Raw genomic sequence first — 215,371 nt, 5'->3', positions numbered from 1 at the left:
TGGATGAGAAATGAAACGCCGGTTCAAAAAGCACTTTTGGAACAGCCAGAGCTTAGCTGGAATGGACGGAATTTTCAGCTTTTTTATTAGCAGTTAAATAAAATCCATTATCAAAATGTTCTATGTTGCCTTATAGTCAAGTTCCTACTTCGAAAAAAGAGATCCAAAATTTAAAAAAAACACCCACAGCATGATGGCAAAAACAGTGCTCTTGATTAATAACCGTATCATCTTGGTGAACTTTCAGTCAGGAGTGATCCCACTGATTTCCGAGTTTACCCTTGATAACCATATTGCATCATTTTGTCTGAAGCTCTCTGATTTTTTTTTTAATCTTAATGGATGTTTAGAACACAAGATAAATGAAGGGAAAAAATAAAAATGTACAAGCATTATAAGTAAAAAATGTACTGATCCTTTTGGACAAACATTTTCAAAGTACGTTGATCATGGTATTATATTGACTTAGGGTGACTTTCCCGCCGCCTTGAAAGAGGCGGTGGTGAGGCCTCTCCTCAAGAAGCCTTCCCTGGACCCGGCAATGTTGGTAAATTATCATCCGGTCTCCAACCTTCGCTTCGTTGCGAAGGTTGTTGAGAGTGTGGTCGCGCAACAGCTCCCCCAGCACCTGGATGAAACGACGTATATAGATCCGTTCCAGTCGGGCTTCAGGCCTGGGTACAGCACGGAAACGGCATTGGTCGCGTTGGTAGATGATCTCTGGAGGGGATGCTCCTCTGTCCTGGTCCTGTTAGATCTCTCAGCGGCTTTTGATACCATCGACCATGGTATCATGCTGCACCGGCTGGAAGAGTTAGGGGTGGGAGGCACTGTGTTGCGGTGGTTCTCCTCCTTTCTCTCTGACCGGTCGCAGTCTGTGTTGACGGGGGCAGAGGTCAACCCCGAGGCCCCTCTTATGTGGGGTGCCGCAAGGGTCGGTCCTCTCGCCCCTCCTGTTCAACATTTATGTGAAGCCGCTGGGCGAGATCATCCGTGGTTTTGGGGTGAAGTACCACCAGTACCTGATGACACCCAGCTGTACATCTCCACCCCAGACCACCCCAACGATGCCCTTGAAGTGATGTCCCGGTGCCTGGAGGCCATGCGGATCTGGATGGGGAGGAATAGGCTCAGGTTCAACCCATCCAAGACCGAGTGGCTGTGGTTTCCGACGTCCTGATATAGTCAGTTGGTGCCATCACTGACTATTGGGGGCGAATCATTGGCCCCCACGGAGAGGGCACGCAACTTGGGCGTCCTCCTGGATTCACAGCTGTCTTTAGAAGAGCACTTGACGGCCGTGACCGGGAGGATTTTTCATCAGGTTCGCCTGATTTGCCAGTTGCGTCCCTCTCTGGATCGGGACTCGTTACACACGGTCACTCATGCCCTTGTCACCTCCTGCCTGGACTATTGCAACGCTCTCTAAATGGGGCTCCCCTTGAGGAGCACCCGGAGGCTCCAACTGGCGCAGAGTGCGGCCGCGCGGGTGGTAATGGGAGCGACATGGCGTTCCCATGTAACACCTCTCCTGCGCGAGCTGCACTGGCTCCCAGTGGTCTTCTGGGTGCGCTTCAAGGTTTTGGTTACCACCTTTAAAGCGCTCCATGGCTTAGGACCTGGGTACTTGCGGGACCGCCTACTACCACCAATAGCCTCCCACCGGCCGGTACGCTCCCATAGAGAGGGGCTCCTCCGGGTGCCGTCGGCCAAACAATGTCGACTGGCGACCCCCAGGGGGAGAGCCTTCTCTGTGGGGGCACCTACTATCTGGAACGAGCTCCCCCCAGAGATACAGAGGATCCCGGATCTGCGCACCTTCTGCCGCGCTTTAAAGACCTTATTATTTCACCAGGCGGGCCTGGCCTAATTTTCTCCCTCTTTCATAAAAGATTTTTAATTTTTAAATATCTTTTAGTATTTCATACATTCAGTTTTAAAATTGGTTTTAAATAGTTCGGGGTTTTAAATTTGTCGGAGCCAAAATTATTTAATTTGATTTTATTCTACTTTTAAATTTTGTATGGATGTGTTTTATTGTTTGGCTGTGCACCGCCCTGAGTCCTTCGGGAATAGGGCGGTATAGAAATCGAATAAAATATAATAAAAAATATAAATATATAATATATTTTGTTTTGTTTCTAAATTATTTTAACTGCTTTGCTGTTTGGGGGGGAATTAAAATATTTCAAATAAAAAGACATATAAATAATGCAAACTAAATTTTTGATAAATGTATGTGTAAGTAACATTCTCATACTAAAATATAACTACATTACGGTAACTAATATATGGACTGCCTGAGTCTCAGAATATGTATATAAGTGGCATAAGTTTATGTGCAATCCAGTGGTGGGTTGCCCCCGGTTTGCACCGGTTCTATAGAACAGGTAGTAAAACCGGCGGGAGGTTCCACCCACCGACCCCAACATCATCAAAATGCTTTTGCGCTGCGAACTGGTAGTAACCCACCCCTGGTGCAATCCTTTGTTAAATTCAGAATATCAGAAACCGGGAATAGCGGTTTGACGTCGCCGCGAGACAGCCAGGTAAATAGCGGGCTCTGAGGAGTCCCACGAAAAACCTGACTGCTGAACTGCCACCGATGGGTCTTCGGACCAGAACTGTCCTGCAGGGACGGGGTAGGAAGAAAGGCGCCTCGGATGACCAAGAGGAACAGGCAAGTTCCTCGGAGGTTGGAGGGAACTCTCTGTGAGTCAGCGGTGAGGGGCGGCAGCCATGGCGGCTGCCACGAAGCTGGGACAAACCGAACTAAGAGACGGGCAGGAGGAAAGAGGAAAAGAACAAAGCTCTTTGAAGCCGGTGAGTGACACTAACCTAAGCTTGAAACAATGCTAGAGCAACTATCATTACTTGTAAGACCCCTAGCATAAAACAGCGGCTGTGGATTTGAGAGGCATAGAAGATCTTGAAAAGTAATTTCAGGAGGAAAAGACCCACTAGGAAATTTATTTTGATATAGATTCAATTGGAACAATTAAACACTGAGGCATGCTGAGAAGACTGGGAAAAGAACTTTTATTGATTTATATGGGGATATGTCTGATGTAAGAATTGTCTCAATGTTAAATTGCAGAAAAACTGAGAATGATAATATGATTAAACATGAATAACTAATGTATAGGTGGAAGGTAAAATAAAAAAGGGGCTTACGCAGAGAAAAACAGTAAAATTAAGAATATGCGTAATGAATATGCTGGAAACAGTCAAATAACAGATGAATATCCTGGGAAACAGTCAAAATAATAGATGGAGATTTTTTTTTTCTTGGGTGTGATAGTAAAATAAAGATGAATAATGTTGGGAAACAACCAAAGCAATATGAATATGCTCGGAAACAGCCAAAACAGTAGATGATTATGCTGGAAAACAGCCAAAATAATATGAATATGCTGGGAAACAGCCAAAACTATAGAATATGCTGGGAAACAGCCAAACAATATGAATATGCTGGTAATCAGCCAAAACAATAGACAACTATGCTGGAAAACAGCCAAACAATAAATGAATATGCTGGAAAATAGCCAAAAGAAGATGATCAAGAGACAAATAGTTAAAATAAATATGATTTAAGCTGGAATTGATAGTAAAATTATTATGTTGCGATTAGTATTAAAAATAAAGGTGACTGTTGACATGAATAGTAAAATGAAGATGATAAGATTGTAATAATGAAATGACTGTGTAAAATGAAGAGTGTAATGTGTGATAAGTGGGATAAATTAAAAGAGATTAGGATTTAAAGATTTAAGGTAATGGGTCCTAGAATATGGGTATATAGATAGAATTTAGGGTAATAATTGTAATTAAATATTGAGTTGTGTTATTTGGAAATTAAGATTTGTGGTAATATAATAGAAAGGTAAATTTTTAGATTAAGAAATTATAATTGTGAGAAAAATTTCTGTTTTGGTTTTTACTTTAAAAGATGTAATGGTGGAGATTTGACAAACAGCTTGACAAAGAGGGGTAAGCGATTGTACCTATTCATGACTGGATCAGTTCTCCATTCTTAAAAGATGTATTTTATGTTTATGTTTTAAAAAAATAATTTAAAAAATTTCCCCCCCAAAAAACGGGAACAGTAAATCCACTGTTAAAGTGGGAGATTTACATTTGGTGCTAAGTGCTAGTTAGCACTGACAGCCTACCATAGTTAAACAAACTACAGTTGGCTGGCTGCACAAAATTTGCTAACTCATAAATCTAAACTACAAGAGTTTATCTAAACCAAAACCAAATGATATTAATTCTAATAAGTGCAGTATAAAAGTGTTGCCCTATAACCTGTCTTGCACAATATGCAAAAGCACACAGTAATTTTGTTAGGCTCAGTAGGTTATGCAAGCTTAGACTGCATCTTAATTGTGGCTAGTCAAAATTTGAGTCTTTCATTCTTAAACCATCTTGCCATATAGCACTCTAATCCAGATGGGCGGTTGACCTGTCACTACATCTTTCTTCTATTATTTAACTTCCCCCAATGTATAGGGGGTCTAAGAGAAATACCATAGAAGCAGGTGTTACCTCCATCTTTCCACATTTCATAGGCAATGGCTGCACATCTGATCAGTATACTAGAGGTTTATGCCAAATCATGAAAATTTAAAAATGTCACCAGACAAGCCATCTTAAAGGTGGCTGGAATACCAAGCAACAGAAAGTATTACTACCAAACCATAGTTTATTTTTAACGCAATGAAACATATTGTGCAAATGTGCCCTATGTATATAAGTGTAGTTTTCTTGTACAGCACAGTATATATCATCCTAGTGCTACATTGGACTTCTATTTCTGAGAAATCCTCTTAAGTTTTATACCAGCTTTCTGATTTTGGTAATGCAGCTTGTAGGTTACTACTGGTAATACCTTTCTTTTGGAGATATCTTTGCTTGCTGTCCTCCGCACATACACACTGAACCCTAGCATATGAGAGAAGTATGACCCCCACAGGTTTTTCTGGCAACTAGAGGAAATAATATAAATCAATTCTATAGTACCATTTCCTAGGCCTGTATATGAAACGTATGTAAGGAAATCACTCTCCTTCCCCCAGGGAAAGATCAATCTCACAAATCATAAAAATGTCTTTATTTAAAACAAATACAATACAATGTAAACATTCACATGCAATATATTCAACAGAAAAAGAGATAAAAATAGTGAGCTGCTAAAACACAGCAATTTGAAAAGTATTTCTCAAAGAAAAAAGATGAACTTTTAAGCTTGGGACGAATTCATGGATCGGCTGTTCAGATATCCTAAAATATTCCAAAAGGCATCAAATATACATCCAGGCTTGTAGAAATACAATAAACACCTGAGATATTAAAGAGCACCATAGAGAAAAGAAATGAAAATTAACGTTATGCAGTATAAATGTGTTGGATGCTTTTTCTTATCCTTCTTGAGGTAAGTGTTGCTTGAAACAGATTTCCTTTTTTTTAAACCTCATTTATGGTTTGATTTCATTTTTAGACTTATCTAGAGGACCACTTTTCTGCTACATGTTAATGGTCACAACTGAGATCTTTGAGGGCTGCTCTCTTCTGTATCCCTTTACTATCAATTAAAAGAATCAATCTTCAATGATAAATACTTTTGGCTTTGTCTTTTCTCTAAAAATGATGGTTTGGTTCATATATTTTCCTATATGAATCTTGTAACGATGCAGAACAAATAGTCCCTGTTCACAGTAATTCAAATTAAGGCACTTTGTCTGGAAGATCTTTTTTGTCTGAAAGATTTTCTAATGCAACATGAGACAAGAATGAGAGGCAATGTTTTTAGGGAAGGGGGAAGTTGGCTTAATAATAGCTGACTCAGCAGGGTATATTCATATTTTGTGGAGACCAGTGTGCAAAAAGGTAGGAATAGGAAGCAATGAATGAACCCAGGAAGTCCCCTTTCCTCCTGGCACAAGAGGAAGAAACCCTGACCAACAAAAAGAATGGCACATGGGATGAAACAGTATTAATATCTTTTCTAAAAGAAGACTTCTCTAGGCACAGTGCCTCATCCAGACCACAATATGGGTGACTTAGACCAGATGGAGTACTTCTGCATTCTTAAGTTCCGTAAGGTTGATCCGATTCACCAGCTAGGCTGGTCTGAGTACAAAGGCCCTTGAGGACATAGGGTGCAAACAAGGAGGGAAAAAAATTGCAAAATTAACTTGTGCTGCATACTATTAGTAGAACATGTGCTATAGCATCACTTGTAATGGTGCCTTATGATTGATTAGCTTTTTGTATAAGATACTTTTCTTCAGTAAGTTGAAGAATTTTTGTGGATTTGTTGATTAGATCACATATCACTATGTTAACTCAAGGTTTATTTAAATGATGGCTTCTCAACTAACACAGGGTTCATACATTTCACAAAGCCCTGTTGGAACTTAAAGCTTCATGGCTGAGGTATACAAAAAAATCAAACTAGCCTTAAACTAGTATTATGGCTTAGCTGACAAAACCTTATGTCTCAAATCTTTGAGTGGTGGCCCCATGTTACAATCAATAAGATGTGTGGAAGTCAAGATGAACTGCCAGTTTCTCTGGGGTCTTTTTATTTATTTTCTTATTTATTATTATTTGATTATTAAACATCTATGCTGATCATCTTACTGATATGAGACTATAAGTGATTTAAAATACAAAAAAGTAAACAACATTAGAAAATTTGAATAAGAAAGCTAAAAACCAAGACAATGGGTGGCCTGGGGGTGGAGATTTTCTCTATCCCATTAGCCACCCCTGATGTAATAGGTGCCTCTTGGGGCCCCAGGCCAAGCAACAGAGCCAAATTTATTCCAAAAAGCCAAGAGTGTGGGGGCAGGTCTAATTTCCGATGGGGGAATATTCCAGAGGGCAGGGACAGCAGAAAAGGACAGCAGAAAAGGCTCTTCCTCTAGATCCTGCCAGCAGAAATTCTTTGGCCGATACAGGATCTGAAGTATGTCCTTTCCACTGGAACAAGTGGGGCAGACTAGTGCCATTGGGGTGACTCAGATATTCTGGAGCCATCCCATAAAGGTCTTTAAAACAAACTGGCAACCTGTGCATCTCACATTGCAGTGCCCAGGGGCCTCCAGAAGTGTCTGTGACACTGCATTGTGTACAGTTGTAATTTAAATTCTAAATTTATCAACTAGAAACTGTCCATCTCCCTTGCAGAGGGTCTTTGGACAGTGTACAAATAAAATATTAAAAACCTCAAAACAGTATATAAACATAAATAACAACATTAAAAGTTGATGAAAAGGGGAGGGCCTTCAGGCACCTCGCTAGCCCCACAACCATGCTCCTCTAGGAGCCCCAAGCAAGATGGGGCTCATAGATATTTCTGAAAGGGCAGGAAAGGCCTTGCTCAGGTTCTTACTGATCATTTTCCTTCTGGCTCTAGGATCAAAACTGAAGAGTGCAAAGCTGACCTTGACCGAGCATATATGCCCTACCTAGGGATTCACACTATTTCAGACATGTGCAAAAGCAGCTGTTTGTGTATTTTTGGACAGGAGCTGATTGTCCCTGCTGGAACAAAACTGTAAAACTCAGCTTTCTGAAGCTGAGAAGACAATGTCTATACACTGACATAGAATCTATTTTGCTTCTATGTTTATTAACTTTGTAACGTCACATATTGTGTGAATCCAGCTCCTATGATTATATTTCGGTGTGTCATACAACATCCACCCCCCCAAAATTGGGTTGAGTAAAGCATGATTAAGAAAACCACAGAACATTGCTAAAAGAATCCAGATCCACAAACTTGGCGCTAAAATGGTCTAAGCCAAAATATATGATTGGAGAGATCTTTATCAGTCGGAAATAGTATGTATGTCTACATTTAAGAATTTAATGGAAAACAAAATTAATATTGTAGGTGCATCCATAGCTGTAGCTTTGCAACATGAAAAGTACACTTCTGAATGCAAGTTTGACTTAAAGATACAGTCATGTTCACAAGGTCAGAATATAGTAGCCATAAGTCACTTGCTTTAAGTCCTCACTTATTCCTCCTGAGTCCTGAATCATTCCTTAGAGATTAGGGTAACAAATATTCCACAGACTGAGACAGATGAGAATAACGTTATTTGTTTAAAACTGCACAAAAACATAAAGGAAGGCAAACATTTTTTTACTGGCAATAATTAAGCCATTAATAAACAATATTAAATTAAAAGGCTTCAGGGATGTGGCATGTTTGATGTAGGACTACACTTATAGAATCTCCTATAGAAAATACAAATGGTTTCATCATGGTTAGTTTTTAAGTCAATCTAAGAAATGTTTATTTCAATGTAATTTTTTGAAAATTGGTTTGAGGAGTCTCTTCACTTCCAGCCTTTTCAGTAGCCATTTCTCTCCCAGTATTTGCCTTCTCTCTTAGCATTTTATTTTGAGTTCCTCTTGTAGTCATAACCTCCCCACTTCCTTATTTCTGACACCAACTTCTTGCCAGGCTGTCAAAGCAGAGCAGAGCTCCACTGTTTTTATTTGGAGAAGAAGGGAGTTGCATTTATTATTTATTTATTTATTTATTTATTTATTTATTTATTTATTTATATATATATATATATATATATATATATATATATATATATATATATATATATATGCCGCCCTTCTCCCAAGGGACTCAGGGCGGCTCACAGAATAAAACAACCCAACAATAAATAGAACTAAAATGTTAAAATCCGATTTAAAAACCTCAAATCCCCCAAATTAAAATGCACGGCAGATCAGGGAATTTGCTGAAAGAGCCATGTCTTTAGGTCGGCGCAGAAGGTGCAGAGGTCGGGGCTGTCTGGAGCCCAGTGGGTAAACCATTCCAGAGGGTCGGTGCAACCACAGAGAACACCCTCATCCTGGGGGCCACCAGCCGACACTGTCTGGCCGATGGGACCCGGAGGAGGGCAGTCCTATGTGAGCGTGCTGGGCGGTGGGAGGCCGATAGGAGGTAGTCCTGCAAGTACCCCGGGCCCATGCCATGAAGGGCTTTATAGGTGAGCACCAGCACCTTGAAGTGGATCCAGAGGACCACCAGCAACCAGTGCAGCTCACGCAACAATGGTGTTATATGGGAGTAACGGGAAGCACCCATAACTACCCGGGCGGCCGCATTCTGGACCAGTTGGAGCCTCCGGGTGCACCCCAAGGGCAGCCCCATGTGGAGGGCATTCCAGTAATCCAGCCGAGAAATAATGAGACCATGAGTGACCGTACAGAGAGCATCCCTGTCTAGGAAAGGACGCAACTGGCGCACCAGGCGAACCTGTGCAAAAGCCCCCCTTGTTCCCCTTGTCCCAGCCGTCATTTGTGCTATTTTGCTTTAACTTTATTCTATAATGACACAATCTCTACTATTCTATTTTCAGGACAAGAAGCATTTTGCTTTATTCTCTTTTAATTGTATTCTGAAATGTATGCTTACTTGTAAATGCAGTAGTGTCTCCTTTTCTCATTTCTGTATGCAAAATATAAAGAGGGGTCAGAAACTGGGATTTTGTTACTTATTTCCAATTTATTTATATTCATTCACATAAATATACATACCCCTGCTTCCCTTGATGCAAGATTTTACCTTGTCTACCAATTTTCACATTCAGTTATCTTGATCTACAGGACAAGTCAGTTGCACAACCATGTGAGAACCTGTACTCTTTCTCTCCTTTAGGGCTATTTCTATAACAGCTTCTTTCTTATTCATTTCACATAATTTGGCAGATACCCAAATGGGATGTGGGACAAGGATAAACAATCTTTCCTAGAGACCCCAGGTAGCACTCCAAAAAAGATCCTTCGGCAGCAGCCAAGTTGGTGGATGGTTCCCCTGCAGGCAGGAGGTACAGTGAAACTATGAAGCCAAAGGAGAAGACCAGTCACCTTGCCTATGATGACTGCCATATTCATCTGGATGATGACAGAATCCATCAGTGTGGACACAACAAGGATTGAAAACAGGGACAAAAAATTTGTTACATTTGGATGACATTTTAACACTGTGGTGGTGAAAGAACCCAGAAGTAGCTGTATGCCTCTTGTTTATATGGTTATGGTATTTTTAATACCATACTATCCAGTAATGGGTTCTCTGGGTGAAACCAGCCTAGTGTTGCTAATAAATTCTCCTCTCCACTATTTTATGTTAAAGCATAATAAAATATTTCTGTTGAAGAGCACAAGAGCAATCATCCATGTGCTTTTTTCTGGCCAGAGTATGCTAGGGGTGTTTTCATGGTGCACATTATGTTACTAGCCTGTCCAGTAGTTCCACATATCATTGCTCTGTTCTAGATGAAGGATATGTACCTGGGATTGCAAGGACATTATGCAAGCTCCAGCCACCATTTTTCTGGCTTCTGAAGCAACACCTCATACTTATATACTTATATCTGTTGAAGTAAGCATTTTCTACCCATTTTGTGGTAGGGAATATACAAAATATATGAAAACAAGAGTTGAAGCCTTAAAATGTTTTTTAAAGAAAGGGAAAAAGCTCATTTAAAAAATTCAGAAAGGAGCAGAATTCTAACCCACAATGACTTTCCCCAACAATAGTAAATGTGTACCTTTCTCCAGCCGTCAAAGGTTCACCACCCCTATTGAAGACAGAGATCTTATTTTTTAGCCACATCATTTTTGAAGAAATTTCAGGACAGAGAATAGTATTAATGCCCCATTTCTTGTCCCTGTCTGAATTCATAGGTTATAAGGCACTCCTGTTCAATTCTTCTGCAGCAGTTATACACATTACATTTAGACTATGCTTTACTGGAAGTTGGATTATCCCACTCCCACCTCTTTTTTTTCCCGAAGTGGTATGCCTGGCTTGTATCATTGGCCAAATGTGTATCCTTGCTTTCCATCAAAATAGACCTGACAACTCCCTAAAAATATTTGTTAAAAGTAAAATGTCTCTCATCACAAAATTCTAAAATAATCCTCAAAGCAATAGGAAATGGAAAGCTGTCCAAATCAGTTCTAAATGAATAGATAGGGCTTAGTGGGGATCTTTTTAATTATGCTGGAGTAAAGCTTTGGGTAATCCAGTCAGAGCTGAAGAAGCTTATTGGATGAGAAGCAAAATATCTTCAAAGAAAAACCAGAAAGTCCAGTTGTCTCTTGAAAAAGCATCTTTGGGACAACCATGACCTGGATGACTGAGAATCTCCATAGACTTTGGGTAAGCAGCATCTCCTATGAATTGTCCAGTTTTGTTTGTTGTTTTTCTTGGGCATTCAAATGATTTTATAATTGAATTAATTATTTTCCTAGTGATTCTCCTTCTTTTCCCCAAACTATAAAGAAAATCTTGGAATTTATAAAAGGAAGAGAACAATATTGCAAACGCACCTCTCCTATCTTAAAAAATATGGTTCTGAAATGTGCAATAAGATATCTGAAGGTTGAACTGTTGATGTTTGACACACCTTCATGATAGCTTTTCTACTGGATGCTATTTTATAGCATTCAATTTATTCATTATGAGGAGATTTTTGTCTTTACTAAACACCAAAATACTTGCATTGTGCCTTTGGACTAAATCCATTTAAAGGAATAAACAAATTTGTACTATTTTTGTAATTCTTTTAAAAAGTGACTTGTGAGAAAAGGATTTTTTTTAAATGGACACTCTAGTAAACTAGACCTACCTCATCAAAACTCACTCACTCACTCACTCATTCATTCATTCATTCATTCATTTATCCATCCATCCATCCATCCATCCATCCATCCATTCTTTCACAAGACTTATATGGCCATCTATCTAATATAATGACTCTAAGTGACGCATAATAATCCATAAAAAACATAGTTTTAAAAATGTACTCCTGCCCGCAGAGACCAGACCAATCGCCCTCACAACTCAACCTCAACCTCCATCATAGCCCAAAGCTTTAGGAAAGCCAGGTCTTGAAGGCCCTCAGCAAACTAAAAGTGTAAGAATCTCTCTGGTATCAGACAGAAGGCTGTTCCAAAGGACTGGGGCAGCTACCAAGAAGGCACATCTCCGATGTCAGATGATATTTAAGGGAGAGGACCTACAGCATGTCCACTCTATCTAACCTAGTTGGACAGGCATAAAGCTTCAAGGAGAGGCGGTCTCGCAAGTAACTTGACCCTGTGCCATGTATGGCTTTAAAACTGATAACCAACACCTTGAATTATACCCAGGAAGGAAGTCAGTATAGCTCACACAACAGTAACTCATGCAGCCATGGGGCGCACAAAACTATGTTCCACTGCATTCTGGACCTGTTGCAGCTTCTGAATGGTACTCAAGCACAATACACCACATAGCAATAATCCAAATGGGAGGGGCTAAAAGATTGGGTGATTGTGAGCAAGTTCTCTTGGTCCAGCAATGGGCGTAATTGATGCACAAAATGGATTTGTGCCAAGCACCTCCCCAACCCACTGCTACCTACTCTTTCACCAGAAGCAATGAGTCCAAGAGGTCCCTCAAACTGCGTGCCAGATCTGTGTGGAGGAGTGTTATCCCATCCAGAGTCAAAGATGTCAACTCTCTTGACCTCAGGGAGCCACAAACTTACAACCAGTACATGTTGCTAGGATTAAGTCACAGCCTGTTTCTCTACATCCAGGCATTTACAGCCTCCAGGCACTGAGACAGCCACCTGAACGTCATCTGCCCCATATAGAGATGTAATTAGATATCATCAGCATATGATGATACCAAACCCCATGTCAGCAGATGACTTCTCCAGTGGTTTCATATAGTTAAACAGGAGGGAATAGAGTTCTGAGTCTGAGGCATCCCACAAAATAGGGCCTAAGGCTGGATCTATCCTTTCCCATTAGCCCTAGTATCAGAGGAAGGGGAAGAACCATTGCAAGACAGTGTCCTCCATTCTCAATTCCTGGAACTGGTCCAACAAGATATTATGGTCAAGGCTATCAAAAGCCACTGAGAAATCTAGAAGAGCCACATTCCCATCACAAGCTATCCAAAGTTCATCCACAAGTATGACCAATGATGCCTCAGTCAGTACTATAGCCCGGCCTGAATCCTGACTGAAAAGAGTCCAGATAATGTCTACTAATTAACTATAAAAAATTACTAAAATAGTTCCAGGGAACATCCAAGATATCTTATTGAATTCCAGTTTTACAGCAAAGGTATTATGAGAAATCATCCATCTGAACATTAATATTGTGGCTAGCAGATGAGAGAAAAAGGCATCCCAAAATCTCCGAAGCTTTTGAAATGTTATAAACGACCAATAATACAGAATATAGGGAAATGGAATTTATGCCCTGTGCAGGTATTGTGCAGTCATCTTTTTGCTAATATTTCTGCAAGTTGCTCTGAGTCAGCCAGACCACTGAGGCTGTGGGGATTTCCAGAAGAATTATCAACACTAAAATCCCCTTGGATGGCCAATGTTTGGTCTGAACGTGCAATAAGTCCCTTCTTCCTCTTTATGCAGGAAGCATCAGATGCCATTGGGAGCTATTTTAGGGAATAGGACCAAATAGCGAAGAGCTATGTGCAGTGCAGAAGGTTTTAGGAATGAGGCATTCACACTCCCCAGTTCCTCTTTATATAGAAGGTTCATCAAAACTTTATGTCACCGTCTACTAAAAAAAAGTTGACATTCTGTATGAATTGGTTAAATGTACTTGATCCCAGAGGGAAGACTCAACAAAAGTTTGATTAACATAATTGCCAACAACATTACTGTCAATGAAAGCACGAAGACATTCCCCTCATGCAGTAAATTCCACAATAATATAGCTTTTGTACATAATCCTATTCAGTGTCAATGCAGGAAAATACACTGCTCAAAAAAATAAAGGGAACACAAGCAGAAGACACTCGAGATCTGAATGAATGAAATAGCCTTATTAAATACTTTGTTCGTTACATACAGTAGTTTTGTGTTCCCTTTAGTTGTTTGAGCAGTGTATAAACTACTGTATGTAAAGAACAAAGTATTTAATAAGGCTATTTCATTCATTCAGATCTCGGGTGTCTTCTGCTTGTGTTCCCTTTATTTTTTTGAGCAGTATATTACCTTGTATATCGTTAGTCCTCAACTTACAACAGTTCATTCAGTGACCATTCAAAATTACAACGGCACTGAAAAAAGTGACTTCTAACCATTTTTCACACTTATGACCATTGCAGCATCCCCATGGTCATGAAATCAAAATTCAGACACTTGGCAACTGACTCATATTTATAATGGTTGCAGTGTCCTGGGGTCAAGTTATCACCTTTTGCAATCCTCTGACAAGCAAAGTCAGCTGCCCGCAATTACTGCAGGTTCGAATCTCGCCAAGGCTCAAGGTTGACTCAACCTTCCATCCTTTCTAAGGTAAGTAAATTGAGGACCCAGTTGTGGGGGCAATAAGCTGACTTTGTATAAATATACAAAAAGGATGAAGGCTATTGCTGAGCACATTGTAAGCCGCCCTGAGTCTCCGGAGAAGGGCGGCATATAAATCAAATTAAAAAAAAAAAAAAGTTGATGGGGAAGCTGATTCATTTAACAACATCCATGTTACTAACCTAACAACTGCAGTGATTCACTTAACAAGTGTTACAAGAAAGATTGTAAAATGGGGCAAAATTCACTTTACAACTGTCTCACTTAGCAACAGAAATTTTGGTCGCTCAACAGAAAGTTGAGGGCTACCTGTATAATGATGCTTATCCTGGTAAATAAAGGATTAGAGTACATTGAGCTGAGAGTAGCCACCTTGCATTTGATGAGCAATTTTTCTGAGTAGACATGTATAAGGAGTTAGTATGCTATTGGCCTATGATTCCTGGGTGTGGAGATAATTAAATTTAACTGTGGTGCCAGTTATTCATACTTCCATGTTTATGTTTTTAATAAATTTATGTATTTAATCAATTTTATATATTTATGTTATGTTACTATTAGTATTGTTTTAATTGTTGATTGTGAGCTGCCCATCCATATAAGATGGGTGGCTGTATAATTATTTTTAATAAAACAAATTAATAAATATAAGGAGCTAGTTCATATTGGTGAACTGATTGCATAAGAAATCATTTTGTTTAAAAAAATATGTTTTTCCTCTCAGCTCAATTAGAACAGGCAGTATTTATCAAGAGATAAGGGTAAAGCTGAAAAATTTGGATTGAGATATTAAGTGAGTGACAGCTTAACTGAATAGACCATAGTTATCTGTATCTTTAGAACAGAATAGATCAAAAACCGTTGTTTACAAACCACAACAGATTCACATAGCACAGTCAGAAACAAATCAGATTATTGGTGAATCAAAAAAGAAAGAAATTTGCTTTCAATGTAGTGTCTGGAGGAAGGGCCACTTCATTCTCAATATAAAAATACTGGGCCGTGTGTTGTTTAGGTTTCTATTGCTCACTAAGCTACAACATGATATATTTGGTTTATACCAAAATGATTTGTACGTCATACAGTAGTTTATAGCTTAATAGGCTGTGTTAGCTTAAGCACTAAGTGAGACTGTTGGTCTAATTAGCTCATTGGTATGCACAATTCATTCAGTATTTCAGATAGAGATCGCTCCCTCTCTTGCTTAGAAGTTCAGAAAACATTTATATAACCACATATTTTGAATTCTGGGCATCTCAAAAATAAAACAATATCTATCTACAATTAAAAAAAATATTTAAAACCAAAAGACCCAGCACCACAATTTTTCTATGCAGCCACAAGCTGATGCTACCAATTTCACCATGTCCCAGCAGTTGGGAGGGAAAGTCTTAAGTGCTATTTGGAAATTTAGAGGGAGTTTTTAGCTCAGGAGGAACGGGCTGACAAGGAAAAGATGTAAAATAGCAGCATTTAAGGAAAGTGACTAGGTGCATGTCCACCCTTTCTAATATTGTAGTATGGGCAGATGTCTTAAGGTGAGGCATTCCTGCAAATAATCTGATCTTGTGCCATATACAATTGTAAAGATTGTAACCAGCATCTTGAGTTGCACCCAGAAGGAAAATGGGAGCCAGTGCAGCTTGCACAATACGGGTATAACAAGGTGAACCTATACACTACATTCACTGCTGCATTCTGAACCATTGTAACTTCTGGGTGGTCTTCAAGAGCAGCCCCCATATATAGAGTATTGCAGTAATTCAAACAGGAAATGACTAAGGCATGAGTGATCATGAGCAAAGGCCCCCACTAGCCACAGTTGACACTGGCTCCTGATATATTCTCCTCTTGAGGAGATATTATTTGCTACAGATACCCCCCCCCCATATTAAAAGCAAATCACATATGTTTAGGCACTGACTTGTCTAAGTACACAGAGAAATCCACATTGACAAAAACTCCCTAAGAGTTATAAACAGGTTTTTAGTAGCATTTATGCTTAAACATTAGGCTGCAGGAAACACCAGTTTAACACTCATTCTATTGCCTAGGACAGTGATGGCTAACCTTTTTTTTCTCGTGTGCCAAAAGCGCAAGTGCGCACGATAGCACATGTGCGTGCCCACACCCATAATGTAATTCCCCCCATGCATGCACTGCCCCTGGGCATGCGCACGCATTCCCCCCTCACGCTGCCCTGCCTCCCTGTGCATGCGCATGTGACTCTCCCCCCCCCGGTGCTCCCCACCCCCTTGCACAAGTGCACGTGACAGTGGTGGTGGATTGCTCCCGGTTCAGTCCGGTTCTATAGAATCAGTAGTAAAACCGGTGGGAGGCTGCATCCACCCGACACAATGTCATCATTTGCATGCGCAGAAGCGTCCGCGCTCCCGCTGCAAACCGGTAGTAAAGGTAAGTGGAACCCACCCCTGGCACATGACCCCCCCCCCACACACACATCCCTTGTTTGGGTCTAGCAGACCTTCCTGAAGCCTCTGGGGGCCAGAAATGGGCCATTTCTGGACTTCCGGTAGGCCCATTTTTCACCCTCCACAGGCTCTGGAGGCTTTCCTGGAGCCTCCAGGAGGGCGAAAACAGCCTCCTCCGGCCCTCCAGAGGCCGGAAACAGCCCGTTTCCGGACTTCCAGTAGGCCTGTTTTTTGCCCTCCCAGAGCCTCCGCGCAAATTCTGTACTTACCTGGCATCCAAAATGGACCACATGGAGACTCCTGGAAGGGATGGGGTGGTATGGGCACACATGCGCGTCTCCCGCTTTGTGAGCTGAGACTCAAAAATCAGCTGGCCGGCATGCGCGCATGCGCAGTGGAGCTAACTTAGGGGGACAGCTTGCATGCCTGCAGAAATGGCTCCATGTGCCACCTGTGCCATAGGTTCACCATCACGGGCCTAGGATTTCTGTTGCCTAGCCCTAGGAGGCAATGGAAGTTAACTCATACTGTTTAAAAAAGCAGGAAGGAGAACTAAGAAAAAATGTTTGTTTTTAACATCAATACTCAAGAAGAGCTTTAAAAGATCTGGGAAAGATACATATCCAACACAGACTAACTCTTTTCATCCTTTTGAAGTATATTTCTGCAGATTTGAAAGAAATAGGAACAAAAGGTTTGATGGTTTTATCTGTTGTAAGTTTCCTATTTTATGTACATTGAAGCTTTGAGCTTTAGAGATTTCTACATTTATAATAATCAATGTTTATAAATAACGAGGTAAGCATGATTGTTCATCTTAATTATGCAAACCAGCGGTAGAACAAATATGATAGCCACCCACAATTACCTCTAGGTAAGATGGGCAACACAGAGGTCTAATAAATAAACAACATTAAACTTTATTGAACAAGAAAAGATGTTTAATGGAATTTATGTATCTAGTGAATGGAATGAGAGAAATAACAATACAAGTGGTGATATTATCAGCTAGATAGCTATGTTAGTAGTTGATTTCCTCCGCCCCCCCTCTCTCCAGGGAAACCACAGAGTCTGGAAAGACCCTCCGCTATATTAGGCGGTACTGTATGAGTAAGACTCTTTGCTACTTTTTCCACCAGCAAAGACAGCTGAACGCTTCAGATCATAAGGCTTAGTTGGCATATTTTTATCAGCATATTAGAAATGTAGAGCTTCTACTTTTGCATATTTTAGTTAAGTGGAAAATACAGGTTTTATTTATTTAGACAATTTATATGACCGTCCATTTGCCAAAGCAACTCTAGACAGTTTGCAAAATATTAAAAACAATGATCAATAAATTTTTAAAACATACATTCTGGCTTGCTACCACATCATTCCCAAGACAGGTACATCTAACACCTGACCCAAAAACTCTGGGGGAAAGCAAGTTTGTAATGCTTTCCAAAAGACCAGCAAGATTTGGGCCAATCAAATATTGGGATGGAGGGAATCATTTTAGAGGACAGGCTACCACAGAAAAGGCTTGTTTCCTAAGTCAAACTGGATGCAATTGATGCAAAAAAAATTAAAATAAATCTGCAGCATGTAATCTGGAATAATGAGTAAAACAAGAAGAAATAATCAGGGCTACCAATCCTGTACTATGTAGGTTTTATAGATGATAATTAGCACTTTGGGTTGCAACCAGAAGACAATGAGGAGCCAGTGCAGATTGTGAAGTGGTGATATTACATAATGTACCCTGGTATTCCCATAATTACCTACACTTATGCATTGTGGCGCAATAGCAGCTTCCAAATTATTTTCAAGTGCAGCTCCATGTAGAGTGCATTGCAGTGCCCTACCAAGAAATCACCAAGGAGCCTCACAAACCAGCTAAAATAGTACAAATGCCCTCTTCATTAGCTGCCACCTACTTAAATCCTGGAAAATTTCCAAACAATACACTAATTCTGACAGAAGAGTACAACCCATTCCAGAGCCAGTGCTGGGAAATCTTCACCCCAAGATCAAAGGCACCCAAAAGCATAACCACTTGGTCTTGCTGGAATTGAGTCAAAACTTAATCTTCCTCATTCACAACCTCATGGCTTTCAGACACTCATGGAGCACTTTGACAGCATAACTTGGTCAATCCAGAGTAGAGAGGTACAATTAAGTATCATCAGCATGCTGATATTTTACCCCATACCAACAGATGTCAAGTTTTGTGTAGTTTAAAAAGAGTGGGGAAGCAGACTTATAGCTAGATAGTTCCCCTCCCACCAATACAAACTAAAAAGGGCCTGGTGGCTCAGCAGACTGATAGCATTGTGATTAACACCAGCTGTCTGCCATTACTGTAAGTTCGAATCTCACCAGGCTCAAGGTTGACTCAGCCTTCCATCCTTTCTAAGGTAGGTAAATTGAGGACCGAGTTTGTGGGGGCAATAAGCTGACTTTGTATAAATATACAAAAGGATGAAGGCTATTGCTTAACGCATTGTAAACCGCCCTGAGTCTCCGGAGAAGGGCGGCATATAAATCAAATTTAAAAAAAAAAAACCCATTCACAGAGAAAGGAAAAGCAACATAACAGTGTGCTTCCCATTTACAAACCCTGGTCCAGAAGGATACCATTGTAAAAAGCCCCCACCCAGAGAATGAAATATTTTGGAGAATATTAAAAGAGGCAGAATATTATATTTCCCCAAAGGAGAAATGGAGAAATTTTTTTAACAAAGACAGAAAGCAGTCCCAACAGCCTCCAGTAGATGTCTGAAGTCTTTAGAGATGGATATTTTGTGCCCATTAAGAAATCCAGGCCAGCCTATTCACAAACAAAACACCTTCAACTCGTTGATGGAATTAACATTTATATCCCCCACCCAAATTCTAAGAATAAGACATGACCTTTAGGACATAATATGATTAACCCACCACCATTTCGGTAGAATAGCAAAAGACACCAGGGTCTCTACATTGCACAACCCTCTAGCAGCATCTCAGAACCTTATAAAAATCCATGTACTCATCAAAACAATCTGTCAGCTGTCCCAGAACTACATGCTGTATTGGTTCTGCTCATCAATAAAAAAAGTCCTTCTTTCCAACCAGCCTCCATTTTATTTCCACCGCCTTTCTTCCAGCTTGGAAATGGACTGGAGTTTTCTTCCAACACCATGGTTGATGATATTGAAAGCTGCTGAAAGGGCAGTGAGAATTGTCCACCATAAGTCATCAGCAGAAATACAATTTGCAAATAACAGGAGGTGATCACTCACTTTATTCTGTTTTGGCCAAATCCCAAAACAATATTGCAGTATGGTCAGTTCTGTATACCATGCTTTAAGATGAAACTGATATACGAAGAGACTACCAGGGTATAATCTAAGTAATATGACTTAATTTAGACAGTTTCAGGAAGAATTGGACAACTAATTCGAAGAGGTTCCTTTAATCCTACTTCTCTCCTATCAGGAACACACAGAAGGAAATAGGATATAGGAAAACAAATAAAGGCAAACTTGGGCCGGCAATGGAACACAATTGAGATAATTGTCCAATAAACAAAAATCAGGATTTTAATTATGCAACTTATTTTTTCTTAGATCCACCATCCAGTTTTCATGGATTGCACTTTCTGACCTAGAAGTTAGCCAGTCCCAGGATGAATGCTCCCTCGTCCCATGAGAGAGAGAGAAAGACAAAATGAAACTACTCTGTTCCTTAGTTAAAGACCACCTAAGACAGTGATGGCTAACCTTTTCTGGACTGAGTGCCCAAAGCGTGTGCCCGAACCGCCAAAATGCAATGCACATGCAGCCTCTGAGCATGCATCCCGCCCCCGCCCCCATGCATGCGTCCATGCCCCCCACCCCTCTGCATGCACAGCAGAGACCCAAAGACCAGCTGGCCGGCAGGAGGCGCACGCGCATGCAGGCAGAGCTGAACTGGGTTGACGGTTCACATGCCCACAGAGAGGGCACGTTGTGCCACCTCTGGCACGCATGCCATAGGTTCGCCATCACAGCACCATAACAACACAATACAGTTCTGAACAATGGTGTTTTATTTCCCTTGAAATAACACAGTGGTTCCCAAACTTTTTCAGTCCACCGCCCCCTTGGTGCTACAAACTCATCCTCAGAGCCTCCCATCCCCATCCCTATAAATAGCATTGTTCGGAATAGCAGTTTGCACGACCCACTAAGGAAGATAGTAACAGTAAAATTCAAAACTGAAACAATTAATTGCACATTTATTCAAAATCCAATTTAAAAATCTTTTGTTAATTCAACAAAATTGTTGAACATGATCCAGTGATACCAGATTTTCAAAGTCTGATAGTAATTTATCAAGAACCTTAGTAACTACTAACTTAGTAAACTCAGTAAAATTTAGTAACTACTTCACTATTCAGTAAATTCTTAATGTGATGGATGGGCTTGATTTAAATGATACCAGTTTCCCAATGTCTGGTTTTAAGTCACTTAGCAGGAGTCTTAAATCACCACATTCAGTAATTTGGAGTCGATTTCTTTGCTTGGAGAGAAGTTGGATAACCACACTGAAACCATGTTCCACCAAGTATGATGTTGCAAATGCAACAAGGAGCTTCTTAACCACTGTCCATAGTGCAGGATAGCGATCAGAAATTTTCTTCTGTAACCAAAACTCTTGGTACAATTTCTTAAACTTTGGCTTCAGCTCAATGTCATTTTGCAGCTCTATTAGTTGTTCCTCCTCCACTACCCCATCTTCCTCAGTATCTGAAAATGGATTTATCACCCAATCTGGAATTTCCATCAAAAGAAGACCCTGATATCGCTCAGACATATCTTTATGCAGCATGTCCAAAACCTTGCAGATCATCTTATATCCTACCTTTCTCTTCTAGCTCGGACAAGCTCGGAAATTGGTATAGCTCGCGACGGCCTACATTGCGCTTGAATAGAGTTAATTTTGAAATAAACGTAGAGATGACAAATTTGGCCTTAATAAGATTGACCTCATTTCCTTCCAACTGCAAATTCACTTCATTGAACTTTGCAAACAGTTCTGATAAATAAGCAATGTCATGCCTGATCTCTTTGAGTTCATCACTAAGGTAATGACTGATGGCCACCTAATGTCTTCACCTCTGCAGGTTCTCAAAGATTTCTAAGACCAGTGTTGAATACTTAAATTTCAGTAGTCACCAATCCCAGTCTTAAAATGAGTTTAGAATCAGTGGGAGTCACTGATAACAATGAATTACTAGCTACTGATAATGAGTCCAGTCCTGCCTTTCTTTTCCTTCTGTCCAAGTTTTGCAAGTACTTTTTCCAAGCATATGTTTTATTCCACAGTATACAAACCATTATTGTTAGGGGGAAATTGCTCTTTCAAGCAATTTTAAAAGACACTGTCAGAATGACTCTGCTCTCAGCCCACTTTGTGACTCCTTGAAAAGCATCCCCCCCACACGCTCCAACACCTGAGGAGGCAGGAATGGGCTGCAGGTGTCTAGAATTAAAAGGTGGCTCGAATCCCTAGTATAGTCCTCCTGCATGAGAAGGGGGTTGCTAGATGACCTCCAAGTTCCCTTCAAACTCTTACTGATACTGGCCCTGGCTTTCCTGGCGGAACAGCAGTGGCGGCAATGATGGCGGCAGCAGCAACGACTGCGGCAACAGCTCCCCACACACACACACATGGCAGCCCACCTGGATCCTCGGCAGGGGGGCGGCAGGCCTGGCTGGCCGCATACTAGCCATCCCGAGAAGGCCTCTGGTGACATTGGGGTCTGTGGCAAAGCTCCCAATTTCTCCGAATGCCTCTTTCTTACCGTTGTAAGGGGATGGGCTGCGGTGCGCAAACTTCAAAAGCTGTTCTGCTGCCGCCTGCACCGCTTGCTTGGAGCTGGTTTGGAAAGGGAAAAAACGCAGCTGAATTAGGCGAGACTGCCCCACCCAGATCCCTCCAAACAGCTCTCCCTACAGTAGCCTTCCCGCTGAAAAGCTTTCCTGCTTCTCCTCTGCCTGCATTCTGTTACAGGCTCTGTACCCAGGTAGTGGCCGATGGCCCCGGGAAGTGGTGTCTTGTTGGTCTTGGGGGGGGGGGGGCAGAGCCGGTAACAGTATGCAGGTAGAGAAGCCGGAAGCGCTTTTCGTGCCCTTAGCTGCAAGAAAGAGCATGCACTCCGTTTGGGTGGGTGCTCACTGTTGCGTTGCATAGTTCAGCGGGGAGGCTACCTAAGGAAGACCTGTTTGGAGGGATCTGGGTGGGACATGTCCTGCCTAATTCAGCTGCAGTTTTTTTCCTTTCCAGACCAGCTCCAAGCAAGCAGTGCGCAAACTTCAGCAGCTCTTGCGCTGCCGCCTGCAGCGCTTGCTTGCAGCTGGTTTGAAAGGGGAAAAAATGCAACCGAATTAGGCGGGACATGCCCCACCCAGATCCCTCCAAATGGGTCTCCCTTCGGTAGCCTCTGCACTGAACTACGCGACCCAAAAGTGATCGCCCACCCAAACGTAGCCCGCTCTTCTGAGCGCCCACTCTTTCTTGCAGCGAATGAGCTGGGAGTGCGAAAAGCGCTTCCCGCTTCTCTACTCCATGCTGTTGCACCCTCCAAGACCAACAAGACACCACTACCCAGGGCCACTGGCCGCTACCTGGGTGCAGAGCTTGTAACATAGCATGCAGGTAGAGGAGAAGTGGGAAGCACTTTTCAGTGGGGAGGCTACCGTAGAGAGACCCGTTTGGAGGAATCTGGGTGGGGTGTGTCCCACCTAATTTGGCTGCATTTTTTCCCTTTCCAAACCAGCTCCAAGCAAGCAGTGCAGGCGGCAGCGCAACAGCTGTTGACGTTTTGTGCTGCAGCCCGGTGAAATCAGGAGCTTTGCCGCCGACCCTGATGTCACCAGAGGCCTTCCCGGGATGGCTAGTATGTGTCCAGCCAGCCAGCCAGGCCCGCCCCCCCCCATGGCAGCCTACCTTGATCCTGGGCAGCCAGGCCTGCCACCCACCCCAGGCCTCCCCCCCCCCCCGCAGCCCTCCTCCTTCCTAAGCGGCACGGCACCAGCAGCAGCAGCCAGCCAGCCATGCCACACACCCCCAGGCCCTCACCCCCCGCGGCAGCCCACCTGCAACTTACCAAAAATTAGGAAGGCGACGGCAGTCAACTGGGTGAGGAGCAGAGCAGCAAGGAGAACAATAAGAAAGCATCCAACAATTCAGCCTCGCACATGTGGTAAGAGGAGCTGCCCAGTGGGCATGCGCGTGGCGGGAAACAAACTTTCAGTTTCTGGTGCACACATCCACACTGGCCAGCTAGTCTGATGATCTGAGCTTCGGGTTGCGAACCTGGAAGATAAATGGCCAACGCTGCACAAGCCCACCTCCAGCACTTCTCTGCCACCCCCCCTTGCCTCTTAGTTTAGTTTATTTGATTTGTATACCGCCCTACTCCCGAAGGACTCAGGGCGGTGAACAGCCAAACAATAAAATACATAGATACAAAAAATTTAAAAACCAGATAAAATCAAATTAAATCATTTTGGCCCAGACAGATTAAAACACCCCAATAATTTAAAAACAGATTAAAATTTACATATTTAAAAAAGGGAAGAGATTAGGCCAAGCCCGCCTGATGGAATAAAAAGGTCTTCACAGCGCAGCGGAAGGTGCGCAGATCCGGGATCCTCCGTATCTCTGGGGGGAGCTCATTCCAGACGGTAGGTGCCCCCACAGAGAAGGCTCTCCCCCTAGGGGTCGCCAGCCGACACTGTTTGGCTGACGGCACCCGGAGGAGTCCCTCTCTATGAGAGCGTACTGGCCGGTGGGAGGCTATTGGTGGTAGTAGACGGTCCCGTAGATAACCAGGTCCTAAGCCATGGAGCGCTTTAAAGGTGGTAACCAAAACCTTGAAGCGCACCCGGAAGACCACCGGGAGCCAGTGCAGCTCGCGCAGGAGAGGTGTTACATGGGAGCGCCATGTCGCTCCCATTACCACCCGCGCGGCCGCACTCTGCGCCAGTTGGAGCCTCCGGGTGCTCCTCAAGGGGAGCCCCATGTAGAGAGCATTGCAATAGTCCAGGCGGGAGGTGACGAGGGCATGAGTGACCATGCGTAACAAGTCCCGATCCAGAAAGGGACGCAACTGGTGAATCAGGCGAACCTGATGAAAAATCCTCCCGGTCACGGCCATCAAGTGCTCTTCTAAAGACAGCCGTGAATCCAGGAGGACGCCCAAGTTGCGAGCCCTCTCCGTGGGGGCCAATGATTCGCCCCCAATAGTCAGTGATGGCGTCAACTGACTATATCGGGACGTCGGAAACTACAGCCACTCAGTCTTGGATGGGTTGAGCCTGAGCCTGTTTCTCCCTTAGTGCCTTCCTTAGTGTCCCGCTGCCGCCCCCCTTCCCTCTTAGCGCCCCCCAAGTCATCCCACCGCCCCCCAGGGGGCAGTACTGCCCACTTTGGGAACCACTGAAATAACACATCTCAACAGAATCCAGCTGTAGACTTTATTCGTCAGTCTGAAACAAAGCTGAAGGTGGAACACTGAGATTCAAATTTGACATTTGAAACATATATAGGCACTTAATAAGCTTTGACCTCAATTTCAAAAACAATTATTTTATACCTAAAGGCATTAAGAATTATGGCCAGCATCTCTGAAATTGGCCTTAAGCGCATTTATATGCCTTATACTGCTCAAAAAAATAAAGGGAACACAAGCAGAAGACATCCGAGATCTGAATGAATGAAATAGCCTTATTAAATACTTTGTTCTTTACATTCAGTAGTTTATACAGTGCTCAAACAACTAAAGGGAACACAAAACTACTGTATGTAATGAACAAAGCATTTAATAAGGCTATTTCATTCATTCAGATCTCAGATGTCTTCTGCTTGTGTTCCCTTTATTTTTTGAGCAGTGTATAAATCAGAGTGTTTAATACTGTCTCTGGGCCATTTTACCTCATTTTCCTTTGCAATATATTCAGAATTTGCCTGCTTCTTTTCAACATGATGCAATTTGCATTTTTGCCTCTTTCTTAAAAGTCTTATCCATTGCAGGAATCCTCATCCTGGAACACAAGGAGTATCCTAATTAGAATTAGCCAATACCCCAATTATGTTTGCTGTAGATTCCAACAGGCTTGTTTTATAGGAATAGATTAGATGTCCTTAATTCTAATGTAGATTTAATAAAACATTTCCAATCCATAATTTCAAAATCACTGTGGTCAGTGTGCACTTGCCAATATTTTGGTACATGCTTGATGTAAGTAGCACAATTTCCTGTGTTTCTGTACAGCAGGAATGACTCCACATCCTGAACTTGTCCTTTTCCCCTTTCTTGCTTTCTGAGTTCATGTACATTTGCCCAAGTAACAGATTCTGCCTGAAGGCTCAGCAGCCTCTCCCGCATATGCCAGAGCCCCGAACCTGGCTTTTTCTGTCTCCCTAGAGTCCTTATGTAGACGTAGGTGCACGTCACCACCTGCTCTAATTTTATCCATGTCTGATGGGGGAGACTTAACTGAGTAGCAGGGAGGCAGCTATTTTGGTTTTTCTCTGTGGTTCTGGGTTATATAAAGCATCCAGCCGTGACCCATATTGCTCTAGAGCAGCCTTGTATTCTCTCTGGCTTAGATACAGCTAAAAGCATTATACATTTCCTCACTTTTTTTTTCTCACCAATGCTGACAGTATTTTTTTGTGGATAGTACTGAAAAAGGATGTGTTAAGACTTCAAGGCCCAGAGTACTGAAACTGTCTCTTTTTAAAAACACAGAACCTTTCTCCCAAGCACATTTGAGTTTAATCTGTATAGTTTATTCTTTCCTGGCTAAATAAGCATTTACCATTATAGTTTCAAACAAGTGAACAATAAAGCAGACATGGAGTAAAAAAATTCAATTAGAATCTAATTAAATAGAGCACATTTTACAATGTAATTCTCAGTTAATTTACAACTTCTGTCAAAAGACTAAAATTCCCAAACAGGGCATTATCCAAAGATGTTATGTTTCAAAAATCTTCAAATATGAGCTATGTTACTATCTCAATGGATCAAAAATTTCAGAAATTAAAAGATATTTCAAAAGAAATTTTTGATACGCCACAATATAGTCAGTGGGAAAACAAATTAAGATTCTGCCAGGCATATCTGAAAGAACCACTTAGATGATTCTGAAAACAGTTACATCTGCTCCTACACTACACAGCATTATCTTAAAATACTGTAGGTTGCATGGTTATTGATCCATCAAGATGCTTTCCATGATTAGCTAAGTCATCATGTCATACAGTTGGTGCCCATAAATATCACCAAGTTTTGCCAATCCTCTCATCTTCCAAATACGACAGCCAACAGCAAAAGTCTGAGAAGGAAAAGCCCACATGCCACACTTGCCATCCACTCCACTCATAAACACTGGCCACTCCTGACCTGACAGTGAACGCCAAAACAATAAATTATATAAAAACCCATTAAGTTTTTCTTTCTATAGTGACACTGGCTAAACACATGTCTGCATGCTTCTCAGACAAAGAACAGACTTTTTTATAAATGTTACTGTCCCTGCCTTTTAGCTTCTGGTCACCTTCAATAATGAAGCTGCCTATTTGCTATCAAATAAACTCTTCCAAGCTGTTGCCCTTGATTCTTTGAACCAGGCCCAAATCAAAAGAGAATTTCCTTCTAACAATATAGATCAGTACATTCTGTCCTCTATGTGCTGCATGTACTCTCCCACAATGAATACATTTAGAGCCTTTAGCAATACTGGTGTTAATTGCTTCAGTCGTGGGGCCAGATTTATCTGGTTTGACTCTCTGCCTCTTTCCCTTCTCCTTGTGTGCTGAAGTCATTAGGCAAATTGACACTTTCTGTTAGCTCACAGCTTCCTGGAGTAAAGGAATGGGTGACGATGTCATATTTTTTTCACTCCCAGCCCTTGATGTCTTCAGGTATGCCAGGACAGAATCCAACATGAACCATTGGAGAGCTGTTGCCAGTCAGCAAAAACAACACTGAACTTCATAGGTAACCTCATAGGTAACTCCTGAACCAAAAACTGATTTCTAAAGCTTATATCACAATTCCTGAAATTTGCTGTTGGTATGTACAAGTAACTTGTGGGCAATATATCCTTACAGATTAACAGAGTTGGAAGGGACCTTGTAGGTCATCTAGTCCAACCCCCCCACCCAAGCAAATGGCAGTCCAATCTCTTCTTGAAAGCCTCCAGCGATGAAGCTCCCACAACTTCCGAAGGCAAGCTGTTCTATTGGTTGATTGTTCTCACTGTCAGAAAATTTCTTCTTATTTCTAGGTTGAACCTCTCTTTGATCAGTTTCCATCCATTATTCCTTGTCTGGCCTTCAGGTGCCTTGGAAAATAGCTTGACACCCTCCTCTCTGTGGCAGCCCCTCAAATATTGGAACACTGCTATCATGTCTCCTCTGGTCCTTCTCTTCACTAGACTAGCCATGCCCAGTTCATGTAACCGTTCTTCATATGTTTTAGTTTCCAGTCCCCTAATCATCCTGATTTGATATAAGATAACTTACTAGCACACAGTACAATTTTCCTAAGCCATCATGTGGCATCTTATTTTTGAAAGAATTGGAATAGTAAAAAATACCCAGTAGCATGCATTAGAAATATGGCTTTGGGTAAATAAAATTACAAACATAATCCACACTACAGTTTCTCTCCTTTCCACCCATCCAAAAGTTCCTGTAAATGCCCAGGTTCCATTGGTCCAGTAAAGGCAGTCAGCTGGTTGGAATAACCTTGGCCCTTGGTTAGGAGACCGGTGCTATAATAATAGAATGAGCCATATGCTATACAAATTTTGTATGTTTTTATGAGCTTTAGCTGTGTCATGTCACCTTGTCCGAGTATAGGGGATCCTCTTTGTCTGAATGGACAGCAAAAGTTGGCATGAGGGCAATCTGTTTTTGTGAAAGATCTACTTGGGATTAATGCTTCAATTCACTCATTTACAATTTCTTTATAAATGCCCAATAGCAGAATTTTTGAACCAAACAAAGCCTTTTATATCTGCTTATTAACACTTCCAAAGTCATATTTTGCTAACAACTGTCTAGGGGCTGAGCAAATATTTATCTAAAATGCTATTAGTCGTAATCTTCTCCCTGGTATAAGCGCCACCATCCAGAATGTATTTTGCCTTTTCATTCTAGACTTGCTGAAATAAAAATTGGCTCTGTTTTGGAACAGAGGTTGCACTTCAAACATTCCTTTTATACATTAAATTTTTCAATCACTGGCACTGAATTTTATTAAACAGTTAATTTAATTCTTCCTTTTAACAACATAATGTTTACAATTATCCTAACCACTACGGTAACACATTTATAATTCCTTCCAGCTTTGCATCATCTGCTAATTTGACTCATCAAATGGATCTTTTTTGCCCCTGTCATTGCACACTGAATGACACTAGCCCCAAAATATGTAAATTCTTACATATTTATTTTCTCTTGCCCTACTGATATTAATCTGCTAAGAATTCTGTTCGTGGTCAAACAGGATGACATTTTTTTGTTATCTTTTTCATATATCATAGTGCCCACCATAATTTTATTTATTATAACTAACTGAAAATTAATGTGTGGGTGTGTAATTACACAATAGCACAATATTAGTCCTAGCTATGTCTTCATACGGAAGGTGTTCACTATTGGGGAATTCACAGTAGGCTCTCCCAGTTATGTCACATAAAGCACTAAATAAGACTTGAAGAAAAATCTTTCCTAAGAACCAGAGGCATTGCCAGGCTAATAAACAAAAAGATGTGTTTTAAAATACATTTCACCATACTATTACTGAACTACAAATCTAGTTCACAGAAGCAAATAAGCCATGTTATCATTTAGTGCACAGCAACATTATCAAAATAAAAATCAGAAAAACAAGTAAACATGCTTATAAAATCTATATAACCTATTTATAACTGGCTCCGGAGGGAGGAATGGGTGGACTGAAGATATCTCCACAAAAGTGGAGCCAATGATTGCAGCAAAGAATTGGTGATTAGACAGTTCTTTGGAACTTCTCAGAGAAGAAGAGAGCAGGAGATTGGCCATGGACTGCAGCACCTTGCAAGGTCTCTCTAAAATGTGAGGGCTAGGAAATGACAATCTGGCTTGCAACTATTGGAAGAAATATCCTTCTGGGTTCAGTTCCAAGTGGGGAAATTCCTACACAACTGATGCCTTTTAAAGGACACTACATTTGCCAATCTCATTTTCTAATCACTTTTGGAAATTGCTTATTAACTACTTAAGTTTAACTACTTCAACTTACTTTTAAGCTATTAGAGATCTTTTAAACATGTTTGAAAATGCCGGGGGAGTTTGCCTTCAAACTTTAACCAAGGAAATTTAAAGGAATACACACTCAGTCTCTGGCTAATAGACGAAGAATAACCCACACTTTGGATTCTCCAAGCAGCGCGCTGGAGAACACAAATGATTAATCAAGAAAGTGACGTAATTTTTTTCTTATTGGATTTATACAAGAGACTTACCGGTATTAAAGATGTAAAGAATTCTGTGTGATGGGATAAAGAAATGAAGAAAAATAAAATTCTGTGACAATATTTATATGAAGATTGAGACTGTAAAAAGTAGAAGAAATATAAAGTTGGTTTATTTGATCAAGATTAAAACAAGATGTGTTGTAACTTCTGATAAAATCTTATGGATTTTCTGCTGACACCAGGACTGAAAAAATGATGTTTTATGGATTTGCCTATAAGTATGAGATGAGTTTGTAATGTTAGACGGGATTAAAAGTCACTAAATTTGTTTACAGTTCTTGTGATGAAGATTGATACTTCATATTTTTATATATATACATATATTTTTATATGTAAGAAATATAATAGTTTTTCTCTTCTCTTATTGCTTTCTTTTTTTCCTTTTCCTTGCGCTTTTGCTCTTTCTATTCTATTCTACTTCTTTAATCTTAACTTGTAATAGAATTTACTATTAAAGGGTTGCAGGTCATAAAAAGAAGAAAAAAAAGCAAAATTCTTAATAAAAATTATATATTCAAAATCTATCTATAACTGTATGGAAGGAGAGGGTAAGGAAGTTTAGTAAATATGGATTGCATGGAAAAAACAATTAAAACATTTGCGTATTTACAAAAGTAACAACCATATATGACTTTTCAAAAGATATATGATATCTTTGATGACTTAGATAAAAAGTAAAGAAATTAAAGCAGGGAAAAATGTCTACACAAGAATTGATTTCACCCCTTTCCTCTGACCTTGATGAACTAGCAAATACTCAATTTTGTTTGGATTTTGCCAAAAGTTGGGCAAGTTTAGAAACAAGACTGGCTATTACACAAGAAGGCACAATGATATGATATTGTGCGTCATCCAAATCACTTCTCCTTCTCTGCTTCAGGACATTCTTAAACCACTAATGAGCAAGATCAACATGTTAAAAGCCTGCACAATATCAAACAAACTCATATGCTGATAGACTGTTCCCTCCTTGCCCTATGGGAAAGGGATGTACCTATAGAAATAAGGGAAGTTTCAAAGCACACAAAGCTCTTCTAGCAATTTGGAATGTTGTATGTAGCAAATTTTACTTAGTGATAAACGGTAAGTAATAATCCTGACAAAAGATCTGCATGGATGTAGTCATTGGATCCTGAATTAAGGATGCCTAGTAATATCTTTTTTTTTTTTTTTTGACTGTGTATCAACTCAGTTGGCTAATTTTGTTTTCTCTTTGTTCTAAAACAAAGTAATTAACTGAGTTGATATACGGAAAGAAAAAAAATAGGCTTGTTTCTATCTTTTAAAAGTAACTTGGTCATCTTGAGGTGAAGTCTTCAGTAGCATGGAAATACGTATCATCTCTTACTTAGAGGAAAGTAACTTGGAATCCTTCATAAATTTTGAATTATAATTCCCAATATCACTGACCAATTATGGATAAAACCAATAGGATCCAATATCCAAAGTTCTGGAGACATCAGATTGTTTTCCATCCATTCAGAGTAAAAACTCATGCAGAAAATATATGTATTATCAGTTACTTGTAATGCAGGAACCCTGCAATTATTTCCAACCAATGAAACAGTCAAATAATTACATTATCCTGGGGAAAATAAGGTTAAAGAGTTCAAAAAGGTATAAATTGTAAAGAATGTTTAAATTAGAGCAAGACTATTACTTCAAAGTCTACATAGAATTCTTATCAATTCTATTTATTCCCATTTATTTTGTATTACTCAAATGAGAATGCTAGAGAATAAAAGATTTGTACTGTATGGTGCAGTAATTAGGAAAATATTTGACTGATTTAGGAATCATCTGTTTCAACAATGGTTCAAATTCTGTTTAAAAAGCTCCATTATTTCTCACTGATTAATTCATACCAGGAAAAAAATATACTTTTGTGTTAAAACTGGATGGCTTTTTCATCAATAATAGAATACAGAAGAATGACAAATTTCAAAGAATATCAGAAGAATATTTGAATATTTCAAAAAATACAGAAGAATATCAAATTTCAGATATTAAAAAACATAAACTTTTGTATAAAGGTACTTTATAATTACATTTGTTTTCTCAATAATTAAGCTTTCATGACATTTTCAAAATTTTGAGCAAATCAAGCACTAAAATTTCATAGTAATAGAATCAAGGTTTTATACAACCATTCCAATGTTGAAGTTTTGCTCTGATTGATTGTGAGAATTAATATGATGCATTTCCAAAAATAAATTTTCTACATCTTCCTAAATATAAAAGATCACAAAATTTCTCTAATATTTTGCTCATGTGTGAATGGATTTGCAAAGAGTATTACTGTAAATACTGGAATGATCCTTCAATATAACAGTCCTCCAATGTAACAAATACAGACCACAAATGAGCCCAAAATTTCTGTTGGTAAGTGAGACATTTGTTAAGTGAGATTTGCCCCATTTTACTACCTTTTTTGCCACAGTTGTTAAGTGAATCTGGCTTCCCCATTGACTTTGCTTGTCAGAAGGTTGCAAAAGGTGATCATGTGACTCTGGGACACAACAACTGTCATAAATATGAGTCAATAGCCAAGCATCTGAATTTTGATCATGTGACCATGGGAATGCTGCAGCAGCCACAAGTATGAAAAATAGTGCCATTTTAATTTTAAATGGTCACTAAATGACCTGTTGTAAATTGAGGACTGTCTGTAGAGAGTTTTGGTTAACCATTCACTGTGATTGTCAGTGAATGCTGGTGGTAGAGTGGAGCTGAAGAAAGTCACGGTGGTGGGCACAATCACACGATTTGACCTCATCCCTTTTTAAGTGTATTGCATTGCTTGGAGATACATCCAGGGGTGAAATCCAGCAGGTTCTAACAAGTTCTTGAGAACCGGTAGCGGAAATTTGGAGTAGTTCAGATACTGGCAAATACCATCTCTGGCTGGCCCCGGAGTGGGGTGGGAATGGGAATTTTGCATTATCCTTCCCCTGGAGTGGGGCGTGAATGGAGATATTGCAATATCCTTCCCCTGCCATGCCCACCAAGCCACACCCACAGAACTGGTAGGGAAAAAATTTGGATTTCACCCCTGGATACATCTATCAATATTTTTGGACACTCCTAAATTGCAATTAACTAAATTCCCTTGGGAGACTTCATCAGGCTGTTTGAATCAAACAAAGCAAAGAAACACATACATCTATAATTTCTGAAGTCTGAACTAATCTGTTTTATCTTGGGATTCATCTGATTGTGATACACATGCCTATAGTAAAGCATGTAATATTTACAATTTTCTTTATATTTTCTTTTTCTTTCTCGCTGTACTGAGCTTCACTAGGAGGAAAAGCAACATAGATATAAAATCAATTAATTAAGATATTATATTATATTATAACAATACTAATACCACACTACACTACACACTACACTACACTACACCATACCACACACACCACACTAGACTATACTATACATGTAGTCCTTGCGTTACAACCACAATTGGTAAGTAAAACATTTGTTAAGTGAATTGGTCCCATTTTACGACTTTTCTTGCCACATTTGTTAAGTGAATTACTGCAGTTGTTAAATTAGTAACACTGTTGTTAAGTGACTTTGCATGTCAGAAGGTCACAAAAGGTGATCACATGACCCCAGGACACTGCAACCGTCATAAATATGACTCAGTTGTCAAGCATCCAAATGTAAATCACATGACCATGGTGCAATGGTCATAAGTGTGAAAAATGTTCATATGTCACTTTTTTCAGTGCCGTGGTAACTTTAAATGATCACTAAGTGAACTGTTGTAAGTCAAGGACTACCTGTACTATACTATACAGTACTATATTATTACTGGTATATTATTATTTTCAACAGTAGTTCATGATGTCATTTGGGGAATTACCTGCACTTGGATGTTCCCTAACATGTCTAAAGAAATTTCCCTATATGTCTAGAAGATAGGAATAGTGATGTCAGTGCCAATTAAAATAACATGACTCAGCTCTACAAATACAGAAGACCAATTTTTATTATTTTTATTTATTTATTTTTTAAATTAATATTATTTACCACATGTTTATTTATCCTTTTCGTTATGTCATTCTGAAGCATTTTGGGATCGGAAATTTACTGAGTCTGAAATTATAGCTATTCCGAAGGCAGACATTTTAACAAAATGGTGTGTGATTTCAGCAAGATAATAATAGAAGAAAGAGTAACCTCATGACTTTTAACACTGTGTTCCATAGCACAACAAATAGTCTACATACAATCTAGATGAGGAAAGTTTTTATTATTGATTCAGTTTACAGTGCGTGGCAAAAGTATACAGTTTCACCTAATGTAGGCAGAAAAAAATACATAGAAACCTAGTTATGCATACGCTGTAACTAAAAATTCTATTTTTGTTTTTAATTCTGATTTTAAGATGCATAGGATCTTTAAAATGTTATGCATTTCACAGATGAGTTTTTTTAATGCCTAACTGCTTTCTGGCAATAGCTTTCTGGCTGTCCTAGAGTTAATTTTAATTTATGTGACAACTTTCCATATGTATATGTATACACAAACATACATACATAGATTTCTGATATACAAGTTCTGGCACTTTTCTTAGCAAAATTTTTGGACATGGTTTCTTATTTCCTTATTCCTATGGCTGAGAGAGAGTGACTTGCCCAAAGTTATCCAACTGCCTTCATGCTTCTGGTGGACTACAATTCATGAACCCAGTTTCTAGTCTGGTGCTTAAACCTCTATACAGGTAGTCCTCAACTTATGACTACAATTGAGCCCAAAATCTCTGTTGCTAAGTGAGACAGTTGTTAAGTGATTTTTGTCCCAGTTTACGACCTTTCGTGCCACAGTTGTTAAGTGAATCATTGCAGTTGTTAAATTAGTTACATGATTGTTATGTTGATCTGATTTCCCCATTGACTTTGCTTGTCAGAAGGTCACAAAAGGTGATCTTATGATCCTGGGACACTGCAAGTATGAATCCATCACCAAGCATCTGAATTTGAATCATGTGACCATGGGGATGCTACAACAGTCGTAAATGTGAAAAATGGTTGTAAGTCACTTTTTTCAGTGCTATTGTAACTTCGAATAATGAACTGTTTACTAGATGAACTGTTGTAAGTCAAGGACTACCTGTGCCAAACTGGCTCTCTGTTAATATTAATTGGGCCATTAAGTATTCTTTAGTCTGAGTATTGCATTTGACATATGCTTAGAAACTGATATTTTATTCTTTTTCTCTAGGAAATGGTAATTATCTATTGACTTTAAAATAGCTCTAACAATAACCGAATCAGGATTTTCCAAACTCAAAAATTTTCAATATACCCCAAAGCCAGGCAAAGTGTAACTATAGTATTTGGATAATTAACAAGTCTCTGATTTGGTTACCGATTTTAAATAATGAAACAATTGTGGCTTTTCCTTCAAGAGTTTAAAATTGCTGTATGCGAGCTTGCATGTATCACAAAAAGGAAGTGTTGTGTAAAGACTCACAAGCAATGAATATTCAGCATTTTAAAAAGCATAATTTAATAATGCTTGTCCTTGTTGACCTGCTTTTTGAATCATGCTTGGTAATGGACTAACGCATACAGGTCAATTTAAATGAAAGAAATATGAAATAAAGTCTGTTAGGTTTTTTTTTTTAAATCAACACCATTATTTTTTTTCTCATACAAAGGGCATTATTGTGTAAACTCTTGATCACAGACTATTTTACACATTCCCCTATCTTGGTTAAAATTCTGCTTCTTTATTTTGGAAATCAAAAATAAAATAAAGCTCCCAATTTTTTGCTTTGCCTTGACAAAGAGCAAAATTTAGTTTTCCCCTGAGGTGTTTATTTTAATACGTCAGACATGGATTTCCCTTTTCTGTACATGCCTGTGGGTTTCCTCAGGTTCCTCTGGGGAAGGAGGGGGGAAGATATATATACAGTCCGCCTCCTCCCGCAGAAGAGGTGTGCAAATTGCACATATTCCAAAAATGGGCGCAGATACTATTCAAACGCCTGGAAGGAAACGTCACAATTCCCATCATCCCCCTATTTCCAAGGGCTATTCCTGGGGCGTCAATCTGAAACCCCAGCCGGAGAGCTCAGCAATCAAAGCCCAGTCTTTTTCCACTCTGTATGAAACCTCTATACCTGGAACACCCCTCGCTGTCCTAAGCCTGCGCTAATTAACAGCTCCACCCGAAAACAAAACAGTCTTTCTTTCTGTCATGGCAACCGAGCCCTACCTTCTTCGCTGCTTTGGCAACCGAACCCTACTTCCCGGCGCTGCTATGACAACCGGAGCCTCCTCCTTTCCCTTCCCTCCGCGATTGACGCCGCAGTCTGCGTTGACAGTGATAGCTGAAGGGGAAGGGCGAAAGAATGGTGACGTTGCGAGATTCACTCCCGTGGATGCTACACGTTGACGTCAGTCTGTTTTTTTGAATGCTCGTCTCCAGAGCAACGGCCTGTTAAACAGCCAAGCCTCAGCAACAGAAACGGGATTGGCCGATCCAGGTTAGAGGGAAGGGGAGCATTTCGCTCAAGTCTGAACAGGTGGAGCAACCTAGCCTTGAACCTGGATCAGTGATTCAGGCAGAAAAAGACAGAAATAGATGATGTTCAGATGGAATGTCCTTTAAAGAGAATACCTATGGAGGAAGCCTCAAATAAGGTGGCTGTACATGTAGCGGTCTCTCTCTCTCTCTCTCTCTCTCTCTCTATATATATATATATATACATATATACATATATACATATATACACATATACACATACACACACACACACACATATTAATGTGTGTTCCTCTGGAAGCATTTTGAATAGCCACTGATAATTCAGTTCTCCATTAATGTGTCCAGTTCTCTCTTTAAAATCGTATAAACTTGGTAGAATTAAGAAGAGAAAATTGTTCAACTGGGGACTTAGTTATTGGCAAGGGAATTCAAAATCAGTAAGTCAGATTGTCAACAGACATGGGCCAGTATTAGCAAGTGCAAATGCCAAATAATATCAGCATTTACATATTTTTTCTGGTTTTGTTGTTTTTTAAAACAGCCACTGGAGAGATTAAAATCAGAAGGAAATAAATATAGAGGACAACTGCTACATTTCTCTATCATTGCTACTTGATCAGGGAAAATCCTTTCTCAATCTTATCTCCATATTGCTTTCTTTTTCTTGTGGAGTAAAGGTAGAGTTTAGTTCCATGTAAGCACTCTGGAAAGGTGGAGCCTTGGGCTGCTTTCCCAGGATTAGATGCCAGTTAGGGAGGTGAACTTGCACAGCAAGTTTGTCTTCTTTCCTTGCGTGCAAGACTTGAACTATTGGAACATATAATTGAACTTATCTTTTAAATGTAATTGTGAGAACAACCAATAAACAGGAAATAAACACTATAAGCATACAATTGGTGATTGGCAGGATATGTAATTCTATATTAGGAATAATCAAAGTAAACGTTGAGGTTTAAACAACAAAAATAATCAAGTCTGAATTGACCAAATTCTTCTCATCTTGCTCACTTCTATTATACCATATTCTATAAGTAAAATTTACTCAATCCAAATGAAAAAAGCTTATATTCTACATTTTTAGCATTTCATAGCTTGCTCACTTTTCTAATCAAAGCAATTACAGAATATTCTCATGCTGTAATTTCTGTTATCTACAAAGTAGGCTGAGTTAGTTAAATAGAAAGTTTGGACGTACTAATATTAAATATAAATCCAGCATAGGTTCTTGCAGTACTGTATAAACTATAAATCATGTGATTGCAGAAAGTAGATCGGAATATAGAATACAGCTGACATTCATGTGTCAGATAATAGTGTACAGGCTTGAAAAAAGTCTCCAGAATTCAAACAGTACAGTATTAATATTACAGGGAATAATTCAAACTGACAAATGATATATCTTTTATTGCAGATATAACACTTATCCTTATAAATAATATTTTAAGATGCCCAAAGTCTTCTAGAGTGGGTGGCCATTCTAAATGTAATAAAATAAATACCTACATACCTATCTTATCTACATAGCTATAGTACTTAGAATCTAATATACCGCTCCATAGTGCTCTACAGCCCTCTCTAAGCAGTTTACAGAGTCTGCCAACTGGATGCTCAGCAACATGCAATGGAGGTAAGATACTTTATCCATAATACTATCACAAAATGGTCACAACATGCATTTGTTTGGGACTGATCATGCTAACTAGGAGAATACTCCTTTTCATTGCTTTCTTGTGTGTTTCATAGTCCTGAGTTTTCCAATAAATTGGACTTGACACTGAGGAAAAATTATTATTCCATTTCTGCATGCCATAACAAGACCAGGTCTTTGACAGGAGTATACATTTTATAATAATTATGGTTGATAGATATCCTGAATGAATTAATTCAGGAATCTACTGCATTCCATTAATCAAACAAACAGTATCTATGTGATCCATAAGGGATCTCCCAGAGCAAAATAGTCATTGCTAATCTAAGCTTTTAGCATCTTTCTTTTTGAAGCAGCAGATCTCCAAAGACAGACTGCTTCTGGTTTATTAAGTTTAAGCATTTTGTAGTCCATTATTGTCTGTAAGCTTATCTTGAATAAGAGCCAGCATCTTGTGTTCCAATCTGTTTCTTTTTATGGTACTTTGAACAGAAGTTGTTTTTCTCTCTATGTCTTTATATTCATTCTTAAAATATTCTTATGTCCTATCTTTGGACATAGCTATTATGTTGTATTGGGCTAATAGTATATCAGATTTATGCTTTCCCAAAATTTACTATGTACTTGATCAAAACCTACCTAGGACCTAGATTATGTATAAACAATATCCAAGTACAAGTGTACAAGCTATGTATTTTAATAATGGAAGGTAAAGACCTTGCTGCTTTATTGGTATTTCAAAAATGTTTACAAGGGATGGAGAATAAAGCAGAATTATCACAATTTCTGCAGGTCACTCAACTGGCTTTCTACTGAGATTTCAGCAATACCATGAGACGTGAAACTGTATCTGGGAATGAAAGGTTCAGACACTGAGCCAAGAAGAGTGTGAAAAGTTTCAACAAAAGAAATCTAATATCACTCTTTAAAAAAGGAAATTAGGATGTTAAAAGAACATAAAAATTTAAAGTTTGAACTTGTCCAACTTCTTACGCACATATGTTCATAGTTTTACTGTTCCTATCAGTGACACATACTTAAAAATTGATTTGTTGTTTCAGAAAGGTCTATGCTTTTATAAACCAAATGAAGTATCTAGAAAGTATGTTAGTAAATAACACAGATTCCATACTTAGTGTTGCAGTTATATCAAGCGGAGTTGGATAGATTTTTCACAGTTATAAGACAAGGATTACCAAATAGTGGAACATGTGAGCTCATAATGAACAATGCTGATGCTATAAAGTATATTGAATGCCTTTGAGATAATAGTGATTTGAGAGTATTATTGAACTCTCTCTGTTTCACCTTCAATCTTTTCATAATTCTCAGAAATTCAATACTTACCTGCACTGAATGAAAAACTGCTTTTTTCGCTAAAGTGAGTTTTTCATACAAGTCCTGATTAGTGATGTAATGTGATTAACAGTATAAGTATAGCATGAATCCATTTCAACTTTTTCTGTTTAAGTTCTGTGAGGATTACATTTGCAGCTTTAATTTATTTGAGTAACCTAATTTCACTGCTTCTTCATTTTTGTATTTCATGTTTACTACTAGTGATGCATATAGTCTATGAAAAGATAATGGAAATGGTAAAAATACATTTAGGGTCCAGAAATGAAAAACATGTTCATAAATCAAGGATTATCTGTACTACAATATGTAAGCAGCTCATAAAGTAAAGCAATGCACAAAGCAGTGAAAGTCATTCTGTCATAATTGGACTAGTATAGTGTGTATACTTTTTGTGATGGTCGTACTTTGAGATAACTTTTCCCAATGTTGTTGTGATAATGTGATAATTCTAGACTTTGCCAGCCACAGCTACAGGTTTGGCATAGAACAGCTGTCACCTGTAAACACACACTTCAGTTTTCCTTGCCTATCGTAATAAGGAAGTGTATTAACTGTAATTTGACTGCCCACATCCTGCTTTTCTACTGTGGATGAGTGACATATGACTGACAATGCAATTATGGATATAGGAGAGCCATATATTCCCAATCTTTGCTAGTAAATATTTAGGCAAAGTTTAGTCTTTATTAATTTCCCACTTGGTGGGAAGACATGTCAAATTAATCTGATGAATCAAGAAAAAGTCTTGGAAATTTCTTCATGTATTATTTCCTAGATTAGGAACATACTGAAAAAGCAAAATGGTAGTGTAGGAACATGATAAAACTGAATTGTTCTAAAGGTTTCAACTCAGTTTTGAAATGTTTTTGTAGAGCTTGAAAACTGTTCAGATTTATACTACAGACGGAAAAAGGTTTACCGAAGGCAAAATAAATTAGTAACTAATTTTAAAATGTTAAATTAATCCTATGACAACTGTTACAGTAATGATTAGGATTTGTGGGATTCTCAGGCAATTATCTTCATTGGATTCTCTTCTTCTGGAACATGAAGGATAAGTAAAAATCTCTCATTTTCTAGACATATGACAGGCCTGCTGAGACTTGTACTTGTCTCCAGGTCTAGAAATTGCCCAATCCAGCTTTCCAAATCTGGCTTTACCAAACATGGTTTTGCTTTATTTCCCAGCTGTGATGATAATGGACTCCTCTGATTGTGAACAGTGAGTTAATACTTCAGAGGTATGCTAGATGCACTTTAAAATGACAAAACCAGTAAGTAATGACTAGCATCACACTTGTGTCAGAAGCACCGAAGGTGTTATTGATAATGAGGTGCTTCTGGGTTGAAAGGATTAGCCAGTGTTACTTGGAGGACACCCAGTTGAGAGATCCTTTCTTGTCCCAGCAGGAGCTGGAGCGAAGAACAAGAACTCACCCAGCCCCACAGCAGCACTCAGGTCTCGGATGTGGGCTTGCTAACCTCCAACCCAGCATCCTAACCACAGAGGCTACCATACTCCTAAGTAATGACTAAGAATTGGCGAACAACTGAAATATTTGTACTACTAATGAGTGACATTTGTACATGGAAACCGATTTTCTTGAAGCCTTTACTCATCATCTCTACATTCATTATCAATCTTAATTTTGTACTATGTCATACATCTAGCTCAGGGGTCACCAACCTTTCGGATCTCAGGGATCACTAAATTCATAATTTTAAATCCTGTGGACCACTAATATGATCTGATTAATGACCAGCTGGGTGGGTGTGACTGGGTGGGCATGGCCAACTTGATGTCACTCACATCGAGGGGCACCTTGCCGGCCTCTACTCGCCTCCCCTCCCAGCCACTCCTTGCCTGCCTGCCCGGGCTCCGCCGTGCCCTCAAGACCTTTTTTATTTCAGCAGGCTGGCCTGGCCTAACCTCCTTTTAATTGTTAATTTTAAATTTGTTTTAAAACAATAGGGGTGTTTTAAATTGTTTGGGCCAAATTATTTAATGTGCTTTTACATTGTTTTTAAATTTTGTATTATGTGTTTTATCTTTTGGCTGTTCACCGCCCTGAGTCCTTCGGGAGTAGGGCGGTATATAAATTCAAAATAAAGTAAAGTAACGTAAAGGGCCCCAACAGGAAGCAGTTGTTAGAGCTAACCAGCCACCATGAGAAAGAGTTGGCAAACAGCTGGCTCAGTTCAAATTGGATCTGACCGAGAAGAGGCTCAGGAGAAGCACCTCACTGAGGACTACAAGCATAGGCTTTCCAAGCAGAGGGAAGACCTGCGGGAGTGCAAGGCCAGATACCAGCACCTGGCGGCTCAGCGGGCTGAGATGGTCAGCCGGCTCCAGGCCATGATGCTGTCCCATTGGCCCTCCGGCTCATTGCCACCAGCAGCGCTTCCCTCCAGCCTTTGCCCAAAGCCCCGTACCAGGAGGCTGAAGCAGACCCCTAGTCAGAATTTCTGCCCCACTCCAACCTGCACAAAAAGACCCAAATGGGGAGACTTTGCAGTAACACAAGCATTCATTGCACGTATCTGGCCCAGGGGCCAGGGTTTGAGGACCCCTAATTTAGTGCAATATAAAAAATGCAAATAATTTTTCTGCGGACCACCAAACTTTTCTCAGACCACCAGTTGGTGACTACTGATCTAGATTGTTCTGTAAAGACAATCTGATTCTGGAGAGCTTCCAGGCCAAGCCACAGATTAATGTAGGCATAATTTTGACACCTTTGTGACGTTTGGTGTCTTTATATCTTCTGCAATTGCTTTGAAACAAGTTTTATCATATTAATCTATCTATTGCATCATCTAAATGACTAGAGATCATAGTTTGAGATTAATGCAGGAGGTAAAATTTCTCAACAACCAGTTTATAAATCATGTCCAAGTGGCAGTAAAAGAAGAATCATAGACCTATGTATGCTCCTGCCTAATTTTTCCTGGAGTAGAATTCAGCTAGAGATTTGGGAAGCATGAAAGTTGCATATCTTATATGTCCACTCTCCAATATTGAAAACAAAAAGCAATGTGCATCTTACAGCCATCAGAACATAATTACCTTCATTCTGGGCCAAGAAATACCATTAATTATGTCCAATGCCTGCATGTTACTCCAGCTCCATGACTTATATCTTGCAGGGAAAGCGCCTCAGAGGGAGACCACAGCTGCGATATAAGGATATCTGCAAGAGGGACCTAAAGGCCCTGGGAATGGACATTAACAACTGGGAAACCTTGACCTCTGATCGTTCAGCTTGAAGGCTAAAGACGCAGCATGGCCTTCTCCAATTTGAAGAAACACTTGTTCAGCAGGCTGAGGCAAAGAGGCAATCCCGGAATCAGCAAAATCTGGGGGCTGGGCAGGGGGCAGAATGCATCTGCCCTCAGTGTGGAAGGGATTACCATTCTCGAATTGGCCTTTTTAGTCACACTAGATACTGTTTTAGGACCTCTTTCCAGAGCACGATACCATAGTCTTTTGAGACTGAAGGATGCCAATGGAACTCCAACTCCACGACTTATATCTTCTTTGTCACATTTATTATCTAGCATCTTTATTTGGTCTGTGTACCAAGGCAAGTCTTCTATTGTATTCAGCAAACACAGTATACTAAAGTTTGTAATATTTCCTACTAGGAAACACTTCCAAATCTATATTACAAGACCATAGTGTTTTGAGTGTTTGCAATGCTTCAAGAGGCAAATATGGGTGCAGCTCTGTTGCAGTACTGTTTTTCATTTGATAATATAATACTTCTTTTTTTGCGTGTTGTACACAGATGTAATATAAATGTGTGCAGCAGTGTTATGAGGAAAATACAACTCCACAATATATCATCTAGAATAAAGTGGTCATGTATCTAGAAAGCTTCTAGCTAGGAATATATTTCAAAAAGGCCTGAAAATGTAATTCATCCATGAGATATAAATTTGGAAATATCATTGTGAATTGAAATATTTTCTTTCTTAGTCCAACTAGGAAAGCAACTTCTTAAATACCGAAAATGCTTGTTGCTGCTCTATCTGTATTCATTGCTTTAAAGCGGGTATCAAGGCAGAATAATATTTGAGTGTATTGTTTCAAATCACCAGCCAACTTTTACTTTAATAGGCATCTTAATTTTAAATAAATTGTTATCTGTAATAAAAGCTTTCATATGGACTATTGTGTACATTTCCAATTCTTTGCACACTGGAGTATGAGATTACAATATTTTAATCAAATACTGATTTTACTGACCAAAGCAAAACAATTCCATTGTATCCAAGCATCAGCTCTGAGTTTTGAGATCAAATAATTCAATCAGGTCTATTATTGAATAGGATAAGCCTGCTTTCAGCATAAGTATTTAGTCTTAAAATGCATAGTATTCTGTTGGATATTGATCACTTCTTAATGTGGGATATTTTTTAAAAAAATGCATAGCAGAGGATTCTAAATATCAATTTCCAGTAAGTCGTGCTTCTCTACAATGTATCCCTATCAATTATTATAAAGACAGGTCTCTCAAGGGAAATACAATTTAATGGGAGTTTATAGACTATAAACGATGGAGAAAAGACATGCCAGGTCACTGCACTAATCAAAGACAGCCAAGGGGGAGAACATCCACAAGTATTATTTTTCCTTAACAATAACGTGTTAAATTATACGTTGCTGTCCTTTTATGACACTTGAAATTTGCTGCCTGAAGCTGGTAGCCAGTGTGTTATCTAAGAGGTATTTGTAAAACTAAACGGTTTATTAGCCGCCTGGAGCTCTCGGAGAAATTTGAAGAATCTAATAAGCGCGTTTCGACTCTTAAGACAGTACCAGACTTCCTTTTTCTCCGGGTGGAAAGAAGGCTCGGGTGCTCCAGCTGATAATGTGTGCCTGCGAATAAGCAAAATAACTAACTGCACAAAGCAGGAGTCATTCCATTTCTTTCGGTCAGAGTTTGAAGTTAACCGCAGCCGCCTCAGGGTCTGATCTGATTTAAGTCATCTGGGAAGCGAGAAACTGGATCGCGGGCCCAGGACTTCCAAGCCCCGCCCAAGAGGAGAATCGCTCCACTCCAAGGCTTCTGTCACAGGCTGTGACGAGGAAACCTGGAAATAGCAGCTGGCCCAATTCCCTTCGCTTCCATAGCCCAAATGCTTCGTTCGGCGGCGGCCACATGGTAACATCAGCTTCTGCATTTGGCCTATGAGCTCAGGCAGCAGGAATCGCAGCCGGCTGCGGCGGCGCGAAGCTCCTCCTCTGCCTAGAAACTGCTCGGGAGAGGGGCTCTTTCTGTTGCTGTAAACACGCGACAGCGCCAGCCTCATCCCGCCGCTTTCCCTGCCGCGGCCCCGAGGTCTCCTCCTTATTGGCTCCCACGGCGAGCGAGAGCGAGCTGGCTCCAGTCCCGGCCTGTCTGTCAACTCTGCACGACGGTGGGTGGTTCTGGGATTCCCTTGCAACAAACAGTAGGATCACAACAAACTGCAGCTCCGGGAAAGGAGAAATCTCTGCGGCTTGTTACCGCAGCTCCATGGCTACTTCCCAAATATCCTCGCGCCCGCTGGGGGCAGAATTGAACACCTCTCAGCCTGGGTTGTCTTCCCCGACGACGCATAATTTCTGGGATCTTCTGTTAACAATAAATCGCCAAAGTTGGCTGGCCGTTTTGAAGAATTGAAGGAAGTTGATCAAGTCAGCTCTTCTAGAAAGCGCCTTTGTATGATTTAATGTCTCGTGATTATACTGATCTTAAACGTGCAGGATGGCTGTCCATCCCCCGCCCCTCCGCCCTTTCCCGTCAACGTTAAGGAACATTAGGCGGTCTTTTCCATACATACCATCCGTGTTTGCTATTGCTTCTAATCCAGAACTTCATCCAGAAACAATTCGGTTGAGAAACGGAAATTATCCGTAATCACAATAAAAAAGGTTCCCATGGTAATAACCTGAATTATCAATATTATACAAATGTTTAAAACCCTAACCAGGAATGTGTAGCAGCACAATAAAGTGATAAAAATTAGCTCACGTTATAGAAACAGATCATATAGCAGAATTACTAACCCTATGTGAGAAAGTGTGATGTATAACTTGAAACCTGAGTACCCCAATAGAAACACAACTTCTAAATCATTTGCTGATTAATCTATTGACATTTTCAAATCTGCTTGCAATCAGAACTTCCTAGTGACTGAATTCCACTACCTTCAAAGTAAAATAGACAATATTATCTTAACTCTTCTTTTTTGTGTGTGTGTGGCTAATTGAGGAAACAGGCAGAGAGTTGGAGCTCACCCATTCAAGTATTTTGGTCTTGATCTTGTCTTATGTTTACTCTACAGTAAAATGAAACATGAAGATGAAACAATCTATAAGTGAGGAACTCTGGCCATAAAAAAAGTGCTATACTTTGAGCTCTGAAATGGAGCAGCAAGTCAGTTATTTCTGAAAGACTAATTTCCTCAGCTGAAACCCTCTGTATGTTGGGGCTTACAGAAGGCAACACATTGGCTAGACATTGTCTCCATAAGTGAATAACTCTAAAGAACTACCTCAGGTGAACTGTATTTTATTTGCAGAGTGTAAAGGTAAACTCACAGACAATTTTGAAACAGTTTCAAAATCAGTGAGTTATACATTTCTTCACTACTTTTCTGAATAAACTATTCACATGCTAACAGTTTCTTTTCCTGCATTTTAGTGCATTATTATTACTACACAGTAAAATGCTGACACTGCTGAAGCGAATGAAGTTTTGTAACTGCATAGAGTTGAGCCAATGATGTTCCTTTGCACGAACCCAAACAACCTCTGTAATATGAAAACTAATCTTTCATGAGAACTAATCCTCTTATTATGAAAGAGATGAACTTGACATGACTATTGACATAAATCTACAATTGGCTGTAAAGACTGTGTATCTTCTCTTTGATAACCTTTCGCCCACTAGATAGAAAGACATCTTACATTGATCTCATCACTGAGCTACATGCTGCTCTTCTATTATACTTTCTATATAGCATGTGGGTGAAAACATGTTTTTAAAAAACAATGCAAAAGAGTGATTTAAAAAACCTATTGGCTAATACATAGGTAAATTATTTTAAATACTAAGTGAAACTTTATCCTTAAGAATATTTCATATACAAAATAGTTTCAAATTATGTTCCTTATTAGGAAGTAAGTAGGTAAGAATTATTCAACTTTAAGTATATGTAGGATTGTAATTTTTTATAAAAAGTTACTATAATATTGATGTTAAAAATAAATAAAATAGCTGTAATCAATTTACCAATAACTTAATCCCTGTAACAAATGAACTAATGTAAGTTGTCTGAGGTACATATTCTTACTGAATTTTGGTTTAGCAGTATAATGATTATTAGTTGTTGATCCTAGAAAGTATTGATTGTAAACATGTTTTTAAATTTACTTAATATTTGTATTTGTATGTGTTCAGCACAATACAAGATTCTCCACGACAATAATATGTGAGTTAAGTTGGACTGAGAGTGTGTGACCAGCCCAAGATTGCTCAGTTATATATTTTTATTGAACCCTTGCAAGTTTAGCCCCAGACTAGAAATAATTTGGAATATGTAGGATAGAGCAAAAGGTTTGTGTGAATGACTATCTGTTGATGTCTGAAGTTATAAATGGAGAATGATGAAAACTGCTATAAATCCAGAACATAAATGACTGTTCATAAGAGCAAACATTTTCCAGTATAGCTATTTTTCAGTATTGACTGAATATGGAATTCCAAAACTTGTATGATTTTTTTAAAAAAAATCGAGTGAAAAATTATCCAACATTTTTACTTAATTCTTACCCTAATCTTAACCTTAGCCGTATACTACATTCCTATCCTCCAGCAGGGAAAGGGAGAATCTTGTAGACAGGTATATATGTATTATGTAAAAACTATGCAAATTTTGAGAAAACAAATACTGTACATAAAGTTCAGCGATTTAGAAATCTTTCGAGAGGAATAATTTGGGCTCAGCTCAATCTTAGCAAAGGCTTCAGTGTTTCTTCTCGTGGAGGTCATGAGCTAAATAGACAATTAAAGTTCTGTCTCTTTAAAGCGTCATGTCATGTCAGTGTCTGGTCAGCACTAAATGGACACAATTCTGCATGCATAATCCGTTTGCTGCGGCTATTACTTTTACTCCCCCTGCCGTTACCACAAACACGCACCATCCCATTTGGCCACAGCCCTCGAGCGGTTCCCGTCAGTCACACCCCTGCACAGGATGTTAGATGCCATATAAGGATATCTACGTCAGTTGGATCCCCAAGCTAGGTTGATCTGAAGGCTTCCTAGAACTTCCTCGACTTTAAAAGTCGAGACCTCTCGCGAATCTTCTTATAGAAGCATCGCAATCCATTAGGGAGGGCTTCTGGATTACGTTGAGAGAAATTCTGATGTTATCATACAATTTTGGATCACCTAGATAGAATAGAATCGTGATCCCTACTACGCTCCTCCTTGTGACGTCGGTTCATTCAGAATAATAAAAGGCGGAGGTACCGCTTTACTCCAGGACAGAATTAAGCAGTGTTCGAAGGAGCTAAGGCACGGAAGTAACTGGAGTTTACAAGTAACCTGTTCGCCTCAAGAGCCACTCCATTCGGATTTTAATCTGGGATAGATATACCACCCTGAAGGGTTTGTATAATAATCCCAGGTTCTCCGACATGATGTTCCAAGGCTTCACCGCTGACTACGACGCCTCTTCCTCCCGCTGCAGTAGTGCTTCCCCGGCGGGGGACAGTCTCACCTACTATCCTTCTCCCGCGGACTCGTTCTCCAGCATGGGCTCGCCTGTTAACCCACAGGTGAGGAACAGGGACAGGGACTTGGGCCGGGGGTGGTTTGGGGTAGGAAGAACTTGACTGTTTCTCTATTGCTGTCGGGTCCGGTGGTCAATTCCTGTCGGGTACGGCAGTAACATTTAATGCAAGCGGACGGGGACTCAAAAGAGTTGATCTGACCGGCACGCGATGCATGCCTTTCTCTTCCTGATATTTTGTATTTTGCAATTAGTGTTATTTCTTGTCCCTTCTCATAGGGACTATTTGTCACTTCTCATAGGGACTATCAGTCGCTTATGGCGGGGGGGGGGGGGGTTCTGGTTTCGGCTCCTCTTAAATACTCTAGATTAACGGAGTGGGGTGGGACCTGAATCCGGCAGACGTGCTTAGCAGTGGGTGCGTAAAACAATTTCATTGATAAAACGCGACTTCATTCAGGAGACTCCGGAGCGACGTTTGCGTCAGCTCGGACGTCAGAGATATTTTTAACAAGACCCTGTTCATGTGTAGCTCGGTGATGGTGTTAACAGCGTCCGATTAATGCAGCTCAAGGGACTGCAGGCCGAGCTCAAAATAACCCACCAATCTCTTGGGCAAGAATGTAATCACAGCGTGCGTCGTATCTTTCTCCCTGCCCTCGCCTCTCCCGGTTTTTTTTTTTATATTAAATTTCCTGGTTTATGTCTTTTAGGATTTCTGCACGGAGCTAACTGCCTCCAGCACTAACTTTGTCCCTACGGTGACTGCCATCTCCACAAGTCCTGACTTGCAATGGATGGTCCAACCAACTCTGAGCTCTTCGGTGGCCCCTTCGCAGAATCGCACCCATCCTTATGGGCTCGCTGCTTCTCAAACTGGTGTATACCCAAGAGCTGGAATAGTCAAGACGACTGGAAACAGAGGGCAAAGCATTGGCAGAAGGGGCAAAGTTGAACAGGTGTGTACGTTACCTTTTGCCTGACAAGCAATTGAGAGGAAAAGTTCTGGTTTATGGGTTAGGTTTACACTTGGCGAGAAAGGAGGCATATTTAGCCCGTAGTTGACTGTTCCTTAGGAAGAGGAGGGCAGTCGCACGGAGGTCCCAAATAATTCTGCTAAGAGGTGGGTCTGCCCCTTAAGAATACTTTGGCTCGTTTGGCTCTACTGAGCAGCCTGTAAGACTTGCATTTCATAGCTGAGCCTTGAAGCGGAGGTAAAGGAAGAACAGGCATTTTCCGGGCTCTGGTACTAGTACTGACGGGCATGCTGTTCTCTCTCCATAGCTGACGCCAGAAGAGGAGGAGAAAAGGCGGATTCGGAGAGAAAGGAACAAGATGGCAGCCGCTAAATGCCGCAACCGGAGAAGGGAGCTGACCGATACCTTGCAAGCGGTGAGTATCCCCGGCTAGAGCTCGCCGGCTGAGCTCCCTATGCCCCTGCCTCCCTGCCCCCCGGCTCTTTTTCCGCCCAAGAGCTGACTGACTGGTCCCTCCCCTTCTGTGTGTCCGCAGGAAACCGACCAACTGGAGGAGGAGAAGTCCGCGCTCCAGACAGAAATCGCCAACCTGCTCAAAGAGAAGGAGAAGCTGGAATTCGTGCTGGCTGCTCACCGCCCTGCCTGCAAGATCCCCGAGGAGTTACAGTTCTCGGAAGAGCTGGCGGTCTCTTCCCTGGATCTGTTGGCCGATGCGCCCGTGGCCAGCTCTCCCGAGTCCGAAGAGGCGGCTTTCGCCCTCCCGCTACTGCCGGAGCCGACCCGGGCAGAGCCCGCCAGGGAGAGCAATGGCTTGGAGCTGAAGGCCGAGCCTTTCGACGACTTCTTCACCCGCTCCGCCCGCGGGACGCCGCGCTCTGTACCCGACATGGATCTGTCCGGCTCTTCTTCCTTTTACGCCGCGGACTGGGAGCCCCTGGGGCCAGCGGTCACCGCGGATCTGGAGCCCCTTTGCACTCCGGTGGTGACCTGCACGCCCTGCCCCAGCACCTACACCTCCTCCTTCGTCTTCACTTACCCGGAGACCGAGTCTTTCCCCAGCTGCGCAGCGGCTCATAGGAAAGGAAGTAGCAGCAACGAGCCCTCTTCCGACTCCCTCAGCTCCCCTACTTTGCTGGCTTTGTGAAGGGACTGAGTCCCCGAGCAATAATCGCGGGGCTGGGTGAAATCATCGTTCCTACCCCGTCTTGCTGCTGCCGCTACTGCTGCTGCCGCTGCTGTTCCTGCATGGGGCCTTAGGCCGCAAAGGAGCCACTCTCGGAGTCCCAAGGCCTGGGGAAGACGAAGCGCCTCCATGCTGGCGTGAGGTACGGGCAGCCCATCTGGAGTGAAATGACTTTGCTGAAGGACTGCTTCGCAGCCTCTCACAAGGCCCGATTCTTCTTCCAGAGATGTAGCAAATCGCATGGAATCTGTCTTGTCCCCACCCATGAGAACTAGCAGTTTCATAGCATGTTCAACATGGCTGGGTTGGTGACTCCCTTCCCTCCTTACTATTCACTAGCATTAGCTAATTAATCTGTTGGTTTAATGATTGGAATTTTGATATGGTGCTGGGTATCTAGTGCAGCTGATTAACAATAACTACTGTGTTCCAGGCAATATTGTGTTTTGATCACTTAGCAATTGTCTAACTTAACTGCGAAAAAGACAATTTCATTTTCTAGATTAATGAATAGCTATGTTGTCCATGTACTATAGTTCTTTGTTCATTAATGTCCATTGTAACTTTAACTGATCATACATCGTTGAAGTGGTCTGAATGGTTTGACATAAGTTTTCCATGAAAACGTTTTATTGTGTTTTTAATTTATTTATGAATATTTATATTTATTTTTTTCTACCTTGAGGTTGAAATGTGGAAAAGTGAATTTGAATGACACTTAAGCATTGTTTGCTTACTGTTCAAGATCCTGTCAATAAAAGCATTTAAGTCGAATGCTATAAAGGCTCTTTGGTTTCTTTACAATAACACTGATCTGAGAATGGATTGAAATTAACTGGGAGATAATTTAATACATTAAATACATACTTAAATCTTTGATTTCCTCAAAAGGATTGAGGTTAATAAACATTATTAGTATTAAATTAGTATTAAACTAATCCTTTGACTATATATCCCCTATCCTGCCCTTTCATCATAAACATGTTGTTGCTTTAATAATCCTGTTGCTTCAACATGTGCTAAGGCTAAGACAGTACAAAATTCTAATCACACAACATAGGAAAGCATGCTCTTGTTTAAGTAGAACATATTTCCAAGTAAATGTGTATAGCTGCACATATTCTGAATTTCTACACATATCAGTTGCACTATTAGTAAAGAACATTGGTTTAATAAGGATAGGTAACCATTATATAGCAACAAATTATATTTCCTTTAGCCTTGTGATTATTTCTGTTCAGATAAGTACAGTTTCATCACATCACACTTCCTGTTTATTTCCCTCTCCTGAACATATCTGACTTTGTTCTTTCATCTTCATTGTTTCCTACATCTACGCAGTGTTTCATTTTCCTCTGCCTCATGTCCTTCATTTGAAGTAAAGGCAAAAAATAGTTGTTCATTGGGGAAAGGGTTCATTGGGGAGAGTTTCAGTAATTGTTCAGATATTTCCCATGCTAAATTACGGTTCTATTTTTGATCAGAAAAACTAAAGTTATAATCAGTTTAGAAACATAACCACACTTTTTAGTGTATGTCTTGTTTCTTAATACACCTGTGTGCCAGATCACTCTTCAATTACAAACTCAAGTGGTTAGTGCCAAAAGAACTGTCTATGTAGGACTTACTGAGAAATAAAAGGTAGATAACAATATGCTTAGTACAGATCTTGGCTTGAAAAATGCAATTGTTCTTAATGAGCATAAGGTATGATAGTAAGGCTCCCAAAATAATGAGCAACCCTCTGCATTGTTAAGTATAGAAGAGCTGTGTGGTGAATATGAATGGGTTTGGAATTGGATATAGCATATTATTATTGGATAAACTAAATAATGATAGAGTGTTGACAATCAGAATGAAGAAAAACAATTTAGGGAAGGAAACAGAAGAGGGCATGGATGGTTGGAACCCTTAGAAAAGATGTCCAGAAATTTCACAAAATTAATACTCTGACAAATTAAAATAATAGTTTCTTTATCAAATAATTTGCCATTGTTAGTTGATGTAATGTGAGAATCTGTTGCAAATCATCTCATATTTTCAAAAGTTATCCAGTTAAAGCAGTATCCAGAAGTCCTTGAATATCTAAAACACAATTGTAAAGTAATATAACTACGTATTCCACAGTTTTTTGTTAAGTGATGTGAACATTTCTCAAAAGTTTGATATCACATTTATTCCTAGATATATGCACAGGAATTCAAGTTTCTGTAAAAGAAAATGAGAACTTAAAGCATAATATGAAGACCACATGTTTTCTGCATTAGGTAATATTTATTAACTTAACAAATCAATGTAAAATAATGTATCCAATTACAATGGAATGTACCTCACTGGTTTTATGGAGTATTTCTCAGATATATTTGCTGAGCTATTAATAATAAGATATTACTTTGGGAAATTGTCAATAATATTGCTTCTTAAATATAACAGTAAATAATTATTTGGAACATGATTTATGAAGTTGACATTAAAACCTCCAGTTAATTGTGTTTAATTTTTAAAGAATTTTTCATCATAAGAAGTCAGAGTTGTATAATGTTAAATTGCTTAAAAAGAACTCAAAACTTTTTGTATTTTTTCATTATAACATTATATACAGTGCTCAAAACAATAAAGGGAACACTTAAACAACACAATGTAACTCCAAGTCAATCACACTTCTGTGAAATCAAACTGTCCACTTAGGTAGCAACACTGATTGACAATCAATTTCACATGCTGTTGTGCAAATGGAATAGACAACAGGTGGAAAGCATAGGCAGTTAGCAAGGCATCCCCAATAAAGGAGTGGTTCTGCAGGTGGTGACCACAGACCACTTCTCAGTTCCTATGCTTTCTGGCTGATGGTTTAGTCACTTTTGAATGCTGGCGGTGCTGTCACTCTAGTGGTAGCATGAGACGGAGTCTACAACCCACACAAGTGGCTCAGGTAGTGCAGCCCATCCAGGATGGCATATCAATGCGAGCTGTGGCAAGAAGGTTTGCTGTGTCTGTCAGCGTAGTGTCCAGAGCATGGAGGCGCTACCAGGAGACAGGCCAGTACATGAGGAGACGTGGAGGAGGCCATGGGAGGGCAACAACCCAGCATCAGGACCGTTACCTCCGCCTTTGTGCAAGGAGGGACAGGAGGAGCACTGCCAGAGCACTGCAAAATGACCTCCAGCGGGCCACAAATGTGCATATGGCTGCTCAAACGGTCAGAAACAGACTCCATGAGGGTGGTATGAAGGCCCGATGTCCACAGATGGGGGTTGTGCTTACAGCCCAACACAGTGCAGGACGTTTGGCATTTGCCAGAGAACACCAAGATTGGCAACTTCGCCACTGGCACCCTGTGCTCTTCACAGATGAAAGCAGGTTCACACTGAGCACATATGACAGACGTGACAGGGTCTGGAGACGCCGTAGGGAACGTTCTGCTGCCTGCAACATCCTCCAGCATGACCAGTTAGGCAGTGGGTCAGTAATGGTGTGGGGTGGCATTTCTTTGGGGGGCCGCACAGCCCTCCATGTGCTCGCCAGAGGTAGCCTGTCTGCCATTAGGTACCGAGATGAGATCCTCAGACCCCTTGTGAGACCATATGCTGGTGTGGTTGGCCCTGGATTCCTCCTAATGCACGACAATGCTAGACCTCATGTGGCTGGAGTGTGTCAGTAGTTCCTGCAAGATGAAGGCATTGATGCTATGGACTGGCCTGCCCGTTCCCCAGACCTGAATCCAATTGTGCACACCTGGGACATCATGTCTTGCTCCATCCACCATCGTCAGGTTGCACCACAGACTGTCCAGGAGTTGGGGGATGCTTTAGTCCAGGTGTGGGAGGAGATCCCTCAGGAGACCATCCGCCACCTCATCAGGAGCATGCCGAGGCGTTGTAAGGAGGTCATACAGGCACGTGGAAGCCACACACACTAGTGAGCCTCATTTTGACTTGTTTTAAGGACATTACATCAAAGTTGGATCAGCCTGTAGTGCTTTTTTCCACTTTAATTTTGAGTGTAACTCCAAATCCAGACCTCCATGGGTTAATAAATTTGATTTCCATTGATAATTGTTGTGTGATTTTGTTGTCAGCACATTCAACTATGTAATGAACAACGTATTTACTACGAATATTTCATTAATTCAGATCTAGGATGTCTTATTTTTGTGTTCCCTTTATTTTTTTGAGCAGTGTATTATTTCATACTTCTTTACATTGCAAACAAGTATTCACCAACAAATATTTAATGTTTAAGAGGTGAGTTGTCCAAGGTTTAAGTTCAAGTGGCATGGTTTAAAAAATAGGTACTGACATCCTGTATGATTTCCATAAGCAATCATCTTAAATAATTTTGGAAAATATAATTCTATAGCAGAAATATTTATTTTACAAAAAAAAAAAAAAAAAATTGGCCTTTTCACACGTAAGCCATAGGTTGAATTCTAAAATGAATAAGAATTTCATAAAGGGAAATTTCCTTCCCTTTCATCCTCCTCCTTGAAACCACTTGTATCTCCTTCAAAAGCTGTGAAGAGGACCAATCAGAGGTGGTATTCAGCAGGTTCTGACCAGTTCTGGAGAACCGGTAGTGGAAATTTTGAATAGTTCGGAGAACCGGTAAATATCACCTCTGACTGGCCCCGCCCCCATCTATTCTCTGCCTCACAAGTCCAGGGCCGGATTTAGATGAAAAGAGGCCCTAGGCTATTCCACTTATGAAGCCCTTTCACCTATAGTGAAAGTGTAATTTTAATTTTGCTAACAATTTGAATGTAGGCCCCTCTTGATCTTGAGGCCCTAGGCTGAAGCCTAGTTAGCCTATAGGAAAATCTGGCCCTGCACGAGTCCCAGTTGATCGGGAGGAAATGGCGATTTTGCAGTAACCTTCCCCTGCCACACCCACCAAGCCACGCCCACAGTAAAAAAAATTGAATCCCACCACTGGGACCAATGTATTCTTTGGACCACATAGAACCAATTTTATGGCTAATTGGTAGAATTGACATGACTGGAAAATCATTGAAATTGGACTTAGTTTCAGTTTCCTATTCATTTTACAAAATAAATAAATCTGGGTGAGCCAAATTCCATGTACACATAGAGCCTAAGGGCATCCCATTTTCTTTCTGATTTAAAATTAGGATAGAATTGTAAATCCTCCTACAGGGCACCATTCTTCAGTCTGTCTCTTGACAGAGTTAGCTTATATGACTAGACAACTTGTGATTTGTTGGGTATATTTCAGATATATTTTCTTACCAGATTCCTCAATGCCTTCCAATTTACTGCCCTTACTGGAAAAGTTGGAGTATATTTAGAGATGCATCTGCCTTGAAAATGCCCATATTGAACTGTATACACAGTCAAACATCAGCATAAGAAATATTTTATGGTATTTTGAATTATGGCATAAACTTGTATACTAATTTTGATATCATAAAATGTTTTATAAAATTTGTCAAATTTCAATTTCACAGGAGTCATGGCTCCAGATTTTGGATACAATCTGTAAGTTAGCTCACTTGGTTCAAAAATTGTGCCCTATGATGCATCATTTTGTTTGGTTAAAGATTATGGGAACACGAGTTTTAATTATATCAAGAACAAAGAACTATTCAAAGTATACATATACTGGTAGTATGACAATAATATTACATACATATATACATATTATTCCATTTGACTGTGCAGTGATATGCAGGGTCCAGAAAAAAAAGGCATACTAAGACAAATTTCAGACTTAAAATGAGGAAAAGAAAAGAAGAGGAAATATATTCTAATACCACTCACTATGTTCCTTTCTATCTTTATATTCTAAACCACAGGTGTCCAACCTTTTGGTTTGCCTGAGCCACACTGCTTGGGCCATATATAAAATATATAATATAGTTAATGTACATAAATCACATATTAATGTTAAGAGTTTATCAACTTATGGGGTCACATTATTCACTCTCCGGAGCCACATGCAGCCCATGGGCTGAGGGCTGGACACATCTGCTCTACACCATTCTTGCTTTTATTAATTTACATACTATTTCATAATTGTGTGACAGTATACCATATCTACCCAGTTTATTTGCTTGTTAGTTTAATAAGCTGACTCAGTTGCTGTAACTCTAAGCAATGTATAACCACACAATGAATATAATAATAAAATTTAAAGGAACAAAAGAAAAGCAGTCACAACAATAAAAGAATTAAAACCCACATGGGGAACAATGCAACAATTGCTGCAGTTGTTCACATTGAAGTCAATAGCAAAACAGTGAATGAACAAAGCTTTCCTAAACCATAGGCTAGGAAGGCTTATATGAACTTTGGAGGAGGGGGCAAGGTGCTAATCCAGAAGACAGAGAGAGCTGCACAGGAGCTTTAGCTACAAGTTCACTAAAAAGCAAGGGTGAAATCCAGCAGGTTCTGACAGGTTCTGGAGAACCAGTAGCAGAAATTTTGAGTAGTTCGAAGAACAAGCAAATACCACCTCTGGCTGGCCCCAGAGTGGGGTGGGAATAGAGATTTTGCAATATCCTTTCCCAGGAGTAGGGAGGGAATGAGGATTTTGCAGTATCCTTCCCCCAGGAGTGGGGAAGAATGGAGATTTTGCAGTATTGTAGGAAGTTACACCCACCCCTTTCCTAGAGGAATGAAATATTTTGGGAAATATTAAAAAGGCAGAATATTATGTTTCCCTGGTTGACAAATGGAGAAGCATGTTTTAAAGACGAAGCAGCTCCCATCTTCCTGCCCCCACCTTTTGTCAATGGGCCAGAGGCAGAAACTCAATCTTTGTCAATGGACCATCATCTGCAACACAATAGGACCCATCTAGCAACAGAAACTAACACTATAGGACCCATCTAGCAACAGAAACTCACCACATGGCACCTGGGAAGATTACATCAACCAGCAAGGCTAGCTGAGACCCCCACCCCCTGGGAGTCTGACAACCAATCAGGATACTCTTTCTGGGCCCCAGGAAGTTCAAAGCCAGAGAGGGCATAAAACCTGGGGACTCGCTGCGTCTCGCCCCTTTTCTGTTCAGGAACTCGAACCATGTGATCCTGTCCACCACCATTAAACCATCTTTCCAAGCAGTCTCCATGTTTCCAGTGTCTTTTTCCCCACTTGGAGCTGAACCCAGAAGGATATTTCTTCCAACAGTATCCTTCCCCTGGAGTTGGATGGGAATGGAGATTTTGCAGTATCCTTCCCTTGCTACGCCCACCAAGCCATACCATGCCCACCAAGCTATGCCCACAGAACCGGTAGTAAAAAAAATTGGATTTCACCACTGCTAAAAAGCCATTGCTTTAATGATAGGATCTGAAGTATACCAGCTCTATCAGATTTTATTGGGTGGGCAGAGACAATTGGAAAAAGGCAACTCTAGCCATTCATGTTCAGAGCCATGAAGGCTTTATAGGTGATAACCTGCCCTTGAATTGCACAAAGCAATGGCAGTAGGAGCAACAGTTGTCTTGCAGTTAATCTCTAGATTAAATATAGTAGCTTGCATAGAATAGCATGAGTTATTTGGTCACCTCTGCGACATATGATTAGCCAACATGCGCCAGGTACTCTCAGCAAGGAACATTGACTATGGCCTGACGTGACTAAAATTAGAAAATTAGCCTACACCTTTTCTCTGTTTTATTACAAAGCATTGGGTGAAAGGTGCTTGTTACATAATCTATAGGTGGGGAAGCTTATGGCAAACATCCAGCGTTGCCAACTAATCACTCCAGCAGATCTTTGGACCTTTGGCTGCCACTTGATGGAAAAAGAGCAGCAGGTCTCTATGTTGGAGACAGCAACACTAGTTGCTCTGCTCTCCTTCTATACCTGAGACAGTGTTTTTCAACTTCCCAATGTTAGAAGAAATATCCTTCTGGGTTCAGCTCCAAATGGGGAAAAAGACACTGGAAACATGGAGACTGCTTGGGAAGATGGTTTAATGGTGGACAGGATCACATGGTTTGAGTTCCTGAACAGAAAAAGGGCGAGATACAGTGAATCCCGAGGTTTTATGCTTTCTCTGGCTTTGAACTTTCTGGGGCCCAGAAAGAGTATCCTGATTGGTTGTCAGACTCCCAAGAGAGTGGGGGTCTTAGTTAGCCTTGCTGGCTGATGTAATCTTCCCAGGTGCCATGTGGTGAGTTTCTGTCCTAGATGGGTCCTATTGTGTTGCAGATTATGGCCTGTTAACAAAGGTTGAGTTTCTGCCTCTGGCCCATTGACAAAGGTGTGTATGGGGGAGGCAGGAAGCTGCTTTGTCTTTAAAACATGCTTCTCCATTTCTCATCCAGGCAAACATAATATTCTGCCTTTTTAATATTTCCTAAAATATTTAATTCTTCCAGGAAAGGGGTGGGTGCTAACTTCTTACACCAATACTGGTTGCGGAATCCTGGGAATTGAAATGCATAGAGTGAAATGCATACTGGTCTGAAGTATTGGGTAAGGGCTTTTTTCATGGGGGCAATATAGCTATTTTTCTGACCACATCATTCATAATATGAAAAAATCAAGCTTGTACATCAATTAAATACAGTATATCCCATATATCTTATGTTCTTCCTATACAAACTCAAGCTGATAGGGCAGAGAAGTGGAAATCAAAAAAAGATTGACTGAAAATGGATGAGAATAGATGAATAAATTTCTCAAAACAGCTCTGCCCTTACTGCTCTGATTGTAAGAAAAATGAACTTGTAACAAAAATGGAATTCTCTGGCTCCTTCGATGGTGGGGAGGAAGAGGGAGGGAATTCCTCAACTTCAAATAAAAGCAGCAAAGCAAAAGTAAAAGTCTTGAAACTTTGCGTGACTTCATATAACTCTTAGCCATCGCGTTGATCTTCTACTTCTACAACTCCGGCCCGCTTCCTACTGCGCCTGCTCGTGTTTATTATTTGGTTTCTAGGGTGTTCCGCAGGATACGTCACAGCGCCATGACGCTCAGCAGCCCGCAGAGACATTAGGAGCCGACGGCGTGACGGACGCTCTTCCGGTCGTGACCATATATGGAAGGGAAGGCACGTTCCTCTGCCGACGCTTGTTTCTCCCATGTTGTTGTGCGGGCACGCGTCGATGGTTCTCGCTCCGGGAAGGTTCCAGAATGGAACGGAGCTTAAGTAGAAATCGAGGGCGGCGGCGTGGAAGGGTGAATGGGGCAGTCTTGTCATTCTTCGTTAGCTCTAAATTGTTAGTTTCCTGCTTCTCCGAAGTTAAGAAGATGTGAGTGGACGGGAGTGTTTGCAGACTGTTGCATCAGCCTGCAAGGTCGGGGAGAGGTTTGGTAATGTTAAAGCAGGTAAATGCACTCTCGGTGCAATGGGCTGCAATTTTATGAACCTGCAGTTACAAACTCCTGATGTCGCGCATATATTAAAATACGGACGTTATTTTCCTTCTCCGTTTAGTGTTTTAAATGCATGTGTATTTTCCTTTCTTTCGTATGCTTTGAAATGATTTTCTTGGTCTGTGTTGTTCATTGCCTCTTCCTGTTATTTTTTTAAAGGGCATTTGATCCTCTATCTGAATACCATTCCTATAATCCACACGGGTAAACAAGTTCAGAGATCGGGAGTCTGGTACCACCTTCTCTAACAGATTCTGTTAAAGGCATAAGCTTTAGTGAGCAGCTCAGTTTAATTGGATCCTTTGAGCTGGCCTCGAAATGCAAAGAAGGCCAGGAAAGGCAGTCATTGCACCTTCTAGAATCTAGATGACCAGCGGGACAAAAAAATCCTCAGTGTACCCTCAAGCTGCAACTTGGTGCTTAGCATCACTCACAGTGGAATGGCTGCTGAATTGCCCCACCAAAGCTTTAACCCTCTTATTATTTAAAAACAACAATAACCAGGGAATTGCTGAGAAACTGCAGAAAAACATTCCTACCAATTAAAAAGCAGCTCCCCAGAAATGTCTCAAGGCTCCTGCAGGTCTGTTGGAAAACTGAGCCAGTTTGCTATAATGGTAAAAGCACCAAACTAGAAAGCTGGAGACCTGAGTTCTAGTCTTTCCTTAGCCATGAAGGCCAGCTGGGTGACCTTGGACCAGATACTGTCAGCTCAACTCACCTTTCAGGGTTCTTGTGGGGAAAATAGGAGGAAAGAGTATTAAATAAACATATTTTTAAAAAAGAACAAAGGCAAGATAAAAATAAAATTAAAAAACCCACAGGCGGTGTATTTCCAGTTGAATTGCATCAGAAGTTGGAAATGAATTAGACTCAGCAGCCAGACAGAAAAATAACTTTATGGGATCAGAAAGACACGAGCAGAACTATCGAGTCCTGAATTTGCATCAATATGCTTAGATTATACTTAGTTGTACCTCTCTGCCTCAAGCTGGCCAAGCGCTGCTGTGAAAGCCCTGTTCAGGGGTGTGGAGATTGTGGATCTGGATGGGAAGGAACAGGTTTCAACTCTGTCCTAACCAAACAGTAATTTAATGTTTTAGGGCTTCCTGCTGATTATTCATCTTTTGTTCTAGACAGTTGCAGTATCCAAACTAAACGGATAAACAATTTGACTATTTGAGGATCTTCCTGGTCTCATGGTTTCCTTTTGAGGAACAGTGGGAGCCATGGCAAGGAGGGCTGTTGCACAGCTTTCTGTTGTGCTCCAATTGTGCCCTTTCATGGAACTGAAGGCATTGCACACAGTTTTGCATGGGTCACCTTCAGGTTTTATAACTGCAATGTGCTGTACATGGCGCTGCCCTTAAAGAACATAAATAAGCTGCACTTATTTCAGATTACAGTGGCATAGGCAATTATAGTGTTTCAAGTTGTTTTGTGAGCTGCACTTGCTCTCAATAGCTTCTGGATCCAATTCAAGGTGCTGATTTCACTAGTGTTTTGTGGCATGGAGCCAGGATATTGGAGGGGCCACCTCTCAGTTTTCCCTCTCCCTGTTAGATACAGCAGGAGGGATGGTTCTGGTTCCTGTTGATTTAAGAATGCCATCTAGCAAGCCCCTTTTCTGTCATGACACCTGGCTTTGCCACATGTGAGATTGGATTGAATGCTGCTGACCTTACAGAAAGGTCTTAAGAGCTGGAAGTTCTCCCAAGCATGGGGTTTGGAAAGTTTGTGAAATCTGAATAGTCTGTTGTTATTGTTGAGGAATTATCTTTTGGGTACCATTATTTTATTTTATTTTTTTGCTTTGATTATGTCTGAATTGTTTTGATATTTGCAGTCTGTTAAGCACCTCTTAGAAAATAATTTTGGGGGTGAAATGAAGCCACCTTGAAGTGTTTTAGAAATACAGAGTCTCTTGAAGTTGAATTCTCCTAATGACTTCATGGACAGACAGTGAAAAAGAGTAAAGATAGCTTCACCTTAAGGTCAGTTCCTTATAACAAGGATACAACCATGCTGGGGAGTTTTGGCAACCACACAGAAGTGCTTTGCCATTGGCTTTTTCCTGGGATGTGTTGAGTTTGCAGTCTGCAGTACTCACAGTGCACTTCTCTTTTCCAAATACTTATCAGTGAAGTCCAGCCCTGCTTAGCTATAGAGTTCAGGCAAAATCGGTCAAGTGCTGCCAAAGATAAATATGTTTCTTGTTTGCATCTAGAACGTCAACTTTTAAGAAAGTTCAGATATAAATATAACAACAATAATGAAAAAGTATAGGGAAGCATGCAGAACACACAAATTTTGTGGAAATTGCTGTTGTAGCTGTTGGACCTAAACACATCTGTGTGGGAGGAAGGGCAAGGAGCAGCTATCTGGGCAATATTGTTACATCTCATCCCACAGCTGGAAGGCTGGATGCTTGGATATTTCCTAATGTTAAAAGTGAGGTTTCTGAAAATGTGTTCAAATCTAAAGTATTTGTTTTTGGAACTAATGCACATATGTTCACTGGTTATATACAAAACCTTGTAGATTAACTTATTTTCAAGTTAATCGGCTACATAAAATTTCTGCATTGCCCCCATAGTTTTACTTCCTATGTTAAGGCAGGCACCTTAGTTTACCGCAATGATTCTCAACCTTAAAGACTTTTAAATTAATGGACTTCAATTCCCAGAATTCCCCTGTAAACATAGCTGGCTGGAGAATTCTGGGAGTTGAAGTCCCCCCATCTTAAATTGGCAGAGATTGAGAAACATTGGTTTACAGTAAGCCTGGTAATTCTAAGAAGAGAGTTTGGTGAAACACACGATTTCTGTCAATGTTACGTAACCAAATAATGCCTACATTCCCTGTTCATTTGGGTATGAAGCGGAAGAAATATGTGTTTCCTGGATGAATGCAACCACTTTTTAATTACTTTATATAAGTAATGCCTTACGGGAGTTTCAACATCTGGGCACGAGACTACAACCATTAAGGGCTTTTAAAAATCTCTGCCATGTGGAAGAAATTGAAATGAACATGTATGCTGTTATAAAAATATATATGAAAATAATTCCACTGATGTTAATTTATTGCATTTGGATACTATTTTCTGCATGTTGCTCAGAAAAACCATTTTGGTTTTCCTGTTTGTGCTAAGATGTGGGTTATGAACTCCCTCTCTCATCAATTTGTTATTACAACAGAACAATATATCCCGCACAATTGCAAAGACAAAGTGCTTACAATGATAAAATACATAATAAATATCAAATGTTCATTTTCATTACCTTAAAAATGTAAAGCTAGAATCAAAAATCAACAAGAAAGAGAGGGTTCATTACCACTACTGTACCTGAACACTTGTTGGAATAGAGCCATTTTTATTACTTCATGAAAAGCCAACTGAGCAACATTCAAATGAATCTCTCGAGTTCTGTATTGGGGGTATCATTAAAAAGGGCTATTTCCTGGTTACCATTCTTTAATTGCTTAGGTGGGGACTCTAGGCATGCCCTTCTTAACTGATGGTCCTGAAGATAAATGGGAGCTGAACCATGTAGATCTTCATAGTTTACCACCAACATTTTGGATTGGATTCAAACATTGGTATTATGACTGTATCATAAGTGTTGCATCACTACAGTGGCTCACCTGCATTATCCATGCTGCTGTATTTGGAATATAAAACCCAGTTGTGGGATAGTTTTCAAGGCAAACTCAGGCAAAGTGTGTAATGTTACAGTTGTAAGGACTTCTGGATCCAAAAGGCAGGAATTGTAAAAGGATGGTGACAAGGACCTAGCACAGAACAAAGTTCAGGAAAACACACACTGCAAATCTTTGGGGAGTGTGACCCTTTCCAGAGCTAAAAGGAACTGAAATAGAGCCAGATTATTTTATTATCAACATTTCTGGAGTGTTCCCCAGCATCAGCAAACATGGAGCAATCTCATTTAGTTCTCATGTTGTGTATGAGTTCCAGACCTTACCAAATCGTGTAACAGCTGGCTTGCTGGGGAAATTCTCAAGTACTTTCAGAATGCTCAAAAGATTTCAGTTTTAAAGCCGTACAGGTAGTCCTCAACTTACAACCACAATTGGGACCAGAATTCCTGTTGCTAAGCAAGATGGTTAAGTAGTGGGCCTATCTGGATTAGGAAGCCCTAGTTACAGTGATTTGTGTTCTTTTTGTCACTTAGAGAACTGTAACAAACTCTTATGGAGCTATCTGTGAAAACGATTAAGAAACTACAGTCAGTAGAAAAGACAGAGTTTCAGTTGTACTTTAACCTTTGTGCTTGTTTTTGAGGTGGATACTCATTTTATTTGCAATTATTTGATACATCTTTTGATGTATTTTTATTTTGTGAAATATCTGGAGTCAGTTTTGAACTGGCTATACTTTAAATCAACCAACCAGCAAGCAGACAACTTGACAGCTGCCAAACAACTGGCAAGGAGTTTTTAGGGGCAGAGATTCCAAAGTTAGGTTGTCATGAAATTTTCCACAGAACTGAACATCCTTCTTTTTATATACTGTTCCCATACTACCACTGCTATATAAGAGATAAGAAGTCTTGGGTGGTATACATATTAATTAATTAATACATTAATATTCCTTGAATGCTTGTAATTAATATTCCTTAAATAGCTATTTAATATTAATATACTCTCCTGAATCTTTAATTGGGTCATAAGTGTAGTTTAATTATTAGATGCTTTGATGACTTACTTCCTTGCACACCATAAAAAACGTGACTAAATTTGTCTACAAGCCTAGGCCTTGCTTTACCTTTTAAAAATTAAGTGATAGTTATAATATCAACCTTGCCTTTGCTGAGTACTTTCCATCCAAATTCCTTGAAGTTCTTTAGAAGCATTCCAGAACCGATTTCTTTGAAGTATTCTAGAAGCATTAAAGAAACACTCCGATTATCTGACTTCAACTTCCATAATACAATCCAATAACCTTTGACTGCTGTTTGGGGTTTATTGGACTTGTAGTCCAATATTCCTGGAGAATACTAGTTTATAGTATAAACTAAAGGGGGGGATAAATATATAGATAGAATGTCAAGATCTATATTGCTGTCACAGAAGTTGAAGTTACATGAATATTATCACTTAAGATATTTACCTCCACATTTGTCAGATAGGATTTTGCTACAGCTGTTGGCATGCTAACTGTATACCAGTAGTTATTCCCCCATCTCACAGAAATAGAAGATTATTTTTAAATTGAAAGAGGTATATTTTAGCATGTGCACAAGCATGATTAATTTTGCCACTGTTTCCTTAGTTCTAATTGCAGTTTGGAGAAGCAGGCAGATATAAATAATTGGCCTCAATTTTTCTTTCAAAATCTAGAAATCTATTGATTTTGTTTCGATATCACAATGATTTCAGTGATTACCGTAGTTGCTTTTCTGCTAAAGGAAGAGGAGCTGGACAGATCCATGTCAGGTAAAGGACTCGGGAGAGCTTATTAAGGAGACTGGTGGATGGTGTGGAAAGAACTCCAGCATCAGTGAACTGAATTTCCCGTTTCCCTTCCTCCCAGTACTTTAGCCATTTGAGTTAGAAATTGTCCATGTGTAATACTGGTATGCCAAATTACTCAAATGGGACATGCTTTTGTCTGCTGGCTTCTTCCTTTCTTTCCAAAGGCACCTTATGCAATGTTCACAACCCCCGCCCCCCCTCAAATTCTAGCAGTTCACAGATGACTCAGCTAACATACATAGTCACAAAAAGCTCCCAAAGTAATTTAATTAAATGTGGGATGGCAATACCTGCAATGCTAAGCTTTTACTGAATGCCCATGATCTGACTAACCCTGTGGTTTGAACTCAGAAGCCACATTCCATAGGGTGACCACAGAAGCGTTGAGGATAATTTTACCAGTATGAGAAGGAAGAAAACAAAACCCATATCTAAATATGCCCTCAGAAATGCTGGATAATTTCCTTATCAAATAAATCTTGGTGTATTTTTTCTGTGTGAAAATCAGGTGGTATTTCTGGGGAGAAACACAGAAACAAGTGCTGATTCAGAGAGAAAAATGTTAATGAATTCTATGAAAACAAATTTAAAATTACCCCCTGTCTACCATTAAGTTGGCTCTTTAAAAAGGACATAGAAGCAATAAATGAAAAACAGAGTTCAAGCCAATCCAAAGATTGTTCACTATGGGTGTATTGCAAATGTTTCAGCTACTACTGGTATATGTGATCTACCAGACTAAATGAATTCCAGGTTCATTTAGAGGATAGGGTTGGGTAGGGTAGGGTAGGATAGAATATAACCTTCATTGTCACTTTTTCCAGTGAACACACTGGCACACACAAAATGAAATTATGATGCCTGGATAGAAGGGAGTAAACTTCCAGTAATCTTTTCTGTCATCCTCACCACTCTGCACAGCCTTCCTGCCAAAACAGTAATATTTCCAAACCATGCAGTAATACAATATGAAGGATACTTTCAATCATCCCTCTATAGAAAGTGGTAAGGACAGGGGGCAGAAGATGTGCTCTTCTCATATGACACAGAGAATGCAGGTGCTTCTGTGTCCACTTCATCAGTGTCTCACTGTTAAGCAACCAAGCTAACACCCAGACACTTGGTACTACTAATCACCTCCACAGTTGAATCGTTAGTACACAGAGGTGTATAGCTGTGCCTGCCTGTTTTGGAAATCAACAATTATCTCTTTTGGCTTTCCTACATTTAAAACCAGGCTGTTTTATTACACTAGTTCATCAACTCCTCTATCTCCTCCAGATAATCACCCTCATTATCATCCTGAATAAGACTCACCACTGTTGTATCATCTGCATACTTCACAATATGGTTGTAGCAAAACTTGTGCAACAGTCATGGATCAGACAGAGAACTACAGCAGACTTAGGATGCAGCCCTGAGAGGAACCTGTGCTTAAGAACATGGAGGTAGAAATATTAGTCCCAACTTGCACATACTAGGGCCTGTCAGTGAAAAAATCAGGAATCCAGTTGTACAAAGGAGTATTGAAGCATAAAAGACGCAGCTTATCTATTAAATGCTGAGGAATGGTCGTATTAAATGTCGAACTAAAGTTGACAAACAGCATTTGCATACAAGTATTTTTTTCCTCTTAAGTGCGCCAAGGTCAGATGGAGAACAGAGGAAATAGCATCCTCTACAGAGCAATTTGGTCAGTAAGCAAACTGAAGTGAGTCAAACGCTGGAGGTAGGCTCGACAATAAAGTTCTTTTTCAGCCTTTCAAAACATTTCATAACAATGGACGATAACCATTAAGACCTGTTAATTATGTTTGCCTTATGCCTTTATTGTACTCTGTGACTTTTGTCAAACATTACTTTTCAGAAGAATAAGATGTAAACTATAATTCTATCTATCTTGGCCACTGTTTTAATGGATACCGTTCAGAATTATCAAACCATGAGAGGTTGTTCCGCAAAAGCAGTAGTGGGTTGTTCCCGGTTCTATAGAACTGGTAGTATAAACGGGGGGGAGGCCCCGCCCACCCGCCACGCCATCATCATGGGTGAACTGCGCATGCGCAGAAGCGCACATACTCCTGCTGCGAACCGGTAGTAAAGGTAAGTAGAACCCACTCCTGCACAGAAAGATGAACGATTAACAATTACCATGTGAACTGAGAATCTAAATCACATTGTTAACAAATTATTGCTACATGTGGAGTAAAAATATTTTAGTGTGGTTGTATTAAGCAAAATGATCTGTTGTATGGTATTGCATTTCATAAGATATTATGGTAATGCATTTACATTATTTATAAATTATCTTTAAAAGAAGAACAACTTAAAGACCACATCCATTAATCAACATGGACTTAAAATACAAATAAAATAAATATAAAATCAATTTTTTAAAAATCTCCAAACAAAGGAATGCCAATAAAAAACTAGAAATAGCAATAAAAATAACCAGGCCATTAAATTGGTACAGTAAAAGTTATACAATTATTGCAGATAAGCCTAATGATTAGGATCTCAATAAACCCCTTCTCCAAAGCCCCGTGAAAAACAGAGGAATCCTTAGGTATATTTAAAATCCCTAAAGGAACAGGTTTAACATATCTCAGCTGGTACCACATTCAGAAAGAAGGATAGCATGAAGAATTACTATCAAGTCAATGGTCAGATAAGAGGAATTAGAGCCTGCGCCAGGAAAGTAGCTTGAGAAAGCCCCTTCCTAGTTTACATGAAGTGGCGGGGGAGGGGGGGACACATCCAGACTTGCTAGATTTTGTTATTATACCTGCTACAATAAAAGTAATCCTGTTGTTGTTAGACACGAAGTCGTGTCCGACCCATCGTGACCCCATGGACAACGTTCCTCCAGGCCTTCCTGTCCTCTACCATCCCCCGGAGTCCATTTAAGCTCACACCAACTGTTTCAGTGACTCCATCCAGCCACCTCAATCTGTGTCATCCCCATCTTCTTTTGCCCTCAATCTTTCCCAGCATTAGGCTTGTTACAACTGAAAATACCTAGCCTGTTTTCTGTAAATATGTATATTTGTAGATATGTTATTGTGTGATGTCACTATGCTCCTTGCCATTGGTCCCTACTTACCTTTTGCCCTGCATCCTCTGTATATAAGTTGTTGCTCCTGTCAGAACTCCTGTTGTCCAAATGTAATCCTGAGGAAAACAAGAAATAAATAAATACCTTTGTTATAAGAAAGCCTTCAGTCTATTATATTGGGCCTAACCAGAATAATCAAATAAGTAACAAGGCTCTTCTCCAGTGAGTCCTTCCTTCTCATTAGGTGGCCAAAGTATTTGAGTTTCATCTTCAGGACCTGGCCTTCTAAAGAGCAGTTGGGGTTGATCTCTTACTTTTTTGGATCACAATTCATCCACATATTTGTACAGTTTATGCCAAGGGAGGATTTTCTTGCTCTTAGTTGTTCACTTCTCTGGCCCTCTTGGAGAACTTCAGCTATCCTCTCCAAGAATTTTAATCTTTTATTATATACTTTATACTCTCTCCTCAAATCCTTTCATCTTCTTTCCAACAAGAACACAAGTTTGCACTTGTTTATAATTTGCTACTTCTACTGTCAGGAAACCAAATATTGTCCATAATCAGGTCATACTGTTGCTTGAATACTCCCTGCCTATTCCCCTAACTAAATCAGTATGTAAATCTACCCTCCTTTCTTGCACTTGCTATGGGCTTCCATGGTCTGCCTCTTTATGTCTGAATGAAGACGATGGAAGAGGACGTGAAAAAAGGCAAAAAGAAAAAACAAAACCCTCCATTGCCAAACGCCTGTTTAATTCCCTACTTGGTAGCTTAGTTGTTGCAGGATCACTTGTAATAAACTTGCAACAAGTGGAACTTATCACAAAATGATGTTCTGTAGTGTGGCCCATGTTCCATGCTTTTTTCCCATTACTATTATTTTCAATTATATAAGGGTTGCCATGCAGAACTGAGTTCAATTCACTACTGTGAATATGGTGAAGAAAGCATACGTTTGTTATGGTAGTCATAGTAAGATTCATGCTACCTGAGGAGGTCTGAGGTCTGAGAGTTGAGTCTTAATCGAAATAGTGAACACCAGGTTGGAAAAGACTGATGTATAGGGATGATCATTACCAAGTTAGTTAGATTCTATATAATAATAATTATGTTATTGACAATCATTTCACATTCCCATGACTATACCGATTTTCTCTTTTGGAAAGCTGCAAGATCCAGTTTTCTGCATTTTTCATACAATGTTCTGAAATGTATGTAAATTCCATGTCTTGTCTCTTTCCTGCACCACTCTTTGCCTAGATGATTTTGTACATAAGTACAATAGTTGGTTGTTTAGTTCAAATGGTCTACAAGAGATAAGGATATTACGGTTAAAAGTAGGACATATTGTCTCTGTTGGACTAGGGCATTTCCAGAGAATACTTTTATTGCAGTCGTGTTCTTTTATTAATCTGATTAAATCCCACTGAAGACAGAATGCTAAACTACTGTAAAGGGACCTTTGGCCTGATCCAACAAGGCAATAAAGTTCTATCCTGGAGAGAAGATTAGCTCTGGCATTGTTGATCACAGGGCAGGTTGGGCTACTATAGGTTTGTGATGTAGTAACTGCTATAAATCTCTCTGGGTGCAGAGAACATAACAACACCATTGCACTGATTTTACCTTTTAATGATTGCAGTAGTAGATGATCCTCTGGTAACACTTCTTAGAACACAATATGGAAAAGTGGGTCAGAATTTTTTTCACACTGTTTGTGACTCCAACTATAGGTGGCTACTGAACTGCATAATTACTTACATATGACCTTACTTGGATTGGTTCCGAAAAAAATTAATACTTGCCTATTATTATATTGTGTTCTACCAAGACCATTCAGAAGACATGCCAAGAGAGCCACTTACCTGAGTTTTAATCTCAAAGGGGAGCTCAGATTTAATTTCTTTTAACTCAAAATATTTAAATTGCATATCAGTCTTTTTGGTACCTTAAATTATATTTTCATATGCCATCATTATTCATTTTTTACTATGGTTATTGGGCCCAAAACATGGAAAAGGGCCAAGCCCTTGCTGAATTTCTGAGAGTTCTTGGTCTCATTATAAAATAACTAAGTAAGCGTTGGAGCCCAGTTTGGGCACAAACTCTTTAAATGTGGAATGACTATACTATAAACATCAGATTTAAATGCATTTTTAGAGTTGGAGTATACTGCTTAAAGAAAATAGAATGCAAAAAATAAATAACGTTCAATTGTTTAGATAACTTGGATTTATTTCATTATGAATGAAAGCTTATATTTAAAACAGTAAATATGGACAGTTATTCAGAATGAAATGAATGAGACTTTTAATCGCAGACTGCTTATGAAATTCTTTTATGACAAGATTAAACAAGTGCAGGGAAGAGAAAGCTTGCCTATTCAGGAGATAGTGAAATAATTGTTTTCAGTGGTGAGCCATAATGATTTGGCACTAGGTAGGCCTTGTGAAAAAAAAAACAATATGGAAAATTTAGAAGTTACCTTAAGAAGGATGTTGTGTGGCTTTATGGATTTTCTGGGAGATATTTTCTCATGCATATTATATAAGTCAAAGAAATAAATTTAACTATAACTGTTAGGAAAAAAGAGTACACAAAGAGCTATAATATTATACGGATCAGCAAGGTGTTTTATAGATAGAAGTCTGCTAGTCAAATAAGCAAAAAAAAATGGTGGTTTTTGTCCAGTGGTGAAATCTAAAATTTGTTACTACTGGTTCTGTGGGCGTGGCTTGGTGGGCGGGTAATGTGACTGGGTGGGCATGGCCTTTTTTTTTTTTACTTTTAAACCGTTTTTTCTACAACCTCTTCAGCGAAGAGGTTGTAAAAAAATGCTTTCAAAAGGCTCTGACGATCCCAGCTGAGTTGCCTGATTGGCAGAGGCTTTTTTTCTTTTAAAAGCCTCTGCCGATCAGGCAACTCAGTTTAGATTGTCAGAGGCATTTAAAAGAAAAAAAGCCTCTGCTGATTAGGCAACTCAGCTTGGATCGTCAGAGGCATTTAAAAGAAAAAAAGCCTCTGCCGATCAGGCAACTCAGCTTGGATCGTCAGAGGCTTTTTTTTTTTTACTTTTAAAAGCATTTTTTTGGCCAAAGAGATTGTAGAAAAAATGCTTTTAAATTTTTTTTAAAAAAGTCTCTGATGATTGTGCGGCTCAATTGGGCATGGGGTGTGTAAGGTGGCAGGGATTTTTGCTACCGGTTCTCCAAACCATCTGCCTCCATTGCTACCGGATCGGGCGATCCGGTCTGAACCAGGAGCATTTCACCCCCGGTTTTGTCTGGTGAAGACCTTTTTTTTTATCAAAGAGTTCATGGCACTGATTGCATCTGGGGGACTTTACATGCAAGAATATTTGTAGGGGAATTCAAAAAATCAAGAGGGTGCAATATGCCAAGAAAAAAAAAAAGCAGGGTTTTGACTCTATTGTAGCTGCCATCTTGAACCCCCCCCCAAAAAAGTGGACACATCTGTTTATAAGGCATTAACAAATTTCATAAGTAGATCTTTTCCTATAAACTTGTAGCATTTTAGGAGTAATTGTAAAAAGAAAAATAATATATTTCAGTAGCAGTCTCTGCTACTGAACAAAAGAAACGTTTTTATTCACCTTGGCATTTGGCATGATATCCTAGTTCAGCTCTACTTATGTCTGACTAGAGAAATTACTTATGTCTTCATAGAGTAATTATGTGCAGAGTTTTTGGAAATGAATATGTACTCAGAACACAATTCTTTGAGTCACAATTGGCGAATAATTTGTAAATGCGTTCCTGCAATGGATCCTGGTCAGAAACACTAATCTGTTACTTTCCATTTCTGCTAGTGCAGTTTCGTTTCTCTTGTGTCTTGATGAACATCTAGCGTGTGAGATGTATTTCTCACAATTCTCAAATATGAACAGATTAATAATTTGTCATAATTTTACAAAAAAAACCTACTTTCCCCTTGTCTGGCTATGTTTCGAGAGAATTGCGAACAATGGAACATTGTCTCCCTTTTCCTCTATTCTAACAGAAAAGCAAACAAAAATTTTCACATCTTCCAGTTTCCAAACAAGCAAAATGTCACTGCTAGCCAGGGGTGAAATCCAGCAGGTTCTGACAGGTAGCAGAAATTTTGAGTAGTTCGGAGAACTGGCAAATACCACCTCTGGCTGGTCCCAGAGTGGGGTGGGAATGGAGATTTTGCAGTATCCTTCCCCTGGAGTGGGGTGGAAATGGAGATTTTGCAGTATCCTTCCCCTGCCATGCCCACCAAGCCACACCACGCCCACCAAGCCACGCCCACAGAACCAGTAGTAAAAAAATTTGGATTTCACCACTGCTGCTAGCATCTCATATCCTGACTTTCCTCTTCTTTATTGATTAGATGTGCTATGGGATATGTTTGCTGTGGCCTATTGGTAGATGAAACTGAATGATTATACGGAACATAAACATATGATATGAATCATGTGGTATCCCTTGTGACAAAATGTGCTGATTCCAGACCATCTTGGTATTTTTATTGATTTAGTGGTCATAGAAAATACTTCTGGCCAAGCACTGGAATCTGGCTGAGGCCTCTCTCATGGGAAATGATCCTACTGCTCTGATTCATTTTAGTCAGATCTATTAATGACATGGAGATACTGTAATCTTTGAGTTTGCAAGCTAAAAGAAGCCAAATATCATATTAAGAATTTCCTCCTCAGACTAATTATCCAGTTCTTTTCTTACTACTGTAGGTAATTTAGTGCCCTCCAGTTGTTGTTCTGACCCAGCCTTAGCAGAAGCAAGAAACAGACTCCTTGTCATGGGAAACCCCTCTTTATTTATTATCTTGTGAATTAATCGCATTCACCCACCGAAAAGTTCAGGCAATAGTCCTTCAAGGAGTTAACTGCAGTAACAGACATTATCAGTTCCTTGCCATAATTGCAAGACATGAGCTCCCAGCCGAAAGGCTGCAAATTAAGTTCTGGCAAGCAGACTTTGTGGCACAAAACACAATGAGCAAAATCTTCAAAAATATGAACTATTGTTTCATACGACAACCACTCCTATTTCCTTCTATTTATTTGTCAGCCAGGGAGGGGCCATTCAGTGTCCACGTGTGCTTTGCTTCCCAAGTCAACTCCTTGTCCTCCGTTGTTCACTTCTCCTAACTGCTCTGTGCATACGTGCATCTGGAACAGGCCCCAGCTGTTCTTCCTCCTCAGTCATATCAGCCTCCAAAGGCAGCTGCCTCTCCAGTGGCTGGGAAATGTCCTATGGCCCTGGCTCTATTTCTGCGTCTGACACAGAGCATCCATCAGAGCCTTTCTCAGACTCCAGAACTGGCCCAAGTTCCTCCCCAACCTCCTCATTGTCTGAGTGATATCCAAGTTCTCCCAGCTCTGCTGGCAGCTGGCAGGCCACAACAGTTGTATCAGATTTAAGCTCTTTCCTCTTGAACAAGTTGACCAATAACAAAGAATTGTGGGAGGGGAGAGGAACCACAGTATAAAACAGGGGTGATGGCCCCTTTATGACTTGTAGACTTCAACTCTCAGAATTCTTGACCCAGCATAGCTGGCTCAGGAATTCTGGGAGTTGAAGTCCAGAAGTCATAATAGGGCCATAGTTCCCCACCTCTGGTATAAAACATCAAAAAAGTACCAGGTGGTGTGTCCTGCATCCTTTCAAGCCTCTTCCCCAGTCAAGTACCCTTCAGATTGGGTGCATCATAAATCGCACATTCGTAATCAGGAAATAGAAACACCAAACTGATATTGCTCACCTTTAACTTACCTTGGATTATCACTTTAGTTCAATCAAAAAATTCAAAGATAAACTGTAAATAAAATATATTAAGTACATAAAATAATCTCTTTATTTTACTTAATTTGCATGGTTCACAAAGTGGGAAATTATTGGTAAATTTTTCTCGGTGCTGGACATTTTTTTTCAAAAAACAAAAAACAACACCAGCCCTTTTCCATGATCCTCTACAAATCTCAGCCAAGCATATACGCTACTTTCCTTTCTCCTTTTCCCCAACCTCCACCCTGCATTCTAGTCTACTGCAATACAGTACTGTATGCCCTTGATTCAACATTCTCTGTATCTCCTAGGCAGTATCATTCAGGACACTGCAATTGCCAATTTTAAAACCATTTAGGAAATCTTTTTCTTTGTTTCAGTTAATTGCCAGCATCAGTCAAATGGTATTTATCACTGTATGCAAATGAGCACTTAGTGATTGGGAGATGAACAAGGCGCCATCTTTCGCTTTCAGCAGGGATTGTTAATTTAGCAGATTTTGTTGCATTTTCATTATTTGGCTCAATGTAAAATGCCACCGTAAAGTAGCACTGTTGCATCTCTTCCAAGAAAGCTGGGCATAAAGTTGAATCCCAGAATGTATAAACTGGTGCTACTTTAATCTGTGTTAGAGCCCAGAGTTGTATGCAACCTCATATGAGAGCAAAGTTCCCTGTTGTCAGAAACCATAAGAAAGAAAGTGTGAAGTCATGTCTTTCCAGTATTGTGATAGAGACAGGTGAAGCGAGAGTTTTGCTCTCAACACACATTTGTGCCATTTCTGACACCCATGATACAAAGCACAAAAAAAGGATCTTATTTAACTTCACTGATTTGTTTTGGATTTGGTAGCTATGAGTTTAATAACGATATGTTCATATGGAAGTAAATCCCATTGAGTTCAATGAAGATAATTCTGTCACAAAGAGAAACCTTCAAATATACAAATTGATTTAGGGGGTGGGGTGGGGTGGGGGAGAATGGGGCTGCACATGTGTGCTACTCCAATATTCCTCTATTATGGAGAAAAAGTGATTCCTATTGAATTTCCCTTTTTCTACTTCAGAAGTGACAAGTTTTCAGGTTTGTAAAAATCTAATGATTTTTTAAGTTACAAATCTGTGATCCAATCTAGTGCAAAATATTCAATTTTAAAACCATTTTGAGTAGAGCTTCTGGTCTTTTCAAAGAAAAGCCATTGCTATTACCCATCAAGATTTTTTAATGACAACAATATAATTTACAATAATAGGAAATTTATTTTATTGTTATTTTGTTGAAAAGAGTCAAAACAACAAACTTTGGGGATAGATTTATAAGAGATGAAATCAAAATCTAAAAATCTAAAAATTCAGTAGTTGGGTAATATCTTTACAAGGACTAACCAGAATGATACAAAATGAGGCGAATGGTTTCTCCAGAATTCTTCATCAGGCAACATGTTACACAACATAAAGGAAGGAAGTCTCCAAAGTCTGTTATTCGTAAGTGTCCATTCCTAACCACAATGCCAACATGTCAAAAAGGGTGTAATGATGTCACAACACAAATTCTGCCCTTCCATATTTTTGTCACAAAGTTGCACTCAAATCCACAAGTAGCAGTGTTTGCATCATGATGTATGTTTCATAATTTGATCTCATTGGCCCCTCAAGTGCTTATACTGTATAGATGCTATATAGTCTTAGATTCAAGCTGAGTGTCAAAATGGGAGTTATGGGATGGAAACAATTGTTTCTGGGAGATATGACCAGGTTAAGACTTTATCTAGCATTCAGAGAAAGGAAGATGGGAGGGAGCTCCTTCAGTTTTAAAAACATAAAGGATTTGCCTTAAGTTATTAGGAAAGTAAACACATCTGGCTCTGTCCAAAACCAATAGACCTTGATGCTGGAAATCAGTGGACCAGGTCTTTGCTTGATGATATCATTTGGCCTCACTGCTAGCAAATCACTGTAGAAGCATCTGGATTGCTACACAGACTAGCAATAAAAACAAGGAAGGCAAAATAGAATGAGGCTGCCTTTCTTCTAGAAGAAATATTAATGGGAAATTAGGGCAAACAACTTCTTATCTGCTTAAAATAGAATGTAGCCTGTCATTCCCAAACTTGTAATACAAAACTTGCTGTCATAAAAACTACAGCTCATGTGTAACATTTGGAAAAAATGCCTATCCTTTATGATAATTTTATTGAGGTGCCCTATAAAATCAGAATCCTTTCCCAGAACCTTGACTTAAATTATTTTCCACTAAGCCCTTCACTTTACCCACTCCCTTCATATTTGGTTTGATTTGATTGCTTTATCAGTTTTAAAGCACATAAGCACATGTCTTCATCTTAGCCTACAGCGAAGGCATTGACAGAATTATGGTGACAGTTAGTGCTTTATAGACAAAGTTGATAAAAACATAGTTGGCGCTATTCTTCTTCTAGTAATCAAAGAGTCGGTTTCTTCAAATTGGCCTCTCCTCTGTGCTTTCCAAATCTCTAACCCCAGACACAGGGGGATACATGGTGGCTCCTCTTGTTGCCTCTCCCAACTAGAAGGGACCAAATAAGATGGAAGGGACTGTTTTGCTAAATGAAAAAAAAGGAAAAAAAAGACTATGCTGAAGTTTTGTGGACCTTATGGAACTATCAATTTGCTCTTTTAAAGAAATAGTTTCAGTCGATAGACTATTCTGTTCACAATACCTAAACGGGAAGGATCGATTTATGACTCCACAGATCCCTCCCATAGTGACTGCTCAAATGTATTTTGCATGGGATCAAAGAAACATAAGTCACCACGCTCACTTTAAAATGCAGCTGGGATTGTTCTGAACTCTGCTGATTGCAGATTCCTGCAGCTATTCCTGCCTGCTTAGTACTGGAAGCGAGATGAAATTAGCAAATTCTGTTCCTTCCTCTTCAGTGCAAACTATCCTCCTGTTTGGATTCCTTCTTTCTTTCCTTCCTTCCTTCCTTCCTGCCTTCCTGCTTGCAATTGCTTCACAGAAAGGGATAATCTAACAATACTCCCTTTATGTGGAATAGGAATAGTAAGGGGATATTTGTTTATCTTAAATCATCTCTCTTTCCCACCTACACACAACCTTCAGCATCATATCATGGTACCGTCTGTAGGCATTGTTTGGAATATATCTTCCATCTCGTCAGCATTCCAGCCACTCCAGCAACTTGCAGCCATGGTTACAGCTACTGGGGAAAGCATCTGGCCGCAAAACTGCCAGCACACCATCCTTCCACCATCACAACTAGCAAAGGTATTTAGGTCAAAGGTAGGTTTCAGGAGGTTCTGACCAGTTCTGGAGAATCGGTAGCGGAAATTTTGAGTAGTTCGGAGAACTGGTAATAAAACATTCTGACTGGCCCCGCCCCATCTATTCTCTGCCTCCCAAGTCCTAGCAACTACTATATAAACCTAACTTTTTACAGCAACTGCTCAGATATGGTGTGGTCAATATCAGGTATCAGAGTGGTCAACACCTGGAATGCTCAACCCAAGTCTGTTGTTACATCCTCTAACCTCACAGCTTCAACCTTAAACTGTCTACCATGGACCTCACCCCATTCCTAAAAAGTCCGTAAAGGGGGCGTGCATAAGCGCAACAGCATGCCTACCGCCCCTGTCCTACTGTCCCCATTTATTTGTATTCATTTCTTTCGTTCATATCCATGTTTATATTTATCTTGTACATGTTTGACAAACTAATAAATACAAATACAAATATTTTTGGTAGGGAAGACGAGACAAACTTACCCAATAAGTTTTTGAGAAAAACTTTTTTCACCTTATTTCAATTCCTTTTAATCTGGAAATGTATCTAAGTAGTTCTATAGATATGAATACAACTATTTAGACTTCACCAGAAGCTAAAGGTGGCCTGCATAGCCCTCTCTCTCCTCCATACCTAAAGTGAGGTAGATTGGGCTAATAGAATGAGCTTGGCACAAAGTCACTCTAGAACTAAAGCAGTGAGGTGGACTGGGCACTGGAAATCAGAATAACAATGCCAAAACCATCTCCTTTCCTATTTCTTTGTCTGCAGTCACCCTTGCAGAAAACCTGCTGTCCAGGGTTTCTAAACAGCATAAGAGGACCTTTATTTAAAATTTCCAGACAACACTTAGTCACCTCCATGGAATGCCAACAGAAATCATACTCATCAAAGCTGCCAAGGGATGAGGTTTATATTCTTTTCACATGAATTCAATAGCATGGGGATGGAGGCGGGAGTGAATAATTTTCATCCTTTGCTCTAGTTCTATGGCCTTGAACTGATTTTTCCCATATAAATCTATTTGGATGCTCAGATACACATTGAAGATTTCCTTTGGGTCTCCCACCATTTCATACTGAAACGTTTTGCACTTCATTCCATCCTAGCAATATACAGCATCTTCTAGAATCATCCAACTATTTCATTGTGTCAAATTGACAATAATATAAACAGATTTTATATCACTTCAGTGATGGCTGAATTGTGCTATGAAAATACTGTAAGACTCAAGTCGGCAAATTTTGTTTGTTTGTTTATTTAATTTTTATGCTGCCCATCTCCCCTATGGGTGGTGCAGTGGCTCAATAATTAAGCTGGCAGCCCAGGTTTGAGACCCAAGCACCACGCAACGGGGTAAGCGCCCTTCCTCACCCCAACTCCTACACACCTAGCAGTTGCAAATCAGTGGTGGGTTTCAATTTTTTTACTACCGGTTCTGTGGGTGTGGCTTGGTGGGCATGGCTTGGTGGGCGTGGCAGGGGAAGGATACTGCAAAATCCCCATTTCCTCCCAATCAGCTGGGACTTGGGAGGCAGAGAATAGATGGGAGCGGGGCCAGTCAGAATTTTTACTACCGGTTCTCCAGAACTGGTCAGAACCTCCTGAAACCCACCTCTGGTGCAAATGCGAGTAGATTAATAGGTACCACTTTGGTGGAAAGGTAATGTCATGCTGTGCTCTGTGCTCTGTGCTCTGTGCTCTGTGATGTCATGCTGGCCACATGACTGTGGAAATGTCTTCGGACAGTGCTGGCTCAATGGCCTTGAAACAGAGATAAGCACTGAACCCTAGAGTTGGCAACAACTAGCAGAGCAAAATCAGCAGGGACTCCATTTCTCTTGTAAGCTCACATGTCATAAAATAAGTAAAAAATAATTAAAACATTAAAACATTTAAAAATTATTAGAATTAAATAGTAACAAAAACAAAAGATTCTGGCAACTATCAGAACCAGAGTCTTGATGCAAATCTGACAGGAATTTTTTGATTGGAATCTCTCATCGGAATTGTCCGTGTTAAGATATTTAAATTCAGTAGCCTAAGCAGTGGGATTGTGCAGTGAGTCAGTTGTGGTTGATTGGTGGCTCCTGCATGAGGCAATCTGCGCCATGATTCATTGCTGTGAGTATGGAGGGGGAGTTTCCCTTTATCCCACCTTTTTCTTCAGTGTGCTCTGTGATTTACCTGATGATGCTCCAGTTTGCCTATCTAGTTTGTTGCACATATTGATGTAAATTATATTTATTTATATAAAACTACAAGTTCATATCAGTGTCTCTGATTCCATCTGGACACTGGCTGCACAATTCCCTGACAATCCGTATCAGAAACTTGCAAATACCCTTTTAAGTTTTTTATTATGGTATCTGAAGAAAGTGGTTTTGGTATAGTTTTGTCAGAGAATTTCCTTTTTATGCCATCGGCAGCTTGTGTCACATGATATACAAACTTTCTCTTATGCCCCCATAATTCTAGAATAATTTCCTCCTTTTCTTCCTAATTTTCCTCTGATATTTGCAGATGTATTGAAATCACTATGCTTCATAAGTCCCTGCTCTCTCTTCCAGCGCATTTCTCATTGCAACAACCTATGTCTAACCTTTGCTGTCTCTGTTGCTTCTCTTCTCTATTTCTCATTTCATTACCCAACATAATCAGTGCTGATGATGTTACCTGACTCGGTAATGAAATGTCTGCAAAGAAACAACCAAGCTCAGAGAGCACCAAGGACTCTACTTACAGATCTTTCTACATCACCATCCTTGAGCTATTCTTTCTCTTTTCCTTACCTCACAAGTACTGTGTATTCCCACTACCCCATTACTTAACTCAGCTGACTTCTTCAGAAATTAAATGACTTCTTTACTATCAAATGTATTAGCTGCCCACCTCTGTTGTTCCCTGCTTATCTTAGTCCCTACTCTTCAATCTTGTTTGTGGTTGTCTTTCAGGCCGTGTCCCTACTTGCACTTTACTATAATACACACAATCATGCCCTGACAACGCCTATCTTTCCTGTCAGTCAACAGTGTTTTCTACATTTCATTCCCAGTCCATCCAAAGGTGAAACGGTCTTACATAACCATTTTAAATAGTCTTCATGCCCTTGAGCTGACCCTGTCCGACCACAGCTTTGAGGTATTTTAAACCTGTAATAATTTGTTACTATTATCTTGTAGGTGAGCTCCTCCAAGTGACCTCTTCTTGATGTGATTCATAGGCTATAGTAAGAGTCTGGAGATGCATGAACACATCCCCTTCCCTCTGGTCCCTAGCTAGTTTCCATCTCAGCCATTTTTGTCCTGATTGCCTTTTCCATTACAACACTGTCTCCTAAGATCCTTTCATATCTGTCTTATCTACTTTTGACACTAATGTATCTGTAGGCTTCCAGCAAAGAAAAGGAGAGGAAAACTACTGTTATATTTGGGGAACAAATGGGTGCATTGGCTCTGCTGTCTTCTGAAACATATTTTTCTTTAAATGCAACAGCCCCACTTTTTCTCAATGCAGCATCCAGAAAATCGTGAGACATGTTGAGCTAAGCTTTTGTTGTTCAATTTTTAATTTTTCCATATTTGAGACCCGATTGCCCAACTTCTGTTCTCCTGTTCTATGGGATATATACTCCCCCCTCTTCCCTAGGATTGTTTCTGCTCTGGCATCTTTTCACCCATATCCTTATTTCATTTTCTTTTAACTCAAGAGGCATTTGACTGTGGTATTGAAGGAGAAGTGGAGAAACCCACTGTCAGCTCTTTGAGGCAGTCCAGACAAGAAGCACCAAGTTGAATACTAGCATTATTTTTACCGTAACAGAAACACGCAAACCTAAAAGTATCTCTCCCCTCCCTTACTTTTTCCTTTCCCTCCCTTTCTTCTCAAAATTAGGGAGGATTCCTTCTAGTACTTTTTCCACCACCCCCAGCCATCCTTCAGACTCAGATTTCATTTATTATTCTATTGTCTCGGCTTTGACTCTTCTACTTGTACCCTAAAATCATATCCACACACAATTACACATATTCAGAGACACTTAGGGAGAGTCCTGAAGTAAGACCTGCTCCATTCTTGCCACAATTCATGAAAGTTCCCCCTCCCCCCCCCGGCTGATAACATGCTGAAAGAAGATGGCAACAAAAGCAGAAAAAAACCCTCTAATCATCTTATCCATAGTGAGGGGCACATTCACAAATCAGTTTATCTATTGATTAGACATGTTCCCACTTTATTTTTAGTAACTCACAACAATGTACATAATGCTCTCTCTTCCTGTTTCCCACGCAACAGCAACCTTGTGAGATGAATTGGATCAAGAGAGTGTCTGAAGCAAAGTCACCAGCCAGCTTCAGCATCTAAGGGTGGACTAGAGCAGCAGTCACCAACTGGTGGTCCGTGGACCACTAGTGGTCCGTGAGAAAATTTTGGTGGTCCGCAGAAACATTATTTGCACTTTTTATATGGCATTAAATCAGGGGTCCTCAAACTATGGTCCCTGGGCCAGATACGTGCAATGAATGTTTGTGATGCTGCAGAGAGTCTCCCCCTTTGGGGTCTTTTTGTGTGGGTTGGAAGGTGACAGAAATTCCGACTTGGGGTCTGCTTTGGCCTCCTGGTGCAGGGCTTTGGACGAAGGCTGGAGGGAAGTGCCACTGGTGGCGAAGAGCCAGAGGGCCTTGTTCCAGTGGAACTGCATCATAGGCTTTCCAAGCAGAGGGAAAACCTACGGGAATGCAAGGTCAGGTACTGGCGCCTGTAGGCTCAGCGGGACCATCTCAGCCCGCTGAGCCTACAAGCGCTAGTACCTGACCTTGCATTCCCGCAGGTTTTCGCTCTGCTTGGAAAGCCTATGCTCATAGTCCTTAGTGAGGTGCTTCTACTGAGCCTCCTTCTCAGTCAGATCCAATCTGAACTGAGCTGTTTTGCCAACTCTTTCTCGTGGTGGCTCCTTAGCTCCAAAAACTGCTTCCTGTTGGGGCCCTAAGGAGCCCAGGCAGGGAGGCGAGTGGCTAGGAGGGGAGGGGTGAGTAAAGGCTGGCGAGGCGCCCCTTGACATGAGTGACATTGAGTTTGCCATGCCCACCCAGTCACATGAGCATCTAGCCACACTCACCCAGCCAGTCATTAGGCAGATCATATTAGTGGTCCGCGGGATTTAAAATTATGAATTTAGTGGTCCCTGAGGTCCGAAAGGTTGATGACCCCTGAACTAGAGCTCATGATCTTCTATTTAGTCCAGCTTAAACCTCTACACCAGAATGACATCCCAGTGTTAATGCCATGCAGAAGCAGAGCAGGAAAAGTATACAAATAGCAACAAATTTATGGGGGCATTGTTTTATTTTGACTTAATAATGGTTGGCTGGCAATTTAATTTAGCACATTCCCTTCCTCTTTTTATAACTTTCGATTTTAGCTTCCTGGGCCCCATCTTCCTCTCTCTTATCTCTGCTATTCCTTACTGGTACCTTACTGGTCTTTCCTTCCTTTCTTTCTCTCAGCAATTTAGCTCAATGAATAATTCTAAGTAAGCTGTGTGGGAGTGAGAGAGCCCACAAGAAGCTGCAAAGAATTGGCATTAACTGGATGCTCTGTGAGAGAAGAAACAGTCATGGTGAATTAGGCACGCACTGAATGAGTTGAAAGATACAGGAAACAGTCACAAACAATTGGCATTTTATGTTGCATTTATTGCCACTATTGCTGCTCTTGATTTTTATACAATTTGTTGTTATTTTATATGTTTTATATGATGTTCTCTCTGTGGACCTTTGTATTGTTTTTATGAATATTTTATATTGTTCTTGAATAGTATAACTTTTTAAAATATAATTTTTTTTAACAGTTCCCAAGAAGTCCAGTTATAAAAAAATGACAGTAAAAAAATAAATACTGATAAAATTCCTGTAAAGGCCAAAAATAAATAGCTAAGAACAGCGATTCCCAACCTTTGAGGCTTGGTGGCCCAGCTAATAAGGGAGAGGGGAACCGGGTCACACGAACGATGGACTGGCATGCACATGTGCTTGTGCAGCTCGACTTGCATGAGCCATCGGTCGGTGCACACATGCATGCACGCACATGCAGCTGGACTGCAAATTGAGCTGTGTGCATGCATGTGTGCGTGCCAGCCTGTGGCCCAGTTGCGAATAGGCCACGGCCAAGTAGTGGGCCACGGCCTGGGATTTAGGGATCCCTGCTAAGAACCAGTAAACCTTCTTTTAAGAAGGGCAGCCTCAGCTGCTTATAGAAGAGGGACTGTAAATTAAAATGTATAAAGAAAGCAGCCCACTTTGAAACTGTTTATGCACAAGAATTCTTTTTATGAATGGAATTAGAAGCATATGAATTATAAACACATGAATATTTTAATCGTGTTCCATTTAGATTCTGTTGTCCATTTGAGTACTGTATGTACTGCAACTTCCTAGAACTGAAATGCAGGGATTACTATTGTCCACCAGGTGGAGCAGTGGCTTGAAAATAAGTTTTGGTTGGGAAGCATCTGTGCCAATTTCCTCCACAAGAGCTGAAAAGCATTTGCTAAATGAAAGGGGCAAATTATAGTTAATGGAAAGTATGAAGCCAGTGGACTGGTGATAACCTGGTGGACTGGTGTTTGTGTGCTATTTTTATAATCTCTACCAATAAGCTATTAGATCTACTGTTTATCTAACAAGGAATTGATTAGCACAGGAGCTTTCCAGGTTTTTTTATGGGACGTGATGGCTCAGTGGCTAAGACGCTGAGCTTGTCGATCAAAAGGTCGGCAGTTCAGCAGTTCGAATCCCTAGTGCCGCATAACGGGATGAGCTCCCATTACTTGTCCCAGCTTCTGCCAACCTAGCAGTTCGAAAGCACATAAAAATGCAAGTAGAAAAATAGGGACCACCTTTGGTGGGAAGGTAACAGCATTCCGTGCACCTTTGGCATTTAGTCATGCCAGACACATGACCACGGAGACGTCTTCAGACAGCGCTGGCTCTTCGGATTTGAAGCAGAAATGAACACCGCCCCGTAGAGTTGGGAACAACTAGCACATATGTGCGAGGAGAACCTTTACCTTTAGCTTTTCCATTTTTGTTTTATTTGTGGTGCCAAATCAGATTGCTTTTTGGCATGTTGCTTGGAATGGACCATTGAACCAGTACTCCAATATATATTTTTGGATTATTCCAGCATTTTTTAAAGCTAATGCCTAATATACATTTTAGGGGCCTCAGGCAAGTACTTGTATTGGCAAAAGGTTGCCTTAAGTAATTAAGAGGCTGGGTGATACTGCTTGTGCTGAATTGTAGCAGTTGTTTATTCCCAATCATAATAACAGGATTATTTGCATATTGTTTGTGTTATAAGGAAATTTCAAGTCATGTGTACAGAAGTTTTGGAATCAGGCGGTGCCTTCATGACCTCTGACCTCTGGTGATCTGCATTGAGGAAAGTGCTTTTCTCATAGTGTGTAGAAAGTAAACATGGTTGAAACATACTCACAACTGACAGTATTGTTCTCATGGATTGTTGAAGTATTGTTCTCATTATTTGTGACCGTGATGATTATTGGTTAGTTGATAGATTTAAATTTTGCTGTTCCAATTGAGCTCAAGCCAAAATGGTATCTATTTCGCTTCTGTTTTATCCCTATAACAACCAAGAGAGGCTAGTCTAAAAGATAATGACTGGTGCACAGTCAGCCAGGATGCTCCCATAGTTAAGACTGGTTTTGGACCTGGGCCACCCTAGTCATAATTCAGCAACTTAACCACGGCCTCAGTTTTTGTTTCTAGAATTATTCCTTACACCCGGCATCATGGCTGTCGCTGCTTTAACAGACAAATGGTATTACCTAGCCAATAATTAAGTAGCAGTGATATTCAGAGATGCACGTCTTCTATTGCTCTGTGTCTCTACCCTTGTTCTAATAATTGTAACATAGCATGTGATGTGGAAATTTCTGCCCCACTTGCTTGAAGAAATAATTTAATATGTCTAACATGGCAGTTTGCTTATGAACAGGCACTAAAATATAGGATGCTTAATACATTTCTCCAGGAAAAAATTCCAAAATGACTTGTTTTGGAAATCTCCTGCTGTATTTAGTGTTCTGAGAGACTATGTCAGTGAAAAGTGATGATGAATCTTTTGGGCTTGGCATATCCAAAGTTCAGAAAATGCCTATATTAACTCTGCTGATCGGTCTCACATGCACACACACACACACCCAAGACAAAAGGGAGCTCTCTGGATTCTCTTCCCCTTTCCTGCAGACTCTTATCTCTTCCAGATTCTCCTCTCCAGAGCCTCTGGAAGTTGTGTGACAGGGCTCAGATCTTGCAGGCCTCCGGAGCCTCAGAAAATCATGTAAGAATGTTTGTGTGATTTTTGGACACCTGAGAGGCTGAATTAGAGCAAGCCCTTCTCATGCAACTTCTAGAGGGTCTGGAGGCTTGACATGTCACCAAAAATGTCATGATGTGTTACCCATGGCACGTGTCGTAGGTTCACCATCACTGTTCTAAAATAAGAGAGAATTCTGAAAAAGTATGGTAATTGATTAAAGATATATTTTGATACTGTAATCATGATAGTGCAATAGTGGAACTATGCTGGCATAACGTATTGAATGGATCATGCTACTAATCATAACTGTGTCACTAACGGAAGACAGTGGAATGGACAGGTAGCATAGGATCATAGACATTGATAGCCCATTGGGTTAGACTCTGTCTCTATACTATCACAAAATAATGCCAACAAAAACATGATCATAAGTAAGAACAACCTATCAAATAAAAATTCAGTGTTGCTTTTGTAGTTTTTGTCCTCTTCCCCATGAATCTCCTTCTTTCAAAATGTTTGTTGCCATCCTGCAGACATCAGTGGAAATATGTTCCTTCTGATTCCATACAGATATGGCATAAAAGCAGTAGCCTAGAGAAAACTCTAAACTCTTCTCTGAGAAGGTGGTAAATATATAAGTTTGCTAGTCATTGAGCTATGAAGAACTCTAAAGGGCGGGTACTGGCCTGAAGGATTATGAGTGGGATGGAGTGGAATATCTTCTGCAATATTCCTGCTAACACTAGTCCTGTTAATTGGTGCCTTGCATGTTTAAGTAATGTGGGAATGACATACATGTAAATGGCGTGGTAGGAAAGTTTCTAGATGCTCTCAGGGAAAAACTATGTTGTTGATGCTAACTTTCTATTCTTCTATTACTATGCTAGCTTTACACATTTTGTACTAGATTAGAAAAGGTATCACTGGTTGACTTACACAATTGCTGATATTGCCTAAATGACACTTTTATTATACTTAACATAATCACTGTATGCAAAGTCCTAAACAACTCGACTACAAAAACATTCACAACAGAACCACTGATAATATATATTAAGGCCTAAAAAAAGCTTAGTCACTTCTAGAGTTATAGTATTAATCTTTGATTGATAATAACTTCAATAAAGTTTATTGACTACTTTTAGACACAAGTATCTAGAAAAGTATAGTTTCATTGATTCTTTAATATCTTTGGTATTTGGTTGTGTTGGAAGAAATATCCTTCTGGGTTCAGTTCCAAGTGGGGAAAAAGACACTGGAAACATGGAGACTACTTGGAAAGATGGTTTAATGGTGGACAGGATCACATGGTTTGAGTTCCTGAGCAGAAAAGGGCAGAGATGCTGCAAGTCCCTGGGTTTTATGCCCTCTCTGGGCTTTGAACTTCCTGGGGCACAGGAAGAGTATCTTGATTGGTTGTCAGACTCCCAGGGGGTGGAGGTCTTAGCTAGCCTTGCTGGCTGATGTAGTCTTCCCAAGTGCCATGTGGTGAGTTTCTCTTGCTAGATGGGTCCTATTGTGTTACAGATGATGATCCATTGACAAAGGTGGGGGGGATTGGGTTTCTGCCTCTGGCCCATTGACAAAGGTGTGGGGGGGAGGCAGGAAAGTGGGAGCTGCTTTTTATTTATTTATTTATTTATTTATTTATTTATTTATTTATTTATTTATTTTTCAGATTTCTATACCGCCCTTCTTTCAGACTCAGGGCGGTGAACAGCCAAAATAAAACATTTGTACACAAAAGTTAAAATAGATTTAAAATAATTAAATAAAGTTTGGCCCATAATTTAAAACATTTCAATTAAAATCAATATCAAATTTTAAAAACCAACCATAAAATCAGGACAGCCCGGCTAACTGAAAAAAGTAGGTTTTAAGGGCCCGACGAAAAGTCTGGAGGTCTGGGATCACTCGTATCTCTGGGGGTAGATTGTTCCAGAGGGTAGGTGCCACCACAGAGAAGGCTCTCCCCCTGGGGGTCGCCAGCCGGCATTGTCTGGCCGATGGCACCCTGAGGAGGCCCTCTCTGTGGGAGCGAACTGGCCGGTGGGAAGCAATTGGTGGCAGAAGGGGTCCCGTAAGTACCCTGGCCCTAAGCCATAGAGCGCTTTAAAGGTGATCACCAACATCTTGAAGCGCACCCGGAAGTCCACCGGAAGCCAATGCAGCTCACGCAGGAGAAGAGTCACATGGGAGCGCCCCATTGCTCCCATAATCCCCCGCGCGGCCGCATTCTGCACCAGTTGGAGCCTCCGGGTGCACCCCAAGGGGAGCCCCATGTAGAGAGCGTTACAATAGTCCAGACGAGAAGTGACGAGTGCTTGAGTGACCGTGCGTAGGGAGTCCTGATCCAGAAAGGGGCGCAACTGGCTTATCAGGCGGACCTGATAGAAAGCCCCCCTGGCCACGGCCGTCATATGCTCTTCTAAAGACAGCCATGCGTCCAGGAGGATGCCCAAGTTGCGGGCCCTTTCCGTGGGGGCCAATTTAAAACATGTTTTTCCATTTCTCATCCAGGGAAATATGTTCTGTCTTTTTAATATTTCCTAAAATATTTCATTCTTCTAGGAGATGGGTAGGTGCTAACTTCCTACAATTGAATGTATGGAACTGTTTGATTCATTTTTCAAAATATTATGTTTTCCACAGTTTGTACAGGTATCTGTAAAGAACTTAAATGGCATTTAAAAACTACTTCCACTCACTGGGATTTCAAACTCTTTTAGGCCATGGAACCTGTTAGTTTAAAAAAAGAATCCTGACCAAGAGGCAAAGATCTAGTAATAGATAAATTGGCAATGTTCAAACGAACTTTTATCAGTTTTTCACGCAACCCCATCAAATTCTGGTGAAACTTTGCTCCATGGAAGTCAGTTCAAACATCATGCATTAAAAAAAAATCTCAAAGGCCTGATTCAAGGAATGAATATGGCAAAATATATGAAGCCATAAGCAGCTTTTCATCTCATTAAAAGATACTATATTTAGCTTTGGGAACTCTCTGCTTCAAGAATAATAACAATAAAAATGAATTTCATTTGAGCTGCAATTGGTTTATCTGCTCAACAAAGAAAAAAGACAAGCATAAAAAACTCTAAGGCATACTATTTCCAATTTAAATGTCGAAACATATCCACCCCTTAAGTGGAAACAGAATTAAGATAGAAAAATATTTTTCTCTGCTGTATCAAACAATGAAGTGTGTCAGGACCAGACGGCAAAGGCCAAAACACTGTAAACAAAAAAGAAACTAATTAGTCAATAAGGAACCAAAGTGAATAAATTTAAGAAAGAAAATAAACATAAAGGAGGGAATGCTAATTGGGTTTAGGCAAGGTCTTTCAACTTTGGTCATGAAAATGCTCTGTTACGAAACACAGATTTCCTTTCTTGAAATAATTTAACTTGAACTAAACAGTTTAGATACTATTTAAATTCCCATATTTATCATCATTAGTTCCATCTGAGTTGTCATCAGCAATGCTGTTTCTTTATCCTTATCTTTATTCACACAAGTAATTAAAATTCTTCTAAAGAAGATTTATTTATTTATTTATTTATTTATTTATATTACATTTATATGCCGCCCATCTCACTATGGAGCAACTCTGGGCAAGTCATGATTTCTTTGCAGATTATTATTTACTTGATTAGGGAGATTATTCGATAGCGTATGGAGGAAACTATCATTTAGTTGGTGCTATTTTAGATTGTCAGTCATGACAAGTATGATTGCCATGTACATTTTGATTTAAGGGCTGGGTCATATAACTGTTGCTCTCCCTAGATTTCCATGGGTGCACTTTGGACTATCATTATAGCTGCCATCACATCACATCAGCCACAAAGCCACTAGATCCGTTAGCATCTTTGTTTGCCTACCCACCCACCCGAGTCTTTTCAGTGGAAACAGAATTTCAGGCAAACACAGATGGAGGATTTTTTTGTTCATATCAAAGAACGAAACATGTCAGGACCAGAAACTAAGGGCCAAAAAGTTAGCATGCCTATTTTGTACCCAAATATGCAATTTCAGAAGCAGGAGCCTTTTCTGTTCCTTTGTCATAGAATAAGGGAAAAAGTGAAAAATTGGAATTTTAGTCTTTGGGCAATCAAGGACAATAAAAGTCATCTTCATATTGTGTTATGCAACATTAGTCTCTTATTTGGTATAAGATTGGTGCATTGGAGTTGTTAAATTGGTTGCATATGCATGTAAATTTAAAAAAAAATAATTGTTAGTAAATGTTTTCCTTGCATGAATGGCTTCAATCAAAAACATTCCTGAGAAATTTATTTATTGTATCTATCTGCTCCAGTGCCACTGTAATTCCAGAGTTACGTGGAATTACTGTATAAATGAAAAATATCAAACTATTTCATCTGTACACATTTAAATGTGTTTATTTTGCATATTCATTTTATCAAAATGTCTTCCCTCCATCCAATGTTGTCATCTACCCAATTATGCTTCAGTGGAATTATTTTTAGGTTTACACTATGTCAATTTGGTCAAGATAGAACAGTGTCAAAAACCTCAATATTTTGTTAGTTAACCCTTAAAAGGGTTTTGGTTTTTTTTGGCTATATGATTTTATTATTTACTCTACTAATTCAATTGCTGTCCCAAAGGTGCTTTTTCCAAAAGGCAACTGGACTTTCTTGGTTTTTTTCTTTGAAAACATTTTGATTTTCATCCAGAAGCTTCTTCTGTTCTCTTTCCCACCAGTCAGTTAGAACTGAAGAAGCTTCTTGGATGAGAAGCAAAACGTTTTCAAAGAAAAAAACCAAGGAACTCCAGCTGCCTTTTGGAAAAAGCACCTTTGGGACATCCATGACCTGGATGATTGAGAATCTCCACAGATAATTCAGCTGCTTTTTCATTTTTACTATCACTTTCATGGTCCCTATTAGAACTTCAGAGAAGATGGGACTTTGGGCTGAAATCCAGGGCTCATACTAAGCACAAGGAGCAATGGGGTTGTTTTATCCTGCTTTGAAGTAATGCGCACATTACCATTAAGATAATTAAGTTCAGAGTCCAACTGGTCTACATGCAGAGCACCTGCTCTCTTGCCATGAAGAGCGTTTCTGCCTGTGCTCAGCCCTAGTCTCATTTCAGAGAAATGGCTTTTTTTTTTTCTCTGACTCTGCACAAAGTGGCACAATGATTTATCTGGCACAATGAAAAAAGACTTGAAGAGACTTATGTAGGTGAAAGCTCTGTCACTTCTCCTTTTATTAAAACTAACCACCAAAAGAGGGGGAAGGAGAAGTGGCATTGAACTGTAGGAACAGATCTATTTTGAAAGAGGTAATTTTGGAAGCTGCTGATGGAGATTATGCTGTGTTGATGGTTTCTTAAGCAGTTAATAGTAATTTGGCGAAACCTGTAGAGGGAATGTAGTGGAAATTTCTTCATATCTTTGAAAAATTGAGGAAAGGGTGGGGAGCATCAGCTGTTCTTTGTACTACCTGTAGCACCCAAGGTATTATGTTCTTATAATGTCTGAGTTTGATTTTGGAAAAGACCCTGAATGGTATTTCTGGACAGAACTGCTAAGAGAAAAAAAAATGAGGGGAAAATGTTTTGAAATGTAGAAAGTTTAGCCCCGTTTCTATGTATACCATGATTCAGTCATAAAAATATTTCATATTCTAGCATCCAAAAGGAAAATACTTTGCCAGTCATCTCCAGATGGCTGCTTGTGGAACATATCTATGTCAAATCACATATCATGGTCAGCTTTATCACTTTACCATAGGTGAAAGAAACAAACCAACTGTTTCACTAATTGCTGAGTCTGGTCCATGAATGTGAGTCTTCCCCTTGTGAGTATCTAATTGGGAACTGCATTCTTATTTTAATAATACAGTGACTTAAATTGGTTGCTCTATGTTGGAATAGCACTAAAATGAGCATTTCTAGATTTGCAAGGGTAACTTTGAACTTTATGGTATTTTTCTCCTTTCAAAATTGTCAAAAAAGAATTCCATTGTGCACATATGTGTTCCATTACTGGATGCAGTTTTGCCTCTAGCTCATGCCTCAGGTTAGTACAAGCCCAATCATACAATTGCTAAATGTACAGCTCCTAAATTAATGCCCTGATTCTTGCACTGTATGTGCTGCAGGCTTACTTACCAAACTTGATCTTGTTTGGTTCATGTGGACTTTTTATATAGTATATGCTCTGCTTCTGAATAATTTACTTCTAGAAACTGTACTAGATTAGGATTCCTTCACTTCAGTAGTATTACTATTATATCACTAAATAATATATTTCATAACAATCTAGTACAAGAGATAACTGCATTGCATCATTCAGTTTTATTTATTCATTTTAGAAACAAACTATTCAGAAGCTGAACATATACCATAAGATGTACATTAAAAAATGCAGAGTTGACAATTGTCCATATAAATTTCAGTACCTTCTAAGAATCCAACATACCCTTTCAGTGGTGTTGCTGTGCACTAAACAAATTTTAACAATATGAAGGATTAAATTGGTCTGGAATTGTATTCATCTCTTGCCTGAAATTTCGTATCTTACATGCGAAGACTCCTGAATCTGTTATGTTTAGGGGCACTGCTAAGTGCTTTTTTTTGGTAACATTTGTGTCCCATGGCATAGATTTGCATAATATTTGTATATGCATCTATTGTATATTAAAATTTGCTCATCATTTCTATTAACTTATTCTAATTTCTATATAGTATTCCTCACTATAGAACATGCTGCCTTCTCATTTAATTTCCGTCAAACATCATTCATCCTGAATCCTGTTTATTCACTTGTGTGGCCTCAAATGTCCCAGTACATCAATTAACTACTGTTATCTAAAGATAGATATGTTAAATACCCTGGCCTTTCACATAAATGAATGCATCAGAACATCAAGCATATTCCACTGCTTCACGATTAGCCAAAATGGAAATGGGAAGTAAGACAGGAAGACTTTATTAAGCTTTTTCCTCGATTAACTGGCAGGACCAGACACAGAATTCAGATTATGTGCAAGAACACAGGAAAAGGCTTGTGTCAGGCAGCAGTTGGCATCTTATACCCATCAGAAGCCCAATGCAGTCACACATCTTCTCTTTTTGATATAGTTAGCACAATTTGTACCGTGTTGATTGAGAACTACAGAAATTGTAAACTATCACACTTGGAGAGAACGAGATTGGATACCATGCTGCATCTGGTATAGGAGGGGTATATAATAAGGTCTCATTCTTTTTTGAAGCCATCTAAGTTCATTGCCCTCACAGGAAATGCACGGAGATGGAGTCCAAACACATCTGGAGAGCATTATCTTGATCAAAAGCCCTCTTCTTGAGGACTGTGAGGTATTTATTGTAACAGTAATCATGAGAAGGAATTTCTTGGAACCATCTGCAAGTTTTGTTTGAGCTCCTTCACATGCTCTAGTACTTCTCAGTGTTTCATCAGCAGATGCTTTCTGCTCATTTGCCTTCATGGATACCTTCTAGGACACTTACCTTTGCTGATACTTGGTAAGAGCTTGCTGCATTTGGAATGTTATGGTCAAATGGATTCTCTTCTATATTGTGATTACTGTATCTAGTCGCTATTCTGTAAAATATATTGCTGCAATTTGTGATACTTTTCCAGTTGTAAGAATGCTGGAAGAAGACTATCTGTGACCATGAACATTTGATCACTCTGTATTGTAGGAGATTTGTATGATGGGATAAAGAAATTAATTACTATTTCATAATCTGAAGCAAAATATCCTTCTCTGTGATGACTTCTTACCCCAAGTTTATGTGGGTGTGAAGGAATCAAGAGAACCCAAAATAGAACACGGAATCAATAGAATTACTGGTATCCCACAAAAGATTATCACAGTTCGATGAAATACTGAATATAAAACAAAGAAAAGGCCAACTTAGACTTTAAAATGGCATCCCATGATCTTGTTACAACAATTAAAAAGTCCTGCTGCAAAGTCTCTTACCCAACATCTTAGAAGACAGCTGAAATGTATGGGGAGAGTATGGGAATATTGAAGAATTTGGGACTTTAAATACTTTAACATTGAGTTTGAAAAATAAGAATCCAACCAGAGTGATCTTATTTGTTTAATTATTTACTTATTTTATAAAATTGTCTTTATATACTGATCTTCCTGGGGGCAAGTCTAGAGCAATGTACAAGAGAAAAACTTGACAGAAAAAAAATAAATCTGATTTTACATACTGCAGCATTAAATCACTTATTAATACTAAAGTTTTGCAAATCTAGCATAGCAGTTTGGTCCTGGGAGGCAGATTTACTACGCAAATATCCAAATGAATATTGTTAACTTAATTATTACTTGGAACTACTGCAGTTGGAATGGTTAGAGTTAGTGAGATTACATTACGGTGCTCCAACAATTTCCCATTATCAATAGCATCAAATGCTATTAAGAAATTGAGGAGAATCAGCAGTGTAGCGCCCCCATTTCCCTTTCACTAAAGGCAATCATTAGTTCTGTATCCAAGTCTACTACTAGAAGTACATTTAAGTAATTGGCTCATCCAAATCTTAATTAATTATACCCTTCCTGAAACATATCCTTTCCCTTACAAAAACATTTCAGGAAACTGAATCATGAGCTGAAATAGATGGCATCTTAATTGCCTGCAATTAATAAATACAATTCACACTTGGCACTGAAGCATGTAAAGATATAATACTTCTAAATCAACGTTCTCCAAACCAGCACCATCTGGGTTATTGGATCCCAACTCATATAATTTCCAGTTAGTACAATTTGTACCATGTTGACTGAGAACTGCAGAAATTGTAAACTAACACACTTGGAGAGCACCAGATTGGAGTAGGCTGATCTAAATATAAATCATTGGTGGAATCTTTGAGGCAAGGCCTTGGGTAATGAATGGAGACCAGAGTAACATCCTTCCCTTCTCATGAGGACTGGAAAATAAGCTCTGGACTTTGGGGTAAAGAATGTGTCACTGACCCAGTAGACTAGGAAGTGAAACTTATAACCCCATCATCTGTTCTCCTCCTCAAAGACACATCAGTCTAAATATGAAATCACATTTGGATTGGTCAGAGTTAAAACAGGAACTGCACTTTCAAAAATCATTTTTTAAAAAGAATTTAATAAAGTTTCAAAAATAAAAAAGTTAAAATATAAAGTTACAACAAAAGGGGAAAAGTAGAGGAAGGGGATAACAGGAAAAGTTTTAAAAAATGACATTTAGAACACCATCAAGGATAACGTAGGAAAAATAACAGGAAGTAACATAGTTATTTCCAACTCTTCAATATAAATTCAGTTATAAGATAAAACACATTCTTGTTTTAGTTTAACAAAAAAGGTATAAAACTAAAATATGAAATACACACACACACATAGATACACCAAACAGTTAAATAATATATAATATAGTCTCTGAGCCTAAATAAAATGTATAACCATATCATAATAACTCCACAAATACAAATAATACTATAATCAAATATCCGTACCAAAAAAATCCACTACTTTAAATTTAAATAAATACATAAAAACCTAAAATAAATGTGTATCTATTAAACTCCAACAGGATAAAGCATTTCTATAACCAACAGGGTGGATAAAAATCAATGATTTTTTTAAAAAAATAAAAAAAAATCAGATTTTTTTGATTTAAATCGGATTTTTTTTATTTTTATCGAATTTATTTTAATAAAAAACTTTTGGGGTAAAAATCTATCATAAGATAGTTTTCTATTTAAGACACGTAAATAATTTGGTTTATTCAGCATGAAATGGAGCTTAGTTATGTAGCAGGAGGCTGTATATTCTGCAACACTGGGACTATCGGTGAGTCAACAGTGGGTCAAAGGAGTAGCAGAGATGACAGTTGCTCTTTAAAAATTATGATTTAAATCGAGTTGATTTAAATCAAGCCTTTTTACTAGTGTTTTAAATCATGATTTAAATCGTGATTTAAATCAACTCGATTTAAAACAAATCCACCCTGATAACCAAAATATATCATAGCAAGCATCAAATCCCAAAGTCAAAACTTTATTTTTATCTTTATAAAGCAAAAAGTCCAAATGTGGTTTCCATACAAAAAGTAAAACAGTCAATTCTTTATCTTTAATCAAAGCAATCAGTTTTGTAATCTCGGCCAGTTCCATCCATTCTTCCCATGTGGGAATTCATATTTCCTTCCACCTCTGTGAATGTAGAACAGTAGTTATCATATATAACTACTAAGCGCCATACTTTCTTTGAGTCTGCTTATCCATCCATCCTAAAATGAACACTTTTGGTTTCAATTGTATATCAATTTTAAGAATATTCTGGATCAACCCTCCCCAATCACCATCTGATGACAATATTTCTTAGCACTTTTACAAGTTCACATAAATGATCAAAGGTGTCCTTACATTGGTTACATTTTCAACATTGCCTGACTTTCCAGTATTCATCTTTGACAGTTTATCAGACATTAAATACCAACGGTACATCATTTTATTGCCTTTTAAAATGTTAATGCTACATATTTAGGTTATCTTTTAAGAATTATAATCCATAATTCTCCTAATATGTTCTGTTAACGGAATCAAAATATGGTAAAACCAACTTGTAACTGATGTAAAACCTAAAATCATAAAACAGGGTCAAACTTAAAGTAACCCTATTCAATAACAATCTCTAGCACTTAAGAACATATTTTAAAGATATATACGTAGATCTGTGGTAAAGGAGAGAACAAGGATTTAAACCAGGAATAGTGTAAAATAATGTTCAGAATAATGTTCAGAATAATTGGAAAATAGTAATCTTAAAGGAAGCTTTACATTAAGAGAATTCTTAGTAAAATGAAAACAAAACCCACAGTTACTGCCTGTTTGTCTGGTCAGTTTTGTTTAAACATACACTTAGATTATGCTTGAACTTACTTATTTGTAAATACAGTAACTATTTAACTTAGAGACTGATCTTTTAGTCTTCCTACACCACCACCTGTTTTTTGTTCATTGTTTTCCCTGCATGCAACTTTTCAGTGTCCTGAAGTAACTTAATACCTCAGTCTTGAAACCACTTTTATATGTAGATTGCTTGAGAGGAATTCAATTCACAGACCAGAACTTGCAAGACTTTTTCAACCCAAAATCTATCTAGGCATCCCAAAGAGGCTTGGATAAACACAAGTCTATCCATCTTCCATCACTTTGCTTATTGAACGAATTTATGATTCTAGTATGGAGTAAAAGAAAATACCAGCAACTTCAACTTGGCCACCAGAGCATGCTAATTTACAGGACCACTTTCACAATTCTCCCATTATAAGAGGGTGGGGCTTCAGCTTTTATGTCTCCCTTCTCCCCATTTTTAACCTTTAAATGCTTCATTGTTACTATTTCTTGTTCCTTTTTTGCATCAGGCGTTTATCCTATGTTTATCCAGAACTTGCTTTTATTTATTTTTTGAAAGCTGCAGCATACTTAACAAATGTAGGAATTCTGCATTTTGGAAGTCACCAAAAATAATTTTTTACATAGGAGAAAATTTTTAGGAGAAGTTACAAAAGGAAAAATATGAATGAGAGGATGACTTGAAAAAGCTGAATGTGTTTTATTAGTTTTATTGCTTGACTAAGGGCAGGAAGCTGATGACTCAGTGTGTGGAAAGCAGTGCAGATAGAAGAACTGAGCTGGGATAATATGATGGCACAGTAGATGGACAAAAAAAGTAAAGGGACATGGTGGCTCAGTGGTTAAGACGCTGAGCTTGTTGATCGAAAGGTTGGCAGTTCAGCAGTTCAAATCCCTAGTGCCGCATAACGGCACCCCGTTACTTGTCCCAGCTTCTGCCAACCTAGCAGTTCGAAAGCACGTAAAAAATGCAAGTAGAAAAATAGGGAACACCTTTGGTGGGAAGGTAACAGCGTTCCATGCGCCTTTCGCATTTAGTCATGCCGGCCACTCACTATGGGGGGAAAACAGGCATTCTCATTTCATTCTGATAATGTTATTTGTCCCAGATCCCAATGAGTATGTTTCTTGATGGTGATGTTTCTTTTCACAGGTACAAAAGAAAACAAACATCACTCCCAAAATTGTTGTCAAGGGAGAGGTAAAGTAGCAGCAACTAACATTTAAATGTGAATTGGTCATGCAGGAAGGGTTGGAGGAAATAGTATGTTTACCATTACAAGATGATGATATTTTGGTAGTGAGATGAACAGAGAGCTAGAAAACAAGAAACACACACACACACATGCACGCATGGAGAGAGAGAGGAAAAAAGGGAGGGAGGGAGGGAGGGAAGAAGGGAGACAGAACCACAGGAAAGTACCAGTAGGAAGAATGTTAAACAATACAGTAAATGATAAACTTCTCCAACATAAGTAAGAAGGGAAACTAGTTATTCTTACATTTAGTATGTTTCCACTTCCCAGAAACTAATAGTGACAATTTATGTAACAAAGTAAATAACAGGATAATAAAATGACATTAAAACACTTAAAAGGTTTATTTATCTCTCTACTCCAGTGCAGCTAACTTTATTGCTTCTGGTTTGTTTGTTTCAATCCTGCCAATAATCAAAGCTGTCTAGGCTTTGTCTCAGCAGAAGGAAGTGTCTGATTGATCTTGTCTGGGAATAGAAGCTACGCAAAATTGGGGGCCACTAGAAAATTCCTGAACTATAGACTAACAGTGGAAATAAAAAATAAACAAACAAAAACAAATATACGCTTGTTAAGAAAATTGGTGGGATGTCTTCACAGAGTCACCAGAGGTTGGATTTGTCTTAAAATGGCCTTTACTTTCATCTGAGGCTTGAGAAAACTCCTCTAGAGTCAAGGAACAATTATTCTCTAAAACTTTATAGCCCTTTCAATATTACCATTTATAGTACAGTGTAGAGCAGTCTAAGACATTTCACCCCAGAAGAGAGGGAAAGCAACCTCTCATGCTAATGAAAGTGGTATTTCAGTTTTACTTTAAATGTTAGAGTGTCCTCTACTGGGGGGGGCACATTTGGTTGAATGATTCATAGCTCTGTATTTTGGTAACTTGTAGTTTAATTTTTTATGTTTTAACTGTATATGTAACTGTAAGCTGCCCAGAGTTACCCTATGGTAAGATGCATGGCCAATAAATCTTATAAATAAATGAAATAGTTGCTCTTATACAGTGGTGAAATTCAAATTTTTTTACTACCTGTTCTGTGGACATGGCTTGGTGGGCATGGTATGGCTTGGTGGGCATGGCTTGGTGGGCATGGCAAGGGAAGGATACTGCAAAATCTCCATTTCCACCCCACTCCAGGGGAAGGATACTGCAAAATCTCCATTCCATCCCCACTCCTGGGGGAAGGATATTGCAATCTCCATTCCCACCCCACTCTGGGACCAGACAGAGGTGGTATTTGCAGGTTCTACGAACTACTCAAAATTTCCGCTACCGGTTCTCCAGAACCTGTCAGAACCTGTTGGATTTCACCCATGCTCTTATATCTCTAATATCTGCCAGAAGAATTGGGCCTTCTTATTTGATGGTTGTTAGACTGTCACACTGTGCATGAATGTGGTGGTATCCTTGTGAGAAGAACCAATGATTTTTTATGTTGTTATTTTAGAAAGCAAAAACTAAATTTCAATAACTTAAAGCTGATAAGGGATTTATTTATTACATTTTAATCCTGCTTTTCTCCAAGTAGACCAACAACAACAGGCAAGTGGAGATGTACAGTTTTTAAAAGAGAGGAAAGAAATTCCCAAAGAGCAAACTTTAATTACTCTTACTGTAAAACCTTAAATGGAAATTTGTTGTTTCCGAGTTTCCCCTTGGTGTAAAATATCCAGTGGAACAAATTGCTACATTCATGCACATAATTTTAAAGACATAGACCTAGGATGACACAGCCACCTCACGACTAGCATGCTCAATGATCTATCCTAGTTCCATATATGTCTATGTGTCCTGTTGCAATTAATTAATCAGCATTGCGATGGGGGATTTTTGTTTGTTGTCACTGTACACGTTGAACATTTCACACAACTTCATTGCTCTTTTACTGGATTTTTGGAGATGGGCATCCTCTCATTCTTAATGGTAGTTTCTACTTTTATTTTTTCTTGTAGAGAGTTTACAAATTCTTAGTGTGGGATACATTGTATGCTTTCCCTCATCTAGAAACCTGGATTTGGCTGTTTTAGGGAATTGAGAATAGCCATCCCAGTTAAAAAAAAAAAGTAGCTTTCATGCTTGGCTTCTGTCCATTAACATAATTTAAATAGTTCTCTTGGGCCCACTAACTCTTTTTCATGACAGCCCCACAATCTAATAAGGCATAATAATAAGGCCTGTATTCTTCCTCAAAAGAGTAACTCTATTGACCCAAGGAGCAAAATCAGTTATTATCAAGCCTGATTACTATGTCAAACCAAGATCAAATACTAATACCTCTTTTCCAAGCAGCTCAAGAACAGATCCAAGAATAGCTCTCTAAATATACAGGTCCTGGATTCCTGATACCAGATTAAATCTACTGTTTCCTTTAATTTAGCAAGGCCCTACGGTGCTGGATAGCTGCCATTCGATCTGTCAAGACAAGAACTATTTTGGGAATTTTTATGATGGAATAATATTTTTTGGATAAACAGACAGAAAGCTATTAAACAGGGACCTTCACCTCTCAGCTTCTGGTTCACCTCCCTCACCACTGAAAAAGCCACAGTGGCTACACTGTCCACCTCAAATAATTCTCCTCACAACCCTAGTGGGGATAAAATAAACAGCTGCTTTTTTGCTCTCTTTTTATTAACAGTTCACACAAACAGACACACTAGGAAGAAAAAGTAGCTTTCTGTTCAAAGGACAGAACAAACCATTTACCTCAGGGTTTAACCAGGGCCATCACCGGGGGTGTATAAGATGGTACCCACAATCACCTGACTATAGCCCCACATCTTTTTAAATGTGCCTTGAATTTTGATTAGTTTTAAACAAAATTACAATCCTGCAGGGACAGAGATGAATAATATCATATTTTCAAAAGGCAGGTGTGATAGATAAAAGAGAGGCAACTGTGTGTACAATGTAACAGTCTACAACAACATGAGGGTCTTTGCTTTTGCAACTGTTTGTATGGCACAAGGAATTCTGTGTGTATTTTTCAAAAGTGTTTGAACAAGTTTTGTATGATCAAGGGAAGCCAGAAGCCGGCAACAAGATGATCCTTCCCAATTCTATGAAATCCCAAGGTTTCTTGTATATCATGGCATGCATATACCGGTACTAACGTGAATTTGTTGAAATGCTGATGTTCTATTTTTGGCTATTCTTTTAAATGTATGTTTTAAAACTAAGCTTATTGATGCTGGATGCTTTACAGAGTTTTGTTCTCTTAGCCAGTGATGTCAGTGGTAAGTGTTAAATGAATAAACGAACAAATGTCAAAGAAATGACCCAATTACTTGATGGCCCATTTTTAAAATATCTAAATTTATCTTTTAGTTTTCACAAGCTAGATAGCACATTTCTATATTTAAGCATTATAACTTTACAAGTGCCATATTCCCACACATGCTGCTCCCTGTATACTAAAATTTTGGAAATATGAAGGTGCTTTTCAAAAATGTAGTTTGAAATGCAGTCCATTTTATCTTGCCATTCATACATGGTAAGAAATAGAACCCTGCAGACTTCAAAAATGATTCAGAAGGATCAGATCTAGCACAGGCAGAATACCTTTCTGCTATTCATTGAAGCAGCCATATAAAACTGAAAAAAGGCGCAGCTGTGGTAAAGGGGTGGTTTAAAATATGACTCTTAAAGCATGTTTTAACTAAGAAAGAACTTGGTTGCTTGAATGCACAGCATTGTTTCCCTGCTAGTTTTGGCACTTAACATTTTGAGGACAGACCAAGTGGGGGAGTAATAATGCAATTTGGGAGGACTGATACACATATAGCTAGGCCCAAGATGTTCTATTTTTTCCTCCTCATTTGGAGCATACCTTGAGGAGTTAGATTTTAATTTTCAAAATCTCAAAATGGTAAAAAAAACAACACAAGAGAGGATCTAGGAGCCATAAAAATGCCTCTAGCCACCCCAGCTTTGGGTTCTTCAGAGATTAATTCCTGCTATGCAGTGTATTATTCAAGTTGTATACAATCAACTACTGCAGTTGCTAAATGATATATTAAGAATTCTTCTTGTTGACTAAAGATTGCGAGTTTTCTTTGCAGACTTTAACCTACTGTCAATCTTGCATTATTTATGACTTTGTAATTGATTTCCTTGGAAATAATGGGGATAGCTTCTCAAACATTTTATTATAGGACCAGACAAAGAGAACAGATGTTTCTAAAGTACCCCCTCTTCAAACATTCTTTAATATTGCACTGGCAAGGAATACTTAAGACTCATGTGGATTTTTAAAAAGTGGCAGGATGGCAAGGTGAGCATAGCTGTGTAATCAAAGGAACTGACTCTGGGAAGAATGGTAATAAAGAGGCTTGGACAGAAGTGAATGTTTATGCAATACTGTTCAATCTCTTTTCAGTTTCTGATGTTTTAATCACTCTTTACTCCCAATGCTTTAGTAATTGTCAGTGAATCACTCTGAATAATTATACACTATCCAGGGGATTTATGTCTTTACCTGAATGAGCAGCAGAAACCAGGCTTTAGAGGATATTAGGGGCCCTGACATTAGAAAACAGGGAGTTATGTGGTAATGGTGAGGGAATTTGCTTACAAAAACAGTAGCCTTGGCTAACAAGTCTGCTTTGTATTAGTTGGAAGGGCAGGCTCCAGTCTTTACCGATTTCTCACCTGTCCAGACTGATTGAAAGAGAAAATGTCTTTTTATTGAAGGTTGAAAAGAAAACCAAACTTCTCATTGCACACTGCCTGGGCAGCATTAACTATTTACTAACCTGCAGAGAGCCTCAACAGGATGTTGTAGAAAATAAATACTGCATATTTTGGTTGAAGATGTGACTCTGAATGTCTGCATAAATGTATGTGCACTTATTAACCATTACTTGTCAAGTTTTTCCTGGATGATTTTTGTGATTAAAAATGAACCTAATAACTGTCCCTATGACACTGTGATATGAAGCATGTGTTGGCCAATTTTGTGGCCAAACCAAGTTCTAGAGTTTGGTAAGCAACTGTCTTTCAGGTAGACCTTTATTAACAGACTGCTCTGAATACCCTGAAGGATTCATATCCCTTAAATTCTTGTTATTGGTACAAAAGTTCTCTAGCAAAGGAAAAGATAGTAATATCTCTCCTAAAGTGATCATATCTTCTAAATCCTATACTGTATATCTGCATACTCAGGGTTTTGAAAGGGTACCTATTTCAGTCAAACTACCCATATTCTATCTGCAAATGTTTTTCTCCAAATATTTCTTATTTCAGAAATACAGCAGAATTCAAATTTTCAGTTGTGGCAAATGCCCTTTGGGGATGGGGAGCTGGTATCAATCCTACTGTTTTTCAGCATCAGACAGAAATCTTTTATCCATCCAAGCTTCTAAAACATGATGCATTAAAAAAAACTTTATCAGTGTTTTAATCAGTTCCTTTTTTATCTATGCTCTTTGGTTCTATTCAGATTATTTCAATTTATTTGGTTCTATTTGGATTATTGTTGTTATTGCTATTAGCTAGTTTGGTGTAGTGGTTAAGGCACTAGACTATGACATTTAGTCACACCTTAGGAACGAGGGGGGGATGATCTTGAGCTAGGAAGATCTCAAGCAATTGTAAACCACTTGCGTAAATCTTGTCAAGAAAACTGCAGGGACTATTAACAGGCTGTCACCAGGAGTCAAGATTGACTTGAAAGTGCCAAGAATAAAAAAGGTGTACTATAAGTCATTTGAAATTAATTGTTAAGAGCACTACTGAAAAAGTTAAAGTAAAAAAAAGTAATTATTCATTCAGAAACTAATTAAGGAGACAAGCAACCTGGAACTAAGGAGAAATTTCCTGACAGTTGCAACAATTATTTATTATTATTATTATTATTTATTGGATTTATATGCCGCCCTCTCTCCGAAGGACTCAGGGCGGCTCACATCAACGAAACAATCCCAATAAATACAAATTAAAACAGACTAAAAACCAATTTAAAACAGTAGACCCCATCAGTCCTGACTAGGGCGTTTAAACAGCCAGGTCTTAAGCTCACGGTGGAAAGTACGAAGGTCAGGGGCCAACCGAAGACCCATGGGAAGTTGATTCCAAAGGGTGGGCATGGCCACAGAGAAGGCTCTACCCCTGGGGGTCGCCAGCCGACATTGTTTGGCCGATGGCACCCTGAGTAGGCCCTCTCTGTGGGAACGCACCAGGCGATGGGAAATCAATGTTGGTTGCAGGTGGTCCGACAGATATCCTGGGCCTAAGCCATGAAGGGCTTTATAGGTTAATACCAGCACCTTGAATCTCATCAGTGGAATTAATCAGTGGAACAACTTGCCTCCAGAAGTTGTGGATGCTCCAACACTGGAAGTTTCTAAGAAGAGATTGGACAACCATTTGTCTGAAATGGTATAGGGTTCCTACCTGAGCAGGGAGTTGGACAAGAAGACCTCCAAGATCTCTTCCAACGGTGTTATTGTTATTATTCTGTTAATTTGTAGTTCTTCACATTCTAAATACTCCCAATAAGCTTGATGATATCTAATTCATTGTATTTTCTTATGATTTAGCAGTTTCCTAAAATAGTAAACAGGTCTATTTGAACTCATTTAAGTATTGTCCTATGCTTTGATTTTTAATGAATTTTATCAGATCATCTGATGACGTTTTACATGCAGGGTAAATATTGATATACTCCCATACCTAATTCAGTAGGAAGGAATTCCAGCTTTGAGAAGAGTAGTTTACAGCGAGAAAAGCAAAGATTTGGTGAACCACCTCAGGATCAAAATCTTCAAATCTCTTGAGTTATCACACCCTCTTCAAAAATCTTGTGGTACATTTGAACCCAAGAAACTGATTATCGCGTAAGCGATTGTAGATAGCTTTTTAAAAAGTATATGAAGTGGTGAGGCTTAAGAAAAAAGTTTCTAGCTACAAACGTTTACGCGATAATCAGTATGTTGGGTTCCAATGTATCACAAGACTTTTTATTATTTAAATAAAAGTGTATTCAGTCAGCAGCCTGAATTCAGGTGCCAATGCCGTTCAAATGGGTTGAGCTACATTTCCCATCCTCCCCAGCCGATTCATTTACATTGGGTGGGGATAAAGGGAAATGCAATCCAATAGATCTGTGGCTTGAGCCAATTCTCAAACAGCGGGTTCGGCCCAGGTGCCGCCATCCAAACTTCCTCCTCCTTTTGGGCTACCTTTCTCCCTGCCTTTCCTCCAAAAGTACATCGCCACGCAAGTTCTAAGTTTTGATAAAACAATCCCACTTTTTAATATTCTTTGTTCCGCACCTCGTGAGAGGAGCGCGGCGCCATTCACCTTCCCTCGAACGTTTCTTAAAGGCAGCCGCTCCGCTTTCTCCGCTCTTGCGGATCTAATCCGACGGCCTCCTTTCTCGGCGCTGCTGCCTGTGCTGCAACAGAGGCCGCGCTCAGCTCCTCGGCAGACGCGGGGATCCCACCGCTCCGCCTTGTCTGCCCCCCCCACCACGTGGGCACTTTCCACCCGCCAGTTCTGCAAAGGCCTTTTCTGCCAGGGAAAGAGAGAACCGGGAGGAATCCTTCTTTTTCTCTCTTGAGGTTGGTAGACCCAGCTCGGCTGTAGCAGAATATCCCAGCCACCACCAGCTCATAACGGCCCTTTCCCGCTTCCCGGCCTGCCTGCCTCTTTCCGATTTCTCGGAAGAAATCCCGCCTGCTGGCTTGCTCCAACGCTACTGTTGTGATGGTGTTTTCCTTTCGTCGCTATGGGCCGGGATTTCCAGCAGAGAAAGGCGAAGGGAGGGCGAGGAGTACCGGGGGGGGTGAGTGTAACCTCCGACGGTGATAGGGGAGGATCAGGGAATTCGAGAGGGACGAAAAAGCCTCTTTTACTTTGCAAAGAAGGGGAGGGCTGCTGGGGACGGAAGTGATGGACGCGCCTCTCCCTCCGTGCTGGAGTACCTGCCATTCCCGTCCCGGTTCCTGTGTGTTTGGAAGAAGGCAGTGCCTATGAAAAATCATAATCTCCCGAAACCTCTTAAAAAGCAGGAGCCAAACTTCTCTGGTCATCGCAGTCCTAAAACAGATCAAAGCAACTTACAAGATTCCTCTTTAAAAGTTTACTCAGATTCAGAAGACACTTTCCTGTAATAATGGAAAAGGTTCTTCCTTTTACTGTAGGCCATATGTTCCCAAGCGTGGTAACCTCTTCCAACCAAAATAAATTAAAATATACCAACCTTTTGTTGGATTCATTTCCCATTATCCCCATCATCATGGCCATTGCCAAATCAGCTGGAATTGTCCAGTTGAGGAAACTCTTCAGTAATCAGAACTATATGCCATAGTGCTTTGTGATATCACAGAATGGTTTCTACTAATGAATTCTTCCCTTCTGATTCAGTAAAACACTTTTAGCATACAGCAGATGTTGTAATTTTAAATAGTGCCAAAGTAAGACATGATAAAATCATTTCAGAACTTTTATTTGTTCAGTTTACATGGGCACATATAAGGTAGTGTTGCACTCAGATATTGGGAAACCATGTAGAAATAGAGCAGATTGCTTTCCTTTCTATAAAATAGTTTTAAACAAGCCTTACCTTAATGGTGATACCTTTTTTTGTGTGGATGTGTGTGAATGTCTGTTGCTGAAGACAACTGCTGCCCTATAACCTTACCTTGCTTGTCAGATTTTCAGGAACTGGGTCATTTTGTTTTTGTGCCTAGTACTCTGCAAAATGAACTCTGCAAAGTTCCTGAAATTCAGCTACATTTCATGTAGACTTACTTGGAATATGTAATTGTTATTACATATTCCAAGTAAGTCTACATGAAATGTAGCTGAATGTTTTAATCCTGGATAGATGATGGGTTTCATATTACTCCAAAATGCAGAACATAAAATAATGGATTTAAGTGGCAGGAAAGCAGATTTCATTTACAAATTCCTAGCAATATATAGTGGAGTTAGTTCTGTAGAGAGGTGGTAGACTTTCCTTCATTGGATGAGTTCAAGGGAAAGTTACACTGTCTGAAATACTGGTACTTTAATTTGGATTCCTACCCTGAGAAGGGGAATGGACTCAGTGGCTGAATGGTTTCTTTTGACTCTGACTGTGGCTGACTTTAGCTACATTGAAAAGCTAAGTATGAATATTACTATCTTTTTATTAAGAATTCTATTCATAATGTTTTGTCACTTTCAAGATAATACAGCAGCAACAGTCTGGATTTGTAATATGCCACTGACTGAGTTTGGAACCTAACTAAGGTCTGGCCTGATTAGTATTTGGATGAGAAATTATAGAGAATCTGTGCTATAGGCATGGCAATCATTTTCAGTATTGTTGCTATGAAAATTTCATGGGTTTTTCGATGAAACCTCCATGAATTTAAATTAGTGCAAAGGAGACTTTACCATTATTTATTTTGGATAATAATTATAAATAATTAAATAACCTCAGGATTAGAGGAAGCCTGTTTTGTGTAGTGATTGAGGCATCAAGATAGAAAGCAAGAGAGTGTGTGTTCTAGCCCCACCTTAGGCAAGAGCCAGTTGGGTGCTCTTGGGCCGGTCACTCTCTCTCAGCCCTGCAGTTCCTGATTTGAGATGGTGATCTTCAGCTTGAATGAGGGTAAAGTCCCCTTCATCTTTATTATGAATTTGCAATTGAGTTTTTATATTTGTGTATGTATATTTTTCCAGAGCCACATTAGTTGCTAAAAGTCCAATCTTCTTCCACCACTATTTAGAAATGATGAACTGGGATTTTTTTTAATGAGGGAGAAGATTAAAAAAAAAAAAAGAAATACCTTCTCTCTCATTATTCTCAGCCATTCAAACAAGATCAGTAGATCTTAATTTTTTTGTGGGCAAATGTAGCTCTTACTTTCACCAACAGAGATTATGCAGGAGGACCTAAGAGACTGGCTCTTGTATTCCTAACATTTTAGGTGAAAAGTAGGCTGCTTCTATACAGATACTACATTATTCCCAATTTTGACTCACATGCTTCTCAAATTTATATGGCTGCCCATCTCATAAAAAGTTACTCTGGGTGGCGTACAACAATTTATTAAAACAATAAATATATTAAAATAGTCATTATTAAAATGTAAAAAACTACCAGGCACAAGAGAGAGAATGTTAACCACGGTAATAGAGCCACCTTAAGATCTCACCAGGCCTGATGATATAGCCAGGTCTTGAGGGACTTCCTGAATATTAACGGACAGAGCTTACCTCACTTGGAGGGGAGAGAGTTTTCCATAAGGTTGGCACCATGGCAGAGAAGACCCGCCTACTGAGATCCCCTCAACAAATGGGACCCACAGTCCTCTCTGCGAGATCTGATGGGATGGACAGATATAATCATGGAGAGCCTGGTTTCAGAAGAAATATGAACAGAATCTAAAGCTATATTTTAGGTGATTATGCAACATATGGTAAAGAATGTTTAATAAAGATAAATGTTCTAGATTAGAATCTAGATGGTCTAGGTTAGGGGTATCAAACTCACGTCACAGTGGCATCATGTGATGTATCAGGACTTTTTCCCCTTTCACTAAACCAGGCATGGCCATGGCCAGCGCAGGCCAGGAGTTTGACAGCCCTGGTCTAGGTCCTAGGAGTAAGGAAGCAATCACTGGTTTCAGAAAAGGAACAGCTATCAATATTTTCAAATCAGTGAGTTTAGAGCTGTTTGTAGTATGCAAAATAACTATGGGAAAATTAATCTGAGGCAGATCAAATTATATGGCACTATAAATCAAATTTTACCTTCTGATTTCTTATGATTGAGAATTTGGGGTGGAATTATTGTCTCATATAAACAAACATACTTTATAAGAAATAAGATGTCACATCCTAACTTTTTTTTAGATATATGATACCCATTTGTGAATAAAGCAGAGCTAATCACATGTGATGCTATTGGTAATTCACATTTGACTTCTTGTCAACATTTTTCCACTAGCAGTGGAAATCTCCCCTGGTTAGCAGCTGACATTGCCTAGATTTGTCATAAGCATGCTTGGATTCCAGACTTTTAAAACACCAATGGCCATTTAGAAATCTGTGTCCACAATTACAATTTGTAGAAACAGACGTTGATAACTGCAGTAAAATAGGCAAACAGTAGAAGAATGGTTACAGTGTTCTACCAGCTGAAAGTTATGGCCTGATCAGAAATATAATTATTGTTCAAGAGAAACCAAGTGAGAAGGACAAAGCTTAAGGAAGTACTCATTTATATAATCATATGATTTAGTCATAAGCTTAAACTTTTCTCTGCAATACTGTGTATACAGTATACCAACATAGGTTAGAGGTCTTAATTACTTACAGTATCCTCAAAAATGATTCTTCAACTATAACTTACCCTGTTTCCCCCCAAATAAGACATCCCCTGATAATAAGCCAATCAGGCTTTTGAGCGCATGGCAATAAGGCAAAGCGCTTATTTCAGAGTTCAAAAAAATGTAAAACAGGGTCTTATTTTTGGGAAAACATGGTATTATTTCCATTGAAGTTCTATAAAGTACCTATTTTTAATATATTCAGTGTAGTATTGCAATTTCTTCCAATCCTTACTAATTTTTTTGTTGTTCAAACAAAATATAATTAATAATAAACAAAGATATCCATCATTTGGGAATATTTTATGGATTATTCCCGTGCATCTATTGGAACTCCTAGCTATTGTTATCCTAGAAATCTAACTAAGCTAGAGTATTTGCATTGTAATTTTGAAAAGTTGATGGTGGGGAGATGTAATATTGATAGCATGCAGGTAGAATTGAACTGAGCTGCTATTCCTTTGACCTCAAGAAAGCAGCTCTGTGTAACTTAATCACGTGCTTAATTAAAATATATATGATTTTTTTGCACTGAAGCTTATGTGCCTGTGTGTTTGGTATCCCTCCCATAGTTTCATAAGTCATATCCATCATTCTGCATCCTTGTTACATTTCTAGGGCCAGGTGGCAGCAAGCTTAGCTTTTCAACATTGTCCAGGTAGCAGCAGCAGCCAGCTGTTGATTCTTGGTTAGAAGACCAGGAATTCCCAGGATTGTAAACTATACTGGGAAATAAAAAAAACAAAACAAAACAACTGAAAAGAGAGTAATGTGAACCACTTCCATATTGTGTCTCTTGTGCAAACAATTTCAGATCACATATCCTAGGAAAGCAGAATATTTATGCCAATATGTAGAATATACAAATGAGTGTAATATCTCCCGATTTATTTTGAAAGTGGGTCCAGCAGTAAGATCAATCTTACAAAAAGACAGAATGAGATCTCCTATATATTCTTTTCATGTATTTAATTTAATTTTTTAAATTCTGACTTTTCTCCAGTGTACATTTTATCTCTTTTTTTTTGCTTACTTAAACCTATAAACCAATGCATGAAAAGATACAGTAAAGGATTAAGAAAAGGAAAGTGAAATGGAGGAAAAAAATGCATCTTGGACAATCCACAATTGTCTAGTGTTCTGAAATCCAGCTCTGATCAAGACCAATTACCATAACCAATGGAAAAGAGATTATGGGAATACCGATCTGAAACATCTGGATGAAATTCAGTTGCATGTAGCTACAATATCTGTTCATGAAGACAATCCCACAAAACTCAGACCTATTTCTGGTCGTCATCCCCCCCAAGATGAGTGCATTGATACATGATCAAACAACCAAATAGGAAATTCATACTTTTCCAGCCCTTTTCTCTGGATATCTTTGGAGCATGAATAACTTGCATGCTGCAGAAGTGGAGGAGGATCTACGATATTTTCTTAGTGCCTCCTTGCATTGCCATCTTAGGCATGGATATGTTCTCATTGGGTGGGAAGATAGAAGAAAAGGAGTTCTTTTTAGCAAGTGGGACTGTGCTAACTAGAGATGGCTTGTATACTTGACAGTATCAAACCTTTGGTATGTAGATAATAGCCATCTGAAGCAGCAAACTATCCTCTAACACAGTGGTTCTCAACCTTCCTAATGCCACCACCTTTTAATACAGTTCCTCATGTTGTGGTCACCCTCAACCATAAAATTATTCCTAAAACCATTGAAAATATGTGTTTTCTCATGGTCTTAGGTGACCCCTGTGAAAGGGTCGTTCGACCCCCAAAGGGGTCGCGACCCACAGGTTGAGAACCACTGCTCTCAACATTTGTATGAAAATGCCATACAAAAATAAAATGAATTTCCCCATGCTTTTCTCGTGCCAGCTATTAAAATCTACCTTAAAAAAATGTTTAAAGTCCTTTTACAGAATACACTACAGTAATAAGACTAGGTTATTGAAACTTCAAAATGACTTTTCCTTCATTAAGAAATGAAAAGTATAAATAGGCAACATTAATCACCTGTTAGCTCTATTTTTTTAAGCAGACTGAGGTGCCTGCCTGTAGTCTTGAGATGTTTGATGTGAAGTCCAAATAACTGGGAATATTTTCCTATTTAATTTGTTTTCTACCAGGGAGATGAACTGTTTGCCTTTGGTACCGACTTAATTTGATGAGATTTGTGGATGTACAATACATATTGTGCAATATACCCTAATCCCAGTTTCACTTAAGGTAGTGAAATGTTGGAGGGGGTGTGTGTGCTTTATTGATCCAAGGACAAATCACATAGAAAACATTGTCTCTCTAAATTTCTTAAAATAATCCAATGCAATTTTTTTTCTGTCCTATTTGTTGGTGGGATCACTTGCCCATTCCCACGCTGTTACATGATACTTGGAAATTCAGGAAAGGAAGGGGAAAAAAATGCCCTTCCAATAGCAGGAAGGAGATAAAGAGTACAGCAAGTGCCTTGCATGCCCACAGAATTAAGATGCAGGATGAACATTTGATTTGAGTAGCCAATAATTTCTTTTTTTTAAGAGCACAGGAATGCAATCAGATCTCCTCAGCTAGTTATGACTAAGCTTAGGGTACTTTCTCATCTCCCCCTAAAAAAAATCCTATTCCCGTGGTCAGTTGTTAGCCTCCCTTACACCTTTTCCAATCAAGCGAACTTTCGAATCAAAAGTAGCCCTGACCCAGATGCTCTGCTTCGCTGGCTGAATGGCCCCGCATTAACCAAAGGGAACTATTTTTATCATCCGGAAAAACCGCCCAGCCCAGTTCGCAGCTTTCCTTCCGAAAGAGAAGGTCCGAGCGAGGTTACAGCCCGCTTGGAAGTCACGCCCTTTGACCTGGAAGCCTTCCCATTGCAGCGATGGGAAAAGCTGGCATTCTGCACATGCTCGGGGCTCCTGCTTCCATTCCGACTGGACTTGAGTCTTGGGGGCTGGGGGGGGGGGAGGCTGAAAGTGGGCGAGAGGGGCGCCTGGCGGGAACGGGCGGGAGAGCCACCCTGCTCTGCCCGCGGAAAGTCCCGCCTCCCCCCCCACGCCGGCTGCGATCTCCTCCCCTGCGGTCCCCTCTTCTCCTCCCACCTTGACGTCTGGAACTGGCAGCCCGGCCGGTTCCGCATTCCCGACCCCTCCCCGCAGCGCAGGGGCTGCTATATAATAGGGGCTGATGCAACCCACCCAGCCGTCCGACACAGCCTGCGAGAGGGGCGAAGCGACTTGCGGCGAAGGCGGGGCTGCTGCTAGCCAGGCGTGCCCGCGGCCGCAGGGATCGGTCCCGGGACCAGGCTGAGCTCGGCACGGCGGGCCTGGGGAGAGAAAGCGAGAGTCGCTCCCGGAGCTGGGCGGCGGCGGCGGCGGCGGCGCTGGAGGACCTGAGCGTGCGACTCGCCTCCCGCTGCAGCCGGGCCCCGGGGGCACCTTTTCCGTCCCTCCGGTGGGTACAGAAACGGATTGCGCGCGGCGGAAGGGCGGGTTGGTACTGCGGGAGCTCCGCGCGTGGTTTCTTCCTGGTCCGCCTGCGATCGTCGGATCTGACTTTCGGCGTCTCTGCTCGGGGCCTGGGCTTTTCCCAGGAGCGACGTTGGTGGAGCCTCAGCGGCTCTGGGGGGGCTGCTAGCCCTGGGCCCTTGGCGCATTCCCAGGGTCGAAGCTGCCGCGTCCCCCGCCCCCCCCCCCCCCATTAGCTGCTGCTTAGGACTCTTTTAACTGCCTTCCTGACACGCAGAGTGTCTGAATACCGTAGTGGCTCCCCCCCCCCCCCGGTGCAAAATTCCGGTACATTTTTATGGTGAGCGGGAAACTGTAAAATGTTCTGATACTTAGTAATGGAAGAGAAAGCTCCGTTGCTATTTATTTATTTTGGATGAATCGAGGCGGAACGTAAATTTAATTGTCGGGTACCGGGATATCCTGAAAGCTTTCTCCCTGGTTTCTTTAGGCACCCATTCCGTATTCTAACTTTCCAAATAGCTCGGAATCTGGGCTGGAAAAAATATTGAATTAAATTTCCTTTCCTAATCTAGCAAATTGCATCAAGGCAGGATTCTTGGCATCAGCAACAAAGCGCTGATATTGGTGGTTAGATTAAACTGTAAGGAGGAGGAAGGAAGTGGGTGCCTGTGCAACATACCTCAGGTCAGAGGTGACCCTTTAATGCAGGTATACTATCCAGCTATCATGTTTAGGAATGCTGTAAATTACTAGAGAGGCAGCGATGTAATATTAGGAGGAAAAGAATTTTATTCCAGTTTTAATTTTGTATTTTCTTTTACAACCATTTTATTTAGAACATTTTCATTTCACTTTTCATTGATAAACAGTTCCAAAAAGGGAACATCCCACTGGAAGATTCTTTTTGTGCTCTGCATCATCATTGGACATTTTATTTCACCAGTTTGCTTTTCTTTCTCTTCCTGCATGTCCTATCATTTAGCAAATCTTTTCCTTCTTTAGCCACCTATTTGGCTCCTCTTCCATCGACCCTCAATTTCTCTAGAGGGAAGGAAAACAGGACAGGAAGGCCCTGTCTTCTATTTGATATTAGGGAAGAAATTTGTAATAAAGGTGGACTTTACAGCATGGTGGGCTGGCTTTTCCGGGTAGGCGAATGACAACAAGGCTTTTGTGTCCCCAAAGAGATAAGAGCTGCAGAGTGATCCCAATAGATAGCAAATAACAAAGAGTTGCAGTCTACTTATGTGTTATATAGAATTGCTGTAAGCATTATGCCTTCTGTGCTAACTGCCCCCTCCCCTTCCTTGTGATTTTCTAGTTAATAATGTTCCTGTGTTGTCTGATTCAGCCATAGGTTTTCTTCCACTAATTCGAAGTATATGTTTCCCCATCCATTCATGTGTCTAGGGCTTTTATGAATGAGTTTTCTGCTTTAGGATGGGGCCATTGTCACTGGTTTAGTTTCAATACTATAATGGGGTGAAAGTTGTGGATGTAGAAGTGTTAGTTAAACTGGGCTAGGCCTTGCCTGGAGGAGCTAGGAAAAGTGATTTGAAGCTTGCAAGTTCCATGGCTTTGGTTTGGGCGTGTCTGTTAGTTAGCCACACCTTTTCTGGCATGTTAAGGAGGGCATGCAAGTTTAATTTTACTGATTGAAAACAAGAGCATGAAGGCTTGAAAAAAGCATCTTTCCTGGGACCATATTTTCAGTGTGCTGCTTTCTTTGCATATCTTTTGCCTATTGTTATAAACTTGAGTGCTTTCTTGAAAAACATTGTGACTTTCTGGAAAACTGATAACCTTTTTTGTTGTTGTTGTTGTTCTGTGCTTTTTTTTTTTTTTACACAGAACAGTTTTGCTGAGTATACAGCACTGTAGGCTCCAGATCCCACAAAGGCACGGAATGCTGTCTTAATCCCTTTGAAAAGTATCTTATTACTAACTAGGATTGAGAGCTTCTCTCTTTCTGTTTAGACTGGCAAAGAGTAATGGCATAATGGTGCTTTTTGCCAGTCTGCTTGTTCACTTCTTTGGTTTGCACAATGTGATCGTGCAGGCTAGTAATCTTTTTGACTAAAGCTTGAGCAGACCTCACATCCACCTGATCTGTTTTGTTCTGGAAGGTGGATGCTTCGTGTCTGCCGTTTCACAAAAGATCTTCCTTCTTCCACCTCTGAAACCTGCAAAAGAAACTAAGCAGCAGAAAGAATCCTAAATTCACTTTAGTAATCAAGCATGAAATGGAGCGAAAGCTGCTTTTCTGCATTTCCCTCTAGAAGGCCCTTTTCTTTCTTCCCCACTCCCTGCCCTTAATTATTTGGGAGTAGATTGCAGATGAAATTGAGAGGGGAAAAACAGCAAGCAGGAGCCACATTATGTTTCTTTTTTCTTTTAATGAAGGCCCTGCGGAGGTGTACTTGAAAACACAGGGTCTCCTATGCCCTCAAGGTGGGTGAGAACACTCACTTGGCTGGTTCCAGGGCCATATGCAACTGATGGTGGCCAATGAAATGGGGCCTGGCTCGTTCTGTTGCTTGTCTTGGCAGCTTGCTCCATGGCTTGTATTACCAGCCCTGGAACGCAAGGACTGCCAAACTCACTGGCTGTATGTGTATGTGCATGTGTGTGCGCGCACGCGCATGTATTGGGCCTTGGAGAGCTGAGGAGAGACAAATATTTCACTGAGTCAGGCTAGGAATTTTTCAGCTTATTTCTTGAAGCTTGCATGGAAGCAATCTGCAGGCTCTTGCCAGAGTTCTCCTCTGGGAATCGGCAAACTTGTGGGGGCGTTCGGGAGACCAGTTGTTAGGATGTCAAATTCTTTGTGCAATTCCTAACAGTTTAAAATGCCCATTTGTGTGGGTGGGTCAGCAGGACATAGGACTTGCAGTCAAAATCCATCTTCCTTGCAAGGAGCAGCAGATAGCTGTCTTGAGATTATATGACTTGTTCTGGAGGATTGAAGAGACAAATGTGGCTGTTTGCTCTGTAACCTCTGACCATTATGCAGAAAACGTCATGGGAATATTGCATCCCTGTCCCAAATTCTAGTGACTTTCTCATTGAAATACGATCTTAATTTCTATAGTTATTGCTCTAGAAACAAATCAATACCAAAGAGATTCTTTTATTGCTGCAGAAGTGAAAGAATGGGCAGCATTATAACTGGGCCTAAAATATGGTGATCTGCCTAATACAGAGGTGGGCAACTATGGCCCTTTTCTGACTTGTGGACTTCAATTCCCAGAATTCCTGAGCTAACATGGCTGGCTCAGGAATTCTGGGAATTGAAGTCCACAAGTCAGAAAAGGGCCATAGTTGCCCACCCCTGGTAATAGATCTAGGTACAATTCATTTCGACCTTTAGTTGATTAAGAGGCTTTGAAGAAGCATTTTCAATGCCTCAGTTTGTGTTGGACTATAGCTTCTGTCACTCTCAACCACCTAAGGCCCGTGATGGTGAACCTATGGCTGGAAGTAGCACAGAGCCATCTCTCCGGGCACGCGAGCTGTCGCCCGTTGCTTTTCCAGGTTCCGATGGTGCCGGCCAGCTGGTCTTCACGTACGCAGGAGTGCCAGAAACCGGAAGAGCAGCTGCCTGGTGCGCATGTGCGCACCGGGCAGCTGCTCTTCCGGTTTCCAGAGTGCGCAAGTGCACCAGCCACCTGGTCTTCCAGTTTCTGGCACACATGCACACGCTAAGATCAGGTGGCCGGTGCACATGTATGCACCGGAAACTGGAAGAGCAGCCCCCCCAGTGCCCACATGCACACACAGATGCACCGGGCAGGTGCTCTTCCGGTTTCATGCACACACGCGTGCGTGCGCTCCCATTTTGGCACTCCTTTGGCACAGTGTTTGGCACTCAACACTGACCTAGGCCAATAGTAGAACTGACTATAGATTGTGGGGACTCTAGCCAAGTGCTTTTCATGAGGCACCTTGAGAGGATTATGGACCATATTTTTTCATTGCTGCTATTACTGGTCAAGTTGATAAATAAGGGGTTGGAATATTTGGAGAAGAAGGGCTTTAAAGGCATTGGACCCCTTTCAATATGCCTTTGGAAGATGCCTCTGTTTCTACCCTGTTTCCCCTAAAATAAGACATCCCTTGAATATCCAGTTTTGGAACATGTTTTACACAACATGCTAAGCCTCAAAAGAAGCAAACCACTATGTCTTCAGTTTTATGAAGACCTATATAGAGATAGGAATGTGTTCTTATGGCTCTCTTGCATAAAAATTATTTAATTGGGTCACACACTTCCCTAATTTAGGTAGGCTGCACTACATATCTCATCATCACCAATCAGCACAATCAGGATGCAGCAGATTGAACTAGACCTAGGATAAAGTTAGTGAAACTTAAAATCTTAAGCACTGTCCTAATAAAAATGCCAGCTTTGGGATTTGAATATGAAAAAATCATATCAGAAGAAATCACTTGTTTAATATCCAAATGTGATATTAAAAGAAAAAAAAATTCTATTGCATAGGAGTTTTCCTTGAGTTTCAGAATAAATTCCACACTCTACTTCCAGTTAGTTTTGAACATTTGTATAGCTGTGTTTAAAAAAGTAACACAAATTAGAAAAAAGTTGCTTTCAAATGCCTTTTCATTTGAAACACTATTGAAACACATATGGGCCAAACTAGACATAAAGAATGTAAGTTAAAACATCATTCTCTAAAGCATCTGAATGTAGAACAAGAAGCAATGAATGGAAACTAATCACGAAGAGAACCAACATAGAACTAAGGAGAAATTTCCTGACAGAACGATTAATCAATAGAACTACTTGCCTCCAGAAGTTGTGGGTGCTCCAATACCCGAGACTTTCAAAAAGAGTCTGACAAACATTTGTCTGAAACGGTATAGATAGAGTCTCTTGCTTGAGCAGGGGTATGGAGTAGAAGACCTCCAAGGTCCCTTCCAACTCTTGTTACTCTGTTATCAGAATTGAAGCCTCAGCCAAATCATGACGAAGCTAATAGGAAGTGACTTAGGAAGAGAAAATACAAGGTCGTATACCACACTAAACCACTTTTCAAAAGTTTTTTTTTATATCACATGTTTCTTAGTCTCCAGAACTCTGGAAAATATTTTAAAAGTTTGTTTACAAAAGAAAATCAAGAGTAGAAGAAAGTGCAGTTATTAATGTGCTTCAAATATATGCCAGCTCCTTTATGTCACTTCGGCAGTAGGAGCAATTTTCTACCTAGACAAATTATTTCTGGTTTGGCAGGTTTAATCGCTTCACTTTTGAGAACCTCAATAAAAAGCAAGGGACACATAAAATGATACGGAAGATGATCTTTGTGGTGTGCAAACTTGAGTCTAAGTAACTGCATTAGAAAAGCTGAAGCTTTCGGCTGCCTTTTGTGACCTGACATGCTCCGTCTGTGTTGAACTGTAACTCGATTTATACCCCTGTCCATGTGACCTTAGGCCAGCAATGATAGGAGGTGCATTTAACATATCTAGAAGGCATTGAATTGGAAAAGATAGATTTAGATTAATGATAGTAACTGATTTGTTTTAAAATAAGGCATTTTGGCTTCCTTTAGTTCCTCCAGTTGTTATAAATTACGGTTGCAATGGCCTCTTGTGATTGAGAATGCTGAATGGGGTTAAGAGCTGCTCTGGGGGAGCCCTAAAAGGTCTACCCCTGCTCTAAGATGAAGGGGGTTAGGGAAGGAGAGTTGATCATGATAAAATACAGTATACACTTTGCATTGAAATGTACCTTTATCAAACGTTAGTACAGGTGGTCCTCAACTTACGACCACAATTGAACCCAAAATTTCTGTTGTTAAGTGAGACATTTGTTAAGTGAATTTTGTCCCATTTTACGACCTTTCTTGCCACAGTTATTAAGTGAATCAGTGCAGTTGATAAGTTACTAACCAGGTTTTTAACTGAATCTGGCTTCCCGTTGACTTTGCTTGTCAGTAGGTCACAAAAAGCGATTACATGACCCTGAGACACTGCAATGGTCATAAATGTGAACCAGTTGCCAAGCATCTGAATTGTGATCACATGATTGTGGGGATGCTGCAAAGGTTGTAATTTTGAAAAATGGTCATAAGTCACTTTTTTCATTGCCATTGTAACTTTGAACAGTCACTAAATGAAGTGTTATAAATTGAGGACTACCTGTATCTCCCCTTAGGATGACAGGTGATATGAAAGAGCTATTTCAAATGCTACAGAGCTGCTGTCAGTGTCCATCCTGGTCAAGTGGAAAAGTAATGAAAGATCCGGTGTTATATAGTGGTTGATGTGTTGGGCTGGCAGGGAGAAGACCCGGGTTCTAAACTACTTTCAGCCATGGAAACTCACTGGATGCTCTTGGTTGAATCACTTAATATCTTAATCAACTTCTCTAGAATTGTGGGAGGTGGGGGAAATATGCCTGGTTCTGCACTTGAATAAAAGTGCATACTAAATGAAAATACCTAATTCTAAGTCATCTCTGGCATAATATAAGACAGCTGTGTATTATCAGGAATATTGTGCATATTTATTTTAGATACAATATTTGAATTCATACTTAATACTACCCATACTTCTTTCTGTCTAGCTCAGAATATTGCATAAATGCAGCTGTTGAGGTTTGTAATCCAAATTAATTATAGTTTATTTACTAAATAATGACTTAGAGGATGTGTGAAGCCAATGTGTTCTTGACCTTGCAAAGGCCAAATGTTCTTTTCACTAGATAAATATTCAAGGATATTATTAATGTGACAATACATAGCAACCCCCCCCTTTCTCAACTGTCATTCAAGCTTATAGCATCAGTGTCAATTTTAATCACATGAATTCTGAAAAAGCAAAGCTTTCTGTCTAGCAGTGATCCGTTATTTTAATTTTATTTATTTAGTTTATTTAACACAACTGTTTATGATTACCTTTCAGTCAAATGAACATTTATAACTACCTGTCAATCAAATGATTTCCAAAGGTTACCAAATCTATGACAAACAATAAAACCTGCATATACATACCTTGCTTCTTGCACATACACACAAATACAAAGCAGTGCCCTACACACCTCCTTCACATTTTGCATTTTAAGAGCAGCAGTTGAGTGAAAGTTCTGGCAGGATGTTATAAATTTGGCAGGATGGGAAGAAACAAGGACTGTAGCTTTCCCTCCCACTACAATACATGAGACTTTCCCCTTCCCCACAGGTTCTCACAGAGGAGAGAGAGGTACACCTTCAGTGGTCCTTCATCCCCAACTTGGCCAGAAGCAGAGGGGAAGAGTGCTCCCCTCATACTGTCCAGGACTACTAATGGGTAGGGAAGAGCAAAAATAGTGTAAGCTTCTGGTTTACTTTTCCCATCTTCTAGGGCACGGGTCAGCAACCTGCAGCTCCGGAGCCGCATGTGGCTCTTTGGGCCCTCTGCTGTAGCTCCCTGTCAAGTGATCCCACCACTGGTTGCCCCCCTCCCTTGCCCTCCCCTCCCAGTCACTCCTCACCTGGCCTGAGAAGGTAAGGGCAATGATGGGGGATGGAGAAGCAGCCAGGGCAGAGACAGGGAGATACAGAGAGAGGGGGAGAGAGAGACAGAGAGGGATAAAGAGAGAGGTGGGGAGAGAGGGAGGAGGGAGGGAGCGAGAGATGTCAAAAGGATTTTGTGGTTCCTGGTGTTTTTTAACAACTGGTTCTCTGCCCTAATTACCAGCTGGGTAGGCGTGGCTAGGGGGGATCATGTGACTGGTGGAAATGAGTGACATCGAGTTGGCCACGCCCACCCAGGTTTTGTGGCTTCCAGTATTTTCTTTTCTGTGGGAAACGGGTCCAAATGGCTCTTTTGAGTACTTAAGGTTGCAGACCCCTGTTCTAGGGGGTGATGAATTCTTTAAAGATAGGCCTTTCATTTTTTTACTCAAATAGTGTCATCAATCTCTGTGTAATTTTACAATCTTTCTTATTGCTTACTCTTCTCAAAATCATTGTGCTGAAAGTATGAATTTTTCAACAGATAAAATCAAGGTGCTTCTTTATGAAGGTTCTTTTTCCCAGACTTTAAACTACTGGCTGCAGCTAGCACAACCCAAACCAGATATGGGAAAGAATTTTAACATTTTAGTAGGCAGTACTAAAGTTGATCAGTGCTTTTGAGGTTTCACCAGGAGAGATTACATAATTCCTAGTCCTAAATAATCTGTGCAATTTGTTAACTTCCTTTTGTAATTCTGCCTTCCTCCTTGAGTTTTTAAATCCATTGAACAGGCTCTTTGCTGAATTAGCTAATCATTGCTTCTTGTTTGTTAAAGCATTAATCCACAAAGTTGGTTTGGTTCCTCTCAGCATAGCAATTATTAATTCCTCCTTTTTTTTTTCTTGTGACCAACCTCCTTTCAAATTAGCACATGCTTATAGACACATAAAAAGGTACAATGTTCAGTTATCTACCTTTGCTTAATGTTTTCCCTCCGACAGCCTTTTACTTTTGCATTTTATTTTCTTTGTTTAACTGCTTGAAAGCAGATTGGTTATGATCTGCGATGGGATTTCTTAATAACAGTTCATATTCATAAAGATATCTTTATCCAAAGATTATTGTATAATGTCCTAGAAAGAAGACTACATGGCAGGAAAGTCTGCTTTAAACGTAATTTATGTTATTTTATTTATCAATTTCCATAGTCGTGTATGAGGGAGGAAGAGAGAGAGAGAGAGAGAGAGAGAGAGAGAGAGAGAGAGAGAGAGAGAGAGAGAGAGAAAGAAAGAAAGACAGAGACAGAGAGACAAAGAGAGAGAGAGAGAGAGAGAAAGAAAGGCAGGCGGGGGGAAGTTTCACAGAAAATAGCCAATTATAATGCTTCTTCGTATCACTCTTTGTGGATTCTCCCTGCTTAGCTTCCTATGGCAAATGATGGTTAGCTTCTCCTTCTTTTGTCTAGGGTGTGGAATTGTGTATCTTGCTATGATGCCAGGGCAGATTCCAGACCCATCCTTGACAGCTGGCGCTCTGCCTGGCCTTGGCCCTTTGGCAGGGTTACCTGGTACTACCTTGACAGCAGAGGAACTGAAGTATGCTGACATTCGCAGCATTGGGGCCATGATCTCACCACTACATTTCCTGGAGGTGAAACTGGGCAAGAGGCCTCAGCCAATGAAAAGTGAGGTAGGTTCTAAAATAAAATTGGGTCAAAGTGCCTTTCGAATCTGTCAACCAGGATTCAAAAACAGTCAAGATTCATTCCTTTTGTTCAGGCTTTCTCTGCTTATGCGCATGCATGCTTTGAAAATTATTTGGAGAGGTGATTTGGGTGAGCTTTGTACCTTTTCCTCCTGCTCTTTAAAGCAGCCCAATTATTTCCAGTCTTCCACGCGAGCCTGAAGAAATGTACCATTGCTATAAGTGGCCTATTCCTTAAAGGTAATGAGCTCACACGGATTTCTGGTTTTTATTAGGATTTTTTTTTTTTTTAGATTTCTAAATTAGGCAAAATAGACATTTTGAAAATAAAGATAGTATTAGTCTTTAGTCTAGTGTTACGCAGTTCATAATTTCAGAATAACAAAATAATAGGAACAGTGGTTCTGTGGAACAGTGTCGTCCTTTAGATCCATAAAGCCATAATTCTTCTGGCTTTCACAAGGCACTGAAGACTTGGCTTTCTGTCGACACTAGACTAGAATATTAGGGGAGCCTCTTTTCAGGATGTATGTGTATGTATGTAGATGCATCAAACACATGAGGGAGAGAAAGAGAGAGAGAGAGAGAGCATCTTGGATATGATGGGCTTTTAAATTGGTTTTAATTGTTAGTTGTTGCTTTTAACTGGATGCTGGCTATTCAGAATTGCACGTCAAGTGGGCAGTCATATAAATTGAATGAATGAACAAACCTACATATAAATATTTACTGTATTAAAGAACTGACTCCTTGATTAGTTGGTATAAAGCTCATACCAAGCAGCATGGAGGGTATGTCTTTTCTTCTCACACAACCAAGGATTATAATGAAAAAAAGTAAAGTTGATCCTTCTTTCCAGAACTGCAAAATGGGTTAGATTTATATAGTTATACCTTTTTTAATATTTGTAAAAATACATTTACTTCATTAATCTCAGAAAAGCTGACGTGTGCTTGTCTGTAAAAAGGAAATGTGGTTTTAAAATAATGTTGACATTTGAAAAAACTGTGATTTTCTCCACACCTCTAAATTATTTACTTGGAAATAACCATAGTGTGACTTGCTTCTACATAAACAAGTGTGATTGATTTGGGCAGAAAGGTCCAATAATGTAGTAGATCCGAGAGGTAAGATTATTGTAAGAAGGAAGTGGTAAATGTTGGAATATGTAGTAATGCAAATTTGTAGGAAGAGCAAATGGCAACAATGGAGAATCTAGTCCTATGAAGTATGAATACCAGATACAGCGAAAGCAAAGGTTTCATACTTTGCCGTGGGGAGTGAAGATGCTGGTCACTACACTCTATGGACTGAGTTCAAGATGAGTTATACCAGGGGTGAAATGCTCCCAGTTCGGACTGGATCGCCTGATCCGGTAGCGAGAGTGGCGGGTGGTTCGGAGAACCGGTAGGAAAAATCCCTGCCCCCCGCCCCCATGCCCAGCTGAGTCGCGCGATCATCAGAGGCTTTTTTTTTTTTTAATTTTTAAAAGCATTTTTTCTACAATCTCTTCGGCCGAAAAAATGCTTTTAAAAGTAAAAAAAAAAAACACCTCTGATGATCATGCAGCTCAGCTGGGATCGTCAGAGGCTTTTAAAAGCATTTTTTTCCAGAACCTCTTCGACCGAAGAGGTTATAGAAAAAATGGTTTTAAAAGTTTAAAAAAAAAAAATGTTGGCCACGCCCACTCAGTTACATTAACACCCCCACCAAGTCACGCCCACAGAACCGGTAGTAACAGATTTTACATTTCACCACTGGGTTATACCATCTGAACAGGGTTGATTTCAGCATTGCATTCCAGGGATATTTTAACAGGAGTGCTGCAGACATTGGCTGAAGGTCACCCAAATAATCTAAATCTTTCAGGGTCCTTTACAATGAGATTCCCAGGAGAAAAATTTTAGATGGCTTCTTTGCTGAAGCTATTCAGTAGTGATATAAAATGTCATCCAGGCCTCACTGATGATAAATGGTCCACGGGTATAATGATACGCTGTCCTGAATCTCCTTGTGCTTATGCATGGGCATGGAGAAGAATATTTTGAAGGTGCTAATTGACTGATGAATAATTAGTGGCATACATTACCACTCTCCCTCTTAAGATGTAGGCATCTATTCCGTATCAGTGTCATCAGGACATGCGAATCTGTCTTTGGGCTTGTTAAAAAGCCCAAAGACAGAAAAGCAGAATATAGATTTGAGTATTTCAATCCATGTCTCTATGGCAGCATAAGGATTAAATGTTTTGTGGAAGAAAGCATCATGCGCTGGGGGGGATGAGATGTAGTTAGCATCATGTGATTCCTTGTCTTTGTTCAGTTGTCTTATTGCACTTGCGTTTTTCTCTTTTAGCTAGATGAGGAAGAGGAAAGGAGGAAAAGACGCAGAGAGAAGAACAAAGTAGCAGCTGCTCGATGTCGGAACAAGAAGAAGGAGAGAACTGAATTCCTTCAGCGGGTGAGTGTGACCCCTTGTTCCTTCTACTATTATAAAGATGGATAAAACATCTGAAGAAAATCCTGCTTTCCTGGAAGCGCCTGTGTTATTCTCTGTGCGTGCTTCACAATGCAGAGAACTGCTCTGTCTGTTTTGCTTTGGTTGTTGGATGAGGCAGTAGCTTTTTTCCACAGTGTAACTGAGAAACCGAAAACTTCACCTCCATATTTCTCTGATTTTGCATAGGAATCTGAGCGCCTGGAACTCATGAATGCTGAGCTGAAGGCACAGATAGAAGAGCTAAAGCAGGAAAGGCAGCAGCTGATCTTGATGCTGAATCGCCACCGTCCCACCTGCATTGTTCGGACAGATAGTGTGAAAACACCAGAGAATGAAGCCAATCCACTGCTGGAACAGCTTGAGAAGAAATGAAAAAAAACACACGGTGGGCAAGGCGTTGCACAAACAGGGTCTCTGAGAGTCTCTCATCTAATTACTGTATGATGAATTGTGCACTGTCAAGATTAGTGCAGTCAGGACTAAGGAGCTTCCTTAAGGATTGCACATTCCAGATAAAGGAAGAGAAGAAGGATCAATGGAACACTGAAGTAGGGAAGCTTCCTTTGCCACTAAGAGGTCAACTTGAGTGGATGTGGTGGCCATTGTGAAGGCTTTCCTGGTTGTCCTTGCAGTACTTCAACTTGTGGAAAATCTTTTAAGCAGTCCATTACAGGCCTGCATTCCAAGCCTGGAACATTTTGGGACACTGGGAGGGTAGCATCATGGTTCTTGCTACTACTCTTTTCACAGCGAATGGTTGAGAGTTAGTAGGGATTAAGTGGAAGCCATCAACAGGCAAAACTGGGCAGACAATAGTTCTTGTATTCTCCCCATTTAGGACCTGCCATGTGCTCTCTCTTTCTCCTTCTCTCTCTCTCTCTCTCTCTCTCTCCTCCTCTCTCTCTTTCTGTCTCTCAGAACTAAACCAGAAACCAAGAATGGCAAACACTTGACACAAGTCCTGCCTCATTGCTGGGCCTGTCTGTGGCACTGTGGCGCAGGCGCCCCCACAAGCACACCCTCAGTATAATGTTTACAGCCCAGCTGTCCAGAGGCCATGCTTTTAAAATGCACATTTTTACAGTTTTTAAATATTTTTTTATAAAAGTTTTATACAGTCTCTATACGGATTTATATAATCACTTGATGTGATCCAATAGAAATGTATGTTATTATGGTCTTTGTTACAAATATATATGCCGCAGTTATCTCCATTGTGTTATTTGTTTGGTGGTGTCCAGTCCTTTCCCTCGGCATGCTGGGAAAAGGGTCCTGTGCCTTTAGTCTGGCTCCACTGCCATGTCCATCCATGTACGTCCTTCATAATATTCAGTCTGTATCAGTAAATGTTAACGTTTACTTACCCTCCTATCTTCTGTGCTTCATTCCATGTTCTGATGCGCTGGTTGCATTATGCTTAAGTATGTTTTTGACCTACATTTTTCAGAACTATTGAAAAAATGTTTTAAAATACTCTAGCATCCAAAATTCAAGCCATGACTACATCTTTAATTTCACCAGTCTCATTCCTGACACCTGTGTGTTTGTGTTTGATCACGTCAGAATATTTTTAAAAAATCAGAATTTAATTTGAAAACTATATGTAATTTGGTGACCAGCTTTGAATAATTGGCTGTTGGTGATAATCTCACAACTCGGGTTAAGATAATTATGATTTGGGTTCAAAATAACTATTTGACACAGAATTGCATGCAAATGTTTAGGCACTCTGGTCAAATTGCATGTCTCAGTGAATCCTTAAGTGAACAGAAGGGTTTAAACAGGGTATCTTTTTGAAAATTTGAGTGCATATGTCCTCTTGAGTAATAGATTCAGAATATGGAAGCAGTAAATATGGCTGAGGCAGAAGCTTTCCAATTGATTCATTAATACTTTTTTTTTTAGCTGTAAAGATGTTCGTAAGGTCTTCAAAAGGCAATGAACTCAATAGACCTACAGTTAGCCAATTGAAAACAATTCTATATGTAAACAAATACTCTGACCTTTGTAACCTTTCAGATCGTAATGGTTCTATCTGTGTTCAACACCGTGAACTCCTCTTAGACACTGAGCATTTGAAAATGAAAATAATTCAGTCTTACAAAACCAGGGAAGACTGTAAAATCCATCTGTCTGTCTGTCTACCCACACACCATTACATATGTTTGTGTGCATGCATCTCTGTCAGTCCAACGGCACACATATGTACAGTTTAATTTTATTGCAGATTATGTTCTGGTTTTAAACTCATGCAACTCCTTGAGTTTCTAAGGATAACACTCCGGCACTAAAAATGGACCCTACTTTATCAAAGTCAATATCAGTTTCTTTTTCAAGTATACAAGGCTATTCATTTTTCTGGAATTAATAATCTAGAGAATGTGTCATACAAACCCAAGCTTTCACATAAGAGGGCTATTTGGAGGTTCTACAGCTGAAAAGTCTATGACAATGGTTCTCAACCTGTGGGTCGCGACCTCTTTGGGGGTTCACAGGGGTCCCCTAAGACAGTGGTCACCAACTGGTGGTCCGCGGAGAAATTTTTGTATTTTTGCAGGTGGTGCAATACGGAAAAAGGAGTGCAGCCCTTGCCGTCCGGAATGAATGGTGCTGTTGTGGTGGTGGAGGGGGCGGCACAAGCGGGAAGAAGCTGCATTTGCGGTGGCTGGAAGCTGTGGGAGCAAAGCACTACTTTCATTTACACGGCAACAGCATTCCGCCTCGGTATAGTTGCACCAGCCAGTGGCGCAAGGCAGCCCTCCTCTCCTGCCGCTTGGGACTCGGAGCAGTAAATGGCGTCTGGTCTGGGGAGCAGCCGGATTTTGCTCTCCATTGCGGAAGCCAGATTGGCCCCCTGCAAGCTCTCGTCTCTTGAGGAGCGCTCCCTGAAGCGGTGCTGGAAAATTTGGTCGGGCTCCTCCAGAGATGAGAGCTTGCAGGGGGCCGATCTGGTGTCTGCAATGGAGAGCAAAATCCGGCTTCTTCTCTCTGCTGTTAAGTGCAGCATCAGGATTCTGCCTTGGTATATTTGCGGCGCAAGGCAGCCCTCATCTCCTGACGCTTGGGACTTGGAGCGGTAAATAGTGTCTGGTCTGGGGAACAGCCGGATTTTGCTCTCCATTACGGATGCCAGATTGGCCCCCTGCAAGCTCTTGTCTCTCGAGGAGCACTCCCTGAAGTGGCGCTGCAAACTTTGGTTGGGCTCCTCGAGAGACGAGAACTTACAGGGGGCCGATCTGGCATCTGCAACGGAGAGCAAAATCCAGCTGCTCCCCAGACCAGTCACAATTTACCACTCCGAGTCCCAAGCAGCAGGAGATGAGGGCTGCCTTGGCCATCGGCTGGCACAAATATACCAAGGCGAATGCTCATGCAAGTTCAAGTAGTGCTTCGCTCCCACACTTCTTCCGGCCCTTGTTGGTGCTCCGTGCACCTCGGTCTCTCAGGGAGATGCTTGATTTCCTCTCAGCCCCAAGACACTGGCTGCCCCATGAGATGAGAGAGAGAGAGAATCAGAATGAGACAGAGACAGAGACAAAGAATGAAAGAGAAAGACAGAATAAGAGAGAGAGAGAATGAGAGAGAGAAAGAGAATGAAAAAGAATCAGAATCAGAGAGAGAGAGAGACAAAATGAAAGAATCAGAATCAGAAAGAAAGTGGGGGGAGAGAGAAAGAGGAGGGAGAGAGAAAGAGAGAAAGAATGAGGGGGCAGAGAGAAAGAATGAGAGAGAATGGGGAGAGAAAGAAAAAAAGTGGGAGAGAGAGGGAATGAAAGAGAGAAAGTGGGAGAGAGAAAAAGGGGAGAGAGAAGGAGAGAATGAGAGAGAGAAGAGTGGGGGAGAGAGGGAGGGAGAGAGAGAGAGAATGAGAGAGAAAGAGTGGGAGAGAGAGAGGAGGGAGAGTGCCTGAAGGACCCCATCCTGTCACTGGGAGTCCAGGTGCTTCAGCAAGCGGCGCGCTGGATTCGTAGTGGTCCGCAAAATTTAAAATTATGAACTTGGTGGTCCCTGAGGTCCAAAAGGTTGGGGACCCCTGGCCTAAGACCATTGGAAAACACATATTTTCAATGGTTTTAGGAATAATTTTATGGTTGGGGGTCACAACAACATGAGGAACTGTATTAAAGGGTCGCGGCATTAGGAAGGTTGAGAACCACTGGTCTATGACTACTCAGATATTGTCTTACTTCAAATCCGGTCATTTGTTAAACTGACTGGGAACTGAAGGCCCACCAGTTCCTCATCTTTATTCTATAGTAACAAAGCAACAGTACTGTAAATTCAACTCTTTGTTATCAACTGCTTTAATTCCTGAGGTGAAGAGAAATACCTTTGATGATAAATGAGATACATTAATAGGAATACATACATACATATTTATGCTAGCCTTCTCCAAAGTGATGACTTTCAGACAGGTTAGACTTTAATATTTATAATTCCTACTATGTTTCAGGATTACGGAAGTTGAAGTACTATGCATTCAGAGAGCAATGATTTGAGGAATGCTACTCTATACTGCCTCTCCTGCTGAGTCTTTAGCCCCTTACTATTGTAGAGATATGTGTAAAACCAAAATCTTTCCTTATGTCCATCTACACATTATATAGTAGATGTCATTGCAATAAGAAATTATCCTTAATTCCAGTTGAATTGAAATTTGAGTGAGTTGGATAGGAATTCTTGTCCATTAGAAAATCCAACAGTGACAGTATAACTTTGAGGCTCTGGGAACCAGACTCTACTCTGCCAAGAAGAGCTGGGTTGGGATAGTGGCAGTGTTCCCACAACTGTTTTTCTACTTGACCTGCTTGAATTGCTACAGCGCCAGGCATCATTAGCACGCAAGCTATTAGGATTATATCTTCTTGTTAGCACTTGGTTCCCAGAATTCCTTTTGACAACTCCAAAACAGAAAGAATGAGGATGTATTTAAAAATATTAAGCATGTTGGCAAATTGGATTGAATGCAAACAAATATTACTCCCTCTAATCTATGTTCTCTTAGCAATTATGATAAATGAGAGATGAGTTCTCATGCCATGTTTGTTTATTTGTTTGTTCATTTGTTTGTTTATATTTCATGTTTCTAAGCCACATCCCTCAACCAAATCCCTTTGCTGGATTTCTTTTGAACTATCTGCCAGTTTTCTAATGGTTCATTTTAAAATCTGATTCATAAAATGTTTCTTCAGTATTATTGAAGAAATATACATTACTGCGATAGAGTTTATGAACAGAAATGTGTATTTCATAACCTCTGTTTATAAACTCTATCATGGCAGTGAACAGTAAAAGTATATTAAGGAAACAACATGTTATATAAATTGGCCAAAGAACCCAAAATGAGTCTAATAAATGTCAAACACAGCTTTTACAGGTCTTTTTGAATGACACAATTTGTTTGCAGGAAGCGAGTAAGGAAAATTTGGTAATTTCAATCTTCCATGAAAGAGAGTTGTATACATTGGGGCTGACACAGAAAAAGAAAATCCCTCCTTTTGACAGAAAGTAAAAATCCAGTGAAAATGGATTGCCCAAAGCCATTATGTACTGTACTTAGTGCAAGTGTTAGAGTTTATGGCCACCATGTGGTTGTCTGGAGGAATTGCTTTATAAGAATAGACATTGGGCTAAAATCTTCCTACTAAACTGCAGTTTATGAATGGGTCTCACATAAAGCTAAGCCAAAATCAAACCACATCATGGCTAAGCATGATAGAGCCTTGGTAGTACAGGGGTTTAAGGCACCCTGTTATTAAGCTTATTAAGACCAGCTGCCTGCAATTACTGCAGGGTTCGAATCTCGCCAAGGCTCAAGGTTGACTCAGCCTTCCATCCTTTCTAAGGTAGGTGAAATGAGGACCCAGTTTGTGGGGGCAATAAGATGACTTTGTATAAAATATACAAAAATATTTGTATAAAATATACAAAAGGATGAAGGCTATTGCTGAGCACATTGTAAGCCGCCCTGAGTCTTTGGAGAAGGGCGGCATATAAATCAAATTAAAAAAAAAAAAAGAATTAAGATATAGTTATGAGGCACCCAGACCTAGAGCTGTAACCTGAATCCAGTCTTAGAACAGGTTCATTAAAAGAATTGGATTGAGATCGGAAGAGGGAATGGCCTTGAGGACTGGAGAAATAACTGTTACCGAAACAATGGTCAGATAAATGGGTTTGAGCCCAGGCCAAGAGAATAACATGAGAAAACATCTCAAATAAGATCCTCCCTAATTTGTATGAAGATAAGGGAAAAAATAAGAGAGGGGGAAGCACATTCAGACTTGCAAGATTGATGTTGGCCCTACAAAGTAAACCAGAAGAAAGAAACCAATGGCATGTAGGTCAGGACTACAAGTAACAGAATCTTGCAAGCCTGAATGTGCCTCCCCCTCCTTTACTTTTATCTTCACACGAACTAGGGATGTTTTCTCAAATTATTTGTTTGGTCTGAACTCAAACTCCATTTAACTGACTATTGCCTTGATAGTGTTGCCTTCTTCTGCCCTTCAAAGCCATTCCCTATGCCCTCTATAAATCATAATTTTTCATTTTTATTTTAATAAAATGGGCTTACTCTAGATCAGGGGTTTCAAACTCGCGTAGTCACGTCATCATGTGACGTATTGCGACTTTTTCTCCTTTGCTAAAATGGGGGTGGGTGTGACCAGTGCATGACGCATCCGGCCTGCGGGTCGCGAGTTTGACATCCCTGCTTTAGATGAAACTTCATAAGGAGCACAATTCATGCTTTATATGGCAAGAACCCCAGAATTGGTTTCACTGTTAGTGCTCAATTGAAGAGTTATGGAAAAGAGCTTTGTCCAGACATCAAGAAGTACTGTGTATGGACAGTATAGAAGTACTGTGTATAGATCAGTGCCTTATCATAACAAACATGCTGTGTTTACACAATAGGTTTAACTAGAATAGCTGCAGAGTTCGCAGGTAGATGATACCTGCATGATATATTTGGTTAATTTTGGTTTGCTACTTTGTGGAATAGGAACTTGTTGGTTTAAACAACAGTTCATTATTCAAAGGATTATCCAAACCCAGAGTATGTTGGGTGAACATGGCAATACAATAGCTTCATATCTTTGGGATCCTACAAACTTGTTGCCAGTGTCAAATAATTGTTGAAAACATTCATCTACCATTCCAATTCCCCCTAAACCTTTTAAAGTAATATGATAATCTGTTAGGGTTAATTTATTTTACATTGCTCCTCTGAGCTGGGAGTTTAAATGGCCTAAATCAGGGGTGTCAAACTCGTGTTGCCAAGGTGGCATCACATGACATATTGGGACTTTTTCCCCATTCGCTAAACCGGGCATGGGTGTGCCCAGCGTGGGCCGCGCGTTTGACAGCCGTGGCCTAAATGATTCTTTCCATCCCTCAGATCCTATGATTTTATGATAAACCAGGGATGTCAAACTTGCGGCCCGCAGTCTGGATACATCACATGGTGGCCCTGCCCAGTTTAGCGAAGTGGAAAAAAAGTCCTGATATGTCATGTGATGCCGCCGTGATGATGCAAATTTGACACCCCTGTGATAAACAGACCTTTACAGATTCCAATTTGCAGCTTAAATAATTCTGTTGTGGGGAAAAGAGAAGAGGAGAGAGAATTAGGTGTGTTGGCCACATTGAGTTATTTATAAAAATAAAAAGGTAGGTTATAAATAAGTAAACAATGAAAATAAGTTAATAAAAATATTCAATCTATAAATATGCCTCTCTATCCAAAGTAGACATACGTAGAAATGTAGGTAGGATGGGGTTGGCATGTTCTATTCTCAAGTGGGAATAAACCCATAAAAAATCCCCAAACCAAACCACATGCATATGGCTGACAAATATCATTTTTCTGAATTACTGCATCTCTAATACGAGATTTTTTTAAAAAATGCTATATTTCTGCTTGTCATAAAGGTGGCACCATTCTTTTGGATCAGCAGCTGCAAATGAAAATAGCTGTGATCCCAAATGCTGGTACAGTAGTGAATAGCTTTCAGGAAGTACAATTTGTTCAGCCAGCTAGTGATGCTGACAACACCTCGCCTCCACTACATTGAGTTCCTGGCCAAAAATTAACAAAGTTCTGAACGCCCCTTTTCCTCAGTAAACAGGCTACCTATAATCACTGGAGCTGCACCCCAATCTAGAGTGCCTTTCTTTTATGCAAGTAGAATGCCTATTTCCCCCATCAGAGGCTTTGTGTTTTTAAGAATTCTGAGACAGCATCTTCTGTGCCTGTATCTCCAGTTAGGAAAAGGTTGAATTGGTTGAATTCTTTCAGCCATGCAATTTTTACAAACAAAACAGGCTGTAGTACTTTTAATCTGCTTGGCAAGCTTTCATATGGGCCACCTTAAAAGGACAGGGATGCTCAAAAATGCTTTCACTCTTGGAAAACAATCTAATAATTTTGGGATAACACACAATACTTGCTGACAATTCTTTTTAGTCCTAAATTTCATATTTTGATGCTGTTTACACTCCTGAAATATGAAGTATTCACTCTGTTAAAGGCTTTATAATTTTCTGAATTGCCGCACCATTACCACCAAATCCCTCATTTCGAACATTGCAATTTTTTAAGTTTCTCTAATAAAGAAAATAATGCATTCTTTGAATAAAAACATAGCAATATGAGGAGATCCTTACTGGATCAATCCAAATGCCTATATGGAACAAATGCCAAATGCCTAATGTCTTTCTGGGAAGTCCAGAAGCAGGACAAGAACACCAAATTGTTCATGTATGACAGCAACTTGATTTGACCTGCCTCTTTCCTGATCCTGGATAGAGATGAGAATTATTAAGATTAACTCTGGTATTTTACAAAACTCAAGGCTTAAACATATCCAATATAACTTCCTCCTCCTATTCTCTTCACAACAATCTCTAACTTAATGAGTTAAGTTAGACTGAGAGAAAAATGACTGGCCCAAGATCACCCAGCTGGCTTTCATGGCTAAGGTAGGACTAGAACTCATAGCCTCTTGCTTTCTAGCCTGGTACCTTAACCACTAGACCAAACTTGCTGTATCCCCTTCCCCCAGCTTTAGAAAGTGAAAAGGATGACTGGCTTTGTTTGGAGATATGCTTACTACCTTTTAAAAAGAGACCAAAAAAAAACTTGAAATGGGACAGAGCATCCTCTAAAGGGTGTTAGGAAGAATGTTGGCTAGCAATCTTTACAGTCTGTTTTTTGGTACATGAGTATTTGTGATTGTCTACTTTCCTCACAGCAGCCACTGGTGTGCTGTGTGAATATACCAACTGCATGTATTCAAATTCCAGATGTGCCAACTGGCTTTAATAAAAGAAGCTCAAATTTAATAGCTTTTGTTGATAAGCATCAGTTCTTCAGAATCTGATGCTAATCTTGATTTTTTTTCTATTTCTGTTCGCATATATTAGGATAGAGTTGGAAATGATGGTCTTCCAGATGTTTGTTAAATTAGTTGCCATTAGTATGGACAATGGTGATGGTGAGGAATGCTGGGAACTGTAGTTTAATAACATCTGGATGGTTCTTTGTTATTTACTGCTGTGCTAAGTGGTTCTATTGTATGCAAAATATATGATCAAGAACATTTCCCTCTAGTGAGTCCTTGGGTTACAAGCATCGTAAATATTGTATGATAAATAACATTTTCCCATCATGGTAATTGATCGTTATTCAGGGAAGAAACTTTCTAAAATGAATTACTGGTTGAAAAGTTTTGGGAGCAACAACTTCCTGTTGACTGAGATGGTTTAGCTAAGTTCTTCTACCGGTAGGGAACCTATTTTTTTGGGAAGAGCAAGTTACTACACAGTACATAACTATGGCCCCTTAGAGTGATTGCAGTTGAGATGCAGCCTTTTTAGAGCAGAGCATGGGCAATCATCTGATGCCATCTGGAGTTCACTTACAGAACTGTTAGATAGTTGGAAATCAGTTTGCATATTGTTTTTATTATTTGCATATGGATATTATGTACTTTTTCATATGCCTTTGTCTTAGAGGGAGACTTGCAACGGCACCCCCAAATCTCCTAGAAATTACAGTCTAATCCTGATTCTAACCTGGATTCCTCAATTGCATTCTTTATTTTGGAGCCAGCTTTACATTCTGACAATCATCATGAAACTTTCTAGATAGGATCAAAACAAAGAGATAGCAAAATCACAAGTAGATATCAGTGTGCTAGAAAAAGTTATGAGAAATGGGTGGGGAAAGATCTGGAATCAACCCTCAACTGAATCCTTTGGAATCCATTTCTTCTTCAAAAGACTGAACATCAGGAGAGCAGTTTTTGGCAATCTGAGTTTTGCTACATTTGCTCTCATGCCATTATACCAACAATGAATCAGTGCCTAAGACAAATAAAAATTGAAGTGAAATATAAAATATTAATCAGAAGCTGTGCTTGCATGAAACACTCAACCACAAAGTGAGTCATCCATATTTTAGCTTAGTGTGTTATGCAAAAAAGTTGGGTGATTAACTGATTGTTGTGAAGGGGCAGGCAACAACATTACAGGTTCTCAAAAGACTGCAGTTCTGGTATCTTTTCCTGGTGCCCCATTCCAGCACCTTCTACTCTACTCCAATATGTAGTTCAAGCCTTAGGTTCCCTTGGACTCCGCTTGATACTTTTTAATGCTAGGTCAGTCTGTAATAAGGCCTCCTTCATCTTTACAGTATAATATTGGATGTGAATGCCAACCTGACAGGTATTACTGAGAACTGGCTGGATCCTGAGAGGGGAGTGTCACCCTTTCAGAAGAGTGTCTATCTGGGTCTCCCTGCAACTGAAAGACTAAATATAAAATCATCCTGAAGGCTCTGGTGGTTGTTGGGATCATTGCTCAAGTTCCCTGGCTCTAAGAGTCAGTTGGGACTGCTGCTACTGTATCAGCCTCTCTGAAACCTCCCTATCTGATCTGCGTGCTTGACTCTGACTCTACCGATGGATGGGCAGTGGAGTTCCATACCTAGAATAAGAAGGGGTAAGGAAATGAAAGATGACCTCAATGGACATATGTGAGTTCTGTTACGAAAACAACAAAGAGTAAAACATATCTTAAGTCCATGACAGACAGACAGAAACCTCCCTGATTCACTGAAATAGAAGAAGTGGGAGGAGGTACAGCACAATCAGACTTGCAAGATTCGGTATTGCAGCCAATCTCAATAAAAATAGCTTTAGCCATCTTGTGGAATTGATTTCTTGTTCTGGTCTATTGGTTTATGATTCTGGGGAATTTCAATCTGCTCTCCTCAGGAATGGAGTCAGAATCACTTCTCTGCTTAGATTTTAGGCAGATCTTAGACAGTTGGGAAGGCTTTAGGACTTGCAGCTTCTGCTCAAAGGGCAGGTAGCCAGGAAGTCCTTGCCACAACTAACTATAGTAATGTGCCTATTTTATTTTATTTTATTATTTTATTATTTATTTATTTTTATTTTTTTAATTATTTTATATTTTATTCTTTTATATTTTACTATTTTATTATATTATTTTTTATTTTACTATTTTATTTCAAACATTTATATGGCCACCCAACCTTGGGTAGTATACAACAAAAATGAAGAATAAACAAAACAAATGTGCAGAATGGTGAACTGAACAGAACGGATGAAAAACACCAATAGGGGACTCCACTTACCTAGGCTGAAAGGCCAGGAGAAACGGTCAATTTCCCCACAGGCCAGCAGGATTGGAGCCTGCAACATGTCAGGAGGGAAGCCTGTTTCAGAGAACAGAGGCAGCCACCAAAAACATACAGTATATTTCCTAGGCTCCATGAGTAGGCAGTACTTGATTGAAGGGACTTGGAACATGCCCTCTCCCTGGGAATGCATGGAGCAGGCAGATATTCTTGGGAGCAGAACAATGGTGGGTTGCCCCTGGTTCGGACCGGTTCGCAAGAACCGGTAGTAAAACCGGTGGGAGGTCCCACCCACCATCCCGGATGTCGTCATCAGCGATCTGCGCATGCGTGATCCCATTGCGAACCAGTGGTAAAGGTAAGTAGGACCCACCCCTGGAGCAGAAGGTCCCAAAGGTGTCCATTCCTGGATTGGGAGGCATTGTTTATCATCATTCATGTCACAGTCACCTCTTGGTTGGATTACTATAATGTGCTTCACATAGAGCTGCCGTTGAAGAGTCTCTGGTAGCTACAGCTGGTCCAAAATGCAATGGCATGGATTATCATTGGGTAATCATTACCAAAGTATCATCTTTAGATGGAAAGGTAAGAAAGAAATTTAGCAAATCTGAAATTAAACGATGTAGTAAGGCATCTGAAGATGTGATTTCCAGGGTGGACTTAGTTTCATCCTTATTCTCCTGCAAGCTTCCTAGTTTTTAAACAAGGAGCTAGGGTGTGTGTGTGTGTATGAAGGCAGAGTAAGGATATTTGTATTTTAGGTGCACTGCTAATGGATTCTCAAAACTCAGTGTAGGCAAGATGGGATGATGGCGTATGTACCGGACGCTTTAGAAACCTCAGCCCCAAACTGAGAAATAACATTTCTCTTTTTAATGAGAGCATTTTTTGGCTTTCGGGCTATCAGAGGTTTCACTCTCTGGTTTGATGTCTCAGATGAGGTTTCAGGAGCAGATTTTTTTGCCAGTAACCTTTATCTTTCTCTGATAGTTATCAGCCTTTCTGCAGAATAAACGTGCTGACCTGTTAATTGTGGCATCTTTGGGGAAATCCTAGACCTCCATGACACTTCACTTTTTAGTATTGGGTTATAAGCAGAATTCCAGGAGACGAGAGTGTGTGTGTCTGTGTCTAAACTGACTGAAAACCAGTGCCTGGAAACATGTCACTGAACTTTGCAAATGCCTTTGCATTAATCTAGAAGTCCTAACTACACTTTTGCTATACACTTTTGCTATCATAGAAGACAGCATTGCAAATTGGCATTGCATGGGCATCAGCTGTTATACTTCTAAAAGTATTGATTACCTATTTGAGAGTCTGTAGTGTGATTAACTTCAAATCCTCCCCAGCCTTCCCCCTCCCCCAAACATGAAGATAGTGGTAAAGGTGATCTATTTGGCAGAGTGGAGTATTGTGTACAAATGAGGGAGATTTTTGTCCCTTCTCTTGCCAAGAAGAATGCACAGGATAGAGTAGGGTAAAACCAAGTGAGAATGAGAATAGTCTTTTGTCTTTTAATGTACTGAAACCCAACTTTTTATTAGTTCTTTGCAGCTGAATCATAGTTCGAAAATAAGCCCTAGCATGTTTTTACGCATGCATTTAATATAAGCCCTACCCCCAAAATAAGCCCTACTTAAGAGCCTGCGCAGCCAGTCAGCTCCCCATTCCATCCGATTGCTCACGGTGCTGCAGCCACAAGAAGAGGGGTGGAGGTGGTGGAGCTCAATGCCCCTGCAACCAGGCCATCCATGCCGACATCTGCCTTGCAGTGACAGCACCAGCAGCTATGTGCAGCAGGTGCCCATGTGGCCGCCAGCCCACTTCTTCTGTTTGCTCGTGGCCGCAATGGAGCAGAAGGCCAAGCAGTGTGATGGTGCCATGGCTGTGAAGTGAGGCAGGTGTCGGGGTATAGATGGCCTGGCTGTGGAGGCCCTGAGGTAAGGCAGTGCAGAGCACGTGGGGCAGTTCCACCCCCTGCCTCGTGGCTGTGGCACCGGAGCATCGCTTGGCTTCCTGCTCCATTGCAGCCACAAGCAAGCAGAAGTGGGCTGGCGATCACGCAGGGTCCTGAAGGACAGGGCTGCCAGAGCTGCCACCGCAAGGTGAGGCAGGTGTCGGGGCATGGGTGGCCTGGCTGCGGGGGCCCTGAGGTAAGCTGGTGCAGGGTGTGTGGGGCAGCTCCATCCACTCTGCCTCACGGCAGTGGCACTGATCCACTGTGAGCAAGCAAAAAGGCAGCTTCCCTTACATGGAAAAAAAAGAAGACACCCCCGAAAATAAGCCCTAGTGCTTATTTTGGGGGCCAAAAGATATATATCTATACAGCAATATTTCAAAAATATTGAACATCTTATCCTTAATCCTCTCATTTTGAAAAACACACAGGATTTTGAAGTGTTTAACCTTGACTAGCCCTCACTTTTTATGTCTTTCTGTCCATGAGAAACTACTGGCAAGTAACTCCAAGGACCAAAGACCTATGGAGTCTGCTACTGTATTTAAGGCTGATAAAAGCACTGTATAAGTGCTATTACAGGAAGATAATCTTTCCACAGAGAATATGATTTTAGAGAATATCGAGCTGTTAAATTGTCACTTGTCAAGAGTTAAGCAGCTCATATAATTTTCATAACGTTTGTAGTTATATGCAAATAATACCACATTTTATAATCACATGCATGCATGCCTAAAAAGCATTCTTATAATTCAGGGAAAATGCAGATGAACACTAGGGGCATGGACCTCTGTGAGTGTGTGAATGTGTGTGTTAAAAAAGTTAAGATGGCAGCAGTGACAGAACAACTGAAACTCTGCCACTTCTTTACATGCAGGATATATGTTAAAAAAAAAGAATAGAACTTTAGTTGTATGGATCACATTTTTGGGTCACTATTCAAAATTTGTGAAGTAAACTATAAGTATGCAACAGAAATTAATTAACTTTAGCACAGGAAATTAGTAATGTTACTCTATCTACATTGAATTTTATAAAATAAAATAAATATAAAATAAATAAAATAAAATTCATTTTTTGTCATGGCCCCATCCTTTATTTTTTTAATATGATTGCTAACTTGCAGTTCAAAGAAGAAGAGCAGCCTCAACCTGAAATAAGTTGCACAGCCCCCATTTTGGGTCTGAATCTTGGTAAGAAAGATCTCATCTCAGAATAATTATGGTTGTTATATAATTTCCAGATTTCATGAGAGATCTACACAAGGAATATTCATAGTACTATATCTTAAATATCATATTTTAACCATGTTTACAGTGGCCCTGTAAAATAATTCTTCAGCAGAAAAAAAATTTTTTTTAATGAGTTTACAGAAAACTGAAAAAGTAACATCCTGCCACCCATATCAGAAGGTTTCATTAGAATTTTGAAATTTTGTAGCCTTCCTGAGGTCTCCAAACTTTGGTATGGCAAGATCTCATGATCTGCTCAAGTCAACTTTCTTCATCTTTGGGTACCAGACTTTATTACACATCAATACTGTATGCAGGAGAGGGAATTTGAACAAAGACACCTAACTCTCAAAGATTTAGTGCTCACAGTTTTCATACAGTAGCTGAAACCTAGGCTGCTGTTTTAGTCTCCGTTAATACCACAGATAACAGCTTCTTTGCTTGTATGATTAAGATCATGAAACCCAAAAAGCCCCATGAGAGGAAAGAGGCCCACATCTGGGTTCTTGAAACAGTCTTGATTGGGCCAAGCACAAACTGTGACAATGAGAAGCCACTGCATGCTATAATTTGCTGCTCTTGGCCTCCACATGTAATTCTTTAATGAATTTATGAATGCTTCACCTTAGCCGTTAATAAAGGGTAGTTAACCTGCCAAGAAGTGAATACACTTGTGCCAGATAGATTGCGGAGTTCCTACAATATTTCCAGAGACTCAGGAAAGTTTCAGGAACTGAATGAAGGAGAGTGCTGTTTTGGATTACAACTTAAATACACAAATGCCTACGACATGTCTTAAATTAAAACGATAATTTAATTAATTAATTAATTATAATTAAACTCATCTGTCATGCTTTGGAAGAGTTTTCTCTTCTGCTGAAGTCTATGCATGTCTACTATAAGAACTGAAATGAATACCATAGGAACTATCCCAATTAATATTGCCCTTGTACTAATCATCTTTTTTATAATAACCTAGATAAGGATGAAGATGTTCTGCTTATGAAATCTGCTAACCATGTAACGGAATTTGACTAGAAGAATAAACCAAAAGAAGAATCAGAAGAATTAAATAAAAAATCCTGCATGTTGGTATTCTTCTCTAGTCTCCAATACACAAATATAAGATGAAAGAGATTTGACCTAGAAACAGGACATTTGAAAAATGCTCCAAATGCTCTTTTTTGTTGTTGTTCAATCATGTCCAATTCTCAGAGACTGTCTAGATTGCCTATATAAGTCCCTTTCTTGACAAGATTTTTCAGTAGTGGTTTGCCATTGCCTCTTTCCTAGGGCTGAAAAGTCACACAACTGGCTTTGTGCCTAAGGCACGACTAGAACTCACTCTCTCCAAGTTCCTAACCTTAACCACCCAAATTGGCTCTTAAACATGAATCAGCAGTGATAACAATCCAGAGGGAACCACAGAAGCAATTTCCCTAACAACAATAATAGTATCTACATAGGTGTGTAGGGAGCAAGGGAAGGATTTCTGCTTCTATTACAGCTGTAAGTAGAGGACTAACATTTTCTTGAGACTATGACTTGAAAAAAATCACCCAAGAGGGTCTCAGAAGGCAGGGAAATGGAGAAAGGGACTTAACTTTTCTGTCCCTTTAATGAGGATGTTATGGGGCCTGGAATATATCTATGAACAGGTTTGTTAAATTTTGTTCAGCATCCCTGATAAACTTAGATATTCACATGCTGATTGACATGTGGCATACAGGAGGTTGGACTAGAAGACCTCCGAGGTCCCTTCTGTTATCTGTTATAACTGAGTGTCACAGAGTGACAAAGAGATATACCCCAATCTCTTATTCTACTAAAGACAGGAATTTTCAATGCTTTTGAAACAAAGGGAGAACATAGTGGTGGAACATGGGGAACAGAGGACATCTTGTACTGGGGTTGGAAAAGGAGTAAACATAGGGGTATTGCCTCTGATTAAAGCTGTTTTGCGGATTTATCAGGAAAAAGTGTTTTCAGGTAAATTGAACCAGAAGGGACAAATGTTTCAAGGATCTTCTACTTTGGTCAAACTGGGTAAATTACTGGTTAATAATTTGTGCTAAGATTCATTTCTTTTTTCTCTGCATTGCTAGTATCTCTACATTTTAATTTGGAGAACTGTAGGATTGGAAGGTGGTTGCTGAATTTCAGGTTTTGTTAATTCGAATTGGCATCAAGTTATTAATTTTATTGTTTTTATAATCTATATTAAATTAAAATGTTTTCTATTTCCCAAAGGAGATCACACTGTTTGTACAAACCAAACCATTTTGTAATTTGCCTAGAATACTCCATGAACTTTTGTAAATTTCTCATAAAGTTAAAAAGGACTTTCAATTTGATTTATTTACTTGATAGCTTTATTCCCCGTCTTTTATTCAAGAACTCAAGATAGTATACCTTGCACCTTTTCTTTCTATTTTTCCACACAGTAGCTTGCTGCCAGATCTCTTTGGTGGATCAATGATGCTCCAGCTTGTTTGAGAGCCGCCAGCTCAAGTCATCTTTAGGAAGTCTTCTGTGTTTGGCCTCTTCTGTAGACCACAGGATCTCCATTCTGATTTACTGCTGGGCATCTTTGGTGAGCTTGGCCACTGTGCCACTGATTGTGATCCTTTTTTTTTTTAATCTCATGCTGAGCTTGTTCTGGATTTTCTGTCCATCCCAATGATGGGCCTTTTCAAAACTCTGTTGCAGCTCAACCCTCCTTTGTTCTATTGCTCCCCAGTTGTTGGGCCACCTCCTAGCATAGCATTATTAATTTTTTTACACCATTGTCATGGCTGCTGCAGCTGCAGGCAAGCCATGATGGGCTATTTTTTTGTTTCTCCATTTGTCTCTTCAAGTCTATGGGAAATTTTCAGCTCTCTCTCCCTTCCTCATTTTAGCTCTACAAGGAGGGAAAGCCCTGCTGCTAGCGGAAGTTTTTCCCCTTATCTGGCTTAGTAAGTGAGGCCCTTTGCAAAGAATGGGGAAAGGGGCAAAGCATTTATTTCTGCTTATAATGTAAACATGTTCTTCCCTTATCCTGCCTCATCTTTTCAGCCTCAAAGCTGATTACTTGAGCCTCTCTTATATTTTCCTCCATCTTAAACTCAACTATTGACAATTCCATATATCTCAATTTTAACTAAGGCGCTGAACATAGCTATCCAAGTGTCCTGGCTGAGTTTTTACTGAGATAGAAAGATTGTTGCAGTCTAACAAATGAGCAGCTCAATAAAGAAATAGAAAATCTGCAATTATATTTGGCTTGTCAAGGAGCATAAATCTATATAGCTGAGAGGCAAAACTAAAAAGCAACAGGTTAAAAAGAAGCCCAGATGGATAGTTTGGTACATAGATTAAGACATATGGAATTAGTTAAATTCTCAAAAGTCATTGCTCATGATGGTCAACTGTTGCAATATGATCCAGCTTTCACAGAATATAGATGATTGGAAATCATCTTCCCCAACCTAGGTCCTTCCAGATGTTAGGCAATGGCCCTCACATCATTCCCATGTTAACTTGATACAACCATATTCTGGCAACAATTCCTTGTGTGTCCAATCACCCTTGGCCAATAAAGAATTCTATCTATCTATCTATCTATCTATCTATCTATCTATCTATCCACATTTTCTGCTGAGTTCCCATGATGTTGTTCATCTCATTCGCCTCCCATGAAGGGTTTTAAGTCATCTTAGCTGTATAGAAATAAAATAGTATTTCCTTTTTAAAATTTTACTATCTAAGGATAGGTTTAAAGTAGATAAAAATCTATAGTGCTTCACCACACCATGAACTTTCCTGTCAGTGAGAATATTTAATCAGTGGAATGGCTTGCCTTCAGAAGTTGTGGGTGCTCCATCACTGGAGGTATTGAAGAAGGTCCCTTTTAACTCGGTTATTTCGTAATTCTGATTAGAATCAATCAGTTGCTTTGCATATCACATAGCAATAGCAATAGCACTTAGACTTATAATATACCGCTTCACAGTGCTTTCCAGCCCTTTATAAGCGGTTTACAGAGTCAGCATATTTCCCCCAACAATCTGGGTCCTCATTTTACCCCACTCGAAGGATGGAAGGCCGAGTCAACCTTGAGCCGGTGAGAATTGAACTCCTGGAGTGAGCAGAGAATTAACCCTACAGTACTGCATTCTAACCACTGCGCCACTATGGCTCCTCACATACTGCATATATAAGTCCTTCAGATAATTACTCATGCCCTGGTCACCTCAAGACTGAATGTTTGCAATGTACTCTAAATAGGATTCTTCTTAAAGACCCTCCAGAAGCTACAGCTTGTGCAAAATGCAGTGGCGAGTGTAATAATGGGTACCTCCAAGTATGTCTATGTGATATCACTGTTATTCCATTAGTTGGAAGTGGGATTTCAGATATAATTCAGGGTGTTGGTATAGAATATAGCCTTTATAGAAACCTCATTATTACAGTTTTAGTCTGGGCTGCCCATGAGCTTGTTCTTTTAAACTGCTTTCATTGTTTTGTATTTAGATTTGTAATACAAATTGGCAGTGGGTGTCTATAATACATTTAAAATACTCAATAAACAGGGGTGGGCTGCTGGAGGTTCGCAGGGGTTCGGAAGAACCTCTAGCTAAGATTTTTAGCAGTTCGGAGAACCCCCAAATCCCACTCCTGGCTGGCCTCGCCCACCCCACCCCGCCCCTCCTCTCCCAGGAGCCCCCACTTGGCCTGTTTTGGATGCAAGTAAGTGCAGGGTGCGCGCGGAGGCTCAGGGTGGGCAAAAAACAGGCCTACCGGAAGTTCGGGAAGGCCGGAAATGGGCCAGGCCTCCAGAGGGCCTCCGGTACCTGGGGAGGCTATTTTTGCCCTCCCGGAGGCTCGAGAAACACCTCCGGAGCCCGGAGAAGACAAAAACGACCCCCCTGCCATTGTGCATGAAGCCAACTAGGCCATGCCCACCATGGCCATGCCCACCCAACAACTGGGCAGAGAACCCCTTGCTAAAATTTGTGACGCCCACCCCTGTCGTGTGTATAAAGGTGTATAAAAATGCTAAATCCAGTCTAAAATCTGGCTGACTATGTGGCCAACTTTAATATAAAATCAGGATGGCACCATCTGACAGAGAATCAGAATAGATGGAATAGAGGCAAAATCAGGAATCAGCAAAGGGCAGCAAATTTCATGTTAATGTAAATGCTGCCCATAGGTGCATATAGCAGTTTGATGCAAACTGGAGTAAGGTCTAAATACTCACTGCAGTCCAAGACAACTGATTTTGAAAATATTAAGGTGGGGGGAGGAAGCAGAAATGGTGGGAGGAAGTATGTTGATTAAGGATACTTTTTCTTCCTCACTGGCACAGTAACAATGCAGGGCCATTCACACATGCCGCTTCTCCAACTTGGTGCTTTGCATACATATTTACATACATGTGCCTCCCACTGTTTGAAGCTGGCATATCCAATGGTCATGACAGCTAGGAAAATAGGAACAGCAGTTCAATTCAATCTAAAGCACCAGGCCAGAGAAAACTGCCCAAGTAAACTTGAATAATGTTTTTTTGCAATTTGCTGCACTGGCATACAATCATCTATTCCTTGAGCTTTAGTTGGCCAACAGTTTTGATTACTTTTAAAGGGGACATTGTGAGCTAACATTTTAAATTAAGATTCTGTATACTATATAAAAACACAACTTTAGAAGCAAAGAGATCTTGAATAGATCCAGGAGAACTTTCCACCAATGTATCCGGAAGAGATAATCCCAACTGGCTAGTTAGCTCATATGAATATGAGTTGCTTTCCAAACCTTCAATAATAAAGCCATTTTAAATATTTTGTTTCTCCTTTTCCAGCAGATCCATTTCAAGCTACTGCAGTCATTTGGAAATTCTCAGATTCTTACCAACCTAAAAGGAAAGATATCCAAAGTTCCAACTATTCGGAAAGAAAAATTCAAAATTTGAATTTCTGATACCCAAGAATGAGAGGACTGAATGGCAAAGCAGGTTCTTCCATAGCTGAAAATATGCATTAAAAAAAAAAAAAAATCAGAGGTCTTTTTTTAACACTACTCAATTTCTACTTAACACTACTAAAATACTCAAGAGACTGTATTTTAGTCTCTTGGAGTTTTTATTGTCAGTTTTGTCAATTCTATGCAAAATATATGAACGGAACTATTTTTCTCTCTTAAGCATGCGTAAATTCCCCACCTTTACACCAACCTGGTTGTTTTCTCTGATCCTCTCCTGTTTGTCACGCAGCTGAAACCAATCGCTCTCTCTCGCTCTCTTTTTCCTCCCCCCGCTCCTCCCCCTGATGTTACTCGGGTTCTTTCTCTTTAACACCGTTTGAGTTTCCCAGAGTCGATTTAAAAAAAAAAAAAAAAAAAAAAAGTTCTGTAACATTTCTTCTTAAAGTTTCCGCCCACGTGACTTTCAGTGAAGTCCCTTGAGGCTTCCGAGAACCCACAGCAGCTAAAGGGAGGCGAAGAGCCGCGCGAGATGCATTGCCCTGAAAGCCAAGGGACGTAGCTGCTGTCAGGCGCGGTGGGAGAAGGGTGAGAAAGTGACCGGCCGGCTCAGAGGACGGGGAAAGAAAAAAGCGTCCAGTTTAAAGGAAAAGGCGGGCTAAAACCGCGAAAGGCCTGAAGGAAGAAGGAAAAGGGAGTCGACAGGCAGGGGGTGCTGCGAGCCATGCCCCATAGCTCTGACAGCAGTGACTCCAGCAGCTTCAGCCAGTCCTCTTCATCCAGCAAACAGGTACCGTGTGGGGCCACTTTCTGTCGATTGAATGATGACGCTTAAGCGGCGGTTTATTGCGAGCAAGGCTGTAATACCCGGGTGCAATCTAGTGGAATTCAACAGGTGAAGTTTGCCGAGGCATTAAAAATCAAGAGATGAGGAACTGTTGTTTCCCCAACAGCGCCTCTCTCCTTTGAATCAAATTGACCATTCTGATTCAGGCGTAAGTTAAAGAGGGACTACAGCTCCCAGATTTCCAGCCACCTATCAACTGCAATTCTGGGATTTAGGGCTGCTGATTTGGAGAAAGCTAATCTTAATGGCCCTGGAGTGGTTTTTGCATTAGAATTGTTTAGTTTTACCAAAAAAAAAAAAAATCTTGTCCTCCTATCCAAAATTATCCTCTATAATGAGGAAAATGCTGGTTTTTCTGCAAAAGGCTAGGGGCTGATGGATGCATTAAAATTTGTTAAGGTGGGGCATTTTCTCTAGAGATGTGACAAATTTTCAAATATTAAAGTATCAACATTTTGCCTTCTTAGGAATGGGGTCCTAAACGTCAAAACAAAAAAAAAAACTTCAGCTGTGTGCAAAATGCTCTTAGGCTTATACATTAAAGATGGAAGAAAATTCTAGAGGACCACACAGCTAGATGTTATCAGGGAGAGACAATAAAATTATATCAGCATAAGAATTCTTTTAAAACGTAGGGTAGAAATTTTGGATTAGTACATCAAACCCAATGCAATATATACACATTATGCTAGTCACCTTAAGCAAAGTTCCGCAGAGTGCAGAAAAAAAATAAGAAATAGAAAGTTAAAGAGATTAAAGGCAAAAGGATATGGATAGATAATAAAAATGAAAAGCTAAAACTAATTTATACAAATACTACTATTTGTTTCGATATCCTTGCAAACCTTTGATTCATCAGGTCCGTATACTATATTCTTCCTTGCCTTTTGCTCTTTACGTTTTTAAGCTACTCCTTTCTATTTAAGAATCTCAGCTCCATTCCATCAGTATTTTCTTGGACTGTTCAATGCCCATTCATTAATTCATCACATAATCTGTTCTTGTTTTACACGTCTTATATATTCCTTTTCCTACTGCATTCAGTATACTTTTGGGTTTTCTCTTAACGTACCCAACTTTTACTTTCATAAACAAAGAGGCAGGAGCACACTTTTATATACAGTCATTTTTTTTCACCTCAAAAATATTTATTTATAACAGACCATTTACCTTTCTATATGCAATTCCTTTGCATATAGATCTAAATGCATTTGCACATTTTAAAATTTCTCCATTTTCCAATTTTTTTAAAAAATCTACCATAGTTCTATATAGAAATTGATCTACTTGCTTTAGTTTTTTTTACTGTTTATGTATAATTTGCAGTCATTCATTCTATTTTCCCTATCAAACAACCGATTTGATACAGTAATTTTCAGCTCATATTATACCTTACAGTCTCTTGCCTGCAATAATTTGGGTTCACTAGCAACAACATAACCCGATTTGCATACAAAAGTACATACCAAGTACACATGGTGTTGGTGGGAGATTCACATCTCCCACCAGCACACCACTAAAATCATCAGACTTTCTTTCACTGACTGATTATGTGCCATCAAGTCAGTTCAAATCTTAGCAACCATGTAGCTAGAGTTTCTCCAGGATGACCTGTTCCCTTTCTGGTCTTTAAGGTCTTTCAATGGTACACCCAACTATCATACATTTCTGGTCCATACATTCCAAAGGCAATAGTTTGGAAAAGTATATTTGCATTTCAGGACTCTTCTGATGAAATGAGGAAAGTACAAAGAAGAGAAAAGAATCGCATCGCAGCTCAGAAGAGTCGGCAGAGACAGACACAGAAAGCAGATCACCTGCACTTGGTAAATGCTTCTGTCATCTTCATCTGGATTTCTGGGATATACTACTCATTATTAATATTAGTATCTCCATTTAAATCTTGCTTTTCTAGCCAGAAGGCACACAGTGCACAATGTAATATAATATAAGGTATGATATAATATATAATATAATAATTAGCACAGCACAGCACAGCACAGCCTGACTTAGGCCTGTAGCAATAATTTAAATAATTGCTTGATCTATAAAACTGTGAAACAGCAGTAGTTTCTCCAACACTTTGCATGGCTGCATTGAGGCAAACCATTAAGGTCACTTGAGTAGCAGCTGGGGATTGTATCAACTGCTCAGAATCTTTGGGAATGGGTAATGTATAGTAAAGGATATATACATACAAAATGTGGTGGATAAAATTGCTAAATTTTGATGACAGGGTTGGGGGCGGGGTTGGGAATAGTTTTAAGGCTGGAAATGATAATTTCCCTCCCTGGAATTTCTCATTCCCATCTTTAAAATACCCCAAATGGCTATTGAGGTTTTGTGTGTTTGTTTGTTTTGGGGAAAGATTGAAAATGGATATAATTTGCCAAGATCATACCACCCACTCCCAACTTTAAATTTCATTAAATGCAAATATGTAGATTAAAAACCCTCACTCTCTTAAAATGACATCACTTCCTTAGAGGCCCATCTGTAACCTATTAAATCAAAAAGGTCAATCATGTGGCATTCTGAGGGTCCGAGATGATAACTTCTTGAGCTTTTCTCATTTCTCTTTTATATTTATCTTTGTGAGAAATGAGTCTTGAGATTTATCAGAAGCCTCAAAAAGCACCAATATCCTCCTACTTCACCTTACCCCAAATTGTTTCCACATCTGGTCAGCTATTGGAGTGCTATTTGGTTAACAGGTAATCTATGTCTAAATTTGATGATTACTTTTTATAGTAATGTTATTAAATTTATTTAAAATGCAGATAAGAAAATAATAATAAAGAAAAAGAAAAGCGATATATAAAGAAATGACATCTCCCTTGATCACAAGTATAAACATTTTTAATAATTTACTACCTACCAACAATGATAGATTAGTGATCTTTTTCCCCGCCATATCCCATCTTTTTATCTATAAACAAATCCTTAAAACCTCATTGTTTCAGCCCTGATCTGCAAAAGTCCATTAAGGATTACCAGAGATAGCAACATACCTATTTTAACCTTGATCAAATAAACCAATTATATGCCTTCCTTTTAACAATCTTGATTTTTAATCCCTTTAAATAATGTCCTAAAACTAGGTTTGTTTTCATTTTTTTGTTCCTTCTCACAAAATTCTTCAAAGCTTTAACAATCCTCTTTTGTAAATCTAATATAGGACAAATTATCCAGGTTGGCTTCTTATTTGTATATTCCTTTTAATTATTAAGACATCAGCCAGTTTTTTATATGTCCACTGTAGCATCTTTTTCCATATTGTTTATGTAGCTTGTCATTTTTAAATCCACTTTCAGATCTGTCTCAATTTGGCCAATAATATTCTTTCATAACTCTTTTTCAAAATAGTTTTTCTATAGAGACAGACACTCTTAATATTAACTTCTGAGGGTCCATCATTCAAAAATATCCTTCAATATGTCCAGTGTTAAAATATTTTGCTTTATTCTGTATATTTTGCTTTATTACTAAGTCAATTTTAAAAGTTCTTCTCTCATTATGTGATGAAATATGCAGCTGCAGAACCAGTGGGGGAAAGTTTTGGCAACACAGAGCTTTCCCAGAAAGAGGCCTGGATTAGGAAATTGTGTAATCCTGAGTTGGATTGGGGATTGGTAAAGAGGTTCAGGGTAGCCACAACTTAGAATGCCTCCAGATATATCTAGTAGGTTAAGTTATAGCTTTAATTTGGCAAGAATCTGTCCATTAAGTGTAAGCAAATAAAAGGTTGAACTCAATTGAGTTTTCAATATCATCTCTGGGCTTGGACCTGACAAACTGTAAATTTTAGCTCCTTCTGGTTCCCTCTAGTGCCCAATCTTCAAAGTCTCATCCTATCATGCTTTTTAAGAGAATTCAAAACAGTAACATTTTCCCATGCTCCTGGGAAAATGGAAAGGATTTTTTTCCATGGAAAGGATTCTTACAATTATTTCCAAAATCTTATTTCAAATCCATCTGGACCCTCAATCTGTTCTTCTTGCTTTTTTGCTGTTTATTCCAAAAGAATCAAGTTTTTACACTTGTATTTAAATTACTTTTGCTAAAGATTGAAGAAAACTTGCCCAATTCGGTAAAACCTGTCAATCCAATCCAGTTCCTAGTAGAATTAAAAAACAATTTCCTAAAGTGAAATTAGAAAGTAAAATAGGAAGTATATGAACCCTATTCTGAAGGCGCAGATATCAGTTCACTCTTTTCCCCCCAGAAATACTTGATGATTATCTTAAAGAAAAAGCATGGTATATTGTTTGTATTGGACATATGTAGCATATAATGCAACCTTCCTCAGTGCTACATTTGTAATTGCCATCAGTGTTTGATTACAACTCACATCATCTTTTGGCCATGCAGCCTGGGAATGATGCAGACAGCAGACTAACTTAACAAAAATGCACTAAGATGTAGAAAGCTGCTCCAGGGTCTCCAGCACTAAAAAAGTAGGACCTATAGCACTTATTTCAATCATAAATTTTATAATTCAAAATATATATTTGTTTATTCTCAGGGGCATTTTATCTCTTGGTAATATTTAGGGTGAGCTCAGCAGACAAATCACTAAATCCTTTGAACTTTAGAATAATTATTGCTGTAGCATCTGTAGTGCTAATTCCAACTCACTGAAATACATTTTACATGTGTAGGATAATCCACACTGAATCTCATTTCGTTCCATGTTATGCTATACATGTGGAAAGATAATGACGTTCGGCATCATGGCATGTGTTGAAATATTATCAATGAATTCTGTGTGCATGCCAGCCTTACTTTTTGTAGAGTCTCCCAGAAAGCCAGAGTAACATAGAGTAGTGCGTGCCTCTCATCCCTGAGTTTCTGGAGATCACATAAAACCTGAATTCTATTGCCTAGTTTGTATAAATAGCAATTGGATTACCAGTTCTTCTTTGGCTGACCACTTCAAGAATTAAATGAACATTGTGAATGTATGCAACCATCTCTGTATTAAAAAAAAATCCTCTTGCACATAAAAAGCATGGGAAAGTTTTCCACCCTGTCCTCTCTCTTATACATGGGTGGGATTCAGCTGGTTCGGACCAGTTCGGGTATACCGGTAGCTCCAATGATCAGCTGGGAGTTAACCAATTCGCTCTGATGATCAGGTGGGCCCGCCCACCTGCCCCTGCGCACTTTACTTACCTTTATCTTCTCAGCTGATTCACGCGGCAGAGCGGATTGTCGTGCCTCAGCTGTGTTAGTCCCCAGAAGTAACGCGGAAGTTTAGTTTTGTCAAAACTGCGCACACAAAGTGTGTGATCACCAAACCAGTTGTTAAACCAGCATGATCCCACCACTGCTCTTATAGGATAGCTTTGAGAGTAGAAGGCTTTTTGTGCTCTGAGAAAGCATTTGGCCATATGACTCTTCACAAGAACTGTGAGGTGATTTACTCAAGAATTGTTTTAATTTGTTGCATGCTTGCTTTTTTGACTGAACCCAACTTGCAAACTCACCTTGCAGCAAAGTTTTACAAGTTTATATATAATTTCAATTTTTGTGGTTTCTCTTCAAACGGGGTAGTGGGTAATTGCTGAGGTTTACCACATGTGTTATAGCCCTTGTCTGAGTGCCGTGGGCTTGCTTGGAAATTTGGCAGCTTGGCCTTCCTCAAGCTAAATGAATAACAACATGAAGAAACATCCTCACACACAAAGGCCTCAAATTCAGAGATAGCCTTTGGGGAAAGACCTGTGTTATAGTGTCCTGGCCATCTTACTTTCTAAAAGCTGGCTTGCTTTTGAGCGAGGCCTTGGGGAGAACAGCCATGATTTCAACTGATGAATTTCTACACTGCACTGCCTCTTTCCCTGCAGCTGCTGAAAGATGCAAGCAAGACTTTCCTTCTTCAGTGACATAGTTTCCTGTGTCAGATGGTTTTGCTAAGCAGCTATGGCAGTTACTGACCCCCTCCTGTTCCCCAGGCTTTTGCTTGCAAGGGGTCAGGATGTATGTGGCTTAGGGTGAGGAAATACAAGTGTTTGACAAGGGCTTGGTGAGAGGCAGTAGGAACACACAGTGCAGGATATGTTGCTGTCATTTCTCATAAGTTGCTGGCTGGGGGCAGAATGCGGCCAAGCGCAGAAATGTCATCCGCTGACACAACTAGGTCTGCTTTCCTTCTTGGGTTTGCCCAGACCGAATTTACAAGAAAAACATCAACCTGGAAACTCTGCAAAGATTTTATTACAGAAAAACATCCTTTCCCCAATAAAAACACAGGGAGGTTAACCAGACTAATGGTTGTATGGGAGCAAGAGGGAAGATCTGTAGTTAGGACCATAATGTGTGGGGAAATTATTTTTTTTTTCATGAATTTGGTACAAGGTAGGGGAAATTGAAAGTTCTGCCCTTTATAACATCTGTTTGTTTCTTTAAACCTGGGGAGAGGTAGACATAGCCAATCCTGGCTAACCGTGAAGCAAACCAAGATCTGGTTAGTGTTTGAACAGGACAGTCCCAGATGATTCCAGGACTGTAGTCTAGATCAGCATTTCTCAACTTTAGCAATTTTAAGATGAATGGACTTTAACTCCCTGAATTCCCTAACCAAAATGCATGAGCTGAAATCTTAAAGATGCCAAGGTTGAGAATGACTGGCCTAGACCAAAAAGTTAAAAAAAATATTGGAAGAGGCACTGGCAAGCCTCTTCTGCATTATTTCTAAGGAAACTTAAAGGGGATGTCCAGGAAGTCACCAGGATGTCACCAGGATGTCAAGCCTGGCTTGAGGGAGTCTTTATTGTTAACCTTTTTGCAGTGTAACAAACTTGGTGTTGGTTATTTGTTCAGAGTTCTTTCTTTGCATGAACGTTTGAAACACCTGTCAGTCAGTAAACCAAGTAAGGTAGGAGTGCCGGAAGTGTCTGTGACAGCCTGCAACGATTCCAGGGACTCCAAAATTTTCTCTCCACATGATCTATTTACTGTGTTCATAACCTGCTCTCCCTGCTTCATAATCTTATTTCTTCCTTTTGGATTTCCTGTTTCTTCCTTGCTATATTCCTTCAACTCCCTGCTGTGTTCTTGCTTTCTCTGCTTGCTCCATGTCATACCTCAAGCTGTTTGCTCCTTACACTCTCTAGTGTGCTTTTGGCCACTCTCCTTGACCTTTCCCATTACACCCACCTCACCCTCTGCCCAAAGGGGCACCTGGGCAAGGCTCATCACTGCTTTCTCAGTTCTCCTGGTCAATTTGCCTCCATGCTACTCTCCTGGCCACATTGGCTCCTGGTCATTTGTGTCTTATGTCAGTGCTGTTACATGTAAAGGTTTCTGGGCATATGTATTCATTTTCTGTTTTCAACTCACATTAAATTTTTTAACATGCCCCCCCCCAAAAAAACCTCCCACCTCACAGGCCTGTAAAAAAACAAGTATGGCTTCCAATCCACAAAATTATGTACCATTAAAATAAGGGCTTTGTCATGGCTTATATGCCCTGTTCCTGAAAACAAGCTTTGGACTGCCTCATTGTTACCTGCTTGTTCCATTCATCCATGATTGTCAGGAGATTAATTAACAGTATATGAAACAGCAAAATAAATGAGTTCTTGATAGCTGATGAAAGATGCAATCTGTCTTCACTTTCCCTATGTAGATGACCTTATGGTGAAACAATATTCCCCCCCCTGCATTTTCCATTAAAGAGATATTCACTTAAAGGCCTAAGTAGCAATTCCCTTGAAAAATAAATGTCTTTAGGATTGTAATACTGACACCTACCAATCTGTCACCTTCTGAGAAGAAAATAATCCTTATATGGCTCCTCCTCTCCTCATCTTAAAAGCTGGTTCAGGGAACAGAGGTCAACCATGTTGTTCTAGTTGATTTCCTTTGCTTTGCAGGAAGCATGACAATGAATAATGTTGCTAATGTAGGTAGATCTGGAAGAGAGTCAGGAAGAGAGCTCTAGGCTGGCTATTTGCATATTATTGGTAAAGAGGAAACTATTATCAAAAAAGCAAGGCAAGCAGATGTAGATTTGTATAAAGTTTGCATAGGTAAAGGTAAAGGTTCCCCTCACACATATGCGCTAGTAGTTCCCAACTCTAGGGGGAACGACTCTATGCTCATCTCCGTTTCAAAGCCAAAGAGCCAGCGCTGTCCAAAGACGTCTCTGTGGTCATGTGGCAGGCATGACTAAATGCCAAAGGCGCACGAAACGCTATTACCTTCCCACCAAAAGTGGTCCCTATTTTTCTACTTGCATTTTTTGCATGCTTTCAAACTGCTAGGTTGGCAGAAGCTGGGACAAGTAACGGGAGCTCACCCCGTTATGCGGCACTAGGGATTCGAACCGCTGAACTGCCGACCTTTCGATTGACAAGCTCAGCGTCTTAGCCACTGAGCCACTGCATCCCTTCAAAGTTTGCATATGCTTGTCTAAATGTAATAGAAATTCATTAGAAATAAAATATATCTCACCATCTTCATGAAGTCCTCATCTTACAGCCATTCTTTTAGCAACTACAGGAAGTCCTCATCTTACAGCCATTCTTTTAGCAACTGTTTAGAGCAGGGTGTCAAACTTGCATTGTCATGATGGTGTCACATGATGTATTGTGACTTCCCCCTTCGCTAACTTGGTTGTGGGCATGGCCAGTGCGTGACAGATCTGGCCGGTGGGCCGCAAGTTTGATAGCCCTGATTTAGAGTTACAGTGGACCTGGAAAAAGTGATTTAAGACAGGTTCTTGCACTTATGACTGTTGCAGCATCCCCACAGCCATATGAGAAAATTTGAGTGCTTGGCAACTGGCATGTAATTATGATGGTTGTAGTTCCTGAGATAATCTGATTGCCATTCCCAGCCAGATTCCAACAAGCAAATCCAATGGGGGGATGGATGGATGGACGGACAACTGGATTTGCTTAACGATAGTGCTTCATTTAATTGCTTAACAGTTGTGGCAAAAAAGTCACAAAATTGGACATAACTCACGTAATCATCTTGCTTAGCAATGGAAGCAAGGACTACCTATTAAATAAATAAATTAGTAATAAATTATTTATTGTTGTGTAAGCATGTCACACATCTGCATTGTTTTGCTATTAGCTAATCCTTAAATGTTTCCTAATATTTACTGGCGTGTCATGTATTGAACTTTCGTCCTCATCTCACTTGCAGTTTAACAGCAATATTAGAACATTCAGGCAGCCCCATTTCACAATGGAAATGGTCTAATAATAGTAACAGTGTGTTGATAGAGAGCAAGAGGTGTGGTCAGGTTGTCCATTCTGCAAGAATCATTTGGGAGACTAGTGGGGCATATGGAAGGAAGTTGGCAGAAGGGGGTGTCACTGCAAAGGAGGTAGAGAGTAGGCTGTCCTCAGGGAAGAGGAATTGGGACTGCTCACTACTGCCCCACTACTAATCTCCTAATCTCTTCCAAAGTACAACATAACAGGCCCTAGTCTCCAGGCTCTAGCTAAATGCCTAGTCTTCCCCTAGTGTGGCTCTCCCCCATTTACAACTTGATTATGGATGACAGCAAAGACTAATTTGTATCACTGAAACCCGTATGGAGGATGACTTTCATGGGGTTATGCCCATCTGGGTTTCAGGTGTTACAGCAAGCATGACTCTTGACATGCAAGCAAGAGTGGCTCTGATCATCTGGGAAATTAAGCAGAGAATCAAATCTTCTCTTAGGTATAATTGGTATGGAACCTGGGCTGCTAGACTTCATGGCTGAGCCCAGGCTTTTGGTGCTGAAGGACTTCAATTTATCTTCTCCAGAATGGGAGGCAGTTTGCACATTTTTGTCCACCATGACAATCAAAGACTTACCTCAAGCAATTATGGACTTGACCCATGCAGGAGATTATACCCATGCAGGAGAAGTGATGGTGGGGAGCATATCTCTCAGCCCTTTGAAATTTTATTTATTTTATTTATTTATCTATCACATTTAGATAATCATGGTTGAATCATGCTCTAATTTTTGTAGAATTTTACTATGCCAGAAGCCTTTATGGGAAAGAAGGGCCCATTCAATCAGTCTGTGCCACAGACACCTGATGGATCCTATGTGCTTCCATGTGATACTTGGGAAGTTTCTGGAAATGAAAGCATTCTATAGAGTACTTGGTTGATCACAAAGATAGATGACTAACAGCAGTGTAGCCTACTGGTTAAGACTTAAGAAATTATATTGAATCTGAATATATTTCATCTTTAACTCTAGATGGGGCTGTGCTCCTCAGGATGAAAGTGGTTTACAATTTAGGAGTTCTTCTGACTCGTAACTCTTGCTCACCATGGCCAAGAGAGATTTCACACAATTCTATTTTATGTGCCAGTTGCAATCATTCCTGGATGAAAGAACTTTGTACACAGTCCTTCATGTTCTTATTACTTCTCAGTTTGATTCTTTCAATTCAGTCTTTGAGAGATGGCCCCAAAAACTATTCAGATGAGGAACAGAGGGTTTGCTGGGAATCCTGCCTTTGAGATAATGCACTTGTAAAGGGAACCCAGGAATGATGGCTCCTCTTGTAAGGTATAGCATATGCCTTATTGTCTTATACCTTTTTCCCCAAAATATTAGAGCTTCTAAAAGGTTATGAAACCTGTCTCTTCAAGAAGAGTTTGGAGAATATAATAGTTTAGCCTGTCCCCAGGGATTGGCTAAGGTCTTTTTTCTATTTCAGTTAGCCTAAAGTTGTAGGTGTAAACTTTATTGTATTTGTTTATTTATTTATCCACTCACTGATTCGAAATATATGGTTACCCATTTGCCAAATCAGCCTTCAATATTCATTGAGAGATTACTGATGGGAGCTGCCTTTATTTTAGGAAGAGTGATGAGGAATTCGTAGCTTTAGTAATTCATCAGTCAATCAGTATCCAATCTGATTTTCCCTGTCTCATCAAAAAGGACAATATATTTTAATAGTCAAGAAATACCATAATGTGCATCTGAACATCTGAATTTCATTAGACTTAGCCAGATATCCCTAGAGCCAATGGAGGCCAATGGTGTACAAATTGATTGTACAATGGTGTACAATCAATTGTACATGCATATATCCATGACAGAGTTATGTTGCAATTCCTATTAAGAATTTATTAATCATTCAGGTGTCACAGTCACATATAATGGAATGTTTTAAGAATAGCTGTACTGAAGATGCTTGCAATAAAGATCCTCTTAGTAAATATGGAAGGAAGCGAGGCTCTCACTAATTACTGTATTTAACTCTGGTTCTGTGAAGAATTATTAAAAACTAAGTGCACAATTAATTTTACTACTTTGATATAACCAGAGCGGACTAAGTCTTGCTTTGCAGGTGGGTTGATTATCCACATTTATTTCCTATGGTGGGGTCTAAGGCCTTGATATATCCTGTTTCTTTTCCTTCATTAAAGGAGAGTGAAGACTTGGAGAGACAGAATGCGGCTTTGCGGCGAGAAATCAAACACCTAACAGAGGAACTGAAGCACTTTTCCACAGTGTTGAATTCCCATGAGACTCACTGCTCAATTCTCCAGACACAACCTCCAGTGCCTTCAGAGGTGCTTTTCACCCCACTTGCTTTCCCTCAGAGCCATATCAGCTCGCCTTGTTTCCAACACTGATATCAACATTTGGATTGAAAAAAAGCTTGGATTCCATGCCTAGAACAATAAGATGAGGTTTCTGCCTTGGACAGCTCAGAGTATCCTCATGTCTCTGTTTAGCAGAATGAGGAGTCAAGATGTCTTGGATCCGGCCTTGGGCCGATAGCAGGACATAAAAGAAGTGTTCTTGCAAAGGGCTTGTGTTGGGGAATGAGATCCAGACAACAAGATAACCACATATTTCTGTTATTTGCACTGAAGTACTGCATATTGATGTGTGTTCTTTTGCAAAATGTGTATGCTACTGGCTCTAGAAACATGACTCTCAGAAAGTGGCTAAAAGTAATTCATTATTTTCCTAAATAAAATTTCTTTTTTAAAAAAACCTGCATAATTTATTTTAAAGTCTGATTTTTGCTTTCATTTCTGTTAATTCCTCCCCCGCCCCATTCCAAACCCGTAACCAATGGGACAAGAAAAACATTAGGAACTGTAGAAGTCTGTGAGCCAAACATTGGTCGTATTAGCACAGCACAACAAATCACACAGCCACACTTTAGCTTAGTGTGTTCTGTAGTCCCAGCCTTTGCAGTTATTGAATTAATTCTGAAATTCACCATGGATGTCTTGTATGAATGCAGCCACAGGTTTACACTGATCATATTTTATTTTTATTTATATCCTACCTACATTATATTTTTATAAACAATGTATCTTTTTATAAACATATCTTAACACTCCTATTTTCCCCACAACAACCACATCTGAGGTAAGCTCAGCTGAAACAGTATGACTGATCCAAGGTCATCCAAGTGACTTTTGTGGCTAAGGTGGGACTAGAATTTACTGTCTCCCAGTTTCTAGCCTGATCCTTAATTACTAGTCCTAACTGCCTCTCATAATTAGCAGGTGCCTATTTGTTTCTTTACTCAATGTTAGTTATGAGTAATGTGGGGATGGGAGGCAAGCAGGACTGCAGGAGTTGAAAAAGAAATATTAATTCTTTGTTCTTTGCCTACTCTGGGTTTAGAACTCCATAGGTATCCTGTTAAGATATTTAATAGCTGGAACAGTAAAGTATATAATGGGCCAGAACCCAAAACACATACTTGTAGTTGATTAGTTGGAAAGTAAAGACTCCTGTCCAAGGCAATCTACATTATGATTGATTGCTGGGTGTAAAGGGAGAGTTTCCTTTTTTTCCTGCCTTTTTCTTCTGTGTGCTCTGTATGCTGTTCTGTGATCTACCTGACGATTTACCTCATGATGTAGTGATGTGCCTGACTATCTTGTTTGCTGTAAATAGAAATGTAAAATATATTTATTTATATAAAACTACAAGTTTGTGTCAGCGTCTCTGACTCCATTTGGATACCGACTGCACACCTATAGAAAATATTGGGTCATAAAAGCTACTAATCATAATAGATAAAAGATGCATATTGTACGTCCTTTAATTGATTTGAAAGGAGAGTTTAACGTCTACATATGGTAACACTGTGTTGCAGGAATTGGAAGTAACATCCATTTACACTGTTACATAAAAGCACCAGAACTATGTTTTCCCCAACTGACTTTTAGTCCCCTGAATGTATTATCAGATTTGGCAGATGCTTGTATTCAGTGGTAGCATGCATAATCAGCACTATGTATAAGGCCTCTGTGTATATTAAAATTAAAATTAAATTCTGGATGAATAGTTTTGTTTCCATTGTATTTAGCTGATCTCAAAGCTAATCTTGCCATTCTCAGGAAAGCTAGAGGCTCGGGTGATTCTGAATTGCTACACATAATAACATAAACACATTTTACTTTCAAAAGCTTTGATATACAAGGGGACGTGTTGTCCTTGTTTTGGAGAACATATTCCACTGTTATACAAATATCTGTTACCATCAGGGGTTTATTTCCAGTGATATGAAAATAATTTGTCCAAAAACGTAGGGACAAATGCTAATGGAAAACCCCATGAAATACCCCCTGGTTGGGGTTTTTTGGCTTATTTTAATAGCTGGGGAATTATATAAAAGGATGCCTAGTAAAAAGTCCAGATAGATAATTTGCCAGCTGGCTAGTTATTTTGAGTTCCTTTCTTACATTTATATAGGTTTGTGTAATCACTTCTCAAAATTCTTTAACAGTTTGCTCCTTTCCCCCTTGAGAGACAGCCATTATTTTCCCAAGGTCAGCTCTAAATTCGTTTACAATAATGACTGCAGTTATCTTACCTGATGGCATTGGCTATCAGAACTATGGAATTTGTTTGGGTTAATTATTTTGACACAGAGTATTAGACAATGGAAAAACTTGAATAACAAAGACACATTTAAGAAGACACAGTCTCCTAATTTATTTGACATTCAACATACACAAGGAGGTGTCCCTCACAATCTAGGCTTTTGAAAAACAATAAAGTTGTCATGTACCAGTACATCTTTCTGAAAGAATAAGGATAAATATGATCGCAGGAGAAAAGGAGAAATGCTAGTTTTAATATTTATATCATAAATGCTACCAAAGGCTTCACTGCTGCTTATTTTCATCTGGCCTGCTGAAAAAGTGATTTACTCAACACTTGAACAGAGATAGAGGATTGCAGTGGGATTGCAGTACTGTAATTCTTGCACTCTTAAAGGACATCTCATTCAGAGGCTACAGCCAGAATAGTGCGATTCCAGTATTACAAACCAAAATCACATATAGGGCAGCAGAAGCACTTGAAGTCCAAAGAGAAGTCCATAATTCAAGATCCAGCATCCATCTGATGGAATAAGGTAACTTCTCTTTCAATGAAGCTCAACTCCTTAGTGACTTCATTAACATATTCATGCAGTTTTCTTGGAAAAACATAAAACTTGTTTGTCCTTACATTCTTCTGGGAATTTTTCTATTTCCTCTTGTCCAAGTACTAACCAACCTTGGCCTTACTCTGGTTTTGAGCCAAGAAGGTAGTCAACCAGATTCTACTCCTATGAGGCTTACACAGTAAACTAATTGGACTGAGCTTGCACAATTTGTAAGCTGAGGGAAACAACTTTTTTTAGACACGCAGAGATTTAGAAGAATGTTAAACGCGTATGGTAGCTTTGTTTACATAACTGCTGCCTTTGGACATAACTATGCACAAAATGATGTCCATGTGGCCATATCTGTTCACAGAGCACCATTTATCAGAAGGTAATATCCAGATATTCTCTTTTGAAGAATATTTGAGAAATATTTGTATCAGTGTCATTTTCACCACCAAAGAGATGCAACCTTTTCAAATTATACAGGCTTTAACAGGATTTTTAACAATTAACAAATATTTTCAAAGTTAAACTCTGAAACAAACTACAATTTTTAGACCCATTACTTTCTCATGAGATCTATTGGCTTTGTGATCCATGCTGACACCTGTTGGCTACACTATAAACTACAATAGTAACACACTATAAACTATAATAGTAACACTGTAGAGTATGCATGAGTTTACCTTTTAACAGTGAAATGCTGTGTTTTTGTTTAGAAATAAAATTTACTGAGTTCAGTAAACTGACACACAGGTAAATGTGCATTTCTTATACAATACACAGGTCAAATATTAGTCACTTAAATTAATAATGTAGACTATTAATCTGATGAAAATTCTGATTATTATGCATTAAACTTTTTCTCTTGTTCATTTAGTTAGCTTTGTATCACTGGAAAAATATTTTACTATACATTTGGCTTGGATCACATCATCAGGCTCACAGTTAAAAGAGATACTGTTTAAACAGATGGCAGTGGTGGTACAGAAATCAGTCTCTTATAGATATGCATTTTCACATAGCACATCAGTCACTTCTATACTGTATTGAAGTTGTTTCATCTTCATCATGCAGAGCATTGCTCTCAACCAGTGTAGCGAGTCAACAAATCAAGTTTTTGCTTGGGGGTAAAATGGGAGGATTAAAATGTATTGAACTGTATTAAATCTAAATCTTCAAGGCTGAAGACTAGATGGGAAGCCACTTCATTTTCTCAAATAAATATGAGTCAACCTCCATTTAATTCACGTATCTAGTGAAGATTAATGTATTTCTAGTGGACTTCTACTTGTTCCATGATGTGTATTTCTGGAAATTGAAACAAGAAACAGTGGAAACAAGACCACTGATTTTCGGAGACTTTTCAATCTTGACTGAGTTGATTTTCCAAGATTTTCTATTAGTTAAAAACTTCCAATGTGACTATATATCTCTTCCCAAAAAGTTCTATAATCTGGGCCAGAAAAGCATCATCCAGATTTTCTGCCTAATTTAGTCATCTATACCAGTGATGAAATCCAATTTTTTTTACTACCGATTCTGTGGATGTGGCTTGGTGGGTGTGGTGTGGCATGGTGGACGTGACTTGGTGGGCATGGCAGGAGAAGGATACTGCAAAATCTCCATTCCCACCTAACTCTGGGACCAGCCAGAGGTGATATTTGCTGGTTCTCTGAACTACTCACAATTTCCACTACCAGTTCTCCGAACTGCTCAAAATTTCCACTGCCGGTTCTCCAGAACCTGTCAGAACCTGCTGCAATTCACCCCTGATCTATACCATTTAGCCTCTCACCCCACAATAGTATCCTTGTTTTCCTTTCTTTATATTCTTATCCACTGAACTGAATCCTCATCCTCCAATTCTTATAATTCAGTTTTCAATACACATGAACTTCCTTCACACGAAATGCAGTTCCACCCCTGTTGTTGTTAACATATAATATGCTGTTTTTAAGCTTAACTTCCATATACCAGCTCCTCCCTTTTCATTCAGCTATTTTGGCATTTTTGAAAAATTCCATCATGGCAAGTAAACCAGTTTGATATTTGCCTTGAAATCACAACCATTCTTTATTTGTGTTTCTGTATTTGCAACATTGCCACAAGCGGTTTAACAGCTTGTCTTTGACTCAGTATAATAGAAGATGTTGTCTGGTTCATATACATCGAACAGTTGTGTTTTTCAACTATTAAATGAGGCCACAGTAAAGAAAAAGATGTGAAAATGGGTTATGGCATTGACTCCGCTGAGACACCAGCAATGTATTGGCTTCTTTTAAAATTGCTTTCATCTTTGTTGATTATTATGCAACTTTAGGTTTTTCTTCCACCCTCCCAATCTCTTTTCCTTTCGTGTTAGTGTTTCTTAGTGGCATATACTATCTTCTTTAACCCTTTGTATTAGCCATTGAAGCAATGGTGAGATTAAAATTTTTTACTACCGGTTCTGTGGGTGTGGCTTGGTGGGCGTGGCTTGGTGGGCATGACAGGGGAAGGATACTGCAAAATCCCCATTTCCTCCCAATCCTCGGAGGCAGAGAATAGATGGGGATGGGCCAGTCAGAGGTGGTATTTACTGGTTCTCCAAACTACTCAAAATTTCTGCTACCGGATCTCCAGAACTGGTCAGAACCTGCTGAGACCCACCTCTGTACTGAAGGAAGAAATAATAACTTGGTAAAAGAAATTAGTAAATAGATTTAATGCCTTGAGATGAAGGCATAGCTATTAGTTAAGATGCCCAGGAAACCAGAGTTTAAAAATACATGAATGTTTGCTTGTTGTTTGCTATTAGGCCATGACTGTTAACATTTCATATTTACAATAATTCACCAGGTGTGGAGTTATGTAGTTTGGATTCCCAGGAGGGAAGGTCTGCATTCCAGAGGGCAAAGATACAGTGAAGCGTAGATAGTTTGGTCAGGAGAAAGAGAGTTAAGCAGGATCCTCCCAATTCTCAGAGTAGATCTGTGGTGATGCAAATAGTTGCTTTAATTTGGCCAGCTTTCTATCTATAAGTGGGGAACAATAAAGGAAACTGCTTGGAAGTAATTCCACATATCTTCCTTGGTTCTTGAGGCCTGACAGCAGTATTGTTAATATAAAGTGAAATGTTGCTGTTACGTAAATCCCTTGCTGGTAGAGACACTGAAGATATTTGTCTGCCCAAGCAGAGCAGCTGAGATGCATAACACACACCTCAGAAATATGCCTCTCCTTTCGTCTTGCAGGAAACTGCAGTGCTACATTCCAAGATTACACTGTGCGAAATCAGGGCAGGGAGAAAACCTCAGCTTTTCAAAAGCATCTTGCTGGCTAGTGTTAGAGTGTGAGACTAGATGGACCCTGACCTGGTCCAGCAAGGCAATGTTTACATTCTTTCCATGACCCAATGACTCATGTGCACACATTTTTCATTGCTGTGCAGATGTGTTCAAATCTGGTGACCATCTCATCACTTTTACTTCTGTTCCATTACATTCTGCTTTTTGCCCCAGAGTTTGTCCTCTTCTGCTACTATTCTTCTACGTGGAGCATTCCAGGTGTGTTGATCTATATTTCCTATAAGTCCCAGCCTGCACAACTAAGGATGAAGGATATTAAAGTTCAATATATCTAGACTGTACATCTAAAGTTTGGGAAATCCTGCTTATGTATTCAAATGATTTCATTTCATTTCAAGGACTGCATTATTTTTACCTAAGACAAGTGAATCAGGCAACTATTCCCCTTACATTAAAAAGTAAAGTTGTGTCAGTGCATTCCATCTACAGGGCACACTTCCCGCACAGCCACCATCTGCCACCCTCCTTTCTATTTCCAAACAAAAAGTAATTTAATTTCTTTTGAACTGAAATTGCCCCAAGTACATGTTAGCTTTGTAGCAAATCTGACAAGAAGATTGAGGTAGACTGACCTTGACATATTTGTAAGAAAAGCAGCTTTTGTAAGAAAGCAAAGAAGATAAGACATCTACCAAAAGAATAACTGAATAAAAGCCCTATTAAAGAGAAAAAAAACAATGGGCAATTTCTTGGAGCATATATGAACCAGAAAATGCTTCCCCAAATTTAGTAGCCTAATGCATGTTTATACAGAGATAACTCTTACTTATGTCACCAGGACTTATTACGGTACTATGTAAGTGGACATAATATTCACCACAGTTTTAACATATGTAGAAGCAAATAACACAAAAGCATTTTTTTTCCAAAATCACAAGTCTCAAAATTCCAGCCAGTTGTAGTACCATCATATTGGAAGGGAACCAAGTGGAGAAAAATGATGCTATAGCTATTCTAAATACATTAGTGTATTGGTCATATTTCTTAGTGTGGTCCTAGGATCTCTGGGGATTCCCCAAGACCTTCTCAGAGACCCACAAAAATCAAAATAATTTGCCAGCCTATGTTGAAAAATAATACAATATAAAATGTCTTCAAACAATCATGAAAAGCAGTAGCAGCAGTGAATGTGTGTTTTATTTTTTAATATTTAATATGGCAAATATAATATGATATATACAACCTATACAAATAAAAGCTCTTTTGGGAGTCCTCAATAATTTTTAAAATTGGGAAGAAAAAAAAAGAAAAAAAGAAACAGAAGAAAAGGTAAAGAAACACTAGTATATTGCATCTGATTTTTGTATAACACATTTTCTCTGTGATGGCTGGAGCTGAAAAAGTCTGTGTTAAAATAATAATGGAAAATGGTGGCAGGCCAATCAGCTATTTCCCTTGTTATGTTAAAACAACATATAAACCTTTTATACACTCAGCTCAGACTAAAACCCTGTCCCAACAACTAGAAAAAAAGTAACATCCTCCCCCACCCCCACCCCCCATAAGCTTGTCCTTTTTCACTTTGCTACCAATTGACTCACTGTGTTCCTGGCTGCCTAAAATTAAGTGGGATTCTGGGCCTCAAAGAATTACTGTTTTTTGGGCTAAGTGGAAAGTGATTTTAAGAATAAAAATCTCCCTGTGTTCTGTCTAGTGCATTGATAATACTGTTGTCCTTCCTGGCAATAAACTTGGAACCTGGATTTCTCACTCTTTAGACCTCCAGACTTCAGGAGAGTGTATATATTTTTTCAGGTTTAGGCTTTGGAGACAATGTGCTACCTTTTTGCACAATTAACTATCCCTTCGCTAGCTGTGGAATGTGGACCCACATTGTACTTCAGCTAACTCCAAGAGAATAAAGAGTCTTAATAACTTGCCTCGTTCACTTCATTGTGCCCATTCTATGCCTGCCTGGATGCAGCATGTCCAGTGTGTGACAGTTTTGCTGATGCACACGTTACAAGCCCTCAGGATAAAGTTCTTTCCTAAATTGAACTTACAGCAATGTAGGGCATAAAAAAAATACCAAACTCCTTTGTTATTTAGCCTGAACAAACCAATGGAGAATGAGCAGCATGAGCTCATCTGGAGAGGATTCTTTGAGGCTCACCTGCTTTAGCAGCAGGTCAACATTGAGGCACTTTGGTAGTGGCAAGAGCCTGGATGCATTTGCTTGGTCTCTGAAAGTGCTGTTTGTCCCTAAATTCATAAGAACGGAATATAAATTCAAAAAATTAACATGAAAACTTAGTAACTGATGTACAGTAATCGTCTAAAAAATAAACTATGTTTGGGGCTATGCTGAAATGTTATTTTGTCATGGAGAAAAGACATTTTCCCTTTCTTCTCTCAGAATAAGCAAGGCCCATAAGGGAACACTCAACTAGCATGAAGTCAAACCATATTTTGCACAACAACTTGAGACTGAGTCAGTCAGAAATGTTATAAACAAACAAACAAACAAACAGTTGATCTTAGACTTTGTTCTCCTCCAATCTTAGAATAGTCAGACTGACGGTCTGAATTTCACAGAACAACAGTGTTTGTTTGAATTCATACCTACTTCTTTTTGACTGAAACTTCTATCAATGTAAAATATTCCTCCTTGTTTTGGGTCTAAATCAATGGTTATTCAAATGTGTCAGAAAAAGCCGAAGAACTAATTTCTGGCATTAAGTTTGAACTAGTTAGATTTGCCAGCCTGAATGCTAAATGGACAGAGTTTCCTTCATGTGTGGCAGGATTTTTCAAACTGTGAGATGTACCTCGCTCGGGGAAGTGCAGACCGGAGTCCAGAGGAGGTATGAAGAACCTTTATGTTGTCCATAAATGTTACAATAACTCCAAAGTTTCATTATATTGTTTCCATTGTTCATTTGTGTTTGTTTTGGTGTTTATGTTTTTAGGGGAATTGTGTATGTTAATATTACACTAAAGGGAAGTGAGATGGTAAAAAGTTTAGGAATTCTGATAGATGGGATTAATTTCTTTGAATTATTTCTTTCCCCAGAAGGCTCTTACAAAGGAACAGATTAGAGGACAGCCAAGATTCAATGCCACCAGTGTAAGATAAGCAGAACAAACATTCCAAGTGGGAAGTTACAGGAAGAAACAGGGTCTAAAGTCCAATTGGTGCTTTTGACGGATGAATAGATTTGGTTAAAAAAAGGACAACTAGTAAACTTCATTTGAAGGACTTGATGGTTTCATTTGTAGAATAAAATATCTCAGAATACAGGAAGTATTAAAAGAAACTATTAATGGGATAGTTACACTAAATCACTTTAAATAATTTATAAAGTTGTCCTGCTCTAGTAGTGTTATGTATATACGCACCAGACGAAGTTTGAATTTTGTGTAATGCTACCATAGTTTACCTTGTTTACTAATATTTTGCATAATGTTTAAGCAATACATCTAAAAAATTATTGATTGAGCTGTAAACAGAGGATAATTCAATCAAATACCAATGACACTTGTTAATGGTTGTCAGAATCTACAGGTGATACATCAGCTATGAGTCCTTTTCCTTCCTAATATTTTGTAGCTCAGTTTGAACATGGCAATAGTAGGATTGATAAAAGGACTGAGTATTTTTAAGTCTAGCTAGGTTGTGTTGGAAAATGCAAACTTTCAAAGACTATGTCATATCCTATAGGCTCAGTTTCAAAACATGTACTTTACTAAGATAATAACTAACTTTGAAATAAACCTTATTAATTAATATTCTATCCAATGTACCATGTTTGGCTATTACCCATGATGAAAGATTAGAAATCTTAAGAAATTGATTTTTTACTACTTAGAAATAAAACTGAGTTTAGAGACCAATATTGCACATCTCCAGCTCCTTTTAGGCTGGTGCTTATTTTACAGTCTGCTCAAATAAGATGGTGTCTCTGTGTGTGTGTGTGTGTGTGATAATACATTATAATATTTCAAAAGAACAGTAATAATAAATCAACCCTCTCTTGAGATGAATGAATGCCAAGAAAATTTAACTAGGATTGAAAACGTGGTGAAGTAAAATGAATCTTCTAAATGCTATGAAGATGCTAGCGTTTGTACGGAGCTGACCAAATGAAATAAACTATTAAGGTACATAAGAATATTCATGAGTCAGATCAGATATCTAATACCTCAATTTGCATAAATGTAACATTGCTACACAGGCAATATTGATGAAACATGGTTCAGCTGAGGCCTTGGTCACTTCTTGGAATGAGGCAATGGGGGGACTGCCTTAAACTAGATTGCATCTATATAGCATCTGGTTGTGTTGATTCTAGTGTTACCCCAGTTTATAAGGAACCTCTGGAAGATGAAGCAGCCTAGAGAAGCACAGAGGAAAAGTAGGAATGAATCTGACCAGACATATAGTAGATAAGACTCCTTATTAGGACTTATTAGAACTTACCAGGGCAGTAACAGTGGTTAATGCTTATTTCTTTGTTTTTATTGCCTCTTTTGAGTGTCATCTAGCAGCCTACTCAGTCACTCCAGACCAGAAGAATATATGCAGAGCTATTGCGAGGACTAGACAAAAACTTTCAGATTTACCAAAATTGTATGCTGGCTGGGTGTTGTTGTTAGTTGCAAAGTCGTGCCTGACTCATCGCAACCCCATGGACAACATTCCTCCAGGCCTTCCTGTCCTCTACCATCCTCTGGAACCCATTTAAACTCATGCCTATTGCTTCAATGACCCCATCCAGCCACCTCATTCTCTGTCATCTCCTTCTTCTTTTGCCCTCAATCTTTCCCAGCATTAGGCTCTTCTCCAGTGAGTCCTTCCTTCTCATTAGGTGGCCGAAGTATTTGAGTTTCATCTTCAGGATATGGGCTGGCTGGGTAGGTCCTATGAAATTGAATAAGGATGATCTTGTGATACTACATGGGAAGAGTTTGATCCATTAATCCTGAGGAAGTGGATAGCATCTTACTTAGGTAGTGTTGATATGGACATTGGTGTTTTACATTTTGTGCCCCTCCTAGTTGGTTAAGACCTCATTCTTCCTCAAAAAACTATTGCTGGATCCTACAGAACTGGACAATTTTCATTCTATCTCCACTTTCTGGAGCAGTTACTGAACTGATAAGTCAGTTTACAAGCCCAAATGTACAACTGTAGAAAGCAGTGTCAGACTCTTTGTATCAGGATTCAGAGTCAGAATACTGTATTGAGATAGCCTTGGTCATATTTGTGGTTGATCTCTGGCAGACTCAGGATGGTAGTGATACATCCATCCTGGCACTCCTTGATATCATGGTGGCTTTCAACACTATTGAACATGGTATGCTTTTGGATTGACTTAGGGGGAATGGAATGGGGGCACGGTTTGACACAGTGATTTTTTTTTCTCTGGGTCTGTTTCCAGTTGTGTTTGGGGGAGGGGGAGAAAGTCTAGTCCAAGGCCCCTACTTTGTGGGGTGCCTCAGGGCACTCTTCTCTCCTGGATATCTGGGCAAAGTCTTCCATCTGTACAGTCACTGTGAGTTGGGCAGCCATAAACATTTGTTTCATAAACACATAAAACACAAGATGCAGTATCATCGATAAACTTGGTGCTATCATCAGAGCACCAAGCACCCAATAAACTGATGATATTCAATTGTACATCTTTTCTCCTGGCTGTCCACGTGTCTAAAAACTGGAGGAGCCTGAATAAGGAAAAACAGGCTTTGGTCCAACACTGTGAGAACCAAGTTTGGATTGACCCGTTACAGAAACTGCAATTGGTCCTGAATGTGGTGGTGCAGGTAAGGAGTCACATTATCTGAGATAGGCGGCCATATAATTTTAAACAAATATGTTACATGGCTTATCTAGTTTTGTCTTAGTTTGTTGTATGAACCCATTTAAAGTGGTTTATTCAGTAAGCTATGGTTAAGAAAACTTGGCATGCTCCACACGCTCAGTTACCATCACGACAGTCTTCCCAGAACTTTCCCATATTCCCCGCTACTGATACTTATAGGCGCACATTACTTATGAATGAGAGATAGGCATGAATACTGGGAGTTGCAATGCCAATCTGGAAAGCACCAGGATAGGGAAGGCTGCTATAAAGGGTGGTTGTTTAGCTCATCTTTCTAAAATTAAACTGCACTCCTCTTGGCAAGCATAGATGGAAGCTGGAGTAATAGATCTTCTTGAATCTTCTTATTCACAATGTTTAGCCAGCCTTCCTACCTAAAGTAACTCCTTTCCCTATTAGCCTCTGGTAAATGATTTAAATCAGAAGCATAATCTGCTAGGGTGAAGTTTTGCCTGCAACGCGAGTGGGTGTCAGCGCTTGGAACGGAGGTCACGGAAAGATTTCAAAGCTTCTCCGCAAATACAATGTGTCGCTTTATAACGCTGAATAGCCCGATGAACGGAGCATACCGGCTATTGGGCAGCTGAGCTAGCGCCTTTTCTAAGCCGGGCGCCCTGCAAGCGAGCTGCCAGTTCTTCACTCGACGGGCAGAATCTCCCCTCGAAATGCTCTAAAGCGAACGGGATATTCTTCGACCGGGGAGAACAAAGCCCCCCCCGCTAAACTGTACGCAGAAGGAGTTGGTTGTCAGCGTCCGGGAGATAAGAGGCAAAGGGATCTTCCGAACACCGGATCACCCAACCCAGCCGATCGCTATCAGCTCTCCGGTTCCGTTCGAGGACCGAAGATGAAGAGAGCGAGAGAAATAAGGAGCCTCTCTGAGGGGGCGGGGCATCGAGGGCCAATCCCCGGCCAGAGAGGCGTGGCGGGGCAGACAGGTGACTAATCCCCCTGCCGGACGGCAGAGTTCCCGTCTCTGGGCGGGCGGGGCGTCGCGTCACGTGCCAAGGGGAGTTAGAAAAAGTTGCGAAAGCGCAAAGCGAAGAGGGAGGCATGAAAGGGCCGCCTATAAAACGAGGATTAACTGGTGGGGAGAAGCAAAAAGAAGTTGGAGCTTCAGCATTAAGGAAGCCGTAGTGGGAGCCTCGGGTGGCCACTCTCTTTTGCAGTCCGGGAGGCAAAACTCGCCCAGACGGGGCAATGGGGTGCCTAGAGAAGCCCGATATCGTGCAGGAGGCGAAGCCGGAGCTGGTGGAAGCGGAGGCTCCTAACGGGTCAATCCCGGCACTGGCGCTGGAGGTCCGTCTGACCTGGCGCCGGTGGCTGATCGTGATCCTCTTCAGCTCCTACTCCTTCTGCAACGCGTTCCAGTGGATCCAGTACGGCAGCATCAACTTGATCTTTGCCGGGTTTTACGACGTGACTCCTTTCGCTATCGACTGGCTCTCCATGTGCTACATGATCGTCTACATCCCGCTCCTGTTCCCTGTCGCCTGGCTCCTCGACCTGAAGGGGCTGCGGCTCATTGCCCTGGCCGGGTCCGCCCTCAATTGCTTGGGAGCCTGGGTGAAGACGGGGAGCGCGGAGCCCCATCTCTTCCCGGTCACGATCCTGGGCCAGATCATCTGTTCCCTGGCGCAAGTCTTCATCCTGGGCATGCCGTCCCGCATCGCGTCCGTCTGGTTTGGCCCCCGAGAGGTCTCGAGTGCCTGTTCCATCGCTGTCTTTGGCAACCAGGTAGGAAAGGAAATAGTCTGCTACAAAGGGATGTAAGAAAGTAAGAAGTTGCTTACCCTCGGGCAGAAAGAGAGAACCAAAAAGACCTTGACACTCTCGTTCTCTTCTCCCCCCCCCCGCCCTCCAAGAAAAGTTTGCAGCTTGGAAAAGTCAGACAAAAAGAACACACACATACACACAGAGGGCACATTCTTTCAATATTGGAGTGAAAGGTCTCCATAAGCAGAGGCACTGGATCACATCATCAGGGAATTACAAGTATGCAAACTGGATTAGGATTTAATGAAAGCATCCACTCAAAGCCAAACCACCTGAGGCTGGGAGTGGGAGATGGGAGAGGGAGCTTGAAACCTAAAGAAGGAGAATGTCTGTGAAGCAGACCTTACAGGATGGAAAATGTGGTGGTAAACTTCAAAAATGTATACTAGAAACTTTCTTTGGTAATGATATCCCTTGATGATGCTTAGTGCTTCTGTACCGGAGACAAATTCCTTGTATGTCTAATCACACTTGGCCAAGTAAAGTTCAATTCATTTGTGTCTTCTTCACAAATGTCTATAGATGGTATGTGTTATATAAGCCTTTTCACTTTCTGAAAGCAGAGGGGGGGGGGGAAAGGGTGGTGTGATATAATGATTATGGTGTTTGATTAGGAACAGGGAGACTTGGCTTTTAGTTCACTCTCAGCGCTGGAGCCTTCTTGGGTGACTTTGGGTCAAATAATCATTCTCAGCCCAATCTAACTTCCAAGGTTCTATTGTTGGGAAAAACGGAAGGAGCAAGTGCAACATATACCCTCTTCAATTCCTGAAGGAAAGATGTTAGCAGTCTAATAAATAATTAAATGTGATCCAGACACCACATGAACCAGTGTAGGAAAACAATTGAACAAGTAACCAAAGTGATATTGTTAACAATAGAAGTTTGGGATGAGGAGTCTTAAAGGTTATAGCAATGTTAATATTTTTAATACTGTACTTCGGTAGTGTTTGACAATGATTGAGGGCAAAAAAAGAAGGGGATGTCAGAGAACAAGGTGGCTGGATGGACTCACTGAAGAGTCGGTGTGAGCTTAAATGGTCTCCGAGTGATGGTAGAGGACAGGAAGGCCTGGAGGAAAGTTGTCCATGGGGTCATGATGGGTCGGACATGACTTCGCAACAAACAACAAGTGTTTGACTTACTTAACTGACCTGATTTTACAAAATATTTTGTAGCGGTTGTTAAAGAAAAGCAGCAGTCGTGAAGTGAACTCATTTTCCACAATGGGCAGGGTTTTTTTTGCAGGGAATCAGAAGTAAATGCCGGTTTCTGGCAAAAAAAACAACGATAAATTGTGACTGTGGGATGTTGCAAAACACCGTAAATGTGGGCTGCTTGCCTAGTGCCCAATATGTGACCGTATGCCCACAGGGAAGGTCTGGTCATCGGAACTTTGAATCTGAGTTGTAAATGCCTTTTGGAGGGTCTGGCATAACTTCAGAGTCACTAAGCTACTGGTTGTAAATTGAGAATTACCTGTATATCTACCAATATACTGTATTTTCTGAGTATATGTATATGTTATTGTTCAGTGTTGTGAATGGATTGCTTCCAAGTTTGGAAGCTAAAAGGACTGGGTAGATTCTGCTGCTATTAGATCTGAAATAAATAGTAGTTTATCCTTCAGCTCATTCTCCAGCTGTTAGAGTAAAGAACATACACTCAGAATGACATTACATGCTGTATACAGAAAGGATGTCTTCCCCATTTTTTTTTTTCTCATCAGGTTGGTAGTATACATTCTAAACCCTTTCTCTAAGGGTTTCATTTCAAACTCTGGGTTTTTCTGCCAGAGAAGTATGGCTATGGCTTGTTGAGTAGGGAAATTAATAGATTAACCATGTTGTTAAAACATTTATCATTGAAGATGATTTCACAAATGAAACAAATTATGTTTGAGTGTGGAGTCTCTTTTATATTAGTGTTTGGCTGGGTGAGGAATGAAGCTGTCAAGGCAGGAATCACTGATTCCTTAGGCCATATTAAACAGGCATAAAGTCTAAAGACCATGAAAAGAAAGGGCTTATGTTGAAGATCACAGGAATGATTGAAGACCAAATTGTTCCAGAAAGCAACTGTAGCGTAAGAGCTTGTGCTTAGTGAACGTTTAGCACATGATCATTTATTCTGATTTTGTTGGTTTTATTTTTTGTGTGTGTGTGGATGTAAGCTATGGAGAGGTGATATATTTTGCAGCAGTATAGAAATATAATAAAATAACAAACAACTGGATTCTTTTTTTCTGTTTCTCCCAAAGAGGTCTAGGGAAACAATTTCCTTACACTTGAAAACTACATATAAAGCCTGACTACTGTTGGTAGTAGCCAACAGTAATTATTGTCTTGGTGGTAATTAACATCTTCTCCAAGATAGCCCATCCAATTCACTCCCTTGCCATGGCTTCTACCATGGCCTTGAGACAGTTGTTTTGTTCTTTCATCAAGTGTTTTAGAACTATGACTTACTTTAATAATCTAATTTCTAATAGATGCCCAGATTCATGCCATCCTTTTTAGAAAGTTCTGCTTCAACTTTTGCATGTAAAGCTTTATCTTTTCTCTGTTCCTGGATAATAAAACACAGATAACAGATGTGACCTTCAAATAATACTTTTGTTGCTATGTAATTTATCAGCAAGATAATTAGTCTGATCATTTCTCAATGACTAAGTTTACTTATAATATTTTATTTATTTAAAACATTTATATGGCTGTCCATCCGCAATAAATTTTGGGTGGCTCCCAGTATCTACTAAAGTTCATGTTTTCCCTAACAGACTACGGTCCATACCTTCTGCTGAAGACTTTCTGGCTCTTTCAGTGATCAAGATCACCTGCAAGGCCCCTATTGACCGTCAGGAAAAAGAGAACATTGGAAGGGAGATGTTGAAGGAATAGAGTTGGTGAGGTGGGAACCACTGTTCTCAGACTCAGCCAATCTATTATGTCAACTTTGTTTGGATGCCTCCTAATTTTAAAACCAGGAAGTGGATATTCATATTTCTGTTGACTTGGTAGGATGAAAGGATAATACAAACAGAAAACGGGGGGGGGGGGGCAATGGAGGATAAGATATCTGTGAACTAGAGCAGTCATATCTTCTGAATATATAACTGACTGCCCTTATTTTTGTCTGCAGTGAAGCCATTAATTTAACCATTTCTAAATATAAGGCTAAATGTCTATATAGCAATGTGATTTATTATTGTATCTGGTCTGAATCTTGACAGTTTGAACTGTTATGTTTTGAAAGCCTACTAATACAATTACCTACATAATGAGCTGAGGAACAATGGATGCTGACATCCCAGAAATATGCTGACTCTGTGAGAATGTATAAGCTACTTAAGCAACTCTATATTGCAAAATTGCTTTTGTATTGAATATATTTATCTTTTGTTAGATCTTGTGGGACTGGTTAATTTACATGATATTTATCTTTCCATTGTTTTCATCCAAAAGTTATTCTACTTATGAAAAGTTGCTAATTGTTCTTTTTGATAGGGAATACTTTTGTGTTGTTCATGTTTAGTAGACAATGTATATCTACTAAAAGCTATTTTAGAAGTTTTTAGTAAGCTTATTTGTCCATTATTAGATTATTCCTAATTCCGATTCTTAGCTGGCTGGTGAATTCTGGGATTTGAAGTTCACACATCTTAAAATTGCAAAGTTTGAAAATCATTAATCTAGGTGGTATCCTTTAATGAAAAGTTTGTTATGACTACAGTTATGAAGCTCTTTCTGCTGATTCTCTAGCTTTGTCTCTGATTCCCTAGTAAGTCACATGCTTGAACTTTTCCAGTAACCTTCTCAACAGATATACTGTACTCTTAGTGTATTAAGAGGAACTTAACCTTTGTGTATAGTATCATTGGGTTTTGCCAAATAATTTGGTTTAAACTGGTTATTGTGACCCAATTTGTTTGATTTCATGATAGCTGGCAGTCCAAAGTGGACTTTAGTGGTATGTTAACCAGATGTATAATCTACAAATGAAGTCTGAAGCTAGACTGGGGCTACTGTAGTAATGTTGTTCTTATTGATAAAATATGCCTTATTCAGAACATCCATTCATCCACCCGTATGTTTTATTACATGTATGTTCTTTTATACTCTATGTGTTCTTTGATATATCTGGAAATGCCTGATAGCTAAAATTCCTTTTTCTGAGCACCTTATCTGAAAGCCACAGAAAAACCCTGGTAGTAAACACCTCATTTAAATTATGCTACTTCGTACAAGAGCATTAGCAGAAGATTGCAGGGAGGGAATGAGGTTCAAAAAGCATTGAATAATAATAATAATAATAATAATAATAATAATAATAATAATAATAATAATAATGCAAAAAGGAAATAATAATAATAATAATAATAATATATAATATAATGTTATATTATATTATTATATAATATAATATTATATATAATATATTATATAATATAATATTATATATAATATATTATATAATATAATATTATATATAATATATTATATAATATAATATTATATATTATTATTATTATTATATAATATATTATATTATTATTATATAATTATAATAATAATTATAAAAAAGGAAAAATAATAATAAAAAAGGAAAACAAAGCTCTGCATGGCCAATACTTGAAAAGTATTGAAGACAAAGCTGACCAGAAACTAACTTGGAACTGGTTAAGATCAGGAATACTGAAAAAAGAAACAGAAAGTTTTATTTTGGCAGCTCAAGAACAAGCCCTAGCCACAAACATGAAGGCAAAAATTCAACATGTTACCACCAACAGCAAATGCTGCCTCTGTAATGAGAAAGATGAGACAGTCGACCACCTGATCAGTGGGTGCAGCAAAATTTCACAAACTGACTACCTACAACACCATGACCACGTTGCTAAGATCATTCACTGGAAATTGTGTCAGAAGTTTGGATTTGAGTATAGCAAAAACCACTGGGAACATCAGGTTGAGAAAGTTTTAGAGAATGAGAAACTCAAGATCTTGTGGGACTTCAGGATTCAGACTGACAGGCACTTGGTCCACAACACACCTGACATAACAATAGTTGGAAAAAAAAAAGTATGGTTCATTGACATTGAAATACCTGGTGATGCACGGATTGAAGATAAGCAGCAAGAAAAAATCACAAAGTACCGGGACTTGCAAATTGAAGTTGAGCGACTGGAAAAAGAAATCGTGTGTTGTCCCGATTGTAATTGGAGCCCTTGGGGCAATACCCAAAGGGCTACCCCACTATTTAGAAATTCTAAATTTACCACACTTGAACATTTTGACTCTACAAAAAACCACCTTACTCGGAACAGCTTACATCATCCGATGATACCTTAACAGTTCCTAGGTCCTTGGTTAGGACTCGAGCTGCTGAGCTATTAACCAGCCTCAAAGGCTGTGAATCTCACTAAAGATATAATAATAATAATAATAATAATAATAATAATAATAATAATAATAATAATACCACCATTGGTTGGCCTAAACATCTGGCTGACTGGGCAACCAACAAAAATACTGTAGTAATATTATATTAAATTCATATCCTGTCCAATTTCTAAAGACTTTGGGAAGAATTATTGTTATGGAACATTCCCTTATTTCAGGTTAAAAAGGAAAGCTCTATATGGATACATAGATCATGTGTTTTTTTTCAGTAATTAAGGTTATTGTCTTATCCTTGCACAAAATGGATTGGGTACTGTGATTTGTGTTTTAATCCTTGTATGCCTCCAGGAGTCACTGTTATGAGAGAATGGCCATATAAATAAGGTTAATGAATAAATACATAAATCTTCATCTAAGATAAGCATAGTGTGTAGGCAGAACAAACAATTGGTATTAGGTAATTGCCTCTTCCTTGTTTTGAAGTCAGGCATTGAGTGGGCATTGAGAGAGGGAGTGAATTGAGGGAGGATTGCAAAAGCCTAAAAGTTTTGCATGGAGTTTAGAATCTTGAAATCCAAGCAGGTACACAGATCAAAAACAAATGAAAATTATTCTGCTCCTTTAGAGTACAACTAAGTAGGATTCATGAAAATAATTCATAAAAATTATCTTGCCAGATTTGCAAAAATTTAGAGCCATTTCCGTTTTATTGGACTTCAGATCCTAATCAGAACCTCTTGGGAATGAGCAGCATACAAATTTGGGGAACAAAATACATAAATAACTGTCCATTCATAAACAGTGGATTGTACAGCCAAAGAGATAAAGTTCACAGTAGACGTATGATACTATTCAGTAGAGTAGATAGCATTTTTTGGCATAGTCTTTCCCAGGTTGGGAAAAACTGGTACGATCAAATGAATTATAACACTGTACAGGTAGTCCTCAAATTATAACCACAATTGAGCCCAAAATTTCTATAGCTAAGCAAGATGGTTGTTAAATGAGTTTTACCCCATTTTACAATCTTTCTTGTCATAGTTGTTGTGGATCACTGCAGTTAAGTTAGTAATACGCTTGTTAAGTAAATCCGGCTTCCCCAATGATGTTGCTTGTCGGAGGGTTGCAAAAGATGATCACATGATCCCTGCACATTGCAACCGTCATAATACATGCCAGTTGCTAAGCGGCTGTATTTTTAGCACATGACCATGGAAATGCTGAAATGGTCATAAGTATGAAAAATGGTAATAAGTCACTCCACTGTTGTAACTTCAAACGGTCTCTAAATGAAAGGTTGCAAGTTGAGGACTACCTTTAACTGCAAGGGGAGAGCTAGTTTGATGTGGTTATTTAAGGTTCTGGGCTAGAAACTGGGAGATTCACAGTTCTGGTCCGGTCTTAGGCATAAAGACAGATGGGTGTTCTTGGGCCACTCACTCTCAGATCTAGAAAGATGTAAGCAAACCACTTTTTAAACTATTGCCAAGAAAACCACTTTTAAAATGTTGCCTAAGGAGTCGCTAGGAATCAACACTGACTCAAAGATGCAGAGAGATAGATACAACCACAAATACACTATATGCAAGAGACATTCCAAATTTGGGTGCTGAGTCTTAATTGCTTCTAAAGTTCAGGATTAAAGAGGAGGGTAGAATGATTCCAGGCAAAAAATGTAGTTTCTGCAGAAATAATAAAAAGTAAAACTACTTGTAAGCTTGAAGGGAAAGTAACAGCAAAGGCATAAATAATTTATCACTGCATATAGTAGTATCTTCAGAATTACTTTTCTCGACTTTTAGATAAACTCTATCTGCATATTTGGAGAGTGAAGATAAAGTTTACAGCAGCAAAATGTCAAATTACATGGAGCAAGGACTCCTATCAGTTCTTGCAGATCCATATGCTTGATGGAGAAAAGGGAGTCATTAAAAGCACTTTGTTATGGCTAGGAGGTGAGACATCATCAGAATATTTTAGGTGTATAGTTTATAGTTTCTGCAGTTTAGCACAGCTGGGACAATCTCTCAGGAATTGAGTTGGTTTCTATCCTTTGTGTCCTCTACTCCTTGGTCTGGTAGCTGTCAATTCATTTGTGATTAAAAGATGTAATTTTAAGAAAATAGGTTCCAATCACATATTAAACATTAAACAAATGAAAGTAGAGCAGGGAACTTGAAGTTCAAGCTGCCAATCAACATTTAGTATTTGGGCAGTAGATTGTCATTCTTCTCCGCTATGTTAACAGGCATACAGGTCATTTAACCCTATTTCCACAATGAGGAATTGATCATATTTCTACTTAAAATTATATCAATCAATACATACACATTTTTGTTTTTTCATAATCCTGTGATTATGTACAATACTTGGCCTCTTCATACTTTGCTATCAGTTAGCTATTAACATAGAACTTTAATTATTTGGATTAATGCTTGATCATAGGAATAAGCAAAGACTAGCACTTGGCTAACTGCATTGTGGCAGGATGAGAGTAAAAAATCATGTGTGTGCACTCTGTGTGTGTGTATTTGTGTCCGGGAAGAAAGATAGAAGGATACGATCTCAGATTTGCAATCTCATTAAGAAAGAGCAAACAAATTAATAGACAAATTAATTATGCAATGGAAATAAATTAATAGAAAGTGAGGAAACTCAGTGTATATTTTAAACTCTTTATACCTTTGGTTTGTAGGCCATGAGATGCTATGAGTCAATGCTATTGAATTCATACCTCAGAGAAGCAGGCTGTAGATAACAATTGTATCTCTAACATTTAAAAAGATGATAAATGTGAAATTCAGGCTGGTTGATAGTCTATCTCTACTTATAGTGTTCTGTTGATATCTCTTTAAAAATATTCTTGTGGCATTGCTTTCATGTTTATATGTGTCTGCAACTTGCTTATTCAGTTAATGAATCACTCAATCACCCAAGACAGCTATCAGAAAGTCCCTAAAATTAAATTGTAGCTATTTATGCCACACATTGAATACAAAAATACCTTTCCAAATAATGCAGTGTGGCACATACTGTTTGTGGTTTCTGTCATGCCATTTTCTGGGACACTTCATGCCATGCCTTCTAATTTTTTGTTATTTTACTTTCTCAGAAAGAGTTAGTTACCAGCCTTTGATCATGGTGTATGCCAAGTTTTCTTAGTGCTGTATTTTTCTGAATATTTTTTACAGATGAAACTTGAGATTTCCCTACTGATATTCCTGTTGTGAATATGTGTGCACACAAACATGCTGATTTGGCTAGTTAAGCAACAGCACCATTGCTAATACTGAGAATGATACTTTTCAGTCCTTCCTTTTGTAGTATGAAAAGGTCAGAAACTGGTTTTGTTAGCTTTGCAAGTTGTTTGGTCCTAGGAAATATTAATGCTACCAGCTGTAATTTCCTCTGTTTTGTTGTGAAAGTTGTGTCTGTGAGGAGATCATCTTTATAATTGATTTGGCATGGCAGCTTTTTTTGTAATAGAAAAACCATTTTCTTGCTCACAAGAAGTTCTTAGAATTCCAATTATGTTTCCCCAGTCCCAAAAGATTAGGGAGTCATCTTCTAGAAGAGTTTTTCAACTTTATGAACTGTAAGATTTGTGAACTTCAGCTCCCAGAATTCTTCAGCCAAAATGCTGACTGAGGAATTCTGGGTTTGAAATCCATATATGTTACAAATGCCAAGGTTGAGAAACACTGTTTTAGGTATTACCTGGATTGGCTGTTGAGCTGATAGTTTTGGAAAGGGAGGAGGCAGAATTGCAAGTTGACAGAGTAATAGAGCAGGCCATGATTTTTCAGTAAACAAAATACAGTCAATATAAGGAAGGAAACTATAAAGAAAATTAGCTAAACATTATCTCAAGTGTGATTCAGGTCAGACCCACATATATTGCAATGGCCATGTGGGAAAAATTAAGTTGTACTGCAATATAGTTATTTATGTTTGAAACAGAGTGAATACATAGTAAGAGAAATTAGACAAAGCAGAGCTTGAGTTTGGAGTGGATTTGGCATTCTTAATTGTTATTTTGAAGCGTTAGTACTTAATATGTATTTTGGGGTCTTTAATTAGGTTTTCCAAGAGCCCTAACTTGATATAATGTATCAGGTTCAATTTTTCAGTTGATGTTCATTTTAAAGAATAAAAAAGCAGTTTAATACTGAGAGAAGACTTTTATCTCATCAGTAGGAGCCAGCATTCTCTTTTAATTATAATCCTGCCCTTGAGAGATTGCAGGATGCCAGCAAGAACTGTATTTATTTCTTGCAAAAATAAATCATGGTCTTCTATTTTTCCAATGCCAAGTTGTTTAGTAATTTGGGAAGGGAATTAGTCTATTCAATCTCCATTCCTTTGAAAGACATGTCAGACTTACTTTAATCATTATTGGGCAAAATATTTCCTGGAGAACCTGTTCAGCCAATCTGTATAGGAAGTTGAACTGAAAGAAAGTGGCTCCTTGTGTGAAAAAAAAATTGAATCACGATGAGGACTAATTCATTGGCTAAGGGCCATACTAATGCTTTTAAATATATTTATGGTAGGAAGAAAAAAAACCTTAACATTACAGTACATATTCCTTTTATTTCTATTTTCCCCATAGTATTATGCTGATCTGTTAAATCTCACTAATTATAAAGAAAATGAAGAATATTATATTAATAGTATGAACATAATAAATATGTTTATTAAATAAAATAAAGGTAATAAACATAAATGACAAAAAATAAAAGTCTTATACAATGAAATAAGGTTAAGTGGCAAGCAGAGCAATGAAATAGGGCCATCTCACTTAACCGCTTAGCTAGCCAAGATTTTATCAACCAGTACACCAATATATGGTTTTATTACTAGGTTGATAGTATCTGTTTCGAGGACATATCTAGCATGATATAATCTGGGAAGCCCATCCTCCAAGACCTGCCTAAATCCTGTTTTTCTTCTCTCTTATGAAGAACAGAGAGCTATTTCTTTCCTTCACTCTTTTTTCTTTCTTGCTTTTTCTTCTCTTTCATCTTGCCTGGCACAGTCCCTCCCTCCCTCCCTCCCTTTTCCTGACAGAAAGACTCTCATTAACTTGACCCTCTTCCTTGACCATGCTTTCTTCTCTCCCCAGAACAACATCAGCTTTGTGGCCCTCCTTCCCTGGCAATGCCTTGCCTCCCTGCTGCCCTGCCTGGGGAGCTGAGTGAATCTACAATTCCATGGATTGTGGGAGTGGAGAGGTGTCCATGGACAGTGCTGCTCATTTTCTGAGCTGCCTTTGGAAAGTGGCCTTGGATGTCTCAGAAAAGGCCTTGGAGGGCTGCATGTGGCCTACAAGCTATGGCTTTGTGACTTCTGCTATAACAGTGTTTTTCAAACTTGGCAAGGCTCCAGCATGCTGGCTGGAGAATTCTGGGAATTGTAGTCCACCAATCTTGAAATTGCCATGGTTGAGTCTTTTTGGCTCTTTCAAAAGCAATACTTCTGCAATTTTCAAACCAACGCGTAAATCAGACAGAATGAAAGTGGGACAACAGTGAACAAGCAACATTGTTTTTAATGTATGTTTAAATAATGTTTAGCTTCATGTTCCAAAATCCCTCTGTTAACAGTACTGCATACACAAAACACTTCTCCCAAATGCTTTTGAAGCTTTGAATCAATCTTCTGCCAACAGAAACAGCTACATTGGAATCTGTTTCTGATCTAGGTGAAAGTGAATGAAATATTGACTATCATGTTGCAGAAGACTGCAGTGTTAAACTATCAGAAGCCTCAAATGGAAATATTTATGAGAAAAAGCTAGAAAGTTTGGGACTTTAGTTTTGAAGAAAGGCAACTGTGGGGGACATGATTGAAATATATAAAATTATACATAGCATGAAGAAAGTTAGAAAGGGTTTTTTCCCCTTCTTTTCAAATATTAGGACCAGAGATCATTCAATTAAGCTAATTAGATTTTGAACAGATGAAAGAAAGCATTCCTTTACTTAGCATAGAATTCATACATGGAATTTTATGATCAAACAGTACCTATGTCTAAAGGAAATTGGATTAACGTAGGGGAAACAGTTTTATCAAGGGCGACTGGTTTGAAGATGCAATATTGCCTCTGGATTGAGGCTGGGATGACTCCAAATACCAATTTGGCAGTGGAACAGTGGTAGGAGAGGTGTGTGTATGTGTATGTGTCCTGCTTGCAAGCACTGAGGCATCTGGATGGCAATTGCCAGAAGCGACACTGGACTGAGATGGGCCTCTGTCAGAACAAACAGGGCTGTCCTTACATTCTTAGGATATGAATATATATTGACATTACAAAGAACATAACCTAGCTGTCATTTTTTTTCCTTTGGTGTGTAAGGGGAAAAGCCTTGGAAACTAAGAGAAGATCTTCCATCATAACTGAATAGTTAAATAGATAAACTGAAACTTTATCTATTTCTATCAGTGAAGTTTCTTCCATAAATAGAAACAAGAAGATGCATAATTCTCTTTCTACTACCAGCTTTTGTGTGTCCTTATAACTTCCCATTTTGAGTGTGCAAACAGGAAGAGGCCTACAGACAGAATGGGTAACATTGCATTTGGACCCTTAAGGATCATTACGGAACTCTTAGTCTGAAGCAGAACATAAATACTGTATATCAATGCATTACCAAATTTCTTTCCCTGGTTGCATTTGCTGAGACACTTACAGGAATCTTTTGAAAAGTGAATGTATTAAGCAGTTTGCAGTTTCCTTTTTGCATTGAAAGGATTACAGTATAGACAATATATATTGAAATTGGCCTTTTCTTGTACAATATAATATCTTAGATATGTTTTGCATGAGATGTACATTTTTAATGTCTCTCTCTCTCATCTATATATATATAAAAGCGAAAACCACTCATGCCGCGATCACAAAATCTCCAGAACTATAAAGCCTGCAATCTTGAAATTTGGCACGTATGTTCCACTTGGCTTCTAGGTGCTCACTAAGAAAGGATTTTTCAAAATGACCATCAGATCATTAGTATTTCTTATATTATTATTAACACGCTCTGATGCTAATTAGTTAGACATTCTACTCCCCCTCCCAACCTGAAAATAACTCTGCAAAGAATGGGATAGGATAGGAGAGGCTTCTGTGGGGCAAGCCTGAAGGAGAGAAAGGGAGAGGAAAGGAGATCATAATTACCCATTAATTTTCAAGCTGTAAGTGTCGATTTTTCAAACCCGATCACATAGTTTCGCAACGGAGCATGAGTATTCAGCTAATATGTGAGAGTGTATGTGTTTGTGTATGTGTATATGTGCGTATGTATACACACACACACACACACTATGTATACACTTCTGCCAGCAGAGAGGGCATACTGTGAATCCCGACAGTCATTAAACTCTGATTATTGGGATCCAGAACAGCCTTCTCTGCTGTAGCATCTTTCTTTTGGATCATCCTACCCTCCAAGGTGATATCTCTGTCCATCCTTCTACCCTTCTGTTAGAGCCTGAAGACCTAGCTCTGCTGGTTGGCTGGGGACCCAATGGGGTAGAACCACACTGGTGGTGGCTACTAGGTTGTTAGCAAACCCCACCTCCCTCCTCATTCCCTGCTTCTCCTCTCACCCATCTTTTATCCTATTGTTTTATGCTCATTGTTTTCTTTTTCATTGTTTATTGTATTGTTTTATTGCTTTGCTACTGTTACGTTTACAAATCTTTTCATTTTCATTTTTATTGTTGTGAGCTACCTAGAATAGCCCAATGGAGAGATAGGTGACATAAATTTAATAAATAATAATAATGTAGGACTATCAAACAGCCACATCTGCTTGATAGGGGGATTAAAAATGCCAAATCCAGTATAAACATCTGGCTGACTTGGCAAAATAATAATAATAATAATAATAATCATCATCATCATCATATAAAGATAAGGGTGAATTTGATTCTTTTCAGGCTGTACTTCTCATTACTGTGATGAGCTTCAGGATATGAGATACAGAAGGATTGTAGAACAGTATCTGGCAAATGAAGACCTCCAACAAACATTGTGGGAGTTAATGATTTGTAGGCTTAGTTGGTATTAGTTGGTATGTTAGTTGGAGGCATGTTTGTTTCCAAAAAATTAAATGTGACACAAAGTTCATTTCAGAATTTGAATTTGTCTTCCAAAGCCAGAAGATGGGAGTAACTTGGTACCTGTGAACACTTTTCTCATTACTCTTTCCTTGTATGTTTCTAAAAGGTACTGTGTGTTTTAGCTTGCTGACCTTCAATTTTGTTTTAGTCTGCTGTTGTGAAAGAGCTTGGGACAATAACAAACAAAGTTACCACCGAAAATAATACGAACAGGCATTCTGATTCCATATGTAAAGTGCAGCCTGTGGAAACAGCTTTGATTTTGCTTTGTTCAGGATAAGAGTAATTCATTATCAGGAAGCTTGGATAGTAGTCTCAAATGTTTGGAGACCATGATAATCTGTTGAAGCCGCCCTGAGTCTTTAGAGAGGGACCGCATATAAATTGAATTAATTAAATTAAATTAAATTAAATTTCCAGTTTCCTTTGTCAGAAGTCTATAGTTGGGGGGAAAAAAACAAATGGATCTGAAATAAAATGCTTCAGTATATGATTGTTTCTAATGAAGAAGTAAACCTGTTTAGCTGATCAGTTTTAGTCAGCATTAGTCCCTGACTATATATGTATATATACTGTAGTTGTAAGCATTGTTGAATGTTTATTTATCTATTTTCACACAGTTCTTGCTTTTGTTAACTATATCGGCCCTGAAGGAATTCATGCAATTCTTCCTGTTTTTCAATTACAGAATTTATGTAATTGTAATTTTTATTAAAAATGTAAGTTTAAGAATTGTTTTATAGATTGTTTATATTTATGCAGATCGGTCATATGGAGCAGTGGCCCCCAACCTTTTGGGCACCAGGGACTGGATCCTAGGAGAAAGGTTTTTCCACGGACCGGCGGGGGTGCAGTTTTGCGTGCTGCCTGCATCCCACAGATAGGGCTTCATTTGTTTGCATGGACTGGTTGCTGGCATGCTGCAGACCAGTGCCGGTCCAAGGACTGGGGGTTGGGAACCCCTGATATAAAGCGTCAGTAGCTGGCAGTACCTGATAGACCTTTTCTTGAATCAGAAACTAGTTAAGTCAATCCTGATTAATATTTGGGTGGGACAAGTTAGGAAATAGCAGGACTGTAAGTTGGACTTAGAAATAGCCAGGGAGCAGCAACTAATTCCATACTATTGACAAAAACTCTACTTATTCCATATTCATGAAGTCATTAGGACTCAACCAGTGGTGGGTTGCCCACGGTTCGAACCGGTAGTAAAACCGGTGGGAGGCTCCGCCCACTGACCCGGACATCATCATAGGTGAACTGCGCATGCGGGCGTGATGCAAACTGGTAGTAAAGATAAGTAGAACCCACCCCTGGACTCAACCTTTAGAATGAAAGAGATAACACTACAGTGGTTATTATTTCTAATGACTCTTCCAGAAGCTTTCTGTTTTCAATGGTTTGCTTGTTTATTTTTCACATTTCTGAACTGCACAACTCCCTCAAAGGAATCTCTAAGCATTATGCTTCCCCGGGATCCCCATTCTTGCAATATATTTTAGAACAGCTTTTCAAGGATTTTTGGGAGAAAGAAAAACAGCAACATGCAAAGCCACATTTTGTTAAAGGTTACAATCAAGTCCCATTATAAATTTAAACTTCATTTTCTAAACATGTGTTTGAATTTGTTGATCTAAAACAGGGGTATCAAACTCACATCATCATGGTGGCATCACAAGACATATCGGGACTTTCCCCTTCACTAAACTGGGTGTGGGCGTGGCCAGCGCGTGAAACATCCGGCCCACGGGCCAGGAGTTTGACAGGAGTTTGACAGCCCTGGTCTAAAAGCTTTCTGAGTTCACTCAACCTGAAATGAATGGCTATATTAAATCTTAACAAAGATGATGATGATAGCATGTTGGGAATTTATGGTTATTGTGGAGCCATATTCTGAGATGGGATGATATTCTATACTGTGGCTGGTTCAGTTTTCTATTGCCTTCAAACTAGGTGATTGTCAGTAATAAAAGCAATGGACCCAAAAGACAATTTTTTTGATTGGCTGCAAATGAAACTGCGGCTATTGAAACTATTATTGCATCTTACATATTTGAGAGAGAAAGTGAATGAGCACATGTGTTGATTATAATACAGTTAAAATGGGGAGAGGGTGAGGGATTTGACATGGAGTTCCAATCAGAAAGCTATTGATAGCTCTCTTGTTCCTCCTGTAGAAAAAATGTTGCTTATTATATATATTTTTAATCCTTTGAAGAATTTTCCTAATGAGGCATGTCCTCTTCATTTTGTTCTGTTTCCCTTTTAAAGGGTTTATTTACCAAACAATTTTACGGGGGAGCAGAAAGAAAACACATAATCTCTTTTTTTCCCCAAACGCCATCACCCTGCTAAACAAATAATTCCCTCAACACTGTCAAACTATTCACTAAGTCTGCATTACTATTAATCTTCTTGTGGTTTCTATCACCCATCTCCTCCCACTTATGACTGTATGACTGTAACTTTGTTGCCTGTATCCTTACGATTTATATTGATTGTTTCCTAGTATGATTTGATTGCTTATTTGTACCCTATGACTATCATTAAGTGTTGTACCTTATAATTCTTGATAAATAAAATAATTTAAATAAATAAATAATTTTATTTCTATACCGCCCTTCTCCTGAAGGACTCAGGGCGGTGTACAGCCTATTTAAAAACACAAAAAACACGACAACAATTTAAAATTTAAAATCATTAAATAATTAGGCTCCAATTAAAATCCCAGAGATTTAAAATACCCCAATTTAAAACGTTATGTTAATAGCCCTGCCTGGCGGAACAACAGGGTCTTCAGAGCGCAGCGAAACACCCAGAGGTCGGAAATCTTTCGTATTTCGGGGGGCAGTTCATTCCACAGGGCTGGGGCTCCCACAGAGAAGGCCCTCCCCCTGGGTGTCGCCAGCCGACATAACTTGGCTGATGGCACCCGGAGGAGACCCTCTCTGTGGGAGCGGACTGGTCGGTGGGAGGCTATTGGTGGCAGAAGTCGGTCTCGAAGGTACCCGGGTCCTATGCCATGGAGCGCTTTAAAGGTGGTAACCAACACCTTGAATCGCACCCGGAAGACCACTGGGAGCCAGTGCAGCTCGCGCAGGAAGGGTGTCATGTGGGCGCAACGGGTTGCACCCATAACCACCCGCGCGGCCGCATTCTGGACCAGTTGGAGCCTCCAAGTGCTCTTCAAGGGGAGCCCCATGTAGAGAGCATTACAATAGTCCAACCGGGAGGTGACAAGGGCGTGAGTGACCGTGCGCAAGGCGTCCCGATCCAGAAAGGGCTGCAACTGGCGAATCAGGCGAACCTGATAAAAGGCCCCCCTGGCCACGGCCGTCATGTGCTCTTCTAAAGACAGCCGTGCATCCAGGAGGACACCCAGATTGCGAGCCCATATATTGATGAATATATCTTGTCTTTTATGTACATTGAGAGCATATGCACCAAAGACAAATTCCTTGTGTCATACAATCATACTTGGCCAATAAACAATTCAATTCAGTTCAGTTCAGTTCAGTTCAGCTCTACTCTACTCTACTCTACTCTACTCTATTTTGTTTCTTTCATCTATTCAATAACACCCACTCCAAAAGCAAATGAACTGGCAGTCCCTGAGGGATTTCTTTTACTGATGTCATTCCAAAATCAGATAATTCTGTGTAGGCCAGAGTTCTCCAAGATAGTGATCTCCAGGTATTTTGGACCACAACCTTGTGAATTCTAATCCAATGTATCTGCAAGATGCCATGTTAAAGAAAGATAATATACCTTATATAGTGTCTTAAAATGGGTTCCCTGCCTGCCTTCTTGTTTGTGATCCTCTTTCTTGGCAACCCCAGAAATTCCCCAAGAAAAATAAATTCATTGATGTTTGATCTTGGAAGTCTTTGGAAAGAATGCCAAGTACTTGTTCACTTAGAATTGGCATGCATAAACATTGCTTTGTAAGGTTTTTGTACCTTTATCATTCCTGCTAAGGTTTCCTCATTTTGTGAGTTGTTATAGTATTTGGTCTCATAGAACTATGCAGTGATACATTGAAGGAAGTTTTATATATATATATATATGTACACACTCACACAATAATTTCTTAAGATTGTTAATAGATTTAAGATCGTTACCTTTTAGGCATTTAAAATAAAGATATAAATATAAGTTTCCATAAATACAGTGATACTAGTAAAATTCAAAATTATATGAAATGTATTGATGTTATTATTAGAAAGATTAGAGGCAATATCACAATGATATTTAACTACAACTATTGTTAACATATTATACAATATCATTTGAAAACATATTAGGTATTCTATTAAGGCACTTGCATATTTAAGAAGTGACATATTATTTGTATTTTTTATGTTTAGCTTGGCATTGCAGCTGGTTTCCTCCTACCCCCAGTTCTGGTTCCCGATTTGGAGCAGAAGGAGGAGTTGGCTTACCATATTGGCATCATGTTTTTTATCACAGCGGGTGTGGCAACAGCACTTTTCATCTTAGTTGTGTTTGGTAAGTGAAAATAGTTAAATGTATTAATAGTTAAAGATTGGGCATAGGCACCAGCTAAGATCAGTGCTGAATTGCTAGACTATCAGTTCCAGACTTGGGAGTTATACAGATCTTGAGATCTTTAAATTCCTTGTAGACAGCTGGTCATTTGCATCCTCTTAGAGGGTCGTTGAAGCACTTGGAGGTTTATCTGTGTCCTCAGGGTCACCTGAGTAGTGGCGAGTACCCTGAGGACACAGATAAACCTCCAAGTGCTTCAAGGATGCAAATGACCAGTGGTCTGCAAGGAATATACATCCTTCGATTCCCCACTATCCTGTCAGAACTGAAGAAGCTTCTTGGATGAGAAGCGAAATGTCTTCAAAGAAAAAACCAGAAAGCCCAATTGCCTCCTGAAAAAGCACCTTTGGGACAACCATGATCTGGATGACTGAGAATCTCTACAGATTTATTTTATGCCAAGTATGGTTTGTTTGTTTTAACTTGGTACGATGTGTAAATCCCCCCATTATTCTTTAGTGTTATTTGCAAATTGCACTACTACAGATGTTCAATAAATGATGGTTAAAAAGTTTGGCTTAAAATGGTTGAGTACCTATACTTTATTTTCAGTTGCCTTTTATTTTAATTTATTTTAATCCGCAGTTACTCATTTCTGGTTCTGTCTTTTTTTCTTTAGTGTTTCAGGAAAAGCCTCCATATCCTCCAAGTCCAGCCCAGGCTGTGATTAAGGCAGCAGCTCCAGAGGAATATTCCTATCTGAAATCCATCGTCCGGTTATTTTCTAACGTTAACTTTGTGCTGTTGATAATCACTTATGGTAAGATCTCTTGATTGGAAGGATCATATAACATGCCACTTTTTTCATGTTTGTTTGTGTTATTTCATCTACCTGCCAGCATCTTAGTTTACAAATAAGGAGTTAAACAGTTCCCAAATAGGATGTTCCTTAAACAAATGTATTTCTTCTCAAAAGAAGCTCAAGATATGAAAATTACTCTAAAACACTTGCATATCAAAGCATCAGTTTTACCAAGGCAATCTGCTGTTTAATTTGTTAATTTGAAGAGGAGACAATTCAGTTCCTCAAATGCGATTAGTCATTTAGCTTTTTTCTTCTCTTGCCTCTGTGGAGAATAAAGCCTCTGTCTTTATTACCGTAAATAATGTTTTTGCAGATAGCTTTTCAGTGTTCACAGGTGCAGTTAAATAGTGTAGCTTTAAATATTCATTTACAATAACACCACATTTTCACAATTGCACTCTGGAACTACTCCTTCATAAAAAACATCCTAGTTACATCCAAATCAGTATTCATATTGTATTTCATTTCACTTTAGATAGGGAGAAATTGTAATGTATAGATAAAATGCCCTGAGAATACTGATTTGGATGTATTCTGGTAGCTTATTTTGTTTATTAAAATGAGTGATATTTATATTTCATTTTACTTGCTTCTGGTTCCTTTCAACAATTTTCTACTCTTCTTCATTTATATTAATAGTTGTTAAATCTTATTTCAACTCATCTTGTTTCTTAGTCTTTGGACTTAATTATTGGCTCTTTCTATTCTTCCTGAATCTATCTCCTATCTCCACTCTGTACTTTTGGGTTTTCTCCATTCTTTATCACTTAAAAATATTATTCTTCCCATTGCTGCTTTTTTTTTATCATTTTAAAAAAATCATTATTCCTTTTTACTGAGAAAAAGGAATATACAATCAATGCTAATCCTTGTTTTCTTATCTTTTGCTTGTTATACCATTTTATGATCACCAAGTTTAAAAAATCTTTTACTGTCAAATCTGTAGAAACTTTTATAGCTCACTGTTTTAAAACAGCAACTGTGAGAACAAAACCAAATCCTGTTTACCATCTAGAATATTTTAGGATGTTTGACAATTTTCCTTGACTATTGATAATGGAAGCACGTTTGTCCCAGAATTCGCCCCCGGGATGGTTTATATCTGTTGCCTTATCATTTAGATTGTTTCCATTTATATTTGGTCTGAAAACGGGAAATTCAGGAATAACATTAATATGCAGCATTCAAAACTGCAACAGACTTGATATTTGACACATCTAAACACATAAAACTGCAGTCAATGTATTGAATTTGTCTGATAGTGACACTTTTGGAAGTGAATAGGTATTTTTTTGTTTTAAGAAAACTGTGGAAATTATATAATTATAAATAAAAACTACCTTCCTGACCATTATCTCTTGTGGGACTGCAACTGTGTATGAGTACCTTATGTCCTCAGACACACTGTCTCATTGTGTCTCAGCTCTAAAGGTAGCTTACTTGACATTTTATCTTGAAACGGAGGAATTTTGTTTAGGTCTCTGAAAAGGCAGCTCTTCTGAGATTTCTGTTGTTTTTTATTGTTGGTTATGTTGCCTAGCACAACATGAATGAATTGATGGATGTTTTTTTTCTGCATAAAAACATTGGCATTACTGTATCTGCATAGTAGCCCCTTATTCCAGGGGTGAAATGTAAAATTTGTTACTACCGGTTCTGTGGGCGTAGCTTGGTGGTGGTGGGGTAATGTGACTGGGTGGGCGTGGCCAACTTTTTTTTTTTTTTAAACTTTTCAAAGCATTTTTTCTAATGCTTTGAAAAGCCTCTGCTGATCAGGCAACTCAGCTGGGATCGTCATAGAGGCTTTTTAAAAAATACCTCTCTGCTGATCAGGCAACTCAGCTGGAATCGTCAGAGACTTTTCAAAGCATTTTTTAAAACCACCTCTTCAGCCAAGAGGTTGCAGAAAAAAATGCTTTGAAAAACCTCTGATGATCCCAGCTGAGCCGCGCGATCATCAGAGGCTTTTTTTTTTACTTTTAAAAGCATTTTTTTATCGGAAGAGGTTGTAGAAAAAATGCTTTTAAAAGTAAAAAAAAAAGCCTCTGATGATTGCGCGGCTCAGCTGGGCATTGGGGGGGGGGCGCAGGGATTTTTGCTACCGGTTCTCCGAACTACTCGATCGCTACTGGATTGGGCTATCCGGTCTGAACTGGGAGCATTTCACCCCTGCCTTATTCCTTATATAAATTATTCAAATATCTTATTAAATCAGGGAATGATTTATTCTGATTGCCACATTTACCACATCTTTAAAGGAAACATTGATTGGTTCTGGCATAGCAGTGTCTGCAGGGGTCATCAAATAGGCAAGATGGTTGTTGCAACATCACTGCCCAGTTCTGCCCCTTTTGTGCATTGTCAACTTGACACATGCAAAGTGGCAGGACTTTGATTACAACACCACAACTGCCACCTTGCCTGTTTTGGATGCCACTGTTTTGGAATGTCTTTTTTTTAAAAAAATTATTGGGTAAGTATGCCCTATCTGAGCTGTAAAAATATAGACATCCAGTGCATAGCAGGAAAGATATCCAGTGCATAGCGTACAAAATTCTCTATCTTAATGTTCCCGTCTAGTAATCTGAAATTTTGCAATTTAAATATGCTAAACCTAATTTTGATAGCTGTTGGCAGTTGGGTTTCTGCATACTTCTGCACATATCAATACTTGTAGTTTTGATTACTGCTTTGTGTAATTGACACTGTTATATAGAAAAAGGCAAAATCTGTATTTTAAGATCATAATGATCCAAAATATTATAAAAGCTTTCAAGTTCATCAACTTAGATGTTCAAACTAACTACAGCAGAGGGATCAGTAAAGAGCATGAAAATCCAAAACTCAGGTGAGATCCTTCAGTAATAAAGCCTGCAATTCAGAGTAAATATAAGGATGATGTCTATGGAGATTCATGGTTGTCCCAAAGGTGCTTTTTCAAGAAGCAACTGGACTTTCTGGTTTTTCTTTGAAAACGTTTCACTTCTCATCCAAGAAGTGAAACGTCTTCAAAGAAAAACCAGAATGTCCAGTTATCTCTTGAAAAAGCACCTTTGGGATCTCAAGCTGATAATAGTAGACCGAACACATTTGTTAGTGTCATTGGTATCAGGTTCTATTTAATATCTAGGAACAAAGATATCTATTGTTCCCTGTTAGTTCTGAAAACATAAAGAGCATATTTATAGACTCTTATTAGAATGGCAAAGGACTTTACAAGTCCTCAATTTCTGCTCATTTTCTGGGTCATTTGCCTCAAGGGTCATTTGCTTCAAAGGTTTTTTCCCTCTGAGAAGTTTTGTTTAAAAAAAAGAGAGAAACAGTGCAAAGGGCAAATCTTTTGGTTGTCTCAATGTCTAAGATGGTTTCTAGGAATGTGTACTGTCAGCTCTCTGCTTGCCTTATCATTCTCTGTTGTTTGATCAAAGAGACTGATTACCAGAGCTTTTCAAGTACATATAACAATATTAGAAATTTCCTGTCATGTCATCTGAACTTGGTCCTTTCCTCCCTTCCTCCCTGCCTGCAGTAAACTTTGAATTATTCCTACATCTTTATTACCTTCTTAGAGTTCTAAACTTCTCAGTTTTGCAGCTTTTAAAGTGAAATTGAAAAAGATGAATTGTGGTTTCATGCAATAACCCTGCTGACAATGAATAATTCTTCCTCAGAATTCAGATCCCTCATGAATATTGCCAAAAGAGCAGTCCATTCCACTGAGCCTTTGAAAAAAAATCTTATTCCCCATATTGAGCAGCATCACAGTCAGATGTTGACTGTGTCTATGTGTTCTCACATGTGCTTTTAAATCTGCATTGACTCCTAGTGACTGCCACCTTAGACAAGTCCCTGAAGCTTTCTTGGCAAGGTTAATCAGAAATGGTTTGCCATTGCCTCCTCCCTAGGCTGATAGACTGGCCCAAGGTCACCCAGCTAGACTAGAACTCACAATCTCCCAGTATCTAGCCTAATGTTTTAACTACTATACCAAACTGGCTCTCCATTGGGGGAAGCTTCTGGAGGGCATACAGTATAAAATTGGTTATGCAGATGCTGTTTTTGAGAGAGTTATCTGTATATTTTTTAATGCCTTCTAGTGAGTTTTTGACTCCTGGTACCTGTCTGGACAGGTCCCTTCAGTTCTATTGGCAAAACCTTGGAAGTAGTTTGCCTCTAGGACTGACAAAGAGTGACTGGCTCAAGGTCACCCAGATGGCTTTGTGCCCAAGGTAGGACTAGAACTCATGACCTCCCAGTTTCTAGCCTAATGCCTTAACCATTACACCAAACTAGCTCAATGAGGTGATACCATTATTTTATTTGGCAAAAAAGAGCAAGCTATATTTTTAAATAATAGCAGATAAGGATTGATCACGATTTCTGGTATAAACATTAGGAAACAATTGCTAGTCATTAATTCACTGGTAAAAGTTAGGTAATAAATCTGAATTGTGAGCAGTTTTAAATGCTTCTTGGGAGTTCTCTTTAGGAATCCAATCTATTGTACTGTGCCTTGGGGATGCTCGAGCTGTATTTCTGTTAACACATTTGTTTCTTTCTGATTATATTAGGAAAATTAAACACAGCAAAACTCACTATTAGGAATGATACTGGTGTAGTTTTAAGTAAATTCTTAGATATAAGGGCAGTAACCTGGGAAAAGTCCCATCAGATTCACAGAATCATTTTCTCACAGCGAAAGAAAACTTTTTACTTTACTTGCAAGTAAAAAACTAGGCTGTTAATGCTGAATGAATACTGAACCGAAGCTGAAAAGCACATGAAAAAACATGTAACAAAGGTTATAATTAAGAAATGTGGATTCTTGTTAAGATCTGAGAAGGACTTACTTGAGATCATGGATAACAAACTGAACTTCAGCCAACCCTATGAGACAGCTGCTAGAACAAGAATTTTATCACAGCACATTCAATCTTTATTCTCCTCTACTTTGCACGGGTGAGACCACAACTGGAGAACTGTGTGCAGTTCTGTGCACTATATTTCTAGAAGAATATTGACATGTTAGAAGAGATTCAGTGAAGGGCAAAAAGATGATGCAAGGAGTTGAAGATGTACCCTATAATGACAGCATGAGAAAACTCGAAATGTTTGGTTTGGAAGAAATAAGGCCTAGGAGAGGCATGGCATCAATGTTCAGATTTATCAGTGTATCATAGAGAAGTTGTTCAGGAACTATTTTCCACAGAAACTAAAACCAGAACTAATGGGCTTAAGTAGCAAACAGCTAGAATTTGTTTAAATAGAAGGAAAAAAGCTTGATGATTAGTTCCGTATAACATTCTCCTCTATTGATCTATATCAGAGTCCATCTGTGGAAGTTTTTAAGAAAGATTGAGAGCCATCTTTTGAAAATGGGTTAATTGGCTGTCTTATATTGCAGAGGTTTGGATTAGATGCTCTTTTGCCCTTATAGTAATTCTTTAATTCTCTAATTCTTCCAGTCTCAGCCAGTCCTCTCCCAGAGGCAGTTTCTGGGAGTTTAGAGCTAGGAAGTTATTAGAAATTTGTATTGGAGTTTGGCTGGGGAATTTGGTTGGAGGAAGGGTTAAATAACACAGGCAGTGACAGAAACTTTGTGGGTAGCAAAATGGTTGTGGTATGCAGTGGTTGTTTCCTGCCTGAAGATGACCCAAATTACATACACTTCTTATTGGATAAGAAAGTGGGAGCTGAATAAAGAATTTCTATATTGCAGTGCTTAAGGAAAAATATGATTTTTGGCAGGGCACCTGAAATCCCAGGAGAGTAGATAAATAAAGAGAACATCCAAGGGTGGGCTTCAGATCCTTTAGCAACGGGTTCGCTGTCCCGTTGCTGGGTGGGCATGGGCATGGCCTAGTTGGCTGCCTGCACCACAGTGGAGGGGGTGTTTTTCACTCTCCCCAGGCTCTGGAGGCTTTCCTCAAGCTTCCAGGAAGGTGAATACTGTTTCCCCCGGGGTCCAAAGGCCCTCTGGAGGCTGGAAATAGGCCCGTTTCTAGACTTCCGAAACTTCCGGGAGGCCCATTTTTCGCCCTCCCCAGGAGAGAATACTTTTAGCTCAGAGTTGAAATGGGGGCTCCTTGATTCTCTGAGCTTGGTTGTTTTCTTGCAGACGTTTCATTGCCCAAACTAAATACCATTATGAGTAAGGAATGGGGTTTGCTTTCAGTTTATATTCTAGTGGCTTGCCCTGTAAGTGTTGGTGGGTATTGAAACACCCAGGATTATGGGTCTCATAAATTTCTACCTAACCACATACTTCCAATTTGATGAACAAACTTATCAACAAATTAAAGGTACCCCTATGGGACTGCTGCTTTCAGGATTTATAGTGGAGGTTATTATGCAATATCTAGAAGCCATGGTACTTCTACAAATACAACCCAAAATATGGATCAGATACATAGTTGACACCTTAACATAAAAAAAAGGACCAATTAGAGAACACCCACAAAACAATAACATTTTCAAAAGAATCTAGTTTGCCAGAGAAGAAGAAAACAACTCACTACCTTTCTTGGACATCCTGACCAGCAGAAACCACAATACAAACTAGAAACATAGTGTACAGAAAAACCACCCACACCAATTAAGTGCTCCTCTACCAAAGTAGAAACTAAACCTCCCACAAGAGAAGCAGCCTAAGAACTTTATTTAGATGAGCACAAACTCACTGCAGCAATCCTGAGCAGCAGAAAAAGGAAAGAAGCATCTGTACAACATATTCCAACAAAATGGATATCTGCGCAACTTTATCAAAGAGTTTTCAACCTAACACAGCACAAGCCCTAAAAAGAATAACACTGCCATACATCAAGAACATCTCAGAAATCATGTACAGACTACTACAACTACATGGAATCAGCAACACATAAGCCAACTAAAACCCTTCAAAACATCCTAAGTAATCCAAAAGACCCAGCTGCCTTCAGGAAAAAACAGGAATCATCTACTACAACATACAGTATGACTGCAACAGTCATTAGGTAGGAGAAGCAGGCAGAAGACTGGCAGAATGCATCCATGAACACCAACTAGCAGTCAGAAGACATGATGAAAACTCTTTAATTTCACAAAATATGGACATACTTAACCATAGTTTCAGTTGGGAAACTGTGCCATGCTAGATCAAGCCAAGTTCTAAAATGCTAGGGAATTTCTAGAAGTTTGGCACTCTTGATAAATTAGCCATCAATAGACCCATAGACAGAAACAATATCTATATACTGTGCAAAGAGATAATCAACAAGCCAAAAGCAGAAAAAGATAAAAACAGCTCCCACCAGCAATCAACATCTAGATGAGCTTTAATTAACTCCAAGATTAACTCCAAGATTAACATCCGACCATCAATCAAGTAAACAATGCCCCAATCAAGGAACTACCAAACAAACCAACAGCCCAACCAAATAACCTCTAAAACCACCCTTACCGACACTGACAGGGCAAGCTACTAGAAATAAATTGAGAGCAAACTCCACTACACTGATGATGATGTTACCTAGTGTGGGTAATGAAACATCTGCAACAAAGCAACCAAGCTCAGAAAGAACAAGGACCCCTCACTGGTACCTTTAGAGCATGGGTGTCAAACTCAATCGCGTCAAGGGCCGGATCAAAACATATCGCACCATTTTTTACCTTTGCGGAGCCAGGCTGGCCGTGACCGGCACATGACATATCTGGCCCATGGGCTGCCAGTTTGACAGGCCTGCTTTAGAGTCTGTCCATAATCACCTGAACAAAACTTGATATGGAACATAGTGGAATAACATTTGGACCATAATAGACTGAAGAAACCATGAGCTGCTTGGTAAGTAGCTCTGTGCTGAGAGGAACTCAAGAGCTATGTGCTGACTGATATAAAATTGTGAGTGTATCAATGTTGTTGTTCAGGTTTCTGGATCCTGGATGTGACAGAGAAATTACCAAAAATATTCCACCTGACATATCCTTTCTTTCTTGAGTCATGTAAGACAGATGGCACAGTCAGACGAGACCTTGAAAAGATTTTCAGAGATGATGAGGCCTTGCTTAATGAAAACATAATGAAAATAAAGTAACTTATCAATTCTAATTGAAGCCCAAGATGGAAAATAAAGTAGGATTCCAGGAGTTAGCAGTTGATTCTATAGATAGCATTGTTGAAAATGATTTAGATTCTATGACAATGGATTAACTATCTTTATGAAGGACTTCTAAAAAGAAATAGGCTATATCTTATAAAGACTCATCTGGCCTGTGGGCTGGGAGTTTAGATATTCTACTCCCCACCTGAAAGGGAGAGAAGGGGATAAGATAGGAGAGGCTTCTGTGGGGCAAGCCTGAGGGAGAGAAGGAGAGAGGAGAGGTCGATCATAACTACTCATTAATTTTCAAGCTATAAGTGTTGATTTATCAGGCCCGATCACATAGTTTCGTAGGGGAGCACAGGTATCCAGCTAGTTTATTATAGATTTAAAGGACAGGGAGAAGACTCGGAGGAGGTTTTTCTGTATCAGGATCTGTCTTTCAGACAGGCATGCAGGGGTGATAAATAGAAGATTTCAGTTATCTTGACATCTACTGGGAATCTAATTCTACCAAGAGTTGAAAGTCCCACATTTTCCACACTTACTGACAACTTTATTTTCTGCACTGATGTTACCTAGTTGGATAATAAAATGCCTGTAAGCAAACAACCAAGCTCAGAGAGTTCCAAGGACTCCACAATTCCACCCTGGGCTATACATATATTCTTTTATTGAAACTTCAAATACCAGGGCCTTTCAGAATTCCAAAGGGCCCTAGGGCAACAATTCACTTTTCTATTGTATCCTTTGATCTCCTTCACACAGCATACGAAGTTGCGTTGCAAATGTTTGCTGCGTGAATTGCAATTGTTTCTGAATTCATATAACATGCTCACAGTTTTCTTGCACAATTTGCTAAGCCAAAAACAGAAGCAAGGTTATGGATAACATTATGAGTGAATTTAGCTGAATTCACTCTACCTTTCTTTTTCTTCCATTGTTACTGTTTCCTTGAAATCAATGACTCAGTAAATGGGAATTCAGGAAAAGAAGAGATCTACAATATTGACATTACGTTTGAAATTATTTATACTTGGGTCAGTTTTCTTCCCTTGTATGAAAAGTATCAACTCTTCTTTTCATTTTGAATATTGAATCTTATTTTGAAAAGGATGCCATTTGAATGTGGGTACAAAGTAAAGTGTTCCTGTTGCCCTTCTGAAAGGTTTGCCTACATTTTTCAGAGACAAATATTGAATTCAAAAGGTCTTACTCTCAGGAAATGATGCATTGGATCATAGTCTCTCAGCATAACACTTTGCATACTTAATGTATTCTTAGGTGTACATCAATAGTCCAAATCTCTTTTCTTCTTTCCCTTGGTTGCTGTATTGCCCTTACCTTAATTTTCCTAATACCATTTCCTTTAAAAAATAATAGTAACAAATAGAAGCAAAAAACAGCTTTAAAAATTGAGTTGCACTGCACGAAGTCACATAATATCCGCCAGAAATATGAGCATAACAATATGATATTTTCCAGTGCTGATATGCTCAACCATCATGACACTCCTTTTTTCACACATACAAAATGGGTCTACTGGTGGACAATAGATATTTGCAGAACAAATTTGGGCCTAAAGAAGCTTTAGTCCAACATTAGTTTACAACTGTGCTTAGCTAAGGCATATGGAATCAGATAACAGATGAGGTCAGTGACTAGCATCTGCTTTTTGACCCTGTTGTGCTAACTTGGGTGAGGTTATTTATTTATTTAGCGTAGGATGAGAACATGATTTGGGTGAGGTGAGTTCTTCGGATTCATCTGTGTGTTTGAAAGTTCAACTTAGTCTTATCAGTAAAATGTATGAACATGAAATGTTTTTGCTGCAATAAAAATGCAACTGAACTTGAGGTGTTCAGTGTACGTGGAGCATAAATCTGTATGTAGTTATTCATGCCATTTCATGTAAGACATAGTGTGAAATAGCATTGAAGTTCATTTTGCAATCTTTGATTCATGATCTTATTTGGTTTTTATTTTTCTCCCACTCTGGGATTCTTGTTTCTGTTTAATTAGATAATGATTTGTGCATATCCCAAATTGATGTTTTCTAATCGCCATTCTATTCATGTGCTTGAATATTATTATTGCTTTTTGTTTTTCATAAACACAAGTCCACAATTACTGGACAGTTTGTATGTGCACATGTTCCTGAAGATGAGCACCAATGTTATGGAAGCGATGATACTTGTATGCATCAAGCTTCCAGTAAATGCCAAAATCGCAACACTAGAACAAATTCACAAGATTGTTTGGGGCAAATAATATTTTTTTCATTTGAATATGTAAATTCTGTGTTTAAGAGTTCATTCCTTAGGCTGCAAAATATAGCAAAATTCAGAGCATGATGTAAATTCAATATTTCTGTATCTTTCAGGCTTAAACACAGGTTGCTTCTATGCCCTCTCAACTTTGCTAAATCGCATGGTAATGCTGCATTATCCAGTAAGTAATTCTCTGTTGAGGTATCATCATCCTGATTTGACTCTGAAAATAGTAGCACTTTGTGTGGAGGTGTATTCCTTCCTTCCTTCCTTCCTTCCTTCCTTCCTTCCTTCCTTCCTTCCTTCCTTCCTTCCTTCCTTCCTTCCTTCCTTCCTTCCCCTGCATCAATCTGATACTTAACTAACATGACAGAAGTTTCCATGAATCTCTGTCTCAACTATGCCATCTGAAATGGAAGAGAAGTGATTGTAAAGCCAATTTGGATTCTGATTAGATTAGAACAAGATTCTCTTTAAATCTTAAGTGAAAACTGCAGATACTGTCTTTAAAGCCCAGCAAGAGAAAGAGCAACAGCAGGCAATATTTAAACCTTCTCATTTCTATTGTTATCTTTTGGCTGGCCAGCTTCTCCCTTTTTGATTTCAGATTCTGCTGTTAGATATTTTGTCCTTGAAAAAAAGCAAGAGCTAAATTTTACAAGGCGAAGTCACAAGGGGAGGGCAAAGAAAACTCACTTGTATAAAATAAATTTAATGGACTAATGGGGTAAAGTAGTGTTAATTTAAGTGGAATGTCTGTTAAGCCAGTAATAGATTTTAGAAATGCATATTTTGCATAGTTTATGCATGTGTAAAATAGGAATATACTGATTTTGTACATTTTATTATTTTAGACATGCATAGAATGGCAGATGGGATTTTACACATATCCAGGAATGTATAGTGCATATAGATAGATAACCAGCTCAGCTGAAGTCTGTTAAATCAAAATGTATGAAACTGCCACATAGCTGTGCTATTTTGCCCCCTTATTTCATCTGCTTAACAATCCTATAAAACACATGAGGTTTGAACACCATAACTAGACCAAGAGTATGTTAATGTCGTGTTTGGGATGTGGCTCAGGTCCCAAAGAACTTGTTCTACCTGATGTATAGACTTGGGCCCTTTAGAATTTTCTAGCCGGGCGGAACTTTACTGAGAACTTTGAGAGTTGAAGTCAACATAACTGAAGAGTGTTCAAGCTGGGAAAAGCTGTGCTATATTGTAGCACTGTGGCAAATTTATCTTTCCACTTCTGTTTTTCATGAAGTAAAAAAACCCTGATGATGTATGCATTCATGTTTTGTTCCAGGGAGAAAATCTAAATGCTGGTCGAATTGGTCTTACCATTATAGTGGCTGGCATGTTTGGAGCTTTGATTTCTGGCATCTGGTTGGACAGGACCAAAACATATAAGTAAGTGCTTTATTGTATTTCTTTCCTCTCTCTGCTTCTTTGGAGAAGAGGTAGGTTTTTTCAGTGAATAGATCAGGGATATAGGAAGGAATCAACAACATTTTCTGATCTGGGGCTACACTTTAATTTTTGGGCACTCAATTTGGGGGTTGCAGGAGATGGGGCTATTGATATAGTGATAACACCAGAATGTGTGGAGCCCAAATGTTCAATCGCTTTTTTCTTTGAGAAGGAATTAAGTAAAATGGGTACCTAAAATCTTGGCTTAAGACACAATTTTTTTCATTCAAAATCCTTACCAATGAAGGATATAATTAACTTTCGAATTAAAAATGTTATTTTCTCCACAAAGTTTAAAGCAGTTGTTTTTACATCATCTTTAAACAAGTAATTGTATAATGTATATACTGTATAATAACGATATATATAAAATCTTTAAACAAGTAACAATTCCATCTTACTTTCCTTTCTTCTACATAGTACCTTGTCATTTGCTCTAGATACAAAGAAAAAAAATTGTCCAATATCTTACATTTTTTAAACCATCATCATTCAAACTTAATTGAGAAAAATGCCTGTAGAAATTATGTCCACAGGATTCTTGTAAATAAAAAGAGTGCTAGTAGCTGGTATTTTGCTTTATAGCATGTCAGCTTCCTATTTATTTAGAATTTAATGCAAAGGCTACAAAAATAAGGCCAGGTAGAACAAGGAACATGATGGAAGTTCAATTCTGATACAATACTATATTTATAAAGAATGAAGAAATTATCTGGCTCTGTCAAGTCTAATTTGATTTTGCTATTTAATTTTAGTCAGGTTAGACTTTCATTAAATGATAATAGAAAATAGATAAAAAAGAGGTCCAGAGTTAATGACTGGGGTGGCATATAAATCTATAAAATATGTATGTGTGTGTGTGTGTACTTGTGTTTATTGTAAAGTTAGAACAATGATTACATTGTTCTGGGGTTGGGGGCGATAAATTTGAATAAATTCTAAAAGTGCTTTTCTTTGTTACAGACAGACAACACTGGTTGTTTACATCATGTCATTTGTGGGTTTGGTTGTTTATACTTTTACCCTGGATCTAGGTCATATCTGGGTGGTCTTTATAACAGCTGGTGTACTGGGGTAAGTTCACTTCTCCTTTTGGGTTACTTTTCCCTGTGAAAGTGTTTTGATACTTTCTGTGCCATTGAGATAATCTCCAGTTGCTCTGCAGTGTGTAAGAAAGAAAGCGAAGCTACTAATGATCTTCTTCTCCCAAGGAGAACAATGAGATGTATATGGCAGCCATTGCAGGTTTTCTTGTTTCTCTTAAATGAGGATTCAAGGAAGTGTAATTCTTCTGACACAGTGAGACAAAGTATTGATGGGAAGCAAGTGGAGTTAAGTTTTTGAGATCTGAGAAAAATGAACTTGGAGTAGCATCGTCTCTTTAAAACACCAAGGGCATGACATTTCATAAGTGCTGATGCTGAAGTGTTTCCTACATCTATTCTGACAGCTTTTTCATGACGGGTTACCTACCTCTGGGCTTTGAATTTGCAGCAGAGTTAACGTATCCAGAATCTGAAGGAACATCGTCAGGCCTTCTTAATGTTTCTGCACAGGTTAGTTTGAGAAACGTAGCGAAGAGACATTTCTAGGTCCGGCTTTGCTATTCTGCAGGAATATAGCACCACCTGTTGATAAATCAAAACATTCCATCATGTTCTGTTATCCAGCATAGTCTCCCTAAAATTGACTACTACTGCTTTCCAAACAAGTTTGAAGATGACAAAAATTATACTTCTTTTCCTTTTATAGTAATATAGTTAAATACATATGATGCATTTTACTAAATACAATTCTGTAGTCAAAATATGAAGTCTTCTAATAATTCTGACCTCATTTATAGTCAGATACTAGTAGTCATGTGGGCTGAGATAATGAGTTGATAGGGTTTTTTTTATTACTGTTGAGAACATCAGAGATAGACAAAAGATCTTAGAACTGGTGAACAACTGTATTTTGTTCAGTTCTTTAATATCTCTTTTATCTTGTGCTAGGTTTTTGGAATAATTTTCACCATTAGCCAAGGACAGATCATTGATCACTTTGGGACTAAAGCTGGGAACATCTTCCTTTGCATCTTCCTGTTCATTGGTGCTATTATCACTGGTAACTACATTCTTCAAATGTTTGTTACTTATTTCTACAGAGCGTGTGGGTCACTTTTGCCTATAAACTTAATGTGATCAGTAACTACCTTAATAGTGAACTGCTAGTGTCTCTAGAAGAAATAGGCCTCTGCCAAAAATTGACAGATTTACAAGGTCAGGAATAAAGTTGATATCCCTTCTGTCATTGCTTAATTGAAAACATGGCCCTGTTAAAAATATATTGCCCACAAGGATTCTAATTGAAATCCCTTTCTGAAGAAATCACTAGCCAAAAGGCTAAGTGAAGTATGTTGTAATGCTTTATCCACTCATGGTCATATAAGGGCTTTTGAGGATTAAAAGAACTCCTGTTTAAGAAGGGATTGCTGTAGGAGATTTGGCAACTGTCCTCTACTTTGGTCACTGTCGCATTGAATTACAGTAATACACTCTATCTGAAGTTGCCCTTGAAGAGTAGATGGAAACTCAAAGTGGTGTAAAATATAGCTGATAAGAGTAGGACGCTGAGCTTGTCGATCGAAAGGTCAGCAGTTCAGCGATTCAAATGCCTAGTACCACATAACAGGGTGGGCTCCCATTACTTGTCCTGCTTCTGCCAACCTAGCAGTTCGAAAACACGTAAAAAATGCAAGTAGAAAAATAGGGACCACCTTTGGTGGGAAGGTAACAGCGTTCCGTGCACTTTTGGCATTTTAGTCATGCTGGCCACATGACCACGGAGATGTCTTCGGACAGCACTGGCTCTTCGGCTTTGAAACGGAGATGAGCATCGCCCCCTGGAGTCAGGAATGATGTGCGAAAGGAACCTTTACTTTAGTTCAAGTTAATGTAATAATATGCTCTAAACTAGTTAGTTTAGAGCATATTATTTACTTTTGCAATGTTTGCACTTTTTTCCTAACCACAATTCAAAGTGCTAGTTTACTCTGGACAAATCCTTTAAGTAGTATGTGTAAAGCTTATATGTTCACCTCCTCCTGCTTGAACTTGCTCCTGTGCCTTTTTGTGGAGTATAAACTAGGTATTTTGGTTGTGGCAGCCATATTCTCAAACCTGTCCAGGAATGGAGTCACTATGTGCAAAATCTAGCAATTCTGCTCCTACTCTGAAGCACACTGATTCAACTTGCTAGAGGAGTGATTTGTAATTTTCTAGAAGACATTCCTCCGAATCAGAAGTGGTGACTTCATGTGTCCCTAGTTAGCACCCAACATTTTTACACTTGTTGTTTTCTAAGTTTTAGTCTCCAACAGCAGGGTATTTTTAACTGACTTAAATGCTTTTTTTATACTTTTATTTTGATTCAGCGTTTTGTGTTACCTGCATATTCTTAGGGACCAAAGTTAAAACTTTTGTAAAGAAGTTAGAATCATTATTTATTTCTCCATCATGATGATCAATATGAATTATTTTGTTCTACATACTTCCTTAGAGTCCTATGCATCTATTCTGTGTCCTACCTATTGAGTTATTAAGTTCAAATTGTCTTTCAATTGTACATCAGCTTTCATCAAACCTGATCTCCGAAGACAACAGGCCAATCTGGATAATGAACAGGCTGTGAGTAAAATAAAATATAACCTATAATTTATGTCCATTGTCTCCAGTGATATTGCTGTTTTCACGATGAGTAATTAGGATATCTCAGGAGTATAGGAAGTAAATTGCTTGAGGAAGTATCTCAGATGGCTTGAATGTACCAAGTGTGGATTCTGAAGTTGAGTGGGGCTCAGTTTTCTTTAAAATAGCAGAGCATAGCCTGTGCTCATTTTTCCTACTGTCCAGCCACAAGGCCCAAGCAAAATGCAGATAATTTTTCAGTGTGAGGCAAGCATGCATCCATAGCTTGCATAGTGATACATATTTCATGTAACAAATATATGAAATATATATGTATGAAGGATGAGTAGGTCAAGTGAAGTGGTAGACTGAGAAAGTTGCAATTGGAAGGCATTCATAAGATTCTCAGAAAGAGGTGACATTTTTAGAGGAAAAAGTGTATAAAGCTGATATGGATGTAATGAGGTAAGAATGGTGAGCACAGATGGACACGTATAGTGAATGATATTGGTATACTTTAGATTTAGCTTTATTGCCTTTTATTTTTATTTTTCATACTTTAATTTCTTTGGCTTAGTATTTCTTATTCCTTTTTGCACTTTACATAATATTGCTATCCCAAAAGGAAATGATACAATGCCCCCCCGCTCTATATGGACCTTTTTATAGAAGTATAGTCCTAAATTAAATAAGAATTACCCCAGTTTTTAATGGACATGAAGATACAATTGAGAAAAGGCAAAAAAAGAGGAAGGGACTGGCTGGAAGGACTATAAAAACTAGAAAGCAAGTAATAAATATTCAAATAAATGATGCCAGATTAATGTGGAGACAAGGATGGAGAAAAGAGAGGCATAAATTGGCCAAAGCCTCTGTCGCTAGGCTATGAAATTTGGATGTTAAACTCCCACTTCAGTGACTAAAGCTTGTTATGCCTGGATTTCTCAATCATAATAGTCAATAAGAAAAATATCTATAGCCCACATTTCCTGGGCTACTATGGCAATAGTAGCCCAGCTGTCTCTGCGAAGATATTGATTCATTATTCATGAAGTCATGGTATTAATCATGGCTGGTTATATATTGTTTTCTTTCCTCACAAGAAAAATAACATCTTTGAGAGTGATGTGAATTTATATACATTTCCCTTTTTTTGAAAGAGTGATAAAGAAGTTCCTTAGCCAGAAAAGCCATATTGCTTTTGTAGGGATGGAAGAATGCTCTTTCAAGAATACTTATTATGAAAAAAATTGTAGCTATTTGTGAAACGGGTTCTCCTCACTAATTGGCAAAAAAGTACTTTGTATGTTGTCAGTTAACTGCTTGGTTCTCCAAAGATAATGAGGAAACAAGAAGGACTTGCTTAAACTCAACTATTGCTAGTTCAGTTTAGGATGATAAGAGGACTGCACGTCAGTCATAAAACACTATACAGTGTCTGCTTTTTCTCTTCGGTGGATTTTCTGTATGAAAAAAAAGAGTAGTGGAAAACCAAGTGCGTTACAAATAGAAAACAGAAATACCTGGATCTCCTGTAAAATCCTGTGAATGAAGTGATGCGCCTATACACTAAAAACATTTGCACTACGTGGAAACATCCTTAAATTTGTTTAGTTAGTGAGTGGCACATTTCAAATTTTTCTTCTTCTTCCATTCTGGATCTAATGATTAACTGTGTTTTAACCTGCTAACCAAGAAAGCATATCTTCAAGTAACACATTATTCTGGCATGTATAATTGATAGAAAATGTAAAGAGAAATAAAAACTATGTTCTATCATGTACCTGCAGTCTTGGTACAGCAAAAAATGACCCCTTTTAACTGCTGATCTTTGTTTTGCTTTTCTCTAACTATTGGTAATTTATTTGGAGGAACATGTCTGTGCTATATTATTACACCTGTTCAGATTGAGGATAATGTGTGCGGACATAGAGCTCTCATTTTGAATTTGCTTTGTTCACCTTAAATGATATTATCACAGCATTGTTTATTTTATCTAATGTTATCACAGCATGGAATGGTGACCACACTGGCCATGTTAAGACAAAAAGAGGAGTTAGTATCTTGAATGAAAAGCTAAAACTAGATAATATTGGACCAAGAGTTGCTTTAGTTTCATTGCAAAACAGATTGGGAATTGTTCTAATCTGTTAGAATCTGTTAGTTAGTTAGAATCTGTTCTAACTTAGTCATATTTGACATGGGAGAAGGAGTAAACGTGGATTTTTAATTATTCTCTGTAAATCAATGTATTTTTAAAAAAGGACATAAAATAGTATTTCTTAATTTCTCTGGTGGCAATCAGGGCACTACAGAAAATAGCCATGTTCCGTGACAGGGGCATAAATGAATATGTGCTGTTAGGCTCTGAGAAGGCTTACCTTAGGCAAGGTCAGCCATGTCTTGCACATAGCTCTCACCTATGTTTAGGATATCATTTCAAAAGCAATGATGGAAAATACGGTATTTTCCAGCATATAAGACGACTTTTTAACACATGAAAATCTTCTCAAAAGTCGGGGGTCGTCTTATACGCCGGGTGTCGTTCTCCTGTAACCAGGCAGACCAGCCCAAAAGGCTCTGACGAGCCTTAAATGGCTCTGGCGATCGAAGCTCTGACGATCCCAGCTTTGCCTGCTAATCAGGCAACTCAGCTGGGATCGCCAGAGCCATGTAAAAGCAAAAAAGTTTTTTGCTTTTACATGGCTCTGGCGATCCAAGCTCTGACGATCCCAGCTGAGTTGCCTGCTAATCAGGCAACGCAGCTGGGATCGCCAGAGCCATGTAAAAGGAAAAAAGTTTTCCCCCTCCAGCTTGCTTACCTTAGCTGCTAGTCCCAATGCTTGCCTTGAATCCATTCCATCAGCAAGCCACTCCCTGCCTGCAATCAAGCAGGCAGGGAGTTGTGGACTTCAACTCCCAAACAAAACAAAGCTGGCTGAGGAATTCTGGGAGTTGAAGTCTACAAGTCTTAAAGTTGCCAAGGTTGGAGACCCCTGTTCTATTGAGTAAGTTTTTTTCCCCTTTGGGAGCTTTAAAAAAAACAGTTAATTGGGGTTTTTTTTAGTTGTTCTTTTTTAGACCTAGCCATTTAAAGTTTAGGAAGTTTTAAATTTAGTTTTCATATAAAAATAAAAATAAAATAAAATAAAAATAATATTTGTGCAGCTTTCTGAGATTTAGTGTGTTTCTGTAGTGTTTCACTCTAACTACACAAACACAAAAAATCTCACAAAGCTGTATGTGGAATTTTGTGTGTGTAAAGTGTGAAAGTTGTTTTTTGGGGCTTTTTGTGGCTGTGTGAGTTTCCTGCTTGTTGCAGGGGCCATTTTGGGTCTAGCACAGCTGCTTTTACATTGTGGGTGAGCCAGTTGATGTTTTTTAATTTTTATTTGGTATGCGTTGGAAGAGGGGTAGTCTTATACGGCGAATATAGCCCAAACCCTGTATTTTAACAGGAAAAGTCGGGGGTCATCTTATACGCCCAGTTGTCTTATACGCCGGAAAATACGGTATGTAAGAATAATGGGGAGACAGGTTATACAAGTTACATGAACATGTGTGCTTTGCAGAGGATTTGTTTTGTTCAATTTGAAAGTTTAATTTTCATATTGAAGGTTCAATATATGAGCATTTAGCACAGTTCTAGGGAGAATGAAATCTTTCCATATGAGATGCTTCTCATATGGAGAGGCATCCCAGGCTCAAAAGGTTGTTTGCTGCCTTGGAAAAAGTAGACTTGGAAAGCCAAACATCATACTGTATAAAGTGTTTTCGACGATCCATCCTGAGGCTGAGGTGCTCGTTACTTCCATTTTTATCTGGTTATGAAAGGATAGCTGGGGCTCTCTGCAGTACCATTTTTTTGTTCTGTTCTACCCCTTCATGGGATTGTGACATTTGGCTGTTTTGCAGAGACTCCAAAGCAGTAACAGTCAGATAATGAACTATGGAGTTTGTACCTTATCCCCATCATTTCCCATCCTTGCTCAGTAATTCACAAACCAAAGGTAGGAGAATCATATTAACCTACTTAGACAATTGCTTATGTGAGGCTGCAGTAGTACCAACCCAGTGACAGATTCTAGATCTAGAAGTATTATGGGGAAACTGTACTAAAAGTGTAACAGTTAAGGTACATTCTGTGAAAAATCATACTACCTGTTCACCACAACTGGTAGAATAAACATTGTGGTGGTTTTTAAAATGTTTTTAAAGTTTTTATCCACATCTGAGTGTTTTTTAGATTATTATCTGCTTTCAATTCTTTTGTATGTCACCCAGGGTCATCCATTCTGTAAGGGTGGGTATATATATAAATTTGCCAAAGGCAATAAACAAATGAACAAATGACAGGAAGAAAAGAATGGTATGGATTTATATCCTGAAGCATTTTTGTCATAATAATTTTTTTTCTGGAGTTAACTCTTCTTCAATTACAGTATATTAAAAATTCATTTTTCTTACCTCTACCTTAAAAATTCACTACCTGTACATCTTGTTTGCAAAAATGTAGAGCTTCTCATGATTCTTGAAGCACTGAAGTATATTTAAAAGACGAGAGTTGTTGTTTTTTCAGGCATTAAATTTATAGACGCCTTTTCGTCCTAATTTCACCAGGAAATTTCAGGAAAGCCTTTAGCTAATGGATATTCAATGCAAATGAGATTCATTCAAAATGAGACCTTAGGAATGGATTTGGCTCCCAATGTAGTTTTAAACAAAGACTAAAGACTACAGACTATGTAGTCTTTCAGTCTAGGAAGGAAATATTAAATCTTTCATATAAGTCAGCCCCTGGATTGGTGCATTTTTTAACTACTGCAGCTCACAAAGCATTTTAATTCTTTCCTCAAAGAGATTTTCCTTATTCTGCTTAATACTTCGGACTTTCTGTGCTCTGGGCATGTTAATTTGGTTAAACTGTATATTTCCCTTTTTTCATAATTTGCTTTCCCCGGTCCATATTTGTATTCATTTTTCTTGCTCACCAATCTCAAATAGCAGTTCCTTACAGCAAGGGGACAAATTTAAGATGTAAGCAATTACTAATATTTCAAAGTAGTTAGCCAGAAGGTGGGGCTGGTGATAGAGAATGCTAGTTTTATTTATATACATTCAGCTTTCAAGTTCACTTTTGATTGGTGAGTAGTTGAAACTTGAACTCTCATGTATCTTCAAGGTTGTATTTCTTCTGTTGTAGAACAGTGAACAGTGAAATTGAGGACACCGTCAGCGTTATTTTTAGTGCTGCTTTTTTTTTCTTTTTTACAAAATAAAGCTTATGCCTATGGCTATTGTCTCAGGGTGCAATCCTCACTTAAAGTGAAAATGTAAAGCTTTTTAAAAATAAAATCTTGACGTAATGTTCTCCTAGAGTTCTAGTTGTAGGTAATAATATTTTCTGTTTCGAAAATGATTTTTTTTTGTAAAATAATAAAGTTATTTCATTTTTTCTGCCCTAAAGTTTGCTTTTCCATAGGGAGGCCCAGAAAAAGAATCCCTTTATGTATTTGTTTCTAGGAACAGTAAAATATTGTCTAAATAGTACTGTATGCCAGCATCATAGATCAGTGGTTTAATGACTGCTACTTTTCATGAATAAAAGTGAGTATTATTTAGACTGTTCTTTGATCTCAAAGGTTCAGAGAGCCTGGGATATACCTACTCAGCAAAATGAGTACTCCACTTTAAATTATAATAGAAGCAAAGAGTATCAATGTGGTTTTAAACTCACATCAAGTTAGCAAAATTGAAGCAGGGTGGTGAGCTAGAAGATAAACCGAAAAGTGGTAGCATTTTACGTTTGAGGTTTTTAAGATGGTAGGAGTTTTTCTGCAGCTATTCAAGCAAAGCTGCCGAATTCCATCCTTAGCGTGATAGAGAAATGCATTATATTGTCCCAATTTGTGAAACACAGGGGATATATATTTTGGGTTTCTGCTTAACTAAACATGGGTTGCTCTTGTCTCTATAAATCTCACCAAGTATTTTGCATTTCTTTAACTAGAGGTGCAGGCAGCAAAATAGCATTCTTATTTGAAAGAATAAGATTTTTCATGACTGAGAGTGAGTGGACGGCCATATAAATGTTCTTAAATAAACAACTTCAGCGGAATTATTGATTAAACCTATATGGTAATTGGTATGGTAGCCTTAATTCAACATGCCAGCAAATTTCTTGTTTTCTACACCCTCTGATTTCTCTAATTGTGTATTTTCTCTTTGGTTCCAGAAATCAGTGGGAGTTGACTCAGACCAACAGTGCACTGCTATTTGAAGAATCAAATCATTTTAGGCTGTAAGCGGCTGAAAAGATATTGCTATTCCTGCCATTACTGCCTTATGTTTGTCTCTCTACCATCTAGACTTCCATTACATATGGTTTGACCAGGAAACAGTCTACAGAATAATGTTGCTAATGAAAAATTTCAAGATTTTAAATTATTCTCAACAGACAAAGCTTTTCTGTCCTGTTTAGTGGAAGAAAATGGAAGAGAGCAGTTGACTTGCCTTGGCACTTATAAACTACATGATGGGATCCAGTGTTGCTTCTATCATATTCAGTGTGAACTAAGAATGCTCATCTGTTCATCCTTTTGTGTGGTCTGTGGACTTGCAGATTTGGGTGTGAAGTGGATCTAAAGGAAGATCCTTGCTCCTTAGGGAGAACCAGAAACACTTGCTCTGTGAGCAGCCCTAATGGAAGTGCAACCATTGATTTGTGAATGAGGAAATTCACTATCAATCAAAACAAAAGCAAAGATGGCTTAGCTTCCTTTTCTTCAAAGTATCTATTTGTATTGTAGACTATTTTTGTGACCCTAGTCCAACAGATATTTTTAATTAGCTGTTCAGTATTTTAAAATGGAGATTTTTTAAAAATAAGGTGGCATTTTAGAAATATGATTGGATAACTGATTTCTAAACTATATTTGAGAAATAGACTATTTTTTTTACCCCAACATTATTGTTCTTTAGCAGTGTGACACTGCAAGGCCACAAGCTGCAGAAGCAGAAATTAAACAAGGGCTCCAAATGGCTTTCATAACAGTCTTCCACACTATTTTTCTCATAACCTCTAAAATCTGTAAATGTTTTCTCTCAATATTATACTAGATAATGTAGTGTTAATTGGAAATTAACCACTGTAGTCAGCTTTGAGGGGTGGAGAAGTGTAATCAGTGGCTTATTTTTTTCTTTTATATTGCTACATTTCCATTTCAGGGAAAGAGGAACTAGGTTAATTAAATTGCAGATGATTGAGTGCCTCTGTTGTGTGGAACAAGAGATGCTTTAAGGAAATTAAAAAAAAAAGCCTGTAAAAGAGTACAATAAAGTTTTTCCAATCTACTCTAAACAGGATGCCATGACAATTCTATTTTATTGCAAGGGGGGAAAATTCCACAAATCAGATTAAAAAACATGGAGGACCACACAGTGCAACATCTTAGTTTTAATTAAAATTCACCACTGGACCAAGTGAGAAAAAATGCTGCATAATTTTGTGGGAAAATTTTTGTAACTTTGAATTGGCTGACTGAGTTGATCTAACAGCTATTCTCATTCCAAAGACTGAACAATTTATAAAGAATGCCTAGCTTAAGGTGTTTCATTTCTAATCAAAAGAAGAAGAGTAACTTCCAGTGATCTGAAGAGGGTTCATAGTTCATTTTATTTGTTCAGAGGTTCTGCTGAACATTATTTATCTATAATAGCTAGTGCATAGAGACTTTAGCGGAGTGAGAGTTCTTCTCTTTGGGCTAGGAAGTGTAGCATTTAGCTTGGAAAACACTTGAAGCCATAAAATGGCATTACTGTGGGGACTCTTCAGTCAAGTGACATGAGAGGCTATCCTCAAATAGTGTTTTCTTGCTCTAGAATAAATGCACAATAATTTATTATTTAGCAGTTTTCAGTTTTACAGAATGCTTTGCAATTGTTCTTATTCGTAAGCATAAGCCCCCTAGAGTTGCCTTGGTGAGATAGGCAGCATAGAAGACTAATAATAAATAAAATTCATAAGCATTTGCTGACTGAAGAAATCAATTCAATAGTGTTTACTTTGGATTGGGAAATTCCAGATTGCCAGTTGGCATTTCAGCTGATGATTTATTTTTGTTGGCCTAATTTACTTTGTAGGATTGTTATGAGGGTAAAATTTAAGTGTGCTATGCAGGGCTCTGCGAGAGCAACTGCATTAACCGCAGCCAGGCCGGGCCAGTGCTCTAGACTTGCAACTTGCTCTCGTCGCCTCCATGGCCTGTTCGCTGCTCTCGCAGCACCTTGCGCAGCACACTTAAATTTAGCACACTTCACAATGTGGGAGACAGCATCCCCTCCTCCTCCTGGAACCCATTATGATGCAGAGCATTGGCTGCAGCTGGGCCAGGTCAGTGTCTCGGGTTGGAGAGAAAGTCGCACGTCTCCACGAACGACCGAGGTGTGCGCAGCACCAAGAAACGCCAGAAGAAGCGCCTGCGAGATGAGAGGCAAGTACAGGGGCACTTCCCTCCCACTCTGGAATATGGAGCGAGTCTCCATTCCCACCTCGCCCTTACCTTCTCAGGCCACGCAAGGAATGACTTGGAGGGTCAGGGGTGGGCCAGCCAGCTGACAGGGAGCTACAGCAGGGGGATGAAAGAGCTTCATTTATCTGGGAACCTGAAATGACTCTCTATTTAAATCATATGGTAAAAAGCACTCAAGAAGAAAGAACATCAGCAAAGCAAACAAACAAACCCAACCCTCACTTGTTTTTGAAAATGTTTCAAGAGGGAACAGACACATGAAAGGGAGAGAGAGAGAGAAAGGGGGGGGAAGAGAAATGAGAAAATGAGAGAGAGGAAAAAGAGAAACAAATGAGAGAGAAGGGGGGAGAGAGGGTGAGGGACACAAATGAGAGCTGGAGGGAGAGAATGAGAGGGAAAAGTGGGAAATGAGAGAGAAACGGAGAGAAAGAAAAGAAAGAGGGAGGGAGAGAGGGAGGGAGAGGAAAAAGAAAAACAAGAGGAAGGGAGAGAGAGAGACCCATTTCCCACAGAAAACACCTGGAGTCACAAAACCTGGGTAGGCATGGCTGTGGGGATGTCATGTGACTGGGTAGGAGTGAAGTTGAGTTGGCCATGCCCACCCAGATTTTGTGGCTCCTAGTGTTGTTTTCTGTGGGAAACCGGTCCAAATGGCTCTTTTGAGTGTTTAAG

The 215,371-nt window shown here is 39.3% G+C and overlaps 4 protein-coding genes, 2 long non-coding RNA genes and 1 pseudogene across 11 annotated transcripts; 5 read left to right on the top strand and 2 right to left on the bottom strand.

The window, feature by feature from the left end:
- Window positions 1-21,069: 21,069 nt before the first annotated feature.
- On the bottom strand, window positions 21,070-26,210 carry LOC117666123 (protein FAM200A-like; annotated as a pseudogene).
- Window positions 26,211-36,870: 10,660 nt separating this feature from the next.
- LOC117665837 (uncharacterized) lies at window positions 36,871-45,214 on the top strand. 4 transcript variants are annotated; one of them, XR_015729000.1, is made up of 3 exons: window positions 36,871-37,016; window positions 38,273-38,488; window positions 43,016-44,039. It is a non-coding gene; the product is annotated as an uncharacterized LOC117665837 (long non-coding RNA). The 4 variants fall into 4 exon arrangements; XR_009621388.2 differs by lacking the exon at window positions 36,871-37,016 and having other exon boundaries at window positions 37,149-38,488; window positions 43,016-45,214; XR_015729001.1 differs by lacking the exon at window positions 36,871-37,016 and having other exon boundaries at window positions 37,149-38,488; window positions 41,279-45,214.
- Window positions 45,215-48,170: 2,956 nt separating this feature from the next.
- On the top strand, window positions 48,171-51,598 carry FOS (Fos proto-oncogene, AP-1 transcription factor subunit). The gene is made up of 4 exons (XM_034418139.3): window positions 48,171-48,701; window positions 49,369-49,614; window positions 49,940-50,047; window positions 50,168-51,598. Exons 1-4 carry the CDS (start codon window positions 48,561-48,563, stop codon window positions 50,774-50,776), a joined length of 1,104 nt encoding a protein of 367 aa, XP_034274030.1. The 5' UTR covers window positions 48,171-48,560; the 3' UTR covers window positions 50,777-51,598.
- A 43,663-nt stretch (window positions 51,599-95,261) lies between these two features.
- Window positions 95,262-106,233, bottom strand: LOC148116412 (uncharacterized). Its single transcript, XR_015728997.1, has 2 exons — window positions 105,569-106,233; window positions 95,262-96,427 (listed from the first exon to the last, which is right to left on the bottom strand). It is a non-coding gene; the product is annotated as an uncharacterized LOC148116412 (long non-coding RNA).
- Window positions 106,234-112,507: 6,274 nt separating this feature from the next.
- Window positions 112,508-126,134, top strand: JDP2 (Jun dimerization protein 2). 2 transcript variants are annotated; one of them, XM_034418141.3, is made up of 4 exons: window positions 112,508-113,089; window positions 122,033-122,256; window positions 124,627-124,731; window positions 124,957-126,134. In XM_034418141.3, the coding sequence occupies exons 2-4, from the start codon at window positions 122,056-122,058 to the stop codon at window positions 125,140-125,142; spliced, it is 492 nt and encodes a 163-aa protein (XP_034274032.1). In that variant the 5' UTR covers window positions 112,508-113,089; window positions 122,033-122,055; the 3' UTR covers window positions 125,143-126,134. The 2 variants fall into 2 exon arrangements, with proteins under 2 accessions (XP_034274032.1, XP_034274031.1); XM_034418140.3 differs by lacking the exon at window positions 112,508-113,089 and having other exon boundaries at window positions 121,905-122,256.
- A 19,755-nt stretch (window positions 126,135-145,889) lies between these two features.
- On the top strand, window positions 145,890-159,732 carry BATF (basic leucine zipper ATF-like transcription factor). The gene is made up of 3 exons (XM_034418142.3): window positions 145,890-146,387; window positions 148,166-148,270; window positions 157,851-159,732. Exons 1-3 carry the CDS (start codon window positions 146,322-146,324, stop codon window positions 158,058-158,060), a joined length of 381 nt encoding a protein of 126 aa, XP_034274033.1. The 5' UTR covers window positions 145,890-146,321; the 3' UTR covers window positions 158,061-159,732.
- Window positions 159,733-170,935: 11,203 nt separating this feature from the next.
- On the top strand, window positions 170,936-215,112 carry FLVCR2 (FLVCR choline and putative heme transporter 2). 2 transcript variants are annotated; one of them, XM_034418143.3, is made up of 11 exons: window positions 170,936-171,740; window positions 189,670-189,811; window positions 190,491-190,631; window positions 201,135-201,202; window positions 202,337-202,440; window positions 203,464-203,574; window positions 203,951-204,056; window positions 204,495-204,606; window positions 206,113-206,168; window positions 210,084-210,178; window positions 212,404-215,112. In XM_034418143.3, the coding sequence occupies exons 1-10, from the start codon at window positions 171,204-171,206 to the stop codon at window positions 210,162-210,164; spliced, it is 1,458 nt and encodes a 485-aa protein (XP_034274034.1). In that variant the 5' UTR covers window positions 170,936-171,203; the 3' UTR covers window positions 210,165-210,178; window positions 212,404-215,112. The 2 variants fall into 2 exon arrangements, with proteins under 2 accessions (XP_034274034.1, XP_034274035.1); XM_034418144.3 differs by lacking the exon at window positions 210,084-210,178 and having other exon boundaries at window positions 212,404-215,004.
- The last annotated feature ends 259 nt before the right edge of the window (window positions 215,113-215,371 follow it).

Source organism: Pantherophis guttatus, chromosome 1, assembly GCF_059756535.1.
Source record: "Pantherophis guttatus breed Tessera chromosome 1, ASM5975653v1, whole genome shotgun sequence".
In the NCBI taxonomy this organism is placed as follows: Eukaryota; Metazoa; Chordata; class Lepidosauria; order Squamata; family Colubridae; genus Pantherophis; species Pantherophis guttatus.
The sequence above is the reverse complement of the archived record's forward strand: the minus strand, read 5'-3'. Positions and strand labels throughout refer to the sequence as shown.

What these genes read in the sequence shown, in the direction of transcription:
- FOS (XM_034418139.3), top strand. Translation starts at nt 48,561, where the DNA reads ATGATGTTCCAAGGCTTCACCGCTGACTACGACGCCTCTTCCTCCCGC. An exon ending in GCTCGCCTGTTAACCCACAG is followed by an intron (nt 48,702 to 49,368) that starts GTGAGGAACAGG and finishes TATGTCTTTTAG; the next exon opens with GATTTCTGCACGGAGCTAAC. An exon ending in GAAGGGGCAAAGTTGAACAG is followed by an intron (nt 49,615 to 49,939) that starts GTGTGTACGTTA and finishes CTCTCTCCATAG; the next exon opens with CTGACGCCAGAAGAGGAGGA.
- JDP2 (XM_034418140.3), top strand. Translation starts at nt 121,948, where the DNA reads ATGCTTCTTCGTATCACTCTTTGTGGATTCTCCCTGCTTAGCTTCCTA. An exon ending in CTCAGCCAATGAAAAGTGAG is followed by an intron (nt 122,257 to 124,626) that starts GTAGGTTCTAAA and finishes TTTCTCTTTTAG; the next exon opens with CTAGATGAGGAAGAGGAAAG. An exon ending in GAACTGAATTCCTTCAGCGG is followed by an intron (nt 124,732 to 124,956) that starts GTGAGTGTGACC and finishes GATTTTGCATAG; the next exon opens with GAATCTGAGCGCCTGGAACT.
- BATF (XM_034418142.3), top strand. Translation starts at nt 146,322, where the DNA reads ATGCCCCATAGCTCTGACAGCAGTGACTCCAGCAGCTTCAGCCAGTCC. An exon ending in CCTCTTCATCCAGCAAACAG is followed by an intron (nt 146,388 to 148,165) that starts GTACCGTGTGGG and finishes TTTGCATTTCAG; the next exon opens with GACTCTTCTGATGAAATGAG. An exon ending in AAGCAGATCACCTGCACTTG is followed by an intron (nt 148,271 to 157,850) that starts GTAAATGCTTCT and finishes CCTTCATTAAAG; the next exon opens with GAGAGTGAAGACTTGGAGAG.
- FLVCR2 (XM_034418143.3), top strand. Translation starts at nt 171,204, where the DNA reads ATGGGGTGCCTAGAGAAGCCCGATATCGTGCAGGAGGCGAAGCCGGAG. An exon ending in TGGTAATGCTGCATTATCCA is followed by an intron (nt 201,203 to 202,336) that starts GTAAGTAATTCT and finishes GTTTTGTTCCAG; the next exon opens with GGAGAAAATCTAAATGCTGG. An exon ending in ATCTGGATAATGAACAGGCT is followed by an intron (nt 206,169 to 210,083) that starts GTGAGTAAAATA and finishes GCTGTTTTGCAG; the next exon opens with AGACTCCAAAGCAGTAACAG.